At 42.2% G+C, this 288,358-nt stretch overlaps 1 protein-coding gene across 2 annotated transcripts; it reads left to right on the top strand.

Moving 5' to 3' along the window:
- Nucleotides 1-62,752: 62,752 nt before the first annotated feature.
- Nucleotides 62,753-277,048, top strand: AHR (aryl hydrocarbon receptor). Of its 2 annotated transcripts, none has more exons than XM_082258401.1 (11): nt 62,753-63,170; nt 122,688-122,875; nt 194,658-194,764; nt 227,853-227,942; nt 244,161-244,284; nt 252,667-252,797; nt 253,322-253,524; nt 254,969-255,078; nt 257,282-257,423; nt 259,969-261,217; nt 276,256-277,048. In XM_082258401.1, the coding sequence occupies exons 1-11, from the start codon at nt 63,115-63,117 to the stop codon at nt 276,406-276,408; spliced, it is 2,553 nt and encodes an 850-aa protein (XP_082114527.1). In that variant the 5' UTR covers nt 62,753-63,114; the 3' UTR covers nt 276,409-277,048. The 2 variants fall into 2 exon arrangements, with proteins under 2 accessions (XP_082114527.1, XP_082114526.1); XM_082258400.1 differs by having other exon boundaries at nt 62,755-63,170; nt 276,253-277,048.
- Nucleotides 277,049-288,358: the final 11,310 nt, after the last annotated feature.

The raw sequence follows: 288,358 nt of genomic DNA, 5'->3' as shown, positions 1-288,358 counted from the left end.
TTAACTTTATTGGTGATCAGTGGGTTAAATGTATCCCTAGGGGCGTGATTCTAACTGTGGGGGGCGTGGCTTGTGATGTAACCACAGAGACATACGATCCTACATAGCAGGACCGTATGATCTCTGCAGTTACACCAGGGAGAATGACAGGCGGCTTTGTTTACATTAGCCGCCTACCTTTCTCCCTCTCCAGCGGGAGATCGCGAGTGACCGGCGGACATCGGAGCCGCCGGTCACTCGCGCGGGGATTTTAGTGACGGGGCGGGAGCGCGCCTCTGGCGGCGTGCGCTCGCCCCCTGGAGGCTCGTGAGCGAGCGACGTAGCCCTACGTTGTTTTGCCTGTAGGGGGCTGACTGCCGCAGTAAATAGTCGTGCGGCGGTCAGCAAGTGGTTAGGATACAGACACATGTTTAAATGTTTTGAGGGATGATTGCAAATTATAATATTTTTTTAAAATGCAATTTATTAGAACAGAAGTCTAAAAGCCTTGGCAGCTTGTGTGTCCCACTAAATATAATAAATTTGACAGTGAGTTTTGGAAACAGAAAGGCATTTATACGCTAGCACAAATATATAATGATGGGATAATATACTCTTTTGAATATATAAGTGAGCGGTACAACATAACCCAAAAAAAATTCTATATATATCTGCAACTCCGGCATGCCTTACAGACACAAATGGGGGCACAAAAATGTAAGATATCAAAATACCCTATTATTGGAGTATTGAGGTCACAGGGCCCAAAGGGTCTGATCTCCATACTCTACTCATGTTTAATCCAGGCAAAGGTAAATAGAAATAAATTGAGATTAAGAGATAAATGGCAAGAGATTATTTTGAATATGACGGATGATAAATGGGAAGAGATTTGTTATATACATTTAACAGTATCACCTGCAGCAAACAATAGACTAACTCAATTATACATGACACATCAAATATATTCCAAGTAGATTACATAGAATGGGATGGAGGGCCACATCGGAATGTCAGAGATGCCACCGAGAGGGGGCGGATTTCTTGCATCTGATGTGGAATTGTAAAGTCACAGTTGAGTTTTGGAGACAAGTGACGGATATCTTGTCAACGGTCTTGACAAGACCAATTCCATGTATTGTTGAACTTTGTCTGTTTGGGTTGTTGGAGGAGGAAATATGGTCAAAATATAATAAGATACTAATACAGGAAACATTATTTTTGGCCAGAAAACACATAGCGGTAAAATGGTTACAGGCGAAATCACTGTCAGTGAATCAATGGATTAAAACTGTTAATCAAATTATTCCCTATGAAAAGATAATGTATGGACATAGAGGGGTAATACAAAATATCATAAGATTTGGATGTATGGATAAATGCCAATGTTACGCTCGATAAGCATGAAATATGGAAGGAAACAATTGTCTAATTACCAAAGTATAAGGGTATGGTAATATATTAAGATGGATATATTTCATGTTATATAGTACGCTGATTCTCTATCTGTATAGTTGTGAATGTAGGGATCCCTTGGGGAACCAAAAGTATGTGATTGAGTATGTTAGGAGATGCATATTATTTGTAATGATTAAATAATTCTGTAATAAAGAGTATTTAAAAAAAATATGTAATAAATTCCAGTCACATAGTTTAATAACAAAGCAACAAAGATAGTTAATAATAATAATAACAAAACTATATACCATATATACCATATATACTGTACCATATATACCATAATATATATATACAGTAAATATATATATATAAAAGTCCAGAGGGATTGCTGCACAAGAAAGTAATTTTAATCCAAGTATAAAATTACATAGTATCATAGTTACATAGTTACATAGTTAGTGAGGTTGAAAAAAGACATCAGTCCATCCAGTTCAACCTATGTTGTGTGTGTGTGTTTGCTTTTAACCGTACATAGTATACCCCTGTATGTTGTGGTCTTTAAGGTGTCCATCTAATAGTTTTTTGACAACAGTATTTATGGTAACAGTTTTGGGCTTGTATCCAGAGCATCCTTCTTCAAACCGAATACATACAACTGTGATCATACAAAACATGACGTATATATATATATATATATCAGTTAGAACACATGGAACCAATCTCACTAGTCCTTCAATTAATCCCAAAATTGTTTATATATTTATCCTCAACATGTGAGTGAAACGAAAGAACTAACAGGTATAATAGACTCCCCACACATCATAAGACGTACTACCGGAGAGGCACCTGTTATCAAAAAAAAAGAAAAAGAAAAAAGAAGCAAGTAGGAGCAAATTAGAAAAAACAGAAATAATAACATGTTCAGCTATAGAACCATCAAGTATTAAAATAATACATAGACAAAGTAACATCAGCCTGCCTCTCTGACTCAGCCAATCCGAGCAGGCTTTGCATTCAATAATAGAATACATCGCTCACCGTGATTGGCTCAGCGCGGTATACTGTATGTGGCCAAAGCTATGGTACATATGGTATACCGGTACAGGATTCCTGCACAGCCAGCACCTTGAGATTACATCTACCGGTAATACTTAAATCAACCCTGTAATGGTCGTGCAAATTCGACACATGGAAATCTGTATGCAGCAGCCATGTTGTTCAGGTCTTAACCACTTGTCGACCGTCGCATGACTATTTACTTCGGCGGTCAGCCCCGTACAGGCAAAGTGACGTAGTACTACATCGCTAGCCTGAGAGCCTCTAGGGGGCGAGCGTGCGCCGCCGGAGGTGCGCTCCCGCCCCCGCTCGTTCCCTAACAAGTCCACGCGTGTGACTGAAGGACCCGATGTCCGCCGGTCACTCGCAATCTCCCAGTGGAGAGGGAGAAAGGCAGGCGGCTGATGTAAACAAAGCCGCCTGTCATTCTCCCTGATCTAACTGCAGAGATCATACGGTCCTGCTATGTAGGATCGTATGTCTCTGTGGTTACATCACTAGCTACACCCCTTTACAGTTAGAAGCATGCCCCTAGAGACACACTTAACCCCTGCATCACCAATAAAGTTAACCCCTTCCCTGCCAGTGTCATTTTTACAGTAACAGTGCATATGTATAGCACTGATTACTGTAGTAATGTCACTGGTACCCCCAAAAGTGTCAAAAATGTCAGTCAAGGGTCCGATCTGTCCACCGCAATGTCGCAGTCCCGTAAAAAAAATCGCAGATCGCCGCCATTACTCGTTAAAAAAAAAACACCAAAAATGACAGAAATCTTTCCCTTAGTTAGTAAACACAATAACTTTTGCGCAAACCAATCAAAATACGCTTATTGCGATTTTTTTTACCAAAAATATGTAGCAGAAAACAAATTAGCCTAAAATGTTAAAAAATTTGGATTTTTACATTTTTGGGGGGAATTTCAGATAAAAAAATTTGAAAAATATTATTATTTTTTCAAAATTGTTGCTATTTTTTTGTTTATAGCGCAAAAAGTAAAAATCGCACAGGTGATCAAATACCACCAAAAGAAAGCCCTGTTTGTGGTTAAAAAAAAGGACGTCAATTTCATTTGGGTACAGCGTCGCACGACCGCGCAATTTTTCATTAAAGTCACGCAGTGCCGTATCGCAAAATACCCCCTGGTCTTTCAGCAGCCAAATCCTCCGGGGCTTAAGTGGTTAAATCATCTATGCTATTTTGTCATAATAAGAGACATAGCTGCAGTGTCCTTCTCCCTACCCCCTCCTACAGTTCATACAATACACAAACTTTTGGCCATACCAGCATCTTCTTATCAGATCCCTGAGAGGACAGATGTAGATCCTCTACGCCAGTGTTTCTCAACTCCGGTCCTCAGGGCACACTAACATGCCAGGTTTGCAAGAAAACTGAAATACATCACAGGTGATGTAATTTGTTGCTCAGTGATTGCAGTATTCTAGTCTGCATCTCCCCAAGGTAATACTTAAAATCTGGCCTGTTAGTGCGCCCTGAGGACCAGAGTTGAGAAACACTGCTCTACGCCTATCAGCCAAATCCACACTTCAGTCTAGAAGCCCTCATAAAACCATCAACCTAACAAGCTTGAGCGATTCAAATAACAAACTGATACCTGCCAGATCTCCCCCCATCATAAACACCTTAGCTGAAGTCTCTAGCAATACACATTTCTGCCTTGGTAGAATCAATAACTTCATGACTCATAAAAAAAATTAAAGTATAGCCAAAATTAGAACATAAGTTTATGTGTAATGTTTTAAGTCCAAACCTTGGAGATATATGGGAGATCTGAGAAATCTGATGTTTTTCAATGGTGTTGCCTTGCTTCAGAAGGGGGGTAGTCTTATGCGGCGAGTATAGCCCAAAACCTATGTTTTAACTTGAAAATTAGGGAGGTCGTCTTATACACCAGAAAATACGGTATTTATATATTGCACAATGTTTCTCTGGTTTCATACTTATGGTATGGCAGTTAGATGGACAGGCATATACCAAACACTAGGCTGGAATTCTGGAATGCTTATGCAGATATCTGTATGATTGTCACAGGCATTACTTCTCTATGTATAATAGAGTCTAAATGATTAATGATGGTCAGGGTATGAGCAACACTTGTTGGAATGAAGCAACTAGCTAACATTGTTTTATACAGGCTGTCTCCTTGGATGCACTAAAAAGAGAGATATGATCACTAATTTCATAATCATGGTGGGATTCAGTCCTGGGACAATTTGTTTCTCCAGGTCTGGACTTGGACAATGAGACCCAGCCATCACACTCATATAGGTCTGTATTCTTGAAAAGGTTTATTACCTGCCAGTATCTCAGCTCTAATGCCTGATTTGTAGGCCTCGGGATTCAGCACCCTGTGCCTGTCCCAACCTAGATTTAGGCTTATATTCTAAGGTTACTCATAACCCTCTTTGCCTTGTTTATTTATCTGACCTGGCTTGCTTTCTTCATCTGCTTTTATCATTCATTGATCTGTTTAGCTGACTCTGAATTTTTTCTACCTCCCTCAACTTCAGTCCTTGTAACTGCTACAGAAACCACACCATCTGCCGCAAGCATGGCCTGTGCTACGAACCAAACCTGTATTCACTGTCCCTGATTTCTTTAGTCAGTTTTGTGTGGCTTCAGTGTCATGTCCAGTCTTACAGATTCTTCATTACATTGCTAGATCTCAGGTATTATGTCATCCATTTACAGAATTGGACTTTCAACCTAAACCTGTATTGGGGACCCGTAAAAGGGCTGTGTAATGGATTGCTTGCAGCTAGCCAATCTGTAGCAGTGGCTTCTGCTCCCATTGTTTTTCCTTTTGATAGCCTTAGGGCTCCCTATCTTTGGTTTTTGAGTCCCTGGCATACTCTGAAGGGTTTCAGATGCAGCATCGAAGAGAGAAGATTGACAGTGGGACAGGTAAATATTAAAGTTTTTTTTTCAGAGGCAGCATTTTTAAACCTTTTTAGATGGTGACAGGGATCCTTTGTGTTGTCCAAAAGCACCTGCCCGCATTTCCAAGAATTCCTGGCGGGCATTATTATGATTTGTATGCCTACCACAAAGTAAGCGTTGTGCCTGGTGCAGATACTTGACATCAAGTAAGGTCACTAGTCTTTCCAATACAACCAATACAGCAATACAGCCCTCAAAATAAACTTTTTCAAGACTATGGATTGTCATGTATATCTTCTTTAGTGCCTGCTAGATTAGATATATGAGGGTGTCAGTGTTGTCTTCTGTATCCAGCACCAAGTATCACACTGAGCTAAGAGTCACTATAAAGAGTGGTGGTCCATGCCAACATTTCATTGTGGTACTGTTACTTACCGTACAGTACTGATACCTCAGTTGTAGAGATGGGAAGGCCTGGGAAAAAATACAGAAAGATTGGGAGAAAAAAAAATGTTTTCCCCCATTTTTTTTAAATCTGTTTCTGTTTTATGTTTTTTTCCAGACAAATTGGAGGAAAAAAGAAGTGTTGAATATGTTCTTTTGCTATGAAAAGTAATGTATCTATGACATGGTATTTAAACTATATACCATGTAGACCCTAATAAAAGATTTCTGTAATATATGTAAAGTCTTAAATTATTGCAAGTTTTCTCAGTTGAAGACAAGCAAATCCTGGAATACAGTTAAAGTAACCCTGTACTTCTCAATGATGTTCTCAAAAAAATTAAATATGCATTTCTTCCACTAAGGTGCACTGCAGAGGAAAGACACCTGTTTAGTTTACCTACAGTTGTGTAAACTAGACCTTCTACAGTTGGGTGATTGTTGGGATACAGTAGATGATAGTTTCTGTCCCCTCTGGCCTTAAATGACAGGTAGAAAGGTAAGTTTGTCCGACAAAATAGTTTATCATTATAACCTTTAAATGACTCATATTAATATATTCTCCACCATCATAGCATAATGTTTACTTATAGTACGGTCAGTAAATTGGTTTTTCTTTTCCTCCTCTCAGTAAAATGGTGAGACTAACATCTAGAATTTGGAAACCTTTCTGTTAGAGATTTAGAGTTTAATATTATTTTACATGATAAAGGTCTCTAAAATACATATGAATGTTATAATTTAATATGTTAATTTTGAAGGGTTTTTCAATATGTCTTTCCGAAGGACAGAGAAGCAATTTTGCTATGTACTGTATGTATTTCTATTCTGAGTTCCTATGTTAGTATGTTAGGAAGAGCTATGTGTCTTACTATAGATTCAAACCATATATGCATTATATGTGGGTGTTACTTTTATATTTGGTAATACTACCTTCTCGGGACATACTTTTTGCTGACGTCATCTTTACATACAGTATAAGAATACACTGTGTTAGAAGTTCTTCAGAGAGAGATGAGAAAAGGACATCCTACACCAGGGGTCCTCAAACTACAGCCCGCGGGCCGCATGCGGCCCGCCAGGATCCTGAACCCGGCCCCGCCGGCCAGGATGTATCATTCATGTTGTTTGCCGGGCACGGCAGTGGCCGCGGCTATCGCAGCACTGCGAGACTCCAAGACTCCATTGGCATAGGGCAGACTGCCTGTCACTCACTGAAGCTCAGAAAAATATGTGCTTCTGGATCTGCATCGTCCGTCCATAACTGAAAAAGAAAATTGGCAGGAAGCTTTTAAAATAATATGAGGGAAAGGGGGGTCTTTACAATTCAAATGTTCCTAACATATACAGTTGTATATTTATACAAATGGTTATTCCATTTGTAATAAAAAAATACAATTTTTAAAAAGCAAGTTTAGTTTATTTACTGAATAAGCTGTACTTTAATTTCAAACATAATAGTGTTATATACATTGCATTTCTTGTTCCCAGGATATCAAAATTACTTTCAATTTGTAAAACTACTCCACACTGAATTTTGTTTCAAATTTTTCCAAAAATCTCCATTTTTTTTCCAGAAAAAACAGGGGAATAAAATGTTTTTTTTTTTTTTTTTTTATGGCTTCAACATTTCTTGAAATGTAACCTCTTTATTCAGGGGTTCTAGTATTTCTTAGTTTTGGTCTTAGTCTTACATTTTTTTTTCTTTTTTTTTTCAAAAATAGCAGGGTTTTCACACTGAAAGTAGGAACGCAAGGTTAAATGCTCAATGAAAAATATGACAATTTACCAAATGAACATATAACAATAACACTGTCGTCATTTTCCATCTTTCCATCTAGTGGGAGGCACCTTGACCGCAGGCAAGCATAGACTTGACCCAGGAAGTGAACCTTTTAGGCCTCATGCACACTGGACGTTTTTACAGCTGCTGTTAGCAGCGTCAGACGTTTTTTTTTGCAGCTGCAGAACGCCCATCCATGTTATTCTATGGCCTCATGCACACATAGAGCTTTTAGGAGCTCCAAGTGGCATAGGCGTTTTACAGCTCCAAAAAAAACCCAGGAACTGTGGGTTCAGGAGCTCCAGCGTCAAGCTGCAAAAAACGTCTGACGCTGCTAAAGGCTCCATAAGGCTCCATAACGTTGCTTAACGTGCGTTAAGCCACGTTGTACGTTTTTTTTCTTCCATTCAAAATCAATGGCTCCCTACGGGAGCCTATTGATTTGAATGGAAGTCACACCGCAGGTCGGATCAGGGTGATCCGACTTGCGGTGCGACCTGCACTGTGAGAATCTTGAGGGGGAACTCCACGCCAAAATGGGGAAAAAAACGGCGTGGGGTTCCCCCCCCAGGGTTCCAAACCAGACCCTTCGGGTCTGGTATGGAATTTGAGGGTAGCCCCACGCCGAAAAAACGGCGTGGGGTCCCCCCCAAAATCCATACCAGACCCTTATCCGAGCATGCAGTCCGGCATGCCAGGAAAGGGGAGGGGACGAGCGAGCGGCCCCACCCCCCCTGGATCATACCAGGCCACACGCCCTCAACATGGGGGGGGTGTGGGTGCTTTGGGGCAGGAGAGGACAAGAGCCGGATGAAGATTTTTAATAAATTTTCCAAAACGTCTCCTGTCGTTATTTCCATACACTGCATTTTATGGGGTGAATGAGTAGGGGTACAGTGTACCCCATACCCATTCACATAGGGAGGGGGTCCGGGATCTGGGGGGCCCCCTTGTTAAAGGGGGCTTCCAGATTCCGATGAGCCCCCTGCCCGCAGACCCCCACAACCACCGGCCAGGGTTGTGGGGATGAGGCCCTTGTCCTCATCAACATGGGGGCAAGGTGCTTTGAGGTGCGGGGTGCAGAGCCCCCCCTGCCCCAAAGCACCCACACCCCCCCCATGTTGAGGGCGTGTGGCCTGGTATGATCCAGGAGGGGTGGGGCCGCTCGCTCGTCCCCTCCCCTTTCCTGGCATGCCGGACTGCATGCTCAGATAAGGGTCTGGTATGGATTTTGGGGGGGACCCCACGCCGTTTTTTCGGCGTGGGGCTACCCTCAAATTCCATACCAGACCCGAAGGGCCTGGTTTGGAACCCTGGGGGGGAACCCCACGCCGTTTTTTTCCCCATTTTGGCGTGGAGTTCCCCCTCAACATTCTCACAGTGCAGGTCGCACTGCAAGTCGGATCACCCTGATCCGACCTGCGGTGTGACTTCCATTCAAATCAATAGGCTCCCATAGGGAACCATTGATTTTGAATGGAGGCAGAAAAAACGCTGCTAACAGCTACTGTGGCCAAACGTGCAATAACGTTAGTAGAAAAAGCTACTGAAAGCACGTTTTTACAGCTGCTGTTTCCCGGCGTTATGTAAACAGCTTTGGAGCACGTTTTTATGACGCCCTGTGTGCATGGAGCCTTAGAAGTGCATATAATGGTGACCTTGTTTTTCACTCATCATGGTTATATGCCTTTATTGTTTTGTAATATTAAGTCTAAGGCTCTACAGTATCTATTATTTTTTCTTCATGAATGAAAGTCTGTGTAAATAGTTTTTTTTGTACATTTCTTTTGCTAACTGGTTAAATTATTGGAATGCCTGAAAACAAAACAATCATTGTACGTATTTTCAAATGCATTTTGTTTATTTGTACAAACAATATTATGTTGTATTTTGCTTTGCAAAGCATAACTGTAATTAACTGTTTTGCATATGATCTCTTTACAGTAAGGAAAATGCATTGTTATGCAACTGTGTTTGGTAGGATTTATCTTTAGGAGCAAACACATATTGCTGTCCAACTCAATGTAAACTGTGGTCCTTCCAGAGTTGTAATGGAAACCTGTACTGACAAAAAATGGGTACTATTGCTAACCAAAGTTAAAGATACTAGTCACCTGGCTATTTTTGTCATAAAAGTAATTGAGCTACAATAAGAAAGCAGAAAGTGAAGCCAGGACTCTTGCATAATTGTTCTGGTCATAGGTGTTGGTTTACTAAAGGCAAATAGGCTGTTCTCTTTGCAAGGGAATTTTACCCAGAGCTTAGTGAATGTGGTGAGATTTCCCTTTGCAAATTATGTCCAGTCAAGGAAAAAAAAAAAAAAAAAAAACATTCTTTTTGCTTGCATATGGTTGGATTATGGAAGATAGCAAAGCTTTAGCTCATTAAATGCATTAAGCTTTGAAGATAATTCCTTTGAAAACTATAACATCCCTTGCAGAGCGAACCATGCATTTGCCTTTAGTATATCAACCTCAGTAATGCAGTGTTGAAGTCACTGGATCAACCAATGAACCAACTATGAACCAACTAACTAACATTTTCAAAAGCAGGAAGCAGCAAGAGAAAACAATCAGGAGGTCCAACTGAGTATACAAGGATAAAGGACAAACCTACTGTTACATAATGGGTTTATCTAAAATCTCCCTTAACAGCTGTAAATAATATTGTAATTAGAAATATACTTCAGTTAGAAGGAAATATATTTAAAGTATTGAGTATTGTGTTGGTGTTACTGTAATTAGTTTCACTTCAAAGGTTGGCTTTTTGTGTTCCCTGATAACTTCGCAGCCTTCTTTGACTCCTCCAATCAGGCTGTGCCCAATATACATTTTCTAGGTACAGTAACCAATTAGAAAGAATTATTTTAACCACAGTATAAACAAGGGGACTTTGTATATATTATTTAACCCTGTCAATAAAGATGTATTGGGGATGGAACTATCTCTTTTTTTGTTGTAAGGTCTCTCAGATCTAGATGTATATATGTACATACTACTACAATGATTGAGGTGTATGCACATATACACCTAACCTAGGCAACAAATACCTACAAAAAGATTTGAATAATTTTTTAAGCATGGATTTTCAGCAAGATGAATTTCTTGAGCTCAGAGTGGCTTTCAGACTACAAAAGTTCATGTGGTTAGGCCCTAAGCAAGAGAAACCTAAGCTTTGAACTTACAACATGCCAACCTACAGTACATGAAGACTGGTAGCCTTTTCACGGATAGAAAGGGGGAAATCATTGGTACCCAATAGTAGTGCTATATCAAAGAACACATGTTCTAAAGGCAAACTTAGTTTATTGTCACCCAATATGGTTGGTAAATAGGCAAGCATAAAATGGACTGACAATGGCAAAAACACAATTTAACATACAAAGTGATTACAGTAGGAACTAGGCATAAGATTCATTTTGGCATCCGTATCAGCATAAACAGTAGTAAGGCCACCTCAAGTGCAGTAGTGAACGGTAGTAAAGTTTAATCTACCGAGTGCTGGAACTATACTGCCAAAAAGCATTTATGGCAGCAATGCTAATCCTAGATTGACTGGGTATGCACTGTCCAAAAGAAAAGGAGGATGGTAGCGGAGGGGGCAGGGGAACAAAGGGGGCTTGCAGAATAATTATTATCGGAGGGGCAATGCTTTGAGATGTTCTTCTGTTGGCTATCGTTGGGGCCTTTTAAGAGCGTTGGTGCATTTAACAACAGTCCCAGTTAAATTGCATGCAGTATAGGTACAGTATAGGTATGATATAGTCTCAGCAAAGGTTCAAGGTAGAATGAATATAGCTGTCTTCTAAAATTCAAACAAATTCTAATTTCAAATCGATTTGAAAATAATGAATATAGGAAATGAATCTGAATATACCAAATTAATTCCAAAAACAAATCAACATAAGGAATATGATGAAACAAAATTATTAACTTAATGAATGAATCCGAAATGAAACAAAATACATTTTTCCATCGTATACATCTCCACCAGCCACAGCTATCAGATTGAATCAGCAGCACTTTAAGGAATTACAAATCCCAGAGCGGCTCCTTAAATTTTTTTTTTTTTGCCAAAGAGGGGAATTTTCTTCCCCTGACAGGCTTCTTCTGTTTCTGCTGTGATGCATTACAACGCTCCTCTCCAGCGGCACCTGCTGTCAGAGACAAGCACTATCACTCACACCTCTATCTCCTGGCAAGCAGTGTTGTTGGATAGCAGTAGGGGAAGGAGAAAGCTGTCCGACTACACTACTCAGCAGGGCCAGAGTGGGACTCATTTTCAGCCCTGGAGTTTCATGCCTTAGACTGGCCCACTGACTATATCACGACTGACTATATTAAAATAATTAAAACCTCAGAATATAAGTTTGCAATGGCTGCGGGCATGGTACAGGAGAATGCAGGGCTGTGGACATGGTACAGGAGAATGCAGGGCTGCGGGCATTGTACAGGAGAATGCAGGGCTGTGGGCATTGTACAGGAGAATGCAGGGCTGCGGGCATGGTACAGGAGAATGCAGGGCTGCGGACATGGTACAGGAGAATGCAGGGCTGTGGACATGGTACAGGAGAATGCAGGGCTGCGGGCATGCTACAGGAGAATGCAGAGCTGCGGACATGGTACAGGAGAATGCAGGGCTGCGGACATAATAAAAGAAAATGCAGGGCTGCGTGCATGGTACAGGAGAATGCAGGGCTGCAAACATGGTACAGGAGAATGCAGGGCTGCGGGCATGGTATAGGAGAATGCAGGGCTGCGGACATGGTACAGAAGAATGCAGGGTTGCGGACATGGTACAGGAGAATGCAGGGCTGTGGGCATGGTACAGGAGAATGCAGGGCTGTGGGCATGGTACAGGAGAATGCAGGGCTGCAGACATGGTACAGGAGAATGCAGGGCTGCGGAGATGGTACAGGAGAATGCGGGGCTGCGGACATGGTACAGGAGCATGCAGGGCTGCGGGCATGGTACAGGAGAATGCAGGGCTGTGGGCATGGTACAGGAGAATGCAGGGCTGCAGACATGGTACAGGAGAATGCAGAGCTGCGGACATGGTACAGGAGAATGCCGGGCTGCGGACATGGTACAGGAGAATGCAGGGCTGTGGGCATGGTACAGGAGAATGCAGGGCTGCGGACATGGTACAGGAGAATGCAGAGCTGAGGGCATTGTACAGGAGAATGCAGGGCTGCGGACATGGTACAGGAGAATGCAGGGCTGCGGACATGGTACAGGAGAATGCAGGGCTGCGGACATGGTACAGGAGAATGCAGGGATGCGGGCATGGTACAGGAGAATGCAGGGCTGTGGGCATGGTACAGAATAATGCAGTGCTGCGGACATGGTACAGGAGAATGCAGGGCTGTGGGCATTGTACAGGAGAATGCAGGGCTGTGGACATGGTACAGGTGAATGCAGGGCTGCGGGCATGGTACAGGAGAATGCAGGGCTGCGGACCTGGTACAGGAGAATGCAGGTCTGTGGGCATGGTACAGGAGAATGCGGGGCTGCAGGCATACTACAGGAGATGCAGTGCTGCAGGCATGGTACAGGTGTACCATGCCCGCAGCACTGCATCTCTTATAGTATGCCTGCAGCCCCACATAATGGTAGGTAGTGTGGCTGTGGAGGAGTCTCACTTACCTGTTCTTGAGGCACCATAGATTTAAAAATGGCGCTGCCCGGCGCCAACACGTCATTGCGCATGCGACGCCGCTCAGGAAAGCTCGTATACGTTTGGCTATTCCAGGGAATAGCCGAACGTGTACGGCCTTTCCCGAGCGGTGGCAGCACATGCGCGGTGACGTGTTGGCGCCATTTTTAAATCTAAGGCACCCCAGTGGAACGTCCCTCGCACTGACTGGCCCACCGGAAGAAGTCCCGGTGCTCCCGATTAGCCAATCCGGGAATGCTGCTCAGGTAGCATGGGTTGAAATAGGACCAAATGCTCATTGCTCTAGATCTCCTGTGGGGCTATTCATTTTTTTTTTTTTTTTAATTTATAGTGATATTTCTTCTTTGGACCCCTGTACAGTAATGTTGGATGAAGAAGAGGCAACACTAGAAGGCCATTAGGCCCTGTTTCAGTACACATGTTCTGACAAGAGGAGAGAGAAAATTCAAGACATATCCCTGTGCTGCTGCTCTTGACAAAGCTGTATTACTGCAGCAGTGGAGGTTAAAGACATAGATACAGGGCTGCTGATAGAAATCGCAGGGCTCCATACAAACTATCTGACAGGTCACCCCTCCCCCCTGAGAAAACATTAAAGATATATTTTAATAAAAACACAATAAACTCATTACCAGCAGACACAAATACAACATAACTCATATAATTCCTGCTAAATCTAAAAGAAGAAACTGAGTTGATAAATAAATCTGTGTGTGGGAACGAGGTGTTGGGGCTCATGCACATGGGGTGCTGTGGTCTGTACGTGTGAATCAGTGGTTCATTTATGTGGCTTGAATCACCTGGAGCTGTAAGGACACAGCTGCAAGTCCTAATTGGCGTGGGGTGCAGGTGTACAGCCTGAACACAGACAGTGTGCATTTGGGGACCGCTCACCTGCACACCTGTCCAATTAGGGCCTGCGGCTGTGTTCGCACAGGCGCTGCATACCCATAGAATGACAGATGGCTCCAGCCCAAACCCCTCTTTCACACAGCCAGAGTACCTGGTAAATGAGCCCCTAATTATATTATTCTAACCTAAAAAATAGATCTCTCCAGCGATGTGCTGTCCCTACTAAGAGGGAGTCCATCTTCATCGGGTCTTCTCTCTGGTTTCTTGGGTTCCAGTCATTTGGCAAAACTGCAAAGATGTAACTTACACGTATGCGTGCGCGGGTGTCATGGTCACAGCACAGCTCTCTCAATAGATGGTATGTCATCGATTGAGAGCGCAGTGCACATGCGCTGGTGCTATCACCGGCTGCTACGTTTTGCTACGTTTAGGAGATATTCACTGTACCTACATGTAAGCCCTATTATAAGCCTACCTGTAGATACAAGATTAAAAAATGGAGTTTACTACTGCCAGATCAGTTAGTAAATGGTTAAATAGAAGGAGTTGATACATGGATGCAGAGGGAACTGACAGTGAAGGGGAGAAGAAGCAAAGTTGCATAAGTCAGGAAGCAGTCTTGGGGGGGAGAGAAGTGGGAAGCCCAGCTACATAAAGCCCAATAAACTGCACTGGGACAAGATAACAGGCAGCTATGGAACTGGTGTAACAGTAAATTCTTCACCCTATGGGAATGCAGCTGATCAGTGGGAGAGAGAGATGAAAAAAAATATACAGGCTGGGACAAGGAGTAAAGGGAGAACTGCAGGGAAAGAAACAAAGTTACAGAGATAACAAACTCAGGAGCAGAGCTAGCTTTTAAAAACAGGGCTGGGAGAGGGGGCACACAGAGAGGGGGATTAGTGAGGGACAACTGTCTCTTTCTCAGTAGATAAAAGCTGGTAGCAGGGAGAGGGGGAGAGATCAGCTTTCAGCTGTTGGAGGAAGATTTCTGTAAATGTCATTCATCACTAATCCCCCTCCCTGTGTGGGCCCCCCTGTGAGCTCGGGCCCCCTACAAGAGGACTGGTGCCCCCCCCCCCCCTATCAGCGACCCTGCACAGATATGCTGTTTTGCAGGGATGTGCTGGATCACAAGACTGGACACACAGGATTACAAGGACTATGGTAGGTAAAACAGTTGCCATATGTGTGTTTTTCACTGGATATTTAGTTGCCTGCTCTTTCTTTTACAAGCCAAGACTCATAGATCCCTTTTAGATCAATGAACTCCGCCAGTGGATCCACCTGCTCAGTAAAGAATCTGTCCCCTGATCCCTGCTAAGCAGGCAGATGACAGGCCCGTGTTCGCAGATGACAGCCTGCTTTCCTCTATGGGCAATTGGATGCTTATGGACCGCCTGTCTGTTTACACCCGACGGCCATTGGATCCGTGGACAGGTGGGAAAGGGATCTCCATCTGTCTATTTTTAGCGGATAGGATCAGATCGGATGTTGGCAGGTGTCAACTGTCCATTGACATTCACCGCACCATAGAGGGCAATGGATGGTCTGATCGGGTCCGCCTAAAAAACTGACAGGCGGACCCGATCGGTACGTCTGTGTAAAACGGCCATACTGCTGTGTTTCAACTGTAAATGCACATGTAATGTTTAGACTGCTTTTTAAACTAAAGCCTCTGTGTTTCACCTTACCGTAGTTGAACTTTCCAGTTTGGACCAGCAGCCTATCCAGCCCATATAAAAATGCAGCTATTTCTAGCTGATAACCTCTATAATTAGAAAGGCCCTCATAATACTTTCTGTTAGAATGCTATTTCTGTAATGTTTTATGGTATGTACCATCATAATTGTAAAGCACTGCTATTTTTGGAATAAACATTCTTGAAAAACAAAATAGTGGTCATTTCTGTGGCTTCCAAAAAATTCTGTAGGCCTGTACATTTTTATTTCTAAGAATACAGGTTAAAAATGCATCAGGAATTTATAACAAGAATGTACACACATCCCAGTGCCCTTTTTACCTATCAGCAATATGAAGAAAAGAGACAAGAAGAAAACAAGTTGCTAATGTTATGTGATCTTCAAATCAATGCATGTCTAATCTAATCTGTAATACATTCTTCTTGAGTTATGTAAGTAGGAGTGGTAATTCAGTACCATGTATCAGGTGAGCAGAAGATGTGATTCTTGTCATTTTACCAAAAACATTGTTTTTTTCCTGATGGTTTTCTTTCTGTGCTTTAACGCCTCTCTGTGTTTGCCTATGTGTCCATGGACACATAGGTGTTTAGAGGAGTTCAGAGGCAGGGCAGTTTAGAGGCAGAAATCTGAATGCAAAAAACGTTTCGGCAGTAAACGTGACGCATGTTAAAGCATATATACTCAATAATGCTAGCCACTTCTAGCACTTGAGAGTTAGTACATTTCAATGGGCAAAATTAATTATTTGTCTGGCTAATGAAAAAAATTCAAGCCCAAGTTCTTGACATGTCGAAACGCGCCTAAACGTGCTGCTGTGTTTACAAATGTCAAGAGTTTTTTCTGCTGCAAGGAGAAAGGTGTATAGCTGGGATGGCCAAAGTGTCCAGAGCTACACAACATGGGGAAATTTGCTTCGCACGGCAGGATTTCCAGAACAGTTTTTTTTTACAGACTTTAGATGCTGCAACTGTAGCATCTGAGGAGCATTCAGCTTCTGCAATGACCATCCAACAGTAACATAAAAGGGATTGTAAAGTCTTGTTGTTGTTTTTTTTTTTTTTAATACAAACATGTTATGCTTACCTGCTCTGTGCAGTGGTTTTGCACAGAGTGGCCCGAATCCTCCTCTTCTCGGGTCCCTGGATAGAGCTCCTCCTCCCTCCTGTTGAGTGCCCCCACAACAAGAAGCTTGCTATGGGGGCACCCGAGCTGAGCTGGAGCTCCATGTATCCATTCAGACACGGAGCTGCCGTTCGGCTCCACCACCATTCTCTGCTGATTGCCTAACTGACTTTAATTGACAGCAGTGGGAGCCAATCGCACCATGCAGCCAATGAAAAGAGGAGTCCCAGTCAGCTGAGAAACTCCTGCAACATCGCTGGATAAAGATGGGCTCAGGTAAGTATTAGGGGGACTGAGGGGAGCTGCTGCACACAGAAGGTTTTTTTTATCCTAATGCATAGGATGCATTAGGATAAAAAAAAAAACCTTCTGCCTTTACAATCCCTTTAAAGCTGTGGACAAAAAAAAGTGATTGTAAAGTCTAATTTTCTTTCTATTAAAATAACAAACATGTTATACTTACCTGCTCTGTGCAGTGCTTTTGCACAGGGCAGCCTGGATCCTCCTCTTCTCAGGTCCCTGGCTGGAGCTTCTGGCCCCTCCCTCCAGTTGAGCAGCTTTCTATGGGGGCACCCGAGCCAAGCCGCAGCTCCGTATATTCATTCAGAGATGGAGCCCCGTTTTGGCCCCTCCCCCTCTCTCCTTATTGGCTAGTTGAGTTTGATTGACAGCAGCAGAAGCCACTGTGTTCCAGCCAATCAGGAGGGAGAGTCCCGGACAATCGAGGAATTCGTGGGCATCGCTGGATCAAGAGGGGACATAGAATGCATTAAGATAAAAAAAAAAAACCTTCTAACTTTATAAACACTTTAACTTGCCTTAAAGTGGATGTAAATCCTCACATATACCCAGTGAAGTGAACAGCCTCAGATGATACACAGAGATGAGATAAATCTTCCTACGTAAGTTTTACATGTATATCTGCTGTCTTCAGCCTTCTAAGTTCTTTAGAAAGTGCACATCTTGTTACAAATTTTTCTTCCTGGTTCAGCAGTGGGAGGGGAGGCTAAGCATACACTGTACATAAGCTGACTGGAGGAAAGGTATACTCTACATAGACAGAGGAATAAAGAAACTCGCAGAGCTGTGCTGTGAATAGACCAGCTCTCTGCTTATCTGTCTCTAAGTCCCTTCCCCTGACACAAATTTGCAGCTGCTTTATCTCCTGTGTCGGAGAGCTTGTCAGACGTTATCATGCTGCTAACAGAGGAAGCAGCAGAAAAACACGGGACTTAGTGCTTTGGAGGGAGATGTGTAAACACTACAGATATATGTGCCCAGGTCAGATTTCATGAGTGGGGCTTACATCCACTTTAAGTTTTATAAATTCCAGACAATAAAAAAGCACCAATTGCTCTTTATAGTCACATTGGATTTGATTTACTAAACCTGGAGAGTGCAAAATCCAAAGCAGCTGTGCATTGTAGCCAAACAGTTTCTGACTACAGCTTGTTCAGTTAAAATAGAACTATAGGTAAAACTTTTTTTTCATGTTGGATAGAGTAAGGAAGGGTTATAACCCCTGTAAGATTTTGTTTCGCCATCTGTGTCCCATTGCAAACATTTCCTTTCACTTCATGTCCCATAGCCAAACAGGAAGTGAGAGGAAATCCCTGCAAATTAAGGGAATCCCCTGGGGACCCCCAGGTCAGCAGAACTAGTGTCCCCATTGGAAGATTTCCCCTCTATTACTTTTTTGAGGACAGCCCAAAATTTGGTATTTTCTTTTACTTTCACTTTCAATAATAACAGTACACAGGACAAATAGAGAGGGGGAATCTCCCTAATGGGGGCACAGATAGCATTAAAAAACTGACAGGGGTTCTAATCCCTCTCCGCTCTATCCAAAACTAAAAAAAAGTTTTGCCATTAGTTTTATTTTAGGCTTTGACAAAAAAAAAAAAAAAAAAACCTGGAAGCTGACTGGTTTCTATGCAGAGCTGCACCAGATTTTGCATTCTTCAGACTTAGTAAATCAACCCCTGAAATGTGCTTTGTACATTAATGAAGATTTTTAATTAAACAATTGATTTTTTTTAAAAAAGCACCAATGGTAATAAAAAAACATGGGTGGTGACACTGCTGACTTGTTTCTAAAGGCACAAGCTCATCTTCATCCTGGCTTCACTACCGTATGAGTCAGCAGAAATAAACTGGTCAAGACCTCCTAGTTCACTGCCGATATGCTTGTTCCAGGTCAGCAATTGGCTAAATATTGAAGCAGGGATAATAAGTACAGTCCCAAAGCCTGCATCACCCAAAACAAATTGGGAATAGCAGCTCCTAAATTCAATTCTCACTTGAATTTAGGTAGTCCTGGTTTCTATTTGAAAATCTCAAGTACAGATCCTAAATAATGGAAAGAGTAAGGTGTATAACACATATAAATGGTATCCTATGAAAAATGGTCCAGGCTGATTATCTAATATTGGCTGCTAATATTGGCTGCTTTGGCTATTGTCCTGTGCAGTGCCTCCATGCCTACAGTGCCTATTTCACAATTTAAGATGAATATTCTGCACTTGTCTTTCAGTTCTCTTCCTACAAACCCTAATCAGTTATACCTCTCATTACATCTCCAAACCCATCATCTGTCAGGTATCCTACACATTCACCTCCACATTCCTTCTCTGAACCTTGGCTTCCTCACTGTCTTCCACTGCAGACAAGCTCCAAATCTCAATCACTCATGAAACTCAGTCATCCTCCCAGGCTTGGCCTTTTGTCTGGCATAATCCTTTGAATTTCAGTCAGCTGTTAAACTAGCCATGCACAGCTAGATATCTGTTGCTTGGATTGTGAGCTAAACGCTTCATCTATGTTAAACAGTGTAGATGAAGGAATCAACAGCTATTGTATTCAAGCAGCCACAGCTTCTGAAGCTGCTTGAATACCCAAACAGTGACTGCATCTTTATAAACTGCAGCTGTTAGATAGGGATTTCAAGGCATACAATTTTACAGGCATACAATTTTACAAGCCATATCAAAACAGTGCACGCTTGAAGTAGGTACATAAATTGTGAAAATCGTGTCATAGGAATATCGAGTATAAAGTGTGTCACTAGTATTCTTAAAGTGCTTAGTACAATATAGACAAATAATGTAAATAAATGAACAGTAAAAAAAATAAATAAAAGAAAACCAGAAAAAAGATATTATTCACCATATTTGCTGGGTTTTTTTTTTTACAATAAATTTCTATAAATTACCAAGTAAAGTGGAAACTTATGTGTAAAAAACATAAGTGACCTGGGTATGAGTAAGTTCTAACAATCTGTGTCAGCTGATGGTGGGATGCCCAGGGCTGGACCTGAATTCAAGACCTCTGCTGTGTCTGTGTCAGATCACTTCTTGGTAGAGGCCGAAATGCTGAGAGGGCTTCCCTTGCAGCTCGGTGCGAATCACCCCTGGAAGTGGGACAGGAGGTAACGCGTCCCAAGGAGCACTGGATGCTTGTGGAGTGCAGGTAAAGGTTCACAAGGATATCCTAGAACAACTTGCAGGGCCTCCAGGGAATCAAGCAATGTGCAGGTAAAAGCCAGGCCGAGGGTCATACACAGGTATCAGTCCAAACAGGTCGCCAAGACAAGGGGATTGAGCAGAAGCAAGTCCGTTGAGCAAGCCGGGATCGGTACACTGGAAGTCAGGCAGAGGACAAGAGAGCAAGGATGGTCACACAAGCCGAGGGTCAAACACTGGAGCAGGATCGAAGGGTCAGACGAAGCCGTGGGTCAAAGCCAGGAGAGAGAGCAGACAGGTCAGAAACAAGCCGGGTCAAACTGGAATCCAGGAAGTAGCAATGCACAGGAAACAGGAAGAGCTGAAGACAATCCAGCAATCAGATGGGCTGAGCAGAGTCCTTTTATAGGCCAGTGAATTAGTCTATGGCCTGAGTCCATTGCAGCCATGGGAAGTACTGGCAAATTTGCCAGTTGCAGCACAGCCATTTCACTGACAATGAGTCTATGGCCTGAGTCAATTGCGGCCATTGGAAGTACTGGCGGAGTTGCCAGTTGCAGCATGGCCGTTTCTCTGACAGTGCCCCCCCCCAAGGGGCAGCCTCCGGATGCCCAACCGGGCCAATCTTTCCGGGAATCTCCTGTGGAATTCCTGTACCAGCCTGGGGGCATGCAGGTTACTAGCGGGTTCCCAGGAATTGTCTTCAGTGGGGTAACCTTTCCATTTAATAAGATACTGTATGAGCTCACCCCTTCTTCGACAATCCAGAATGGTTTCCACTTCATATTCAGGTTCACCCTCCACTGAAACTGGAGGTGGAGGCAATTCTTCCCTCCCTGGGAAAGGGCTAGAAATTGCAGGCTTTAGCAGGGAAACATGGAATACAGGATGGATCTTGTATGAATTAGGTAAAGCCAGTTCAAAAGCCACAGGGTTTATCATCCTTTTGATTCTAAAAGGCCCAATAAACCTTGGTCCCAACTTTTTAGAAGGGCAAGATAGTCGTAGGTTGTTTGAGGAGAGCCACACCTTATCCCCGACCTTATACATAGGATTTTCCTTTTTCTTGCGGTCATAAAATTTCTTGTACTCCTGTTGGGCTTTGGATATGGAGTCCTGTAGCACCCGGTAGTTATCCCTGATAGCCATTATCCGGTCTTGCACTGCAGGAACTGATGTTTCTGAGAAAGCACTGGGCAAAAAAGAAGGATGGAACCCGTAATTCACCCAGAACGGGGTCTGGTTGGTTGCAGAATGCAGGGCGTTATTATACGCGAATTCCGCGCACGGAAGTAAAGAGACCCAGTTATCTTGGGAGCAAGTGCAAAAGCAACGTAGGTATTGTTCAAGGGTCTGGTTGGTCCTTTCCGTTTGACCATTACTCTGCGGGTGGTAGGCTGATGATAGGCATATCTTAATGGACAAGGATTTGCAAAGCTCTTTCCAGAATTTGGAAGTGAATTGGACGCCTCTGTCCGATACTATACTGTCCGGGAGACCGTGTAGCCTGACCACTTCTTTAATAAACATGTTAGCTGTTTCCACGGCAGAAGGTGTGCCAATCATAGGCAAAAAGTGCGCCATCTTCGAGAGACGGTCCACCACCACCAGGACAGTAGTGAAACCTTCTGAAGGTGGTAATTCCACTATAAAATCCATAGAAAGTTGCTTCCAGGGCTGTTCCGGGATGGGCAATGGCCTTAACAGGCCCCAGGACTTGGTCTTAGCCCCCTTGTTACGCTGACACGTAATACAAGAACCCACATAGGATTTACAGTCCCGAACTAAATTGGGCCACCAAAAGTGGCGCTGAATGAGTTCACATGTCTTCCTGACCCCGAAGTGCCCGGCAAGCTTGTGATCATGCAAAGTCTTTAGGACCTGTAGTCTGATCTGTGAAGGAACAAAAATCCTTTCTTGGAACCACAAGAATCCCCCGCGTTTTTCCAAGGAAGAGGTCCCAGGCTCGAGACATTGAACTGAGGCTTGCTTAATTGCTGATTGCAGATCCGTTTGAATAAGCAAAAAATTTTGAGCCGAGAGGATGGTGTTAGGTTCGGCTGTGTTTGGGGTATCTGGAAACATTCTGGACAAGGCGTCTGCTTTTCCGTTCTTGGACCCTGGCCTGTAAGTAAGATGAAAATTAAACCGGGAAAAGAACAAGGCCCATCGAGCTTGACGGGGTCTCAGGCGTCTTGCTGTCCTGAGGTATTCCAGGTTTTTGTGGTCTGTGAATATTAAAATGGGATGAGTAGCCCCTTCAAGCAAGTATCTCCACTCTTCCAAGGCACATTTGATGGCCAAGAGTTCCCGATCCCCTACGTCATAGTTTCTCTCCGGAGGTGTCATCTTCCGGGAAAAGAAAGCCACAGGGTGCAGAAGAGTCTTCGGGCCTTGTCTTTGAGATAAGATTGCTCCAGTGGCTATTTCTGAAGCATCCACTTCAAGCACATAAGGTAGGGTTGGATCAGGATGCTGGAGAATAGGTGCTGAGGTGAACAACGTCTTCAGTTTGTCAAAGGCCGTTTGAGCTTCCTGTGACCAATGGAAACGGACCTGTTGGCGGGTCAATTGGGTAATGGGGGAGATAATCATAGAGAACCCCTTCACGAACCTCCGATAGAAGTTAGCAAACCCCACAAAGCGTTGAACTCCTTTCTTATCACAGGGGGCTGGCCAATCGAGAATTGACTGCACTTTCTGTGGATCCATGGAAATGCCGTTTGTTGAGATAATGAGACCCAGGAATTGAATGGAGTCTTTCTCGAATTCGCATTTCTCAGGTTTCACATAAAGTCCGTGTTTCCTTAAAGTAAATAGTACCTTTTTAACATGGGTCCGGTGGAGTTCCAGAGTGGAGGAAAAAATGAGTATGTCATCTAGGTAGACAATCAGAAAGAGATCCAGGAATTCCCGAAAAATGTCATTAACTAGATGTTGGAAGGTAGCAGGGGCGTTACACAGCCCGAAAGGCATGACCAGATATTCAAAATGGCCAAACCGCGTTCTGAACGCCGTCTTCCACTCATCTCCTTTCCTAATGCGAACAAGGTTGTAAGCTCCACGGAGATCCAATTTGGTAAAGATCCGAGCTGCCCGGAAACGTTGAAACAGTTCTGGGATAAGAGGTAGAGGATACCGGTTTTTAATAGTAATTTTATTAAGCTCCCGGTAATCTACACAAGGTCTTAGTGTGCCATCCTTTTTTTCGACAAAGAATATCCCGGCCCCTGCTGGTGAGGAGGAGGGGCGGATAAAACCCTTTTCCAAATTTTCGTTAATATAAATCCGGAGGGTTTCCAGCTCCTTCTCAGATAACGGGAATATTCTTCCGAAAGGAATCTCGGCTCCAGGCAGAAGTTCTACAGGGCAATCATAAGGCCTGTGAGGAGGCAGAGCTTCAGCCTTTTTTTTATCAAATACGTCCATGAATTCCTCATAAACTGCGGGGACATTTTCCGGGAGATCATGTACTGGTTGGACGGCCAGGCAAGCAGCAGAAGTATCAGATCCAGGTAGGAAACAATGGTTCAGGCAGTAATTAGACGTGAAGGAGATCCTTCTCTTAACCCAATCAATCTGTGGGTTGTGGGCCTGTAGCCAGGGAAGTCCTAAAATAATGGGAAACATTGGTGAGGAAAGGACGTCAAATCGTAGGAATTCCTGGTGAAGAGAATCTGTCGTGGTGAAGATGGGGCACGTCTCTTCAGTAACAGGCCCGGAACTGGGCAAAGAACCATCAGCCAGAAGAATATGGAGTCGCTGTTCCTTAGCTTGCATGGGGACACACAGTCTTTGAGCTAAAGAACGGTCCAGAAAGCAACTACATGCCCCGGAATCAACGATCGCCAGAAGCCGAATCTTCTTTTCTGCTACCTGTAGGGAGACAGGGAGAATAAGATGAGTAGGGGATGACCCAGCGACTTGACAGTTCAGCAGAGGTCGTGAATAGGACTTACTGGGTCTCACAGGACAATTGCGTAGGAAGTGGCCAGATTCCCCACAATAAAGGCAGAGGTTAGCTTGACGGCGACGTTGTCTTTCCTCGGGGGTCAAGGCAGAACGGATTAGACCAATCTGCATGGGTTCTCCTTCTGATCCCCCGGAGACAGAAGGCCCAGGATGGGGTGAAGCAGCAAGTGGGACTTTCGGGAGTACCCAGGTAGGTCGGGCCCCTTGAAGGCGCTCTGAGCGTCTCTCCCGCAGGCGCCTGTCCAGTTGGATTGCCAGTGAGATTAGACCTTCCAAAGACGTAGGGGTTTCTACCCGAGCTAACTCGTCCTTAAGGGCTTCAGACAATCCGTGACGGTACTGGTACTTGAGTGCTGGCTCATTCCAGTCTGTATCCGCGGCCCATCTGCGGAAGTCAATGGTATAGTCCTCTACAGGACGTTTATTTTGTTGTAAGGCATGTAGTGCTGATTCAGCTGTAACAGTCCGTTGGGGGTCCTCATATAACTGGGCCATGGCCTGGAAGAAGGAGTCTACAGAGTTCAATGAGGGGCTCTTTTGCTCAAGGAGGTTATGGGCCCAGGTCTGGGGTTCTTCTGACAACAGAGAAATTATGAATCCTACTTTGACGGTCTCTGAAGAGAAGGTTCTGGGCTGAAGGGCTAAATACAAGAGACATGCATTCTTAAAGGATCTGAACCTTCTCCGTTCCCCACGGAAGCGTTCGGGTGTAGGTACCCTGGGTTCAGGTGGGAAAACCATGGCTGCCTGCGCAGGGCCGGCTGGTCCTTGCTGAGTGGAGGTGCCCCCGGAGCTAGCGGGCGGTTGATTGGGGTCGGAAGGAGAGGGTGCGCCAGCTAGGTTCAACACTCGACCCTCTAGTTGAAAATAACCGTCCTGCAGTCTCTGGACCGCCTGTGTTAAAGAGGAGACTTGCTGACAAAGAGCCTCGAGCTGGGAAGCACCTCTGTCGGCCTCTGACATGGCTGGATTGTACTGTCAGATCACTTCTTGGTAGAGGCCGAAATGCTGAGAGGGCTTCCCTTGCAGCTCGGTGCGAATCACCCCTGGAAGTGGGACAGGAGGTAACGCGTCCCAAGGAGCACTGGATGCTTGTGGAGTGCAGGTAAAGGTTCACAAGGATATCCTAGAACAACTTGCAGGGCCTCCAGGGAATCAAGCAATGTGCAGGTAAAAGCCAGGCCGAGGGTCATACACAGGTATCAGTCCAAACAGGTCGCCAAGACAAGGGGATTGAGCAGAAGCAAGTCCGTTGAGCAAGCCGGGATCGGTACACTGGAAGTCAGGCAGAGGACAAGAGAGCAAGGATGGTCACACAAGCCGAGGGTCAAACACTGGAGCAGGATCGAAGGGTCAGACGAAGCCGTGGGTCAAAGCCAGGAGAGAGAGCAGACAGGTCAGAAACAAGCCGGGTCAAACTGGAATCCAGGAAGTAGCAATGCACAGGAAACAGGAAGAGCTGAAGACAATCCAGCAATCAGATGGGCTGAGCAGAGTCCTTTTATAGGCCAGTGAATTAGTCTATGGCCTGAGTCCATTGCAGCCATGGGAAGTACTGGCAAATTTGCCAGTTGCAGCACAGCCATTTCACTGACAATGAGTCTATGGCCTGAGTCCATTGCGGCCATTGGAAGTACTGGCGGAGTTGCCAGTTGCAGCATGGCCGTTTCTCTGACAGTCTGGCAGGAAATATTCTCACTGAGCTACCTGGGACTCTGGACACAGCCCTGCCTGATTGCTTAGACAACCCTGCTTTATGTCTTGTTTCTCACAAGTCTTGAACTCTTTGCTCATCCCATCAACTTCCTGATTTAGGAAAAAGAGATCTTGATTGCACACCCCCGGAGAACTTTGTATGTAGGTGATGTTCCATGTGGTTTTCTTTTTAAGGAGTGGCACTTTTTGTTATCGATTGTTATCGATAAGCCCATGATTGTGTGAAATGCGTCAACAGCTTGTTTGTCATTTGCGCTGTTAGTCTGACTATGGAGAAATTAAAGATTTTTGCTTTGATCAAGTCCTGCGGTGGTGTGCGGCCAATATCTTTTTTTTCAGTATACATGGTGGCGAACTGGGGCAAGCACCTACACAGGGCTTTAACAAGTACACTCACCTGAGTGGTAAACTGTTTTTGGTCTGATATGTTCCTGATTTAAGGCATGCCTTTGCACTTCCTGTTTGTCAGATTATTGTGCCCTCTCCAGCCAATATCTCGCTCCTGCTGCCGTTAGTATCTTCGCTACCACTCGTACCTTTGGCTTGTTCCTCGACTATTCTTCTACTTGATCCCAACCTGCAACCACTTGTTACTGACCTTTTGCTTGTTTATTGACTAGAAGATAATAGTATATACTGCGCCAATCCAAAGTGCACAGCAGCCAGCAATAACAAATGACAATTTGTGAAATCAATATATAAAATGTGCAGCACTGATAAATTAAAATAATTAATATAAAGTGCATGTTTGACAAAGTAACGTGTAAACTCATGTAGTTAAAGTGCTAATGTATGCCACATCTAGAAATCTGCATACCTATATCTCTATAACCAGAGAAAAATGTGCAAACTCTAGCAAATTAAAGTGCTATATTGTATAACATATGATAATGTGTATATTGTTGTAGTTCAACAATAAAACACAAATCTTCATAAAAAACACATATTCTGTGCAGTATAAACCAACATAGTACTTATATATAAAGTGCATAAACAATTTAAAGCTGGAGCTGTTAAGGACACTGTTGATCAAAGCGACAGTTCATAAAATCCTAAAATCCACCATGAGTGTATATACGTGCTGATATATCTTCTACTGTGATCTCAGGTGAATAACCATCACCACCAAGACAACCAAAGTGAAGGCTTACCAGATGTAGTAGACCCAATAAAGTTTACACTTTTAAGGTCATTCAGGCTTGTAAAGAGTAGTTAACCTGTATGGCAGTATATCTTCATCCACAACCTTTGAAAGTCAATAACTCAATCCTTCAACATCATCATCATCATCCACATAAATAGAGTATTATAACTGCTGGTGATAAGGGCAACAATACTTCCTCCACCGGACACTCAAAAAATAAAAAACTCACATAGTGTGTACCTTTAAAAACTTTTTAATAGTAAAGAAAAGAAACACACTTACAGAAGCTTGAGACAGTAAACGCATAATGTACAAATAGATGTAGATGTAAATTAATGTACAAATAGATGCAGATGGCATTCACAGTGGACGCGATGTGCGTTTCGTCTAAGGAGACATCATCTGGGGTCACAGAAAAATGTTTTTTTTTATCTTTTTTTTTGTTTAAAAGGAAAAGGATTTCTTACCATTCCCGCCACAGAATCCTGCAATAAGATTCAAACTTCACCCATCACGGCGGGCTCCGTCATAGACCTTCAAGGACTGGGTCCTCCAGCTGTAGGAGGCCACTCCCTTGGACCTATAGAACACCCTGCTGGAATCACCTTGGGTAAGATTTTTAACCAGGGTTCCATTTCCCAGTGTCCAGCGCCCGAAGGACCCCATTACAGGCTAAACCTCGGATCTTCGGTTACAGAGGCTCGGGTACCATCCTTTTAGCACTTAGCCTTTTGAATGAATCCCTTTTTCTGGGACAATACAACATTTTGGAGAGCTTTAACAGCCATGACCACCACCTTCAAGACACTGGCGAAAAAAATGATGTTCTTCCTGTATGGGAGGGGTTATATAGGAGGAACTTCCTGTCTATTGGTTGCCAGTGTCCATTCACCTGAAGGTAGCGTATAACCCAAATAGTAATTATTACCAGCTCTGTGTCCTGTGATGTATGATAAAGAAATGTGGTTTTTATGAAGAGTTGTGTTTTATTGTTGAACTACAACAATATACACGTTTTCATATGTTATACATTTTAGCACTTTATTTGCGAGAGTTTGCACATTTTACTCCGGTTATAGAGATATGGGTATGAAGATTAGAGATGTCCCGAACTGTTCGCCGCCGAACAGTTCCCGGCGAACTTCGCATGTTCGCGTTCGTCTCGGTGGGCGAACATATGCGATATTCGGTCCGCCTCCTATACATCATCATTGAGCAAACTTTGATCCTGTACCTCACAGTCAGCAGACACATTCCAGCCAATCAGCATACCCTCCCTCCCAGACCCTCCCACCTCCTATATAAAAGCAAGGGCAGCATCCATCTTAGATTCATTCTGAAGCTGCAAAGTTAGAGCAGGGAAAGTGCTGCTGCTGAATTAATAGGGAAATCATTAGCTAGGCCAGTGTTCTGTGTCCACTCCTGCTGTAAGGACAGCATCCTGACAGCACCCCAAAAAGCCCTTTTTAGGGCTGGTATTTCAGTCTGCTTTTATTTATTTTTTTTCTATATATTTATCAGGCATTTTTGGAGGCAGGCATGACTTTTTTTTGGATTAGTGTCGGGGGGGGGGGTCTAAAAAGTGTACCTGTGAAGTTTCAGCTCTGTAGCATGCCCAGAACCAGAAAAAAAAGATCATATAGGTGTAAAAGGAGGGTCCCACCACCCCTGCTCTACTGAAAAATTATCTTTTTTTCTGGTTCTGGACATGCTACAGAGCTGAAACTTCACAGATACACTTTTTAGACCCCCCCAAACACTAAATAACACAATAAAAGTTCTTAAAAATTTTCATTTTTGATAGAGAGCCAATTATTGGAAAAATTAAAAAAAAAATTTCTTTAGATTTATTGTCTGGGGGGTCTAAAAAGTGTACCTGTGAAGTTTCAGCTCTGTAGCATGTCCAGAACCAAAAAAAAATAGAATTAGGGTTAGGGCTAGGGTTAGGGTTAGGGCTAGGGTTAGGGTCAGGGCTAAGGTTAGGGTTATTCTTAGTGCTTAGGGTTAGAGGGTTAGGGTTAAAGGGGTAGGGGTAGGGTTACTAACTCTAACCCTAAGTATCTCACCATAACCCTTACCCTATCCCCTAACACTAAACCTACCCCTAACCCTCTAACCATAACCCTTACCCTCTAACCTTAACCCTAACCCTCTAAGTCTAGCCATAAAAATAACCCTAACCCTAATCCTAACCCTAACCCTCTAACCTTAAACTTAACCCCCTAACCCTAGCCCTAACCCTAGCCCTAACCCTAATTCGTAATTTTTTTCTGGTTCCAGACATGCTACAGAGCTGAAACTTCACAGGTACACTTTTTAGACCCCCCCAGACACTAAATCCAAATATATTTTTTATTTTTTTTTATTTATTTTTTTTTTAATTTTTCCAATAATTGGCTCTCTATCAAAAATGACAATTTTTAAGAACTTTTTTTGTGTGATTTGGTGTCTGGTGGTCTAAAAAGTGTACTTGTGAAGTTTCAGCTCTGTAGCATGTCCAGAACCAGAAAAAAAATTTGAATTAGGGTTAGGGCTAGGGTTAGAGTTATTTTTAGTGCTTAGGGTTAGAGGGTTAGGGTTAGAGGCGTAGGGGTAGGGTTACTAACTCTAACCCTAAGTATCTCACCATGACCCTAACCCTATCCCCTAACACTAAACCTAACCCTAACCCTTAAAGCCCAGTTCCTGTCCCATTTTGGTCGGTTCTGGTCTGTTTGCGGTGCGTTAAACGGGGAGTTTGGTCTGTCAGAGTTTGGTCTGTCACTGTGAAGCGGGCTTAACCCTTACACTACCTGATTGATACAACATCATACCTGATCGTATACACAGACTGGATATTTTAAAGCACGTTATTCCAAACAATTTAGGAATGTTAGGTGATTTATGCCCTTTATGGATTAAAACCCGACTCTGCGTCAACTACGTAATTTTCCATGGGAGTTTTGCCATGGATCCCCCTCCGGCATGCCACAGTCCAGGCGTTAGTCCCCTTGAAACAACTTTTCCATCACTATTGTGGCCAGAAAGAGTCCCTGTGGGTTTTAAAATTTGCCTGCCTATTAAAGTCTATGGCGGTTCCCCCGGTTTGCGAACATTTGCGGAAGTTCGCGTTCGCCGTTCGCGAACATTAAATTTTATGTTCGCGACATCACTAATGAAGATTTCTAGATGTGGCGTACATTAGCACTTTAACTACATCAGTTTACATGTTACTTTGTCAAACATACATTTATATGTATGAGCACTGTTGCACTTTATATTAATTATTTTAATTTATCAGCGCTGCACATTTTATATATTGTTTATTGACTACACTTCTGCTTATTCCCTACCTGGTATAGGACCCCAATATCATCAGAGATACCCAGTATACAAGTAGGAGTGAAGGCATTATTTAAGACCAGAAGGGTCTAAAATTGTCACAATTCCAAACCATAAGTAGAAAGTCACCAGTTTCAGACATTTCTGGTAAGCAGGTGTGTTTCTTTTATGCCTTTTAAACAAATGTAGTCATGTATAGCATACTCTATGAAACCAACTGAATAAGTTAGCAGTATCAACAGTATCAAAGTAGAAATTTACTACTGGTGACAATTATCACCAGTTATCCTCAGAAATATCAGAAATATCAGCTTGCCAGTGGGTATGCCAATTAAGGAGTGCGGGGACTTTATTATTTAGGAGGATCTGATAAAAAGGTAGAGATCAGATAAGTGTGAGTTGCTTGAAGTAGGGCTTCCTCCACCTTGGAGTTACAGAGCTGTATGAGTCTTAACTCAAATTGTGCTTCTACTGTGTTTCTCAGTTGGGGATATATAAAACTACAAACAACCATGATACTTAGCTCCCGCTGCAGCATGGGAAAGGTTTTAAAGGAGCCTCAAGAGTAAAATTGATGAATTTTAGACCCCCTTGCACCTACTGTAGACCATCAGGAAGAGAATAAAAATGTGGAAGTGTGGGGGTTAAACTAGATGGGTTGGTTAAGGAAAGTAATGTGTCCCAAGTCAGACAGTAGTGATACACATTGAGCATATATTTTTAATGAGACCTTTAAGAAATCAATGCCTGTGTTTGGGAGCAAGGTGCATCTATAAATTAGATTGGCTAACATCTCATAAGAAGAGACTACAGCCGCCTCCCCTGCGATGGCTGCGTTTTTCAATTGAGGAAAAAACAACCAATAAATAAAGCCCAGTTGTGAGGCATATTAATATAAGTGGATGTTAGTTAAGGCTAAACCACCTTGAATGAACTGGAGGTGATCTGCAGACTGTCCAATGGGAGTCTGGGGGCTTTTGAGTGCCAGAGAAACACAGAGAGAATAGAGTCAATTTCCCTAAACGTTTTGGGAAAATAGATCGGAGAATTAGACAAAATATGTAGTATTTTAGGAAAGAAAATAATTTTAAATAAGTTTACCCTGCCCATTAATGTTAGTGGGAGCTTTAGCCATAATGTAGTCCTGGTGTTTTAACCACTTAAGCCCCGGAAGATTTTACCCCCTTCCTGACCAGGGGGTTTTTTGCGATTTTTTACTGCGTGACTTTAATGGACAATTGCGCGGTCGTGCAACGCTGTACCTAAACGAATTTGACGTCCTTTTTTTCCCACAAACAGAGCTTTCTTTTCGGTGGTATTTGATCACCTGTGCGATTTTTTGATCATGCGCTATAAACAAAAAAAGAGCGTAAATTTTGCAAAAATAACAATATTTTTCACATTTTTTTATATGAAATTCCCCCAAAAAAAAGTAAAAATCAAAATTTTTTAACATTTTCGGCCAATTTGTTTTATGCTACATATGTTTGGTGAAAAAAAATCGCAAAAAGCGTATTTTGATTGGTTTGCGCAAAAGTTATCGCGTTTACTAACAAAGGGAAAGATTTTTGTCATTTTTGGTGTTTTTTTTTTAACGAGTAATGACGGCGATCTGCGATTTTTTTTTGCGGGACTGCGACATTGCGGCGGACAGATCGGACTCTTGACTGACATTTTTGACACTTTTGGGGTTACCAGTGACATTACTCCAGTAATCAGTGCTATACATATGCACTGTTACTGTAAAAATGACACTGGCAGGGAAGGGGTTAACTGTATTGGAGAGGGAGGGGTTAAGTGTGTCCTAGGGGCATGCTTCTAACTGTGATGGGACATGGCTACTACTGTAAAAACAGAGATCAACGGTCCTACATAGTAGAACCGTCTGATCTCCATTTTTACACAGGGGAGAATGACAGGCGGCTTGTTTACATTAGCTGCCTGCCTTTCTCCCTCTCTACCGACGATCGCAGTGTGACCGGCGGACATCGGGTCCGCCGGTCACACGCACGGACTCCTTAGTGAACGAGCCGGGGCGGGCGCGCGCCTCAGCAGGCGCGCGCTCGCCCGCTATTGGCTCACAAGCCGGTGACAGGCTAGTGACGTATATATACGTCACTTTGCCTGGCTGGGGCTGACCGCCGCAGTATATGAACTTGTGGCAGTCGGCAAGCGGTTAAAGTGGTTGTAAACCTCAGACATGAAAAATGAAGAAAGCACATCGCTCTATAGTGTGTACTTGTCTCAATTAAGAGCACTACGCGTAATTTCTGTCTGCTGCTTTGCTCCTCTGCTATCAGTATGAATCACTTCTGACAAGTTCTCAGACATCAAGAGAAACATGGTGACAGGGGAGGGACCACCAGCTGATTGGCAGCCTCAGTTCTGTTCCCATGTGAAGAGGGTAACATCTCTTCTCTCCAATTAGCTCTCGGAGCTCTCCTCACTGAACTATGCAGAGTTGAGATGAAAGGAGATGAACACTTCAGGGACAACAACTCCCCCTTAGTCAATCCACTCAACATACCCATCCCATAATAACAATATAACAATGGAATGCAGGTATTCAACAACAACAAACCCCCACCCCACTAACAAGAGTCTGATTAGTGCAGAGCAGACCTGACTGGGGTTCTTGGTCACCCTGTGCCCCTAACAGACACAGGGTGACTTACACATAGGAAGGACTGGGGAAACGGGAGTCTCCCAACCTCCCTAAAGCAATGTGGGTTCCACAAGCCCCCCAACCAAAGTGACTCACGTCACATATCTCCCCTTTTGGCAGGAGACTAACACAGAAGGAGACCCCAAACGGGTTGACTTCAAAGTTAGTCCATAGTTCCAGTCCCCCTATGTCTGCACCCACACAGTACCCCAAACAAATTGTCCAGAACAGATCACTACTCACCCAGCCAACCTCTGCCTCTCTTGTAGAACATAACCCCTGCTGGGGAGAAGTGTGGACTGGTCCTTCTCCCTGGAGTCTATTTAGCCACTGGAGAGGAGGCAAGGTGACTGGGCTCACTCCATCATGCTGTTGGGGATCTGGGCAGACTACCCAGCATCCCTGTGGTACCCAGGTGGATACAGTAGTCTCATACACTTTTTCTCTATGAAAATCCACCAGTACTTGTAGAACAAGGCTGACATCCTCCTGTCCCAATGCCAGACCTTTTTCTGGGGTTGTGTAAGTGGAAACCGAAGTCCCATCCACTACCACAGTGAATCCATCTTCTATTAGTTGCGGGCAGAGGCCAGCAGCACTCTGCCCTGTTGCCAGCTCTTCTGCTGGATTGCATACTGCAGTCCCATCCACTGATATCAGCTCAAGCTGCAGTTGTGAGGTGCCGATCGCATTCTCACCCTGGAGCTCCTGCAAAGGTGACTGTTGTGGGCAGAGGCCAGTAGAATTCTGCCCAGCTTCCAGCTGTTCCACTGGGTCGTAACTAGAAACAACGGTGACCATGCACAAATCCTTCAGGGCCACCGATTGTTGCATGCAGGGGTCCACAGAGCCATGCTCTGAAGTGAGCTGTTCTGCAGGAGTCTCACCGGGTTGTTCCTCCTCAATAGAAAAGTCTATGAAATCCCCAGTCTCCGGTGGTGTCTGCGGAATGAAGGTTCACCATCTCCTTTCTGTGGAATCCAGAAGATGTTACTGGTGCTGGGCAGAGGCTAGCAGAGCTCTGCCCTGTTGTCAGCACTTTAGCTTCGGGAACAGCAATCTCCGGAGTTTCCACTGCCGACTCAGGCATGCTGCTGAACGTGTCCTAGAAGTTTCCTGTGTGCCCTTTCCAGATGCTGTTCTTTCCTTAGCAAGTGTTCTAGATCAGATTCAAGCTCTGAGACCCCCGTGAGACGGAGCATAGCCTCTCTGTATTCTCGCAGGTTCTCAAGGGTAGGTTCCTCTTCATCACCAAACACAAACGCATCTGTAAGGCTCTCCCACAGCAATCCAGGGCCACCAAAGTCATATCCCTCTGGAGAGCATTCTGATGTCTCTCATAAATATTTCTGCTCTGCGTGCCATTGCAAAGCCCGATACTGATTGTTCAGCTCTATCTCCTGTTGGACCAGCCTGTCCAAATCAGATACCAATTGCTCCTGGGGCCGCTCTCCCAGGAATGCCATCCGCAACTTCCGTTGATCACTGGCCCATTCCCCTGAGGTTGGAAAGCACTTTCCCTGGTATATACCAGCAAGCTGGAGGGCTCCAACCTCTGATCCAGATATTAGCCCGGCGACTACGATTTTCATAGTCATCTAATTGCCACAGCAAAGAGTCAATCTGGTGATCCTGTTTTATGCATTTATCTTTAAGTTGTGAAAAGGGCAGGTATAGTCTCCTCAAATTTCTGTTCCATGGACTCCAGGCTATTGCCCAATTGGGATGTGTCAGCTTTAATTTGTGCAATATCCTGCTGGAAGGCCTGTTAGCAAAACATTCTAGGTCCTCTTTAGTGGGGAGAGATTGGTAGGACATAGCAGGACGCCTGTTTTGGCATTGATTTGCCCCGGATTGAAGCTAATTTTTGCGGTGTGAGGACGGAGCTCCTGTGTCCTGGTGCCTCAATTTTCCATACCCATGCCACGCCCCCAGGAGCAGGATTGATGATAATTATGACCTATCATAAATTTGAGGGGGAAAGGGTGCAGAAAAAGATAAGTGTACTAAAAATTAGGTAAAAGAATGACCAGATGGAAAAAGTATACTGTACAATGGACAACAGTTTTTTTTCAAATGTTTTGCTTCATCAAAATCATTTAGTAATTATGACAGAGCCCTTCAAATTGAACACAAATATAACTTCAGAACGACCATATCACCTAGGAATCTTGAGAATTATGAAATTACCTTTTCTGTTATCGATATTGTTATTGAAAACTTTTCCAAAGAGGACACAAATTGTAGGCAAAAAAGGACAACAACGCAGGTAGAACATATCAAAACATATTAAATATTATACCACAAATAATTTTTGACACAAAGGGTTGCCATATAAAATATAACTTCAATATAAAGAAAAAAGTTCTTATAAAAAAAACAGCAATCCCACTCAGAAAACCCCGCTAGGAGAAATATTGTAACCAGCGCTTCGCCATCACCCACCGGCACACCAGCATGGGCCGTAAGTATACATAATGCACTACAAAAATTGTAAGCAACACAACTAAATGAAAAAATAAAGTGCGAGTTCAAGAAAAGAAAAAAACTCGCCTGCACTACCCACACCCCTCAGTCAGCTGGATATTGGAGATATTTAATCCAAGGATCCCAAACACGGTCAAATTTAGCAGTCTTTTCCTTCAACATACTGACCAGCTATTTGTTAAGCATGATCCATATCAGCTTGTTTTTCATGAGAGCTATATCTTTAACTGGTTTCTTCCAAGCGGTCGCTATAGCAATTTTTGCCGCAAGAAACATAAAGTGGATTAGATTCTGAACATGCTTGGGAGCGTCGGCAACAGGCTCGTTAAGGAGAGCCACCTTAGGGTTTTTAACTATAATCACCATTGTCACAGAAAAGATCAGGGAATGAACTCTAATCCAAAACCTGCGAACCTTGGCACAGGTCCACCAAGTGTGGAATATCGTACCAGGTTAACCACATCCCCAAAAACATAGAAAGGAGACCCACTGGTACATCTTCGAGAGGCGGTCCGGCACCAGGTACTATCTAGAAAGCACCTTACATCTTCCCTTCGCTAGGGCTGTGTTCATGATACCCTTATATGTAAGAGGAGACCACTTTCACCTATCACTCAAATCAATCTATGAAATTAACTTTTAGTGACAATAACGTATTTAATCATATATTGTTTCCAACACACTGCATGAGTTCAACAGGGCTAAAAGTGTTTTGCTGCTAATGTTCATTTGTACTCAGTGTCCGGTGCATCTTGCTGCAGTGTCCAATAATAGTCACCCAACATTGATAAATTCAAGTTGCTCTGATATTGTTTTTCTGTTGTGGCAATGTGGCAATGTGCTGGTGAAACTGTTCACCATGTTTGTCACTGATTACACCTAGATTTTTTAAAAAGAAGTCCCAGTGTGAATGCAAAAAATGAATCTTTAGGGACGTCTTGTACATCATGGTCTTGCATGCTGTAAGAAGATTGTCAACCAGTCGAATGTTCTTTGGTGGCTTGTAGCTGCCAAAAAAAATTCTCATCAACATCCATGAATGCTTTCCAGGCGATTTTCTCTGTCCCACTAATAGATCTTTGAATGGCTTGTCACTGATGAGGTATCTGATCTGTGCCCCAACAAAAATTCCTTAATCTTAGCATCAGTTATTCTTGGAAACATCTGTCTCAAATAATAAAAATCCTTCATCTGCCTTGTTCATCAGTTTCACAAAATTATCATCAGTCTGGGTTTTAAGTTATGCGGAGGCTAAAATTTCTTTGTAGGGTGAACAAGTGATTCACATGCTGCTTTTTTTCTGTCTTGGAGCCAAAGTCATTTAGAGTGGCCATTTATTTTTAATGTAATGTGACTCCTTTGTATTGGGGTCCTATCTGCATATGTAACAACAGTACTTGGTATATCCAAGCTACATTTTAAGCATCAGATCCACTGCTTTTAGATCTCCATAGGTATTCTAGTTGTACTTGGTGTACTGGATGTGCTCCAATAAAATTCATGTTTTCGTATGTTTCTTTCATGTGTGCAGCATAGCCTACAGGTATTAAAGGGTGTACAATGCCATTGTGTAGCAAATACAGCCTTAAGGCTGCTGAATCAGTAAATAGGCGCCATTCTAGTGGGTCATGCTCACAACAATTGTGAACAAGTCATGAATAAGATTATCAACTTGTACTAAGAAATTTGATAAATCATCCTGGCAGCTCTAAAAGACAGACGTTTTTGTAACTGGTGAGAAGAAACACCATCCTTCCAGTCTTGAGCCCAGTAGTTCTTCTTTTTTTTTTGATCATCCTAAATCCCTGACCAGGTCCTTTAATTCTGACTGCGTTATGAGATGAGGCTCACCAGATATACACAGTTTTAAAATTGCAATCATTGTCACTGTCCAAGCCTGGCAGGTGCCTTGCAACATCTTTGCCTGCTTTGTCTAAGCTCCATTTATCCAGAGGCTTCGGCACTAGCATATTGTCATCACGTGGCACTGGTCTCATGGCTGAAGGCAGATTAGGGTATTTGATCAATTTTCTATTTTTGGCAGAGAAACCAGTAACATTAGTACCAGAAGTAACAGTCTGTCACATGATCATTCTGTTCTCACCATATCATTGGGACAGGAAATGGCATTGACCTCAGAGCTCCTTTGAGCCGAGGTCTTAGATCGACAACACATTCCTCATAACAAATGTATAGCGGCAGGCCTTGTCTCGATCATCGATCTTACAACCAAAGTAAATTATGCTTTCTTAACAAGTCCAGTCATGGTGCGTCTTTGAGGCTGAAGTGTATATTCACCACAAATATAGCAGAATGTATTATGGCTATCCCGACATGGGCAAAATATTTCTGCTATCACCAGTCTTCCTATAGCAAATCTACAATGGGCTTACTTGCATAGTTGCCAACAGTCAGGAGACTGCATGTTAGCCCAATTACATAAACTGTTACAGTATATAAAGTTTGCAAAAGTAAAGTCTGTAATTTTCACGTAGGACTGCTGACTGTAAGAAATTGGGTTTAAAGTGGTTGTAAACCCTCGTTTTTTTTTTTTTTTTTATAAAAATAGATAACAAACATGCCTATACTTACCTTCTCTGTGCAAAAGTTTTGCACAGAGCAGCCCCTTCTCTTCATTGGGTGCCCCCGCAGAAAGCCTCTTTTCCCTGGGAGCACATGTGTGGGCTCGCTCCCGAGTCCCGTTGCTGCATCCATTGACACAGACAGCAGGACTTGGCCCCGGGCCCCGCTCTCATGTCACAAAATTTGATTGACAACAGTAGGAACCAATGGCTCCTGCTGCTATCAATCTATCCAATGAGGAGAGAGACAGTGGCTGGAGCTGCTGCGTTTGTGCACATCTCTGAATCGCATCTGGTTCAGATTAAAAAAAAAAAAGGGGGGGAGTCTTGGGGAGAGCTTCAGCACAGAAGGTTTTTCACCCTAATGCAAAGAATGCGTTAGGGTAAAAAACATTGAGGCTTTACAACCACTTTAAAATTGCACTGCCCAAATTTTCACAGTCAAACAGTGCTACATGAAAAAGGAGATGCCATCTATGTCAGCTAACCTCACTTTTTTATTACTTTTATCTAAACTTTTAGTGCTGGTTCATACAATGCCTGAAGCTGAATCACATAGGAATGTGCTGTGTGTTTCTGTGCGTATCACATGTGGGTCTGTGCAGTGCAATTTCAAGCTCATTCATTTTGAATTTGCTAAAATCGCAAGACGCCAAAGGTAGTGTATGCACTACTTGTTAAAATGCCCTGCAAATAGATCACATGGTGATCCAGTGCTGGCAGGTGAAGGAGAAACATAATGCGTTTGGGGTGTCATTAACTTTTTATTGACACCCAATGCAGATCGCATAAGCAGTGAGTTTTGCGTGTGGCTTGAATTGTACATGAATGCACACTGCATTCCTTTACAATTTGGATATGGGCATGGTGTGAACTGGCCCTAAGTGCCGGGTTCACACTTCCGCGTGTGCAGCGATCGCATGTAATATCGGAGCGCACTGCTCCTTCATTACATACGATCGGGTTTGTGCAGTGCGAATTCAGCCATACACTTTGTATGGCTAAATTCGCACTGCACCCGCACAAAAGTTGCACATGAGGCATTTTTTCAGTCGCATCAGGATCGGATCGCACAGTGGTTCACACAAGTGCGATCCGATCCTGTGTGAACTGTCAGATCGCACTGCGATATGCGATCAAACTGGGGGTGTCGTTAACATTTAATTGACACCCCCTGCGTATCGCATATGGCAGTGTGAACTGCCAGATGTGTGTTTGCGATGCGGGAACAGGCTGCGAATTCGCAGCCTTCCCGCATCGCACAAGTGTGACCCAGCACTTAGATATAATATTACTTCTCACTGAAAGTTTAGAGGGACGTAAAAAAAAGTGGGGTTAGCGGATATACACTATATTACCAAAAGTATTTGGACGCCTGCCTTTACACGCACATGAACTTTATTGGCATCCCAGTCTTAGTCTTTAGGGTTCAATATTGAGTTGGCCCACCCTTGGCAGCTATAACAGCTTCAACTCAAAGCGCATTTGTGAGGTCAGACACTGATGTGGACAGGAAGGCTTGGCTCGCAGTCTGCGCTCTAATTAATCAAAGGTGTTCTATTGGGTTGAGGCCAGTCAAGTTCCCCTACCCCAAACTTGCTCATCTACAGGTATATCTTTATGGACCTTGCTTTGTGCACTGATGCACAATCATGTTGGAACAGGAAGGGCCATCCCCAAACTGTTCCCACAAAGTTGGGAGCATGAAATTGTCCAAAATGTCTTGGTATGGTGATGCCTTAAGAGTTCCCTTCACTGGAACTAAGTGGACAAGCCCAACCACTGAAAAACAACCCACACCAAAATACCCCTTCCACCAAATGATTTGGACTAGTGCAAAAAAGAAAGGTCCGTAAAGACATTGATGAGCAAGTTTGGGGTGGAGGAACTTGACTGGCCTGCAAAGGGTCCTGGCTTCAACCAGATAGAACACCTTTGGGATGAATTCATGCGGAGACTGTGAGCTAGGCCTTCTCATCCACCGTCAGTGCCTGACCTTACAAATGTTCTTCTAAAAGAATGGTCAAACATTCCCATAGACACACTAAACCTTGTGGACAGAAGAGCTGAAGCTGCTATAGCTGCAAGGGGTGGGCCAACTCAATATTGAATCCTACGGACTAAAGGCCCGTACACACGTGCAGATTGTCGGCCGAAAAGATTCGGGTGACGACCGATCGGCCGATTTTCGGCTTGTTAGTATGATGCTTCCGACAGCCGACAGCGCACTTTCAGCCGAACAGAATCTGTCGTGCAAGCATTAAAATTTTTGTATGCCGACACCAGAACGGCCGATTGTTCACCAGTCAGTACAGAATTCGGCCGACAGACAGCAGATTTGCAAGACTGGGCATGCTCAGAAAAGAAAAAACACAGGGAAAGTTAACCATCACATGACATCACTTCTGCAGTCGGCGGACAAAATTCGTGTGCAGTCTTTTGCACTTTTCAGCGGACACGACAGCCCGGGGACAAAAGACGGCCGATCGTTCGGCCGACGATCGGTACGTGTGTACGGGGCTTAAGATTGGGATGCCATTAAAGTTCATGTGCATGTAAAGGCATTCGTCCCAATACTTTTGGTAATATAGTGTAGATAGCATCTATTTTTCATGTAGCACTGCTTGATTGTGAGAAATTGGGCAGTTTTAAACCCTGCACAGTGTTATTTGCATCATCTCAGACTCTATTTCACCACATCCCCTTTAAGCCACACCCAATATTTAGAGAAATTTAGGCCAAGCCCACTTCTCATCATTTCAATTCTCTTGCTTCTCGTTGAACCATGCCCATAATACATGAATGCCCCATCCCTAATTAGCATAATGCTCTACCTACAGTTTATATACACACAGGAAAAAAGGTGTCCCTAAAAACTTTTTTTAAATGTTGGCAACTATGTGTTTGGTATGTAAATAATATGGAAGAAGATGGGTAAGCGAGCACTGTGGCAGGTCTGGTGTGACTAGAGTACTGTGGTGGGGATATGACAATGGCAGAGGAGGGGGCTGTTAAAAGCACATGAAGTACAAGTACAGGGTTCAGTTCAAAGTATATAAAGTACAATCAAGGTAGTTGTGGTGCAGGTGAGTCCATTAAAAGACAGCCAGCTCATCAGAGTAGGAAGAAGCTCTGTAATAAAAGGTAGATAGGGAAAAAAGCAGCACCGATCTAAGTTGAGTTTGTAAATAAAAACAGTTGGTTTAATATAGGTTGCACTTACAGGACAGATGTAAGTAAACAGCATGTAGAGCAGGACATTGTTCAAATCCATTGGGGAGAGGCTGCACAGCGTCCTCCAAGAAAACACGTTGCTGGCAGCGCCAGTGGCTTCCAGGGCTTTGGGATCCGTGAGTTGAGAGAGGAACCGGGAGATGGGGATGGTGGTCTTTGCAGACGTCTTGGTTCTTGGAAATCTTGGTTGGTGCAGACGTCTTGCAGTCTTGGTTGACGTCGGGGCCTGCCGGCAAAGTGTTTTCTTGGAGGACGGCATGCAGCCCCCCAACAGATTTGAAAAATGTCCTGCTCTTCATGCTGCTTACTGACATCTGTCCTGTAAGTGCAATCCTTTTTAAACCAACTGTTTTTATTAACAAACTACACTTAGAAAGGCGCTGCTTTTTTCCTATGTAAATAACATGTATACAGGCAATGCTATGCCTTGAAACAATTGTGTCAAAATACACGGAAACCGATATCAACTACAGTGCATTGCAAAAGTATTTGGCCCCCTTGAACTTTTCGACCTTTTGCCACATTTCAGGCTTCAAACATAAAGATATAAAACTGTAATTTTTTTTGAAGAATCAACAACAAGTGGGACACAATCATGAAGTGGAACGAAATTTATTGGATATTTCAAACTTTTTTAACAAATAAAAAACTGAAAAATACCGCCGCAAATTCACGGTAAAACGGCGCTATTCCGGCGCTAATGAGAGAAATGCATATATCTTTTTTCTTTTGCACATATCTATGTGTGTCTATATATATATGTGAATCACAAAAAATATATACATATATATATCTATACACACATATATATATATATATATATATATGTGTGTGTGTATATATATATATATATATATATGCGCCCAAAAAATAATTATATGTATATATATATATATATATGTTTTATTTATTGATTTGCCTATGTGTATATATATATATATATATATATATATGAAATATATATATAAAACAATATATTATTGTTACTTCCTATATCTAAACCAACCCAAAAATATATTACTTTCACACATATACAATGTTTCATTTTTGGGGAGAAGCCCTATTAGTGTTGTTTGACATATTTAACAACAGACAGTTGTAGGTAGTTCAGGGATTCGAACACCCAAATACACTGTTGCAAGCCACTTAACTACCTGTGGCTAATTTTGGTTTAGGACCCAACAGACCCAATTAATTACTTTGCTGGGCGTTTCCTATACTGGGTGGGTGTAGTTTAACCAAAGTTATATAATGGGATGATTAAGAGCAGCTCATTTGGCTTCTGGCAGCAGGGCCACATGTCTTTATGTCCGAATTTGCTTTTGGGGGTGGGGGGGGGGGTTTGCTGGCATACCTAAGGACCCATATTGCAATAAGTGTATTTTGTTGGATGAATACTTTTCATGCTCTAAATGTTTTGTATAGTTTTTGCAAAGTGTGTCTTTATGTACTCTATACATGTGTTTTTTTTTTTATTTTCATGCCTCGGTGTAGCTGTATGTTCTACTGATTTGATGGTGTGGCTCGGGGTTAAATTTCAGTGCCAAAAGCGGTAACCCCCGAGCCACACTCGGGGTACCGCTAGGAAGATCGCTGGATCCTGGTAGAGGGGTTACTCACCTTTTCCCCGGGATCCAGCGATGTATGCGGGTGGTGTGCGGCGGTGGATCTTCCTCCCGATGCTCTGTGTGCCCCGGCTTCCGTCTCCTGAGACGTGACGTTCACAGGGGGGTGGAACCGGCGGCAAATTCAAAAAGTAAAAGCACAAACACACTGATACACTGTAATCCTATTGGATTACATTACTAAAATAAAATAAATTGACCTTAGCTTGCCCCCCAGTGCTTTCTCCATTGCCCTTCCTGCATTTTTCTTGTACCTTGTGTCTGGATACTGCAGAGCGACCATGGCATCAAAAAAGCACACCGCAACCTCAAAAGTGGAATATGACCTGCTGGAGAACAGCGACACAGAATCGCTTGCAGAATGGAGTGATAGCGATTCGTGGGGAAGTTCGTCATCGGACGCAGAAAGCGATTTCAGCAAAGAGCCTGCGACTGTGCCCAGCGATGTGCGGACTTGGTGCTCGATTGACTGCGGTACGGAGCACGTAGCGCCCCCAAGGTTCCCATTTACCGGAGCAACTGGTATCAAAGTGGATGTTGAGGATGACAACCCCTTGGCATACCTACAACTCTTTTTGACCGTAGAGGTTATTGAAAAGATTGTTGTGGAAACCAATTGGTACCAGGAGCAACAAGCTGCAGCGCATCAGCGGTTTTCAAGGAGCAGGATGTGGGAACCCGTGACCAAAGCGGACATCTGGAAATTTCTGGGCCTAATTATTCTGCAGGGAGTGGTGGGGAAACCCCTGCAGAAGTGGTATTGGACCACCAAGAAATTCCTGGCCACTCCTTTTTTTTGCACAGTTATGTCAGAATACAAATTTTCGCTCATTATGAAGTATTTGCACTTTACAAATAATGACGAATTTGACGAGACTTCTCATCCAGCTCCAAAGCTCAAAAAGATTTGGGACATTTATCAAATCATTTTGAAAAATTCCCAGCAGTCCCATGTGCCAGAAAGAGACATTTGTATAGATGAAAGTCTAATGGCCTATAAAGGAAGACTCAGCTGGATACAGTATATTGCGTCCAAGAGAGCACGCTTTGGCATAAAGTAATTTATGCTATGTGAATCCAGCTCTGGATATATTTGGAATTCGGTCCTATACACCGGGAAAGGAACCAAATTCAACGAAAGGTTCAGCAGCTATGGAATGGCAACCGCTTCAGTTCTGACGCTGATTGAGCCATTGCTGAATCAGGGGTACTGTGTCACCACAGACAATTGTTATACATCCCCAGAACTGTAGAGTTCCTTCTAAACAACAAGACGGATGCGTATGGGACCGTTAGAGCTAACCGGCGTGACATGCCCCCAACCTTTGCCAACGAAAAGCTCAAGCCTGGAGAAATAGTTGTCTGGCAGAAAGGAAAAATGAAGGCACTGAGATGGCGCGACAAAAAAGATGTGTGCCTGATGAGTACCATCCACAACACCTCTACTGTCAAGGTACACACAAAAGGTGGAAAAGATGTGATGAAACCCCAACTGGTGATGGAATACAACAACACCATGGGAGGCGTGGACAGAGCTGACCAGGCCATGACTTTTTATCTGGCAATGCGGAAACAAAAAAAAAATATTATAAAAAAATATTCAGGCATCTTCTGGAACAATGTTTGTGGAACGCATTTATTCTCCTAGAAAAGAAGAGTGACAGGCCTGTAGTTCATGCGGACTTTGTGTGGAAAATTGCCGAACTGATATTTCTCAGGCACCAAACACCAACGGCTGTAAGTAGATCCGGACGCCGTGCTGCTGGTGTTGTGAACCCCGAACGCCTGACCGGTCGTCACTTTATGGACCACATTCCACCAACGGAAAAGAAGCCTGCACCCACAAGGATGTGTGTGGTTTGCTGTTCCAAACGTGACGACACTGGATGGAAAATCCATAAAGAAACGCGGTACTATTGTCCTGACTGTGACGTTGGACTTTGTGCTGTACCCTCTTTTAAAATTTTCCATACACGGGACGTTTACTGAAGCAATATGACCACTAATATTGCATCCTTGTTTGACCAAAAAAAATGTCAGTGTTTTTGATTACGTTATTTACTATAATTTATTGAATAAAAAGTGTTATTATTATTATATTATTATTTGTTATTATTTTATAGTTATTTATTATATTATAAGTTAGGATTTTGTGTTTCAAACTTTATCATACCCGGGATGTTATAAAGAAGAACGCACAGTAAAAAAAAAATCATATATAAATAGTTGTTTTGGGCTGCTCATCCTTAAGAATTACTAGCAAAATAATGGTACCACTTTCAGCACCTAAAATCCGAAATAATCATACCGCTAGGGAGGTTAAAGTCACATCTGAGTCTTTGGTGACATTCTTTGATATGCAGATGGACAGTTTACATAGACGTGTAACTTTCCAAAGCTTGTTGGCTAAACAGATCTTCAAAGGTCGAGATAGCAATCTTAACAGCTGGAGCTGTAAATGGCTTTTGAATACAACAGCTGTTATACAATATGACTTCTCACAACATATACATCCAATATATCTGCTTAATCATAAATACATGTTTGATAATCATAAATAAATGTTTGATAGATAAAATGGCTGCTTCCCTTTTCCTCATTAGGGGTGCTGGTAGAAGGTGATAATTGGTGATGTTGGGTAAAGGTGATGATTGGTGATGTCGGTAGAAGGTGATAAATGGCTATGTCGAGTGAAGGTGAGGATTGGTGATGTCGGGTGAAGTGATAAATTGCAGTGTCGGGTGAAGGTTATAACTGGCAATGCCGGGTGAAGGTGATAATTGGCGATGTCTGGTGAAGACTTTAATTGGCAATGTCAGGTGAAAGTGAGGATTGGGGATGTCAGGAGAAGATGATGAATGATCGGGGATGTTGGGTGACGGTAATATTTGGGGATGTTAGGTAAAGGTGATGATCGGGGATGTTGGAAGAAGGTGATGATTGGGGAATTTGGGCAAAGATGATGATTGGGGATGTCGGTAGAAGGTAATAACTAGCGATGGGTGAAGGTGATGATTGGGGATGTCGGTAGAAGGTGATGATTGGGGATGTGGGGTGAAGGTGATGATTGGGGATGTTGGTAGAAGGTGATGATTGGGGATGTCAGTAGAAGATGATGATTGGGGATGTGGAGTGAAGGTGATAAATGCCGATGTCAAGTGAAGCTGTTGATTGGGGATGTCGGTAGAAGGTGATGATTGGGGATGTGGAGTGAAGGTGCTAGTTGACAAAACATTGTATAACAAACCAAAAAAATTAACAAGTGCTGCACTATATAGAGCATACCCAATATAAACCTTGTAAATGTGAACAAAACAATGTGAATCTATATACAGAAAGTCAAAATAAACGGACGGAATAAAGTTCAAATGGATGTGAAAAGGAGTCCACCCTGCACAGACATTTAAGACAGCAAGTTTTGTGGGATAACAGATGGATTCAAGGATAGTGTGATGCAAACAGGGCCAGATTAACGTAGGGGCTATTGGAGCTGCAGCTCCAGACCCCTACCTTTTATATAGGCCCCGGGTTGGCCATATTCACTGTTACCGCTCTTCTGTCACTTGTAAACACAGAAGTCTGGCTTCTATGCTCGCTTCCCCAGGCAGCACCCTCAGAACCTCCCCACACAGCGCGAAGGCCGGACAAGGAGGGACAGTTGCCGATGCATGGATGTGTTTATGGGCTTCAGAGACAGCATCCCATGTTGAATTAGGCATGCATGGCTGCACCCTTCCTCCTCTGGGTGCATGGCAAGGCACGGCCCTTAAGGCCCTTCAAAATCCTCAGCACCAAGCCCATGATGCTCTTAATCCGGCCCTGGATGCAAACAAGAGACTAGTGTCCCTTCCATAGTCATATGGTGTGAGAATTTTTGAGCTGTCCTAAGTTAGGATACAGATAAGTAATTTCCCCTGAGATACATGTTTATATCAGCTCTCGTAACCCAGTGCTGCTGGTACCACGTCCACGTTCTCTGGTAAGCGTGTTTACCCTCCTTTTGTGGTGGATACTCACACCATGATGAAATTCATCGAATGTGAACATATAGACACTCTGGGTGGCTAGTCACAGTGATATGGATGAACAAGACTGGGATTTTGCAGAGTGGACTCCTTTTCACATCTATTTGAACTTTGTTAGTCAACACATATTTTTTTCTTTTCAATACGTTTGTTGAATATCGTAATAAAAAGGACATACAGATAATAAATTAGCCTGCAAGGTCCAAATGTGTAAATGAACAAGTACAATACAGATAATCAAAACCCTTTAGAGTGGTTTGTGTAATTATATGGAGACAGAGTATAATTTAAACTAAATGTATGACCACAAGTAGCAAAAGCTTCTTACACCCTCTAAGCCTCTTGTTGTAGAAGGCCCAGGAGATCCCGGGCTAGGGGAAGGGAGGTCAACACATATTCTTTGCACTCTTTGCACTTTATATATAACTTTGCACCTTGATATATGTAAGTGTCCATTCAATTGGACTTTCTGCATATAGATAGATAGATAGATAGATAGATAGATAGATAGATAGATAGATAGATAGATAGATAGATAGATAGATAGATAGATAGATAGATAGATAGATAGATAGATAGATAGATAGATAGATAGATAGATAGAAGATAGATAGATAGATGAGTAATTCACACACAGTGCATAATGCTTATTATTTTCATGTAATTATGTGTTCTTTTTAACTTTGGTTTCACTTTTTATCCACTTAAGGAACAGGCCTATTTCTGACACTTGTTGTTTACAAGTTAAAATCAGTATTTTTTGTTAGAAAATGACTTATAATAACCCCCAAACATTATATATATATATATATATATATATATATATATATATATATATATATATATATATATATATATATATATATATATATATATATATATATATATATTTTAGCACACCATATTTATGCTGCAGTCTTACAGATGCAATTTTTTTTTAGAAAAAAATAATAATTTTGAATTAAAAAATAAAAAAAACACTAAAGTTAGCCCAATTTTTTTCTATAATGTGAAAGATAGTGTTACACCGGGTAAAAAGATACCCAACATGTCATGCTTCAAAATTGCGCACTCTCGTGAAATGGCGACAAACATCAGTACTTAAAAATCTCCATAGGCGATGCTTTAAAAATTTCTACAGGTTACCAGTTTAGAGCTACAGAGGAGGACTAAAATTATTGATCTAGCTCTAACAATCACGGCGATACCTCACATGTGTGGTTTGAACATTGTTTACATATGTGGGCACTTTAAATTTTCGCTTCTGCGGAGGGACAGGGCACTTTAAATTTTTTCTTTCTTATTTATTTTACCTTTTATTTTTACATGGTTCCTTTAAAAAAAATGTTTTTGATCACTTTAATTCCTATTACAAGGAATGTAAAAATTCCTTGTAATAGAAATAAGCAGGACAGGTCCTCTTTAATGTGACATCTGGGGTCAAAAATACCTTCGATCTCACATCTACCCTTAAAAGCAAGAAAAAAAAAAAAAAAGCAAAATGTCTTTTTTCTTTAGGAAGAAAAAAAAATCGGCCCCTTTAAGGCTGTTGGGCGTCGCTCTGGTCCTCCAAGGCCATAGAGTCAAGTAGGGGCCATCTTGCCCTCACTCAACATCCTGCCTGGGACTGCAATGGACCGGATCGTTACTGATGGCTCCGGTAAGCGGGGAAAATGACCGGGAAGCAGTGGGAGGGGGCCACTTATAAAAGTGATCTCGCTGTGAATCTGCCGCTGGGACCAATTTTATGCGAAAGAGGACTGCTGGCCATGTAAGAAAATACCGGGGTTATAGCAGATATCTGTTGCCATAACACCGGTTTTTAACGTCAAAGTACCGACGTAAAACTGTGGCCTGCAGGCGGTCCGGAAGTGGTTAAGCTCGGCTACACTGTAATCTGACAATATCTCATGAGATCACTGGCAGCCCACCCCCTTCTACACAGATCTCAGCTGTTTTCAGAGGAAAAACGTATCCTATGATTTTCCCTCTGAGAACTGAAGTTCCTAGCTCTGTAAACAGGCTGCAGAGGAGATCATTTTCCTCTGAGAACTGCGGAGAACTGAACTGAGATAAAACTCCCCAGTGAAGGTAATGATTGAGGATTTTGGGAGAAGATGAAGAGTGGGGATGTGGGGGTGAAGGTGATGATTTGGGATGTTGGGAGAAGATGGAAAATAGGGATGTTAAGAGATAATTTGGGATGTGGGGTGAAGGTGATGATTGGCAATGTCCGTAGAAACTTAAAAATGTGGATGTGGGATGAAGGTGATGATTGGGAATGTTGGGAGAAGATAAAGTGTTGGGATGTCAGGTGATAATTGGTGATGATTGGAGATATCGGGTGATTATTGCGGATGTGGGGTAAAGGTGATAATTGGGGATGTGCAGTAAATGTGATGATTGGGGATGTTGGGTGATGATTGGGGATATGGGGTGAAGACGGGTACAGGGGATGTGGGGTGATTGGGGATGTGGGGTGAAGGTGATGATTGAGGATGTTGGGAGAAGATGAAGAGTGGGGAAAACAGGTGATAATTGGTGCCGTTTGGGGATATTGGGTGATAATTGGTGATGTTGGGTGAAGGTGGTGATTAGAGATGTCGATAGACAATGACAATTGGGGATGTTGGGTGAAGGTGGTGATTGGTGTTGTCGATAGAAGGTGACAATTGGGGATGTGGGAGAAGATGAAGAGTGGGGATGTGAGGTGATAATTAGTGATGATTGGAGATATTGGGGGATGATTGGGGGTGTCGAGTGATTATTGGGGATGTTGGGAGAATATAAAGAGTGGGGATGTCAGGTGATAATTGGGGATGTCGGTTGATGATTGGTGTTGTTGGTTGATGATTGGTGTTGTCGGTTGATGATTGGTGTTTTCGGTTGACGATTGGTGATGTTGGTTGATGATTGGTGTTGTCAGTTGATGATTGGGGTTGTCAGTTGGTGTTGTTGGTTGATGATTGGGGTTGTCGGTTGATGATTGGGGTTTTTGTTGATGTTTGTTGCTGTTGGTTGATGATTGGTGTTGTTGGTTGATGTTTGTTGTTTATTGGTTGATGATTGGTGTTGTTGGTTGAGGATTGGGGTTGTCAGTTGATGATTGGTGTTGTTGGTTGATACTTGGGGTTGTTGGTTGGTGTTGTTGGTTGATGATTGGGGTTGTCGGTTGATAATTTGGGATGTTGGTTGATGATTTAGGTTGTTGGTTGATGATTGGGGTTGTCGGTTGATGATTGGTGTTGTTGGTTGATGATTGGGGTTGTTGGTTGGTGTTGTTTCTTGATGATTGGGGTTGTCGATTGATGATTGGGGTTGTTGGTTGATGATTGGTGTTGTTGGTTGATGATTGGGGATGTGGGGTGAAGGTGATGATTGGTGATGTTGGGAGAAGATGAATAGTGGGGATGTCAGTTGATAATTGGTGATGACTAGGGATGTCGGGTGATGATTGGGGATGTGGGGTGAAGGTAATAATTGGGGATGTTGGGAGAAGATGAAGAGTGGGGATGTCAGGTGATAATTGGTGTCGTTTGGGGATGTTGGGTGATAATTGGGGATGTTGGGTGAAGGTGGTGATTGGCGATGTCGATAAATAATGACGATTGGGGATGTGGGGTGAAGGTGATGTCTGGGGATGTTGGGAGAAGATGAAAAGTGGGGATGTGAGGTGATAATTGGTGATGATTGAAGATATTGGGTGGTTATTGGAGATGTCGGGTGATGATTAAGGATGTTGGGTGAAGGTGATGATTGGGGATTTTGGGAGAAGATGAAGAGTGGGGATGTCAGGTGATAATTGGGGATGTCGGTTGATGATTGGTGTTGTTTTTGATGATTGGGATTGTCGGTTGATGATTGGTGTTGTTGGTTGATGATTGGTGTTGTTGGTTGATGATTAGGGTTGTCGGTTGGTGTTGTTGGTTGATGATTGGGGTTGTTGGTTGATGATTGGGGTTGTTGGTTGATGATTGGTGTTGTCGGTTGATGATTGAGGTTGTTGGTTGATGACTGGTGCTGTTGGTTGATGATTGATGTTGTTGGTTGATGATTGGGGTTGTCAGGTGGTGTTGTTGGTTGATGATTGGTGTTGTCGGTTGATGATTGGTGTTGTTGGTTGATGATTGGTGCTGTTTGTTCATTGATGATTGGTGCTGTCGGTTGGTGTTGTTGGTTGATGATTGGGGTTGTTGGTTGATGATTGGGGTTGTCGGTTGATGATTGGTGTTGTTGGTTGGTATTGTTGGTTGATGATTGGGGTTGTGGGTTGATGATTGGTGTTGTTGGTTGATGATTGATGTTGTCGAATGATGATTGGTGTTCTTGGTTGATGATTGGGGTTGTCGGTTGATGATTGGTGTTTTCAGTTGACAATTGGTGATGTTGGTTGATGATTGGTGTTGTTGGTTGATGATTGGTGTTATCGGTTGATGATTGGTGTTGTTGGTTGAAGATTGGAGTTGTCAGTTAATGATTGGTGTTGTTAGTTGATGATCGGGGTTGTGGGTTGATGATTGGTATTGAAGAGTGGGGATGTCAGGTGATAATTGGTGTCGTTTGGGGATGTTGGGTGATAATTGGGGATGTTGGGTGAAGGTGGTGATTGGGGATGTTGGGAGAAGATGAAAAGTGGGGATGTGAGGTGATAATTGGTGATGATTGAAGATATCGGGTGGTTATTGGAGATGTCGGGTGATGATTAAGGATGTTGGGTGAAGGTGATGATTGGGGATGTTGGGAGAAGATGAAGAGTGGGGATGTCAGGTGATAATTGGGGATGTTGGTTGATGATTGCTGTTGTTTTTGATGATTGGGGTTGTCGGTTGATGATTGGTGTTGTTGGTTGATGATTGGTGTTGTTGGTTGATGATTAGGGTTGTCGGTTGGTGTTGTTGGTTGATGATTGGGGTTGTTGGTTGATGATTGGGGTTGTTGGTTGATGATTGGTGTTGTCGTTGATGATTGAGGTTGTTGGTTGATGACTGGTGCTGTTGGTTGATGTTTGGTGTTGTTGGTTGATGATTGATGTTGTTGGTTGATGATTGGGGTTGTCAGGTGGTGTTGTTGGTTGATGATTTGTGTTGTCGGTTGATGATTGGTGTTGTTGGTTGATGATTGGTGCTGTTTGTTGATTGATGATTGGTGCTGTCGGTTGGTGTTGTTGGTTGATGATTGGGGTTGTTGGTTGATGATTGGGGTTGTCGGTTGATGATTGGGGTTGTTGATTGGTGTTGTTGGTTGATGTTTGGGGTTGTTGGTTGATGATTGGGGTTGTTGGTTGATGATTGGGGTTGTTGGTTGATGATTGGGGTTTTCGGTTGATGATTGGTGTTGTTGGTTGGTATTGTTGGATGATGATTGGGGTTGTGGTGTTGACGGTTGATGATTGGTGTTGTCGAATGATGATTGGTGTTGTTGGTTGATGATTGGGGTTGTCGGTTTATGATTGGGGTTGTTGGGTGATGATTGGTGTTGTTGGTCGATGATTGGGGTTGTTGGTTGATTATTGGTGTTGTTTGTTGATGAATGGGGTTGTTGGTTGATGATTGGTGTTGTCGGTTGATGATTGGTGTTGTTGGTTGGTATTGTTGGTTGATGATTGGGGTTGTGGATTGATGATTGGTGTTGTTGGTTGATGATTGATGTTGTCGAATGATGATTGGTGTTCTTGGTTGATGATTGGGGTTGTCGGTTGATGATTGGTGTTTTCAGTTGACAATTGGTGATGTTGGTTGATGATTGGTGTTATCGGTTGATGATTGGTGTTGTTGGTTGATGATTGGAGTTGTCGGTTAATGATTGGTGTTGTTAGTTGATGATCGGGGTTGTGGGTTGATGATTGGTATTGTTGGTTGATGATTGGGGTTGTCGGTTGGTGTTGTTGGTTGATGATTGGTGTTGTTGGTTGATGATTTGTGTTGTCGGTTGATGATTGGTGTTGTTGGTTGATGATTGGTGCTGTTTGTTGATTGATGATTGGTGTTGTCGGTTGGTGTTGTTGGTTGATGATTGGGGTTGTTGGTTGATGATTGGGGTTGTCGGTTGATGATTGGGGTTGTTGATTGGTGTTGTTGGTTGATGTTTGGGGTTGTTGGTTGATGATTGGGGTTGTTGGTTGATGATTGGGGTTGTTGGTTGATGATTGGGGTTTTCGGTTGATGATTGGTGTTGTTGGTTGGTATTGTTGGATGATGATTGGGGTTGTGGTGTTGACGGTTGATGATTGGTGTTGTCGAATGATGATTGGTGTTGTTGGTTGATGATTGGGGTTGTCGGTTTATGATTGGGGTTGTTGGGTGATGATTGGTGTTGTTGGTCGATGATTGGGGTTGTTGGTTGATTATTGGTGTTGTTTGTTGATGAATGGGGTTGTTGGTTGATGATTGGTGTTGTCGGTTGATGATTGGTGTTGTTGGTTGGTATTGTTGGTTGATGATTGGGGTTGTGGATTGATGATTGGTGTTGTTGGTTGATGATTGATGTTGTCGAATGATGATTGGTGTTCTTGGTTGATGATTGGGGTTGTCGGTTGATGATTGGTGTTTTCAGTTGACAATTGGTGATGTTGGTTGATGATTGGTGTTATCGGTTGATGATTGGTGTTGTTGGTTGATGATTGGAGTTGTCGGTTAATGATTGGTGTTGTTAGTTGATGATCGGGGTTGTGGGTTGATGATTGGTATTGTTGGTTGATGATTGGGGTTGTCGGTTGGTGTTGTTGGTTGATGATTGGTGTTGTTGGTTGATGATTTGTGTTGTCGGTTGATGATTGGTGTTGTTGGTTGATGATGGGTGCTGTTTGTTGATTGATGATTGGTGCTGTCGGTTGGTGTTGTTGGTTGATGATTGGGGTTGTTGGTTGATGATTGGGGTTGTCGGTTGATGATTGGGGTTGTTGATTGGTGTTGTTGGTTGATGTTTGGGGTTGTTGGTTGATGATTGGGGTTGTTGGTTGATGATTGGGGTTGTTGGTTGATGATTGGGGTTTTCGGTTGATGATTGGTGTGTTTGGTTGGTATTGTTGGATGATGATTGGGGTTGTGGTGTTGACGGTTGATGATTGGTGTTGTCGAATGATGATTGGTGTTGTTGGTTGATGATTGGGGTTGTCGGTTTATGATTGGGGTTGTTGGGTGATGATTGGTGTTGTTGGTCGATGATTGGGGTTGTTGGTTGATTATTGGTGTTGTTTGTTGATGAATGGGGTTGTTGGTTGATGATTGGTGTTGTCGGTTGATGATTGGTGTTGTTGGTTGGTATTGTTGGTTGATGATTGGGGTTGTGGATTGATGATTGGTGTTGTTGGTTGATGATTGATGTTGTCGAATGATGATTGGTGTTCTTGGTTGATGATTGGGGTTGTCGGTTGATGATTGGTGTTTTCAGTTGACAATTGGTGATGTTGGTTGATGATTGGTGTTATCGGTTGATGATTGGTGTTGTTGGTTGATGATTGGAGTTGTCGGTTAATGATTGGTGTTGTTAGTTGATGATCGGGGTTGTGGGTTGATGATTGGTATTGTTGGTTGATGATTGGGGTTGTCGGTTGGTGTTGTTGGTTGATGATTGGGGTTGTCAGTTGATGATTGGGGTTGTTAGTTGATGATTGGGGTTGTTTGTTAATGATTGGTGCTGTTGGTTGATGATTGGTGTTGTTGGTTGATGATTGGTGTTGTTGGTTGAGGATTGGGGTTGTCAGTTGATGATTGGTGTTGTTGGTTGATGATTAGGGTTGTTGGTTGGTGTTGTTGGTTGATGATTGGGGTTGTCGGTTGATGGTTTGGGATGTTGGTTGATGATTTAGGTTGTTGGTTGATGATTGGGGTTGTGGATTTATGATTGGGGTTGTTGGTTGATGATTGGTGTTGTTGGTTGATGATTGGGGATGTGGGGTGAAGTTGATGATTGGTGATGTTAGGAGAAGATGAATAGTGGGGATGTCAGGTGATAATTAGTGATGATTAGGGATGTCGGGTGATGATTGGGGATGTGGGGTGAAGGTAATAATTGGGGATGTTGGGAGAAGATGAAGAGTGGGGATGTCAGGTGATAATTGGGGATGTCGGTTGATGATTGGTGTTGTTTTTGATGATAGGGGTTGTAGGTTGATGATTGGTGTTGTTGGTTGATGATTGGTGTTGTCGGTTGATGATTGAGGTTGTTGGTTGATGATTGGTGTTGTTTGTTGATGATTGGGGTTGTTGGTTGATGATTGGGGTTGTCGGTTGATGATTGGTGTTGTTGGTTGGTATTGTTGGTTGATGATTGGGGTTGTTGGTTGATGATTGGTGTTGACGGTTGATGATTGGTGTTGTCGAATGATGATTGGTGTTGTTGGTTGATGATTGGGGTTGTCGGTTTATGATTGGGGTTGTTGGGTGATGATTGGTGTTGTTGGTTGATGACTGGTGTTGATGATTGGGGTTGTCGGTTGATGATTGGGGTTGTCGGTTGATGATTGGGGTTGTTGATTGGTGTTGTTGGTTGATGTTTGGGGTTGTTGGTTGATTATTGGTGTTGTTTGTTGATGATTGGGGTTGTTGGTTGATGATTGGGGTTGTGGGTTGATGATTGGTGTTGTTGGTTGATGATTGATGTTGTCGAATGATGATTGGTGTTCTTGGTTGATGATTGGGGTTGTCGGTTTATGATTGGGGTTGTTGGGTGATGATTGGTGCTGTTGGTTGTTGACTGGGGTTGTCGGTTGATGATTGGTGTTGTTGGTTGGTGTTGTTGGTTGATGATTGGGGTTGTCGGTTGATGATTTGGGATGTTAGTTGATGATTGGGGTTGTCGGTTGATGGTTTGGGATGTTGGTTGATGATTTAGGTTGTTGGTTGATGATTGGGGTTGTCGATTTATGATTGGGGTTGTTGGTTGATGATTGGTGTTGTTGGTTGATGATTGGGGATGTGGGGTGAAGTTGATGATTGGTGATGTTGGGAGAAGATGAATAGTGGGGATTTCAGGTGATAATTAGTGATGATTAGGGATGTCGGGTGATGATTGGGGATGTGGGGTGAAGGTAATAATTGGGGATGTTGGGAGAAGATGAAGAGTGGGGATGTCAGGTGATAATTGGTGTCATTTGGGGATGTTGGGTGATAAATGGGGATGTTAGATGAAGGTGGTGATTGGCGATGTCGATAAATGATGACGATTGGGGATGTGGGGTGAAGGTGATGTCTGGGGATGTTGGGAGAAGATGAAGAGTGGGGATGTGAGGTGATAATTTGTGATGATTGAAAATATCGGGTGGTTATTGGAGATGTCGGGTTTGTCGATTGATGATTGGTGTTGTCAGTTGATGATTGGGGTTGTTGGTTGATGATTGGTGTTGTCAGTTGATGATTGGGGTTGTCGGTTGATGATTGGGGTTGTTGGTTGATGATTAGTGTTGTCAGTTGATGATTGGTGTTGTCAGTTGATGATTGGGGTTGTTGGTTGATGATTGGGGTTGTCGGTTGATGATTGGGGTTGTTGATTGATGATTGGTGTTGTTGATTGATGATTGGTGTTGTGGGTTGATGATTGGTGTTGTGGGTTGGGGTTGTTGGTCGATGATTGGTGTTATTGGTGATAACTGGGGTTGTTGGTTGATGATTGCTGTTGTGGGCTGATGATTGGGGTTATTGGTGATAATTGGGGTTGTTGGTTTATGATTGGTGTTGTGCGTTGATGATTGGGGTTGTTGGTTGATGATTGGTGTTGTGGGTTGGGGTTGTTGGTTGATGATTGGTGTTGTTGATTGATGATTGGTGTTGTCGGTTGATGATTGGGGTTGTCGGTTGATGATTGGTGTTGTTGATTGATGATTGGTGTTGTGGTTTGGGGTTGTTGGTCGATGATTGGTGTTGTGCGTTGATGATTGGGTTTATTGGTTGATAATTGGGGTTGTCGGTTGATGATTGGTGTTGTGGGTTGATGCCGATGGATGCGCCAGATGAAGCTGATTGATGAAGCTGAGGTGTCATGACAGCCCGAGCAACCCAGTGATGAGAGATGACTGGGGCTGACCTGGGATGATGATCTATCACCATGACAGGGGTGGAGGAATGAGGGAAGTTAGGTGACCCAGATTAGGGGGACAGCTAAGGACACTGCAGTCAAGCCATCAGACAGTTCCAAATTAGTGGTCATGCTATCAGACAAGTTTTTTTTGTGTTGGAAATTGTAGACGGAAACATTATTTGACACAATACACAGCAGATTGTAACCTACAAAATAATTATTACACAAATGTGTCATACACACCCCCCTCTACCATATCTTACAATACGGCGGGATTTTACTGTGGAAATTTAAAGATACAGACACCCAAATATCACCCCTTAGGCTACAAATTGACATTTTCGCAATACTTCAAAATGGATCAGACATGACATCTTCCATTGGACCAATATGTTTACAATGCAGATCTGTCATACACACCCCCCTCTACCATATCTTACAATACGGTTGGATTTTACTGTGGAAAATTAAAGATACAGAGCCCCAAATAATACCCTTTAGGCTAAAAATTAACATTTTTTCAAAAATGTTAAATGGGAGAAAAATAAAATCTCCCATTGGACCAATACGTTTACAATGCAGATGTGTCATACACACCCCCCTCTACCATATCTCACAATACGGTGGGATTTTACCGTGGAAATTTAAAGATACAGAGCCTCAAATATCACCCCTTAGGCCTCAAATTGACATTTTCGCAATATTTCAAAATGGATCAGACATGAAATCTCCCATTGGACCAATACGTTTACAATGCAGATGTGTCATACACACCCCCCTCTACAATATCTTACAATGTGGTGGGATTTAACTGTGGAGATTTAAAGATACAGACACAATCTCCACAGTAAAATCCCCCCATATTGTAAGATATTGTAGATGGGGGTGTGTATGACACATCTGCATTGTAAACCTGTTGGTCCAATGGGAGATTTCATGTCTGATCCATTTTGAAGTATTGCGAAAATGTCCATTTGTAGCCTAAGGGGTATTATTTGGGTGTCTGTATCTTTAAATTTCCACAGTAAAATCCCACCATATTGTAAGATATGGTAGAGGGGGGTGTATATGACACATCTGCATTGTAAACGTATTGGTCCAATGGAAGATTTTATTTTCCTCCCATTTAACATTTTTGAAAAATTTAAATTTTTAGCCTAAAGGGTATTATTTGGGTGTCTGTATCTTTAAATTTCCACAGTAAAATCCAACCGTATTGTAAGATATGGTAGAGGTAGGTGTGTATGACACATCTGCATTGTAAACGTATTGGTCCAATGGGAGATTTTATTTTTCTCCCATTGAACATTTTTGAAAAAATGTCAATTTGTAGCCTAAGGGGTGATATTTGGGGCTCTGTATCTTTAAATTTCCACAGTAAAATCCCCCTGTATTGTAAGATATGGTAGAGGGGGGTGTGTATGACACATTTGTGTAATAATTATTTTGTAGGTTACAATCTGCTGTGTATTGTGTCAAATAATGTTTCCGTCTACAATTTCCAACACAAAAAAAACTTGTCTGATAGCATGACCACTAATTTGGAACTGTCTGATGGCTTGACTGCAGTCATATACAGATACAGACATTCCTCCCCCCCCCCCATATACAGATACAGACATCCCCCCCCCATATACAGCTACAGACATCCCCCCATATACAGACATCCCCCCCATATACAGACCCCCCCCCCATATACAGGCACCCCCCCATATACAGCTACAGACATATCCCCCCCATATACAGCTACAGACACCCCCCATATACAGACACCCCCCATATACAGCTACAGACATATCCCCACCATATACAGCTACAGACACCCCCCCCCCATATACAAATACAGACATCACCCCCCATATACAGACACCCCCCCATATACAGATACAGACACCCCCCCCATTTACAGCTACAGACATATCCCCCCCCCATATGCAGACACCCCCCCATATACAGCTACAGACATATCCCCCCCATATACAGCTACAGACATCCCCCCCATATACAGTTACAGACACCCCCCCCCCCCATATACAGCTACAGACATATCCCCCCCATATACAGCTACAGACACCCCCCCATATACAGCTACAGACATATCCCCCCATATACAGACACCCCCCATATACAGCTACAGACATATCCCCCCCATATACAGCTACAGACACCCCCCCATATACAGATACAGACATCCCCCCCCCCATATACAGACATATCCCCCCCATTTAAAGCTACAGACATTTCCCCCCCCATATACAGACACCCCCCCCCATATACAGCTACAGACATATCCCCCCCATATACAGCTACAGACATCCCCCCCATATACAGTTACAGACCCCCCCCATATACAGCTACAGACATATCCCCCCATATACAGCTACAGACACCCCCCCCATATATACAGATACAGACATCCCCCCCTCCTTGGCAGAGATTGCAGAAGTTGAAGCAGATTAACCACTTTACCACTAGAGGATTTTGCTGTCTTACGTCTGGGCCACTTTTTGCGTTTCGGCGCTGTGCGACTTTAACTGACAATTGCGCGGTCATGCGACGCCATACCCAAACGAAATGCACGTCCTTTTTTTCCCACAAACAGAGCTTTCTTTTGGTGGTATTTGATCACCTGTGCGATTTTTACTTTTTGCACTATAAACAAAAAAAGAGCGTAAATTTTGAAAAAACAACAATATGTTTAACATTTTTTTATATGAAATTCCCCCCAAAAAAATGTAAAAATCAAAATTTTTTTAAATTTTTGGCCAATTTGTTTTCTGCTACCTATGTTTGGTAAAAAAATTCACATTAAACGTATTTTGATTGGTTTGCGCAAAAGTTATTGCGTTTACTAACAAAGGGAAAGATTTCTGTCATTTTTGGTGTTTTTTTTTAACGCGTAATGGCGGCGATCTGCGATTTTTTTGCGGGACTGCGACATTGCGGCGGACAGATCGGACCCTTGACTGACATTTTTGACACTTTTGGGGGTACCAGTGACATTACTGCAGTAATCAGTGCTATATATATGCACTGTTACTGTAAAAATGACACTGGCAGGGAAGGGGTTAATTTTATTGGAGAGGGAGGGGTTAATGTATGCCTGGTGCTTACTGACGTGTGTGGGGGGAGGTGACTGAGTGACACAAGGACAGATCGCAGGTTCAGCTATGCTGAACCCTGCAATCTGACCCTGCCTGTCACTTGGGAGATCCGCCCGCTTGTGTTTACACAAGCAGGCGGATCTCCACACTAGATCCCCGACGATCGGGGAAGAGCGACGGCGATCGCCGCTGCTCCTCCCCTGGCCCGACTCCCGCTGTGACTGAATACAGCGGGAGCGAGCCTCCGGCGGCGCGCGCGCGCCGCGGAGAGAGGGGAATGTCTGACGTGAAGTACTACGTCGTCAGACGATAACGAGCCACTTTGCCGCAGTAGTACTACTGTACTTAGACGGCAAGTGGTTAAAAAAAAAAACGGGAACAGACCTTCCCTGAGAGCAGAAACATGGGATGTGATCAGTTCCATCCACTTCCTGTACTTCTAGATGGTCTGTGACATCACCAGGGTCCTTCTACTGGGCAGTTGACACACAAGTTCAATGAGTTCACTGGCACTTGGTAATAAGAGATGTAAGGAAGTTTTACAGCAGTTATTAGTGCATTGGTACGCTGGTGCTGTGGTAGCTAACTCGGCTACCTCTGGGGGCGCCCCGGGATAGATTCCTGGCCAATGCAAGTCAAAATTTTTTTTTTTTTTTTTTTATCAAGTTCCAGATAGCAGTTTGTGGCTGATAACTGTAGCACTTTGTAAAATGAAGCTTTAATTGCTATAATGCGCATTTATGAAAAGCGATCTTCATAAATGCGCATTATAGCAATTTAAGCTTCATTTTACAAAGTGCTTCACATCTTAGATAAACATAATAAAACAAAAGCATCAAAATACATTTTGCTATGTTGAATTACCAAAAAAAAAAAAAACGTCCGCAGTTGACACACAAGTTCAATGAGTTCACTGGCACTGGGTAATAAGAGATGTAAGGAAGTTTTACAGCAGTTATTAGTGCATTGGTACGCTGGTGCTGTGGTAGCTAACCTGGCTACCTCTGGGGGCGCCCTGGGTTCGATTACTGGCCAATGCAAGTCAATTTTTTTTTTTTTTATCAAGTTCCAGATAGCAGTTTGTGGCTGATAACTGTAGAAGAAAAAGCCATCATTGAATCACATATACACAAACAAGCCATGCCTAAAGGTAAAGTGTAAATGTGGCAGGAGCTATGATCATGGCTAAGTACAATGCCTTTTCACTTTGCAGATAGAGGAAACAGCATGCTATTCTGAAGGACTGACAATCAACTATGGCTGATACCTTTACTTAGTACAATGCAGATGTGTCATACACACCCCCCTCTACCATATCTTACAATATGGTGGGATTTTGGAAATTTAAAGATACAAAGCCCCAAATATGAATCCATTGACTACAAACTGACGTTTTCGCAATACTTCAAAATGGATCAGACATGAAATCTCCCATTGGACCAACACATTTACAATGCAGATGTGTCATACACACCCCCTCTACAATATCTTACAATGTGGTGGGATTTTACTGTGGAGATTTAAAGATACAGACACAATCTCCACAGTAAAATCCCACCATATTGTAAGATATGGTAGAGGGGGGTGTGTATGACACATCTGCATTGTAAACGTATTGGTCCAATGGGACATTTTATTTCTGACCCATTTTGAAGTATTGCGAAAATGTCAGTTTGTAGTCTAAGGGTTGATATTTGGGTGTCTGTAGCTTTAAATTTCCACAGTAAAATTTAACCGTATTGTAAGACATCATAGAGGGGGGTGTGTATGACACATCTGCATTGTAAACGTATTGGTCCAATGGGAGATTTCATGTCTGATCCATTTTGAAATATTGCGAAAATGTCAGTTTGTAGCCTAAGGGGTGATATTTGGGGCTCTGTATCTTTAAATTTCCACAGTAAAATCCCACCGTATTGTAAGATATGGTAGAGGGGGGTGTGTATGACACATTTGTGTAATAATTATTTTGTAGGTTACAATCTGCTCTGTATTGTGTCAAATAATGTTTCCGTCTACAATTTGCAACACAAAAAAAACTTGTCTAAAAGCATGACCACTAATTTGGAACTGTCTGATGGCTTGACTGCAGTGCTAAGGACATGATGTGACGAAAATTCTAGGAGGACAGAGGGGAACTAAGAGCCGACTCCCTGAGACCTCCATCGGGGGGTGGGGTAGTTTGAGGACAGTACAATCTGCTAGTGATGACAGTTGTAACTCATAGATCCATTGCACTCTACAGTCACAGCCAGAAGAACCGTATCCCGGTATATCAGACTCTGCATACACACAGAGCTTCTCTCCCTTCCCCGCCCCTCACTCCCCATCCTCCCTCCGCTCCGCCTACACTCCTTCACAACACAAAATGGGAGCGCGCACACCTCTTTGCGCAGGCGCTGAACATTCTTACGTCCCCCGCAATTACCGGTGACAGGGGGCCGTCCGCACATGCGTAGCACAGTTGTGGGCGGGGCCGGGAAGTGTGGGCCGCGCCTGCGCACTGCGCTGTTGGAGTCTGTTGGTGGCTGGACTCGCACTAGTGAAGAAGAGTTGAGGCAGGGGGACAGAGGAGCGCTGGGCAGGACTCGTATCTAATGCCACCACCACAGTCACGGCTTCTCTCAACACCTCCACCTCAGCTACACCCTACCAGCCCGCCGCCCCCCATGTACTGACCGGAGCCGGACCTTCTCCGCTGGCCGCTCCTTTCCGGATTAATTCTTTTAGCTTTAAAAGCCTTGTTGGCCTGGAAGGCGAGGAGGAGGAAAGAAGAAAAACATTAAATATTTAGGAGGATTTTCAGAGCTGGACGAACGAAGTGAGGAGAGGAGTGAGGAGAGGAGGATGAACAGCAACATCATGTACGCCAGCAGGAAGAGGAGAAAACCCGTCCAGAAGGCGTAAGTCACCGACCCCCCTTCACAGGGGCCCCACAGGGGACACTTCCACATAGGAGCCTCACAGGTGACACCAGGGGCCCCACAGGGGACACTTCCACATAGGAGACTCGCAGGTGACACCAGGGGCCCCTTCTGCATAGGAGACTCACAGGTGACACCAGGGGACCCCTTCTGCATAAGAGACTCACAGGTGACACCAGGGGGCCCCTTCTGCATAGGAGACTCACAGGGGCCCCACAGGGGACACTTCCACATAGCAGCCTCACAGGTGACACCAGGGGGCCCCTTCCACATAGGAGACTCACAGGTGACACCAGGGGACCCCTTCTGCATAGGAGACTCACAGGTGACACCAGGGGGCCCCTTCCACATAGGAGCCTCACAGGTGACACCAGGGGCCCCTTCTGCATAGGAGACTCACAGGTGACACCAGGGGCCCCTTCTGCATAGGAAACTCACAGGTGACACCAGGGGACACTTCCACATAGGAGCCTCACAGGTGACACCAGGGGCCCCACAGGGGACACTTCCACATAGGAGACTCGCAGGTGACACCAGGGGCCCCTTCTGCATAGGAGACTCACAGGTGACACCAGGGGCCCCTTCTGCATAAAAGACTCACAGGTGACACCAGGGGGCCCCTTCAGCATAAAAGACTCACAGGTGACACCAGGGGCCCCTTCTGCATAAGAGACTCACAGGTGACACCAGGGGGCCCCTTCTGCATAGGAGACTCACAGGGGACACTTCCACATAGCAGCCTCACAGGTGACACCAGGGGGCCCCTTCTGCATAGGAGACTCACAGGTGACACCAGGGGGCCCCTTCCACATAGGAGCCTCACAGGTGACACCAGGGGCCCCTTCTGCATAGGAGACTCACAGGTGACACCAGGGGCCCCTTCTGCATAGGAAACTCACAGGTGACACCAGGGGACACTTCCACATAGGAGCCTCACAGGTGACACCGGGGGACCCCTTCTGCATAGGAGCCTCACAGGTGACACCAGGGGGCCCCTTCTGCATAGCAGCCTCACAGGTGACACCAGGGGCCCCTTCTGCATAGGAGACTCACAGGTGACACCAGGGGGCCCCTTCTGCATAGGAGCCTCAAAGGTGACATGAGGGGACACTTCTGCATAGGAGCCTCACAGGTGACACGAGGGGACACATCCACATAGGAGCCTCACAGTTGACACGAGGGGCCCCTTCTGCATAGGAGCCTCACAGGTGACACCAGGGGGCCCCTTCTGCATAGGAGCCTCACAGGTGACACAAGGAACCCCTTCTGCATAGGAGCCTCACAGGTGACACCAGGGGCCCCTTCTGCATAGGAGCCTCACAGGTGACACCAGGGGGCCCCTTCTGCATAGGAGCCTCACAGGTGACACCAGGGGCCCCTTCTGCATAGGAGCCTCACAGGTGACACCAGGGGCCCCTTCTGCATAGGAGCCTCGCAGGGGACATGACGGGCCCCTTCTGCATAGGGTCCTAGCAGGTGACACCAGGGGCCCCTTCTGCATAGGGTCCTAGCAGGTGACACCAGGGGCCCCTTCTGCATAGGAGCCTAGCAGGTGACACCAGGGGCCCCTTCTGCATAGGAGCCTAGCAGGTGACACCAGGGGCCCTTCCTGGGGATATAAAAAAAAAAACACACACACACAGATATATATTTATGTGTGTATGTTTGTTTATTTTTTATTTTTTCTTTATACACACGCATACCTTCCCAGGTCTATGATTACATAGAAGTCTGACTTTGTTTTTAAAGTAAGCAACAATAGTTTTTGTTTTCTTTTTAGTTCTGCTGTGTGAATGGGAACATTAACAAATATAAAGTGGGTGCGAAAGTGGAAATATGCTTAAAGTACATACAGTATATAGATGGCTAAACTTCATACTATATATATATATATATATATATATATATATATATATATATATATATATATATATATATATATATATATATATATATATATGAGAGAGAGCAAGTAGGAGAGGGCTAAAACCGATGTCTTTAACAAAAAAAAAAAACATATATATCCTTTGAGTTTCTGTAAGGATATTTCCCTTCATCTCCTGTTTTGTGGATGTGAGTTTGCCTTTTTAGTTTTTTTTTTGGAACATTTGAAGATTTCCCCTCTCTTCCTGTTCTGTTGGCCACTCCATTTGTTGGATTCACTTTCATTGCTGGTGATAATTAGAGAGGGACTATTATTTGTATGAGGGGGGCAAAGACCTGACTGGGGTTCTAATCCCCCCCCATATAATACCAGTGCACTTGTAGCAGGACAGCTGAATCTTGTACATTACATTTACTTTCTGTGCATGAGAGATCATTTTTTATTTGAACATTACAATCTGATTGTACGGTTTCCTTTAGATGTACCAGGGCCTGCCTGACTGCATACAAATGGATTATATATGTTAGACAGGTCCTCATATTACATAATATTGGTAAATCTAAAGGAGATTGTATGGTCAGACTGTGATCTATGTGTTGACCATAAGGGCTCATTTTTCTGTACCTACCTTCTTCTGGGTCCAAGCAGAATTGTGTTGAGCTTGGCCCATGAAGAAGATGGGGGTAGATCTGGAAGGCTCGTCCTGAACTGTGGGTGGAAATAAAGTATGTCATGTAGAGTGACAATGAAAATGGTTTCTTTGTGTGTTGGTGTGTGGTCATGGTCTGATGGTTGGGGAGCATGTGTCCCTGACCTAGGAGGCTGTCACATAGCACTGACAGCTAGGAAACCGACTACTATCACAATGACTTGCCTACAGCTTTGCTGCTTAAAGATGTGATTCACTCTGGTGGCATGAAGTTAGGACTACTTAGAGCAAGTCTCATCTTACAGCTAGAGATGAACAATACTCGCTTGTATTTGCTGTTGTGTTTCCACATTTTTTTTATTTGTATTTTATTTGCCTTCTGTTTTTTTATATAATGTTTTACCCCCCCCCCCCCCCCTACTCCTTGCTTTGCCCATCTAAAGTAAATGTTTTGTTTTGCAGCTGAAAAACATTTTTTATTGGTCACTCATTTTACTAGCCATAATTAAGAGATTCCCGCTAAAATAAAACAAGTTTTGGGTCTGTATACAGATGTGAGGTCTTTATGGTGACTTTTAATGGCAATTCTATTGCTGTGCGGATGTAATAAGGAGTAGGTTTGTGTTTTTCTAAATCGGTTCAGATAATGGGTCTGATTTTTGGGAAAAATACAACCCTTTTTATTTATTTTTTTTAATATGTGCTAGTTACCTTGTTTTAATTCCGAGCTGAGGGATCCTCATGCGTATGCAGTATTGCGATGAACCCTCTTGTTATATAATAGATCTTGAACAACACATTGCAAGCCCAGGAGACGGTGAAGGGTTAATGCTTACGAGCTGCACTCTAGTGGAAATAACTTGGAGTGACTGTCATATACATTAGAAGTGCCCCTTAATTTAGGAAGGAAATAAGGCATTACTGTATGGATATATGAATCGTTAACATGGCCAGAAACAGATTGCTCTTGTGCTGTAAATACGTAATAGGAATTCGGCGATGGGGGCCATGTTTGCCGATCGTCCAATAGAAGCTTATACTAAATGCATTGTTGTACACTACAGAAGCACATAATGTGCACTTGACGGTTTAGAACATTTTATGTGTTGTTTTGGTCGGATTTCTCCACCCCTTATTGTTTGTAGAATAATTTTTCCTTCTTTCCGGCTCACAAGTGCTACTACCATGGCACACCATACCCTTCATTTCCCCCCTTATTTTAATTCTGGTGGTTCAGTCAACCACAACGTTTTTTTTTTTTTTTTCACTTTTTCCCTGAGTGTTTTGAAACTGCAGATCCAGATATTATCTGTTTTGTCTATCTCATGTGGTCAGCCCTTTTCACTGCAACATCCTTGTCTGCCATACTTGATAGAGGCGTTGACTTCTTTAGTCAAGGGCTACACATATGACTTTGTGGCAGCATTTTTTTTTTCTTTTTTTAAACCCCATAGTGACACACACAACGTCCTGCAAGTATTTACACTTTTTTTTTGCAATATCTTCATTTTTTGAGACTTATAAAGTAGTTGTAAATGTTCAAAGCATCATACATTGTGTGTGTGTGTGTGTATGTATGTATGTATATATATATATATATATATATATATATATTTGTCACATTGTTGACCCAACAACACTTTTTTTTTTTTTTTTGCCTTTTTTTTGCCTTTTTGGACTAACCTAAAGTCTTCTAAACGCTATTAAGTGGCTGTACAAAAAAAAGCTCAATATGAGCATTTTGTTTTGTTTTTTTTTTTTTTTTTTTTTTTTGTTTTTCTGCCAAAAGAAGTAGCGTTTATTTAAGCTCACTGTGCATGAACCGGAAAGGCAAAAATATATGAAGCTGTTGATTTTTTCCTGTGCTTATGCACTACTCCAGTGGTCTCCAAACTGCGGCCTGCATTTGGCCTTTTACTTGCCTTTTTACAGACCTTGGGGCACTGTTCCTTTCACTGATACTAGGCACTATTCCTTCCTCTGACACCAATGATGGGGCACTATTCCTTCCTCTGACACCAATGATGGGGCACTATTCCTTCCTCTGACACCAATGATGGGGCACTATTCCTTCCTCTGACACCAATGATGGGGCACTATTCCTTCCTCTGACACCAATGATGGGGCACTATGCCTTCCACTGACACCAATGATGGGGCACTATGCCTTCCACTGACACCAATAATGGGGCACTATTCCTTCCTCTGACACCAATGATGGGGCACTATGCCTTCCACTGACACCAATAATGGGGCACTATGCCTTCCACTGACACCAATGATGGGGCACTATTCCCCCCACTGACACCAATGATGTCATTATTTTAATCCCACTGACCACCAAGCATATGGCTTTGTTCACTCCCACTGATGCCAGGGTATTTTCTACTCCCACTGGCAATAGTCTACCCCCTAAAGTTTAAAGGGCAGTAAATTGGCCCTTTGTTTTAGAAGTTTGGAGACCCTTGCTCTTCTCTAACCCTAATTTATGGGTACTTTATGTAGTTTCTCTGTGAAAGTGTTCATAGTAGGGCTTTTTTATTTATTTTTTTATTTTTTTTATTTCTTGTCCAAAAAAGCAGTTACTGTATTTGTTTTGGATCCTTATGTTTAGCATATTGGACAACTGAAATGTCACTACCTGTGGTTTGTTTTTTAACTGTGATGTATTCACCTTGCCTATTTCTTATGTCATTTTCTTTGGCAATTACCATAGGTTCAAATTGGAGCATGTGTATGTGACTAATAAAATGCCTACTTTTTTCCCTCTAGTTATGTAGAACTGGTAGATGAATAATGTAAATATCAGAACAATGAGGTTATGAAATAGTTGTGAAATGTACACACATATTTTGTCTATAGTCTAGATACTGCATCCATTCCAGGCTCAGATTACATACACCCAGAGCCTGGAAACAAACCCGTGTGTGTGTGTGTTTTTTTTAAAGGCACAGTTTAAAAGGAAGCTGTAAAGTATGCAGTTTCAATAGATGAAAATATGAATGTATGTTTTTTTTTTTTTTTTTTTTTTTTTTTTTTCTCTTTTAAGCTTTAAAATATTCTTGACTCTAATTTAACACATTGGAAAAGAAAAAGTCTTGAAAATTGACAGTTGTGACTTTTTATCAACATATATTTTGTTAGAATCTGGTTCTTGTATCATGAATATAAGAAGACTGATTTCTAATTGAATGTGGCTGGTGATTTGCACAGAATTGGACCTTGCTTTTGAGGCTCGGGTCACACTATTGCGATGCGGGAAGGCTGCGAATTCGCAGCCTTTTCCCGCATCGCACACGCACCCCCGGCAGTTCACACTGCCATATGCGATACGCTGGGGGTGTCAATGTAATCTTAACGACACCCCCAGTTTGATCGCATATCGCAGTGCGATCGTGCAGTTCGCACAGGATGGGATCGCACAAGTGTGAACCGCTGTGCGATCCGATCCTGATGCGGCTGCAAAAATGCCTCCTGTGCGTGTTTGCACCGGGTGCGATGCGAATTTAGCCATACAAACTGTATGGCTAAACTCGCACCGCACAGCTGATCGCATGTAATGTCGGAGCAGTGCGCTCCGACATTACATGCGAACCCGGCACTCGCATGAGTGTGAACCGGGTCTGAAGCTTCACTTTCTTGCCCTATGAGATTGTAAGCTTTTTGCTCCTTGTGTCTCATGTCCCACCTGTCCCTTCAAATTCAGACTCTTGATCTTCATGATTCGCCTCTCTCATATTCTTTTGATTGTAAATTCTTTCTCCTCCTTGTGTCTATTCCCCCTCCCCCCCCTTCTCGATATCCTTTACCCTGCCAGGTAGGGCCCTCACATTTTTGCATTTCATTCTAGAGATTTAAAATTTTGGGATTTTATAACAGAACCGGTTGTCACTAGATGTATAAAGTAGAATAATATTTGAATGTGTTGTGATAAAATGCTATACACGGTACAAGACTCAGACGGGTGAATGGATAGTCTCCATGAGGTAGCACATTGAATGTGTTTCGTGCCACCGTTACAGACAGTGGTGGGAGCGTTGCATGTTGGTGCATGTAGGATGATACTACCTAGGTAGTCATCCTGATGTTTAGAGATGTTGTGTAGTTTTCTGTGTGACGGTACTTGGGAGGGTGGGCTGACGGGAACATTTCAAAACCTTGTAATTTAACTCCATCACTTTAATTTGGATGCAGTTGCAAAACAATAAATATAATGAGGGGATGGAGAGCATTCACAGAGTTTATAATGCAAGTCATAATGACTCATCTAGACTTTGTGGATCCCCTTTTATAAGGAAAACAAATATTTGTGTGTGTTGGTTCTTCTTCTAAATATTTATTTTAAACTTTAGGTTTGGAGACTGTTGGTATTTAACTTAAGACATCATCATTAAAAAGACTTCTTCTTTCACGCTGCAAGATTTATAGTAGAGAAGATTGATTTTCATTAGAATGTTACAAACTTTGTACAGAACAGAAAGCATGATATTTTCTCTGGAGTGCTTGCATTGTCTCTGCTATGTGTTATTTTTAATATAATATAATATAATCTTTACCCTGATGGAAAGTAAAATTGAGGAAAATTGGGTATTTTTAGTAATGCCAAGAAATGCCCTGGCCTTCAGTTTTTTTAAGATTATTGTTTTCCATTGTATTTATCATTGCTGTCAAATTGTGCACTAATAGCCTTAGAAATTGTTATGTACCTAGAATAATATTTAAGTGCATCAAAGTATCCAGTATGATGCAACTCTCCAAAATATAGCAGAACATCTTACAGAAGAAACTCTGCATCTACATTCATTGTAGCTGCTGACTTTTAATATAAGGACACTTACCTGTCCAGGGATCCAGTGATGTCTTCACCTGAGCCGATTCTTCAATAGACTTTGGGTGAAGGCACTGGAATCAAAAGTAAGGTAAACTGGCAGTGTAGGCTTGCGGTTTTCTACCGCATGAGCCGCGCTGTGCTTTGTGAATGGTCCCACAGTGTTCTGGGACCTGTGATTTGTACAGGCTGTGGGGGAAGGAGGGAAGCTGAACTTCCAGGTCAGAATGTTGATGCGCATCTGACCGGAAGTGGGAGCCGTTACCTGTCAAAACCAGGTACCCCCCCAAATGTGGCAGTGTGTGTGTGTGTGGGGGGGGGGGGGGCTGGAGGATAAAAACAAGCAGAAGGTCCCCTCTTGGGTGAAGTTCTGCTTTAACTGCTTGATTAGTCGTATTTCAGAACCTTTGTACTTCTTTTCTTTGCCAATTTTTTTTTTTTTAGTGCAGTTAAAGTGGGAGTACACTCCCATCTCTGACTTTTACCTATAGGTAAGGTAAGCCTATAAGAAGAATAGCCTATAGGTACTGTAAATATCTCCTTAACGTTCACCGTTTAGGAGACACTTACTGAACATGCAGCTGGGGATGTCACCAGCGCAAGTGCTTTGAAGAAGTCCTGTGCTGCAAATGGCGGCTCATGTCATCATCGAGGCTCCGGGCCACTCGCACAGTCGGAGTCCGCAAACCCAGAAAGAAGACCTGGGTAATGATGGAAACGGCCTCCAGCAGTGACAACGCATCGCTGGAAGGCTTCGTTTTCAGGTAAGTTTTGCATATTGGGCACAGTTCACTATAGGTTATCGCATCTGTTATGACGGTCACGTGACCACTTAACACGTGCAATAATGCAAATGTTAATTCACTAAAAACATTTGTTAAATACCGCATTAAAAGTCATTAAAGGGAGTTCACAAAAGGCAAGAAATAAATGCATGGGGTAACTAAGAACTGGACAAAGCTTGCGATAACTATGCGTTGTTGGCTATATAAAGGGTATGGGGGCTCGGGTACTGCCCTGGTGGACATGTATCAATGCAAAAGAAGTTTGAAAAAAGAGTTTTTTCCGGAGCAGTGATTATTACTGAACATGCTGCAGCAAAACTGACATTTCTAAAGAAAAATGAGTCCAATCACATTTAAATTGACTCTTGGTTTCAAATGCCGGCACCCAGATATTAAAAAAAAATAAAGAAAAACGCCCCATCTGCCCGTCCATCCATAGCGGACCCTTTGGGTCTGATATGATTTTTAAGTGGAACCCCATTCTAAAATTATTTTTTAAATATGGTACAGGGTCCCCCCCAAATCCATATTAGACCCTTATCCGAGCATGCAGCCTGGAAAATCAGAAAAGATGGGGGGGGGGGGAGACGAGCAAGCGCCCCCCCCCTTCTGAACCCCCATGCCCTCAACATGGGGGGTGGGTGCTTTGGGGCAGGGGGGCTTTGCTCTCCAGCCCAAAGCACCTTGTCACCATGTTGAGGGCATGGAGCATTGTATGGTTCAGAAGGGGGGTCGCTTGGTTGTGCCCACTCTGTTCGCTTTTTCCTTTCTTTTTTGTTCAATAGCCAGGTGTTGGCAATTGAAACCGAGAGTCAGTTTAAATGTGATTTGACTTTTTCTTTTTTTTTTTTCTTTCGAAATGTAAGTTTTGCTGCAGCAGGTTCTATCCATGGTACAGAAGCTCCAATTTACAGGCAGACTAAGGGATCCCCAGGCACTGTATTTATAGAAATTTTTCATTTTTATTGTTGCACTTTTAAGCATCTTTAAAATCACTGCTCCTAAAAAAAAAAAAAATGTTAAAAAAAAAAAAATTGGCATTGATACATGTCCCACAGGGCAGTACCCAGGCCCCCATACAGTTTTTATGGCCACTTACTTGCAAATAAGCCTTAAAAATGGGCACTTTTGATTTGAGGGTTCTGATAAAACCTTTCAGTTTTATAGTGTTGTCTGTATCCCTTTTTTTGCAAATTTTTCCTTGCTGTTTTGGGAAATAAAAAGCTGTCACCAGAACAGGAAGTGAGGGGCATCTCTGTCACATGGCCTCAGATAGCAGTAAGGCTCTGTTCACACTAGTATTACTTGTCATGGGACTTTTGACATAAACTCGCATAACAAGTCACAGCCCTTTGATTTCCGTGGCACCTGTTTCAATCTATGCAACTTAAAGTCACAGTGACTTTGAAAAGGTTCCTGCACTACTTTGATACAGCTTTCTTGTGACTTGAGTGCCAGAGAGTGTAAAGTCACACTCAAAATCACATTTGGAGTCGCACTAGTGTGAACAGAGCCTAAAACCTTACAGGAGTTCGAACTTTCCTAAACCCATCCCAAACTAGAAAAAAGTTCTGGTTATAGATACTTTAACCCCTTGCTGACCGCCCGTCTGCGTGAAACAACGTAGGGCTACGTCAGTCGCGTGAGTGGTGCAAGGCAGCGGGATATCGATCCACGGGACTGGCGGGCATGATTGCCGCTGAGCACCCACGATCGATCCCCGCTGAGAGAGGACGGTCAGCTGTTGTAAACACAGCTGACCATTCTTCTCTCTGAAATGGTCACAGAGCGCCTGTGATCCTTCTATATAGGATCACAGGTCTCTATGGTCATTTCACAAGCCCATCCCCCATACAGTTAGAAAACACTCCCCTAGGCTCTCACTTAACTCTTTGATCACTACTGTTTTAACCTCTTCTTTGCCACTGTCCTTATTACAGTAACAGTGCATATTTTAAGCACGGATTACTGTAGTAATGTCACCTATCCCCCCAAAAGTGTCAAAAATGTCAGTTAGGGATCCGATCTGTCCTCCGCAATGTCATAGTCCCGATAAAAATGCCGCCATTTGTAGAAGAAAAAAAAAAATAACAAATCTTTCCCCTAGTTTGTAGACGCGAAAACCAATCAAAATACGCTTATTGCGATTTTTTTTTTTTTTTTTTTTTTTTTTTTTTTTTTTTTTTTTTTTTTTTTTTACCAAAAATATGTAGCAGAATACAAATTTGCCTAAAAGGATGAAAAAATGTTTTTTTTTTTTTTTTTGGGAATGTTAAATAGCAGAATGTGAAAAATATTTTTTTTTTTCAGAATTGTCGCTCTTCTTTTTTTTTTTTGTTTATAGCCCAAAAAACAAAAATTGCACAGGTGATCAAATACTACCAATAGAAAGCTCTATTTGTGGGAAAGAAAGGACATCAATTTTATTTCAGTACAGTGTCGTATTTAAAGTAACGCAGTGCCGAATAGCAGATAATGGCCTGGTCATTAAGGGGGCAAATCCTTCCGGTCCAGAACTGGTTAATGCATCATTTCGCCCCCCCTGGCTGACTCATAATTTCAGTTGCCTCTGGCACTTACACAGGAGTCGCATATCACTTATCACAGAATCTTCTCAGCATACATATTATTTTGACTTTGGTTTGGGAAATTTTGAAATTTGTGTTTTTTTTTTAAGTTTTAGGATTGGAGCAATGTGTGTTTTGTGTCTCTTACCTGCATGTGTAAATGATTTGGCTTGCTTTGCCAGCTATGCATACATTTACCTGGACTTTTTGGATTTTGGCTTCTAAAGGATTGTGAATATTTTATTCCGATAATTAAACTTGCAGCCATAGTCAAAACTAAAAACGTTTGTGTTTATATGTAAGCTCACAAGGTAGGTATATTTGGCACATCATAGGGTCCCTGGAACATTTTTATTGTTTACTGAACAGTGCAGGGGGTGTTTGCTTTTTTTGCATAGCGGGATGTGAAAATGAAGCAAGAGTGGGCTGAATGCCAAATAATGTTTTAAAGGACATTGAGAAGACCTTTGGTCTTTATTTAGAAGGATCTTCAGGGAATAGAATCTTAAAGCATGACACCTTACTATGGCGGCATAGTGCAGAGAGCTTGTTTCTTGCAGCAAGTGGGAGATATCTTCTCATTTTCCAGAACATCAACGGCTGCTTTAAATCAACTGTTTATAGACCCTCCTCTCCTTCTGCTCAGCAGTTCCTGTTCTCCATTTATTTAGTGCTTTGACATTGCACATGACATCAGTTATTCTCAACTCATTCATTGCCAAGGTCTCTTTATATTCAATTAGCTGTGCTTTTCTTTGTAACTGGCTCATCTGGGTGTGGAAAACAGCAGGCGTTACACAAAAGAGACGTACTGTTTAATTGAGTTGTTTACATACACTGCAAATACTACCATGATGTACATTAAACCACATGTGAATTTACAATGTCAGAATTATTGAGATGTTCAAATTTTAATAGAGTGGGGATTTATTAAAAAATATAAATTGGATATTGTTTTTACCCCCTTCCTGCCCAGGCCAATTTTCAGCTTCCAGCTGCTGCAATTTGAATGACAATTGCGCTGTCATGCAACACTGTATGCATATGACATTTTTATCATTTTTTTTTTTTTTTAACACAAATAGAGCTTTCTTTTGGTGGTATTTAATCACCGCTGGGTTTTTTATTTTTTGTTATAACATTTTTCAAATAATCTTTCTTCATAAATTTAGGCCAAAATGAATGCTGCTACATTTCTTTGGTGAAAATAACCCAAATCAAGGTTTTATTATTTGAATCTGTAGAAAAGTCTACAGCCCTGAAAATGCCAGGACAGTACAAAGGTCTCCGAAATGAGCCCTTTTTTGGAAGTACACAGTCCAAGGTACTTTGTAAGAGGATTTGCAAGTTTTTTTGAAGTTTGTAATTTTTTTTTTTTTTTGGTCACAATTTTTTGTAAAATTAAGAGATTTAAAAAAAAAATGTATTTTTTTTTTTTTTACATACTGTTACCTGTGCAGTACAGTGTCACCATATAACTGATGTGGTGGTGATCAGGGACACTGACTGATAACAGTACTTATTTAAGATATTATATATATATATATATATATATATATATATATATATATATATATATATATATATATATATATATATATATATATATATATATAATAAATATACATTTTTTTTTTTTTAACTTTTCCTTTTTTCGAATGATTTTTTATATATATATATATATATATATATATATATATATATATATATATATATATATATATATATATATATATAATATAAATTCTAAAAAGGAAAATATATATAATTTTTTTTTAACACATTGGCTTCCTTTTTATGCCGGGGGTACCAGGAAAGTACTTTTTCTTAATCCCTTGCTCACACAGGCTTCCTCCATGCTCTGCAGTTGGCTCCCACAGCCTCTTCTCTAAGGTGCTCCGTCAGTCACAGGTACTATGATGTCAGCAAGTACAATGCAGGGCCAATGTCCTTGTATTGTACATGAGGACACAGAGGGCCCACTTACAACCTAGAGTGCCAGAAAGGAGAGGAGATTGCTAGCTGCTGGGGACATGAGGAGTTAGGTCAGTGGCCAACTTTTTGAAGAGCGAGGGCCACTTAAGCTACTTGTTACCTGATTGCGGAGCAGGTAGATGACAGGTTTGTGTCCACTCCGCATATGCAAAGCAGACGAAGACAGAGCCTGCTGTACTCTATGCGCAGTGCACCTTTTGGCTTTCTTGCAGGTTAAGTGCCGGTTCACACTTCCACGTTTGCGGAGATCGCATGTAATTCGGAGCCCACTGCTCCAAATTACATGCGTTCTGATGTGCGGATGCGAGTTCAGCCATACACTTTGTATGGCTGAATTCACACTGTATCCGCACCAAACACGCAGAGGAGGCTTTTTTTGACCTGCAGTAGAATCGGATCGCACAGTGGTTCATACTTGTGCGATCCGATTCTGTCAGTTCACACTGCGATATGCGATCGCAACGGGGGGTGTCGTTAACTTTTAATTGACACCCCCTGCGTAACGCATATGGCTGTGTGAACTGCCAGATCTGCGGATGCGATGCGGGAACACGCTGCATATTCGCAGCGTTCCCGCATCGCAGAAGTGTGAACTGGCACTAACTGCACTTTACCATTGACTTCGGTTATATCTTGTAGGTGTGGTGCACTTTCTGAAAGCACACCACACCCGCTGGTAATAACAGAAGCCTATGGCTCAGTGCAGGTAACCTGAAGGTGAACTGCACTGCACCTGCAGATCAGTTTGAAAGCAGCCCAGTGTAGTTAGTGTACCAATGTAGAGAACAGATGTGCCCATTGATGTTTGATTGTAATTAAAAACCGACCTTGATCTTCACTTCTTTTTCAGGATTCCTGTAGGTAGGACTGGCTGCTGCTGTCCTCCCCCCAGCTGGGTATGGCTGGCTTGCTGGCTGGCTGCTGCTGTCCTCCCCCAGCTGGGTATGGCTGGCTTGCTGGCTGGCTGCTGCTGTCCTCCCCCTAGCTGGGTATGGCTGGCTGGCTGGCTGCTGCTGTCCTCCCAGCCGGGTATGGCTAGCTGGCTGCTGCTGTTCCCCCAGCCGGGTATGGCTGGCTGGCTGGCTGGCTGGCTGCTGCTGTCCCAGGCGGAGTGCATTTGGTATTATTCTGCCTGTGACACATTGGCTCTCCACTGCCGCATGCTTCCTCTACCGCTGGCTTCATTCTTCACACTGATGCTCTGGGTAGGGCTGGGCGATTTTGCCTAAAAAAAAAATCTTCGATTTTTAAAGAAAAATTCGAGTTTCGATTCGATTTTCGATTTTTTTTTTTTCCAATGCACTTAAAAAATGACTGCAGAGTCTGGAGGGAGGACTGAGGAGAAGAAGCGCTGTATGTGTGTATGTGCGGGCGGTGCGTCTGTACAGGGGCTGTGCTGTGATAGGTACAGTCCAGAGAACGAGTCCACAGTAACCGGCCACCTTTTTTAGTTTGACTTTTAAACTTTTTTTTTTTCAAACTCGAGTTTTTTCTACAATACTTTTTTCTGCCTTGTGCAGCCACCGAACTCCCCAGTAACGGACCACCGCCGCGCCTGGATGTGACGTCAGCTGCGGGGCGGGCGGTGCGTCTGTACAGGCCGGAGGCTGCGGCGCGCTGTGATAGGTACAGTCTCCCCGGCCTGTATGTGACGTCAGCTGCGGGGCGGGCGGTGCGTCTGTACAGGCCGGGGCTGCGGCGCGCTGTGATAGGTACAGTCTCCCCGGCCTGGATGTGACGTCAGCTGCGGGGCGGGCGGTGTGTCTGTACAGGCCGGTGTTGTAAAATTTTGTCGGACCCGTGAAAAAATCGGACCTCGTCACTTCCGGTGACAGAGCATCACAAAACAGCTGATAGGAGTCGTCCGTGCGCATGCGCAGAAGACATTTTTCGAGTTTTGGAAAAATTATAACAGAGAGCGGACAGCTGATTGAGAGGAGGCGGGGCTGAGGTGCGACGGAGGACACCGCCGCGTCATCGAGACATTAGGGACGGAGGCACATATGCAGAGCTGGTGGAGGAGGCGGGATGGAGGTGCGGCCGTGTAATAAATGCAGGGCTTAAGCGACTCCTTCTGTTTTATTATCTTTAGTACTTATCGTATTATTTATCCTTAGGATTTCATTACATTTAGTATTTCTTATTTTGTATTATATAAATACTAAATGTTATGAAATCCTAAGGATAAATAATACGATAATTGCTAAAGATAATAAAACAAGGAGTCGCTAAAGTCCTGCATTTATTACACGGCCGCACCTCCGTCCCGCCTCCTCTATTCAGCTCTGCAGATGACGCGGCGGTGTCTTCCGTCCAACCTCAGCCCCGCCTCCTCTCATTCAACTGCCCGCTATGTGTTATAAGTTTACCAAACCAAGATAATGTCTTGTGCGCATGCGCACTTGAGACTCCCATCACCGGAAGCGCGCTGTGATAGGTAAAGTCTCCCCGGCCTGGATGTGACGTCAGCTGCCGGGAGAGGACGCGGGCAGTGCGTCTGTACAGGCCAGGGGCTGTGATAGGATAGGCACCTATCCTATCACAGCCCCTGGCCTGTACAGACGCACCGCCCGCTTCCTCTCCCGGCAGCTGACGTCACATCCAGGCCGGGGAGACTTTATCTATTACAGCGCGCCGCAGCCCCGGCCTGTACAGACGCACCGCCCGCCCCGCAGGTCCGTTACTGGGGAGTTCGGTGGCTGCACAAGGAAAAAAATATTGTAAAAAAAACTCGAGTTTAAAAAAAAAAAATCGTTTCCAGCTAAAAAATCGATTTATCGCCCAGCCCTAGCTCTGGGATGTTGGGTTGGGAACCCACGATCTGGGCTTGCCAACCCACTATCTCAGAGCAGGAGGTCACCCCTGGCTTAGGTAAAAATGGGTCCTTTCACACGGGGGTTCCGCCTGGCGCACTTCCCTTTGCTCAGCGGGGGATTGATCCGTTGATCCCCGCTGAGCAGGCGGATGACCATTTTGTCTCCGCTCACTTTGCTGAGACGGACCAGTCAGAGCCCCATTCTCATCTATGGAGAGATCAGATGAAAACAGACCGCCTGTCTGATTTTTTTTTTTTTTTCATCCGATCCCATCCGCCAGACGGATGGAAAATAGGGTTACCATCCATCTGGATTTCACGGACAGGATCAGATCGGATAGCAGCGGGTGTCAGCAGACATGCCGAAGCTGACATCCGCTGCCCCATAGGGGTGAATGGAGCGTCCCATCCGGTCCGCCTAAAAAAAACTGACAGGCCAACCTGATCGGAAAGCCCATGTGAAAGGAGCCTAAAAGTTATTTCTTTATCGTTCATTGACAGACGCAGCTCCATGTTCTTCTTAACCATTGGGTTATGCTGCCCCCTACAGGAGGAGGACACCAGGCAGGAAAAATCTTAATCCCGCCTATGGGTCAGGCATACACCCACTCACTTTGCTATAGCATTCAGTTTGTTTCTGCCTAGTTTAGGAGTAGGACCTATTTCCCGGCTGGGACTTCAGTCTTAGCTTGTCTTTTTTATTTTAAAGGGAACCTTTTGTTAAATTTTTTTTTTTAGCTAGTTATGTTTCATTAGAGAACTGCAATCAACAGCCGGACTGGGTTTTGGACTGCATATCCTAGACCCTAGACCATAAGCCTGGCCAGCGAGCGTGCGCAGGTTATAGCCCAGCTCTAGGCCTTGCCACTACAGAGCCCCAATGGACGGGGGCTGGCCCGCGAGTGAAACACCTCGCCTGGATGCACACGACCTGGTTCGGCCTAAGTGGCAGCGTACCCCTTGGCCGCCAGCACCCCCACCCCGAGTGGAGAGGTAGTCTGTCCGGAGTGGCGCCCACCCGATGCCGTTGCTATGTTTTCTAGGTGATCTCTTGAAGAAGCTGCAGCAGCATTCACCAAAACCAGGGACCAGGGCCGGCGCTACCAGTAAGGGGACCTAGGCAGCCGCCTAGGGCGCAACTTGGCCGTGGGCACCGGCGGGGCCTGACCCGAGGTGATATCGGAGACGATTTCAATTTGGAGGTCACATCGGAGGAACCCCACATCAGATCCTGGGCAAATGTGCAATAATATCAAGGGCTTTTTTACAATCGCAATCCGGTGAGTGGGGAACCAAGAGGGCACCTTCACCTTATAAGCACCTTTATTCACTTGGCACTTTGGCACCTATTGGATCATCAATAAGGACTTTTTTCACCAAATTATTTATTTATGCACTTTAATCTTCTCACTTGAAAACTATACTTAACTTTTTAGTTTATCATGCACTTTATATAATTATTGCAGTTATTTTATGCACTTAATGTGATTGATACATTATATTATGATTTCTTGTATGATATAGATTGGTTCTATCATAATTTTATAATTTCATATTTTCACTAATTTATTGCTAGCGCTGCATAAATTTGTTTTATTCATTTATTCTAAGATTTTTCTTAGTGTTTGCAGCAGCTGCACACTTTCACAGTTTATCACCATAATTTATCACTATTGTGCAGCGCGGGTTTAAATTTGTTTTTTCACCTATTTTAAACTGCTAGGTTTACTCTGAAGAGCAGACCATATGAATGTAACATTTACAATTCCAACCTTCACAGCTGCAACACACGGGGGTCCTCATATTTTACATTTCTTCCACATGTTTCTGACTATGGAATGGAATGGGAATGAGGACCTTTTTTTAGTACGCTCTTATTTTTCTGCAGTTACATTTGGGCTAAGTTATGTGGCCACTTTTGAATACATATAATACTTAGAAAAGTTTAGGGTTGTTTTAAAATATAGAGCTGTTGAAACTATTTCAAACAAATGTTATCTTATTGATTTATATATCAACATGCAATACATAAGATTCATTCATATATTTCCCTGTCCCTTAAATCTAAAAATAAGCAATGAACACATTTATGTTACATTGTGACTGTAGAGCAGCTGACACCTTCTCATACTATGCGTTACCACCCTGCATATATTGTGCTTGGTTCATACAGGGTCAGAGCAGGAAGTGGGAGGGGGAGCACAGGCAGGAACTGAAATCTCAACAGGAACTAAAATGTATTTGGCGTGGGGAATGGGGGAGAAAGCATATTCAAAGTCACAGGGCTGTGGTGGTGGTGAAATTTTGGTTGAGGGTATGCTGTGTGGTCTATTTAGATATGCATAATTGCCTCTTTATTAATGTTTGGCTTTTGACATGTTGATATTAAAGGTCTTAAAGGGACACCGCTGTGATAGATTTTTTGGGCCCTCCAGTGTGTGGAGACTTCAGCATTCCAAGGCATTTACAGAGTCTTTCTATAGTTCATTCTAAGCTTAGAAACGTAAACCATTCTAGATTGTAAGCTCTAACGAGCAGGACCCTCTAGTTCCTCCTGTTTTAAATTGTATTGTAACTGTATTGTCTTCCCTCACATCGTAAAGCGATGCGCAAACTGTTGGCGCTATATAAATCCTCTATTATAATAATAATAATTAAAGCCTCATGCACACAGGACGTTTAAAAAAACGCCAGCGATGCTGAGCTGTAAAAACTTGCTTTTAGCCACAATTTTGGCTAGCGTTTAGGGGCGTTAGGGTTTTTAGGCATTTTTACAGTAAAAACACTCCCTATAATGTAAAAATGTCCAAAAAATGCCAAACGCGGCTAACAGCTTGTTACAGCGTTTAGCCACGTTTTTTGGCGTTTTGCATTTTTACAGCTCAACATCCTCTGCTCCTGGATGCACAGACTGTTATTTTTTTTTTCTACTGCCCCCTAAACGCTTATGCCTCCAAATGCCTCTGAAAGTTTGTGTGCATGGACATATAGGGCTTTATTTACTTAAGGTAGAGAGGGCAACATTGATCACAATTCTGCAGAGAAACCAATCGGCTTCCAGGTTTTATTGCTAAAGCTTATTTAAACAAGCTGAGGTTAGAAGCTGATTGGATTCTCTGCAGAATTGTGACTAATTCTGCCCTCTCTAGCTTTAGTAAATAAACCCCCTAGGCCAGTGATGGCGAACCTTGGCACCCCAGATGTTTTGAAACTACATTTCCCATGATGCTCATGCACTCTGCAGTGTATTTGAGCATCATGGGAAATGTAGTTTTAAAACATCCGGGGTGCCAAGGTTCGCCATCACTGCCCTAGGCTAACATGAAGGGGCGGTTAGAGGCAGAAAAAAAAAAGTCAGCTGTAAAAATGTCCTGTGTGCATGTAAACCATGGACAGCAGAACTGTTCTTTTTCTCCATAGAAGAAAAATAGCGAAGATCCATGTGATTTCAGTTCATGATGTTAGTAGATCACGTGATCTGTGCAAAGGTAAAGGCATCTGATGGCACTTGCAGTGCTTCAGGATTTCTTCATAAAATTGGAACTTAACTGCATCTGAGCACCACAAATGGAAAACTCTTATTTTCATTTCATTTTTAAATTTTCATTTCATTTTTAAATTTAAAGCAAACTCGCCCATCCATCCATTCATGCCACCATGCTTTATTTTGTTGAAAAACATTCATTGGCATTTCTGGTTGTGGCTATCTTGAGTATGGACAGATGATCCATGTAGCATTTACTTCCTGGAATCCATCCACACTTAGCTCAGGGTTGCAAGCAGGAAGGTGTGCTTAGCTAAGAAAACCCCTCCTACCCCCCAGAGGCTCCTGGGATGTATGGTATCAGCCTCTGGGTTAGTAGGCAGAACACCAATAGGGTGCATTAGACAATGGTATTGGGAATTTTCATAATCATTCCCCTATTTTTGTGTGTTTAGGATCAGTTGCTTAGGCCTGGAAACCAGGAAGTACCTGAATGAGATTTGTTACCAGTGGGGCAGAAAGACATGGACAGCAGCAATACCATCCTACTTCTTCCATGCTCTATTGAAGATGTTTTTGCTTTTCTCTGTGATATCCCTGGAGAGATTTCTTATCACTTCTTATGCTGTCTGAAAGTGAGGGGAAAATCTCACGCTTTAACAATCTGTTCCAATAAATAAAAAAAAGCGAACGCACAGGCGTGTCTTTTGAATTGACGGCTATGAAACCTTGTTATCTAAAACAAAAAAATATATAATACCTTTAAGTAGTGTACAGGCTATGGAAGGCCAGCAAAGAGCTGAATTGTGGAGACTAGGTGCTCAGACCCGACTGTTCATTTAGCTACATAGGAAGTTCTAAGACAGGTCTAACAGAGGCCTGCTGGCCCAGAATAGAGTCACAGGCTCAAGATCCCCTTTGAAGTAAACTGTGTAACATTGTTTCTATAGTAATAACCTACAATTACCAGTAAGGAGCTGTAAACATATCTGAAGTTTCAAGGTCAGCAAAAGGAGGTTGTCGTAACAATGAAAGAAAGGAAAGTAAGAAGGGTAAGTGCCGGTTCACATTGCGATGCGGGAACCCTGTGAATTCACTGCGGGATCCCGCATCACACCCGACTCACAGGCAGTTCACACTGCCATATGCAAACTGCTGGGAGTGTCAATACAAAGTTAATGACACCCCCCAGATTATTTCGCATATCGCAGTGCGAACTGCCGATTCGGACAGGAATCAGATTGCATAGGTGTGAATACTCATGTGATCCGATTCTGTTGCAGACCAAAAAAATGGTCCTGCATGACTTTGGTCTGAGGGAGATGCAAATTCAGCCAAATCTGTATGACTGAATTTGCATTGCGCAGACCTCGCTTGTGATTTTCAGAGCAGTGCGGTGCGAATCACATGCGATGTCTATTGTCACTATAGTGTGAGCCGACACTTAAAGAAAATCAGTATAAAAAAGGATAAGAAAAGAGAAGAGAGTAAGCCTTCATCTTGGCCTGGAGTCTCCCTGACCCCTCATGGCCACATAAATCATGGAGCTAAGCTCAGAAGGGAGGTTGTACCTAACATATATCCAAGGTTTCCAGATTCTTTCAAATGTTTTCTGTTTATCTTTTAAGATACTGGCCAATTTTTCATGTAGCTTGATCCAGGAAATTTTGTTTTTTAGTCTCCACAGATGATTTCCAAGCTCTTGCTTTTTCAGCCAGGTTTATGTACAATACAAGATAAGTGTCTGAGGGTATCGGGGGGATATTCGGGGATTGCTTCATTTAATAAAGCGCTGCAGGGATTTTTGGGATAATTAATGCCAGAAAATGTTGGGGTATGTATTCTTGTCCAACAGAGTTTAATTTTGGGACAAGTCCACCAAGTATTGAACATCACTCCCATTTGCACACACCCCCTGAAGCACGTTGAAAGGCTGTCGGAGTAGATTTGGGTGAGTCTAGATCAGGGGTCTTCAAACTACGGCCCTCCAGTTGTTCAGGAACTATAATTCCCATCAGGCTTAGTCATGTCTGTGAATGTCAGAGTTTACAATGCCTCATGGGACATGTAGTTCTGGAGGGCCGTAGTTTGAGGACCCCTGGTCTAGTGGGTACCAGATACTAGTGGAAGAGATATTTGTAAGTGTCCTCAACATGAGTCATAATAAGGAATCCATTGTTTGTTTCCCAAGCTAATTTCTGAAGTTAGGGATACGCTATGGCAGTGGTCTCCGAGCCATATATTATGGTATATCTCACAGACACTGTCCCCTTGTCCCATCTCCTGCATGCGTCATCCAATCCCAAACACAAAATAAAAAGTGTTGGCTGGAGTTGAGCATTTTTTAAAATACAAACTTAGTTAACATAATTAGCTTTTTACCTCCTTGCTTTTTTTTTTTTTTGTAATAGCTTATAAGCTACAATCCTTTTAGTTTTTCTTTCTTTCTTTTCTAATTGTTAGTGGGGTCAAATTGAAGTTTGTTCTCGATTGCAGTGACAAACATTTTTCAAAGGAACAGGATGGAAAACTATTCATTCCAAAATCAAATGTAAAAACCATACCCAATCTTTTGAACACCTTTTTGAATGTTCTTTTCTTAAGACTTTTCTAAAGAATTTTCTTTCAAAATTCTATCCATCCATGGCCAGCTTTAGTGAGTGCTATAACCTTTGTTTTTTTTTTCTCCATTTATGTCTTTTAATGGAGAGACTTCCCTTCACTTTTTATCCCATAGCCCAAACAGGACGTAAGAAGAAATCCCTCACAAGAAGGAATATCCCTGGTTGTAACCAGGACTAGTGCCCCCATTTCAAGATTTCCCCTCAATTACTGTTCTGGGGACAACCCAAAAATCTGGAATGTTCTTTCACTTTCAATGATAATGGTAAGCAGGACAGAGTGACTTTTCCTAATGGGGGACACAGATAGCAATAACATCCCTAATCCCCCTCTACTCTATAACTAAAAAAGTTATGCCTTTTAGTTATACTTTAAAGAAGATCTCAAATAAATTTGATAAGTCTTTTGTTTGCAAATGCTTCTAATTCTTTGCCACAGCTGTGTGGTTGGTCCTGTGTAAAGAAGAGCTAACCAATTAGTGCACAGAACCTGCCATTGGCAAAGCATCTACTTTGCGAATGAATCGGTAGACAATGCAGCTTCTGCCAGGGCTCTTTGGCTATATATCAATACAGAAGTGAATCTCAGCCCATTTTGGTTCAGTGCAATTGAATTCCCTCCTCTGCAAGCCCAGGAGAGTGAGATCAACAGCTTCTATCTGAGGCTTCTACCACATGTAACGTTGCTTGACAGAATCCTGACAGTTTTAAAGAAAATATTTTAATGAAGAATTCCACACTGTTCACCTCATTTATCTACCTTAAAAATAAGACTTTGGAAAGGGCTTCTAATACTGGTAAAATAAGTAATATTTAAATTATGTGTGTGATGACTTAGCCCCCGTTCACACCGGTGCGACTTGTTGTGATTTCACCGATCAAAGTCGCACCCTATTTCTGGTTATGGAACTATTCATATCAGTGTGACTCTGACTTGCAGTGATTTTGAAAAGGTTCCTGCATGAAGTCGCACAGATGTTGGCAAGCGGCACATGAAAATGCACAACTGGTGGCTTTGAAATTACGCTGAAGTATTGCGATATTTAAAGTCACATTCTGTGTGAACCGAGGCTTAAAGTGATACTAAACACGCACTGTTTAATTTACAGTGTCCCTTCTATTTCCATATGTGGATGATGGTACTGTCATTTATTTTAGTAATCTATATACAGCTGTCACATTACCCAGCTCTCTTGCAGCCTGTCTGTAAGAAAACCGTGGCAGGAGGATCTTCTAGTTCTTTGCTGCAGGTCACATGTTCAAAAAAAACAGCCTTTGGAATACAGAGTAAAAATAATATCACTATTTATATATATATATATATATATATATATATATATATATATATATATATATATATATATATATATATTATATATAATTTTTTTTTTTTTTTAGTCACAGGCCATCCAGCCTGTGCCTTAGAATAAGAGGGAGGTGAAGCCTCTATTAAACTACATGTAATCTCTCACCCCCATTGTGTTTAGCTGGTTAGTGGGCATGGAGGAAGAGGGAGGGAGTGGTCTGTCATTTACAATCACTGTGTACACGCCCACATGTGTGACTCTATAGTCACATGGGCTGCTCAGATGTGATAGGGAGGAAATGCTCAGCTTAAAAACTCACTGCAAACTGAGCATGTGTAGAGCTGCCACCACAACTGCAGAATCCCTAGCTAAGTTGGGGACATGGACAGAAGGTGGAGATAGAGAACAGCAGGATCACCCAGGTGTTTTTCCTAAATACAGAAAACAAATCTCACAGTGAGTATGAACAGCATGTAATACACCATTTATTGATAGTGGGTTTAGTGACACTTTTTTTTGGTTCTCAGAATATTTGGTAATAACATTACCCAACCACATCACCAACAAGATTCTCAACTAGAGGTGCACCGAATGGGAAATTTTGGTACCAAAAATGCAGAATGCACTTGGCCGAAAAACGAAACCAACATTTTCTAAAACCTATATATATATTTTTAAATAAAATTGTATTATGTTCAACTTTTTATTTAATATCATGAATTTAAATTATTATGAATTTATTGTCGGCAGTTATTGGCACCTTTTAGCACAAGAAAAGCATAAGAAAAATATATCCCTTTAAATTCTATGTATGTTTTCACACTGGTCTGTTGCACTACCATTGTGGTGTAAGGCTGGGTTCACAGTTGTGCGATCACAGACATCGTAAGTGATTTGCACGGAATTGCTGTGCAGATCACATGCAATGTCTGTCTGTGCGATGTGAATTCAGCCATAACAACTGTATGGCTGAAATCCCAGCGCATTTGCACAAAAATTGTGCAGGACCTTTTTTTTTGGTCCGCACTGGAATCGAATCTCATGGGTGTTCCCACTTATGCGTTTCGATTCCTGTGCCATTTGACAGCTCGCTCTGCAATCTGGAAACCGATCTGGGGGTTTCATTAACTTTACATTACCACCCTTAGCAGTTTGCAGATGTCAGTGTGAACCAGTGTGCGATTCAGGTGAGAGGCGGGAACTGGCACTGAATCGCAGGGTTTCCCGCATCGCACCAGTGTAAACCAGGAGTTAAAATTCTGCTTGCTGCATTTTTGGTCAGTTAAAAAAACTGCACAAAAATGTACTTACCTTGACATGCATTGAAAACGCAGAAAGAATGCATCAATAATGCACCTGTGGTACATTTTAGATGTGGATTTTGGGTCACATGTCTGATGAAAAACACACCATAAAGTCAAGTCAAAGTAAAGTCGCGTGCATTTTCTGTGTCATTATTGGCACCATTTTCGGCTGCTCTGTTTCGACGCATCTATATTCTCAACAAAGGTTTTAGCCTATTTAGACTTCCACATGACAGTAACACACATAATATGTATCGCTGTGTTGTGGTGCCTATCCTTGTGCATGTTGTGTAGGATAGGATTGTGCTCAGCATTTTAGTAGACTGTGTTAGCACTCACATATCAATGCGTCGAAAAGAAGTAGAAAGACCAGTGTATAAGGTGTTATAAGAAGTTGATGTAGAGCCCTGCTGCTGAACGGGCAGATAAGCTTTTGTTAGGGCTCCTTCACACAGAGCACAGATCTCAGCACTCATGCACAGGGACATGGGAGGCACAAGGGGTCCGTACAGCCAGCCTGTTAAATCAGTGACAGGCTGATGATTGCATGGCTTATTACGCACATCCTTGTGTGTATACCTGCGCAGTACCGATGCATGATTCTGAAGGCAGACAGACTGCATTAGCAGTAGTACAGACAGAGATGGGTGTGAAGATCTGTGCAGCCATCAGCCTGTCATTGATTTGAAAAGGCCAGTTGCACAGACCACCTGTCCCTCCCAGGGAGATAAGCGCAGCCCTTTGCTTGGGTTACGGATCACACCACATGTGTGTATGAGCCTGTTTTGGAGGCTGCAGCTGTATGGGGGTTTTGTTTTGTACTGTTATTTTTGCTTTCACTTTTTTTACAGCTGTTTTGCAGAGCTGCGCAATAAAATTGTTTTGCAGAGCTGCGCAATAAAATAGTATTCTCGGGTATGATCTGAGAATTGAGGAATTAAGTGGCTTCTGCCCCTTTAAATAGCCGCCCTTCACGTTTCTCTTCTTGAGTCTGCTTTATTTCCTTTAATGTGTTAATCCTGGTTTCTCTAGATAATAAGAGCTTTGTAGGCTGAAAAAAAAGTCATGTTGCTTCTCGCCCCATGAAACTCTTAACTTGCCCTAATTTGCTCCATAGCAGCATAGAAGAGACAGAAGCAGTTTCATTATCCTTGGAAGAATGTGTTGTGTGTTTAGGAACGTCTGTTGAGGCTGAAAACCTTGACTTGAGATGGAAGTGAAGTTGAATGTCCTTTTTTATAACAACATAATGCCATCCTGGTGTGGACCTATATGGTTAGGATAGTTTATTTCTCAAGAACCTGGGGATTATCCGTACAGAGTAAACTCCGGGTTCCAAGTTTGGATCTGATACTTTTGGAATATTTTTGCGTCACTGATTCAAAACAAGCATGCTGCAAGTGGCAACTCCTTGTCTGCATATCTGTTTTCAATTCGTGACTCAAAGTATTCAACCAATTCAATTCAATTCTTACCAGAGAGTAAGTATAATTTCCAGCGATCTTCAATTTTCAGGAGGAAATTCGCTATTGCAAACAACATTTAACACTTGGGGTTCACATTATTTAAAGTTGAAGCATGGATAAGGTACCTTGTGGCTGGGTTTCCTGGTGGCTGCTGCTTCTTTCTTCAAAAATGTTACGATGATGTCACCGCTGAAGTTTCGGTGTTGAAACTGACAGTTGGGCCTGTAGGTTAGCTTTCACATCAGGTTGCCCGATGTGCAGTTCCTTCATTCCTAAGACTTCTTGTATTCCTTTTGAAGAATACAAAGCTTTGTAATTGGACAGGGGCATATCAAGATCACAATTTCCACTTGTCCAATTGCAGAACTAAAGAATACAAGACGTTTTTATGAATGGAGGAACTGCAGATCAAGTGACCCATTGTGATCATTATATGGCTGAAACAACTAATCGACAAATTCGATTTATGAAAATAGTTGTCGACTATTTTCATAATCGATTACTTGGTTAGCCAGGTGGGTGACCTGCATACAGAATGCATTTGTTTACATATCAGAAAAAAACAGTAACACATACAGCTCAGTACACCATCATGTGGGTATACACAGTGCAGCCTAATACAGCTCAGTACACCGTCCATACATGTCAGTAACTGCCTGAGAGCTTTTTAATATGTGAGGATCAATGTCTCATGGGACTTGTAGTCCTGGGCAAGAGAAGGAAGTGAGTGATTCTAGTTTTTTTTTTTTTTTTTTTGCCTTGCTATAGGGGTACCCTAAAGGCAGAAGTAGGCAGAAGTTCCTGTGGGGAACCCTGGAAGAGGAGAATCGGCGATGCTCTGTGCAAAACCATTACACAGAGCAGGTAAGTATGACCATTTGTTGTTTATTAAAACAATACCCAACATTTACAATCCCTCTGTACAGGGAAGAGACAATATCTGAACCCAGATAACCTGGTGGCTGATAAAGGTAATCTAAGGCATTACGATTATATTTAACGTAAAAGATTACCAGATTTGTGCATTTTGCATCATTTTACATTATACAATTTTTGGACAAGAATATTTTATATGAAAATTCTTTGTACATTCGATGAATTAACAAATGCCGTTCGAAAATTTCACTTGCTTTTAACATTCAATTTTAAACTGAATGTAATTTCTGAAAGAATACCACATACACTGTCCAAATTTAGTTGGATCGAGAGAAGTTTTCTGTTTTGGACACTGATTGAAAACTAATGTCGATTTGACCCCACTAACGATAAGAAAATCGTACGAACTTTCTTAAAATGAAAATGTTTGAAGGCAAAATTCTAGAGGTGCACCAAATGGAAATGTTGGTACCGTAACCTGAAAATTCAGGATGCATTTAACCGAAAGTGACAGTTTTTAAAAAATATATATATATTCTCATATATAATTGTATTCTATTTTTTAACTAATATCTTAAAAATAAATAAAAAAAACCTCCCTTTTTTGAAATGCATTTAAAATGCAGCAAGAATGCATCAATAACACATCTGTTACATTTTTGATGCGGGTTTTGAGTCACATGACCGATGAAAAACACACCATAAGCACAGTAAAACTGCGGCAGAATCGCAACAAAATTGCCTGATTTTTCGGCGCCATTATTGGCACCTTTTTAGCGATCTGCAAAAACACCATTTTCGGCCGATATGTTTTGGCCGCCAAAATTTATGGTCCGCATAAAGCTGGGTACACACAGTCGGAATATCAGCCAGTTAGTTCAGCAGTGCTTGTGTACAGCTGTCCTGACAGAAGTTGGTCTAAGGACAGACTTTTGTTGAAGGGACATGCAGGAAAACCAGCATCTGATCAGCACTTAGAGCCAATTGCTGCGAGCGCTGAGTAGTGTGCTTTGTCAGTGGAGAATCCCCCTGTGAGAACACCAAGGCACAGAGGGAGAGATCACTGCACTAACATTACTAAGTATAGGGGGGCTGAATAAAAAAACTGTGTGTGCCAGACTTAAGTGACAGCAAATGCCAGGTGCTTGTATCAAGCTGCCTGCCTATGTCATGTACAGTAAAACCTTGGTTTGAGAGTAACTTGGTTTGAGAGCGCTTTGCAAGACAAGCAAATTTTTTAAATAAATTTTGACTTGATATACAAGCGATGTCTTGATATACAAGTAGTGTCATGTATAAAAAAGAAGAGAAGAGCCTCTAAAATGTAGCAATATGGTTACATTTAATGAAGGTTCAATATTTAGCAACTCACATGGTTGATGATTAAAACAGGGACATCTAAATATGCAGGCATCTGGGGTAAAGCTGTCCACATAGACCGTCCTCTGCACAGCCATCTTCATCACACCCTTCCACGCTGCACTCCACGAGTGTTTCAAAGCCTCACTTTCAGATCGCTCCACTGCAGGCTATTCTTCCCGGTCACGATTGCAGACTGACAGTGGTGAGAGCCGGTGGTTCAGAAGATGGTCTATGTGGACAGCTTTACCCCGGATGCCTGCATACTTAGATGTGCCTATTTTAATCATCAACCATGTGAGTTGCTAAATGTTGAACCTTCATTAAATGTAACCATATTGCTACACTTAGAGGCTCCTCTCTTCTCTCTTATATTCTGTAGCTCTGCTAGATTTTGCTTCTAATCCCCTTGGGAAGGCTGCATATTGTGGGATGGTTACACAACCTATCACATTGCTATAATCTTTGTATATAGACTATAAACTGAAGGACTTGTGGAACGAATCATCTGAGTTTCCATTATTTCTTATGGGGAAATTCGCTTTGATATAAGAGTGCTTTGGATTACAAGCATGCTTCCGGAACGAATTATGCTCGCAATCCAAGGTTTTACTGTATTATATTATATTAAAGTCCTTTCTAAAAAACAGCCCTTTAGGTCTTTAAAAAAAAATAAAAATCCAAGTCTGATGATATGTACCAGATTCAACCTTTACTAGTAGATATAGCTCTTTTGTCTGTTATTCTCAGAGTGGATTAGATACTTTGTTTCCCAACCATATAGCTGGTATGAAAATAATAGTTACTTGTAGCCCCAGTATAGAGTGTTCCTATAGCAAGTTAAAAAAAAAAAAAACGTCTTAGGATTACTTTAAATCACTTTCTTCTCCTGCCAGGGACTACATGTCCCATGAAGCACTGCTCCTCACACATTCACAAGTTCTTATGCACTTACTGACATGTGTGGGCGGTGTGTTGCAATGTGTTTTTTTTTTTTCATATGTAAACAAATAATGCATTCTGTATGCAGGCCAACTAATCGACTGACCAACTAATCGATTATGAAAATGGTTGACAACTATTTTCATAATCGATTATGTAAATTAGTTGATTTAGCCCTACTCCTAGTATATACTATACTTTGCGGCTTGCTATAGGGTAGAGCTGCATGATTAATCATTAAAAAAAATTGCGATCTCGATTTCCCAGCCCTCACGATCTTAAAACTGCAAGTCCTCGATTCTTACAGAGCTGTTCTCTGCTCACTCACAACTGTGAAAAAAAAAAAAAAGGGGCTTCCGGCAAATGTTTATCAACATTTTTTGAGGTCCCTTTCACCCGGGCATTCTGATCAGGTCCGCTTGTCAGTTTTTCGAGTGGACCTGATCGGATGCTCCATGCACCCCTATGAAGCAGTGGATGTCAGCAGTGACATGTCCACTGACACCCGCCGCTATCTGATCTGATTCGTCTGTGAAATCCAGACGGATGCAAACCCAGTTTGGGCACTCTGGCTCAAAAAGTGCTATAGGGGCACTCTATACTATATGGCTTGCTATAGGGGCACTCTATACTATACGTTGCGGTTTGCTTTAGGGGAACTCTGAAGGCAGAAGGAGCCAGAAGCATTTACAGGTGGAAAAACCCCCCACCAAAGGCAAGTTCAGGAGAGGAGTTGAACAGCAGGAAAAAACCTAAACGGGCCGAAATGCTAGATGCATCTAGTGTTTGAGTGTCAATGCATTTCAATAGCCAGAATCAATTATTGTTGGCCAATTGAATGCATTAACACTAAAATCCAGTTCAGATGGACTAAAATAGACCCCAGTGTGTCTGAAGCCCAATATGTTACAAGTAGGAGTTATTTTGTTGTATTACTGGTTTGCATAGCATTGGTTTTTCTGCTTTTCATATAATTCAGTCTGTTTGCAAATATGTTGCTGTTTGATTTGTGTTCAAGTTTTGTAAGCAAAACTTTAATTTACATGTATTTAACAAATAGAAAACACATTTGCAAAGTTGCCAGAACATATATATTTTTTAAAAATTCGGATTGACCTTGGCGAGGGGTCTTGATATGAAAGCATTTTTAAACCCAAGAACAGAAATGTAATATATTGCAGCTTGCCAGTCCTTAGATGTGGGGGCCGAGTTAAAGCTGAGTTCCGGGCACAAAAACAATATTTTTTTTTTGTGCCCGTCCGCTAGTTCAGCCTAACCTGAAAACGAATTGGATAGTTAGATTTTTTATTTTTTTAAAAAAACTCACCTTGTAATTGACGATCGTAAATACTCACCTCAGGGTACTTCCTCCCTCGGAGCCGCGGCTCACCCCGTCACTTCCTGCGCTGCGATGATTCCTGGGAGCTAAACGTCATCGCTCCCAGGAATCAATGCGACGGCACCGGCCCCGCTCGTCACTTGAAGTGACGAAAGGGGCCGGTGTGACGCATTCTGGGAGAAGAAGACGCAGAAGAGGACCGCGCCGGCTTCAGCTGCCCACAAGAGAGATGGAAACGCTGTGGAAGAAATTTTATAAGTAAGTATTTCTTCTAAAAGGTAAGTGCGAAGCGGGACAGATCAGAGGCTAGCCATTGTGGAATGTGCTAGCCCTGACTGTCCCGGGGGTATGTTCATTAAAAAATGACATCTGTGCCCGGAACTCCGCTTTAAAGTGTTACTAAACCCAGTACCCTCTTCTATATCTGGTCTCCCAGAGTACACAGAACTTGGAAATGCAATTATTTTAGTAAATATAAACTGCTAAATACCTTTTCTCATCAGCAGTTATAGCAGTCTTGTGACTTCTATCAATGGCCAGCTGAGCACTGGTTAAAGCTTAGAGGAGTTTTCAATCTCCTCGGATTGTCTTGTGAAGCTAAATGACCCCTGACCCTCTGTCTGGACTATGCTGATTGAATTGGCCCTGTGCCAATTAAATACACCCCCCAAAAAAAAAACAACCTCTTAACAATACACATCAAACTGAGCATGTGCCGAGTGCCCCAAAGGCTCTGTACTATCAGGAGAGGGATTGGGGACTGTGGTAGAAGGGAAGGATCAGAGAAGTCAGGATCACACAGCCTTTTTACACAAGAGATTAACCCCTTAGGTTCCACAGTGAGTATAACCAGCATGCTTTACTACACAACACAGACTGATTTTACAGTTGTGGGCTTAGTAACACTTTTAAAGAGGAAGTAAACCCTCCTCTGCAAGTTGTACCTATAGGTAAGCCTATAGTAAGGCTTACCTATAGGTACTGTAAATACCTCCTAAATATGTACTGTTTAGGAGATATTTACCTTACATGCAGCCATTGACATCACTGGCGCATGCGCTCTGAAGGAACGGCCGCTGGTGCCGTTCCTTCAGAGCCCCGTGCCATGACCGTCGGCTCCCGCGCGCATGCGCGGGAGTGACGTAATCGCGGGTCCGGCCAATCAGATGCCGTGATCCCGGAAGACGTGAACATGTCGCCTGTCATACAGGTAAGCGGGCGGCACGGCGGGGGCTCGTTCTAAGATAAATATTTCATAATGAGCTAGTATGCGACGCATACAAGCTCATTATGTGTTTCTCTTTCAGGTTGTAAAAAAAAAAATGTTAAATGAGTTTATAACCTCATTAGTTTTCTCTTTTTTAGGCTCTGCCTACCCCACTACTAAACTCCTTGGTTATGTGCCTGTCTTTGTGACAGGCACAGTGGCCAGGGAGGGAGTGCACTAAGGATGGAGCGTCCAGTATGGACACTGTGACCTCTGTGCCAGCCTCTGACAGATTGGGTGTAAGCACAGTTTTGGTGCAAAGGCCCAATAAAATTCTAAAGCAGCCTGTTTCAACCAGGGTGCCTTCATGTTTCTTCAGGAGTGACAAAATGCCTAAAAATTGCCCAAAAATTGTATGCAAGCCAGCAGGTGGATTGTGCACAATTACAACCTTCCGACTACTGGCGTCCTAACAACCAGTGATATTTATTGATAAGGGGGACATTGGGTGCCTGCACAACATCTTTGTTTTCCCCCTCTCCTGCCCCACTCTGTCAGTACTAGGGTCACGTTAACTGAGTGAGAAGAGAAATGCTGGAATAGTGGTCAGTCACAAGTGTGCAAAAGTGTATTGGCTTTGGAAGAATAAATCACCTCTTGTTGGGTGCCCTACATGTGTGAATATTGCTACATTATGTAAAACTATTAATTTTGTTTTTTTACATTTTAGAATGGTGTGCCTCAAGATTGTCCCTAATTATAAAGGGTGCCTTGATTGAAAAAAGGTTGAGAGACACTGATCTAAAGGGTATCTTTGAAAGTTTTAATGAGTTCTACCTTGTGTTTTGGAGCCCCTTTTAAAGTACATAGCTGATTTTAAACTGCATGTTCAATTGAGGCTTAAAAGAGATGTCACTGTGGGCCAGGGGTGCTCAACCTGTGGCCCTCTAAGCCCTCTGATGTGGCCCTCAAACCAGGGAAACACTTACTCAGGGTGGGCAACCCATGGATTGGTATCTGGGCTTGCTAACCCGCCGTCCCAGAGCATCAGAGTGCATTGAGTCTCCTCTGTAGCACCAGCTCCTGTCCCAGATGGAGTGATACCAAGTGCACTTCACATGGGTTCTTTCTAGCAGCTTGGGGTGCGATGCCAGCAGAAGCTGGAAGATTAAGAAAGTCAGTGTAATAAACCAATAATCCTGCACTTTTTCAAAGGGCATATTAGGACTGTAAAAAGGGTTAACTACTATTAGGCTGTCAAACTGATCTGCAGGTGCAGCACAGTTCACCTGCAGCTTTCCTGTGGGTTAGCAGCGCTTTGCCATATACTTCTATTATATCTTGCGGGTGTGGTGGACTTTCTGAAAACACACCAAAACTCCTATATTCTGGTGTTTTGGTGCACTTTCAGAAAGTACATCACACCCAGGTAAACTGTAGTGCATCAGTGTGAAAGCAGGTTTCTAGGGGGTTCAAGACAGTAAGGGATAGTTTTACATTAGCGTTTTTGGGGATGGTAAATCCCCCATAGTTGAGACGTGTTATCACCACAGAGTCCCAACCAGTGGTGTATCGTCAGACCTGCTTCACATCTATGGAGATTGCTTTTGATGAATTTCTGTAGTGCTTTTGCAAGGCGTTTTGTATTTTTGCACATGCATTTTTGATGCATTTTCACTTTTTTTTTTTTTAATTTCGGCCAATTTGTTGGGCAGATTAAAAAAATGCAAAACGTAGTAGAAAATGTCTCAAAATCGTGTCAAAAAAGGCACTGTGCTTTTCTGCAGCTTCTCTTTTGCAGTCTATTGAACCAAAAACGTGTTTAATCACCTCCCACCTGGCCACTGCACGTATACGGCCAGGTGGGAGCTTCCTACTTCTGATTGGACGTTCCTGAATGTCCTTCAAAAGGAGGGAGATCGTGCAACTGGGTGCCAGCGCAGCTGCGCGATCCGGGTGTGCCTGTGTGCCCCAGACACAGCGCAACACCACTCGGCAGAAGAGCTCTGTGATTGGCCCTCCTGATCACGATGGCTGTGTCCTTTCATAGCCGTCATGTAATGTAAACACAGCTGTTGTAACTGCGATCGGCTGTGCTTTTACTCACACAGAGCCTGTCAGTGAGGAGGAGAGCGTGTATGTGCTGCAAGCCGGGTATCAGTAAGTTTACAGCACTTTTACTGCTTTTTCCTCACTGATCACCCAACTAGTGTCCCCAACACAGTAAAAACACCTGTCACATATCTGCCCCAGTAAAATAATCTGTCCCAGTGAACATCTGTCCGTGATCATCTGGCACATCATCTGGCACACATCGTCTGCCACGTCTGTCTGCGATTGTCTGCCACGTCTGTCTGCGATTGTCTGCCACGGCTGTCTGCGATTGTCTGCCACGGCTGTCTGCAATTGTCTGCCACGGCTGTCTGCGATTGTCTGCCACGGCTGTCTGCGATTGTCTGCCACGGCTGTCTGCGATTGTCTGCCACGGCTGTCTGCGATTGTCTGCCACGGCTGTCTGCGATTGTCTGTCTGCGATTGTCTGCCATGTCTGTCTGCGATTGTCTGCCATGTCTGTCTGCGATTGTCTGCCACGTCTGTCTGCGATTGTCTGCCACGTCGGTCTGCGATTGTCTGCCACGTCTGTCTGCGATTGTCTGCCACGTCTGTCCGCTACTTGGATTTTGGGCCTCTGTATGTGGCAGGCTGTGGAAAAGTCTCACACGTGGTATCGCCATACTCCAGATGAGTAGCAGAATGTAATTTGGGGTGTAATTTTTGCTATGTAAATGTTATGTGTTAGAAATATCTTATTAACTGCCAACTTTTGTAAAAAAAATATGTTTTCATTTTCTTTCCAAATTTCCCAAAAATGTGTGGAAAAAAAAAATGAATTCAAAAGGCTCATTATGCCTCGTAGAATATACATTGGGGTGTTTTTGTTCCACAATGGGGTCATTTTGTGGGTAATTCTATTGTCCTGGTGCTCCAGGGCCTTCAAAAATGCTATCGGTACTGCGGTAATGAAATGTGTAATTTATGCCTTCAGAACGCCTGACGGTGCTACTTGGATGTTGGGCCTCTGTATGTGGCCAGGCTGGGGAAAAGTCTCACACGTGGTATTGCCATACTCCGGAGGAGTAGCAGAATGTATTTTGGGGAGTAATTGCAAGTTTATCTATGCCAAACTATTGTGGGCAAAAAATTGCAACTTTAAAAAACTCACTATGCCTCTTACTAAATACCGTGGACTGTCCTCTTTACAAAAAGGGGTCATTTGGGGGGTATTTGTACTGTCCTGACATTTTAAGGCCTCAATAAATGAGATAGGTAGTCAGTACATCAGGGTTGATCAATTTTCAATGATCCGTAGCCTAGCTTGTAGGCTCTAGAACTTTCATACAAACCTATTATCATACACTTATCATGATTTTTTTTTTTTACCAAAGACATGTAGCAGAATACATTCTGGTTAAATTTATGATGAAATTTGATTTTATTGGATTTCTTTTAAAACCGAAAGTAGAAAATATTTCTTTTTCAAAATGTTTTCTCTATTTTCGCTTATATTGCAAAAAAATAGAAAAACCCATTGGTGAATTAATACCACCAAAAGAAAGCTCTATTTGTGTGAAGAAAATTATTAAAATTTCAATTGAGTACAGTGTAGCATGACTGAGTAATTGTCATTCAAAATGCGAGAGCACTGAAAACTGAAAATTGGTCTGTGAAGGAAAGAGGTAAAAGTGCCCAGTATTGAGGTGCTGAAAGCAGCTGAAAAAAGCATAGATGTGAATGTGTCCCATAGGAAACTGCGAAAAGCACTCAAAATGCATAGCTGTGAACTAGGCCTCAGGGGAAGCGATGGCGACCCCGCCCCATGCCCTATGCCCCAGAGGGCCTGTGTAGCCTCCTGGTCACATTCTGTTTTACATTCTGTTGTACAGGAGGGGGGGGGGGCGGAGAGGGCATATACAGGAAGCGATTCTCGCCATTTTCTTCTTGCAGCTGCTGAAAGCTGGCTTCTCCTCTCCCTTCTGCCGACATTCAGCGGCTGCAGGAAAAAAATGTTTATTATGTTATTAAAAAATGTAAAACTCTGAACCGTTTAAATTTATTGTGGGCCACGACTGTTTACTAAATCAGTTAGGTGGCCCTTGCTTTTCAAACGGTTGAGCACCCCTGCTGTAGACATTGCTTAGAAAGCATCACAAAAAAATGGCAAAATTCTCCAGTGAGTCCAAGTTGCGACAAAGGGAACTCAAATGCTTTGTAGGGGAGAGAGAGAGGTAGGCCAAAGTCATTGGGTATACAGCTGGTATTAGAGGTCATCAAATGACATTCAGTTGCTAAGAGAATGGCATAAATTCTAGGGCACATGATGGGTTATGGAATCAACAGTGTGGCTGTATCACACAATAAATGTGACCTTTGTTTACTTATTGCTTGTAACATTGTATAGATTACATGCCCTTGTGTGAAGGCGACAAGCCATGTTTAAGCTTGTGTCATTGAATAAACAAAATTGCATGGCGCTTCTAGGGTTAGTAAGGAAACGGAAAAAAAGAATCAGAAATAATGTGTGGTTATGTTTTTGAATTGGTCTTGACTTCTTTTTTTTTTTTTTCCTCTCAAGGATTATTTTAGGCATATTTGTTGATATAATTTGCTGGTAAATGGGTTGGAACTAATATTTGTGACACGATGTAGGCCTTTGGACGAGACAACCATGGCTGTATTCTGGTGGTGATAACCTCATTCAAATGTACATCTGTGGTTTAACTTTATACAGTCATTGACTTGCATGCAGCTAAAGGAGACCATTTCAGTTTATTCTGAATCCGTTATTCAATCAAAGAAATGTGGTGCGATTAATTTGGGTTATTTAATTGACCAGTTTAGCAAATTGCAGAGTTCTTTGGGCTCCGAAAATTACACTTCAAAGACCATAAATAGCTGCATTTGAAATGGCTTGTTCTTATCAGAAGCCCTTTCATCTCTAATTATGTTTTCGCTTGGTTGACTCTTGCTCTCAGTAGCCAGTTTTGATTGTCCTTAAAGTACTCTGCAAAAAAAGAAATAGAAAAAAAGTGTACAGAATAAATTGGTACACTTAATTGAGGGCACAAATTGTTTGGCAGAGTGTGGATAATTGGCACCAATATTGTACCAGTCTGATGGAAACAAAATTTGGTATTCTGTTCTGTCAGATCTGTGTCTAGAATGGTCTCACAGTTTGATTATAGGATAAGTGCTGGAAGTTTTATAATGAACAGGACATTTTAGAAACATTGTATCCCCTCTTGTTAGAATAGATGTAAGAGCCGGTTCACACTAATCCAACTCAAAGTCGCCCGTGCAGCGCGACTTCATCGCGGCCTGCAAATGATTTCTCATAATAGAAATCAATGCAAGTTGCTCCGACTTTGCCAAAAAAATAGTGCAGGAACCTTTTTCTAAGTCGGAGCGACTTGATTTGCTCTGATTAGAACGGTTCCATTGCACAGCATTGGGAGCTACTTGTTAGGTGACCAAGTCGCCTGACAAGTCGGAGTAGTGTGAACCAGCCCTTAACCTTCACTGAATAAGTTGTTTGGTAAAGCACTATGTATTGTACACAATAGCCATATGGAATTGAATTATGGGTTTCTCTTTTGTTGCATCTCAGTGCTGCTGATTTTCAGTAGCTTGTCCATGTGCATGTACTGAAGTGGTGGCTGCGTGTTTTTTTTCTCAGGTTAAATTTTAAAATCTGCAGATAATGTGAGGTGATTCTGCTGTGAAAGTCCTTGTGCAGTCACTTGCTGTTGGAGTGTGACAAGTACTGTATGTGCTAGACTCCTGCATCATCACACAGATTTCCTATGAAGATGATACAAATTGTTCCTGCTTACTTTATGCCTGGCGTGCTTCGCTGTCCTCACTATTGGAAAAGCTGCCCTGTTGTGCAGCAATCGCTACAGTACACATAGACAGGAACAGGCTGCAACAAGAGAAAAATTAGTAAATAAATATTTTACGAAAAAAAATGGCAGTTCATGATGCATGATAATTTAGCTCACTGTCATTCATTTGGGGCAAGAGTGTCCAACTTTGCGACCCAAGGCAGCTAAGAATGTAGCCCAACACAAAATTGTAAACTTACTTATAAATTTAGATATTTTTGGTTGGTTGTAACCAGCAAGCAATCAGGCTTCTGTATGTTGTGTGTTTTTTTTTTTTTTTTTTAGTATACGGGATGAAGATTGTAGATTGGAATATGATAGAAAATATCAGGGGTAGGGCAATGAATTTATTTTTAATTGGCTCATTCGTAAAGGGTCATAAATCTCACTACAATTATAAAATAACACCATAATACTTACAGATCAGTTTGCTGATTCTGCTTATGGAGTCATGTATATGGTTGTTCACTTGTTGTTTCAGGGTTGCTAGATGGACTGTCTATAGGGAATATATATTTCCTATTTATCAAGGGATTCATTTCTGCTCTGCTGTAATAGTTACTAAGCTTCTTCTAATTATAATGATTATATATTTCCTCGGGTCCACCCCTTCTGATACCATTGCTCTAGGCATTGTACACAGTGTTTATAGTTAACATTAAGTGTATTTTGTGCATATTTTATGTCCAGGACTACAATTTTAATAATTCCTGGATAAATAATAAATATTTCATATTTATATTATGCAGTCTAAAAATCTAACCAGCAAATTCAGTTCTAGATTTCTTTTCACATTTTTAGCTATTTGAATTTTCAGCTGTGCAGAAAAAAGTTCCATTGTTTTACATAGCTCTAATGATTTATCTCACTTGTCTCTTATCACATGACTTAATACAGGGAGGTCAACCTATCGAAGATCGATCACAATCAAATGAAATGGTTCAGAATTCCGAATGGTTAGAATTGTCAATTTTGTATAGCGTAATCAACATTTTCCTCCTGCAGCCCCTGAATGGAAGGGAGAGGAGGAGAAGCCGGCTTTCAGTGGTTGCAGGAGGAAAATGGAGAGGATCGGTTCCTGTATAGGCCAATCTCGTCGCCCCTCCTGCACAGGCTCCCTGGAGCATGGGGCAGGGTCACAATTGACCATACACCGGTGGTTGGTGGTGTGTTTTAACACGTCTCAACTATGGGGTCCCAAACTGCAGATTTAAATGACCCCCCCCTATAAGGCTGCTTTCACACTGTTGCTCTGTGATTTACTCACAGCGCAGGTGTAGCGCACTGCACCTACAGCTTTCCTGTGGGTTAGCTGCAATTTGCCATGGACTTCTAATATATCTTGTGGGTGTGGCACACTTTCTGAAAGGGCACCAAACCCGCAGGATATAATAGAAGTACTCTTCCCTGGTCTGAGGTCAAGGCCACCTCAGAGGGCTCCGAGGGCCACAGGTTAAGAACTCCTGGCTAAGCAAGCTTTATTTACTGTGCTGTCTCTTTAGCTACATTTTATCATTTTGTAACGTGTAAACAAAAAATGAATGTTTAAGCCTCGGTTCACATTTATGCGATGCGGGAAGGCTGTGAATCCGCAGCCTGTTCCCGCATCGCACATGCACCCCCGGCAGTTCACACTGCCATATGCGATACGCTGGGGGTGTCAATGTAATGTTAACGACACCCCCAGTTTGATCGCATATCGCAGTGCGATCGTGCAGTTCGCACAGGATCGGATCGCACAAGTGTGAACCGCTGTGCGATCCGATCCTGATGCGGCTGCCAAAAAGGGTCCCTGTGCGTGTTTGGTGCGGCTGCGGTGCGAATTTAGCAATACAAACTGTATGGCTAAACTCGCACCGCACAGCCGATCACATGTAATGTCGGAGCAGTGCGCTCCGACATTACATGCGAACCCCGCACACGCACAAGTGTGAACCGGGGCTAAAACTATATAAACGTGTAAAAGAAAGCTAAAATTTTTTTAACCGACAGCTTCCCTTTTATAGTTGTGGATTCATAGGCTACTTTCACACCTAAGCATCATATTTTAAGCATTTTTGAGCATTTTTTGAAGCAGAATTGCACGTTCTCTTAGCTTTTGTCAGGTGTTTCTTAACTAAAAGGTGTGGCATGCTGTTAAAATAAAAAAAAATGGGGCAGAGAGCTGCGGTTGGAGCAGAAAACGTGCAACAAATCTCTAGAAAAAAGCTCATGCTGTGCTTTTCAGGTACAGTATTTCTATTGAAGTCTATGGGGACAAAAACACAAGATTCTGCCTGAAAAGTATATTTTTTGAGTGGCAGGCATTTTGCAACCATCTGGTAAGAGGCTTGATTACAGTGGAGGGGTATTATATGGTGAAATTCCTTAACCATTCACGTGGTTTGCCACCCAGTGGGATATATCATTGTTTTGAGAAGAATTTGATACACCTTTATTCCACTACTGGCAGTAGCCCCTGGGTACAAACAAAATGGGGTCTGTTGGTTTGTTCTTAAGTTGAATTTGTTTGTAAGTCGGAACAGTGTAGCTTCAGCCAAAACAATAATTTTTATGTTTTTTGGCTAGCCACAGGACGCTCAGATGTGAACAAGAGCTATTGAAAACAATCTATTTTTGCCTGTTGAGGGTTTTGATCTTCAAACTACAAGCTATAAATCACTCAGGTGTGAATGGGGCCTAGTAAAGCTAAGCTTTTATTTGGCTGTGCATCAGCAGGCTGGGAGAGGAGCGATGACTAATGCAGGGTACACAGTATAAGAAAATCGGGTGAACGATCGTCCGAGTTTCCATGTTGTTTAACAGCAAATCGGAACTAATGAACGAAAATTCTCGTACGACAAAGGCTTTTTTTTGGTTGTTTTTGATCATGCGCACTTTCTTTTCTGATTTTTTTTTTTTTTTTTTTTTTTTTTTGGGTGTGAAAATCGTACGAAAACGGTACACATTAAATAAAGATTGTTCAGTCTGTTCCTGTACAAGAAACATTTTGGCGTTTTGTCTCTTCAGGAATTTTCATACGAAAATTCGGAATCGGCTGCCGCAAGTTGTGTACACACTATACAAAAATCGTATGAACGTTCCTCGGACGAAAAAGTTCACCTGATTTTCTTATAGTGTATACGAGCCTTAAGGAAGCACGTTTGGGGTGCATTTTTTTTCTACAGTCATGCTTCAGATGGGTCAGTAGCACCACCACGATTTTAGGGGGAGGGAGGCATGTTGAATTCTGCATATGGAGAACTAGTTTTATTTAAACAATTTCTTGAGAATCTCTTTTCATAAATTAAAATTGTAAAGGTGCATCCTGCTGTATAAATATAAGCATCTGCATCTACTATCTGTGCAGTCTTCCAGTCTAATGCGTGGAATATAGATGAGGCCTTGGCTAGAATGTGGACCCTCGCAGTATCCTATCCTAGCTTGAGTGTCTTTAGATTAGTACCTTATTTGAATGGTATGACAAGGTGTTTTTATAATGTAAAGCAAAAATGCTGAAACCTGAAAAACCGTAGTAATTTGCAGTTTAATGCCATCATTTGTTTAATATAGTTGTTTTGTAGCTTTTAATGGCCTTCTTAACTCATTATGACTTAATCCTTTAATTATGCATTACGTGCTTAAATAACAAGAAGATCCAGTAAATTAATATGGTAATGTGATCATGTATTCAATTACATACATGTGTTTATTCTTGTCTGTGTCTTGTATGTCACCCAGGCAATAGGAATAATTCACAAAAGCATAATGCATGCTGTGTTTTCATGACCTCTATTATTTGCTTTTATTTGTACAAACGAGCATGGATTTTTTTTTTTTAATTTCCTCAAAGGCGTTACCATTTCAATTGGCTAGATTTACTGCATGTAGATTATGGTGTCGGTTTTGGGACATTTTGATGGTAAAAAAATAAGTTTGCAAAGGTTAGCACTCCTTAAAATATTTCAAACAACTGAATCACCCAAGTGCTCACTCCGATGGAAATGGCAGGCGTGCCGCTCTCCTCAGGCTGGGAACTCCAAACATAAGCACAAAAATGAGACGCAAACACCTAGTGCATTACTTGTGGACACTTTTAGTTTTAAAATGCCAAAGACATATTCACAGACATGATGAACAAGAATCGCATAAAGAGAATCCACCACATGTGGAAATTAACATGTCCCTGTATTGGGACCATTGATGCGTTTCAGGAGTCACGCTCCCTTCCTCAGAGCTGGTCTTTCTTTTAGCAGGCCCTGGTTGTGTTTACATTTGCAAAACCGACGGCTTTGCATGTGGCTAATGCAATTCACTTCCACAACCAGCGAAATGTGTTCCATCAGCTGCAGTGGATTACAGAGACATCCAGGGTCTAAAAGACCCCAGATTTTTTACACCTATAATACTACATATAATATAATATAATATTTTGTCACCTATATACCATCACTTAGGGAGCTCCTATGTGATAGCAATAAAAGTTATGTTAAAAAGAAATGTTTAAAAACATTTCAAGAGTCCTAAAAAAAGGAAAAAAAAGAAGTTTGACACACACACACACACACACACACACACACACGCACCTACATATGAAAATAGTGATTGCCCTACACATTACATATAAAACACAAAATGAGGTTGAAGGATTGTAAGAGGTGCATGAAAGTCAGCCAGCCCCCAGTTTGATGTACTCACCTTCCAGTCTGTCACCAACCAAGTAGACCTGTCTCTTGGTACAAAGAACAGGGGTTTAGTTGACACACATTTGCAAACGCATGTGAAAGCTGCAGAGCCACGTCACGGCACCCTGTTTAAATCTGCAGTCCTACACTCTTAATTTAGTGTCCTCACACTGGAGGCACATGGCCGCTAATGGGTGGATGGGGAACAGGTGAGAGGGAGACAGCCCAACCTCCCCCAACCCATCCCCATGCACGACTGGCTATTGTCTCAAAAAGTTCAAATAATTAGGTTAAAATATAACCATGGTGCAAACTGGAGAAGACCAGCTGAAAAGCATTACACCTCCATCCCCTTGGTGGATGCAGTATATGGATAGGAAGGGATTTTATATATGGGGCATGGCCTGTAAAGCACACTGCCTTTGAAATCCCTTATTTCCTTTGGGACTTTATATGAGACAAGCAGGTCATGCTATTGGTCTCCATCCCTGTATACGGAAAACACTAGGGTCAAATCAAAAACTGCATCCACCAAAAACGCACGAAAATCGCACGGTGGGACTTTAGATGAGGCACCAAGCTGTAAGCAAGGCGTCTCCATCCCTGGTTGCTTTAAACATATTGGACTAGGTGGGACTTTAGATGAGACCCAAGCTGGTGTTGCCCAGCGTCTCCATCCCTATAACAAAACACAAAATGAGGTTGAAGGATTGTAAGAGGTGCATGAAAGTCAGCCAGCCCCCAGTTTGATGTACTCACCTTCCAGTCTGTCACCAACCAAATAAGACCTGTCTCTTGGTACAAAGAACAGGGGTTTAGTTGACACACATTTGCAAACGCATGTGAAAGCTGCAGAGCCACGTCACGGCACCCTGTTTAAATCTGCAGTCCTACACTCTTAATTTAGTGTCCTCACACTGGAGGCACATGGCCGCTAATGGGTGGATGGGGAACAGGTGAGAGGGAGACAGCCCAACCTCCCCCAACCCATCCCCATGCACGACTGGCTATTGTCTCAAAAAGTTCAAATAATTAGGTTAAAATATAACCATGGTGCAAACACACACACCAGAGTGAGATCTGTAGTTTTATCACCAGAGCTCATGCCCAGCTCTATTTGTTCGGCGCAATCTCATCTTTTAAATTTTACAAAAAAATGCATAATTTATTAAAAAACAAGAAAATGTGCAGCGCTAATATCAATGAAATGTGATTAAACAAATAACACATATAAATGAAATGTAAAATGTCCAATCATATAAACCAAATGGAAATCAATAAAAAGTCCATCAGGAAATGAAAGTCTCAAGTGAGTAGTGTGATGAAAAGGATCCAACATATGAAAACGTGATCACAATGTGCAGCAAATCCCAACACCGATAAAGGATTGCGCTCACCAGATATATAGGACCCAAATACCATATAGCATATGGGCCATACAAGCTGTTGGAATATTGAGTAGATGTCCCAGCCGGATGTAAAGACCTCAATGGAATCCATAAGGATCAGCAACAAACATGGATAGACCAAATTCCAGCTCCAACATGGATATAGGTAAAAACCAAAGGGGGACAAACCTAGTGTAATACTGCTAAAATCAATTTATTAAAAAAACATAGCCGATACACTTACAAAACGTCCCAAGGTATTATGCATATCAAGGGTATATAGCAGGGCTGACTGTAGTCCTCCTTAACGCGTTTCAGCAGAAATGCCTTTATCAAAAGATCCATGCATAATTTATTGTTTTATGTGCCCTAAAATTAACTTTAGTGTATTTTTTACTGAAAGTTTGCGTTAATAAACTGTTGCGCTAATTTCATGGGACATACAAATTTCAACTATCACTATTTTTTATTCTTCAGGGTGTCTTCTTTAAAAAATATATAATATTTGGGGGTTTTAAGTAATCTTCATGATTTTTGAAATATTTAAACAAAAAATAGAAAAAATGTCTCCGGAGACTAAAGTGGTTAAGGAGAGCCGAAAAATGAAACTTTCATGTGGTGATTAAATAACACTTTGTGAGATGAAAAAAAAAGGAGGCTGCGTTTTTTACATGTGAAAATTATTACACATCTAAAAGAAATGTTGTGTGTGTGAAGAAAGTTCTAATGAAATGATTAAGCTAAGAGTTAAGATAACTCCTCCATCTCCGTGAATTGACCCCAATGCTGCCAGCAAAAACACGTCTGTTTCATTTTGTCGTTGCATGCCCAAGCTGGCACTTAAGGTTGGAGGGAGCTGATGTTCTTCCAGAAAGCTAATTGACTTGTAGTCTCCTTAGTATAAATGTCCTGTATACATAGGGACTTGATAAAGGCAAATAGACTGCTAACTTTGCAAAGGTAATGATCCCCTAGCTTAGTGAATCTGTTGAAATTTGTATTTTTGAGGTAAGCGGAGCTTCGCCGCATTCACTTAGCTAAGGGAAATTTCCCTTTGCAAATTGAACAACCTATTGCCTTTATTAAATGAGCCCCATAGAATGTATATTATGATCTCCCATTGGATCATATGATGCTTAAAGTGAAACTAAACCCACTGATTTAAAGGTTAAGTTCTTGTCTAGAACATGTTATGCCTTGATTTAGGGTGTAACATGTTCCAGCACGCCCCTCCCCCTGCTTGTGAAAGCGGGTTGAGTTTCCTCTCCCCAGCAGCCATTGGTCACATTTAAAATCGGCTTTGCAGAGATATGTGAATGATTAAACTACAAGTCTAGTCTGCCACTGTGGCAGAGGGCTTGTAGTTCATAATGGACAATAAGTGCGCTGATTAGTGAACTCTTAGGCCCCTTTCACACTATCGGTCCGTCGGACGGACTCCGTTTTTCTCAGAGGGGGATCGAGCCACCGATCCCCCGCTGAGCAGGAGGATGACAGCTGTGTCTCCGCGCTGTGTGCGGACCGTCGGTCCGTTCTCATCCGATGCCATCCGATCCGCTGGACGGATGGAAAATAGGGTTTCCATCCGTCCAGATTTGACGGATCGGATGTCAGCGGACATGTCTCCGCTGACATCCGATCCCCCATAGAGATGCATGGGGGGACCGTTCAGATCCGCCAAAAAAACGGACAGGCGGATCTGAACGGTCCGCCTGTGTGAAAGGGGCCTTAAGCTGGATACACACTTTACAACTTTTGTTGTTAGATCTCCTTTAAATTTGCCTTCAACTATGTAGTGCAAATGCCTGCCTGATTACATACAAATTAAAAGTGTTTAGATTTGACCTCATATTATATGGTTTTGGTAAATCTAAAGGAAAAAATCTAAAGGCAATTGTATAGTGTGTATGGCCCATTAGTCTATTAATACTTCCTCCAGCTTTCTCACTGAAAGTCTGTACTAAGGTACAGGCAGAAAACTGGAGGACATGTCTATGGGAGTCTGACATTGCGCCCACAATCCACTGATCACAGGTGCGATGCTTTGAAGACTCCTGTAGGAAAAAATAATAATTGCACGTTTTTTTCCCTGCAAAAATATGTACATTTATTTTATTTTTTTTCTTTAAGAGTCAGTTCACACTAAGGCGACACGACTCCTTACTACTTCGGGGGCGACTTGTGCATTACCATGCACCATGACTTCGGAGCGACTTGCAGGGACTTCACATAATGGAAGTCTATGCAAGTCGCTCCGAGGTCGCCCCAAAGTAGTACAGGACCCTTTTTCTAAGCCGGAGCGACTTGTGTCGCTCCTATTAGAACGGGTCCTGTAGCGGTCAATGGACCGCGAGGGAGCGCGACTTGTCAGGCTGACAAGTCGACTGACAAGTTGCGGCAGTGTGGACCGGCTCTTAAAGGGAAACTTCGCTTTTGACGTTTTCCAAGCTTATTATTCATTAGATGTGCTGGCTGCATTTTTATTTTTTTGGCTCCCCCCCTCTGTTTAAATCTGGTGATCCGGCCAGTAACACATCACCTGTATTAGTGAGACCTAAAGGCCCGTACACACGATAAGAAAATCTGAAGGGAAATTTCATCCGACGACCGATCTGCCGATTTTCGGATTGTTAGTATGGTGCTTTCGACAGCCGACTCCGACTTTTCGGCCGACAAAATCCTGATGTGCAGGCATTAAAATTTTTGTCGTCCGTCAAAACAACGTCTGATTTTCGTCTCATTAGTACATATTTTGACAGAAAAAAATCTTAAGAGCAAGACTAGGCATGCTCAGAGACTAAAGAACACATACAAAACAATCCAACACATGACATCACTTCTAAAGTAGAATTCAGTCGTACGGGAAAATTCGTATGAAAGTAACCTCTTCACTTTTGATATGAGACTAGCATGCCACGAAAAACAGACGACAGATCTCTGGTTGAATGAGGCAGAGCAGACTTCAGCATTGTCAGTCTAAGGGGAAGGGGAGTGTTAGAAGTACTAGAATATTTAGATTAAAGCTAAATTCCAGCTCACACTTTATAATCAGGTACAGGACACTTGCTTTCTTTTTGGGATAAATGTTTTACATGGGGAAAAAAAAGCTAATCATTTTAGGCACCCCTGCCCTTGTAAAATGGGTTATCTCATCCATGTAAACTGATACATTCTGCTAGAGAGCTTGTGCTGTTTAAAAACAGACTTGCTGGCTGAGCCCCCATTCACACTACCACGACGCTACTTCCAGGGGCGACCTCCGAGATCGCGGTGCGAGCAGCGCGCCGCGACCTTGGAGCGGCTGCCACGGACTTCATAACATTGAAGTCTATGGTGGTCGCCTCCTGGTCGCCCCAAAGAAGCTCCGGACCCTTTTTCTAAGTCGGAGCGACTTGTGTCGCTCCTATTAGAACGGGTCCGCAGCTTCCCTATGGAAGGTGACCTACAGCGACCTGTGAGGCGACCAGGTCGCCTTAGTGTGAACGGGGGCTAAATCACCAGATGAAAATAGAAGCCTAAAAAGAAAACAAATGAAACCATCACATTTAAGAATTGGTAAGCTGCAATATAACGTTTGCTTTTGGGCTTTAGGCCCCTTTCACACTTGTGCGACTTGTCCTGCGACTTGGGACTGCAAAGTCTCATCCAATGAGTACTGTTCATCTCTGTGCGACTTCAACAATGCATGAAGGTAAAAAAAAAAAAAAAACCTTGAGCCTTTAGAAAAAACTTTTAACCTCCATTTTTGCCCCACCAATCTGGAGTAACATTCTACAGTTTCCAGACATTGGCTCCTGGAATTCCCCAGTATAGTAACATTCCTTTTGAGCTTAATTGAAGGACATTACAAACATAAAGCAGGACTTGAATCCCTGTAATCTTTGTTCAAACAAAATGTATTGCTGTGTCATAGCTCACAAGACTGTATGTTAGAGCACAGCAGTTTTTCTATGACAGATACAGTATGGTGTAATGCTATAGCAAAGTGCTGTTTTTCACTTCAGTTGCCTTTTTTATGTTTTCCTAAACAACAAGTCCTTTGTTTGGGATGTGATAATTTATGTATAGAAAATCCCAGAAAAGCTATATCCCACTGTTACACAGTTGGATTTTTGTAGCTGCGTTGTTTCTTATTTTCACATATATACTATGGAATAGATATTTCCATTGCTCAACTATACGCCTACACTCTTTTTGATACTGGTAGTTACTTCTGTAGAGATACTATATTAATAAATATGAATAAGTAAATATTTCATCATCAAGTAAGTTGCACAATCTAACTTCCTTTTTATGTAAGTGCATTCTGCCTTCTACAGTAACAGTTGAAAATCTGTGTTTGTGCGAGTTTAACACAGCGCATAATGTAGAATATAACAGTGAAAATACCTGTAAAGTTCATTCTCTGTGATAAAGCGCTCTGTCTTTATTTAACCTGAGATTAAACTGCTGTTGTTTTTAATACAAATTTTACATAGTCTTTCTCCTAGCCATCATCTAAGGCTCGGTTCACATATATACTGCATCCAATTTGCATAACATGAATCAGACCTGCTTTCAATGGAGCCAGTTCAGATGTGTCAGGGGCGGCCGCAGTCCGTTTCTTTAAAGGGTCCTGTGTGATTTTAGGTCCGATTTCGGTGCAAATTCAAGTAAAAAATTGCCCCTGAATCGCAGCTAAACCAGTGAACAAAATCATACCAGACTGCAAATCGCAGCCAAACATGTGTGAACCTAGCCTAATAGTAGTGGACAAATTCGTATAGAATTCAGGAGCCTGTCAGGCAAGTTTAAGAGGAAACTAGAAATAAATCACTGGGACCGAATGGCTTGCACCCGAGGGTTCTTAAAGACCTCAGCCAGGTGATTGCCAGACCGTTATTCCTGATCTTTAAGGATAGTCTACAGACAGGCATGGTGCCAGCTGATTGGAAAAAAGCCAACGTGGTACCAATATTTAAAAAAGGGCCGAGATAAATCCCAGGTAACTATAGGCCGGTCAGCCTAACATCAGTAGTCTGCAAGATTTTGGAGGGGATGTTAAGGGACCATATACAAGACTTTAATAATGAAAACGGTATTATTAGTAGTAATCAGCATGGATTCATGAAAAATCGTTCTTGCCAAACCAATCTATTAACCTTCTATGATGAAGTGAGCTGCCACCTAGATAAAGGTAAGCCTGTGGATGTGGTGTATCTGGACTTTGCAAAGGCCTTTGACACCGTTCCCCACAAACGCTTACTGTACAAACTAAGGAAGGTAGGTATGGACCATAAGGTGAGTACCTGGATAGAGAACTGGCTCCAGGGGAGAGTACAGAGGGTGGTGATTAATGGGTAGTACTCGGATTGGGCGGGTGTGGAAAGTGGGGTCCCCCAAGGTTCTGTCCTGGGACCAATCCTGTTTTAATTTATTCATAAATGATCTAGAGGAGGGGATATCTAGTACAATCTCGGTATTTGCGGATGATACTAAACTAAGCATGCCAATATCTTCTATGCAGGATGTGGAAATCTTACAAGTGGACCTGAACAAAATAATGGGGTGGGCAACTCCTTGACAGATGAGGTTTAATGTTGAAAAATGTAAAGTAATGCACTTGGGCGTCAGAAACACGAAAGCAACCTACTCACTAGGGGGAAACCTTTGGGTGAATCTAAGATGGAAAAGGACCTGGGGGTACTGGTAGACAACAGGCTTGGCAGTGGCATGCAATGCCAGGCCGCTGCAAGCAAAGCCAACAGAATACTGGCATGTATAAAAAAGGGGATTCACTCCAGAAATAAAGAATTTATTCTCCCGCTCTACGAGACTCTGGTCCGGCCACATCTGGAGTATTCCGTCCAGTTCTGGGCACCGGTCCTCAGGAAGGATGTGCTGGAATTGGAGAGAGTCCAGAGAAGGGCAACAAAAATAATTAGGGGAATGGAGGGCATCGGCTATGAGGAAAGACTACAAGCATTGAACTTATTCTCTCTGGAGAAGAGACGCTTGAGAGGGGATATGATATCAATGTACAAATACTGTACTAGTGAGGACCGTAGCATAAGGAACAAACTTTTTAGAGAAAGGGAATACAATAAAACACGTGGCCACTCACTAAAACTAGAGGAAAAACGGTTTAACCTTAAAATACGTAAGGGGTTCTTCACTGTCAGAGCAGTAAGGATGTGGAATTATCTTCCACAAGCAGTCGTATTAGCAGGGAGCATTGATAGTTTCAAAAAACTATTAGATGGGCACCTTAAAGAGCACAATATCCAGGGGTATACAATGTACGGTTAACAGCAAACACACACACGCATCATAGGTTGAACTGGATGAACTGATGTCTTTTTTCAACCTCACAAACTATGTAAGGGATTACAAGGTTAGGTACTAGCTGCAACTTTCTTAGGGCTCATTTACACTTGCTTCAACTTTAACACACATTAAAGCACCCACCGCTTCACCATGCTTCTTTGATGTGTGTTTGATGCTTCAGTGATGCTTTTTAGAAGCTTTAATGAAGCTTGGCAAATGCCCTGTGTGTGTCTATATTTTTCTATTTCTTTTAAAGAGGCCCAGTAGAACCCTAGCTCATTAGTACCCCTATTCAGAAGATCTCCAGTAAGTAAGGATCCCCTTTCAGCAGATCTGCAGCTTATTAGTATACTTGTTCAGCAGATCCCCCAGCTTATTAGTACCCTCGTTCAGCAGATCCCCTGTTGAGTAATAACCTCCAGCTCTGATCCCCTGCTCAGCAGTAACTCTCACCTGTGCTGATTTCCCATTCAGTAGTAACCCCCAACTTTGCTGATCATCTGTTTTTCTCATTCTCCTCTATGGTCCCCGCTCACCTCTTGCTATATGGCTTCCATGCACCCACCACATCTACTCGTTTTCTCCTGCTCTGGTCCCCCAGCTTTGCTGATCATCTGCCGCTCAGTCTTCTCTCTCTGGTCCCAGGCCACCTTCTGCAATAGCATTCCCTATATATTCTATATGAGGACTCACCACGGCCATGGCCTTACTGGCAGTGGGCACTATGGCAGATGGGTGCGAACATGGTGTTGCCGCACATAAATCGGTTGTGCTCAAACTTGTCCATGTGCTGCTGGGTGTCTCTGGCCGTCTACAACCACGCTGCCCTTATCCTTTCCGGAAATAAGCCGCGCGGAAGGGGCAGTCTAGCGGCGTCATGAGGCACAGCAGACACCCAACCCCTCCTCAGCTGACCCCACCAATCACCAGCTGACCTGGAGCCAGGACTGGAGACTGAATTGAGCCATATGGGAGGACGGGGTCGCAAGTGGTGTCACCTCTCTGGCAGGTGTCATGACGACGCCACTAGACAAAAGCCAAGGGTCCAGGATGTAATTTCTTGTCGCCAAGGCGACCTGGTGTCTGGGATTTGTTGAGCTCTACATTATAAGCTTATTTTATCAAAACAGGGCTATCATATTTACATTAATAGCTTCTGCAGACTGTTCTTACTAGGGAGTAACAAAGGGAAGGGCCTAATATTTTCCACTGAAACTGTGGCTGCTAACAATTTACCTATGACATCTGATTTTCTATTTCACTGATTTTTCTAAAATTCATGCATATCTAAACCCAGAAAAAAACAGTACTTGGATGCGATGGCTGCATTCATTTTCACTTTTCAGGCTAAGGACATTTTCTGCAAGTACATAAATATGCCTGTTAATTTTGCTAGTGTCCTTGTCACTTCTTGTGAGTTTAAAAGAATGCACAATGTATCTTTCCACTCTGTAATAGAGATTAACAAAGGTAGACATGTATGAAGGCCTCCATAGATACAGTAGAGGTATAGACATGAAGGGACAGGAAGTGTTATTTGCAGGATTACTAGGTGAAAAATAAAATCAAGGAGAAAATCACTCTTAGGCTGGGTTCATACCTTAGAGGCTCTGCAAGACACGTTTGCGCAGGCATGGCAGCCTATTCATTTGAATGGTCTGCTGTGTCTGTGTTTCTTGCAGCATAAAGGTTCCTACACCTTTTTTTAAACTGCAGCTGCGGTTTCAGATGTGTGGGGTGCCATTAAAATGAATGGCAATCTTACTTGTCTGCAAAAGAGCAGCATGGTTTGGTTGAGTTGCTGGGACAGGTGCGATTTACTCGCTATCCTGAACCCACAACCACCTCACATCTCAAGAACTGGTAAGCTGCAGTATATACCGGTACTTTCTGTTCTTAGGTTTTGATACATTTGAATATAAACTGGAATTTTTTTGTGATCAGGATAGAAAGGGATGGTCAGGGTAATAAGAAGAACCTAGTGTGCCAGGCCACTGTAAACATTAACCTTTATCTCATTTTGTCAGATTTGGCAAAGGCTCTGACATCAGTCATGTTAAAGAGGAAGTAAAGTCGAAAAAAAAAAACTAGAAAAAAAAAGCCCTGTAAAGAGAAAGGCATAATGAGCTAGTATGCATCGCATACTAGCTCATTATGTAGTACTTACCTTAAAACGAAGCCCCCGCCGTGCCGCCACCTCAGCGACAGGACGGCGACATGTCCTGCCGTCCTGCTTCCGGGTTCACGTCCTCCGGCCATCTGATTGGCCGGAGGCACGATTACATCACTCCCGCGCCTGCGCCCGGGAGCCGCCGTTCACGGCACTGAGCTCTGAAGGAACGGCACGGGTGGCCGTTCCCTCAGAGCGCCTGCGCCGATGACGTCATCGGCAGTTTGCACTGTAAATATCTCCTAAGCGGTGCAAGTTTAGGAGATATTTATAGCACCTATAGGTAAGCCTTAATATAGGCTTACCTATAGGTAAAAGTTATACAAGTGGGTTTACAACCTCTTTAAGAAGAACAAGGAAAGACGTAACACAAGCTGCAGTTGACCTCTAAATTTAAGAACCTGCCTTCCTATAGTAGAGTTTCTATGGCAACGAGATTTGTATACTACATAAAGTGTAAATTGAAGAAAATGAATAACTTCACCTTTCCCAAGGAACCTCATTTCATGTGTTTTTACTAAATATAACTTGTGCATTACTTAAACGTGAATGTGTTTGCTTTGTAGACTGTGCAGCACTACAGAAAGGAAATGCTGTTTCTCAACAGAGATTATCAACGTACATTGATTTTTTTTTTTTGCTGTATCGTAGAAAGAAAATTTGAGTAAGTTCTTGTAAAAGTTTTACTCTAAAAGAAAAGAGAAATATTCAGAGATCTGCAATTTTTTTTTTTTAATATGGCTGCTGCAGTAGACCTAAACACCACTCAGGCATTTGGCACTTGTGTTTACTGCCTGAGAAGAAAACCGATGTATCAAACCGTCTGTACCACCATTACTGCCCACAACCACCAGTTAGATGCATGCATTCTGAGTCCCCAAGACTGCTTTTATCCCTAAAAGTGGCTTTGGCTTGATAACCTTTTTTTAGGACAATTGATATGAGGACCTATGTCTGCTAAGCCAAGTTAACACGGATTTATGTACTTAAAGTGCACCCTAAGGGCTCTTTCACACGGACGGTCCGATCAGATCCGCCTGTCAGTTTTTTAGGCGGATCTGATCGGATGCCCCATTCAGCCCTATGGAGCAGCGGATGTCAGCGGTGACATGTCCGCTGACACCCGCTGCCATCCGCATACGATCCTGTCCGTGAAATCCGGACGGATGGAAACCCTATTTTCCATCCGTCCTGGGGATCGGATCGGATGAGAGTGGACAGGCGGTCCGCTCTCATCCGATTCCCCATAGAGAGCAGCGGGGGCTGTGACACCTCACTCTCCGCACTGCAAGCGGAGACGGAGCTGTCATCCGCCGGCTCAGCGGGGATCGCGGATCGATCCCCGCTGAGCAGCACTGATCCGCCTACGAAGGCGGACTGTGTGAAAGAGCCCTAACACTAAAATCTCTAAATTTACAGGCATCCACTTTTTAAGACTAACCTACAGTATCTCACAAAAGTGAGTACACCCCTCACATTTTTGTAAATATTTTAGTATATCTTTTCATGTGACAACACTGAAGAAATTACACTTTGCTACGAAGTAAAAGTAGTGAGTGTACAGCTTGTAGAACCGTGTACATTTGCTGTCCCCTCAAAATAACTCAACACACAGCCATTAATGTCTAAACCGCTGGCAACACCCCTTAGTGGAAATGTCCAAATTGGACCCATATAGCCATTTTCCCTCCCCGGTGTCATGTGACTCGTTAGTGGGGTGGGAGGTCAGCCTGTCAGTGCTCACACCATACGCCGCACACTGCATTAAATTGGTCTGCATTGCTGTCGTCCCAGAAGGAAGCCTCTTATAAAGATGATGCACAAGAAATTCCGCAAAGACGAGCAGACTAAGGCCATGAATTACTGGAACCATGTCCTGTGGTCTGATGAGACCAAGATAAACTTATTTGGTTCAGATGGTGTCAAGCGTGTGTGGCAACAACCAGGTGAGGAGTACAAAGACAAGTGTGTCTTGCCTACAGTCAAGCATGGTGGTGGGAGTGTCATGGTCTGGAACTGCATGAGTGCTGCCGGCACTGGGGAGCTACAGTTCATTGAGGGAACCATGAATGCCAACATGTACTGTGACATAATGAAGCAGAGCATGATCCCCTCCCTTTAGAGACTGGGCCGCAGGGCAATAGTCCACAATAACGACCCCAAACACATCTCCAAGGTGACCACTGGCTTGCTAAAGATGCTGAGGGTAAAGGTGATGGACTGGTTAAGCATGTCTCCAGACCTAAACCCTATTGAGCATTTGTGAGGCATCCTCAAACAGAAGGTGGAGGCGTGCAAGGTCTCGAACATCCACCAGCTCTGTGATGTCGTCATGGAGGAGTGGAAGAGGACTCCAGTGGCAACCTGTGAAGCTCTGGTGAACTCCATGCCCAAGAAGGCAGTGCTGGAAAATGATGGTGGCCACACAAAATATTGACACTGTGGGCCCAATTTGGACATTTTTAGTTAGTGGGGGTACTCACTTTTGTTACCAGCGGTTTAAACATTAATGGCTGTGTGTTATTTTGAGGGGACTGCAAATTTACACTGTTATACAAGCTGTACGCTCACTACTTTACATTGTTGCAAAGTGTAATTTCTTCAGTGTTGCACATGAAAAGATAAAATATATACAAAAATGTGAGGGGTGTACTCACTTTTGTGAGATACTGTATCTAGCCCTGTAAAGAAGAAACACTATGCATTTTTTTATAGCCGATTCGTTCTGGTCTCACGCTGAGCTGTCAGCGGCGGCCTCAATATGAAGACGGGTGCAGAGGAGGCAGCCGACAATGGAAGCCCCATAGTAGTTCTATGGATGATGTCCCTTCCCATTCATTTCCTAGCCCTTGTTGGCTGTCTCCTCAGGAGAGCTTCTTCCGCTGGAGTTCGGACTGGGGAAGCTTAAATAAAAAAACAGGTATTTATACTGATTTTCCTTCTTACAGGGCTAGGTAGGTTAGTCTTAGAACGTGGATGCCTGTAGATTTAGAGATTTTAGTGTTAGGGTGGACTTCTGCTTTAATCTCTTGCCGACCAGCCACCGTAGTTCTACTGCGGCAGGTCGGCTCCGTCCTGTGAAACTATGTACCTGTTTATCGCTTTGCAGGCACCGAGTGCGTGCCCATTGGCTACAGGGGGAGCCAATCAGCGGTCCGGCGGCCCCGATTGGTGCCACGTTTCCACGGTCACTCCCCATGGAGACAGAACGGCGGTCTGCCATTGTAAACACGGCAGACCGCTGTGTCAGTTATGAACACAGGGATCCTGTGTTCCTCTTATTTAGGAACACAGGTCTCTGTGTTCATTCAGCAAGGCCACCCCCCCCCCCCACATTTAGAAAGCACCCCCTAGGGACACATTTAACCCTTTGATCGCCTCTGGTGTTAACCCCCTCCCTGCCAGTGTCATTAGTACAGTAATAGTGCATATTTTTAGCACTGATTACTGTAATAATGTTACTGGTCCCCTGTCCGACCTGTCCGCCGCAATGTCGCAGTCCCACTAAAAATTGCTGATCCCGCCATTACTAGTAAAAAAAAAAAAAAAAAGAATGACATAAATCTTTCCCCTAGTTTGTAGACGCGATAACTTTTGTGCAAACCATTCAATATACACTTATTAGGATTTGTTTTTACTGAAAATATGTAGCGGAATACAAGTTGGCCTAAGCCCCCGTTCACATAGGGGCGACACTACTTCGCACCGCGACCTCAGAGGTCGCGGTGCGAGCAGCGCGCCGCTACCTCGGAGCGGTGCCACGGACTTCATAACATTGAAGTCTATGGCGGTCGCCTCCGGGTCGCCCCAAAGAAGCTTCGGAGCGACTTGTGTCTTGTGTCGCTCCTATTAGAACGGGTCCGCAGCTTCCCTATGGGAGGCGACCTGTGAGGCGACCAGGTCGCCTCACAGGTCGCCCTAGTGTGAACCGGCACTAAAATGATGAAAAAATGATTTTGTTTGTGTCTGATTGTGTTTCTATGAGGCCGGGAAGGTGTATACTTGACCTACAATACTGGGTTTCTATGAGGCCGGGAAGGTGTATACTTGACCTACAATACTGGGAAACCTAGACTAAAGCCCCGTTCACACGTACCGAATGTCGGCCGAACGATCGGCCGTCTTTTGTCCGGTGCTGTCCTGTCGGCTGAAAAGTGCTAAAGACTGCACACGAATTTTGTCGGCCAACAACAGCCGACTGCAGAAGTGATGTCATGTGATGGTTAACTTTCCGTGTGTTTTTTCTTCTCTGAGCATGCCCAGTCTTGCTAATCTGCTGTTTGTTGGCCAAATTCTGTACTGACTGGCAAACAATCGGCCGTTCTGGTGACGGCCAACAAATATTTTAAAGTCTGCACGACAGATTCTGTTCGCCCGAAAATGCGCTGTCGGCTGTCGGAAGCATCATACTAACAAGCCTACAATCGGCCGATCGGTCATCGGCCGACAATCGGTACGTGCGTACGGGGCTTTAGACAACAAAATGTTTAGTGTTCCTGGGTGTTCGGACAGGGTCCAGTTATAGAGGGGAGACTATGCACACAAGTTGAAGTAACAAGTAGCAGTAGTTCCTATTCTTCTATAAATGGAAGCTCCTTTACATTTATATCCTGATGGTGCTGCATTCCTGAATATTCAATATATTTCTTCTAAGTGTCTGCTTTTCTCTTGGCCAGTATTTGTTCAATCACCTGTTCAGACGGGTTGTTTTTTTTTTTTTTTTTTTTATAGGAGTATAAAAAGTGGGGTTCTTAACCAGCACTATACATACTCGTTGGGTGTGTGGAAACAAATGTATGGAGGTACAGGACTAGGTTTTTGACAAATTGAAACCGGATTCTCTATGTTTTTAAAACCTAAAATCAAAGTGGTGAATCAAAATTGATGTGGTGTATAAATTTGTATTTTTGAATATTTTTTTTTTTATGGAAGGTGTACTTTAGCCACTTAAAGCGGAGTTCCACCTAAAACAAAAAAAAATACATAAAAATACCCCCGGGACAGTCAGGGCTAGTACATTCCACAATGGATAGCCTCTGAACTGTCCCGGGTTGCACTTACCTTTTAGAAGAAATACTTACCTTGAAAATGTATTGTCCAGCGCTGCCATCTCAGGTGTGGGCAGCTGAAGCCAGCGCGATCCTCTTCTGCGTCCTCCTCTGTCCTCTTCGGCTACATATGTTTAGTAAAAAAAATCGCAATAAGCGTATTTTGATTGGTTTGCGCAAAAGTTATTGCGTATACTAACTAAGGGAAAGATTTCTGTCATTTTTGTTGTTTTTTTTTAACGAGTAATGGCGGCGATCTGCGTTTTTTTTTTTGCGGGACTGCGACATTGCGGCGGACAGATCGGACCCTTTGACACTTTTGGGGTTACCGGTGACATTACTACAGTAATCAGTGCTATACATATGCACTGTTACTGTAAAAATGACACTGGCAGGGAAGGGGTTAACTTTATTTGAGAAGGAGGGGTTAAGTGTGTCCCTAGGGGCATGCTTCTTACTGTGCAGGGATGTGGCTGTTCATGTAACAGCAGAGATCAACAGTTCTACATAGCAGGACCGTATGATCTCTACTGTTACACAAGGGAGAGTGACAGACGGCTTTGTTTACACTAGCCGCCTGCCTTTCTCCCTCTGTAACTGACGATCGCGAGTGACCGGCGGACATCGGGTATGCCGGTCACTCATGTGGGGAGGTCCATGAACGAGCGGGGGCGGGAGCGCGCCCCCGGCGGTGCGCGCTCGCCCCCTATTGGCTCACAGGCTAGTGACGTACTGGTACGTCACTTTGCCTGCACGGGGCTGACCGCCGCAGTATATATACTTGCGGCGGTCGGCAAGTGCTTATGAAACCCTGAAACGGAGACTGTTCATTAACCCCTTCACGCCGAAGGGTAAAACAAATAGTAATGCCTAAGCACAATTTTGCAACTTTGACATGTGTTAGTAAAACTGTACATATCATCACAACTACTTTTGTGTATCCTGAATTTTACCTTTTTTTTTTCAGAACAAATTGGGTGTTTTTATTTGGTGGTAAATGGTAATGGATATCTCCTGTTCTTTTTATTTATTTTTAAAAGAAATCTGGACCAAAATAGTAAAAAAAAAAAAAAAAAATCTTTTTTTTTTTTTTTATAATTTAGGTATATTTTTTTTTTGTTACTACTGTAACCTACCACCAAAGAACAACCCAAAATAAATTCTCCTGCTTCAAATAATTACAGCGATACCACATATGTGTATGTTAGTTGTTGTTTGTTCCTGTAGTACAGCCCAGAAACAATAGTGCACATTTTTTTGTCCTACCTAAAACACACTGACAATAACTGACACTGATTACAAAACCTATTTAAAAAAAAAAAATACCCAAAATATGCTGACCCTGACCTTTGTCCCTGGCTTTGACCTTGGCACTGACCTAGATCAAGCCTTGATCTAGGTTTTTTTCTTTATTTTTTAATTTTTTGTTATTTTTTATTTATTTTTATTTAGTCTCCATTCACACTAATACGACTTGTCAGGCCGACGTGTCAGCCTGACAAGTCGCGGTCCGTTGTGTGGTACGGGAACCGTTCTAATAGGAGCGATACAAGTCGCTCCGACTTAGAAAAAGGTTCCTGTACTACTTTGGGGCGACCTCGGAGCGACTTGCATAGACATTCATTCTGTGAAGTCCGTGCAAGTCGTGCCAAAGTCGCGCTGCACGCAACTTCACAGTCGTGCCGCTTCAGTGTGAATGCAGTGTTATTCTTTTGTTTTTGTTTTTTCTCTCTGCAAGGAGAGAGAAAGATTCAATGTATCTTTCCTTTCCATTCACAGAGAGTGAGAGAGAAACACAGGGCAGGCTTCACAGTGACAACACTGGGGTAGCCAGTCAGAGGCTATCACAGTGATCAGGTGACCCAGAACTCGGTGAGACTCCGGGCTCTGCACTGGGAGCTCCCAGCACAAAGACAGATATGGAAATATGCGGCCCTACGGCTAAAAGCGCAGTCCAGTGAAGCCGCATATGTGTTGTGTTACGTCAGTGTCAAGGGGTTGAGAAAAGTTGGGTGAAGCTCTGTTCACTTTGACTACCCAATCATGTGTCAGCAAATATTTTTTTTTTTTTTTAATTTCCCTTGCACTTGATTGGGTATTCATAGTGAACCTTGCTTAGTAACACTCATTTTACTGGGTAAACACACACTGTTCCTGTACTAAGTCAGCCCCAGTGTGTTGTGATGTGACAAGACATGTGATAGCTTGTTTTTTTGCAGGGATATGATACAATTGGCTTTATTCTATGTGTTAATATTCCAAAGATTAAAAGCAATATGGCTGTTACATATATTTGTTTCTGGAATTGGTTGTACAATCAAAAGATCATTTACATGCCATACTACTGTATTTATTTGTGTGTGTGTGTGTGTGTGTGTGTGTGTATATATATATATATATATATATATATATATATATATATATATATATATATATATATATTCAGATATGCGGGTCTTAAACTGTAGGGGGAGATGTAGTGGTTTCTGTAAAACGTATTGTATTCTTACTGATCAGATATTTATAATTTTTTTTTTTTCTTTTTGGTAGGGCCAAGCCAACAGCGCCTGATGGAGTCAAGTCAAACCCGTCAAAGAGGCACAGGGACCGTCTCAATACCGAACTTGACAGATTAGCCAGCCTCTTACCCTTCCCACAGGAGATCATATCTAAACTTGATAAACTTTCTGTGCTCAGGCTAAGTGTCAGTTTCCTCAGGGCCAAGAGCTTTTTTGAAGGTAAGATATGAGTTCTGATTTGTTCTGATATGTTTTATTTTCTATATTAAACATCAGGAAAGAAAGGAAATACCTTTTTTCTCCTAATATATATTTTTGTATTTAACTTTGCATTTTTACATGGGGTTGAAAAGAAAAGCGGACACTCCCGGAAATGTCAGCTTCCCATCGGACTTCAGAAAACGATTTGTAAGGATCAGACTTTAGATCAGTGACAGGGTCAGTTTTAAACTGTTATGGAAATTGCTTAGAGGAGTTCTGCCTGGGGAAAAAAAAAAATTAAAAGTCAGCAACTACAAATACTGTAGCTGCTGACTTTTAATATATAGACACCTACCTGTCCAGGGAGCCTGCGATGTCGGCACCCGAGCCAATTTTCGGATCGGCTATCAGGCGCTGCTGCTGGCATTCGTCATAAGGGAAACCGGCAGTGAAGCCTTTCGACTTCACAGATGGTTCCCTACTGCGCATGCACAAAGTGTGGTGCGCTTTCTCATTGGCCCGGGAAGGGGGAGGGGAGCCGAACTTCCGAGGGACAGCGCCTCAGCGCCATCTACCTGAAACAGGGAAGGGTACATGTCTATGCAACCATCTCCTTGGGATATCAGCCTTCCATCTATCATCATCCACTCTGGGACTTGTGTTTTATTGATTTGCATTTATTTCTGTAATGGACTTTTATATATAGATGCACTTTTTTTATTATGCACATGTTTTTGCATATAATATTCTTTGTATGTACTATATGATTTATAGTCAACCCTGTTGATGTTAGCGCTACACTATTTTGTTGCACATTTTGGATTTTTAAGGCTACATGTCTAAAACAGTTACCCGTTCCCACCTCCCCCCCCCCCCCCCCCCCCCCAAAAGGTGCCAAAGTGCTTTTTACATGGTTGTAGTTTAAAATAACATATCTTCCTGAGCTAAGCAGGCCGTTGCTACCAGCTGACCCTATTTAACTCGGGAAGATATGTTATATAGAACTACAACCATGTACCATGCCCGTAGGTCCCCTCCAAACACAATCTATTAAATTTGTAAACCTCTTTTAACATTTCCTTTATCATCCTCATGTTACACTTAGATGAAATATGAAGGAAGTGGAGGAAATCACTTACAGTTTCCCTATGACTTGTTGAACTGCAGTAATGTACACTGTTAGGTAATGTAGCTGCCCTGCGCAGGAACCAAAAACTATGGGCAGTTCAACTTAAACGTAGGGCGGAACTGTTGGTTAGACTTTTGTGTTTATAATCAAGGTGTTCAAGATGTTCACATTAGGTTGAAGAAAAAAACGTAATCTCTCAGGAATAATTACCTGAAACCACTTTGTTATGTAACCTCCTGTGTAAGTATATACTATACAGCGATTTGCAATTTGTTGGCTAGGATGCAGGGACTCACTGACTGGCTCTATTTATTGCTCAAACTATAGCTCGAGCTAAGATGAAGCGGTCTGTGAATAACAGGATGCGAACAGGGGGCGTGTGAATTCCTGAGGAAAGTAAAATATAAATGTGCAATCGTATCATCTGGCTTGGAAGGAAGCCTATTTTTCTGCCAGTAACAATAGATATCTTTTTGAAAGAAAAACATTTTAATCTGAGTTGAAATAAGTTGAAGGCTGTTATTTAACCAGTTCATGTGCGTCCGGTTTAGATATTGTGATAAATTGATTTTCACAAAAGGCAATTTAATTAGGAAAACTGACAGAGATGTTGGGTGATAAACCAAATACTGAATATTCAATTCGGCACTAAGGAACATTACAAAATCATTTCAAGCTCCTTAGCAACCTATAGGAAAATAAAATTACATAATGGGTGTGTAGTTGTGCACAAGACAAGGTCATTGTTAATCAGTAAGTTAAGAAACTATTAGCAAAATGACCACATCTCAGGGAATAGGCGTATACATAGTGCCACATCCCAAATACCATAGAAGCAACATTTGAAGGATCACTTTCAGAAATAAAGAGACTTTTGAGGCATCATACTAGAGTCAACAACACAATTATATAAAACAATGTGTTTATTCAATTTGAGTAAAATGAGTGGTAGACTAATGCATAGTCACCATGTAAAATTTACAAATCTAATCATATACCAAATATTAAAATAAACAGAAATGCGTGAATAATGGTATTTCTCACGGGTAATTGCTGACACAGAGGTTGCAGTCTTCAGCTGCTTCATCAAGGGTGCCGTGGGAATAGCTGAAAAGTTTAAAAAAAGTTTGGACAGTACACAATCCTAAATTGAACCAAATGATTTTCATCAATGATAGATATAATGCTATATAGAGCTTACCACAATATCTGACATTAATAAAACTTCAGGACTTCCAAATGACCGATGCCTTGTTACATATAATTTCAATCTACAAATCAAAAACTCAAGCACGAATATGCTGCATAGGTGGGTGCAAGGGGTTTGTATACAAGGATAATAAAATGATTCACATTCAAGTAAAAAGTATTCTATCCTGCTGGGGAGAAGGAGACACATGAACTAGAGGGATGCAGCCCAACAGGGGATACAATACCAAAGATCCCACATTACTTACAAAACCGACAAATGTAACAGGAGTGATGGTTTCTTGGTTTTTATAAGTATGGTAGGATCTTTGTTGTTATACGCTTAATGCAATTAATGCAATTACGCTTAATGCAAATATGCTTAATGCAATTTTTTTGGACCAAAAACATGTAGCAGAATACAAATTGGCCTAAAAGGATGAAAAATGTTGATATTTAATTTTTTTTTGGGGGGGGGGGGTGTAATGTCATATAGCAGAATGTGAAAAATATTTTTTTTTTTTTTCAGAATTTTTGCTCTTTTTTTTGTTTTATAAAAATCGCACAGGTGATCAAATAGCACCAAAAGAAAGCTCTATTTGTGGGAAAAAAAGGACATACATTTTATTTTGGTACAGCGCCGCACAACAATTTTCAGTTAAAGTAACACAGTGCCGAATCACAAAAAATGGCCTGGTCATTAAGGGGGCAAATTGTTCCGGTCCAGAACTGGTTATCGGACAATCTGTTCGAAAGCAATATTTTGGTATGATTTTCTGGTCGCGTATACAGGCCATAGGGGTAGACTAAATTTAGAAGCCAGGCTTTTGAGCAATATTTCTTCTTCTTTTTTTAATCTATTTTTGCCACCGACCGCCCCATACTCAAACCTATCACTACTGCTTCCCAATGCTGAAAGCTAATGTAATGTCAGTTGCTGTCTTTGGTGAATTTCTTATTCGTAGCTGAGATTGTAAAATTCCCATTGTTTCTTTTATTGCACAAAGTATTTGTTTGTTAGCTGTCAGTAGGAAGTGACTTGCATGTAATGCAAACAATTTAAACAAACATACGTTTTGTGTTTGCTTGTATATGCATTTATTTTTGTTTCTTTAAAAGTTGAACTTTCCTTCACTGCCTTAAAATAGGAAAGTTGGTGAAATGAAGTAAAGCTTGAATAAAGAAACCATTTTCCTTCCATATTCCTTTAGCTTACCACATTTTAATTTAGAAGCAGCTGCCTCCTAGCTACAGCCTCCAGAGGATATATGACCTGGTTTTCTTTCTCCTGCTGAGAGCTATGAAACAGACTGGTGGCGTTTCATATGCTTTGAAGTACAGTCCAAGTATTTATCAATGAAAGCTTAATTCGGTGCTGTGCTGCAAGCTTTTACCGAGTCAAGGTATTCCCCTGCGTCAGAAAGTGTAGCCAGTTACTTGGTAAAATTAAGACCGTATCGATTGAGCATAATGTTAAAATGTATTGATTTTTGCATGCTTTCAAAATAAATGGCTGTTATGTACTTGTAAGTAGTCAGTCTGCTTGGGACTGTTTTATGAAAACTGAAACTAAGGGCTCTTTCACACGGGCGATCCGATCAGATTCGCCTGTCAGTTTTTTAGGCGGATCTGATCGGATCCTCCATGCAGCTCTATGGGGCAGCGGGTGTCAGCGGAGAAACCTCCGCTGACACCCGCTGCCATCCGCATCCGATCCTGTGCGTGAAATCTGGACGGATGGAAACCCTATTTTTCCATCCGTTCAGTAATCGGAGCGGAGCGGATCTGATGAGAGCAGACAGGCGGTCCGCTCTCATCCGATCCCCCATAGAGGGCAGCGGGTGCTGAGACACCTTCCTCTCCGCTCTGCAAGCGGAGACGGAGCTGTCATCTGCCGGCTCAGCGGGGATCGCGGATCGATCCCCGCTGAGCAACACGGATCCGCCTACGGAGGCGGACCGTGTGAAAGAGCCCTAAGGAAAAAGAGCGCTATTATATACTCGGTCCCTGATTGGTCACTATGGTTCCTCCTTCTGGAAGTTGTATCACTACATTGTCCTTTAGTAAATTAGAGGGTGACGGGACAGTGACCAGAGGGGGACTAGATATTTTACTTTCAATAGATTTTTATTGAAAAAATATAGGTTACAAAACATAGTAAAAGAGAGCTTTTTGAAATTGAAAAGTTAGTAGACAGCAAGAATGTAAAAACATCCAACAGTATTAATAGCATATTCTTAAACAAAACTAGTAGCCTATAAGTTAGAGTAGGTATCAATGAGCCAGGTAATTTTTCTACAATGCATGAAACAGTAGCAGATCAAGACATTACATCTGAATAACCAACATGATCTGCAACAAGGAAATAAGAAAGAAGGAAAGATAAAGGAAGGATGTCCACAGAAGGAAGGTGGGAGAGAGGTGGAGTAAGGGGGAGGGGAGTCAGCACGGGAATGCCCAAAGTTAGCGCCCCATTTCTGGACTACTATAAGGAGTTATAGCTCTCCATGGACCGTGACAGATGGGTACATTGTATCCAGGGGGTCCATATCTGGGAGGATTTATTTTGCATGTCTAGCAGGATGCTGGTCAGTTTCTCATTGATAAAGAATCCGTTGACCCGCTGACTTCCTCAAAGGAAACAAATGGTTTCTTCCAGGCTTTGGCTATAGTCTTGTTGTTTTGCCGCTAACAAAATATAGGTCACCAATTTGAATTTGGCTTTAGTAAAATTGGGGGGGGGGGGGGTGTGTGTTAATGAGACATACCAAGGATCTCTGGGGAGAGGATGGTGGAACAAAGATTGAATGAGCTTCAAAACCTTGGTCAAAAACCGAGTGAGCTTTGGACATGTCTACCAGGTATGTAAAACCTTGCCTGGCATTGGGCAGCCATGAAAGCACAGACCAGTATGGGGGGCTGAAGTTGGGCTATGCATGATGGGGTATCTTACATACAAAAGTGTCCTATACCAGCAGCACCTGTAGCTCTTTAAGATAATGAAGGGGAATCAGGAAAATATTAGCCCCCCCCCCCCCCCCCCGGAGCAAATTGGATAAATCTTTATTGGGTGTTTTTTTTGTTTTTTTTTTTGCTTTTCTCTGGATCAACTGTAGGTATAGGATTGTATATATAGAGGTTTTCTATTTTGTGTGTTTTTTAGTTTTTTTTTTTTTTTTCCCCCTCTGTTGCTTGAACTGGATAGACTTTTATGTTTTATTTCAACCAAACGGACTATGCAACTATATAAAATAAAGATCTGACTCTTGACCCCAACCCAGCCAGTTTGGAAGATATTCTGCATCATGTTCTACAAGGTGTAATTTTTTTCTTTTTTTTTTATACTATGCTATATTATATTATAGTGATAGGATCGCTTTATTTATCCTGTTTGGGGGGGGGGGGGGGTGGTGCTCGTGTGCTGGTCAAATGACCAAATGCAAAGATAGGTGCAGCTTCTCATCTAGAAAAATTTTCAGACAATTCCCCTAGACCAGTCATGTCCAAAGTCCGGCCCGCGGGCCAGTTGCGGCCCATCCTTTACTTTCATACGGCCCCCAGAGACACCGCTGATCAACGCCCCTTCTGAGACATCGCATATCCTGTGCCGGTGCGATGGCTCGGGGGCGGGGCCTCTGGCCTCCCTCAGCAGCTGTGATTTTATCCATAAAGCATCCATAAAGCACTGATGCTTTTTATTTCATATATATACTGTATTTATCGGCGTATAACACACACTTTTTCCTCCTGAAAATGGAGGAAAAAGTAACCGTGCGTGTTATACGCCGATGTAAAAAAAAAAAGTCCAGGAAGCAGCGCCGAGAGGTAGAAGGGGGCAGGCGGCGCCAAGGAGAAGGAAGGATGCGCTGTCATCGGAAGTCCCGCCTCCTATGCCGACGTCTATCATAGGCGCCGGGACTTCCGATGACAGCGCGTCCTTCCTTCTCCTTGGCGCCGCCCGCCCCCTTCTACCTTTCTGCGCTGCTTCCTGGACTTTTTTTAAAAGTGATTTGGATAGTGTCAATGGCGCTGACGAGGCTGCAATTATGGGCACTGCCCTGGCGAGGCTGCAATTATGGGCACTGCACTGTCGAGGCTGCATGTATGGGCACTGCGCTGGCGAGGCTGCATGTATGGGCACTGCGCTGGCGAGGCTGCATATATGGGCACTGCGCTGGCGAGGCTACATTTAAGGACACTGCGCTGATGATTGTATTTCATTTAAAATTTCAGGCAAAATGGTCGGCCCTCACACATGTTCACTTCATCAACTCTTGCCCTCTTTGAAAAAAGTTTGGACACCACTGCCCTAGACAGAAGTTAAAAATGTCAATCAGTACAGGCACGGGCTGAATTCCCACTGCATCCGCAGCAAACACGCACATGGGGCATTTTTTGAGCCGCCTCAGAATCGGATCACACAGTGGTTCACACTTGTGTGATCCGATTCTGTGTGTACTTGCAGATCGCACTGCGATATGCGATCAAACTGGGGGTGTTGTTAACATTTAATTGACACCCCCTGCGTATCGCATATGGCAGTGTGAACTGCCAGATGTGCGGATGCGATGCGCGATCACGCTGCATATTCGCAGCGTTCCCACATCTCACAAGTGTGAACCGAGCCAAGGGCAAACCTCATTCTCACCATTCTCACCTAGGCAAAAATTCTGTTTGTAAATTCGGTTTAAAAAAAAAAAAAAAATTACAATTAAAGTTATTTAAATGTGAGAGGAAGGGAGGTGGGAAAAATGTTTATCTAAGGTGAAGGTCCACTTTAAATGAAAAATTCTACATTTCATAACACCCTGGAATGAAACCTTAAACTGTATTAATGTCAAAATGTTAAGTAAAAGTTCGGGTCCCCTTCCCCCTCTGAACTGACACTGGTGAGGACGGCACTGGACGCTGGTGAGTGTCTATTCTTTTAAAGTCGGCAGCAGTATTTGAAGCTGCTGACTTTTATTTTTGACAATTACCATAGCTCCTCTTTAAATGGGGTGGCTGCATTCATTTTCTTTTTTTCCTTTTTATTAACAACCTGTCTTTAACCACTCTACTGGAGGATCAATGGAGACGCCTCTGGACAGCAACGATGTCAATCTGGGGGGAAGGTAGTGTTAGGTGTACAAATTTAGATACACTTGACTAACAAGTTAAAGCTGAACGCCAGCTAACACTTTTTAAGCAGTTACAGGAACAGTTGTGGGATAAAGATTTTACAGAAACTAATAAAGCTGACCCTTGTATGCACCCCTGTCAGTGCTGAATTGTTTATCTTAACACTCTAAGGGTCCTTTCACACTGGCGCTCCGTATGTCCACATTTCATCCCATTTTTTTGCAGATGAAAAACGGACATAATGCATGTCAGTGGGATTGCGGATGACCATCCGCTAACATCCGATTTGCGTCCTTTCCTACCAGTTCAGTTTTTTGGAGCGGAACCCTATTTTTCTTCCGTTTAAAAAAACGGAACGAACACAAAAACGGATGTCAGCGGTGTCATCCGCTGACATCCGCAATCCCATTGACATGCATTATCTCCGTTTATCATCCGCAAACAGATGGGATGATAAACGGACATACGGACCAGATGACACAAGTGTCATCCGTGTCCGTAAAAAAAAAAAAAGTGCCGGAGCGCATCAAAAAACGATTTGCTCCGTGTGAAAGGACCCTAACTGATATTTTGATGTAGTGTGATATTTCAAAGGGATTTAAAAAAATAACAGATGTAGGCCTGTTTCACATAAGCTTCAGCTTGTCCAAGAGCATATGAGCTGCAAGCTTTTATGAAAGTTTTACAAAGCTTTTAACAAGCTTCGGACAGCTTTCTCTAAGCTTCGGACAGCTTTCTCTAAGCTTCGGGCAGCTTTCTCTAAGCTTCGGGCAGCTTTCTCTAAGCTTCGGGCAGCTTTCAAGGGCCCTTCAGCTCCTTTTTGGAAGTGTTCTACAGAGATCCTAATGGGAGTGCTAATTGTCACTTTAAACAAGCTGCCTGCAGGCTTTAAGTAAAGCTGAAGCCTGCCAGCAGCTTGTTTAAAGTGGCAGTCAGTGCTTCCATTAGGATCTCTGTACAACAGATATTAACTGGAGCTGAATGCTACTTTTAAAGGCTTGCTGAAAGCTCTGCAAATGCTTTGTAAAAGCTTGCTGTTCACAGTATTCTTATACACGCTGAAGCCTGTGGGGAAACGAGCCTAACCAGTTACCAGGTGAGAATGAAGGAGAAATCGCTTAAAAAAGGAAACTAATGCAGCCACAACATCTAAATAATTGGCTGCAATATATTTAATTTTTGTTTTACGGTTTTAAACCACCTAACTACTTGTGTTTCTATTGTTTCTTTTTGCATTATGGGGAACTGATACGGTTTTATAGGTACCATTGGCATGCATTTTACAAATTGCATAGCTTTACTTCCCTTTTTGTGGTCTAGATGGTATAGATTGTGATTTTGCATTGCTAAGTATTTTTTTTTTTTTTTTTTTTGATAAAGCAATTTACAATTCGCAGATTCGTGTTTTTTTTTTTTTTTTTTTTTAAACAGTGCTTGGGCACACACAATTATTTTGGCACCTGTTTGGACTTTGGGACTGTACCTATATATTTTTGTAATTTTTATTTACTTCTTTTTGTGCTAATATTTGAGTGATTATCTATTTTAGATTATAACTTTATGTATACTTTCCACTATATCTAGTGTATACGCATATAGTGCTGCACATTTTTGGGTTATTTTTTCTATTAAAAGTGTGAAACTTCTTCTTTTTTTTTTTTTGCGCTGGCAGATTGTTGCTGCTGATATTTGAGGGATGTGTACAGACAGTCTTTTTTGTATTTTTAGTTCTTGCGCATAACAATTGTTCAGAACAATTTAGATTGTAAGCTATAACGGGCAGGACCCTCTGATTCCGCCTGTATTGAGTTGTATTGTAACTGTACTGTCTGCCCTCATGTTGTAAAGCGATGCGCAAACTTTGGCGCTGTATAAATCCTGTAAAATATTAGTTGCATTGGCCCATTTTTAGGCCGGTATTCAGTTGCTTTTTATAGTATTCTTTTTTAGTTGTTTTTTATTTATTTATTTTTTTTATTTTTTGTGCTGACCAACTCTGTATTCATTGTTGGATTGGCTTCTAAATTAATATTATAATTCTTAGGCTCGGACACATGATGAGATGTTTTAGGAAACCACATGGCTTTGTTCAGAAATACCACAGAATGCGTTGCTGGAGGAGCACTTTGTGCAGTGAACCAGAAGGCCTGAGTGATTGTGTCTGGGGAATGCTTTTAAAGGAAAGCAAGAAGAATATGGAATTATTGGCCTCTGTGCACAATACTTTTACATGCTTCACAATCAGCCCTGTGTTCAAGCAGAGACATTCTCATACCAGCATCATAGAAATATGAGAAATCTAGGCAAACAAAAATGAGTTGTTTAATGCTGGCAGTGAGCTGCATGCATTTCTGTATGTGTGTAGAAGTCATTACAAAGAATGCTTTGTTTAACATTCCTCCTTCTCATACAGTAACTACAAGTTGTAGCATGTTCCTGTTCATCCATGAGACTCTTTACAGGGTTTTATTTGTGTCTCTAGGACCACTAAAAAGCCTGTTCTGTAGCTGCTTTATTTTTACAATGTCTTCCCTTCCTGTAAAACACTTCCAACTTCCTCTACATATTTTAAAAGTAACAATAGGTATCTCCGCATTTTTTATAAAATTGGTAGATTTGCCCGTGACATTTACAACAATTGTATAAGGCAGGCCATACATGATTCATGTTCATACAATGATCAGTGTTGCTGGCTATAGCATTCAGCACTGATTGTTCAGGAAAAACCCGACAGGCTGGTTGTACAGAAGTCATCATGGATCGAAATTTGGCTAGTCCCTGCAGAACTGGCTGAATTTCGTTCCATGTATGGCCAGCTTTAGCCTGGATCAGCTGAATATCCCAGCTGCTTGCTTGTTACAGCTATTAATGGGCTTGCCTTCTAATGTCATTCAGAAAAAAAGTAGAATATAAGCCACTTTAATAGGAGCTGGCAAAAGTAGGTTTCATGGTTTTCTTTAAAGTGTATTTAAACCCAAGAAAATAAATATTACATTGCAGCTTATCAGTCCTTAAGGCCCCTTTCACACTAGTGCAACTTGTCCTGCGATTTTGGACCGCAAAATCGCATGACAAGTCGTTTTCCATTATTTTCAATGAGCCCCATTCACATCAGTGCATTTTGAAGTCGCACGGACTTCAAAGTAGTTCCTGCACTACTTTGCCACGATTTGATTGCGTTTTGAGCCATAGCCATTGCTTTCAAAATCGCGGCAAAATCGCACTGCAAAATCGCGTTGCATAAGTGTGAAAGGGGCCTAAATGTGGTGGCTGCGTTGGTTTTCTTTTTTTCAGGATTTATCAGGAAACCGTGTTCAGTGATAAATTGATAACCGTGCAAAAGAGGCAGAAAACACAGGAAATGATCAGTTCCCAAGATTTCTAGAAAGATCAACAGCTATGTTTTTGCACTTATCAAACAGATATAATAAAACTCTTTCAATTGTATATTTAACAGATCAAAAGGAACCCATTAAGAAAAGTTCATATTAGGGTTTCCATGCTTTTTAGGAGAACTGGAGTGGTTTTTCTGTCTTTTAACAGGATGGCAGTTTTCTAGACCGCATTAGCTGGTTACTGGATTTCTGCTTGTGGCCTATTTATACAGCCTAGGTAACATAGGAAGTAAGATTATACTATTGGAAGGTAAAATATACAAAGTATATTTCCCGCGCCACGTGGAGAGACCTATGAGTATGTGAAGACCTAATCAATTAATAAATCAAATGAGTGTGATTCGCAGCTGCTATAGTAAAGTGCGAGTGCTCAAAAAAATGGAGTAATCAATAAATATATGATTACCTATAGCGCTTGCTTAAAAATGAAACAGTAAAAAAGCTGTCACACATGTGAGCTACGAGGCACTTTCGGCTTGCGTTCCACCGAGCTCATGTGACGTCACAACGTGCGTGCCACCTAACGCGTTTCGTCATTGGCTAGACGTCTTCAGGCACCTAGACACCTCTGAAGACGTCTTTCATCTTTTTCACGGTGAAACACTAGAAGGGGCAACAGGGAAAGAGTGAATAACCTATCACGAAGCACCAATCACTTTATTTTTGGACATTTTTTTGCTAAGAAGTCACAATCTGTGTTTTCAATCTTTATTTGCACTTAAATCTCAATTGCACATGAATGTATTTTTTGCACATGAACTTTAAGGATAATTTCTGCGATTGATACTATTTTACACTACTTGTTTTTATATATTTGATATATATATTTTTTTTATCACAATATCTTATATTTATTGCAATCTTACCTCAGCACCATTTTAAATTATTTATCATTTGCATTATATCACAGGATTTATATGTAATTTATCAACACTGGTATTCATTTTTAAGCAAGCGCTATAGGTAATCATATATATACTGATTACTCCATTTTTTGAAGATCATACTATTACCTTTTTTTAGGGTTTTTTGAGTGTGGTGCTCAGGAGGGCGCTGCGCACAGAGTGCGGTGCTCAGGAGGGCGCTGGGCACAGAGTGCGGTGCTCAGGAGGGCGCTGGGCACAGAGTGCGGTGCTCAGGAGGGCGCTGGGCACAGAGTGCGGTGCTCAGGAGGGCGCTGGGCACAGAGTGCGGTGCTCAGGAGGGCGCTGGGCACAGAGTGCGGTGCTCAGGAGGGCGCTGGGCACAGAGTGCGGTGCTCAGGAGGGCGCTGGGCACAGAGTGCGGTGCTCAGGAGGGCGCTGGGCACAGAGTGCGGTGCTCAGGAGGGCGCTGGGCACAGAGTGCGGTGCTCAGGAGGGCGCTGGGCACAGAGTGCGGAGCTCAGGAGGGCGCTGGGCACAGAGTGCGGAGCTCAGGAGCACCAATATCATTGGCCACTTTAAGCCAAACTCGCTTTTCCCCTTCAAATTGTCCCCTTTCCCTGTACAGAGTTCTCCTCTCAAACCCAAATTTCCCTCTTTAACAGTACCTAATATGTGAGCATCTACAGCTTGCCTCAAAAGGAGAGTGTGGCTGCGGGGCGATCACAGGCTTTAGGAGATGCCACCGCCAGACCAGCGTGGCTGTGTGCGTCCCCTGCTCCTTCCATACTCTCATAGTTCTGTTTTGGGGCAGGTAGGGTTCAGTGCAGCCCCCAGAGGAGGATCCTGTCACTTCTGAACACAGAAGCCGGGTTTCTATGTTTAGAAATTATAGTAGTGAGCAGCAAGCACAGAGTTTTGGCCACGTTCAGGCTGACCTTTTTAATGTAAATCTTCGATGCGTGATAGTAGAAGGAGTAGGGTTAGGGATTGAAAAAACTATCCTGTATTCTATAAAGTCCCTTTTAAATTGTACTTGAATTTCTTTGCTTTGAAGTGATGGTCGTTATGGCTTCCTGTATTTAATTATAGCTTGATGATAGAAAAATGTTGTTGTTTTAAGGTCTGAAGTTGTTTTTGGAAAGATTTTGTTTTTCTTTTTGCTATTAATGGACCCTAGACCCAAAATATGTACTCGGTGAGGGGCTTACACACAGCACCTCCCCTGTCATCACGCACCTCACAATTTCCATGGTTTGCAAAATAGTCTTAACAATGGCTGAAAGCATTCCATACAACCTCCTCCTTTTCACCATTTAATAGAGGAGGCTGTTTATTTATCTTGTTTGGGCACACACATATTTTTACTGTAGTCCACAGTAATATAAAGTTTACAATCTGACACAATAATTTACTAAATAATTTATTCAGCATTTATTAGATACCGCGTGGTACAAAGAATTTTTTATTTATTTATTTTTTTTGCTTCTCCTGGTACCCTTTCCTTTTACTAATGTTTTGGGAGAGGGTTTCTGTAAATTGAATTTTAGAACTCTGTTCTAACTTTTTACAATATTTTCACAAAGAGCTATGTCTGATCTGAGGTTTGCGGGTGCCTACATGGCATGGCCTTTTGTGAGATGCAAATGTGTAGACGCATTCAATATTTTTTAACAATGCAATGGCGGTCAGTAACCCATGGAAACCTTTTTATACATTCAATTCATCAGTGGATAATGAAAGGTGATTGGTTGATATGACTAAAGTGCACATTGCACTTTATCCTTTATCCTAATCCTTATTCATAAACGTTCTAGAGGAGGGAAAATCTAGCACAATCTCGGTATTTGCAGATGATACTAAACTAAGCAGGATCTTCTACGCAGGACGTGGTAACCTTACAAGCGGACCTGAACAAAATAATGGGGTGGGCAACTACATGGCAGATGAGGTTTAATGTTGAAAAATGTAAGGCAATGCACTTGGGTGTCGAAAGCAAGCTACTCACTAGAGGGAGAAGCTCTAAGTTAATCTAAGATGGAAAAGGACCTGGGGGTACTGGTTTCGACTAGAGGCTTGGCAGTGGCATGTAATGCCAAGCCGCTGCAAGCAAAGCCAACAGAATACTGGCTTGTATAAAAAAGGGGATTCACTCCAGAAATAAAGAGATTATTCTCCCTCTCTACAAGACTCTGGTCCGGCCACATGTGGAGTATACTGTCCAGTTCTGGGCACCGGTCCTCAGGAAGGATATGCTGGAACTGGAGAGAGTCCAGAGAAGGGCAACAAAAATAATTAGGGGAATGGAGTGCATCAGCTATGAGGAAAGACTACAAGCACTGAACTTATTCTCTCTGGAGAAGAGACGATTGAGGGGGGATATGATATCAATGTACAAATACTGTACTGGTGACCCGAGCATAAGGAACAAACTATTCAGAGAAAGGGAATTCAATAAGACACGTGGCCATTCACTAAAACTAGTGGAAAAGCGGTTTAACCTTAAACTACGTAAGGGGTTCTTTACTTTCAGAGCAGTAAGGATGTGGAATTCTCTTTCACAAGCAGTTGTATCAGCAGGAATCATCGATAGTTTAAAAAAACTATTAGATGGGCACCTTAAAGACCACAACATACAGGGGTATACAATGTACGGTTAACAGCAAACACACACATTTATAGGTTGAAGTGGATGGACTGATGTCTTCTTTTCAACCTCATTAACTATGTAACTATGTAATGAATTAAAGCTGAACTCCAGACACAGACGTTTCCATGAGTTCCTTTGTGCAAAGAAAAAGAAAAAAAAAATTGCTATGTACTGTAAAATCTACTTTTTTGTAAACTCATGCCAGATACTAAAATTATTGCTGTGCACCTTGTGTGCTGGGGCTATCAGAACTGCGGCTCTCATACAGGGATGTGATTTGTATAGTAGCCTTCCCCCGCTTCCTTTGTCCTTTCACAGAACAAAATAAAAATTTCCCAAAATAAAAGGCTTTCTGTAAATGTTATAACTTCCCTATAGGAGAGCCGCAGGTCTCATACCTAAAGCATGGGATTTATATAGTAATTAAAACATTTTGATGCCTCAGGTCAAAGGAAATGGGACTTTTACGGGCTTAGTAAAAAATTATATTTATTGGAGATTATTTAGAAAAATTTCTTGCTGTTAAGCAAAAAATATAGAAATACAGACAAAATAGTATAATACAAATGGTGCAAATGGGTTATAGACCCATGTGAGAAGGTGAGAATGGAACGAAAGGTGACAAGGTGAAAATGGTGACTTTTTTGAAACTCTGTCTGTGGGGCTCAGAATTGTGAGCTTGTTGAGAGAGAGTGTGTCTTGTCAGACTTCCAACGCGTTTCGGCGTATATTGCCTTTATCAAGGAAGCGGAGACAGTTCACCATGTCTGAAAGATGTAATAAATGTATATTGAAGTGTACAATATAACACTATTTGAAAAAAATAGTGAAAAAATATATGTAGTAAACACATACAGGTGACCAAGGCGGTTAGGTCCCGGGTTGTATTATTCCCATTGCTCTTCCAAAACTATTCTCACGGGATTTCTGTGGAGTAGCTGTCTGAAATGATATGATTTGGGTGATGGTAATATTTGATGTGGTTTGATATTGTCATTATGACAGTTTGATATGGTTAAAATAAGAGATATATAGGCAATATATGTTAAGCAGACTTACATAGCATAGGGATCACATGGAGGGGATCCTTATCTTACACAGCATGGGGATCACATGAAGGGAATCCTTCTGGTTGGCCTAAAGGTATAGCATATTGGATCAATATTTTGATCCATCACGTCCATCACGTCACAGGTAGGGTGCGCGCGCAGTCCATCAGCGCGCGCATCACTGCCTTCACGCCGACAATAATAAAATAAGAAACGTAATACAGAAGAATTGGTCCATTCTTACCGAGGACCCCTCACTTAAAGAATTGGTACCTGCTCACCCCCTCATCACTTACAGAAAATCTCGCTCTGTTCATCAAACTCTAGTAAGAAGCGAAATGAAATCCCAAAGAGACCCATGCAAAACCGTGGGAACTTTTCCATGCGGTTCTTGCGCCCAATGCGCAGTGATACGCAAATCCACACGCTTACCTCTTCCCAATGGTGAAACTTTCATCCCCCGCCATTTTGCTAACTGCAAAACTAAAGGGGTAGTATATATTATGAACTGTGAATGTGGATCATTTTACATCGGGAAAACTCACCAAGAATTTGGACTAAGAGTAAATAAACACATGCAAAGTATGACCATGGGCAATTTCCATCTCCCATTAGGTCGCCATATAACTCATCATCACAAATACAAAATGCCAAAAGTCACTTTTTCTGCTCTAGATCGCATCCATATACCAGCCAGAGGAGGGGACTGGAATAAGTCCCTCCTACAAAAAGAGATGCGCTGGATAAAAAAACTTAACGCTACAACACCCCCCGGATTAAACGAAAATGAAAGTTACCGTCCCTTCCTTGAAGGTTTCTGCTCAGGAAAAACAGACTGATGATCCATACCATCTGGAATCTATTGCCCATAAACAATGACCAAAAACACCTCTTAGATCCACCCCATAAACTTGACATTTGACAACTTTCCCCAATTTATTATTCCCCCCCCCTTCCCCTTATTATTTTTTATTCATTATTCAATTTTTATTCATTATTTATTTTCCATCCCAGGTATGACATGTGTGCCCTCATTTGGTACCACCGATCGATGCCCATCGATCACCCCACCAAAATGGACAGCCCCCCTTTTCCTCTCCATGTAATTATTATTGCTGTTTAATATAATGTTCAATGCATAATTATCTCCTTATTATTATTATTATTTTTATTTTTAATGTTTGTACCATTTATGTACATTGCAACCTGTGACCAGGATAGGTCTAATTGCCCGGGACTGTCGTATTCCCCTCCTGCCTTCCCAAATCCACCCAGCACGGGGAGCCCCAGAGCACCCTTCTCTGGGGACAGACAAAGACTTTGGGGATTTCTATCCCCCGAGATCTAAGTCTCATCTTCGTGTCGGCGGCTACGGAACATCCTGTAGTATACCCATCACGTCACAGGTAGGGTGCGCGCGCAGTCCATCAGCGCGCGCATCACTGCCTTCACGCCGACCTGGGATTGGATCAGCCCGGAGATATGCGCGCGCAACTCCACCGGCGCGCGCATCGCTTCCTCGCTCCGACCCGGTCCCATGACCGGCGTCATGACGCACGCCTGCGCCATTGCGCATGCGCGGTGGGCTATATATAGCCGGGGATTTCTAACAGGGCGCCACTTCCCTCCAACCGAGGGACAACGCGGACGCCCTAGGACATGCTCTTCTGGACCCATACCACTTCAATCCAGCCTTACAAATCGTAAGTTTTCATCCAATCAATGCTCTATTTTTGCATTGTTGGATGTACTTTAGTCACAACGTGCATCAAATGCCTCTCTACAAGGCTGATCAGCACAAATACTTTTTTACCAGGGAACTAACAGGATCCATGACCAGGGCTCCCCCTGCTGTTCTGAACCTGGAATTCCCTATATATGTAAGTCTCAATACGTTTTTACACCAATACCTTTTAAAAACAACCATACCTGTACCGTCACCAATCACATTCCTCTACTATGCAGGCTCAATGAAAAGCATTCTCCACAGGCCTCCCAATTAACAAAATTGGATCACAATCAAGCCTTTCAACTGTAAGTGACCAGCACCATTCTTTATAGTGCTCTCAGGAAAAAGCTATTGAAATTATAAAAAATAAATACATTTTCAAAATATTGATCCAATATGCTATACCTTTAGGCTACATTCACACCTGAGCGTAGCGTTTTTCGCGCGTTTTTTACCGCGATTTTACCGCGATTTTTGCGGCGTTTTTTACCGCGATTTTTGTGCAGGCGTTTTTAGATTGAATAGAGATCAATGGAAAACGCCTGTAATCTGCCCAAAAAGAAGCTCATGTACTTTTTTGAGCGTTGGGCGTTTTGTATACAGCGTCAAAACGCTCAGATGTGAACAGGGGCCATTGAAATGAATAGGATTTGTCTTGTTGGGCGTTTTGAGAGCTGATCCTAGAGCAGAAAAACGCCCCAAAAACGCCCCAAAACGCCTAGATGTGAACGGAGCCTTAGGCCAACCAGAAGGATTCCCTTCATGTGATCCCCATGCTGTGTAAGATAAGGATCCCCTCCATGTGATCCCTATGCTATGTAAGTCTGCTTAACATATATTGCCTATATTATCTCTTATTTTAACCATATCAAACTGGCAATATTACCATCACCCAAATCATATCATTTCAGACAGCTACTCCACAGAAATCCCGTGAGAATAGTTTTGGAAGAGCAATGGGAATAATACAACCCGGGACCTAACCGCCTTGGTCACCTGTATGTGTTTACTACATATATTTTTTCACTATTTTTTTCAAATAGTGTTATATTGTACACTTCAATATACATTTATTACATCTTTCAGACATGGTGAACTGTCTCCGCTTCCTTGATAAAGGCAATATACGCCGAAACGCGTTGGAAGTCTGACAAGACACACTCTCTCTCAACAAGCTCACAATTCTGAGCCCCACAGACAGAGTTTCAAAAAAGTCACCATTTTCACCTTGTCACCTTTCGTTCCATTCTCACCTTCTCACATGGGTCTATAACCCATTTGCACCATTTGTATTATACTATTTTGTCTGTATTTCTATATTTTTTGCTTAACAGCAAGAAATTTTTCTAAATAATCTCCAATAAATATAATTTTTTACTAAGCCCGTAAAAGTCCCATTTCCTTTGACCTGAGGCATCAAAATGTTTTAATACGTTTCTCTGGGACGGTGGCTACACCAACTTAGTTTAGGTATCAGGGATCGCATCTTTTTTCTCTCTGGGATTTATATAGTGCCATCAGTTTGCACAGCTCTTTACAATATAAAGGGAGTCAGTACAGTTGTAATACAATTCAGGAGAGGAGGATTGGGAAGGCCCTGCTTGTGAACGCTTACAATCTAAAAGGGAGAAGAAAGGGATACTAATAAAAATTGTGTGGGAATGATTTGATGAAGAACGTAAAAGTTCAGTTGTTAAGAATACATGGGAAAGGCTTCATTGAGGAGTTGAGTTTTCAGTGGTCACCGAATTGTGAACATAGTGGGAAATAGTTAGACAGATTGGGGTAGGGAGTACTAGAGGTGATGAGGGAGCTAGAGAGCAGGAGGATACTCGCTAAGAACCCTAATGTTTTGGGGGTCAGGTAGAATGGCTTATTTTCAAAAGGGGGTCTGAGAAAAATCGTATTAAAGACAGATTTTCTTTTTTTTTGTTTAATTTCTGTTTATTGAAAATTTGTTTCAAAAAGACATAGAAAAACCGAACATAGATCGTACAATCCGACATTAAATATGGTAAGTAGTTATGGAACAATCTCAACGAGTGCATGAACGTCACAGTGTGTGCCAAGCACACCTAGTCATAATAATTCTGAAAAAACCTAATGAGAACACACCATGTTGCATCATAAAACAGAAGTCGGAAAGAACTTATAGGAAAACGAAAGGATAGATTTTCTTTTAAAATAACAAACATGTCATACCTGCTCTGTGCTGTGGTTTTGCACAGAGCAGCCCCGATACTTCTCATCTCGTGCCCCTATAGCAAGCAGCTTACTATGGGGCTACCAGAGCAGGCCTGCTCCTGAGCCACTGTTCTGTGTGTCCTTTCACACATGGAGTGTGGCTCAGCCCCGCCTCCACTCTCTCTCCTTATTAGCTCACTGGCTGTTATTGACAGTAGCAGGAGCCAGTTGCTCCCGCTGCTGTCTCCGCCAATGAGGAGAAAGAGACCCAGGAGAGCCGCTGCTCTTGTGCACATCGCTGGATTACGATGGGGCTCAGGTAAGTATTGGGGGCTGCTGCACACAGATTTTTTGTCTTCATGCATAGAATGTATGAAGGTAAATAAAACCTTGACCCTTTAGAACCACTTTAATGGTGATAAGAGCACTGAGGGAAAGTGTTGAATGCTTCCAGTCTTTCATAAACAGTACATGAATATTACCCTAGTTCAATACCATCTGTGACTGTTATTTTTTTATATACAGTATGAACATTCAATTATTTTTAATTGTAGTGATCTGTTTGCCTAATAATAATTTTTTTTTTTTTTTTTAATTAATTTGACAACAGTAAAGTAAAACGTTATTGAAGTAAAAGGGCAGGTGCAGGTCATCCATCATTTACATAATGACAGGTGCTGAAAATCACAACATGAAAACCTACGGCCATTTCCAATAGCTTTTGTGCAACAAAAAAAATGGAAATTTTCCTGGCATTTTCCAGAATAGGCTGTATGAAAGCCACATGTTCAGTTTATTTTTTTAATTTAATGACAGTGTGGTAAAGCTTTGAAGAGACAGAATAGCTTTGTAAAATATTCTGAAAAGTCAAGCAGATTAAAAGGCAGTTGGCTGGCTTTGAGAAGAAATTACTGTAAATGATGATTTTCCATAGAGAGAAGGAATCATTTTGATTTGATTTACTCACCAAGACCTTTCAGAATCAAAACTTTTTTTTTTCTTCTAGATTTGAAACACACATATATTCTTTAATTTCATTCAGCTGGTATGAATTTAGGAAGAGCTGTTACACTTTTCTTTTAGTGTCCTGTTGTGGAGATGTTCCCATTGCTATCTCTATCCTGGAGATCTAACGGGAAATGAGAGGAAATCCCACCAAACAGGGAAGACCCCTCTTAAGCTAACCATACACGCCCCAGTTTTTTTTTTGTACAGCCAGCATGCTAAATGGGGAGAAAATCGAATCCACAGGTGTCAAACACAAGGCCCGCGGGCCGAATGCGGCCCCCCAGGCCATTTCATGTGGCCCTTGCACCTCGCCTGCAGCTGCTGCACCCCCCTTGTCTCTGCCCCCACCTTGTCCCAGTAGTCAGCAGAAGAGAGGACAGAACTCCTTTGCCAGATCTGGAACTTCTCTGTGCAGCTTCAGAAAGGCTCGTCTTTGCCCCCCCTCTTTTTCCAGCAGTCCACAGCAGAGAGGAGGGTATAACTCCTACAGATCCTGCACCTCTCTGTGCAGCCGCAACACCACCTTGCCCCGGCCTTCCCTGGTCTCAGCATTCAGCAGACTCTGAAAGCTGACTCCAGCCCTCCTCTGGTTCATCTCCAGACCCTGCACTTTCTTTTTCCCAGATCCACCCGCATCTTCTTCCTGGCAGCAGTACAAGGTAAGGGGGTGCATTGTGATGTAAGGACGGGTGGGTGACTCATGACTTCTGATGGTGGGGGGCTCTTGACATCTCATGTAAGGGGCGTGGGGTGCTCTGGACATCTAATCTTACAGATATAATCATGTTGTAAAGCACTGTGCAAACTGTTGGCGCTATATAAATTCTGTATAATAATAATAATAATAACCGGCCCTTTGAGGGCAACCATAATGCTGATGTGGCCCGCAATGAAATTGAGTTTGACACCCCTAATCTAATCAATACCCCCATTCACTTATTCGAGGTGGATTCAGGAATTCTCCCCACTGTGTCATTGTATTCTGAAAGTAAAGTTGCGTCCGGTGGACTACTCCGCTGTCAGAATGTTCTGCTCAGCACTGCAACCTAGTGTACACCTGAGGCAGTTTTTCTGTCCCTGTGCCTGTTGTGAGCTCCTAGCTGGCTTGTGCTAGGTTGAGTTTTTAAATAGTGAGGCTACCTACGTTGGATTTTCTATAGTAACATCTGTTGTTTTTTGGCCAATGTGTGCAAGATTTATCTCTACTGTATTCTAAGCATGTTGGCCACATGGGGGAGCCCTCCTCTTTATTTATTTATTTTTTTTTTTTTACTATGAGCCACTCAAGTGAAAATGTCACTGTTTTACCTCCTCCTTCCCCCTCCCCCTTTCCCCCCCCACCCCTAGCCATTGGTGACGCAGCTTTGTTTTCCGTTTGAAATGCTCACATCTTGATGCCCGCACAAGCACTTTAGTGCTGAAAGAGTCTGTTCCCTCTCTTTGCAATAACTTGCTCTACTTTCATGACTAAGTGTTGGAGTGATTAATACTAGTGATCGACCAATATCGTTTTTTAATGCCGATACCGATATTTTGGTCATCGGATATCGATATCGGCTGATATTTTCAGATATTGTAAAAAAAAAAGATATGGGGGTCTAAAAGACCCCAAACACCTCCTCTGCACTGCAAAGCATTCAAAACGCCAAGTTTGGCTATTTTGAATGCTGTCAGTTTTTTTAATTTGGTGCCGAGTACCCGGAAGTGATGTCATGACATCACTTCCGTTTTTTTTTTTACATGGAGACCCGATCAGAGCCGAATGCGGCTTTGATCGGGTCTTCTTCTCTTCGGCGGTGGTGGAGGGAGACCCGGGCGAGCCACGGAAGGTGGCGGGAGGGGGCGTCCGCTCCTTGTAATGAAAGGGGAGCGGCTTCTCAGCCGCATCGGTTGTCAAGTCAGCCAACCGTCATTTATGGACACCGGTACCAGAGTGATGCCTCTAGCTGCAGCCATCACTCTGGTACATGCACTTTCCCTAAATATCGGCAATATAACCTCAGGGGCCGATTCCGATATATCGGGGAAAGTGCAGATCGGCCCCCTGATATATCGGTGTTGCCGATAATTGGCCGATCCCTAATTAATACCTCAGAAAACCATACGTGGGAGCCCGCTGCTCTCAGCCAAGTTTGTGAAAACACAGAGATAGGAAAGAAGAGTGGAAGATGAGCACAGCGCTGGATTGATAGATGACTCGGGTAAGTATTTGGGGGGGGGGGGGTAACACCGCAAGTGGCAAAACGTTTATTAACCTTATTGCATGGAATGCATTAAGATAAAAACTGAGGGATCATTGCCTTGTATTCATTGAAAAAAAATCAATAAGTCAATCTGTGAAAGGCAGCAGTCAGTGCCAGGCGAGTGACCCCCCCTGTGCGATTATGCAGAAGGGAGGCCACTTAGTACTTGACCTGGAAGACTGCTGTTATTACTGCACTAACTGCGCAGGTATGACATATGCGTTCACACTTTACATTGATCCAAGCTTGACCAGTGTAACTATGCAATAAAATTCATACCCTAAACCTACCTAAACTACAGCTTTAAAACTAAATTACCTTGTGTTTGGTTTCCTTTTAGATCAAAAGCACCTGGTTTTTACATTGTGTATTTTTAAAAGCAATCTTTAAGTGAATTACGCTCTTAACCGTATTATCCTTATAGGATACATTCATTCTCTGTATATGCTTCAAAATACAAATGTTATTTGTTCCTAACCCACTTATTTTTAGACTGGACCAATGTAATGTTGATGATCCTCTGGATAGAATGAAGCTATATATTAATTTGTAACTTCTAATTTCTTAAATTAGTTTGTAAACAAAAAAAAAAAATCGTCTGTAGTGAAGCTTTGCTTCTGTACTCCAGTCCATTGTATTCGCTTCCCCACATGCTTTAACTGCACAGAGTCAGCAGTCCTATTTAAGACTGTTTGGTTCTGAATGATGTCATGTGACCTCGGAGTGAATGGTGCCATAATCTTGCTTGTAAAAATGTCAGTCTATCTCCCAGCACATGGTGGTTTCTGTTTACAGTAAAATAAAAAATTCTATATGTTTTTTCTAAGATATTTTTTTAAATACGTTTAACAGTTATTGTTTCCTAGTGGAAGGGATTATCCCATGTTTTATTGCTTAAAGGAATGTACACACTTTTTTTTTCTGTGCTGTGTAAATCAGACTGTGTTTTGAATGGCTGATAAAGAGCTTGTATAGATAATTTTATTAGGAGATGCTATATATTTCCTTTTGCTTTCAGCTGGAGTATTGGGAAACATGATTGTTCTGGAATTTGTCCCTTTTAATGCTCTCCAAAACAATTTCCAGTATAAAGCTTTCTGCCATGGGTGCATTTTAAGACTGACCGGGCTTTTCTTGCTCCCTACCTCCATGTCACTCCTGTTTTATACCAGTTCATGCTTGTTTAAAAATGTTTTCTGTTTTATTAGTGTGCAATGAAACCTTAAGGGAAGATACATTTTCCTGCCCTTTTGATGCTAGAATAGAAAAGGAAATCTATTAAAAGTCTACATAAATAATGGGAAGCAGAGATGCTATAGGTTACTCACTAACCTTGGCAAGGTTAGTAACGGCATATAATGTAGGTCGAGTGAGTTCACTGGAGTAGAAAAATGCATCTATTATTTATAGGACACAGCCAATGCAATCTCTTATGTTGGATAGGACTTTTTTTTTTTTTTTTTTTTATAGAATTCCTGATTCAGTGTACTGTCTAGCTGTTGCTAGTTTGTTTTTTTTCCCTGAGAACATAAAATTGTCCTTAAGATGAAGATATCTGCAGTGCAAGTATTCCCAAGGTCAGACTGAACAGTACATTGGTTTAGTATATACAGTGGCAACTAATGTACTGTATTGTACACATAAATATATATTTTATAGTATTAGAATAGGTTTTTATTTTCTATTTTATAGTATTAGAATAGGTTTTTATTTTCTATCTTGTAATACCTGTTTTTGTTACCTTTTGTGCCACTTGCCCTTCCCAATTTATTGTAAGCGCTTACGTGAAGAGCATCTCTAACCATTTGGCCTTAAATTGTATTGTAACGGTTTTTTTTTGTAATGCACTGCACACATGGTTGGCTATATTAATCTAAATAATAATAAAGTTCAATGTTAATAGTTAGGTAGCTTATGCATTGGTCATAGCAATGCACTGTTTGGTTGCAATACTGCTCTTACCAAACCATGTGTCTTATTTATAATTTTAGCTGTGTATAATACTTCATATATAAACATTGGATAAAAGCTTGGTCTCCACGAGGTTGGCCACATCACACTAGTTGTCCAATCACTTTATTTAATCTCCTAACCTCTGGGAAAATAAAACAAATAAAATTAGGCTGGATACGTGTGCTGATTTTCTATCACAATGTTGTTTTTTTCCCTCCTATTTTTATAATTTTGCCAAAAATACATTACTGGTCAGTATCCCCTTAATTTATATGAATGTGTGGCACACTGGTATAATTAAACTTTTACATCAAAGGTAAAGCATCAAGGATTTTAACCTTTATGCATTCTATGCATGAAGGTAAAGAAACATTTTGTGTGCAGTAGCACCCCCTAATACCTGAGCTACATCTCGATCCAGCGATGCGCACAAGAGCAGCAGCTCTCCGGGGTCTCTGCCTCCTCATTGGATGAGATCGCAGCGGGAGCCATTGACTCCCACTACTGTCAATCACAGCCAGTAAGCCAATGAGGAGCAAGTGGGGGTGGGGGCTTGTGGGAAGAGCTGCACACAAGGTTTTTTACCATAATGCAAAAGGTTAAAATAAACTTCTGCCTTAGAAAAAATTTAACTCCATAATCTGGTGGTAAAATACATTTCTCTCTTTAAGAGTGCCTCACCCCTCCCACTGCCCACACCACAATCTCCACTATATTGAATATAATTGTTGCCTGAAGAAAGATCAAAATCCAACACTTCCGGATGCTAGGCCATTCAGTCCACAAACCCTTACGGTATGTCACTATTGTGTCCTGTAGTGACATAGGGTTTGTTGGGCTTATTAACTATCTTCTTTGCAGGGAACCCATTTGTTTCCATTTTTTTTCTCCTTCTATTTTCTATTCAGCGTTAAAGTGAGTGTGCCAAAGATAAAGTATTTTTTGCAGTTGGAAAATGAATATAAATTGTTTTGAATGCATGCATTTTATCACAAATTATATTTTATCTTTGTTTCATTCTTCTAATACACTACATTTACCCTGTATTCTAGATCATTGGGCATGTAGGTAATGAAAAGCTTTTGCAGTTCTGAATGGCAGCTGGGTAGAAGCTGGTTCAATATTCTGTGCAAAGTGATAAAAGTTGTCATTGCTTATTCTGGTATGTACGTAGTTGTTCAGTAAGAGCCCTGTTTGAATTGTTAGTCATACTGATTGCTAATAAAGGAAGAATCTGCCATAGACGCAAGCATCTTATTTAATATTTACATCTGAAAGACAATCTTAAATGCATCAGCCTCAGTAAGTATTTGCTAAGCATTTGATAAGCTTTGAGTGGTACATCTGTCATAAGAGGAAACCGCAGTGGACACTCCGGTCAGCTTTTGCATAATGCTGTTTGCCTGCTGACTTGAAAAATAATCCATAGACATCAGAAACTTAAAGAGAAGTATGGGACTGGTTTTTATTTTGGAATCCTACTTGCCTAGCACAGTGACCCCCCCTTTCAATGCACAGTGACCAGCGTGCCCCCTTTCAATGCACAGTGACCAGCGTGCTCCCTTTCAATGCACAGTGACCAGCGTGCCCCCTTCAAAACAGTGACCAGCATGTCCCCTTCAATGCAGTGACCAGTGTACATGCCCCCTTTCAATGCAGTGACCAGCGTATTTGCCCCCTTTCAATGCAGTAACCAGCGTACATGCCCCCTTCAATGCAGTGTGCCCCCCCGAGACCATTGCACTTACCTGGAGCCCTGGAGCAGTCACGACGGCGCCTTCTCCTCAGTGTCCCGGCGGTGGCTTCTCTTCAATCCCCCGGCATCTCCACGAGTCCTCCCGCTCCCGCCTCCTCCTCGGCCAATGGCATGGGGTTTGCCTTGCGGCCAATCAGGAAGCGCGTATCGGACGCGCTCCCTGATTGGCCAGAAGGAGGGTCCGTGTGACAATAGCAAATTTTCATTCGCTATTGTCACAGAATGGGTGGGCTCGGGACGCACTGCTCTGCGCCCCGGGTCCACCCTTTGCATCGCCCTATTAGAGCCACTAATCAGGTGGTGCCAAAAAAAATAAAAGCCCCATTGAACTCCATGCGTCCGGTGCCCCTGCATGCAAATTAGGGGGCCAGACGCATGGATAGGGGATAGCCACTGCCGCCGGCTCTAACACTGAGAACCAAGTGATCAAACACAGCTGATCGCTCTGTTCTCAGAGCTCCCTCAGCAGAGAGCTGCTGCGGGAGTGGTTGGCTCAGGCTCTCAGCGGCTCACTGAGAGGTTGAGCTGGGTGCTGGTCCAGGCCTGTGGGAGGATTCTGGCTTCAATGTCGTGATCCTGACTGAGCCTGTCCAGACTCTTTGACGTCAGCCCGCTGTCTGCTGAAAAGAAGTCACAGGAGTGAAGAATGAACTGCGCTTCTTGCTTTGCTACGTCCTGAAGAAGCTGGGTTTCCGGTGAAAGGCGTGGACGTCATGAAGGTGCGTGCTAGCGCCATCAATCACACGCCACACAAGCTACTCACATGGGGGCGGCTGTCAAGGAATCCTGCATGGAGGCATACAAATGTTTGCAATGGCAACATAAAGCAAGCAGTCATTAGCTACTGACAGTGGAGTGTATACCCCTATGTGTGGTCACTCGGAGGACAAACAAAAAGACCTGTCACTAGGCCTGGCATCGCAAGCGGCATGAGATAAAGGTAAAGCCTTGACTGTATTAGAGCGTGGAGGTAAGCGCCATTGAAGATCATAGGAACATGCCTTTTAATCCTCCGCTCTATGTCTACATGCATTAGCCAGTAGCCAAGCCAGGGTAATACAACTAGCTTGTTTGTGCTTGCTCTACACTTCATCAGCGCTTATGCCCTATTTACTTGCCTAGTGCAAATTTATGAGACTGCCATACTACTACTCTGTGATTTGGATACAATAAGGCAAAGCTATCTGTGGATTCCAGTCAAGTGTTTGTCAGTTTGCTATAATATGTAACAGTGGAATCCTCTCACTCTATTTGCACACTGACATTAGTTTCAGCCCACCCATGTTTCGGCTCATATCATTTGGCCATGATTTATTTGGGATGTTTAAAGAGGTTGTAAACCCGATTTTTTTTTTTTTTTCACCCTGAAAGAGAAACACATAATGAGCTAGTATGCAACGCATACTATCTCATTATGAAATACTTACCTTAGAACGAGCCCCCGCCATGCCGCCCGCTTACCTCATCTGGCCATCTGATTGGCCGGAGCCGCGGTGACGTCACGCATGCGCGCGGGAGCCGACGGTCACGGCACGGGGCTCTGAAGGAACGGCACCAGCGGCCGTTCAGAGCGCATGCGCCAATGACGTCACTGGCTGCATGTAAGGTAAATATCTCCTAAACGGTACATGTTTAGGAGATATTTACAGTACCTATAGGTAAGCCTTATAGACTTACCTATCTATAGGTACAACTTGCAGAGGAGGGTTTACTTCCTCTTTAACTCCACGTATTTGACTGAAGTCTTTTTTGATTTTTGTATGAAGGTGACCAGTATGCTACTGGCCCTTCACCTCAAGTCTCACAATAGATGCTTTTACAGTGGAGTTGCCTCCCAATCAACCTTTGAATATGCATCCCCTGTGATGACTTTCCTAGGAGAATACATTCTCTGTTGTGATTGTGTAGTGAGACTGATGTATGTATGGCGCTTGGTGCACCGATTTACACAATCAGACAACGTTGTCTTTTTTATTGGTGATAGTGGATGGTTCCTGTTTTTTGCAATTGTATGGTTCTATTTTTTTAATTTTTGTATCAATACATTTGGTATTTTTCTATATTTTTTGTCATTTATGATTTTTGTTACCAATCCCCGGTGGTTCATATATATGCTCCTTAGGTCAATGTTCTATTTCTACCTATCTTTTGTTTTTGTTATATAGTACATTGGCCATTGAGCCCCACTTAATTTAATAAGTGAGTGGGAAGGTACATGGAGGTTCCTAATCTTTTGGTGAAGATACCTAACTAGACTATTTCCCCACCCAACCTCGTTTCTTTTCATTACAGGTTTAAGCACACACTGAGGCAATACTTAAATCCAATACTAATAATAGAAATCCTATATTGTGATTTTCCTCTAGTGAAGAAATGTTAAAGTGTTATAAATCCTTATAAATATGATCAACGTCATAAACGGACCACATAAAATGAGATCTATTTTCAAAATATAAAATAATGCTGTCCACATCTAGGAAGAGCAAAAATAATTGTAGATTCATGCTTGTGGGTATCGGGTAGCAGAGTTTCACCAGTTTGCTTTTATGTTAAGTGCAATTTATGTAGGGCTGCAACTAACAATTTGTTGGCCGATTTATTGTTTCGATTATTTGATTCACCAGATAATAACCTTAAAAAAAAAAAAGTGTGGTGTATAATTTAGTTACTATGTAAAGTTTTAAAAAAAGGCAATTTATTCTTAAATATCTATATGCAGTGGTAAATATAAATAACCACTTATATGGTTAGGGAGCAAAATCTCGAATCCACGCTGAGAATAATGGACAGATATACTGTATATACTCTTAGAGGTTGAATCTGGTAAATATCATCAGACTCAGAGATCAAATTTGTTTTTATTCAAAGAAATAAAAATTAAAGACTGTTTTGCTGATTTTCAGACAGAACTGTAATGTATTATGTATGACAGACTCCCTTGTCATATGCAGGTGGCTTGATAAAAGCTACCTGTGCCTGCTGTCACTTATGCTAGCCATACAAAAACAATGTCTTCCTTCAAAAAAAATTTAATTTTAAGAACGTTCCTTCGATTTCCTAATTGTCAGTGGGGTCAAATCGACGTTCGTTTTCTACCACAGTGACAGGTAAATTTGAAGGAGCAGAATAGAAAACGTCTTGGTCAAAGGAATTTTCAGACAGTATATGTGGTTTTTGTTCAGAAAGGATGGAAGGGAGATATAAATCTTTTATATTAAAGTAGTACTAAAAGCTGAGACTTTTCTTTTTCATGGATATAATCATTTTAAATATAATGCACAATGCTGGTAAAAGTTTACTTTAAATGTAATTGTAATGCCTTATATTACCCCCACCCAGACTATCAACCTCCACCTTCTCTGGGTTCAGATGCTGATCTTCCCTGCACAGATTCTTTAAAGTAATTTTTTTTTTTTTTTATTCTTGCCTGCCCTGGTTCTCCTCTTCTCGGGTCCACCACTGACGCTTCTGGCTCCTCCTGCCTTCAGAGTGCCCAAATAGCAAGCTGCAAAGTATAGTATAGAGTGTCCCTATAGCAAGGCAAAAAACATTTTGCCTTTAGCACCACTCACTTACTGCCCAGGACTACATGTCCCATGAGGCATTGCTCCTTACACAATCACAAGTTCTCAGGCACTTACAAACACGTATAGATGGTGTACTGAGCTTTATGTGTGCTGCACTGTGTCTTCTGACATGTATGGATGGTGTACTGAGCTGTATGTGTGTTTCACTGTATTTCCTAATATGTAAACAAATAATGCATTCTGTATGCAGGCCATCTAATCGGCTGACCAACTAATTATGAAAATAGTTGACAACTATATTCATAATCGATAGTTGTCGATTATTCGATTAGTTGTTTCGGCCCTAAATTTATTTTCTCTCGACATCTGAATTTTACTATGGGCACTTTAGTTATAATAAAATATACAGTGAATATAAAAAGTCTACTCACCCCTGGTAAAATGTCAGGTTCTGTGATGTACAAAAATGAGACAAAGATAAATTATTTCAGATTTGTTTCCACCTTTTTAATGTGACCTATAAAACTGTACAACTCAGTTGAACAACAAACTGAAATCTTTTAGGTGGAGGGAGGTAAAACTAAAATAATGTGGTTGCATAAGTATGCACACCATCTTTTGTAACTGGGGATGTGGATGTGGTCAGAATTAAGCAATCACATTCAAACTACTGTTAAATAGGAGTCAGTACACACCTGCCATCATTTAAAGTTAAAGTGCCTCTAAATAACCCCAAATAAATTTCAACTGTTCTTGTAGGTCTTTCCTGACATTTTCTTAGTCACATCCTACAGCAAAAGCCATGGTCCACAGAGAGCTTCCAAAGCATCAGAGGGATCTCATTGTTAAAAGGTGTCGGTCAGGAAAAGGTACAAAAGCATTTCCAAGGCATTAGATATACCATGGAACACAGTCCTCATCAAGTGAAGAAAATATGGCACAACAGTGACATTACCAAGAACTGGACGTCCCTCCAAAATTAATGAAAAGACGAGAAGAAAACTGGTTGGGGAGGCTGTCAAGAGGCCTACAGCAACATTAAACGAGCTGCAGGAATATCTGGCAAGTACTGGATGTGTGGTACATGTGACAACAATCTCCCGTATTCTTCATATGTCTGGGCTATGGGGTAGCGTGGCAAGACGGAAGCCTTTTCTTACCAAGAAAAACATCCAAGCCCAGCTAAATTTTGCAAAAACACTTCTGAAGTTTCCCAAAAGCATGTGGAAAAATGTGTTCTGGTCTGATGAAACCAAGGTTCATAACAGAGGCCTGTTATGAACAGTTCCAAATAGCAGTCAATATTGGCACAAAACCTTCAGGCTTCTGCTAGAAAGCTAAACATGATCATCTAATCATCTTTCAGCATGACAATGACCCAAAGCATACATAAAAATCAACAAAGGAATGGCTTCACCAGAAGAAGATTAAAGTTTTGGAATGGCCCAGCCAGAGACCAGACCTGAATCCCATTAAAATTCTCTGGGGTGCTCTGAAGAGGGGTGTGCACAGGAGATACCCTCGCAATCTGACCGATTTTGGAGTGTTTTTGCAAAGATGAGTGTGCAAATATTGCCAAGCCAAGATGTGCCATGCTGATCGACTCATACCTAAAAAGACTGAGTGCTGGAATAAAATCAAAAGGTGCTTCAACAAAGTAATAGTTTAGGGGAGTGAACACTTATACAACCATATTATTTTAGTTTTTTTTTTTTTTTATTTCCCTCCACCTAAAAGATTTTCGTTTGTTCAACTGAGTTGTACCTTTATTGTGACCTATAAACACCTTTATGGAATAGTAAACTTATGCGCTATAATGAGGTAAGCGACACTATGAAAGCTCGAGATGAAAACTCAAATCGGACGTGGAACTCCTCCGAGCAAGCAGCTGATTTGATAGTGTCCCCACGTATCGCAATAATAATAAAAGTAAAGAAATCAGCGCTAGACTCTAAATGAGGGGGACCACTGTATCTGCCTTCAGTAATCAATGCCCAATGGTCTCAAAAAGCTGTAGATCACAATAATCAAATAATAAATAAATATATAAATATGTTTGTGGATAACTATAATAAAATGTGAAAATGAGGAAGATCAAAGTGATGGTAAAAAAAATATAACGAAATATTCTCAAATGATAATCCAATAGTGAGCTGTCTGCTGAGTCCAAATACACAAGTGACTAGCAGTGAAAAACAAAGAAATGTGAATCGTTTCTACTCACTCAAATGATATTCAACAATGAACAAAATTAGTCTATAAATGTGCAAATAGCAGCATAAGGTGATAAAGTTGATGTGAACAAATATAGAGTGTCGCAAAACGGACTCAAATAGTGCCGCAAAACGGACTCAAAAAGTGCAACAGTGCCAAACTAAAGGTGCATAAATTGTCCACAAAATAGCTATTAAGCTTAAATCAGTCCAATGCGGTGATTAAAGTGCAGGGTGCCACGAAATTATGTGATATATTCCAGTGCAATCTACAGGTGAGGTCACACTTTCAAACACAGCAAAGTGGGTGTGTCCCGGTGAGCTCGCAATCCAACACTGAGTGCAGTGGCCGCTCACCTCCACAACACTCAAAAAGAGCATTGGGTATTATTATCCAAGCTCCTCTCACTCTTCGGACATATGCTTATTGCAGGGCTTGACAAATTTTCCTGAAATCTAGGAGCCAGCTAAAAAAGTTAGGAGCCAGTTTTTTTTTTTTTAAACTAACAACCAAGCTTTATTTAATAAAACGGATACTAAATTTACACATAAATACGACTAGAACCCCACTCTCCTCTATAGCACAATTGGATGAAAACAGACTGTCTGTCTCTTTCCATCCGATGCCATCTGATCCGATCCACGGGATGGATAGAAAATAGAACCACCATCCGTCTGCTTTTGGTGGACAGGATCAGATGGCGGCAGATTACTGCTCCATAGAGGAGAATCAAGGGTCCGATCAGGTCTGCCTGAAAAACTGAGAGGCGGACCTCATCAGACAGCCCGTGTGAAAGGGGCCTTCGGCTGTGGCATGGCGATGAGGAAAAAAAAAAGATATATATATATATAGATATATAGATAGATAGATATAGATATAGATATAGATATATATATATATATATATATATATATATATATATATATATATATATAGATAGATATTTATATATATATATATATATATATATATATATATATATATATATATATATATATATATATATATTTTTTTTAATAATTGGAAAAAAAAGATTTTTTTTATTTTTTTAATAATTAAAAAAAAAAGAAAAAAATATTATTTTTTTTTTTTTTTTTTACATTTAAAAAATAAATTAAATAATAATGACCACACTCCCTGTCAAAGGTAACTAACTGGACAGGGAGATGGTAATGAATGAATTGAGAACAAAAAGGCAGTGGAAACAGTCATTACAACAGTCATTACTCCCGGCCTCCACAAGAGGGCGCCAGTTCCCCATTGGAAGCCTGTCATCTCAAGTAGGCCGAAAAGCCGGGGCCTCAATTTTCGGACGGCCCGGAAGTCCGTGCACTCCGTGCGTTGAAGTCCGGGCAAAAATGACAGGACACCTTCTGCAGGGCACCCCCAGGCGCCAGGTCGCTAATTCTAGTCGCAAATGCGACCTGGCGCCCGGGGATTGTCGAGCCCTGGCTTATTGTCCTTCGGCTGTTATAGGTTAAATGGTTCAGAGTCGATCCACGCAGGTCTCTCTCAATCCCTCTGTCTAGTTCTTAAACAAGAGAGGCTCTCATGGTGCAGTACATAGGGTATACTTTTATTGAGTCAAACTTACAAACTACTTACACAAATGAAGATCATATAATGCAGACAAGACAGTCTCCACTACAACCGCTGATGCGGTGCGATCCGAAGCTTCCTAGACCTTGGAAACTGACGATGTAGTCATGCTTCAGACACCCGTCCAGCGATACACAGCACCACACACTGCTCTGCACACTGTCACACAGAGGGACGTCTCCAGATCTCAATCGAACCGAGCCTCTGTGGGTTGATCTGGAAAAACAACTTCAATTCATGGAGACCCCACCTGGTAACCTACAGGATTAAAAAGATCTGCTACTGAGGGCTTGGTGCCAGATACCTGTTCAATCAATGCTGTCCATATCTATCTCATATTACAAAGTAATACGTGGTATTTGTTTCATATTTTGAAACTATTTTTTAATAACTTTCTTCATTTTCATCTATGAGCACGCAGGCGAGGCGCCTGTGGCTCAGCACCTGATACTCCTGAAGCAGAACTGGACATTTTGACTCTGTAGACTTGAATGGGAATGCATGAAACTTTGTGAATTGAGCATTCGGTCATTTTTTTCCAGGGATTTTCTTTGCTTTTAAGGACTGATCTCCTCTCCCTAGCCATTGGTTTCCAAAACACTGGAAGCTTAATACAAATGTAAAATGCTCAAATTGGGTTTCTAAAATGCTTGTATATGCATGCATGCATGCAAAAAAAAAAAAAGTTGGAAAACAACTGAAAATCACTTTGCTCAGGTGTGAATGCAACCTTTAGTTTGCTAAAGCACTTTTATCTTAAACAATTAAAATACTTCTTTGCTCTTTTTTTTTTTTCATCCTTTGCATGCATCTTGGTTCTGCTGATCCTGTACTAGGGTTTCTAAACCTTTTTCGTTTGGAGGAATCCTTGGCAAAGAGTTTAGGATGTCGGGGAACCCCTGAAATAAAGTTCACGTCTACAGCACACGGAACATTGGGGTCCCTGAGCTGTTGATATAACAGCAATTATTTTTAGGAATCGCATTAAATAATATAATCAATATTAAAATGAATTTAGTGTGAAACTTGTGCTTGTTTTTTGCTGCAGAAATGCTCAGTTCTGGGTCCAACTTGACATGAGCAGTGTACAGGGGGTCAGGAGGGCATACTGCATGGGGGTCAGCAGGGTGCATTACATGGGGTGGGAACAGGGAATATTACATAGGAATGGGGCACACGGTGGGGGACAGTACATGGAGCACACAGCAAACACAACAGGACACATTATGGTAGCAGAGGTTTTCTTCACAAGCAGAGAAAGACAGGGAAGCGGTTCTAAGCCACATTCCTCCTGTTTAAAGGCACTGTATGTGTAATCAAGCATTTGATTTGAAAAGTCAATGTCTAATTGTTAGGTTATTAGACTATTAGTCTAATTAGGTCAGAAAACGGTAATTTTAACAAAAAAAAAAAACCCCCGTGAGCAAGACAAATTTTTTTTTTTTTTTTAATTGCAATATGTTTTTTAAAATATATATTATGCAATTTGAGGATAATTCAGTTATGTGATTCAGGCCCAGTCATAGCCACTCCGCACATACCTTCTTGTTTGCAGGATCTCCTCAATGCAGTAGTAGTTCTTGTCCTAAAACACATTTATGGATAAATATTTACTGCATAACCTATGATTCAGCCGAATATTTGTTCAAAGCCAAATAAGAAAACATCATCACATACAGCAATGATGAGCCATCTTAGCATTAGTAATATAAACATTAGTTCTGTATTAGGAAATTGAAGCACATTTTGTGTAGCTTCTTTTTTTGTACTGGGTATTTTATGGTTTTCTGTAGTTTGCCTATTGACCTTTTGTGGTTAGATGTTAGCTATACTTGCAAATATCAAGTCTAGCTGATGTAAATATTTAAACAAAGCAAGCATGCCTTGTTTTATGGTAGATAACCTCCAATTATTACAAAATGAATACCCTTCTGCTGCTTATGTTTGGCTGGGAGTATGACATCAGTTAATTTTTTAGTGGAGATGCTGCTCATTTACTGTTAGGTACATTTTCACTTAGGATGTATCTAGCAAGGTATTGGTGTCCTTTGGAAATTTTCTCTATGAAGTGTCGAATATGTGTAAATTTGGTGCCCATATGATGAAGTTGGAAATGTATTTACCCCACCCAGATTTCTGCTTTTAGAATGGGTATAGGAGTATTTTGCTAGGGAAGAGCAAAATCCACAAAAAAACCCTAACCCCACCATTTTTTTTGTGTGATATTTATTAATGATTTAAAGAATGAATATATAATGTTCCTTTTTGTTTTTAGTATATGGGATTTTTACAGTACCATAAGTAGCTTACACAGTTCTTTACCATGTAAAGGGAGATGGTACAAATCCAAACAATGCAAGACAAATGGGTTAGGAAGGCTCTGCATGTTTAAACATACAATGTAAAGGATTTTTTTTATCACTTTTATTGTGCACATGTATATGGGGTTGTATATAATAAATGGACACTCTATTAATATTAGTATGAGGGAAATACAAAATGTCTTGATAGCTGTAGTGTGTTTAGTCATATGACTGGGTACACATGGGCAAATCAGTGAAAAATGGTTGGTTTGTCAGGAACCGACCACCTTTTTCGTTCTGTGTGTACAGCTCTTTGGAAAAATCAGCATCCGATCAACAGTCTCTGCCAATGGCTGTGAGTAATGATCAGTTTGGCGGGAGGCAGGGAGGCACAGACCCCTTGTCAGAACACAGTAGCTTAGCAGGAGAGATCGCCGCGTAGTTAGTATGGCGAGCTCGTTTTTTTTTTTTTCATTCGGCCAGCTGGGTTGAACGTAGAGCTGCACGATTCTGGATAAAATGAAAATCACAATTTTTTTTGTTTGGAATAAAGATCTTTATTCTCTCACAATTATTGGCGTAACGTCATCTTTTATAATTGGGCTAACTTTACTGTTTAGTTTTTCTTAAAGCGGAGTGGAACTTCCGCTTGCCTGTCTCCCCCCCCCCCCCCCTCTGGTGCCACAATTGGCATCTTTCAGGGGGGAGTGGGTACCTGTTTTTGACAGGTACCCTGTCCCCACTTCCGTCGGAACTCGCTGCGGCAAGGTTTGTCACAGGTTCGGCCCTCTACTTCCTCTGCTTCGTAGCTAATTACCGAGTGCAGCGCGCTTCACACATGCGCAGTAGGGACCTGACCATGAAGCCGGAAGGCTTCACTGGCGGGTTCCCTTACTGGCAATGGCGGCGGTAGCACCCAACAGCTGATGGAAACATCGGCTTCTGTGCTGACATCGCTGGACTCCAGGATAGGTAAGTGTCCTAACATTAAAAGTCAGCAGCTACAGTATGTGTAGCTGCTGACTTTTAAATTTATTAAAGTAAATTTTTTCCCAAAAAACTACGTTTGAAAGACTTCCGCGCAAATACAATGTGACATAAAAGATTGCAATGGTTGCCATTATTCTCTAGGGTCTCTGTTAAAAAAAAAAAATATATATATATATATATAAATATATATATATATATAATGTTTGGGGGTTCTAAGTAACTTTCTAGCAAAAAATACTGATTTTAACTTGTAAGCAACAAGTGTCTGAAAAAGGCTTAGTCTTTAGGAGATTAAACTGCCCTCCTTTACAGACAGAAGTTCATTCCTTTGTCCTCCTCTACAGACTGAAGTCCATTGCTTTGATCTAAAGTAACTAAATGATACATTATAAAGCGTGCTTATAGTTATCTAGCAGTCTTGCCAATGTCGATAATCATTTGCCGGAGGCCCTTTTTTTTTATTTTGACAGCTGTGAGTGAGCAGAAAACAGCTCTGTAAGAATCGAGGGAATTCCATTTTAAAATTGTGTGAGTGTGTGGGGGGGGGGGGGTGAATCGAGATCGCAACTTTTTAACGATTTAATCGTGCAGCTCTAGTTGAAGGAAAAAAAAAAACTTTGTGTGTTCCCAGCCTTATAGTCAAGTGGGACATGGATGGGTAGAAGTCCCACCATATACAATTGTTTATCAGAAATCTGGCTGTTATCATCTAATGTACTCAGTAGGAGTGCTAGAAACCACCATTTACTTCTTGATTCAGCAGACTGGTGAATGTGGAATATGCATACCAAGAGGTTTCTACAGAAAATGGAATGATCCGCATAAGGCATCAGAAGTACATTGTTGTCCTCTAGTCAGTCCTTGCATGTCCTGATCATCACCTAGCGATGGCAAGGGTTACTCAAATCAGCCTTGATCCTTGTGCTTACCAAGCAATGTATGCTTATTCTAAATCTGTTAGATTAATGCCTCGTACACACGTACCGATCGTTGGCCGACCGATCGGCCGTCTTTTGTCCAGGGCTGTCCTCTCCGCTGAAAAGTGCAAAAGACTGCACAAGAATTTTGTCCGACGACTGCAGAAGTGATGTCATGTAATGGTTAACTTTCCCTGTGTTTTTTCTTTTCTGAGCATGCCCAGTCTTGCAAATCTGCTGATTGTCGGCCGAATTCTGTACTGACTGGCGAACAATCGGCCGTTCTGGTGTTGGCCAACAAAAATTTTAATGCCTGCACGACAGATTCTTTTCGGCCGAAAGTGCGCTGTCGGCTGTCGGAAGCATCATACTAACAAGCCTACAATCGGCCGATCGGTCGTCGGCCGAATATTTACGTCCGACAATCGGTACATGTGTACGGGCCTTTAGTCACAATCTGGTTAGCCAAATGGTAGCTCAGGATTTGCGACCAACTTTTAGGGTGAATCTAGTTTTCAGTTTCAATACTTGAGTCACTGACTTGGAATTCTACGGATTCTAAATGTTCTTTATTAGTCTGCATTTCTGTAACAAATTATTTTCAGGTATAGTTATAGTCTCCCCCCCTCATCTTTTTTCTAGTTCTAATTGGATCACTGCAATTAAGTAAAAAACCGGATTTGCGGTATTGACACAAGTAACATATACAGAGGAGGAACGGTGGTTAAAGCATGCAATACTGGCATAACAGGAATGCCCAGAATATCCACATCTTTACAAGAGTATTCAAATAGAATATTTCTAGCAAATGAAGTGGATTGCAACAATGCACATCCACGAAAGCAGTGGAAAAATCAAAGTGAAATTCCAAGCTTTACGGTTTTTTATAACATTTTTGTTTTACTGAAATTGTGTGTGTGTGTGTGTGTGTGTATATATATATATATATATATATATATATATATATATATATATATATATATATATATATATATATATATCAGAGCGCATGATTGGACTCAGGATTGCCTGAGGAAGAAGCACGCATGCTTTGATCGCGCGTACCTCCCACTCCACCTTCTACTCAGAAGTGAAGTTAGCGGCTCTTCTCTGAGGGACATCACATACCCTGAAGTGCTGGGAGCCACCAGCACAGCCTGAACCAGCCAAGATTGCCCGGATCCTCACTGCTCGTCCTCCCACTGGAATGGATGAACCCTTTACATTTCGCTTTATCATGCCCATCCTGTGAATTTGCATTTGTCTGTTGTTATTAAACGCATCTTTTATACTGCACTTAGATGGCGCTTCTCTCCTTTCACTTTTGTTGTACATATCCACAGAGTTCCTTTTAGCTCTCATCCCTTCAGCCCTCTACAGCCAGTATTTCTCCATTGTCCATCAATCAGCCCATGCTTGAAATTTATGGACATTTTAACCAGAACTTACTCCTGCATATGCCCTCCTCTTCTCAGCCTATAGAGTGCTTCTTTTTTGGTCTTCTTTGGGCTGAACCAGAAAGTGCCAGGCTCTGAGCACTTCTGGGTTCAGAGCTGTTAAATCCTGACAGCAGCACCAGGTAAGCAAGTGAATTCAGTCCTTGATCTGTACTAGCTGAAATTACACCACTGATGTCTACATAGAGCACTATCACGTAGGGCAAGGGTGTCAAACTCAATTTCATTGGTCACCCTCAAAGGGCCAATTATACCTGTAAGACTAGATGTCCAGAGCACACCACGCCCCCCCCTGACATGGGATGCCAAGAGCCCCCCCACCATCAGAAGTCAAGAGTCACCCACCCTTCCTTAAATCACAATGCAGCCCCTTACCTTGTGCTGCTGCCCGGAAGAACATGCGGGTGGATCTGGGAAGAAGTGCAGGATCTGGAGGAGAACAAGAGGAGGGCTGGAGTCAGCTTCAAGAGTCTACTGAATGTTGAGACCAGGGAAGGCAGAGGCAAGGGGGTGTTGCACCTGAACAGAGAGGTGCAGGATCTGTAGGAGTTCTGCCCTCCTCTCTGCTGCAGACTGCTGAGAAGGGGGGGGGGGGTGGGCAAAGATGAGCCTTTCTGAAGCTGCACAGAGGAGTGCAGGATCTGGCAAAGGAGTTCTGTTCTCTCTTCTGCCGACTACAGAGACAAGGTGGGGGCAGAGACAAGGGGGGTGCCGCAGCTGCAGGAGAGGTGCGAGGGCCACATGAAATGGCTTGGGGGGCCGCATTCGGCCCGCGGGCCTTGTGTTTGACACCTGTGACGTAGGGGCTTGATTGTAGTTAAAATTAGTTGAAGAAAAAAAGTAACCCTAGAGATTGAGCCGGGTGTCGGTCCAGGCACCTGGCAGATCCCGACTTCCAATGTCGTGATGATGGTTGCCTAGACCAATGTCTGTGCCGTCAGCAGGGAGCGGACTTCAGCACTCTCTCTGCTGAAAACGGGGTCACAGGAGTGCAGAACGAATTACACTCCTGTGATCCATTGGAGATGTACAGCCAAACAAGCTTTCAGTGAACACCACAAGAGTTTGGGGGACCGAGTATCTATGTACCTCTTACATGCTTCCACTTGTATCCCATTATCTCCAGACGCTTTATAATTAGGGAATTCTTGGTCATTATTTGTAGGTCCTTCAGAGATGGGGAAATCAAAAAAGTGTCGCTGGGTTTGGGTCTGTATGGGCAAATTATTTTGAAGATATAGAGGATGTGTCACAGATGAGAGTAAAAGTGTAATAGCTCTTGCATAATAGCGTTTGGTCTGTTGACAAGTTTCCCCTCAAGGGTAGTTATTGCACCTATACCTGCCAGAGGTTGTTGTAATTGAACTTGTTTAGCCAGCAAGTGACCAGTCTTCTCTCCCCCCTCATGGAAAGCTAACATGCTAAAGCATCATTTCTTTTCTGCAACAATAGTTGAAAGATGCTTCAGGAAACCTTGAGCAGAAGTAAAGCTGCAAAGGGAAAAAGTACAACGCTTTCAAAAGTAAATCTACTAATTTAATCCTGAATATTTAGATTATCTAATTATGACTGGTTCTCACAAAGGTGAAAGCTTTGGGGGTCAGGAGCAATATTTGGCTCTTCCTTTCTCGGATGTTGAGGTGTACTATTTATTTATGCAAAATTTGGTTCTGTACTGGTATGTCCCATTCATTCATGTAAAGTGTGCATTTAAAGGTTAATTTTATGTATAAGTGTATTCATGTTTTCCAACATATTGCTTAAATAAGAACATTATTTTCCTAAATCTTATAACATAGAAAATTACATTAAGTAAGATGTCATCTTTGGTGTGCTGTTTGGCGTAAAGACCTATGTGACACGCAACTTGTCATCTCAAATTAGATTTTTATTACCGACCAATGATATAGTGTATAGAAAGAAAATATAGAGATTTCCTTGGAAATAATTCCTAAGGCATGGCAATGTTGTAAACACACACATGGCCTGTCATATCTTATTTAAATGAGCATTCAACGTATAAACAAATGCTGGGCAGAGTGTAACAATTAAATCTGATATTAAAATATATTTGAATTCCTTTTTATCCAAAATGACTTGCGAAAATATTCACCCCAACAGAGATTGGAAAACTGGTCAGGATTGAAGGAAATATGGATGGCACTATATATATATATATATATATATATATATATATATATATATATATATACACACATACAGCGCAATTCTTGAAGAAAACCTGTTTCATTATGCCAGAAATTTAAGTTGGAGGTTCAGCTTCCAGCAGGTAAATAACCCTAAACATATTGCTAAAGCTGTACTAGGGTGGCTTAAAGAAGTACCTTTACATTTCTTGGAATGGCCTAGTCAATGCCTCTTGACTTACAGCTGTGATATCTACAAGGTATTGGCCTTTTTTTTCCCCTTTTTTTTTTTTTTTTTTTCAGGGGTGGGGGTGGGCGTGTTGAATTTCTGGGGTTTTTTATGTTTTATTTTTTTTGGTTTGTGTCCCAATAAAAAATATTTTGCTCCTTCAGAGTCCTATTAGGCATGTTGTGCTCATCACAACACAATGCCCCCCAGAAAGAAAACCTCTTTGATATAAGGTTGTTTTGCAACAAAACAGGATAAATTATCAATGACGGTGAACACTTTCGCAAGGCAATGTATATATTTGCAGTATTAGTTTTCATCCATGGTTTTAAAATGGTTCTAGTAGAAAAGTTTCAGGGTATCTACCGTGTTTCCCCGAAAACAAGCCCCGGGTCTTATTATAATTTTGGCACCAGAAGACACAGTATTTTCGGGGTAGGTCTTATCTGTAATGTGCTGTCTTCTCCCTCCCTGCCTGTACCTAGTAAAAGTGTTTGTAAAATCCTAGCATCCACTCTATTACTGTTTTATATGTCCAGTGTGTGTTTCTGTAATATAATAGTGTGAAATACCTTCAGTACAGCGCCGCTCAGCTGATCCCCCCGCTGCTGTCCTTCTCTTCTCCCTCGCTGACAGCTGGGGGTCACGGAAGCGCCGAATATTATAATGGTGTGCAATACCTTCGGTACAGTGCCGCTTGGCGCTCAACTGATCTCCCGCTCTACTCTTCCTTCTCTTTTCTGCCGCTGACAGCTGGGGGGCACGGAAACAAAGGTATTTCACACAATTATAATATAATACTCTGCGCTTCCGTGACCCGCTCTGAATACTGCAGAGGAGTGGGTCTGAGATTCCCCACTGACAGCTATGAGAAGTGAAGGACCGCAGCGGGGGATCAGCTGAGCACCGAGCGGCGCTGTACCGAAGGTAGTTCACACTATTCTATTCGAGAAACACCCTGGACATTATATAAAACAGTAATAAAGTGGATGCTAGGATTTTACAGACCCTAAACTAGGGCTTACTTTCAGGGTAGGGGTTATATTGCAGTCCTCCCCGAAAATAACAGTAGTTCTTACCTTCAGGGTAGGTCTTATTTTCGGTGAAACACGTTAATAAAGTGGATTTTACCCTAGCATTCCATATTTCTGATATGTGTCTGTTTCATTAAAAAGTATTCTGTTCTATGTGAGTGAAATACTTGGTGATCTTGCCAAGTCCCCCTGCTTTCCCATCTCAAACTGGCCACACCAGACATGGAAGCACATCCATCCCAGCTAGGCTCAGTTTTATTCCTTTGCATTCTACTTGGGAGTACAGCCTGCCTGTACTCCAATGGTCAAACTTGTGCTGGCATGCCGTCTTCCACAGCTCTTCACTGGGAAGATTAGTGTACTGCGGTTTTTCTGCTTCCTGCTGACATGCCCCACTACAGTCTCCACCCCCAGCTCTCTAAGACCCGTATGCTGCTTGGAACAGACCTCATGTAATCACTTATAAAAAGAATAAAAAAACGCCTAAAGTATTTATAATACTTTTTTAATGTATACATAGATGTTTTGCCTTGCATTTCTATTTTAAACTGCATGGATAAGGGTTAATCTGCACCTAATAAGAATTGCCTGACAATTTTTCAGCATGATCGATTGACCCAGTCAGTCCTAGCCTGAAGGCCATATACGGTCATACTGTGTTATACAGGTACAAATTATTTGGATTGTACAGATTTTTCCTTTTACTTATGGGTACTTTCTGTCTGTCTCTCTTCTTTGTGTAATTTTTCCTGCTGGCTTTGTGTCTAAGAAATCCATTTATCCCTTATTATTCCTTACTATTGCCCACAACATAATACATTTTTGCTTTTGTCTTCTCTCCAGTGTATTTTTTGGCATTATGCACACTGGATGTTTTTAAAGCTGCTATTTTCTTCCTCCAAATGTCACTGCATGTTAGCTTGTGTCCATGAACATATGCATATAGAGGCAAAAAAAAAAAAAAAAACACTGCCATCCAGGAGCAGCAGCGTTTTGGTAGCAAAAAACAACTGACGCATCTAAGCGTCAATTCATTTGAATGGCTAGAATAAAATATTATTCTGGTCCAATAAATTAATTAATGCCCAAGTTCTTGATGTGCCTAGATGTGTTTACATGCGTCAAGCGTTTTTTTCTGCCAAAATGTTGCTGCCAGGAGTAAAGGCGTCTAGGATAGCTGGGCAAATACCCTGTGTTCAGGAGGCCTTTGACTTTTGGAAAAGTTTGTTTGCTAAACAGTTCCGATATAAAAATCATACACAAAAAACAAAAACAAAAAAACACAGCCCAATTTCCCTGCATCTGCCTACTGCACAACATTGGTAAGCGATTCAGGAGAAGGTAATACCCTAAAAATAAAAGAAGCGACTTATTCAAGAAGAAAGACTGTTCTGCACATTTGTTGCATTGCCATTAAATATAGCACTGTTGAGCGATGGAATGAAAAGTTCCTGTATATGGATTCGCTTGTTGGGCACTTCAGTGGAGTTATTTCTTCCACGCTGTAAATCTTGTTTTTTTTTTTTTTTTTTTCTCTTTTATACATGGTTTTGTACACGATCAGTATAAACTGTGTTTATTAGTAGAGGATCTGAGCCAGCCAGCATAGCAAGTCTCTTTTTATTTTAGAAGGCTGAAATTCATTGACGCTCCATGTAACATGAACAGCAGTGATTAAAAGAGAAGTATTGCCAAAGATCACAAATGTGCAGTTCATTTTGCACTCCTGTGGCCCTTTTTCAGCCGACTGTAGGCTAAAGCCTAATTTTGGCTGACGTCACTCAGCTGGTTCCAGGCTCTGACCATGTGGTCAGGATCCACCCAGATGCCTAGTTCGACACCTTGCTCAGGCTCTCAGTGATCCGCTGAGAGCCTCAGCCACCTCCCCTGGTGCCCTCCACAGACCAGCCCTCCAGTGAGCACAGGAGGGGAGAGCAGAGAGTGGCTCACTGACAGTCATGGTTCTCTGCTCAGAGCAGAGAGGAGAACTGAGCGATCAGCGGTGTTTGCATTTACCTAGGTGAATATAATTTTGCTTTTCAATTCTTCTCTTTTAACAAAGTCAGTGGGGTTGATTTACTAAGAGCAAATAGTCTGTGCACATGCACTGTACATGTACTGCAAGTACAGTTGCGCTAGATCTGAGGGAAAGCTCTGCTGATTTCCATCATCCAATCATGTGCAAGCAAAAATGCTTTCTCTTTCGTTCATTGATGAACACAGCTCCTGAGGACCTATTTCCTTGCTGGGATCTTTGGTCCAGGCAACAATTTTTAAGATCAAAATTTTATTTCTCCTGGATTTTTTTTTCCTGTGAGAGCTACAATTAACTGCCGGACTGGGCGACAAGCTGGATAATCTAGATCCAGTGGTCACCCCAGTCTGGCCAGCGAGAGTGCGCAGACCTCAGCTTTGCGCTAGGTCAGCCGCAACATAGCCCCACTGGACGGGGGCTGACCTGCGAGTTAAACGCCTCGCGAGTCACAGCATTCCTCCTTGCCGACAGCCCCCCATTTCGATGGAGAGGTGTTCTGTCTGGAGCGGTGCCCGCCTGGCTCTTAGTATGGTGAGTGGCTGTCCCCCCCTCTCCCCATGGAGGGTTTTGGGGTGGACGTTGGCCCCTCCTAGAGATGGTCAGATCCTGGGGTTCACCTTCTTCTCGCAGGCACCCCCCCCCTTGCCAAGTCCCTCATCCTGCCCCTCCCCTTCATGCTAGGGCTATTTGGGTGGTCTGGCCACTTTCCTGAAATGTGGGAAGGGCGCTAACTGGCGATGGGGGCGGGGTGCGCCGCTGGTGACCTGATGATCGATGGTGCAGGGAGGAGGGGGGAGTTGTACCTGGTGGGGGCTCCTGCCAGACCCCCTCCCATCCTGCCTGGATCTGTTCTTGAGACCTGGTCTTCCTCTTGGGTGCCTGTAAGCCTCGTGGTGCCACCATTTTGTTGTAGCCTGTATGTTTCTATACATGGCAGCCATGTTTGTGTAGTCCAGTGACCATTTTCTTGTGGTTTGACATTGGAAATAGCACTGGCCATGACAGTGGAGCCCTGTGGGCAGCTATTTCAGCGGTGGGAGCCCTTCCTCATCCCCTGGTGCTGACTCCTGGATCATTTTACTTCCTGATTGCCACACGTGTAATGCAGATTCTCCTGGTGACTGCAAGTGCCTTTTTCTGTGGTTGGTGAGTCTAGTGGGGTCCTCTCCCTCTCTGCTGAGGATCGCTTGGTGCTTTGTGCCTGGCGACCAGGTGGTGCTGCCACAGTGGTGGGGCTTGTCCATTAGCAATGTTTTACACTTTTTTGTGGGGTCCCCCTGATGACTCATGGAGTCTTTGGAGCACATTTCCTCCCCTTATCCCCTCTCTGAGGCTGTGGGCCCCTCTGGATCCCAACCATCCCTTCATGCATTCACAACGGTCCTGGAGTCCCTTGTGTCCCGGGTGTAGGTGGCTTGCGGGCAATGGGCTAGCAAAAGCGCCCCCCCCCCCCCGCCTACCTCTGCCTCATCTTTTTTTCAGATCCTGCGTATGTGGGTCACCCTGCTGGGTTCGGCAACCACGCACCTGGAATCCTCTGATAGTAAGAAGATTTACTCGACGTCTGCGAATGTGCATGAAAAGGAGCTGGTGAATGCACTGATTGTATCTGTATGTGAGACCTTGAAGATAAAGGATGCAGCTGAAGCTGCGACGGAGGCGCAGGTGCCCTTTGGCACTCACAAGCCATCCAAAGCGGCAAAGGTGTTTCATTTCCCTGCCTATTTTGACAGAATTGGCGCTAAAGAGTGGGGACGAGCAAAGCGTCCCCATGGGATCCCAAATCGCTTTACTAGGCGTTACCCCTATGAGGATTCACTTCTTAAGAAGTGGACTGTGCCACCAGTGGTGGACCCTCATGTTTCCAAATTAAACAAGGCAACCGTGATTCCGGTTGAAGAGTCCCCGGCTGACCAGAAGGTGGAGGCTGTGGTCCGCACTGTGTACACTCTGGCTGGTTCAGCAATGAGGCTGGTATTCACCATTGCCCTAGTGTCGCAAACTCTGACTGAGTGGGCAAAGCTCCTACACAGTGACCTGGAGGGCGAACGGCTTCCCCCTGCCTTTGCTGAGCTGGTGGACAAGCTGGTCCAGGGGCTGCAATTTATCTGTGATGCCCCTTTGGATGCGGCTCCCCTGATGGCTAGCCTCATTATTTTGCCAGTGGTCCTTTGGCGTGTTTTTTTGCTCAAGTGCTGATCTGCGGATCAGACTTCAAAAAATGCCTTGACTGATCTTCCTTTTCAAGGAGATCGCCTGTTTGGAGCTACCCTGGATGACATCATTAAAGGTCTCCCAGGGGTAAAGAGTACTTTTCTTCCACAGGCTTCTAAGGGCAAGGAATGTCGTTGTAGATGTGGGCCTTCCTTTTCGTCTCATAAAAAGTTTTTTTCATCCCTCAGAGTCCACTGACAAGGGCTTGAAGCCTTTCAGAGCCTCTTCTGTAGGATCCAAACTAACCTGGTCTGGCAAGCCAAGATCAGGCTTCTCCAGACCCGGGGACAAGGCTCCTTCTGCGTGAAGGTGCGCCCTCACCCGTATCGGGGGTGGGAGGAGGACATCTTCACTGGTTTCCGGACCTGTGGACTTCCCGAGTGCAAGACAAGTGGGTCCACGAAGTCATTCGGTCTGGCTACAAAATTGAGTTTTGCTCTTGTACTCCGGCAAGGTTTTTTCCTTCCCAACTTGCGCCTATCCCCTGACCGCTTACAGGGCCTGCTTGGGGAGGTACAAGACCTGTTCCTTCAAGGGGTGATTGTTCTGGTTCCGACCTCGGAAAGCTTTCATGGTTTATACTCAAACCTGTTCACAGTTCCCAGGAAGGAAGGCAAAGTGCGTCAAATCCTGGACCTCAAGGCTCTAAACTCAAACTGAACAGAAGTTCAGAATGGAGTCCATTCGAACGGTGGTGGCATCCCTGCACCAGGGGGATTTCCTCGCCTCTATCAATATCAAGAATGCCTGCCTTCATATTCCAATATGTGCCAGTCACCAGCGTTTTCTCCGCTTTGCTGTGGGAGAGAAGCATTATCAGTTTGTGGCGTTATCCTTTGGTCTCGCATCTGCTCCTTCGGCGTCACAAAAGTGTTAGCCCCGGAACTAGCTTTGCTACGCCAAGGGGGGATCGCGGTACTGGGCTACTTGGATAATCTTCTGTGAGCAGTGTCTCCCTCTGCTCTGGTGGAAAACCTGGAGATCACAATACGAACTCTGTGGGAGTTTGGCTGGTTTCTGAATTTTCAAGTCTGCTCTGGTTCCGTCCACAAAGCTGGACTATCTGGGCCTGACTCTGGACTAGGCCTTAGCCAGAGTGCTCCTTCCTTAGGACAAACTCCAGAAATTGCAGGCTGCAATTTGCCTCCTGCTGTCCAACAAATAATCATCTCTCTGGACTTGCATGCAGGTGCTGGGCCTGATGGTGTCTACCTTTTTTGAGGCGGTTCCACAGTCTCTGGACAATAGATTTAGCGGAGTCGGGACAGAGTCCCTGATATAGTTGGCTTTGTTCTCTGGCACTTCGGCTGGGAAATTCCTTCCTCCCCTTGTATTGGACAGTGGTCACCACAGATGCCAGCCTGTCAAGCTGGCAAGGTGTCCTCGGCAAGCATTCTGCTCAGGGGATCTGGACGCTGGAAGAGCGTTGAAAGCTAGGAAATTTACCTCTAGGAAGATCTACCATTGTACGTTGGCCTTGAGTACCATCAAGGGTCAGGTGTCGGCTTTGGTGGTCTTCTTCCAACGACCTTTGGCTACGCACTCCGCGGTGCGTACCGTCCTTCAGGGTGTCTGACATTTGGTTCCTCCAGTGCGGGCTTCGTTGCCGTCTTGATTTGGTGCTTTCAGCTCTACAGAAGCCTGCCTCCCTTTGAAAATATTCAGGAGATTCCCCTGCTTATGCTGTCCCACAAGATGCTTTTTTTAGTGGCTATCACCTCTGTATGCAGGGTGTCGGAACTGGCGGCGTTATCCTGTCGTTAACCCTACCTGGTGATTCACAGGGATAAGATGGTTCTACGCCCCTGTCGTTCCTTCCAAAGGTTGTCTCTAATTTTCGTTTGAATGAAGACATTGTGTTGCTTTCCCTGTGTCCCAGGCCTAAACATTCGAAGGAAATTGCCTTGCATACCTTTTGGATGTGGCCCGGGCAATTAGGGTGTACCTGGCAGCTACAGAATCTTTCAGGAAGTCAGACTCGCTTTGTGCTCCTCGAAAAAGGGTTGTCCACTTCCTCTGCGACCATTTCCAGATTGATCAGACAGGAGGTGGTTCAGGCCTATTCCATCAGGGGTCAGGTTCCTCTCTTTTCCTGTCAAGGCGCACTCTACTAGGGCACTTAGTGCCTCCTGGGCTTTACGTCATCAGGCGTCAGTGACGCAGGTTTGCAAGGCGGCCACCTGGTCGTCTGTGCACACTTTAACAAAGTTTTACATAGTGGATGTGTTTGCATCTGTGGATGCTTCTTTTGGCAGCAAGGTTTTGCAGGGTGCTGTTTAGAGGACCTGATCCTCTTTGAGGGTGTGTTGTTTTTTTCAGTTGGGCTCCAGTTGTTTGGTTGAGCTCCTGTTGCCTGGTTGGCTAATGTTTAGCCTTGGAGATTTTTTCCCATGTTTAACACTGCTTTGGGACGTGCCCATTGGTTATGAATATCAGGAGCTGTATCCGTCAATGAATGAAAGAGAAAATTAGATTTTTGACTTACCGTAAAATCTATTTCTCTAATGTTCTTTGACGGGACACAGCACTCACCCCTCTGTGGAGTTATAATTCTTGGACCAATGTAATGATACATATGCAATAACTGTTGGATCCCTCTGGAAGCTGAAATTCACTGAAGTAGACACCGCTACTACAGTGATCTCCACTAGCTTTCAGGTCCTGTGCTAAACAGCTGCCGTACTGGATTGTTAACGCAGGAGATTGGCCGATTGGCTACGGTGCCAATTAGAGACACTTTTTCTCAAAGTGAGAGGCATTTTCTCCAGTGACTGCAAAGGATTCTCTGATTGCACAAGGTGGAGAAGCAGGGCAGTGATGACACACTCTCTCCATCTTGTCCAACCAGAGAATGCTTTGTAGTAATTGAGAATGGCATCTGTACCAAGTGGGCAACCTCCTGTATTCACAATACAGCAGGGCATCTGCTTGGCACAAGACCCAGAGGTTACTGTAGATCACTGGAGTAGCATCTACTACAGTGATTTCCAGCTGCAAGAGGGATTCCACATATATGATTAATGCATAGTTCTAGTAAATAGGGAAAAATATCCATACCTGGAATTCTTTAATGAGACTCTGTCACCAAACTATTAATTTTAACAGAAACCTTCCCTAAGGCTACGTTCACATGTGGGCGTAGCGTATCACGGGCAGAATCACAGCGATTCTGCCCGCGATCCGGAATCCTTGCAAATCGCGCGATGCCCGTGCTTTGCAATGGCACCCCAAACGCTGTGCGATGTTGCCGCGATTTTCGCCTGCCGAAACGTGGTAACATCGCGCAAACTGAATCATGGGATGCATGACACCCAAAAGGTACAGGAGCTTCTTCTGTGCGTCATGCGTCCCGCGATTCTGTTTGCGCGATGTTACCGTGATTCGGCAGGCGGAAATCGCTGCAACATCGCACAGCGTTTGGGGTGCCATTGCAAATCACGGGCGTCGCACAGGTGTCCCGCGATTTGCAATGATTCTGATCGCGGGCAGAATCGCTGTGATTCTGCCCGTGATCCGCTACGCCCACACGTGAACGTAGCCTTAAGGTTTTTTATATGCATGTGTGTGTTTACAAATATCCTATAAATGCATAACATTGCAAATTTGTCAATGCAGGTGTGAATGAGGCTCAGTGAACTAAAAACAAACAAACATCAAATTTTCTGCAAAAGTTTATTGTACATAGATGTTTTCTTATAGCAAATGTTCTAAATGTTTACAATAAACTAGTTATAATGATACATAAAATTAATTTTACATATGCCTTTTTTTTTTTTGCATTTGTCAACTATTCTTTAATAAAGGGTTTCACACGATGACTACATAAAACCAACTAGAGAAGCTTGCGTGATTAATCTTGGATACATTGAACTTTTGACTCTTAGATTATGATATTGTTTGCATATAGTTTCTGACGTTCATATTCCAGTCTGTTTGGGAAACCATTTAGGGCCATGTAGGTAAATGGTTTTGGAGAGCAATTTTTGGAAAGCTGTCTGAAAAAAACAGACCAGGCATTTTTTAAAATGGTTCTAAAAGCAGAACGTTTTTTTTACTTCAATACATTCTCTGCATTAAGATAGAAAAACCTTTCGTGCACAGGATGCCCCCCCCCCCTTCATACTTAACCTGAATCTTGTTTCAGCGGTGTGCCAGAGCGCATCTCTCTCCCTCCACACTGGACAGAGGCAGCAGTGGAAGTCATTGGCTCCGCCAATCAAATCCTGTGATGGGGGGCATGGCCAATCTGTTACACTTACAGTTGTGCTCATAAGTTTACATACCCTGGCAGAATTTGTTTTCCTGGCCATTTTTCCGAGAATATGAATGATAACACAAAAACTTTTCTTTCACTTATGGTTAGTGTTTGGCTGAAGCCATTTATTATCAATCAACAGTGTTTACTCTTTTTAAATCTTAACGACAACAGACATAATCATAAATCATAATGACAACAGAATGACATAATGACTACCCAAATGACCCTGATCAAAAGTTTACATACCCTGGTGATTTTTGCCTGATAACATGCACACAAGTTAACACAAATAGATTCGAATGGCTATTAAAGGTAACCATCCTCACCTGTGTTCCGTTTGCTTGTAATTAGTGTTTGTGTGTATAAAAGGTCAATGAGTTTCTGGACTCCTGACATGACATGACCTTGCATCTTTCATCCAGTGCTGCACTGACGTTTCTGGATTCTGAATCATGGGGAAAGCAAAAGAATTGTCAAAGAATCAGTGGGAAAAGGTAGTTGAACTGTATAAAACAGGAAACGGATATAGGAAGATATCCAAGGAATTGAGAATGCCAATCAACAGTGTTTAAACTCTAATCTAAAAGTGGAAAATGAGGGGTGCTGTTGAAACCAAACCACGGTAAGGTAGACCAACTAATATTTCAACCACAACTGCCAGGAAAATTGTTCGGGATGCAAAGAAAGACCCAGAAATAACTTCAGGTGAAATACAGGACTCTCTGAAAACATGTGGTGTGGGTGTTTCAAGATGCACAATAAGGAGGCACTTGAAGAAAGATGGGCTGCATGGTCGAGTCGCCAGAAGAAAGCCGTTATTACGCAAATGCCACAAAGTATCCCGCCTACAATATGGCAAACAGCACAGAGACAAGCCTCAAACCTTCTGGTACAAAATCATTTGGAGTGATGAGACCAAAATGGAGCTTTTTTGCCACAACCATAAATGCTACATTTGGGGAGGAGTCAACAAGGCCTATGATGAAAGGTACACCATTCCTACTGTGAAACGTGGATCGCTGATGTTTTGGGGATGTAAGCTACAAAGGCACAGGAAATTTGGTAAGAATCGATAGCAAGAGGAATGCAGTATGTTATCAAAAAATACTGGAGGAAAATTTGCATTCATCAGCCCGAAAGCTGCGCATGGGATGTACTTGGACATTCCAACATGACAATGATCCTAAACACAAGGCAAAGTCAACCTGTCATTGGCTACAGCAGAATAAAGTGAAGGTTCTGGAGTGGCCATCTCAGTCTCCTGACCTCAATGTAATTGAGCCACTCTGGGGACATCTAAAACGTGCAGTTCATGCAAGACCGCTCAAGAATTTACAGGAACTGGAGGATTTTTGCCAGGAAGAATGGGCAGTTTTACCATCTGAGAAGATAAAGAGCCTCATCCACAAATACCACAAAAGACTTCAAGCTGTCATTGATGTTAAAGGGGGCAATACACTGTATTAATAACTAGGGTATGTAAACTTTTGATCAGGGTCATTTGGGTAGTTTCTGTTGTCATTATGATTTAAAAAGAGTAAACACAGTTGATTGATAATAAATGGCTTCAGCCAAACACTAACCAAGAGTTAAAGAAAAGTTTTTGTGTTATCATTCATATTCTCAGAAAAATGGCCAAGAAATCATAAATTCTGTAAACTTATAAGCACAACTGTATAAAGTACATCCACTATCCATGTTCTCTGATATGCATCGGCCTCCATAATTTTGTGCATGGTATACACATCATTCTATCTAAATTTCTGCGTGAAAGATCCTGTTGAATAAATGTGAATGTCTTTACTGCTTACGTAAGTCTAGATCAGCCATTCATTTGTCATCTTGTTGGAAAATGAGAGGAAATATGAATTGCAGAGCTGGAGGAAATATCTGGAATAATTCTTTGCGGTGTTGAGAGAAAATGTACAGAGTTAAAAACGGAACTCGGAAATGTGAGTTTACCTTGATAGCTGTGTAGTTGTATTTTTACTGTACATAGCTTACACTACAGGAAATGGATTCCTTTAGAGTGCAGCAGAGCAACCTTTAACCTCTTCTGCACCTAGAGTGTCTCCAGTTCTCACAGCGTGTCTGAATGTTTACTTTGTCTTTTCATAGTACTGTGAACACCTTAATACATTAAAACACACCTAGGATGTTTTTTTTTTTTTTTTTTTTTTGCTATTGACACAAGAACCTGATTTTGTGTCCTTGTTTTGGAATATGTGCTTTGTTTTCAAACTGCACAGAGGCCATTTTCATATTATTTCTGTTTATGCCTATTCAGTCTCATGTAGCGGATTGAAACGTACAACAGACTGGGAAATAGAAGGCCACCTTTGCACAGGCAATTAGCCATGGAGCAAATGACAGCGGCAGCAATCTGTCAAATCCTTCTGCTGTTTTTTTGCCACCTGTGAGCAGCTAGCTGCGACTTTTGCGCCTTATACAATTCAGTAACGGGTCCCCAGTAATAACCGCTATCAATGGCTGTCCACACATCCAGCGATGATCTGCGGTGAATGCTGCGGGTTATTGCTGGCTGGTCAGGCAGCCATGGATAGCTGTGGACCCTCATGGTCTGTCATTGAAGTGTACAGGCTTCCGTGGCGGCATCTAGCCACTCACAGTGGCAAAATTGGCAGCAATTCTTGCACTGTCATTAGCACTGTGTCTAGTTGCCTGAGTTAATGTACCATATACCGTAGCTCATATAGGCTACAATATGCAGCTCGTGAATTTCATGCAATGAAAGTAGCATTTCATAAAACTTATTTCATGTCACAATTTATTCATGTTACTGTACCCAATATCTATAAGAGCAAAGGAATATTTACATGGAACCTGAGGGAGCCATCATGCCATCTGGTAAGTTTGCAGGCAGCAAAATGTATAAATATTCTTTTAGTGACGAGCTAAGTAAACCGCCAATGCATAGAACAGTAATGCTTTACAAATTGTAGTAATCTGTTACCACCAAAAATACCTGTTATGAAAATAAATTGCTGTATATCTGACATAATGCCAAATGAGCCCCAACAGGTATGTGTATACAAAACTGTGCCTAAGTGGCTTTTGTGTGCTTAGGGAGCCCTAAAACCTAGGTGCACCCTGTAAGTAGTGCAGAACCTAAAGTCAAAATTCACTCTCTCAATCAACATTGCCTTTTTAATCTCGATGCTGCTAGCACCACTAGCTAGCACCACAAAGATAGGAAACTAGATAATATTTTCTTGTGTTAACCGCTTCCATACAGAGCAGTTAGACCCCCTTCCTGCCCAGACCAATTTTCAGCTTTCAGCACTCTCACACTTTGAATGACAATTGCTCAGTCATGCTATACTGTAACCAAACAAAATTTTTATCATTTTTTTCACACAAATAGAGCTTTCTTTTGGTGGTATTTGATCACAACTGGGGTTTTTTTTTTTTCGTGATATAAGCAAAAAAAGAGCAAAAATGTTGCAAAAAAAAAACACTTTTTTTTAGTTTCTATTATAAAATTTTGCAAAAAATTTATTTTTCTTCATACATTTGGGCCAAAATTTATACTGCTACATATCTCTGGTAAAATTAACCCAAATTAGTGTATATTATTTAGTCTGTGTGAAAGTTATTGAGTCTAGAAGCTATGGTACCAATTACTGAAAATTGATCACACCAGATGTACTGATGGCCTATCTCCTTTCTTGAGGCCCTGAAATGTCAGGACAGTACAAATACCCCCCAAATGACCCCTTTTTGTAAAGTAGACAGTCCAAGGTATTTAATAAGAGGCATGGTGAGTTTTTTGAAGTTATAATTTTTTCCCACAATTCTTAGGAAAATGAAGAAAAATTTTTTTTTCTTTTTTTTCCCCAAAACGTTGTCAATTTATAAGCTATTTCTAACACATAGCATGTACACAGCAAAAATGACACCCCAAAATTAATTCTGCTACTCCTTCTGAGTATGGTGATACCACATGTGTGAGACTTTTACACAGCCTGGTCACAAAAAGAGACTCCACGTCCAAGTAGCACCATAAGGCGTTTTAGGAGCATAAATACACATAAAACTTTCTTACTACCTATCACACTTTTCAAGGCCCTAGAGCACCAATACAATGGAAAAGTCCACAAAATGACCCCATTTTGGAAAGCAAACACTCCAACGTATATTCTATGAGGCATTATGGGTCCTTTGAACATGTCATTTTTTTCCACCAGTTTTTGGAAAATGTGGAAAAAAAATAAAAACTTTTTTTTTTACACAAAGTTGTCAATTTATAGGATATTCCTAACACATAGCATGTACATAGCAAAAATGACACCCCAAAATACATTCTGCCACTCCTCCTGAGTATGGCAATACCACATGTGTGAGACTTTTTCACAGCCTAGCCATATAGAGGGGCCCAAAATCCAAGGAGCATCATCATGCATCCTAGCCACTTGCCTAGGCCTATTTTTGACATTTGGTGTTTACAAGCTAAAATCAGTGGTTTTTGCTAGAAAACTACTTAGAACATTATATATTTTTTTTAGCAGAGACCCTAGAGAATAAAATGGAGATTATTGCAATATTTTTTATCACACCGTATTTGCGCAGCGGTCTTCCAAACGCAATTTTTTGGGAAAAAATTCACTTTTTTGAATTAAAAAATAAGAAACCAGTAAAGTTAGCCCAATTGTTTTCCATAATGTGAAAGATAATGTTACGCCGAGTAAATAGATACCCAACATGTCATGCTTCAAAATTGCGCACGCTCACAGAATGGTGACAAACTTTGGTACTTAAAAATCCCCATAGGCGACACTTTAAAAATTTCTACAGGTTGCTATCTTAGAGTTACAGAGGAGGTCTAGGGCTCAAATTACTGCTCTTGCTCTAACGATCGCGACGATACCTCACATGTGTAGTTTGAACACTGTTTACATATGTGGGCGGGGTTTCCGTATGCTTTCGCTTCTGTGCGCGAGCTCGCGGGGACAGGGCGCTTTAATTTTTTTTTTTACTATTTATTTTTATTTTTACACTTTTTTAAAAAAAAAAAAAAAAATTGATCATTTTTATTTCTATTACAAGAAATGTAAACATTCCTTGTAATAGAAAAAGGCACGACAGGACCTCTTTTTTGTGGGATCTGGGGTCAAAAAGTCCTCAGATCTCACAAGTACACTAAAAGATAGAAAAAATAAAAAAAAAATAAAAAAAAAATTAAATAAAATGAAAAAAAAAGGGACCTTTAAACTGGTTGCTAGGCAACGACGTTTGCCATAGCTCCGGTCCTCCAAGACCATAGACATCCTGTCTGTGAGGATCTGGGACCGGATCGTTTTCCCTGCTGCCGGCGGGTCCGGTAAGCGGGGAAAAGGACCAGAATGCGGCGGGAAGGGGGGGCACCTCTTCCGCCACCCCGGAAGGGTGATCCCCCTGCGAATCCGCCGCTGGGACCACCCTTATCGGAAAGCCAACCGTCCACCGTTTAAAAAAAATACCAGGGTTATGGCAGCTATCTGCTGCCATAACACCGGTATTTAGGTTTAAACGGAGGACGTATATAAACCTTTTTGGACTTAGACATGGTGGCTGTATGAAGGGTGACAGGTACTCGGGTACTTTGTTGGGCAGGTGACAGGTACTCTGGTACTGATGAGCAAGTGGCAGGTACTCGAGTACTCCGATAGGCAGGTGACAGGTACTCGGGTACTCTTATGGGCAGGTGACAGGCAGGTGATAGGTACTGATGAGTAGTACTGATAGGTGATACTGATACTGTACTGATGGGTACGGATGATCAGTACTGATACTGATAGGTGATAGGTACTGATGGATACTGATGAGTAGTGATGGGTACTGATGAGCAGGTGGCAAGTACTCGGGTACTTCAGGTGTCAGGTACTCTGATGAGCAGGTGGAAGGTACTCGGGTACTCTGATGGGTAGGTGACAGGTATTCGGGTACTCTGATGGGTAGGTGACAGGTACTCGGGTACTCCGATGACGGGTACTCGGGTACTCCGGTGACGGGTACTCAAATCAGAGTACCCGAGTACCTGTCATCCGAGTACCTGTCATCCGAGTACCTGTCATCCGAGTACCTGTCATCCGAGTACCTGTCATCAGAGTACCCGAGTACCTGTCATCCGAGTACCTGAGTACCTGTCACCAGCCCATCAGAGTACCCGAGTACCCATCATCAGAGTACCCCGAGTACCTGTCATCAGCCCATCAGAGTACCCGAGTACCTGTCATCAGCCCATCAGAGTACCCGAGTACCTGTCATCGGAGTACCTGATGGGCTGGTGACAGGTACTCGGGTACTTTGATGGGCTAGTGACAGGTGCTTTTTATTGGGGGGGGCAATCAGTGTGGTTGGGGAGCACTGTACTTGGTAACTAGTTGTTACAATCTCCTCCTCACACAGGATCAGTGTGTCCGGAGGAGAACACGGTGACCGCTAGTTACCGTGTTCTCTGATGACATTTGTGACCGGCTGTGATTGGACACAGCCGGTCATGTGCTAAAGAGCCAATTTCATTGGCTCTTTACCTAGATCGGGGATGGGCTCTGTCTGAGGGACGAGCCTCGTCCCCGGGGGGCGCGCATTAAGAAAGAAACGAGCGGCTCGTGCTGGAGCCGCTCATGTGATCGGCTGTGATTCACACAGCCGATCACGTGGTAAACAGCCAATTTTATTGGCTGTTTACCTTGATCGGGGTTGGGCTCAGTCCGAGGGACGAGCCTCACCCCCGATCGCCGCTTTGCGCGCCACAGGGGCGCGCAGTAGCGTGGAGATCCGGGCGACATCATATGACGGCGGCCCGGATCGCTAAAGCCATGTTGCCGACGTCATTTTACAATGACTCGGTATTGAAGTGGTTAAACTTCTTTTTGCATTTCTTCAGTTCCTTCTTTGTTTCCAGGCCTAGGCAAATTATGTCATACATCCCTGGAGTCTTCAGGAAGGGAGGAGGGGTTTTCTCATTTAAGTACACTCTTCTGCCTGTATGCCTGAGCCAATGGCAGATCAATTCCAGTAAGTAAATGCTACATGAATCGTCTGCCCTTACTCAAGATGGCCACAGCCAGAAATATTCGGAGCTTGTTTTTCAAAGTGATTTCTCAGCAAAATAAAGCATGGAGACATGGAAGCATGGGGGAGTTTACTTTGAAGCCTCTGGTGCTCAGATGCAGCGTAGTTCAACTTTAAGCTGACCCAAGAGCCACACAATGCATTGCTGCTGCCATGTGCATCCGCATTACATTGTCACTATATACACTATACCGGGATTCACAGGTTGTCTGGGAACACAGGAACCTTTTCCTTTATAACTTGGGTTTGTCACCCACCATAAGGGTGCTTTTAGGATTGTGTTTGGTTCCGAGGGCTTTTTACTTTCCACTGCATTTGGCACCACCTCTTAGCTTGTTTGTGCTTTGCATCACCTTAAAGAAGATCAAACCCAGTCATTTTTACATGGTGTTGGGGAAATTTTATTCGGACTAGTGTGGACATTTTTCAGGATGTGTTTTATTTAGCTTGTCATTATGGCTCCTGTTGTTGGTTTGCTTGCAATACCCTCATTAGAGCGTAGATGGGCGAACCGGCATTGAGGAAAGACTACTGGCAATGAAAACCTTCCCTTAGATGTGTAGATGCGTTCGCTCTACATAGACATCTCCGCCAGCGAACACTCCATGCGCTATTTGCGGGTCTGTTTGCCGGTAGAGATCTATGTGTATTGTGGTGTGGAGTTCAAGGATCAAGCAGCAAGGATATGACCACCAGTGGGGGCCCCTGTATATTTTGCAGATTTGTTCGCTCAGCGGGGATATGTTTGCTCTGTGAAGTCAATATCATTTTGATATCTATCTGCCTTTATGAATGGATACACACTCAGGTCTTTCTACTTTGCCTGATCACCATAGTTACATAGTAGTTGAGGTTGAATAAAGACATAAACGTTTTTGTCAGTGTTTTACTGTAAATTGTTTTTTGCATGGAGCAATTTCTGATTGGTGCAGTCAAATTTTTCAAGAACGTGACTGGATGGAACTTAAGCCTACTTGGCTTTCATGCTTATCACACAATAATTAAGATCTCTGGTGACCCAATGTCTACATCATGTTTACATTCGTTAAGTCTGCCATCACCCTAGACTTTAGGATAAACAGTCCCCAAATTATTATTATTATATAGGATTTGTATAGCGCCGACAGTTTACGCAGCGCTTTACAACTTGAGGGTTGACAGTACAATACACTTTAATACAGTAGGAATCAGAGGGCCCTGCTCGTTAGAGCTTACAAACTAAATTAGCATGTTAGGTCTTATACCAAAATGGAGACAAAATGTCTGGTCAGCAGCTCTATAGACAAAAGGGGCACTCTTAATTACAATGCCTAACATTTGGTTTTGAAAGCACCAAGCTGAAGCTTTTGTCTATTGAGAGAGAGGAGAAAGTCTTGCAAGTACAAACCAGGTCCAGGTCTCCTCATAATACCATAAAATATATTAAGTACATAATTTTCCTGTAAATATATACAGTGGGTACGGAAAGTATTCAGACCCCCTTAAATTTTTCACTCTTTGTTATATTGCAGCCATTTGCTAAAATCATTTAGGTTCATTCTTCTTCCTCATGAATGTACACATAGCACCCCATACTGACAGAAAAACACAGAATTGTTGACATTGTTGCAGATTTATTAAAAAAGAAAAACTGAAATATCACATGGTCCTAAGTATTCAGACCCTTTGCTGTGACACTCATATATTTAACTCAAGTGCTTTCCATTTCTTCTGATTATCCTTGAGATGGTTCTACACCTTCGAGTCCAGCTGTGTTTTGATTATACTGATTGGACTTGATTAGGAAAGCCACACACCTGTCTATATAAGACCTTCCAGATCACAATGCATGTCAGAGCAAATGAGAATCATGAGGTCAAAGGAACTGCCTGAAGAGCTCAGAGACAGAATTGTGGCAAGGCACAGATCTGGCCAAGGTTACAAAAAGATTTCTGCTGCACTTAAGGTTCCTAAGAGCACAGTGGCCTCCATAATCCTCAAATGGAAGACGTTTGGGACGACCAGAACCCTTCCTAGAGCTGGCCGTCCGGCCAAACTGAGCTATCGGGGAGAAGAGCCTTGGTGAGAGAGGTAAAGAAGAACCCAAAGATCACTGTGGCTGAGCTCCAGAGATGCAGTCAGGAGATGGGAGAAAGTTGTAGAAAGTCAACCATCACTGCAGCCCTCCACCAGTCGGGGCTTTATGGGGGAGTGGCCCAACGGAAGCCTCTCCTCAGTGTAAGACACATGAAAGCCCGCATGGAGTTTGCTAAAAAACACCTGAAGGACTCCAAGATGGTGAGAAATAAGATTCTCTGGTCTGATGAGACCAAAATAGAACTTTTTGGCCTTAATTCTAAGCGGTATGTGTGGAGAAAACCAGGCACTTGCTCATCACCTGTCCAATACAGTCCCAACAGTGAAGCATGGTGGTGGCAGCATCATGCTGTGGGGGTGTTTTTCAGCTGCAGGGACAGGACGACTGGTTGCAATCGAGGGAAAGATGAATGCGGCCAAGGACAGGGATATCCTGGACAAAAACCTTCTCCAGAGTGCTCTGGACCTCAGACTGGGCCGAAGGTTTACCTTCCAACAAGACAATGACCCTAAGCACACAGCTAAAATAACGAAGGAGTGGCTTCACAACAACTCCGTGACTGTTCTTGAATGGCCCAGCCAGAGCCCTGACTGCAAGGAGGAATGGCAGAGGATCCCCAAATCCAGGTGTGAAAGACTTGTTGCATCTTTCCCAAAAAGACTCCTGGCTGTATTAGATCAAAAGGGGGCTTCTACTAAATACTGAGCAAAGGGTCTGAATACTTAGGACCATGTGATATTTCAGTTTTTCTTTTTTAATAAATCTGCAACAATGTCAACAATTGTGTGTTTTTCTGTCAGTATGGGGTGCTATGTGTACATTCATGAGGAAGAAGAATGAACCTAAATGATTTTAGCAAATGGCTGCAATATAACAAAGAGTGAAAAATTTAAGGGGGTCTGAATACTTTTTCTGTACCCACTGTATTTAACTGGGCATGGTAATTTCTTACATTCCCATGGAGCAATGTTAGTTTCCTAATCATAGAATATTGGTCCATGTAGATTTTGGTGGTAGAGTACTTTACTGGGCAGAACTATTCTATTGTTAGACCTAGATTCATCCCTGAGTGGAAATTGTTCTGTTCCTGGGTTGAAAATAATATTTGTTTGCGGCAGTTTTTTGGCAGGAAATCCAGTTTTCAGTAGCAATGATTCGTTTTTAATAGGTTTCACTAAACACTGAAATTCAATCTGTTTTTGTGTTTAGTTTTTGTTTGTCCGGTGTAGTTATTTTTGTTTTTGTATAGCGTTTTATGTTTCTTTTTCTATAACTCATTTGTTTTTGTGGCGTTGGAATTCGGTGTTGAGTGTATCTAATCCATTTTTGCACTGGATTCACTTTTCGGGTATAATTTTAGTTTTGTGCTGATTTGCGGCTATTTTGTGGAGATAGTACTTTCTGTGCTGGAATTTGGGTTTTGCGTAGAGACATTGTACATTCTGTGAGTAGACGGTAACCGATATCCCAGTATAGTTGTTGTTACATCTAGGAATAGATAGAAGTTACAAAGGTTTGTATAGGGGAGGATTTCATGGTACTCTCGGGGTTGTTTGGCAACACGGAGTAGGTTAAAATAAACATCTGTACTTTAGGCCGGACTAAGTGAAACGGGAAATTGCGACACGTCTGTTTTAACATACAACGTGAAGGAATGGCCGTGTAAAACAATCAGAGTTGGGGTGTGTGGTCACTAAGGTGCTGCATAGCTGTAAACATACCACTGGGTTGTAGTTTCTAGCTGACCGGTGTGTGGCCGTGTAAAATAATTGGAGTCAGGAAGCTAGCCAGTACTGTGAGAATAGTCACCGGGCGGTACTGCTCCTGAAAGGTTGGTGCAAGGGTGCCCCTGGACACAGGGCCACTGTATTAAAAGCCGATTCAATTCATCATGGGCAATGGGCCCTTGCTTTTTGGGAGGGAAAAAGAGGCCTCCCCCTCCTAAACAGCTTTGCAGTACATGAGGTCTGGGTTTGGGGCTCAGGCCATGAGACCCCTAAATGAGTGGCACAAATGGTTCAAGGGAACAGCTGGGTGCATTCCCTTGGAATGTACCTTTGATATCTTGAGATGGGAAAAACTCCTCACGAGTTTAGAACCAGGTTCCAGGCCGCAAAGATGTTGGATATAGCGCAATTGTGGCTTCAAAGGTCTATAATGTTGTTCACTTTTATTTTGAAAACCTAATAAAATACTTTGAACATTTGCAACATAATTGCTTACAATAGCATCCACAACAGTTGCACAGAGCAAAAAACATGCGTGAGTACATATCAACGACCCAGTAATGTAAAATACAAAAATGGAAGAATGATGCTCTTACGGGATTTGAAAGTGAGATGTTCAATGTTATAATCTCCTCCCGATCACCCCTTATGGGATCTAACTATGATAAGGAGCGAGGCAAGCATCGAGACCCTCTAGCTCTTGGCAATACCAAGAGCGGTAATCCATGTAACGCGTAAGGAGAGCATCTTTCGACTTTGCTGAAAAATGTTATCAAAATATGTAACGAGAGTATGCTATATGACAGTGATGGCAAACCTCGGCACCCCAGATGTTTTGGAACTATATTTCCCATGATGCTCAACTTCACTGTGGAGTACATGAGCATCATGGGAAATGTAGTTCCAAAACATCTGGGGTGCCGAGGTTCGCCATCACTGCTATATGACCTTTTGTGGGGGAGGCCATTGTTGCAGCAATAGAGTGTATAGGGGTATAAGGAAAGGGGAAATATATCAGTCGGAGAGAGGGGGATAGAGAAGAGAGGAGAAAAAGGGTCCCGTACCTAGGGCGACCACCAGCAAGACATGTGGGGTAAGTCTGGATAAAGAAACTTACCAGGAGAGTAATACAAAATCGTTAAAGTCCAGTGGAAGTTCTTGAGTGACCCATGGCTTCCATACAGAGTAACATTTTTAATAGGGTATCATTATCCAAGGCTTCCATCTTGGCGTGCAACTTTGTGCTGTTCATTCGCTGTTTAGTTTCTAGATTTCCATGCTTTGGTTATCGTCTGCTTTGCAGCTGTGAAGAGCTGGATGAGAAGTTTGAATTGTTTACGGGTGAGAGAATTCGGCTTCAGATATAGAAGCGCTGTCGCCATGGCAGATAAATGAGTATGGAACATTTTGGAGGCTAGAGTGAAAACCTCTGTCCAAATTGCGGTAACGATCGGGCCATCAAAGGACGGGAGTAGAACCGAGATACACCGGGCCATTCCAGGTTCAACTAATAACGCCGACTTCCTTAAAGCTTGAAGGACGCAACAACTGGTTGCACGCCAGCCACTGCGAGAAGCTGTCAATTGCATCGAAGAATGAGGAGTATGGGTTTTATTTATTTTCTTAGCTTAGTGTATTTTAGCGAGCGGAACGATGAAAAGCATCCCAACCTATTGTTTAAAATGCATCTCCAGCTAGCTAAGACGGCAAATGGGACCAATTGCTGGGTTTGCTCTACATCCCCACCGAGCTATCACACCCCAGCAATGGCAGCAGTTCTTGCTATATACGACGTTCATATTGGTATGAAGAAATATGAGTAACTTGCATAGACGACCAGAAGACACTTGTCTATAGAACTTAATGACACATTCCTAGAGGATAACATCATTTATAGTTTTAATGTTGGCTCTGGCTCCTGCTCTTTGCTTTTTAACCTAGTATGGGTATCGGGACAACTAGGTAGTCAACATATGTGCTTCAACCTTAGTTTTTGCAAAGGGAATAGATTTGTGGGATCTACCGCTTGTGAAAAAGTCAATCTTACCAATGAAACCCCTGGTCTCTTTATTGACACCAATAGACCAGATTATATCTACTGGAAGGAAGGATGTGATGTACAGACGGAGGGAGCAATCCCCTAGTCTATTATGTCACTGCTTAGTGCCCATGATCATCAGAGAAATTCTTCCTGTGCAGTTCTGATAGAGCCTTATTATTTCTGATGTGGTTCTGCCGCTTATAAGGTATTTCTCCCTAATGCGAGAGATTCATGTGCTTTAGTGAAGCTTGTACGGGCATCCTACATTGCAGCTGATCGTAAGGATCTGCTGGTACAAAGGAAGACAAGGACGTCAGGGGAGAACTAGCAGGGAACTGTTCTCTGACCCCGACCAGGCCTGGGCATGGTTCCCAGCTTGGACCGGGTGGGAGATTGAACTTATGAAGCGATTGAACAATTTCTCGTCTATTGTGTATGAGATATTCAATGAGACCGTTGAAGCAGTAAGGGAGATTATTCAGGAACAACGGCAAATGAAGACTTTTGTACTGCAGGAAAAGATGGCACATGATTATCTGTTATCTTCCAAGGGGGGTTTCTGTGAATTCATAGGAGAAGACTGTTGTACCTGGATAGCAGACACCAGTGACAAGGTTTGGGCCCATACGGATAAGGTTACTTCCCTGCAAGGCAGAACCAGAGCTATAGCTAATGATGGTTGGAATCCTTTAAATACTTTGGGAAGTTTAGGGGATTTCTTGTTCTCCTTTGGATCTTGCTTGAAGGAAATAGGAGTTTATCGAGTATCTCACAAACGTGAGTACACCCCTCTCATTTTTGTAAATATTTTTTTATATCTTTTCATGTGACAACACTGAAGAAATAACACTTTGCTACAATGTACAGTAGTGAGTGTACAGCTTGCATAAGTGTAAATTTGCTGTCCCCTCAAAATAACTCAACACACAGCCATTAATGTCTAAACCGCTGGTAACAAAGTGAGTACACCCCTAAGTTTAAATGTCCACGTTGGACCCAATTGGCCATTTTCCCTCCTCGGTGTCATGTCTCGTTAGTGTTACAAGGTCTCAGGTGTAAATGGGGAGCAGGTGTGTTAAATTTAGTGTTATCGCTCTCACTCTCTAATAGTGGTCACTGGAAGTTCAGCATGGCACCCCATGACAAAGAGCTCTCTGAGACTCTGAAAAGAAAGAATTGCTGCTGTACATAAAGATGACCTAGGCTATAAGAAGATTGCCAAGACCCTGACATTGTAGCAAAGTGTCGTTTTTTCAGTGTTGTCACATGAAAAGATATAATAAAATATTTACAAAAATGTGGGGTGTACTCACTTTTGTGAGATACTGTATACTTATGTTGTTTTTATCTCTATTCCTTCTATACGCCGTGGTGAGATTTTCCTGTTGTTTGATCAATTGGGTCACCAAAGCCCAAGCACACGACCACATCCTTATTGCTGAGACGAGACTCTCTGAAATCCAACCCATGCACCAGATGCTGAGGATTCCAAACTGACTGATGATCAATACGACCCACCACCTCATGTCCTCCCTCTGAGTCACCTCCTGAAGAACGGAATGTTTGAGAAGAGCTGTTCTGTTTATTTGGAAGAGGAAGATCAAGATAAATCGGGGGACAAATGGGAGCATATGATTTACTTTGATTTTATTAGGACTAGTGTGGACATTTTTCAGGATGTGTGTTATTTAGCTTGTCATTATGGTTCCTGTTGTCGGTTTGCTTGCAATACGCTCATTGGAGCGTGTATGGGCGAACTGGCAATGAGGAAAGACTACTGGCAGTGAAAACCTTCCTTTTAGATGTGTAGACACGCTCCCTCTACGTAGACATCTCCGCCGGCAAACACTCCATGCGCTATGCGTAGGTCTCTTTGCTGGTAGAGATCTATGTGTATTGTGGTGCCGAGTTCAAGGATCAACCAGCAAGGATATGACCACCGTGGGTGCCCCTGTAAAATGTGCAGATTTGTTCACTCGGCGGGGGTATGTTTGCTCTGTGAAGTCAATATCGTTTTGATATCTATCTGCCTTTATGAAGGGATACACACTCATGTCTTTCTACTTTGCCTGATCACCATAGTGGAAACAGCATGGCTCTTCGCCAGCAGATAGCCTCACATCTATGGGAACAGAAGTATAATCCTATTAGGCATTGTTCTCTGAGCCTTGCTGAGTGGGATACACACCAGGATAGTGGCAGGAATGCATGCATTGGATTGATCAGAGCAGCATTCAAGGTTCTACACGCTGGTTTCATTGTGTAGGTTTAGGCACGAATTCTGCTACACAGGGTTAGATTGTTAACTACGGTGTGCGGATTTCCACACACCAACGAAGGAAAGCCATGCACGCTGTTCCGCTTGTTCACAATCATGTACTCCCCATTATATTGTATATTGTATATTTGAATGTATACAGGTGTGTCATTGGCTGATTCTATGTGAGTACATTTTGTCATGTGATTGTACATTTGGAACTGATTGGCTGATGTATAGCCATCACTTCCTGTTGTTATCCCTGTGTTGTCCCATAAATAAACGGAGTTCAATGCTTTAGGCAGGACATTCTATCGAGAATCCAATGTGATAACAGCCTGTGTGTCTGTATTACTGGGTACTGCTGAGCACGCTCAATTAGCTTAAACAAAAGCGCTGAGAACTGTGTTTTTAGCACAACGGGAATAATTGCGCTTGGCGTATATTAATATCCCAAAAGTGCACTTATAGCGCACTTGTGCATCAAGCGTACATTAAGATCGAAGACAATGGTAATGTCTTTTTTTTTTTTTTTTTTAAGCTTTGCTAAAATGAATCCCTCATGGATCTGCCATGAAGGCCCTTGATCAGGGACGTGGGGTAACAGCTGGCTCCCAAATATTCTCCTGCATCGTTAACCTTGCAACCCATGCCCATGGTGAAGAGTACGAATGGCTGTGCAGATAAAATATGTAGGCATGGTCCACCGTTGTCTCCATCAGGGCGTTGCAGCTGAGCAGTGATGTGCAACCAGTGGTGGAGCAAGTGTATGTAGCCTGGAGGAGATCAGCAGCATCGAATTGGAAAAAAATTGTTTTATGACAAAAATAGCAGCTGTTTATAATACACAATGCTTTTGCAAAAAAATGCCATCCAGTTAGAATAATTCATATTGGGCAAACTTGATATTTATTTTACGTTTGACCTTTTTCAGGTGTTCAGGTGCATTTGTCCAGTGATTTTCATATAGAACAATCTTCCTGAGTGGAATATGCTGTTGAAAATGTAGTGAATTTCTAAGCCAGGCTTTATTCCCTGAAGTGATAAATAATTGATGGTGTTGATACAACAATATTAAGAGACTGCTGCTGTTACAGGCCTCTGCTACAAGTATTTTGAATCTGTCTCCTATGTTTCATCTGTGTAAGACTATTCTAGCTTTCTTTATTTTATCATTTGTGGTAATAGCTGAACTCAATAGAAAACGATTCAACTAGCGAAGGTTTGCATCAGTTAATATACCTGTATATATATTTTTTAAAGTCTAATCATGCGTTTGATATTTAAGAACAGTACTGTCTAATAGACACCACTGTGTGCGATACAGATTACAGCAGGGGTCAGAATTGTCTGACTGGATAAAAACAATGCAGCCTAATTGTGATGATACTAGTTCAGCTCTTCAAGTTTTATTTTTATGTGTGTGTTTTTGTGAATGTAAACTGCTTTGTGTAGATAAGGGGTGGTTGTTGCATGTGATAGCCCTTGTTGCTCTCCTGGAAAGTGATTGCAGGGCAGTTGCAGTGCAGCCCTATTCGTTTTAATGGGTCGCGTTTAGCGGCGGTACTTCCTGCCAAATGCAATGGGGTTTCATTTTTGATGCAGCTTGTGTGCACGCCTGAATATGTCTTTGTTTAGTTGGGCAGTAAAATCACAGATTTTTCCCAAAGTGGTTTCCAGTTTTTACCTAAACCAGGATATCACTCTGCCTTCCTTTTTTCTGAATCCTCAGACCATAGAAGAAAAATTATTACATTCTCTCGATGTAGTACAGGCAGTCAAAGTCTATTTGAAAATGTCAGAACTAATTTGGAGCAGTGATGCTTTTTTTTTTGTTGTGGCAGAAGGGCCTAAGAGAGGCCAGGCAGCGACAAGTTTGACTATTTTGAAATGGATTCGCCAGGTCATTGTTCAGGCGTATGGTTTAAAGGGTAAGGTCCCACCTTTTAGGTTAAAGGCGCACTTTACTAGGAGGGTAAGTGCTTCATAGGCAGTGCATCAAGTGTCTATGGCTCAGATTTGCCAGGCTGCTACTTGGTCTTCAGTACATACATTTACTAGGTTCTACCAGGTGGATGTTGGTGCTCGAGAGGGGGCTCAATTTGGATATAGCGTGCTACAAGCAGCAGTGTAGATCTTTTTTTGTCTGAAGGCAGTCTTGGGATTACTGTGTTCCCTCTCCTCAAGGGCATGGCTTTAGGACATCCCAGATAGTCAGTATTATGGTTTGCTCTGTGTCCCGTGATGTACAATAAAGAAAATTGAATTTTTCCTACAACTTACCTGTAAAATCCTTTTCTTGGAGTACATCATGGGATACAGAGGTTCCTCCCCTCTTTTCTGGGACCTTCATTGCTTGCTACAAAAACTGAGGTTCTTCCTGTGTGGGAGGAGTTCTATAGGGGGAACTTCCTGTCTATTGGTTTGCCAGTGTCCATTCACCTATAGGTGGCGTAAAACCCAGATAGTCATTATTATGGCCTGCTCTGTGTCCTGTGATGTACTCTTAAGAAAAAGATTTTACAGGCAAGTTAACTTTTATCAGTGAGTACCGATACTTTCAGTCAAGTACCCGCCAATAACAAGTACTGATATCTTTGCGGTGCGTTTTGTCCCCATACAAAATGAATGAGCTCAAATTGCAATGCAAAGAATCGCATGCAATTTGAATAGTAATGCAGTGCAATTCCTGCCCGAATCACATGCAGTTTCCCCTACCGCTCCTGTGTGAACCCAAGCTGAAGTCCCTATGACAAGCCTGGGTTCACACAGGAGCGGTGGAGGAAACCGCATGTGATTCAAACAGGAATTGCTCTGCATTCCTGTTCAAATCACATAAAATTATTTGCAGTGTGATTTGAGACCCTTCATTTTGTATGAGCTCAGATCGCACCGCAAAGGTACCTGTTTCAGGTATCGGAGCATTTGCACGAGTACGATTACTCGGGCAAATGCTTAGCATCGGCACCGATATTGGTATGGGTGCAACCCTAATGCATACGGTGGTATTAGGTGGGTATGATACTTCAAATAAAGTTAGTAAGAAAAAAGTAAACCACCTGAAATGAGTATCACATCACTCCATGCCGAAACCTACACTGACAGCTGCCTGCACAGTAAAATGCTGCATTTTATCATGTGGGCAAGTGTGAACCAGAGAACACCAAAGCATTTAAAGAAAGATGATTGCAAAGGAAACTCCTAATAATAAATTTCAACTTAAGCTGCCCAGACATTAATCACTTTTTTTTTTTTCGTTCAATCAGAGGGTTAAATGAAAAAAAAAATTACCTGGGGAGTCTTTGCCACTGTCAGAACATACTAATCAGTGTCGCTGGCTATAGCCGGGGGCACTGATCATTCAGGAAAAACCCATGTAATGATCCCTTAGAGCACAGTTCTCTCTAGTCTCTTGCCGTATAGACAAATGCATGGGTGAATTTTCGGAGGAGTATTGCATACATTTATAAAGCTTTGTGTGGCTTTAACTCTTTGGGCTTTAATTAATCTCTATTTCATTCAATATCGGGACTATGAAGCTGTTATGAAAAAAAAATATATATAAGAACGAATACCCTACATGCTGCCCTTTTGTTTATTTCTGTGAGATATTCACTGCAGCAGATGTAAAGGCAAATATCTGAGTTTTGCCTTCTCATATGTTTATTTTTAGTAGAACCTGAATTCTTTGACCAAACTAACTGCATTATTTTCTGTGAAATCAGAATTTTATTTCAGTTTACACAGGGGAGGCAAACTTCACACATTTTTACTCTTAATTGTACAGTGGTTTTCACTTTACACCTTTTTCACGCTGCTTTTTTATACCATTTTCACTTTCCCTAGAAAAAGAAAAGACGAAAAAGCTTTTCACTATGTTTTAAATGGCATGTGCAAGATATATGCTGTACACCGTAAGGTTAACTTTACAGTCTGCACTTGCCAGCTCAAAACCTTAAAAAATCAATAGATGACTATACTCTGTATGCTCGTCATAGCCTAGGAATGTAGTAAATTGATGGAGTGTATGCTGTATATTCTGCATGTTATAAGTGAGAATAAATCAGCCGGGTAAAGAAGAATGGACATAAAATGGCATTATGGTTTGTAGAGCAATTTTATATAATTGACTTCTTTTTTTTTACACTGTAGATTTTCATTGTAAAAGAGACCTTTTCTCCTAGCTATCATGTTAACAGTCACTACTGTAGACTACTCTAAAACAAGTGAAGGCCAGCGAATGGGGGGAAAAATAATCACGGGAAGAGGGGAGCCTGTTGATCATGTGGCTCCTCAAAGTCATGTGACCAGTCTCGCCTGTGATCGCGCAATGTTCTGCAGAGAATGCTACAAAGGAAACTGCATTTTATGAATGGCTCAAAAAAATTCTCATACATTATGCAGTAAACCGTGTGTTGTGCATTGCAGAGCTGATTAGGATATCTGTTTCATCTTTTAAATAGACCCCTTGGATCTTTGTAGTGTTAAAGCATTAATTCACAAAAAGTTATACTTCTTTTTTCTGTAGATGCTGAAAAATTAGGCACCTTCTGATCTCCTATATCTCAGGGACTCAAGTGGCTAAATCTGTGTACTTAAAGGAGAGGTACAGCCAAAGCTCGTTTGGTTGTACTTCTGTAAATCATAGGAGTACAGTTCGTTCTGCATTCCTGTGACCCTTTTCAGCAGACAGAGGGCTGAAGTTTGCTGTCGCTGATGTCCCAGAGCTAGGGAAAGATCGCAACCAAGATCGGGATGCTCCCAGATGCCTTGGCTGGCACCTGGCTCTACCTCTCAGCGAGCCTCTCCCACCGCCTCCACGGACCAACGCCTGAGAGTCAGAGACTGACAATCGCCAGCTCACGGAGAACTGAGCGATCCACAGTCTTCGATCGCTCAGTCCTTAGTCTTAGAGACGGTGGATGACAGGTAAGTGTGATAAAAAAAAAAAAAATTAAATACCTGAGATTCTGTAGTTGTTTTGCTGGGCTCCCACCATCTGTAAGATTTTAATGTATTTTTGTTATGAATACTGTAACAGGATGCATTGCACCATTTGGTAACACATTGTAGATGAGGAGAACGGCAATGGGAATTGTGATGTGAGGCACCTCACTGCTAGAATCCCACCAACTTGACTATACTGAAATATCAGTTTTTGGTAGACAAATCTTTGATTTCCATTTTTGACTACTGTTCCTTGTGTCTGTTTCCCCTGAGGTATATCTACAACGTATGTTTCCTTTTGCACTTCAGTTGTCCATTGTTTGCACAGACTGTTTTTGAGCTGGGTATAATTCAGGAAAACCTGTGTGATTATAATTACCAGATTTCTACTTTTAATAACCTGTAGTATGCGGTATGTTCTTATAGTTGCTGTAATTATTGTATTGTGTTTTATTTATGATCTTTCTGTATTTATTTGACAGTTGCACTACAAGGTTCTAAAACAGATAGCAATGGAATCAGTGACAATCGGAGAGCCATTAATCCAGGAGAAGATATGCGTTCATTTGAAGGAGAACTTTTGTTACAAGTATGTATGTTTGAAACCTACAGTACCCTTTATGATGATTAGACTGTTTGATGTCACATGATTTTTTATTTATTTTTTCTAACTCTTATAGTACAGTTGTTTTCCAGTGTTATAATTCATGCAGTGCCACCACACACAATAAAAAAAATGTAAACTTCAGTGGAAATTTTATATAAAAGGTTGTAAGATGATCTATGAGCCACTAACTGTGTATAGTTACGAAATGCTCATTACAGTCTTCAGATTTAATGAAAATGACATGGGGTTGGAATTTGACCTTAAAGTGGTTGTAAAGTCAGAAGGTTTTTGCATTCTGTGCTTTAAGATAAAAAAGCCTTCTGTGTGTAGCAGCCCCCCCAATACCTGACCTGAGCCTATCTTTATCCAGTGATGTTCTCGAATGCCTCGGCCGTCCCGGCACTCTCCCTCCTGATTGGCTGAAACACAGCAGCTGCGCCATTGGCACCCGCTGCTGTCCATCAAAGTCAGTCAGTTAATGAGGAGAGAGAGGGGACGGGGCCGGGTCGCGGTTCTGTGTCTGAATGGACACACAGAGCTGTGACTCGGCTCTGGTGCCCCCATAGCAAGCTGCTTGCTGTTGGGGCACTCACCAGGAGGGAGGGGCAAGGAGAGCAGAACAGGGACCCAAGAAAAGGAGGATCCAGGCTGTTCTGTGCAAAACCAACTGCACAGAGGAGGTAAGCATAACATGTTTATTTTTATTTAAAGAAAAAAAAAAAAAGAGACTTTACAATCACTTTTTTTGACCTCACATATATTAAATTTGTTTTAAACAAAACTTATTAGACAGTACTGTTTTTTTTTTTTTCCAAAATCTTTTTTATTGAAATTGTGCAGTATTTAAAAAAAAAAAAAAACAATATCTGTGTGTTGCACGTGCAGGGGGACAAATGGTCCACATATAGAAGACAGTACCGTTTAATAGTAAGGCTTGTAGTCAGTTTATAATAGATGACCTGGTTATTCTAAAAGTAGATCCATGCACAGATTATTTCATTCTTGTGCCCCAGACTTCACATATTGTTCATTGGTTAATATGTGATCTGCCAAAGTTGTTTTGTGTAGCACCAATATAGGGAAGAGAAAGATTATTTGAAAGGGGGCCAAACATCATTACTTCAGATGTAGTTCGGTATTTCCAGCTCGGCTGCTTTTTTAGCATCTGCATACTAGTGATAAGTATTGTCATAGTAAACCCACAGAATTTTTGCCCTCTCAAAGGTATCTCCCAAACAAGGAAACCCAAGCCCCACATTATCACATTACACTTATAGGCAGCCATGTGAGCCCCAAGGATGGGGCTTTAACTGCCCACTCCTTACAGCAGAATAAAATTGTTATGCACGGTATTGATATACACTCCCCAATCACTTTATTGGGTACACCTGTTCAATTGCTTGGTAAAACAAATTGCTGATCAGCCAATTACATGGCAGCAACTCAATGCATTTACGCATCTAGACGTGGTGAAGGCACCTTGCTGAAGTTAGAACTGAGCATTAGAGTGGGGACGAAAGGGGATTTAGGTGACCTCGAACATGGCATGGTTATTGGTGCCAGAAGGGCTGGGCTGAGTATTTAAAAAACTGCTGATCTTCTGGGATTTTCACGCACAACCATCTCTAGGGTTTACAGAGAATGGTCCGAAAAAGAGAAAATCTCCAGTGAGCGGCAGTTGTGTGGAACAAAATGCCTTGTTGATATCAGAGGAGAATGGGCACATTAGTTTGAGATGATAAAAAGGCAACAGTAAGTCAAATAACCACCCGTTACAACCAAAGTATGCATATTATCTCTGAATGCACAACACATTGAACCTTGAAAAAGATACAGCAGCAGAATATCGCACCGGTCGCCACACCCGTCAGCTAAGAACTGTAAACTGAGGCTACAATTCGCACAGGCTCCCCAAAATTGTACAATAGAATATTGGAAAAACATTGCCTGGTCTGATGAGTCTCGATTTCAGCTGGAACATTCAGATGATAGGGGCAGAATTTTGTGTAAACAACATGTAGTGCCTTGCAAAAGTATTCACCCCCTTGGCATTTTTTCATGTTTTGTTGCTTCACAACCTGGAATTAACATGGATGTTTGAGGATTTGCATCACTTTGAAGATGATTTTTTTTTAATTATGAAGCACACAACAAATAGGACAAAATAACAGAAAAAGTTAATGTGCATAACTATTCACCCCCCTAAAGTCAATACTTTGTAGAGCCACCTTTTGCGGTAATCACAGCTCCAAGTCTCTTTGGATAAGTCTCTATGAGCTTGCCACATCTTACCACTGGGATTTTTTGCCCATTCCTCCTTGGAAACTGCTCCAGCTCCTTCAAGTTGGATGGTTTGCGCTTGTGAACAGCAATCTTTAAGTCTGACCACAGATTTTCTATTGGATTGAGGTCTGGGCTTTGACTAGGCCATTCCAACACATTTACATGTTTCCCCTTAAACCACTCAAGTGTTGCTTTAGCATTGTGTTTTGGGTCATTGTCCTGCTGGAAGGTGAGCCTCTGTCCTAGCCTCAAATCACGCACAGAGTGGTACAGGTTTTGCTCAAGAATATCACTGTATTTAGCACCATCCATCTTTCCCTCAACTCTGACCTGTTTCACCATCCCAAGTGCTGAAAAACATCCCCACAGCATGATGCTGTCACCACCATGTTTCACTGCCCGGTCCGTGAGTTTTGGTGGTAGGCTGTCTCTTGGCAGGTTTGCTGTTGTGCGATGTTCTTTACATTTGGTTATGATAGATTTGACGATGTTCCTGGGGATCATCAAAGATTTGGATATTTTTTTTCTAACCTAACCCTGACTTGTACTTCTCAACAACATTGTCCCTTACTTGTTTGGAGAGTTCCTTGGTCTTCATGGCAGTGTTTGGTTAGTCGTGCTTCTTGGTTAGGTGTTGCAGCCTCTGGGGCCTTTCAAAAAAGGTGTGTATATATAATGACAGATCATGTGCCACTTATATTGCACACAGGTGGACATCATTTCACTAATTATGTGACTGCTGAAGGTAATTGGTTGCACCAGAGCTTGTTATGGGCTTCGTAACAAAGGGGGTGAATACATACGCACATGCCTTCTTTCTGTTTTCTATTTCTAACAAATAGTTTTATGTATATATATTTTTCTCTTTTCACTTCACCAACTTAGACTATTGTGTTCTGATCCATCACATAAAATTCAGATTAACAAAATATTGAATTTAAGGCTGTAATGTAACAAAATAGGTAAAATGTCAAGGGGGGTGAAATCTTTTGCAAGGCACTGTAAAAGCATGGATTCATCCTGCCTTGGATCAATGGGTCAGGCTGGTCATGAAGGTGTAATGGTGTGGGGGATATTATCTTGGCACACTTTGGGCCCCTTAGTACCAAGTGAGCATCGTTTAAATGCCACAGCCTACCTGAGTATTGTTGCTGACCATGTCATCCCTTTATGACTACAGTGTACCCATCTTCTGATGGCTCCTTCCAGCAGGATAATGCACTATGCCACAAAGCTCAAATCATCTCAAACTGGTTTCTTGAACATGACAATGAAGTCACTGTACTCCAATGCCCTCCAGAGCACCTTTGTGATGTGGTGGAATGGGAGATTCGCATCATAGATGTGTAGTTGACAAATCCGCAGCAACTGTGTGATGCTATCATGTCAGTATGGAGCAAGATCTCTGAGGAATGTTTCCAACACCTTGTTGAATCTATGCCAAAAAGAATTAAGGCAGTTCTGAAGGCAGAAGGGGGTCCAATCAAGTACTATCAAGGTGTACCTAATAAAGTGGCCAGTGAGTGTATAGCTCCATATAAACTATGGTCTATGAATCAATTCCTGTGTCCTGTACTATACACATTATTTCTGATGATTCACACAATTCATTATCCGATTTTAAATTGTCTTGCATGATTTGAATTTGTTAAATATTTGTTTGGTGTATTACTGTTTTTCATAGTTGTGTGAAACTTTTAGGCCCCTTTTACATAAAGGGTCTGATCAGGTCTGCCTGGCAGTTTTGCAAGGGGACCTGATCAGACCCTCTATTCACCCCTATAGACCAGAAGGTGTAAACAGACTTGTGTCCATTTACACCTGCCTACCGCCAATCTGGTCCGCTAAAAAAAAAAACCATAAGGGAATTCATCCCCCCTCCATCTGATCGGATCAGAAGGCAGTATAAACAGACAGAGAGACCGATCACACCAGTCGGCCCATAGAGCACAGCGGGCTCGGTCTGTGTCTGCTTTGTATAAACTGAGCAGACACGGGCCTGTCATCCACCCGCTTTTCTCAGATCAGCAGACTGTTTCTCTGCTGATCTAATCGGGGTCCGCCCCGTGTGAAAGCAGCCTTACTGAGAGAAATGTATAGTCTGACATTGTTGACCTCTTTCTGAACATTGTAGTTGTCTTGTTTTACTACTTTATTATTATTATGGATTTTTATAGTGCCACAGTTTGCGCAGCTCTTTACTACTAATCCTCTGGCCTCAGCATTTTGAGTCACTAGGCTGGAAACAAGAATGCCGGTCAGGAGTTCTGACTTTTCCAACTTTACCTGTAGCACACTTGTTCTGGGTCAGGAATCTAGTAGTTGTTGGATCAGCAGGATGCAAGTAGCTTTTTTAGAAGATGGTAGGCTTAACATTTCCTCTACTGACAAAATTATTGAGCTTACTGTTGCTGACTTCCTTATGAAAACGCTAGTTCCCCGAATGTCTCTCTACCTTTCTGAGTCACTGACCTAAAACAAGTATGCAGATCAGGAAAGTCCTAATCCTTTATCACCATTTGTGTTCCAGGTTTTTAATGAAGATTCAATGCTTACACTGTATTGGTCTATGTGTTTTGTGTAGTTTTGTATTTGTCAAAATTCAAGATGTGAAACCATGAACAATGGATTGTAACCGTTAGTTCTGATAAACTGTATAAGCCACAGCGGTGCATTTTTCAGCAGTTATAAATTGTCAGAGAAATTATTGGTTTGTGGATTAGGGTACATTTTCTTCTGAAGGCCACATCAGAATCTAAGGCTTCTTTTTTTTTTTTTTTTTTTTTTTTTTTAATGAGGTTTAAGTCACCCCATGACCACCTCTGTTGAACTCATGCAGTTTTACATTGTATACATTAAACCACTTAAAGCAATAAAGGAAAATGCAGTTTAAATTTGTTCTGATGCAACAAACATTTTTAAGTTTCTTTCTTAATGAATTGTTCATGGAAGTGTTTAAAAAAAAAGCACTCCTGGTAGGGTCCCTTTCTAGGGACCCTCCGATGCCTGACGTTCTGGGAACCCTTTTGGGTGTCCTGGAGACCGCATAGCGCGCCGTGGGGGCTGCAATTTTGCTGTGGATCAATGTGTTCTTTTTCCCATTGGATTACATGGGCAGCCATTTTCTGTTCCTTCCCCATAGGAGATCATGGGGTGGCCATTTTCCTGTGGTCCACGATTGCTGGACAGACGAGCAGCATGGCACTTTAATTCTAACAAAGACAAAGGCTGTTACTTCCTTTTCCTGTGCAGATTAGTTTCAGTTTCGTTTTCACAAAACATGCTGGCAGTCTCATGAGCGGTTCGGTAACGTTTTTTCTGGGGTTCCCTGTGGGTTTTCCTTGTAGACTCTATTAGATTGTACTAGCCTGGCATTTGGTAGCCTGCTCAGATAGCGGTGAGATCGCAATTTGGCCACTCTTAAAGCGGCAGTGCTCTTTTTTTTTTTTCTTACCAGTGTAAAATGGAGTTCCAGGATAAAATTTCTCTTAAAGACCCCTTAGGTGCTGCTTCGGATCCTTCTGGGTCACAGTCACAGCCTGATCTCACAGCATTTTTTACAAAGCCTGATATCAAAAGTAGATTGGTTGCCTTCGCTCCTTCCCAAGCCTAGGCATTCTAAGGAAATTGCTTTGCATTCTTTGGATGTGGTTTGGGTGATCAGGGTTTACCTGAAGACCACTGAGTCTTTTAGAAAATCAGACACTCTTTTTGTCCCTCCTGAGGGACCTCGTAAAGGATTGGCTGTGTCTGCTGCGACCATATCCAGATGGATCAGACAGACTGTGGTTCAGGCTTATTCACTGAAGGGTTAGGTTTCTCCTTTCCCTATAAAGGCGCATTCTACTAGGGCATTGAGTGCTTCTTGGGCTTTTTCCCATCAAGTGGCTGTGATGCAAGTTTGCAAGGTGGCAACTTGGTCGTCCATGCATACTTTTACAAAGTAGGCATGTTGACATCTTCGGATGCCTCTTTTGGTTGCAAGGTTTTGCAGGCTGTTGTTTATAGAGAATCTTTTTTGTTCTCTTTGAGGGTGTGTGTTTTTTCTGGGTGAGCTCCTTTTTACCTGGTTGGCTAAGTTTAGCTTTTGGGGAATTCCATTCTTCTTTCCAACCCTCATGTCAATACTGCTTTGGGATATCCCAGTGGTAATGAAGATATGGAGCTGCAGCTGTCAATGAACGATAGGAAGAACTTACCGTAAATTCATTTTCTCTGAAGTTCATCGACAGACACAGCTCCCGCCTCTCTACTTTTGAGCGTATGGGGTTGTTTGCTTTTAAACACTGCTTCTGAAGCAGAGTGTGTAAAGTTATGCCTGCAGGGACAGACCCATGGGCGTGGTAAAGTTTTTGTACTGCATAGTGCCTATTTCTGATTGGAGGAGCATAACCAATATGTAATGAATATATGGAGCTGCTTCTGTCGAACTTCAGAGAAAAGGATTTTACAGTAAGTTCTTACTAAAATCCAATTTTCTGTAGAGAGGAAATTATTTAATTCAACCTGACCAGGGTGGCACATTGTTTTCTAATTCCAACAGTGGTAGTAACAGTGCAGTGTTGTTGGGTACTGTGTTAAGCTAGATACACACTATACAATTGTCTTTAGATTTTTTCCTTTAGATTTACCAAAACCATATAATATGAGGTCAGACCTGAACACTTTCAATTTGTATGCAATCAGGCAGGTCCTTGTACTACACAGTTGAAGGTAAATCTAAAGGAAATCTACCAACAAAAGTTGTATAGTGGTGTATCCAGCTTTAGGATAAAAAGGTGCATGCAGGCATGTTTTGTATATTCGCCATGGTGTGGTTCTTAAAAAGCAGCAGAGCAGATAGGTGCAAAGCCAGCCAAAGGCTTTCATTGCCACTTCTTATTCTAAAAATTATAGTTTTCTGGCTGTCACGCTGATTCAGTAATTTCAGCAACCTACTCGGAGAATGTACAGTATTTCACAAACGTGAGTACACCCCGTAGATTTTTGTTAATTTTTTATTATATCTTTTCAAGTGACAACACTGAAGAAATTACACTTTGCTACAATGTAAAGTAGCGAGTATAGTACCCTGCGGCCCAGTCACCGAATACTGCACTGCGGCCCAGTCGCCGAAGGGAGGGGTTCATGCTATGCTTCAATATGTCACAGTACATGTTGGCATTCATGGTTCCCTCATTGAACTGTGGCTCCCCAGTGACGGCAGCACTCATGCAGCCCCAGACCATGACACTCTCACCACCATGCTTGACTGTAGACTAGACACACTTGTCTTTGTACTCCTCACCTGGTTGCTGCCACACACGCTTGACACCATCTGAACCACATAAGTTAGTCTTGGTCTCATCAGACCACAGGACATGGTTCCAGTAATCCATGTTCTTAGTCTGCTTGTCTTGAGCAAACTGTTTGCGGGCTTTCTTATGCATGACCTTTTAGAAGAGGCTACCTTCTGGGATGACAGCCATGCAGACCAATTTGATGCAGTGTGCGGTGTATGGTCTGATCACTGACAGGCTGCCCCCCCACCCCTTCAACCTCTGCAACAATGCTGGCAGCACTCATACGTCTGTTTCCCAAAGACCTTTTCTTTATATGACGCTGAGCACATGCACTTAACTTCTTTGATCGACCATGGCGAGGCCTGTTCTGAGTGGAACATGTCCTGTTAAACCAGAAAAAAGAGGACTGAGTTATAAGTGACCATACACCGATCTCAATCACCCAGCGCTTAGGTAATCATTAATGAACAAATGATTCAATAGTTTCAATAGTAATTAAAATAAGAATAAGAAACCGCTGCTGCCTAAACATAAAACTTAATTTTAAAACAGGTGTATATCATCTTAACGTGTCAAGAATAATATCCACAAGCAGCGCTAAATCATGGCATATAGATAGTCATGACTTAAAAGTCCAGATATAAGTTCATAGGGATAGTAGTAGACAGGTTTCTTGTGAAGTCACAAAGGGGTTAATCACCAGTGCTGGAGCCAGAAAGATTGTTAAACCGCTATGGTTTTGGCCACCGTTCTGCAGCTCAGTTTCAGGGTCTTGGCAATCTTCCTATAGTCTAGGCCATCTTTATGTAGAGCAACAATTTTTTTTTTTTTTTTTTAGATCCTCAGATTGCCATGAGGTGCCATGTTGAACTTTCAGTGACCATTATGAGAGAGTGAGAGCGATAACACCAAATTTAACACACTTGCTCCCCATTCACACCTGAAACCTTGTAATACTAATGAGTCACATGACACCAGGGAGGGAAAATGGCTAATTGGGCCCAATTTGGACATTATCACTTAGTGGTGTACTCCCTTTTTGTTTTCAGTGATTTAGACAATAAAGGTGTGTTGAGTTATTTTGAGGGAACAGCAAATTTACACTGTTATACAAGTTGTACACTACTTTACATTGTAGCAAAGTGTAATTTCTTCAGTGTTGTCACATGAAAAGATATAATAACATATTTACATAAATGTGAAGGGTGTACTTACTTTTGTGACATACTGTATGCAGATAAGGCTATGTTTTTGTTTTTTTGTTTTTGTTTTTTTAAACAAACGTTTATTGAGTTCTGTGCAAAAAAAAAAAAAAAAACAACAATACAGGTATAGCTTGAAAAAACATAACAGAAGCATATGAATGAGCAGGGTGCAAATCAACAAAATTGTAACACAACCGATCAAAACAGGTAAATGCATGGGCAACCAGTAGGTACTAGGGGGAGCAGGTGTCTGAGGCCTGGAGCCATCTGTCCCAAATTTTATGGTAGCGCTGGGGTCATCCCCAGTTGGCGTAAATAACCTTCTTATATGGCAGGGATTGGTTAACCTCTATTATCCACATTGCAAGAGTGGGGCACAAGGGTTGGATCCATGTACGTGCAATTAGCTTTCTGGCACTAAACAGCGTTTCATGTAAGAATTTAATGGTATTCTTGTCCATATCTTCATCCGGCAAGATACCCAGAAGACAGAGCTTGGGATCTAGCGTAACAGGAGTGCCCATGCGGTCGTGTAGGAATTGTATCACCTGCGCCCAGAAACCTCTAATGCAACGGCAGTAGATGACCGAAGGTGCCTGGAGACAACAGGCACTTGGGGCAGGTGGGGTCTCCGGAGGAGTCAATCCTAGCCAGTCTGTCGATAGAGATTGGACCGGTGAGTTATATATACTTGAGTTAACCTGTCGGAGACTTTAGGGGAGACCAATGTACAGGCCTCCAGAGCATCGCTCCATTCATCCTCATCTATGTCCCCAACATCTACAGTCCAGGAAGGGCGAACACTATATGCCAGTTCAGTAGCTGTCTTGGTAGTCAGTAGGTCATACAGGAGAGATATGAGTTTGCGGGAGTCAGGACCAGTGATAACTTCGAGAAGGTCAATGGTAGGTAACGTCGGGTACCGACCATCAAATTGGGCGCGTAGGGCACATCTAAGCTGATAGTAGCGAAAAAGTAAGTGAGCTGGTATATGGAATTCCGCTCATAGTTGAGTAAAGGTTTTGACCGAACTGGACTGCAAGGCATGGGAGAGGTAATAGATACCGTGGACCTCCGGGAGGAGTCTATTATACCATAAGGGAGTCAAGGCATGCAGCTGCAGTCCTGGAGAGGGACAAGTCCCAAATTTTCTTGTAATGAACCGAAAGGCCACCCCGTGTAGGAGTACCAGACGGACCACCCATCCCCCTTAGAATATCACAGAAATGGTGTGGGCACAGGGCTAACGTGGAGTGGCATGCTAAGGACAGGTACCTGGGACCATCTGCCTTGTCAACATGAAATAGGTGGGAGAGCTGAGCAGCCATATAGTACGTTCTAAAATCAGGTACCACCAAGCCCCCCAATTTAGTAGGTTTCTGAGTATGGCGCCAATCCAGTTTGTCTACTCGTACCCCACATAAATGTTTTCAGCAGACAGTCAAGGATCGCAAAGTATTTATGCGGGATATAGGCAGGAGAGTGCCATAGGGCATAAAGAATTTTGGGTAAAAGTATCATCTTGATTAGACCCACTCGACCCATAACACCCAGGGGTAGTCTCACCCAGGCCTGTGTTTTACTTTTGATAAGAGTATAGAGGGGTTCGATATTAAGGGAGATGTAGTCAGATAGGGATCTCGTGACCTGCACTCCAAGATGCTTAATGGACGCACTGATTTGTCTTTCTTAAACGACATGATTGTTCAGCAGCTAATAAAGTATTGAAGCCAGTAGCTCAACATAACCAGTCAACTAGCATTTTCAGCAGTGAAGGTACCAATGCCTAGAAGACGTCCTGAAATACAGTGACTCTCCTTCCCGCAATGTAGTGCCTGACATCTAAAAAAAACTGTTGACAGGCCCAAGTCAGTTGGGGTTGTTTCTAAACCTATGCAAATACTATCCATGATAAATGTGTTAATGGAACTGGAAATTCTGAAAGGTTCAGTTGCCTATCCAATAATTTTTCTTGCAACAGAGATGTGATCAGATCCCATTATAGTGGTGCCTACTATTCAGTACTTAGATTGACATTTTGAGTATTTTTTCTGTTTTTCCTGCCTGACCTTAAGTTTGTCAATAGTTAAATATTTTTAAGAACATTTGTTTAAATAAAAAAATAGAATTTAGCATTGATCTCTTGCCTTGCCTAATTTAATTTATTTTTTCCTGCAGTTAAAAAACCAAAAAAAGAAAAAAAAAAACACAAATACATTTTATGCGTAAAACTCAGAATTTCATATGCCCTCAAAGCAATTCACTTAGAACATTTATTTGCTTCAAACAGAACAGGAAAATTACATTTTAAAGGATAAGCCCATCCAACAGTTTTGGGTAAAGTTAAAAACTGTGATATTTTCTTCCTAAGCTTTCTTGACTCAAATTATATGGGGTGGCATGACTTTTCCAACTTCTGCTATTCCTGCTTATTCAGACAGGATGTGTAAATTTTTCTTTTCTCTATCATCCATTGACAGACACCGCTCTTATGCTTCTTATACCATTGGGTTATGCCGCCCCCTACAGGAGTAGTACTAGGCAGGAAAAAAAAAAAACTGTTTACCATGCCTACGGGGGCTGTCCCTATAGGCATTACCCCACACACCCTGCTCCAGCATACCAGTTGGTTTCTGCCTAGTGAAGGAGTAGGACCTAGGTTTTCTGCAGGGACTTCGGTCTCATTTTTAAAAAACATTTTTTTTAAAGAATATTTTATTTTATTTTATTTTCTTTACTCACTTCTGCTAGTTAGTGTTCAGGCGGATCCTCCTGCACTACAAGCGATAGCTAGCTGAGGTTTCACACTGGATAATCTAGATCCTTAAGGTCTCCCAGCCTGGCCTACGAGCGTGAGCAGGTTAAAGTCCCGCACTAGGCCTCAACACGACAGAGCCCTGTTTTGGGATAGGGACGAGCCTGCTAGTGAATATCTCGCTGGGACGTGACGACCTGGAATGCCCTGAGTCACAGCGTACCTCTCGGCTGGCAGCACACCAACTCTGGCTGAGAGGTGGTCTGTCTGGAGCGGAGCCCACCCGGTCCATGGTATGGTGAGTAAATGCAACCCCCCCCCATATCCCTTAGTGGTCTTGGGGGGGGGGGGGCGTGGGCCCACTCCCGGGGATGATAGGACTGGTACTTCCTAAAAGATCCCCCTGGCCTGTCAAGATGCCTGGCCCTGTGCCTTGCCCCCTGCCCTTATTGCGGTTTTTACCTGGGGGGGCGCTATTGCTGCGGTGCTGGGCACCCTGGTGGTGGTGAAAATGGTACCTTTTCCTGCTGGGTCTTGTTGTAGATCATCTTCTTTAGTGTGGGCATAGGAGAATTTCTTCCCATTGACTTGCATGGAGCAGCCATTTTCCCTGTGCTTCCCATAGACTTGCATTGGCAGCCATTTTCGTGTAGCTCTATGGAGCTACACAGGCAGCGCGACCTTTCACATTCTATCCAGGCTGAGGTCATATCCTGTGACTTTCACTTTCTTGCTGCACAGATCGGCTCTGGAGGTGGTAAGTACTGGGGTCTCTGTGGGCAAATCCCTGCACACTCTGCTATCTGCGTATATTTAAGGGGGACTCCACGTACTGCGGTGATTGGCGGTGGGGACCACGCTCAGTGCTCTTAGAGACAGTACACCTGTTTTCTTTTGAACTAATTATGGACTTCCGGGCAGTGGTTTCCCCCTCATACCCCCTTAGTGCGACTACCGGACCTTCCGGATCGCAGTCGCTGGCCGCGATTTCAGCAGCACTGGAAAGCCTGGAGAGGAGACCAAAGTCGATTTTGTAATGAAAAAGATTAATAGCTGACAACGGCCGCTGCCTTCACCGTCATCGGTGGGGTCCTCTGATTCAGAGACTGATATGGTCGCCACGGACACCCCCCTCCTTGAGGGATTGCTCTCCTCCCAATCGGATGGTGAAGGGGACCTGTCCTCTTCAGCTGCAGCGTGGGAACGCGCTTTGGTGGAAGCCCTGATTATTACAGTAAAGGTAACTTTAAAAATGGCAGATGAGCCCACACCGGCAGGGACACAGGTGTCCTTTGGCTCCCGCAAAACCCAAAAATCGGGCAAGGTTTTCCCTTGTCCCGAGAATGTTCATGATATTGTTAATGAACAATGGTGGCACATCAAGCACATGCTAATTGTGCCTAAGCTCTTTAAACACCACTATCCCTTTGCTGATAAGGTTTTCGAGCCATTGGACGCTGTCGCCTAAGGGCGATCATCCTGTATCCAGGTTGAAAAAATCTACTATAGTGCCTGTGGAAGATTCCCAGGTGTTTACGGATCCGGTGGACAGGCGGGTGGAATCCCTTTCCCGCCACCTTCATGTGTTGGCAGGTTCAATCCTGAAGCCGATTTTTGTGTCTGTTTTGGTATCACAGACGGTTACGGAATGGGTATTGGTTTTTAAGGGGAACCTGGATGCTGACTTAGTTTCCCTGAAGCTGATGGAACTTATGGACCAGATGGCCCAGGCTCTGGTGTTCCTGTGTGATGCGTCCTTGGATGCGTCTCCCCTGGTGGCCAGAGTGTCGGCTGTGGGGATTTCCATAAGACACATGGTGTGGCTGAAGAGCTGGTCGGCAGACCAGGCTTCCAAGAAGGCCTTAACAGATCTCCCTTTCCTGGGAGAGCGATTATTTTGCGACTTGCTGGATGAGTTGATCAAGGGTCTAACTGGTGGGAAGAGTACTCTTCTTCCTCAATCTTCCAAAGGTAAGGCACCCCATAGTAAGCGGAGGCCTTCTTTTACCACTCATAGACAGGGTTTTTTCATGCTTCGGGAGCGCAAGAAAATGGTTAGCCGTTCAAATCTTCGCCTGTCTCTGGATCGTCTGAAGGATCTCCGGGACGCAGTGCAGGATCTCCTTGCTCAAGGAGTGATTGTGTCTGTTCCTCTGCAGGAACGCTTTTAAAGTTTCCATTCAAGCCTGTTCTTGTGCAGGTGCAGAAGTTTTGAATGGAATCCATTCAGTCGGTGGTAGCGTCTTTAAATCAGGGGGATTTTCTGGCCTCCATCGATATCAAAGATGCGAATCTACACATTCCCATCTACGGAGGATACCAGCAATTTCTCCGCTTTACGATGGCAGAGGAACATTTTCAATTTGTGGCGTTACCCTTTGGTCTCGCCTCTGCTCCCAGAGTCTTTACCAAGGTACTGGCCCCGGTATTGGCCTTGTTGCGCCAAAAGGGGATTACGATCCTGGGATATCTATAGGATCTATTGAGAGCGGACTCTCACTTGGCTCTGTTGGGCGACCTGTCAATTACAGTTCAGACCCTTCAGGAATTCGGATGGACTATCAATTTAAAAAAATCTGCTCTGACGCCTTCAGTGAGATTGGATTATCTGGGGCTGACTCTAGATTCCGCTTTAGCGAGGGTCTTTTTTTCCCCTGGAAAAACGTCAGAAGTTGCATGGAGCGATCCGGTTACTGTTGGAAACTGATCTGTCCTCCCTACGGACTTGCATGAGAGCCCTGGGTCTGATAGTATCAACCTTCGAGGCTGTCCCATTTGCTCAGTCTCACTCGAGACCTCTGCAAAAAGAGATTCTTGCCAAATGAAACAGGGAACCACAGTCTTTAGGCAAAATGATACGCTTGAGCCGACTCACGAGGTCTGCTCTATCCTGGTGGATCCAGTCGCCAGAATTGTGTCTGATCCACTGGACGATTCGGCTACGTCATTCTCCGTTTCAGATCCAATTGGATAATGCCATGGCTGTGGCTTACATCAGTCATCAAGGGGCCACCAAGAGTTTCCTGGCGACCAAGGAGGTGGCCAAGATTCTGGTATGGGCGGAAGACAATGATCCGGCTCTTTCCACAGTCCACATTACGGTGGTGGAGAATTGGCAATCGGATTACCTGAGTCGTCAGGTGCTGGATCAAGGGGAATAGTCCCTTCTTCATCCGGAGGTGTTTCATCTCCTGTGTGTCTGTTGGGGAACTCCGGAGGTAGACCTGTTTTGCGTCTCGCCTCAACAAAGAAGTCCAGAGGTTTGTGGCCAGGTCTCGGTATCCTCTGGCCGAAGCCACAGATGCCTTGGTGGCTCCTTGGAGCCAGTATCGGGTCATTCTGGTGGCCCCAGACTGGCCTCGTTGGTCTTGGTACGCACACCTAGTAAAATTAGTTGCTGATCCTCCATGGAGACTTCCTTTGAGGGAGGATCTGCTGTCCCAGAAACCAATCTTCCATCCTGCTTTACGGCCGCTGGCTTTAACAGCATGGCTGTTGAAGGACAGGTGTTGAGAGATAGGGGTCTTTTTGAATCTGTGATTCCTACCCTGTTGAAGGCTAGGAAGGCGACTTCTTCTAGGAAGATTTATCATCGTACGTGAAAATCGTACATTTCATGGTGTTAAACGCTAAAGCTGCACCCTCGCTTGTTTTCTATAGCTAGGGTTTTGGCCTTTTTACAAAAAGGGGTTGAGCAGCGGTTGGCCTTGGGCACTATTAAGGGCCAAGTGTCGGCCTTGACTATTTACTTCCAACATCCGTTGGCTGCTAATGCCTTGATTCACACTTTTATTCAGGGGGTGCGTCATCTGGCTTCCCCTGAGGAGAACCCTGTTGCCTCCGTGGGATCTCAATCTGGTTTTGTCTGTTCTTCAAAAGCCTCCTTTTGAGAACATTAGGGAGATTTCTCTGCTTTCTTTATCCCAGAAGGTTGCTTTTCTGGTGTCAATTACTTTTGCCCGCAGAGTGTCTGAATTGGCGGTGCTGTCCTAACGTTGGCCTAATTTGGTAGTCCACAGAGATTAAGTGGTACTCTGACCTAATCTGTCTTTTCTCCCTAAGGTGGTGTCTGATTTCCATCTAAATGAAGACATTGTGTTGCCATCACTCTGTCCTAAGCCTAAGCATCACAAGGAAATTGCTTTGCACTCTCTGGATGTGGTTCGGGTGATCAGGGTTTACCTGACGGTCACTGAGTCTTATAGGAAATCAGATGCTCTTTTTGTCCTTACTGAGGGATCTCGTAAAGGTTTGGTTGCGTCTGCTGCAACTATATCCAGATGGATTAGGCAAACGGTTGTTCAGGCTTATTCACTGAAGGGTCAGGTTCCTCCTTTCCCTGTGAAGGCGCATTCTACTAGAGCGCTGAATGCCTGTTGGGCTTTTCGCCATCAGGCCTCAGTAGTGCAAGTTTGCAAGGCGGCAATTTGGTAGTCTGTGAACACATTTACAAAATTCTATAAAGTAGATTTGTTGGCATCTTCAGATGCATCCTTTGGCCGCAAGGTTTTGCAGGCAGCTGTTTAAAAGGGACTACTTTGTTTCTCTTTAGGGTTTTTAGGGTTTTTTTTCTTTCATGGGTGAGCTCTTGTTAATCCTGGTTGAGCTTCATGTTATCCAGTTGGCTAAGTTTAGCCTTTGGAGTTTACTTTAATTATTTGGTTTGCGTTCTTACCACCCCTCATGCCTACACTGCTTTGGGACGTCCCAATGGTATAGGAAGCATAAGAGCTGCATCTGTCAAAGGACAATAGAGAAAACTGGATTTTTGTAAGAACTTACCATAAAATCCTTTTCTCTGAAGTCCATTGACAGATGCAGCACCCGCCCCTCTTATATGGGCATGGTTTGTGTCGTCTTCTCACCGCTTGCAACAAAACTGGCATGCTGGAGCAGAGTGTGTGGGGTTATGCCTGTAGGGAGAGCCCCCGTAGGCGTGGTAAACTGTTTTTTTTCCTGCCTAGTACTATTCCTGTAGGGGGCAGAAAAACTCAATTGTATAAGAAGCATAAGAGCTGCGTCTGTCAATGGACTTCAGAGAAAAAGATTTTACGGTAAGTTCTTACATAAATCTAGTTTTTCAAGTTCACAGGTAAATTTCCTGTTACAGTACCTGTATTGCTCTAAATAAAGTTGTAAGGGAATGCTCTGTTATTAACTTATCAACCATTATTTGGTCTGTCTCCTCAGAATTGTAAACAATTTTTTTATAGCTCTCCTCCTTTTTAAGATTAACCAAGCAGGCTGAAAAAAAAAATCTAATAGTTTCCTCTGTTCACACTATATAGTGCGAATGGACGAATCTTCCACTGTGGCTATTGTATTCTGACAGCCTGGTGGGCCTGGCAGATTGAATGCAGCCACTATTCGGTTGACAAGTTTCCTACCTGTCACCTTTGTTTTTTCAATCAAAGGATGTGAGATGGGAAGGTGCTGACAAGTCCACCCACAAAGCAAATTTTCACTGGTTAATCAGAAACCAGAAGAAACTTGATCAGTTTATGGTCAATTTTTGGACTTTAACTTAGTGTTGGCGAACACAGTACGAATTTGGGTAAAGTTTGTCATTGATTAGTAGTTTTTTAGGTTTAGGGATGTTCGGTTTAGGTAATTTTAGTTTTTTTAGTTAATTTGTGATATACATGTAAAATAATAATTTTCACCTGAAACTGTTTGATATTGTATAACACTACTAACATATTTCAAGTTCAATACATTGAGCTGCCCTAAAAGAATATGAAAACAATTTCAATTATGTGTATAATAGCTGTGTCTACATATTATACATATAAATGCAAAAAAATATGAAAGTCTGCCTGATGAAAAAAAGTCCTCTATTTAGTGCTTATATCAAAATCATAATGCTAGAATAGTTGTCCAGCACCAATGGGTTTAGGAATCTGTTCATCAAAGTTTCCACCCCAGTGGTAAAAATGCAGGTTACCAGCTGTAATTGACCCTCTAAGGCAGTGGTTCTCAACTGCTGTCCTCAAGACCCACTAACAGGCCAGGTTTGCAAGATAACTGAAATACGTCACAGGTGATATCATTTGCTGCTCAGTGATTTTAGTACAAGTAATCTAGTCAGTATTTTTTCCTAGAAAACTACCTAGAACCCCCAAACATTATATATATTTTTTTAGCAAAGTCTCTGGAGAATAAAATGTCGGTCATTGCAATATTTTTTGTCACACTGTATTTGCGCAGCGGTCTTTAAAACGCCTTTTTTTTTAAACAAAATAACGAAAAATCACATTTCACTGCATTTAAAAAATACTAAACAGTAAAGTTAGACCATTTTTTGTATATTGTGAAAGATGATGTCACGCCGAGTAAATAGATACCCAACATGTTACAGTTTAAAATTGCGCACACCCGTGGAATGGCGACAAACTACAGTCAATAGAAATCTCAATAATTTAAACATTTTTAACGGTTACCAGTTTAGAGTTAGAGTGTGGCTCTTTTTTTTTACTTATTGCTCACGCTCTGGCGATCGCAGCGATACCTCACATGTGTGGTTTGAACAGTGATTTCATTTGTGGCCATATACGTTTTCTTTCGTGCGCGAGCTAACGGTGATGGGGGCGGCTAAATTTTTTTTTTTTTTTTTTTTTTCCTATTTATTTTTTTTTTTTTAACTTTATTACAGGTTTTTAAAAAAAAAAAAATCTGATCACTTTTATTGCTGTCACAAGCAATGTAAACATCCCTTGTGACACCAATATGCAGTGACAGGTACTCTTTATGGAGGGATCGAGGGTCTAAAAGACCACTGCACTTCCATGTATTCAAAACGCCGCAAACGGCATATTTGAATACAGTCATTTTTTAAATCTCCCGCCTTTTGCAGCAGAGTAACCCAGGAAGTGACGTCATGGACTCCGCCTCCGTTTTACGTCATCGGAGACCCGATCTAAGCCGCTTCCGGCTTAGATCGGGACTCCATCCGTCCGGCGGATGCGCTGGCTGGGTGCTCGGGTCTCCCGGTGGGACAGGAGGCCCTGGCAAAGTCACGGAAGGCGTGGGGGGGGGACGTCCCCTCCCGCTCACCCGGGTAACGATCGAGCAGCTCCCGTTACCGACGGAAAGCCGTCCGTCTGCTGTAAACCACAGTACTGGGATGGTGCCTCTAGCTAGAGGCATCATCCCGGTATAACCCCGCAAAGTCTGCCAACGTAAATATACGTCACTTTGCGATAAGTGGTTAGTCTGGCCTGTTAGTGGGTCCTGAGAACAGGAGTTGAGAACCACTCCTCTAAGGAGAAGTCACAAAGGGCCCATGGGTTAAATACTGTATCCAAGATCACTACAAATCTGCTGGCACTCTCCCAAGGTAACCGGAATCCTTACAGTGAATCCTCCATACGTTACCAACCCAACAAAGAGTGCTGCAGAGATTAGCATTACTTCATATTATGGCACCTTTCTTTCCAACATTCAGCACTCACCCACTTGTATATAATCTTGCTGAGGCTCAATTGTGGTTGTAGGCATGTACCATTAATACCCAGCAAAACTTCAAAATCCTCGTAAGGAAAAGCCCAGAGGCACAGCCACAACCTTTGCAACTGAAACATCAAAATGGCCATGGGAAAAAAAAGCAAAGATGCTACTACCACCATTGACCCAGTAGTATAAAACAACTAACACATCAAATATACCATCCAGGTACAAGCTATACTACTATTTAACACTACCAAGTGGAAACATTGGTGTTGGACAATTAGCATTTTCATAAGGAGAATTCAATAATGGCATCTTACATATTTTCTTCACTACAGGTTTCCTTTAAACTTTAAACTGGTCATAGACATTTTGTGTTGTTGGTAAAATAGTAGCTGGTCATTTGAACTATCTCCTGAAGGTGTATCCTGAGGACATGAGTGTCATTAGACCAAGATCTGGTTATCACCACATCTTGCTGAAATTTGTATCATAGAAAGTCATCCAATGTAAAAAGCCTTCTCTTCCTTGGCTATAGGGAGTGTTTTTCCTTGCCATAACTATTTCTTTTTTGCTGAATACTTAAATGTACTTTTAAAATACTTTCAAAAATGTGCATATGTAGTCATGCAGTTTTCATGAGTTAATTGGCTGTTCCAAAAAGCCCTATACTGAACAAGAAAAGTGTATCAGATCCGTGGCATAAATACATTTTTGAAGTCATAACATGGATTCCATTCTTTTAATTGAATAGTGTCCTTTTAATGCTTTACCCTGCATCAACGCATGACAACTGGCAGCAGGGCAAAATCATTGACCTGAACATTGAATGGTGAATTGTTGCTAAAATGTTAGTGTTACGGTTCCATTCCTGAAGTCGATGTCTATGACAGTGCTAGAGTTTTAAAGCACTTTTTTAAAGCACCAGTGAAGTTTATTATTCTGCCATCTTTTACACGGCAATGTAATTAGAGATTTACTTCCTTCTGTATAAATGTTCTCATGTGAAAGATAATGAAGACTCTTTCATATGGGTGTAATAATAAAATCTAAAATAAATAGAATGTATTATTTATCAATGATTTTATGTTTAAACTATAATTTTCTGTGCTTTAGAAGCCATTTTAGTTTTGCTAGCCAGGATGTTGTCAATTGCAAGTTGATACAGAAAAATAGATTTGCCAATACAAACTACAGTGCATTCATAAAGTATTCAGAACCCATTCAATTTTGTTCAGTGTTGTTTTCACCAAGGAAATTTAGCAGAATACATTTTGACATTTATGAAGAAAGGGTTATTTTTTTATTATAAGTGAACAAAAATGCTTTTTTTTTTTTTTTTCAGAATTTTCAGTTTCTTTTTTTTTTGTTTGTATAGCAAAATATAAAAAATCCCAAATGTGAATAAATATCACCAAAAAGCTCTATTTGTGTGAACAAAATAAAAAAATGTTTCTTATGGGTACAGTGTTGCATGACTGCGCAGTTGTCTTTCAAGTGCTATTGAAGTGTTTAATGTTTGCGGCAGGTCGGCTCTATTATGCAAAACAACGTACCTGTAATAGCTAGTGGGGGTGTGCGTGCGCCGTTTGGCCAGAGGGGGAGCCAATCAGGGGGTCTGGAGGACGCAATGTCTGCCGGCCACCCACCATCGCTCCCCATAGAGAAAGAACCGCTATGTAAACAAGGCAGACCGCCATTCTATCAGAGATGAACACAGGGATCCTGTGTTCCTGCTAATTAGGAACACAGATCTGACACATCCCTGCCAGTGTCATTAGGAACTGTGCACATTTTTAGCACTGATTACTGTAGTAATGTAACTGCTCCCCTCAGTTGCAGGTGCATGTTGCAGTCCCACTAAAAATTGCTGAACGTCACCATTACTAGTAAAAAAATAAATAATGACCTAAATCTATCCCCTAGTTTGTAGACGCGATAACTTTTGCCCAAACCAATCAATATACACTTATTGGGATTTTGTTTCACTAAAATTATGTGGCAGAATACATATTGGCCTAAATTGATGACAACATTTAATTATTATTTATTTATTTATTTATTTTTGGCTGTGTTTTATAGCAGAAAGTAAAAAATTTGGGGTTTTTTTTTCTTTCAGAAATGTCGCTCTTTTTTTATTTATATCGCGAAAAAATAAAACACGCAGAGGTGATCAAATACCACCAAAAGAGAGCTCTATTTTTAGGAAAAAAAGGACATCAATTTTATTTGGGTACAGCCTTGCACAACCGTGCAATTGTCAGCTAAAATAACGCAGTCCTGTATCACAAAAAATGGCCTGGTCCCTTAGGGGGTAAAACCTTCCGGTCCAGAAGTGGTTAAACATCTAAAACAGGTTTTACTACTTTTGAATGTTGCATTTAAATTTTCCTATATAAGAAAATGTCATTGTGTGACTTGGGGCAGATCTAGAAGATCATCCTTGCTGATACCCAAGAGTTATCAGAAGGCTGCTGGCAGTTTCGGATAAAAGTTGTCAGGTTAGAATTGACACATCGATGCAGGGTGATCTTTGCCATTAGGGCCTCTTCTAATGCATTCTTAATGCTAGCATATACTTCTTTGAAACCAGGACCAAATGGCTCATAAACTCAAGTGCTGAAAAAGCATTTGCTTTCCATTGTGGTCAGACTGCAGTGCCTGGCTATATATGATGTAGTGGTCCTATTTGCTTGCGTTGCCCAGGAAGTGCTGCATGGCCAGTTTTAACACAATAGGGGTAAAATGCTGCATGTGCTTCTGTGAGCCCTAAAATAGCTTTACCAGAGGCTCCTAAAGTAGATTACAAACGTTAACTGTTTATTGAAAAATGTATCTTACCAGAACCAGCTGAAATAAAATCTTAAGCAGCAGTACATATACATCTGCATACGTTATTTTCCCTCTTTAATAAACCACTCCAGAAATTAGGTTTACTGCCCCTTTAAGTTCTATATAGTTTGTCTTCACATGAAAGCAGCCCCTTTCTTGCTTACCCTCAACCCCTATCCTGGTCTAGCAGCCAAAACTTTGCTTCATTTTACACATTTTATGTTTACTCAACTGATCACGTTTTTTATTTACTCCTTTCATAGCGAAAATGTTCATACACTGAATGATCATGCTGCTGCCTTTTAGAAAGCCACAAGACTTTTTTTTAAGGTTGCATTGCATCAAGTATAAAACTGGATCACAAAGCTGTCCAAGTACTTTTTGGCTTTTGTTACTTCTTCTTACTGGAAGTTAATCTGAGCAAGTAGATGTACTGCCAATTTTTACATGTTTTGTTTGTTATCAACATGGCATAGGCTATGTTGATTGTATGTGCAGATAAATGCACTTTCCGTGACTTATCACAAAAGGAGCCATCTTGTCTACTTGTTTGCTGAGAGGCAGCCCTATCCAAATCAGATTTTTTTCCTTTCGTGTGTTTATTGAGCAAATTAAACTTTGTTCTTTACATTTACCACATACTAATGGACTAGACTATAGACAAAGTATCAAAGCTACCTGTCTTGCACACTTGAAAAAGTTAGTGCATGTATACACACTTGAAAAACGATGACGGTAATATACCAAGACTGGAGCAGCTGTGGATGGTCACCAATCGGCTTCTAGCTTTTATTTTCAAAGATTAACTGAGAAAGCTTAAGTTAGAGGCTGATTGATGGCTATGCAGAGCTGCTCCAGATTTTATATGCTCCAGTTTTAGTACATTTCCCCCAATGTGTCTTGTGGCTTATCCAGAAGTCTGCCAGCTGCTGTGTAGGTGCAGGAACTGGAATTCTTTTTCCTCTTGATTTCAGCTGTTCTAGCGGCAAAGCCCGAGGCCATAGGATTTTCAAACTTCCCATTAAGTTCCTATAGTTGCATAAGTGGCCAGGAGCAATAATGCACAGAACAAAGTGGCTTCTCCAATTCCTACCTATGTTCTACCTTCTCTTTTGTTGACTGCTGCATTTTTCAAAACCGTTAAAGCTGAAGTATGTCCAAAAAATATTTTTGTGAATGTGCACAGTAAAAATAAGTTACCTTTTAATGTGCGCCCCATCTCTGGCTGCTGATCCTTTTTTTTAACTCAATTTTCTGGCTGTGGCTCCTAGTAGTGTTGAATAACAGACTAGGCAAGATGGCAAATGGATAAAATTAAACTTGATATAATGCAAGAGGTAACACAGATTTGCAAGTATTTGCGTACATGAACTGCATTTTAAGAGTGTTTGTATTAAAAATTTGTATTTACTAATTGTAGTTACTGCTATAAATTTGGAATTTATTTTATATAAAAACTAGCTTCCTTCTGAGTCAGACTCCATTCACACTTGCACGACACAAAAGTCACATGACTTTGGAGCGTGACTTTGATGCGACTTTGAGTGCAACTTTGATCCAGCTTTACATTTTGGATCAAAGTCGCATCAAAAGTCACATCAGAGTAGTGCAGGCACTTTTTAAAGTTGCTGTAAATGGGTGCCATTGAAAAGAATGGGCTGGCACTTGTCATGCGGCTAAAGTAAAGCTCAAAACAAAAACTGCCATGAGCTTTTTGCTTATATCAAGAGATTAACTTGCATGCTTACAGTTTAAACTTCCCAGATATAGCAATTTTCAAATCCATTAAGGGAACAGGCTAGAAGTAATTCTTAGACACTGAGTTATGCTGTTGCCTACAGGAGATTGGGTGCTTGCATACTCCTCACATTCCCATTGTGTGCCAGTTTTTTTGCTAGTGTCCTAGGAAAGTAGACATTTTCTCTCCTCAGAGAGGCCCAAAACCAATTATTTTCCTTTTCTGCATTTAATGAATATTCCAGTCAAATTTCTCCAGCTGCTTTGAGTTCCCCGCATCAGCTGATCACCAGCATGGCCATGGAGGCCGTACCTGGACCTTATTGTGAGGAAGACAAGCGGCTGGCCTGTAATATGACCTCCGGGCCCTGGGCTCTGCCGTGGCCTTTTCCGGACACTTTGTGTAGACTTTGAGTGAGTTAGCTTCAGAGTGATTTGCAGGTCCATGGCCACAACCTGTCTAGTATACCCATCAGAGTGGTGAAGACTGTCTAGTATGTGCATATTGACCTGCCTTGGATCCTTTCAGCCATCCAGACTGTCACTTGGTGAGTAACAGGGCTTGCCTCTGCTAAAAAAGGAACTTGCCACCCATATAGTGTATTCAAACATCCCCTTCATGGTTAATGTCTGTGCACTGCAACACTTTTAATCTGTTGCAGACACTTCATGTCTGCTCCCCAAGTCTTGAAGCACATGCCAGTTCTTTGCCAAATCCAGGATCTTTCCTCCTTGCTACTCTTACAGTGACCTGGTCAAAAACTTTTGGTAACACTTCCTGCTTCAGCAGTTTGTGATTATCCATTATTGGAAATTTCCTCACCTTACATACCTTGCCTTTCCAGCTTACGATCCACTAACAGCTTCAGGCCAGCTTGCATTGTTACTTAAGCAGAGAATACATGGACTGAAAATCGTACGATTTAGCAGGAACCAGGCGGATTTTGGTCTCTGTGTACCGATAGACGGGTACCTGGCAGGCTCATACATGTGGATTCGAAACCTACTCTGGACACACCCAAGCTCATCACTATTCCTGAGTCATGATGTTTGAACTGAGGCAGTTTGACTGTCAGTTTGCCTCACCTGGAATGTGGGAACATCTAGCTAATACACAGAAGTTCTGCCCAACCTGTTACCTGCGGTAACTCTGGTTCCTCACTGATGGTTGACGATTCACAGCTGTGTCATTGTCTGCCTAAATCCTGGACAAGTGACTGCAGTTGAGAGGTTTAACATTGAAGAGATAACAAATTCGCTAATAATTCCATAATGTTGACTGACAGACGAGCTTCCTTTGTTGACCTGGTTTTCGGTGTCACATGTTTGTGATTGCTCAGAGAATGTGAACCACCCCTATTGGCCCTTGATGTGCAAGCAATAAAGTTTGTTTAAAAAAAAAAAAAAAGTAAAATGAGAAAAATGGTGACGTAAGAAAAACGAAAAAAAAAGTTTAAAGTCCCCTGCCCCACTTGCACATTTATGAGAGCATAAACACATGTAGAGGATAAGTCTGTGTACAAATACAAAGATTGCACTACACGTTACATTTTGCCACGAACGTCGGAGTGAGAAAATAACTATAGGGCCATCATTCGTGATTAACTCTAAACGGATACCCTGTAAAGGATTTGGATGCAATGCTTATGGAAAATTTGGGTACTAAAGTTTGTTTCTGTTTCATGGGGATGTGCAATTTTTATGGTTAACATGTTGGGTATCTGTGTACGTGACACAATCCCATCTTTTATATTTTACAAAACATTGGGTAATATATTGTGTTTGCACTAAAATAAACTTTAGTGCATTTCTTACTGAAAATTAGCATTTGATAAAATATGTTCAGTAAAATCATGTTGCAAAAAATTGCAACTACCACTATTTAATGCGCCAGGATCTTTGCTTTCAGAAATATGTACTGTTTAAAAGTTTCATAATCTTAATTTGCAGACCTAAAATGTCCCTTTTTTCTTTTTTTTTTTATAATGTGTACAGAAACGGGAAAAATGGCTCTGGTAGCGAAGTGGTTAAAGAACATTTAAGAAAACAGAATTTTTGATTACCATAAAATTCTTTTTTTGGAGTTCATTAAAGTATAACTGAAGGCAAAACTTTTTAATGATCATTTTAGTGATAGAGTAGAGAGCCATTAGAATACCTGTCAGGTTTTATTGTTGTATGTGTCCCCATTAGAGAAACGGGAATAGCGGGAAATCTTCCAATAGGGATACTGGCTATAGTGACCCTGGTTACTTCCAGGGATTTCCTTATCTTCCTTTTATGGCTATGGTACCGGTATTGAAGGGAAAGCTCCCCATTGAGATACAGAATGCAAACAATGATATCCAAAATGCAAACAAAATGCGACCAGGGTGCCTTCTGTGTTCTTCAGGTATACCTTGACAAAATGCCTAACAATTGCCCAAAAATTGTCGCCAAGTCAGTGGGTGGATCAAGTCTGCCTTTTTGTTGCAGCTGCTAGCATCCGAACAAACAAGGAACTCATCAGTAAATAAGGAAGACGTTGGGATTTTGCCCCTTCCCTGCCCATCCCTGTCTGCACTGGGGTCACGTTAGCTGAGTGAGGGGAAGAAACTGAGGAAGAAGAGAAACTCTGGAATACTAGTCAGTACCTGTGTGCAAAGGTGTATTTGCTTTATAAGAATAAACCACCTCTAATGTTGGGTGTCCTACGTGTGTGGGCTACAGTATGTAAAACTAATAGTTTAGATTTTTTACATGTTTGAATGGGGAGAATTTTAAAGGGAGCCTTGACTGAAAAAATTTTGAGAAATGGCGCCTTAAATGTCCAGCCGATCTTCATATTGGGTGGAATAATTATTATTTAGACCTGCATTTGTTACTGATAGAACCATCAGGCCTCCTCGACTAAGGCTGCTGATGTTACCATAGTATAAGGCACAATAAATCCGGTCATCATGGTGACTAAAAATTGCATCCTGGCACCTGTACTTTTGTAAGACATTTCCCAGGTGTGAGCAGTTTCTAATGCCTGATGCCCTGGACATGCAGTTCCATTGACTTCCTCCCAGAACTCCGCCTCCCCTGTGCGCCACCGGGGAGTGCATCAGGAACGCTCTGTGATGAGCTGTGTCTTTCTCATCACAGATTGAGGCAAAGGGACAATCACAGCAGCTCTTTACCATGTGATAAACAGACTTGCCAGATATCGGCAGTACTCCGTACCTTCTATCTGTACCTCCTCATCAGTGCCACCTTTCAGTGCAGCCTCACCAATACCGCCTCATCAGTGCCCATCAGTGACACCTCATCAGTAGTGCCACCTTTCAGTGCATACTCATCAATGACATGTCATCAGTGCAGCCCATCAGTGCAACCAAATCAGTGTACATCGGTGAAGGAAAAAAAAACGATTTGCAATTTTTTTTTGTGATTAAATACCACCATAAGAAAGTTCTATCTGTCTAAAAAAAAAATGATAAAAATATCATATGGGTATAGTGTTACATGACCACACAATTGTCATTCAAAGTGTGACGGCACTGAAAAATGGCCTTGGCAGCAAGGGGGTGAAAGTGCCGGTAGGTACTGTAGGTGGTTTACATCTAAAAACAAACTATCTCTGCTGCCTACTTGCAGCAGAGCTAAAGTTTTTTTTTTTTTTTTTTCTCTTCACATATCAGTACCTTTTGTGTATTCTCTGTGTGTAAACGTGTGTCCTGCATCTGTAATGATACACATCAGGGCTACATAAGAGAAGGTCATTAAAGGTTTTGTCATTAAAAATAAATCTTTGTTAGTTAAAAAAAAAAATTGCCCCTAACTTTTTTTAGCTTGCTCCTAGATTCAAAGCAAAATTGTCAAGCCCTGCCCATTTTCACGGAGTTGTAGATTTTTCTAAAAGTCTAATGAGGCTGTATTATGTTGGCATTTATGGAAAACTGTGCTTAGTAGCATTACTTTGTGTCTTAAAGCCAGTCTAGAGTAACCTACTCCATGTTGCCAAACAACCCAGAGAGTACCATGAAATCCTCCTCTATACAAACCTTTGGGACTTCTATCCCTAGATGTAGCAGCAAATATTGGGATGCCGGTTACCGTCTACTCACAGAATGTACAATGTCTCTACCGAAAACCCAAATTCCAGCACAGAAAGTACTCCACAAATCTCCACAAAATAGCCTCAAATCAGCACAAAATTAAAATGATTCTACCCAAAAATTGAATCCAGTGCAAAAACGGATTTGTTACACTCAACACTGAATTCCACCGCCAAAAACAAATAAGTTCTACAAAAAAAAAAGCTATACAAAAACAAAATAACTACACCCGACAAACAAAAATTAAACACAAACATAGATAGGTTTCACTAAACACTGAAATTCAATTAAAAATGAATCGGTGCTACTGAAAACTGGATTGCCTGCCAAAACTGCCACAAACCAATATTATTTTCAACTCAGAAACAGAATAATTTCCACTCAGGGATGAATCTCAGTCTAACAATAGACTAGTTCCGCCCGTTATACTACTATACCACAAAAATCTACATGGACCAATATTCTATTATTAGGAAACATTGCTCCATACAAAACCCACTTTACAGTAAAACACTGACAAAAACTTTTAACATATACTGCAGCCCCCTACAAAAAAAAACCCTTTAGGCTATATTGACTGGGAACCTATAGAGGACAACAGTATAGGTTTTCCCCCCAATCAATGCACTCACCTCAAATTGCAAATATTAAAAACACATAATAAACCCCGTAGTTATACAAAAAGAGGAGAAGCAAAAGAAGGTTCTTTTGCTAAGCAGAGTTTACCTTACACCGTGGATAGAGAAAACTAATCCTGGTCTCAGGGCAACAAAAAAATTCAAAAGCTGAAATAAAGTTTGTCTTACCAAATGGCCAGCTTTTTTGTTGCATTGGACCCAAATTTGTCTTCCCCCCCCCCCCCCCTCTCGGGCAGCTGTAAAGGAAACTCCATCGGCTCCTTAAACTACCTGGCTCGCCAACTGTATTAGATCTTAATGTACACTTGATGAGCAAATGACTCCATTGCGCTAATAAGTACACTTTTGGATATTAAGATACACCAAGCACAATTCATCCCATTGTGCTAAAAAGCACAGTTCTCAGCTCTTTTGTATAAGGTAATGGAGCCCGCTCAGCAGTACCCAGTAATACATACACACAGGCTGTTATCACATTGGATGCTCGATAGAATGTCCTGCCTAAAGCATTGAGCTCGGTTTATTTGTTGGACAACACAGGGATAACCGCAGGAAGTGATGGCTATACAACCATCAGCCAATTAGTTCCAAATGTACAGTCACATGGGATTAGCCAATGACACACCTGTATACATTCAAATATACAATAAATAGGGGGATTACACGATCACGAACAAGCAGAACAGTGTGCACGGCTTCCCGCTGTTGGTGTATTAAAATCTGTGCACGATAGGTAACAATGAAACCCATGTGTAGCAGAATTCGTGCCTAACTCTACATAATGAAACCAGCGTGTAGAACCGTGAACACTGCTCTGATCAAACTCGTGTGTGCACTCCCGCCACTACTACTAACTTGAATCCCATTCAGCAAGGCTCAGAGAACAATGCCTAATAGGATTATACTACTGTTCCCATAGACGTGAGGCTATCTGCAGGTAAAGAGCCATGCTGTTTCCACTATGGTGATCAGGCACAGTAGAAAGATGTGAGTGCATATCCCTTCATAAAGGCAGATAGATATCAAAGTGATATTGACTTCAAAGAGCAAACCTATCCCCGCCAAGTGAACAAATCGCCACATTATACAGGGGCCCCTGGTGGTCATATCCTTGCTGCTTGATCCTTGAACTCCACACCGCAATACACATAAATCTCTACTGGCAAACAGACCCGCGCATAACGCATGGTGGAGTGTTTGCTGGCGGAGATGTGTATGTAGAGCGAACGCGTTCATCGTCCATCTTTTGGCAGGCTGGTTGTACTGAAGTGGATCTATTGATAGACTTCAGTACAACCAGCCTGTTTGTTTTTTTTCCCTTCAAATAGTTTATTCAAATTCAAGAAAAAGGGGGTTTACAAACTTTGCTCTAATGAGCGTATGAAAATATAACAAACATTTTGAATAATATCTTTAACACGTTCTAAAATGACAAGCCTAATAAAGGTGTCCATTGCATGGGGCACATATTGTGACCATGTGAGCAACAACCAAAGTGGAGGTAACAGTGCATATACAGAGGAATGGAGCCGCCTGACCCGCCCAAGGGGTCGAACACAGTCGGGCTCTCCAATGCGTCAAAACCGGCAGGGCGAGGGAAAAAGGAAAAGAGAAGACAGAGAAAAAGGAGAAAAGAGGGGAGATGGAGAGCAGTGAGAGGGATTCGGGGAAAGGTCCAGAGGGTACATAGAGGGGTGTATGCCCCGTTTTTTTGGGGGGGTTTTTTATCCATTTGATTACAGCCAGCGGTTATAGTCTCCAGCAGTGATCATTGTATTCTTACGGCAGGGAAACCTCCTGCTGTCAGGATACAATAGCGCAGCAGAAGGAATTCCCCCATCAACACTGACTATGTTGATGGGGGAATCAAGCAATTTTTTTTACCTTCAAACCGTGGTCTATGCATACAGTACATCCGGAAAGTATTCACAGCGCTTCACTTTTTCCACATTTTGTTATGTTACAGCCTTATTCCAAAATGGATTAAATTAACTATTTTCCACAAAATTCTACAGACAATACCCCATAATGGCAATACGAAAGAAGTTTGTTTGAAATCACATGTACAGAAGTATTCACAGCCTTTGCTCAATACTTTGTTGAAGCACTGTTGGCACCAATTACAGCCTCAAGTCTTTTTGAGTATGATGCTACAAGCTTGGCACACCTATTTTTGGGCAGTTTCTCCCATTCTTCTTTGCAGGACCTCTCAAGCTCCATCAGGTTGGATGGGGGAGAATCGGAGCACAGCCGTTTTCAGATCTCTCTTTAGAGATGTTCAATCAAGTTCAAGTCTAGGCTCTGGCTTGGCCACTCAAGGACGTTCGCAAAGTTGTGCTGCATCCACTCCTTTATCTTGGCTGTGTGCTTAGGGTCATTGTCCTGTTGGAAGATGAACTTTCACCCCAATCTGAGGTCCCGAGTGCTCTGGAGCAGGTTTTCACCAAGGATGTCTCTGTACATTGCTGCATTCATCTTTCCTTCAATCCTGACTAATATAGTTCCTGCCGCTGAAAAACATCTCCAAAGCATGATGCTGCCACCACCATGCTTCACTGTAGAGCTAGTATTTGGCCAGGTAAAAAGCGGTGCCTAGTTTCCTCCAGACATAACGCTTGCTATTCAGGCCAAAGAGTGGGCTGCCTGTTGTTCTTCTGGAAGCTTCTCCTCTCTCCACATGGAAACGCTGGAGCTCTGTCAGCGTGACCATCGCGTTCTTGGTCACCTCCCTGGCTAAGGCCATTCTACCCCGATCGCTCCGGTTGGCCAGCTCTAGGAAGAGTCCTGGTGGTTCCAAACTTCTTCCACTTACAGATGATGGAGGCCACTTTGCTCATTGGGACCTTCATTGCTGCAGAAATTTTTCTGTACCCTTCCGCTGATCTGTGCCTCGATACAATCCTTTCTCAGAGGTCTACAGACAATTCATTGGACTTCATGGCTTGGCTTGTGCTCTGACTTGCACTGTTAACTGTGGGACCTTATATATACAGGTCCATAGGTCTCCAAATCCTGTCCAATCAACTGATTTTTTTTTCCTTTTTTATTTTTAATAAATGTACAAATATTTAAAACAAATTGCTTTCACATTGTCATTATGGGGTATTGTTTGTGGAATCTTGGGTAAAATAATAAATTGAATCCATTTTAGAATAAGGCTGTAATATAACTAAATGTGGATAAAGTGAAGCGCTGTGAATATTTTCCAGATGCACTGTAAGTTGAAACCCCCCTGTGAAGCCTGGTAAGCTTCCACTTATTTAGTAGTGGTACCTGACTACATTGTTTGTATTGCTCCTGATTATTCATTTTTCTTGATGATCCAAAGGTTCCCTAGAAGCCCTGAAATGGATTTGAGGTTTATGAAAGATGCTTTCCTTCTCTTTGGCACTGTTGTTTTAAGAACCCCCATCACCTCCAAGATTTCAAGAAAAGTGTCTCACTTTTTTAGGTTCCCAAATTATATGTTCATTTTCCTTCATGGGGAATAAATAAGGGAGAATGACACATCTTTGCAGTGGCCTAGTTCAGAATAACTGGTAATACTGGTGGGTAAATCCCAACACTGAAGCCCACAAAAGAAAGAGGCCAGCATATAATTCTAGGTTCTCGTAGTTATCAGAATGTTTTCGGTGGTGTTGGTGTTTGGCCTTTGCAGCTACAGGTGCATCTCCTAAAATTAGAATATAATTAGAAAGTTAATTTTTTCAGTAATTCAGTTCAAAATGTAATGATTTGAGGAGCCATGCCATCTGCCGGTGTTGGTCCACAGTGTTTTATCAAGTCCAAAGTCAGCGTAGACCTCTACCAGGAAATTCTAGAGCACTTCATGCTTCTCTCTGCTGACCAGCTTTACGGAGATGCTAATTTTATTTTCCAGAAGGGCTTGGGCACCTGCCCATACTGCCAAAAGTACCAGTACCTGATTTAATTGTCATCGTGTCAATGTGCTTGATTGGCAAGCAAACTTGCCTGACTTAAACCCCATAGAGAATCTCTGGTGTATTCTAAAGAGGAAGATGAGACACCAGACCCAAGAATGCAGACGAGCTAAAGGCCACTATCAAAGCAACCTGGGCTTTCATAACACCTCAGCAGCGCCACAGCCAGATTGCCTCCGTGCCATGCCGCAGCATACTGTAGATGTAGTAATTCATGCAAAAGGATCCCCGACTAAGTATTGGTATAGTGCATACTATACCATACATAGATTTACTTTTCAGTAGCCAACATTTCCATATTAAAAATCCTTTTTTTATTGGTCTTATGTAATCTAATTTTCTGAGATACTGAATTTTGGATTTTCACTAACTGTAAGCCGTAATCATGAAAAAATTAAAAATGCTTGAAATATATCACTCTTGTGTGTAACGCATCTTTATAAAAGGAGTTTCACTTTTCGAATTGAATTACTGTATAAGATTAACTTTTTGATATTCGAATTTTTTGAAATGCACCTGTATATATCTTCTACATACTGTAATAATGGTAGACAGGTTATTGATACACCATTAGGTAGTATCAATAAACTTGTGTGCAGCTCATGTAGTATGTACATTTCGTTTTGACGATGTACCCACGGAAAAATGTAGTAGTGTTTATATAAACATTACTTTAGAGCTCCTAGACTTTTTGGTGGAGCACAACCTGCTTTTCTTAAGACAAAACAAAAACATCTGAGTTCTGTGTACTGTATATATGGTCATGTCACAAGGTCACACATTGGAGATTACTTTACATTTGGCAGTGGTGATAATTATAAAATGTAGTATACAATAGAGTATTCATGTTATGATTTAATCTCTTTCAGGCACTCAATGGATTCGTTTTGGTGGTTACTGCAGATGGCCTTGTCTTCTTTGCCTCATCCACCATTCAGGATTATCTTGGGTTTCAGCAAGTATGTGTTCTTCCCATATTATTGTTATTCCCATATTATTGTTATTCATGTTAACCTGCTGTTTCAATTTTCACCCATTGTTCTTTACGTTTTTTTGGAGGTTTAAGTAAAGTGACCGGAATTTTACTATCTTGTGGCATTTCCACTGTTTTTAGAGAGATGTCCCGAAGTATAAACTGTGTTTGCTTCTGTCTCTAGTTTACATCAACACTCTTTTTGCACAGCAACATTTATATAAGTCAGTTTTTCCTTTGAGACAGATGTCATTTACTATCAGCATATGGATTTATGCTGTGATGTAATATAAGGTGCACATGAGGCTAGCCAAAGACAAGCAGATGTCTCTCTAAGAACATTGTGGAAGTTACCTAACAGCAGGAGAGCTACCCTTTCTTTTGCACATTACCTGACAGATTTCCTTTTCTCTTCTCATTTAGAAGAAGGAAGGGTCTGTCAGGTCACACAGGGATTTTCCAACAAGCTCTAAAATCCCTGTAATCTATAACAAGCACTTCCGACAATTAGAAGTGCACTTGATCAACCATAAGGTAACCCCAGGGGACCTGATCCTCACTCCAGTGTCATTTTGGGCAACAGATCATTTCACTTATGTCCACTCTTTAGTCATGTGTCAGACTTATACAAGTGCTGCACAGGAGTTTGATAGTGCAGTGAACATTCACATTGTGGATGTTGGTTTGGGCATTGTTCTTGTTTTCAATTTTAATTTCAGAATGTGAAAACACATTTCCCTCCGGTAATTTGGTGCAAAACTTTAACAAAACCTATTAGCCTAAAGCCCCGTACACACGTACCGATCGTCGTCATACAAACGTCGGCGGACGAAAGATCTGCCGATTGTACGCTTGTTAGTATGGTGCCTCCGACAGCTGTCTGCGCACATTCTGCGGACAAGAGTCTTTCTTGCAAACATGAAAATTTTTGTATGCCGACACCAGAACGGACGATTGTTCGCCAGTCAGTACAGAATTCTGCCGACAGACCGCAGATTTGCAAGACTGGGCATGCTCAGAAAAGAAAAAACACAGGGAAAGTTAACCATTACATGACATCACTTCTGCAGTCAGCTGAAGTCGGCGGACAACATTCTTGTGCTGTCTTTGCACTTTTCAACAGACATCGACATCCCGGGGAGAAAAGACGAACGTTTGTATGACGACGATCGGTACGTGTGTACAGGGCTTTAGACTGAGACCTTTGACACAATCTTTTCAGATTTTTGACACGTTGATCTTTCTCGGTCTACTAATAACAGTGTTTTGATTTATTATGATTTTATAAAGTGCGCCCCAATTATGTAAACCTATATCTATTAAATAAATTCTGCCAAGACAGAATTTTTAAAGCAATTTTTGCTGATTAAAAATGCTAATTGCCTGACTGTGTTGGTAGTTCACTAGCTTCAGTATTTTCTTAGTGCTTGTTCCGAATATACTTTGCAGCCAGTGAAGTTATACATTCTGGTTTTCATACTTGTTCTGTGCTTGCGGTTCAGAAGTATTAAAGCATTAAATCAGCATGACTTTTAGGCAACTAGAATTTTTAGAATTTTTACAAAGGGGTCAGATTAGGCAGCTTCTGCTTTTCCTTAATGACAAGTTTTCTTTTAGACCCGGTCCACACTAGCGCGACTTGTCAGGTGACTTGTCAGCCTGACAAGTCGCGCTCCCTCGAGGTCCATTGACCGCTACAGGACCCGTTCTAATAGGAGCGACAAAAGTCGCTCCGACTTAGAAAAAGGGTCCTGTACTACTTCGGGGCGACCTCGGAGCAACTTGCATAGACTTCCATTATGTGAAGTCCATGTAAGTCGCTCTGAAGTCGTGGTGCATGGCAATGCACAAGTCGCCCCCGAAGTAGTACAGAGTTGTGTCGCCTTAGTGTGAACCAACTCTTAAAGTCTATGTAAAGGGAAATGTTTTTCTTTGTTTTGTTTTTTTGTTTTGTTTTTTATAATCAAGTAGGAAAGAGTAAGGCTGCATTCACACTTGAGCGTAGCATTTTCGCGCGATTTTTACCTGCGATTTTCAGGCATTTTTTTCAGGCGTTTTTGGAGGCAGGCATTGACATCTATCAAAAACGCTGGTAATCAGCCCAAAAAGAAGCTCATGTACTTTTTCAGCTACAGACATTTTGCTTCAGGCGATAAAACTCTCAGATGTGAACAGGGGCCATTTAAATATATGGGGTTTTACTTATTGGGCATTTTGGAACGTTTTTTTTTTTTTAGCGTTTTTGGAGCTGAAAAACGCTCAAAAATGCCCAGGTGTGAATGGAGCCTAATGCTGGCCATACACGTACAGAATTTCGGCCGTTTGCAGACTGAACGATTATTCTTCGGTCGAAAGCGAATTGGCCACTAACTTACAGAATAAACTCTTTTACGTAATCGTTTTCATGATCATAATGATCGTTTGATAACATGCACAATATGAGTCCGAATATTATTTTCGTTTCAATTTTACCATACACATAAAAACTTTCGTAGAAACGATAAAAGTTTTCGCTATGGATCCATCGACATTAGCCGGGCACACGATCGAAATCGTCGGTAAACTTGTGTTCACTAACGGCCCGATTTTCGAACTATCTTTCCTAAAACAACCATTTTCGGACGAAATTCTGTGCGTGTATGGCCAGCATAAGACCCGCTGTCGGGTCAAAAACAAATGTTTTAGTGACAGCAGTCATGAGAAAAAAAATGTGAATGTAAATCTGAAATTTCTGTTAAGGCAGTTAAGTGATACCTGCTCCGGTCACAACTGCCCAAGATGGTGATTTCCCTAGCTTTGGGCAGATTTCCCCTCACTTCCTGTTATGTCTCCAGAATAGGATGTGAAGGGATATTTCCCTGGAAGAAAACAGAAAAAACTGACAGGGTCTTTAGTTCTTCCCTAATCTAAAACGAAAAGCTAAGTTTTGCTGTACATGCATTTTCAGCCCTCATTTACACAGGCCTCCTGCGTTTGTTTTAATTGAATGCAGAAATAATTGGTCTGGAAAGCCTAAAAAAACCCATATTAAATTCTCCTAGATTTAAATGTACCTACATTTACATGTCTATATACTTGTTCAGAGTATCTGATCTGCCCCAAAATGACTCACAGGAACAGTTTTCCTTTAATAGCTAATAAAAAAAAAAACCTAGAGATATCCATCCATTAACATTTCCCTCCAAATGAAAGCACAAAAACAAGATTTTTTCCGTTCATTCACGGACACCGCTCCATATCTTCTCTGACCCTTGGGTTATGCTGCTCTCCATAGGAGTAGAACCAGGTGGAAACAAATTTGACTACGCCCCTAGGGCAGTCCTAGGGGTTATACTTCCCACTTCCTGCTATAGGACTTAAGTTTTTTCTGCCTAGTCAGGAGTAAGGACCTGGTTCCTTGCTGGGATCTCTGGCCTCCGGGTTAACCGTGGAGGACCTGGAGCATGTGTCACCACCTGACCCACTCTTGGAAGCTGCGGGACCCTCTGGGTCTCAGTCTGCGGTGGCGGCTATTAAGGCGGTCCTGCAGTCACTAGTGTTTAAAGTTGAATTGGCCTTTCAAAAGCGGCTTAGCAAGAAGCGCACTGTGGAAGCACTGATTGTATCAGTGCAGGAAACGTTAAAATTGGAGGACACAGCTAATGCTGCGTCGGTGCAATTTGTTACCCGCAGACTGTCCCAATGTGACTAAGGTGTTCCCCTTTCTTGCCTGTTTGGACGAGTCAGTTGGGATCCCGAAGCGCATGGTTTGGATACCTAAGCGTTTTGCTAGGAGGTATCCCTTTGAAGAGTCCCCTTTGAAGAAACTGACAGTTCCACCGGTGGTGGATTCTCAGGTTTCCAGAATGAATAAAGCAACGCTTCTTCTGGTGGAGAATTCCCTGTCTTTTAACCACTTTACGTGCAGCCGCCGCAGATGTACTGCGGCAGGCTGGCTCTCCCAGGCAAAGCCCTGTACATGTACGGCGCTCACCTGGGAGGAGCTAGGGGGCGATTACACGCCGCTGACGGCGCGCTCCTGACCCCGCTCGTCAGCAGGGAAGCTGGCGCGAGTGTCAAGCGGCTCAGATGGCCGCCTGACACCGGCGATCTCTCCCCACTGACAGAGAAGAACGGACGGCTGATGTAAACACAGCCGTCTGTCCTTCTCCCTGACATGATCACAGAGACCATGCTATCCTGCTATATAGGATCGCATGTCTCTATGGTCATCTCACAAACCCAACCCCCCCACAGTTAGAATCACTCCCCTAGGCTTACATTTAACCCCTTGATCACCCATAGAATTAACCCCTTCCCTGCCAATTGCATTCTTACAGTAACAGTGCATATTTTTAGCACTGATTACTGTAGTAATGTCACTGGTACCCCCAAAAGTGTCAAAAATGTCAGTTAGGGGTCCGATCTGTCCGCCGCAATGTCGCACTCCTGCAAAAAATCGCACATCGCCGCCATTACTAGTTAAAAAAAAAAAACACAATAAAAATTACATAAATCTTTCCCGTAGTTAGTAAACGCAATAACTTTTGCGCAAACCACTCAAAATACGCTTCTTGCAATTTTTTTACCAAAATTATGTAGCAGAAAAATTGGCTTTTACAAAAAATTGATTTTTACATATTTTTTTTTTAATGTTATATAGCAGAATGTGAAAAATATTGTTTTTTTTTTTTTTTCAAAATTGTCGCTCTTTTTTTGTTTATAGCGCAAAATATAAAAATCGCACAGGTGATCAAATACTACCAAAAGAAATCTCTATTTGTGGGGAAAAAAGGATGCCAATTTTGTTTGGGTACAGCGTTGCACGACCGCACAATTGTCCGTTAAATCGCACAGTGCCGGATCGCAAAATAGGGCCTGGTCATTAAGCAGCAAAATCTTCCAGTCTTAAAGTAGTTAAAGACACTGTGGACAAGAGAGCTGAGGCTCTGGTCTGATACCTTTACACTGTGGCAGGTTTAATTTTGAGGCCGGTGTTTACCATCACCTTGATCTCCCAGACCTTAACGGAATGGACTAAGCTTCTGCACCAGGATTTGAAAGGTAGTCAACACCCTCCTGAGCTGGCGGATCAATTGATACAGAAGTTGCAGTATATCTGTAATGCCTCTCTGGATACGGCCCCTTTAGACTGCAAAGTGTCTAGGACAGCTGGGGACCATGCTTCTAAAAAGATGTTGATCCCCTTTTGTAGGAGATCACCTGTTCGGAGCTTTTATGGAAGAAATAATTTAAGGTCTTACGGGAGGTTAGAGTACTCTGCTTCCACTGGTTGCCAAGAGCAAAGAGCCTCGTCGTAGAAATGGTGCTTTCTTGTTGGCTCACAAACGGCCCTATTGTCCCGTGGGTTCGCAGGACAAGGGACAAAAATCCACCCGTAACCTCGCGGGAGATTGGAAGAGGCCCTGGGCTGATAAGTCAAAAGCCCATGGATTGATGTGAAGTGATTTAATGAAAAATATGCTTTGTTTTCACAGCAAATATACAACCCCAAATACAAAAATTTTGGGAAGCTGTGTGAAATCTACATAAAAACAAAATGCAATGATTTGCAAATCTCATAATTCCATATTTCATTTCCAATAGAAAGTAGAAAACATCAAATGTTTAGAGCATCAGAGTGTCATGGTAAGGTTAGCAGAGATTCACCAGTCTGTGTAAAGTCTTGTACACCCAATCAGATTATCTGACCAATTTTCGTTCGTTTTTATGTTGCATTATAGTCTCATATCAAAAGTGAAGAGATTATTTTAATACAAAGATTATCTGACAACAGAATTCAACTTCTGACGTGATGTAATGTGTTGAATTGTTTTGTATGTATTCTTTAGTTTCTGAGCATGTGTAGTCTTGCTCTTATGATTTTTTTTTGTAAAAACTAAAAAGTTTCAGACTAAAAGTGCACTAAGTAAACGAAATCAGACATTGTGTTCACGTACGATAACACATTCTGTTTTTGTCATACGAAAATTCGGAATAGTCTGTCAAAAGCACTGTGCGAACGTTACGAAAATCGGCAGATCGTCATTCGGACAAAATTTTACTTACAATTTTATTATCGTGTGTATGGGCCTTTAAGCTGTGTTTAAAAATTGACAGTTTCAGAATAACATTCTTCAACATAAATAGCAAAGACTTCAAATGTATTATCATCTACAGTACATAATATCAAAAGATTCTGAGAATCTGGAGAAGTTTCTGTGCCCAAGAAACAAAGCGAAACGCAATATTGGATGCCTGTGATCTTCGGTCCCTCAGATGGCACTGATTCTGCATGGGCTGAGGAATTCTTCCAAAAATCTGCATGTCTGTGAATACACTTTTCAGTGCCAAAAATGCAAGTTAAAGCTCTATAATACATAGAAGAAGCCGTAACTGAACATGATCCAGAATTGCCTCTGTCTTCTCTAGGCTCAAGATTGTTTAAAATGGCCGGTTGCAAAATGTAAAACTGTTCTGTGGTCAGACGAATCAAAATATTACATTCTTTTGGGCAACCGTGGGTGCCGCATCTTCTGGACTAAAGAGGGCAAGGACCTTCAGGCTTCTTTCATCGCTCAGTTCAAAAGCCGGAATATCTGATTGATGGGGTGCATTAGTGCGCATTGAATAGGCAGCTTGCACATCTGGAAAGACACCATCAATGCTAGAAGATAAATACAGGTTTTGGAGCAGCAAAAGCTCCCCTCTAGACAACGTCTTTTTCAGGAAAGACCTTTCATGACCATGCTAAACCTGCATACTGCATCTCTGACGTCAGAATGATTTCATAGTAGAAGAGACCAGGTGCCTAACTGGCTTGCCTGCAGTCCAGACCTTTCACCAATTAACAAATATCTAGTGCATCTTGAAATGAAAAATATTTCATAGACCCAGGACTGTGGGGCAATTAGAATCCTATGTCGGACATGAAGGGGACATTCCTCTCCCAAAATTTCAGAAGCTGGTCTCCTCAGTTCCCAGGCATTTACAGAGGAGGGTTGTAATAAGAAGGGATGCTACACTGTGGTAAACATGGCCCTGTCCCAACTTTTTTTAAATGAGTTGCTGTCATCGTGTTTAAACCTTTATTTTTTTTGGTTTAAACATTTGGTCTGTTTGCTACTTTCTTTTGTGACTAAAATGTGGATTTATGAGGTTTTCATATCCATTGTATTTTGTTTTTATGTAGTATTTAGAGTGTCCCAACTTTTTCTGAAATTGGTTGTATTTAAAATAAATAAAAAGTTTCTATATTGCTTTCACATTTCTGCAGACTCGCTGTTCCATATTTTTCTCAAAGTATTTAAATATAGAGATTTGTAAATTAGCCACTAGATGGCACTCTGCATAGAATACTACAGATTTATGTTTTTTGAAAAGATTATGCATTAAGTTCGAATACTTGAAGCTGTTTTGTACAAGAAGGTTAATTATTCACTGACCTAATTGTGCTGCTCAACGCACCCATAGGGTTAAAAGAGCTCAGTACCCCTGTTATTCTTCCGGCAGAAACGTCCAAGCCTTGAAAAAGTTGCGTGTGAAGTTCTAATTAAAAACTATGACTTTGATTGCTTTGGTATTTCCTCAGTATCAGCTGGCACAGTCAGTGCTTTCACAAGCCAAGTAAAACAGAGCTTTTTTCGGGGTTTTGTTTCTCTTATATTAGATGGCGTCAGTAGAATGACAGGATTGAAATATTATACCGTATGCAAAATAATGATTCCATTTGAAGCAACTCTTAAAGCAACAAATCCCATTCACTAGGTTGGAGGTCTGTGGAATAATAGAAAAAAAAAAAAACTAAAGATAATGGAGCAGTAAAGCATTCTAAAAAAAAAAAACCTTTAATAGTAGTAGAGAAAATAGTCGGAACACCCCTTTTACTCTCAATACTAGTTACAGGAAAAATGCAGAGCAGAAACAAGGTCAGTAACATTACAAACTGCTCTTTGTTGAAAGAGCAGCTCGGTAAAGTAAACAGACATTTAGGATATTGGATAAAACCCTGCTAGTACTGGTAAAACCAGCACAGTATGCCAGCATTCCTGAGCCATGTCAGTGGATTTCTTCCAGTTTCTTATTCATGTTAATTAGTAGCAGCCTTGGGGAGTTTTTAAACGATCACTGCACCCCACCATATTTTTATGTATGGATTTCACTTACAGTAGTTGAACCAGTCTTCTCAGGATTTAGGGACAACCCATTATTTTGGAACTCTGTACAAGGGTTAACCCTTTCACTGCCAGGTCCTGTGCTCCACTTTTAAACTTAGCTGGCCAGGCAATTTTTGCAATTTCTCAATCGCTTTTTTATTTTTCCCTTACAGCTTTCAGAGTTTGTTGAAGACCCCCCCAAACCATATGTTTTCATAAAGCACATAATCAGTAGAATACAAATAGGATGCTACTGATTTTTAGGGCACAAGGATATTTGTGCAAATAGTTATCGAAACCATATTTTCACTAAAATCATTTTTAGCAGATAAAACACAGCATGTTTTACGAAATTCCTACTCACTATTAAAGCTAATCTGTATTGAGTTAATAAATAACCACCATTTGCAAATTTTCGATTGCGCCTTTTTTTGCGAAATTTGCAAATTTTAGTGAAAATCAAACATATGCAAAAAGGTAAACCTCTAAATTTCTCAAAAAATCTGAAGGTTTTCATTGCTCGCATACAGCTTTCAGATTTTGATAAAGACCCCCCCCCCCCAAGCCATATACTTTCTGAACACATAGGACCAGTAGAATAAAAGGAAGGTGCTACTAATTTTTAAGGCCCCCGTAATTTGCACAAATGTTTACCACATCAATATTTTTGCTAAAAATACACTAAAATCATCATTACCAGATACAAACACAGCAAATTTTACAAAATTCCTGCTAAATTCCTACTAAATATAAAAGCTAAACCTGTATTGAGTCAATAAATACCAAATATTTGTAAATTTTAAATGGCGCCTTTTTGAAAAATAATGAAAATCGGACATACGCAAAAAGTTCTCTAAAAACCTTGGTTTTCTTTTTTCACTTACAGCTTTCAGAGTTTGTAAAAGACCCCCCAAACCATATATTTTCTGACAGCACATGGCCAGTAGAATAAAAAGAAGGTGCTCCTCGCCACACATTTTGATGATGATATACACATAGTTCTTAAAATTAAATACTTTACTATTCACTCCTATTACAGACTAAATAAGTTGAATTTACCTCTGATGGAGACTGAAAAGATATCACCTTCCCTTCCCCCGCCCCCACCCTAAAGCCCCCCCCCTTTTTTCTCTCTTTACAACCCCTGACTTCTCTTACTTTACTTCATCACCTGTTGTTTCTTTTTCTATGCATCTAAGGCCTCATGTACACTGCAACTTGTAAACTGACGTTTTTGAGCAGTTGGGCGTTTTTTTTCAGAAGCCCCTGAACCCACCTCAATGTTATCTTATCTGTCCATGTACACATGTACAGTCATTTAGAGGCAGTTGAGTTTAGTGTCTTTTTTAGAAAGCAATTATTTGCGTTCAGGATGTTCAGAACGTGTGTTTACCGGCGTTTCAAACGCAAAAACGCGACCGAGCGCGATCACCCGCGTTTAGCGCTCGCGTTTTTCCATTTTAAAGGGGAATGATTTTTTGAACTCTAGAAAAGGTTCTGAGCGTAAACGCCCGCTAAACGCGGCTGCAAATGCGAAACAACGGACATTTTAAACGTCCTTCAAATTCCAGCGGTCAAGGGACTTTTTAAAACGTCCCGTGTACATGTAGCCTTACTCCACCAACTAGATCTAAGTTAGCAACCAGCAGAGCAGATAAACAACCCCTCTAGGACCCAGTCCATACAAATGATCTTATCAGGAAACTATATTTAATACCCCATCATGGCATAATCCATCATGGGTGAGAGACGCCACCTCTTCACATTCTGTTATGGATAATAACATAGATGGGTCCTTCCCCCAGCTGTTATATTTGCATAATCTTGAACACCTGGATAGTTGGTTATGTAAGATGTGATACTTTACCTGACTTGTAATTGTTACATGTACAATACGCCCCTCGTTCTTGGCGAGGTACATTGCAAAGCTCAATTCTATGTACTGTTCTTTTGTTTCAATAAAACATTTTTGGGAAAAAAATGAAGGTGGTGCTGATTTATTAGGCACTGCGATATTTGCGCAAATGTTTATCAAACCAATCTTTTCGCTAAAAATACACTAAAATTATTAATAGTGGATAGAGACATGGCAAAATGTGCAAAATCCCATTTAAATTCCTACTAAATAAAAAAGTGGAATCTGTATTGTTAATAAATAACAAATATTTGTACAAATTAACCAGTTCTGAACCAGAAGGATTTGCCCCTTAATGACCAGGCCATTCTTTTGCGATTCAACACTGTGTTATTTAACGGACAATTGCGCAGTCGTGTGACACTGTGCCTAAATAAAATCGATGTCCTTTTTTTCCCCACAAATGGAGCTTTCTTTTGGTGGTATTTGATCACCTGTGCGATTTTTTTATTTTTTGCGCTATTAACAAAAAAAGAGCGACAATTCTGAAAAAAATATACATATATTTTTTTACTTTCTGCTATATAACATTCCCCCCCCCCAAAAAAAATTTAAAAATCAATTGTTTTCATCCTTTTAGGCCAATTTGTATTGTGCTACCTATTTTTGGTTAAAAAAAAAACACCCAGTAAGCGTATTTTGATTGGTTTGCGCAAAAGTTCTCATCTACAATCTAGGGGAAAGATTTATGTAATTTGTATTTTTTTATTTACTAGTAATGTCGGCGATCTGCGATTTTTAGCGGGACTTCGACATTGAGGCCGACAGATTGGACCCCTAACTTAAATTTTTGACACTTTTGGGGGGGACCAGTGACATTACTACAGTAATCAGTGCTAAAAATATGCATTGTTACTGTAATAATGACACTGGCAGGGAAGGGGTTAACCTAGGGATGATCAAAGGGTTGATTGTGAGCCATGGGGAGTGTTTTCTAACTGTGCTGGGAGGGAGTTGGGAAATGATCACAGAGACCTGTGTTCCTATATAGAAGGATCACAGGCGCTCTGTGATAATTTCAGAGAAAACGGTCAGCTGTGTTTACAACAGCGGACCGGTGTTCTCTCTCGGTGGGGAGCAACCGTGGGTGCCCAGCAGCAATCTGTGCCACTACTCCCATGGATCAGCATCCCCGATGCCTAGTGGGGGTGGGAGCGTGCTGGCAGCAGCATGCGCTCTCCCGCAGAAGCGCTCCCGCGGATCTCCATAAAGGTACGGCGATTTGCGCAGCCGAGCCAGCCTGCCGCAGTATATATGCAGCGGGCGGTCGGCAAGTGGTTAAAACCTTTTTGTGAAGTAGTGAAAACTGAAGGTACGCAAAACTGTTAATAAAAACAATTTACTCTTAGAGCCCATTCACATTAGGGCGACTTGTCAGACGACTTGTCAGCCTGACAAGTCGCGGTATGGCGCGGTCCATTGATTAGCACAGGACCCGTTCTAATAGGAGCGACACAAGTCGCTCCGAGTTAGAAAAAGGGTCCTGTACTTCTTTGGGGCGACCTCGGAGCGACTTGTATAGACTTCCATTATGTGAAGTCTCTGCAAGTCGCGCCGAAGTCGTGGCGCACGCAACTTCACAGGTCCCCCCAAAGTCGTGTCGCGCTAGTCTGAATGGGCGCTTAGGCCTCATGCACACAGAACGTTTTTACAGCTGCTGTTTTTGGCGTCACACGTTTTTTTCTACAGCCAGTAAACTCCTCAGCATGTTCTCCTATGTCTCCATGCACACACAGGCTGTTATCAGCCGTTTTTTTGGCAGGGGCAGTTTCTGGCTCTAAAAAAAAAAAAAAAAACGAAAACTAGTGGGTTTTTAGTGTTGTTTTTCAGCTGTAAAAACTATCTAACGTCAACGCCAAAAACGCGGCTAACTGGCGTGTTTTGACGTTTTTGATGCCATTGCTTTTTTTAAGCCTGGATTCCGTTTCAAGATGTCGTTCATGGAACATTGCCTGGGTTTACACTGGTGCATGCTGAACACTGCATGTGATTTGCACCAAAAACGCACCACATTCCTGTGCACATCATATGTGATGTCTGTGCGATGCAATTTGAGCCATATATTTTGTATGGCTCAAATTGCATCACATTTGCACCACAATGTTGGACCTTTTTTTTCTCCACACCTAATTGCATCGCATGGATGTGAACACCCATGCGATGAGATTCTGGCAAGCGCACTGCATTTTGCAATCTGTTTCGGGGTATCATTCATGGAACCTGTTGAGATTGTGCCGATTTGGCATGTGATTTGTCATGTTGAATCGCATGCCTATTGCCGACAATGGCACCGGTTCATACTGAGTGCAGGTTTGAAATCATACGGCTGAATGCACACGATTTCAAACTCGCGTGTCAGTGCGACTTCAGGGGCGATTTGACAGACATCTATACGGGTTCATGCACAGATGTCTATTGAAATTGCCCTGAAGTTGCCAAAAGTAGTGTAGAAAATACTTTTGGGAATCAGTGCGGCACCACAAAGTCAGAGTTGCACCAATTCGTACAGTGACGTTGCTGGCAATAGGCTCTGATTTGGCATGCGATTTGACATGTCAAATCTGCCCAATGTGAACAGGGGCTTTATGTTCCATGAACTACACCACAAAACAGATTGCAAAATGCAGTGAGCTTAACAGAATGTGATTTTGATGTGGGGAAAAAAGGGTCCACGTTTGCACCAAAATGTTGTAGGACCCTTTTTTCTCTGCACCTAAATCTTAGCGCATGGGTGTGAACGCCCATGCAATGCAATTCTGGCAAGCATTGCATTGTGGTAAAGTCAGAGTTACTAAAACAGCAGAGAGGTAATTTTTTAGCTAAAAACGTCAAACGCTAATGCTAAAAAACGCTTCACCACTTAAGCCCCGGAAGATTTTACCCCCTTCCTCAGTTGAAGTCCACGTGACGAAATGCGTCAGGACGCACGTACGTCGTTAACAAAGAGACCATGGGGGTTTCCAGCTGACATTCCGGAACTAGCGCTGAGCCGCGGACTGTCACATTCCTGTGGAAGGAGGCGTTTCAGCTCGCGGTCGGCGAGCAGCGGTACACCCGGTCCTATACTATTTTATATATGCCTGTACAAGCTTTTATACATGTAAGCAGATTGAGGGGATTCAGGGTGTTGTATGTTTGAAATAAAAGCCATAGAAGTATTACACTGTCCTCTGTTCCCTGTTGTCTGCTTACATTTGGATTGGCTGGAATACGGTGCCTGACCCTGAGTTGGAGGAGGTGGCTAAAGGTAGTCTGGAGTTACTGGAGGCGACCGATATCCGGGGGCAAGGGCTTATGCAGCTGATGCATACAGGCTGTGATCAATGTGAGATGTGGTGAGTATCCATTTCTAAGGGGAGCACGAAAGGTGTGGTGAAGGCTGCTGATCCTGAGCTAAAGAACACGGGTGTCTGTTAGCCAAAGAGTTTTCATCTTGAAAAAGTGTTGTTTTGCCCGATACAGGATTCTAACTGCTTAACAGTCTTGGGTCTTTGTCGTATTTTTAGTTTCAAGATGCCCCAGATATTTGCAATTGGTGAAAGGTCTGGACTGTAGGCAGGTAAATCAAGCCCCTGGACTCTTCCACTATGAAGCCATGCTGTTGTCATAGATGCAGTGTGCAATTTAGCATTGTGCTGCTGATATATGTGTAAAAAAGTAACTGCGCTATACAACCAATATCAAAGCTGCAGCTGAAAAGTGGGAGACGCCTAATATAAACAGATAAATAAAAACAAAAGCTGCGCTTTGAACAAACACTGAAAAATATTATAAGTGACAAGACATACTGAGTGCAAAAAATAATGTGATACAATTAATCCCAAATCAAGTGAAAATTAAAAGGTACTCAGATGAAAATGTGCAAAAAATATTAACACAGTAAAAAATCCCAAATCTCTGAGTGTAGTAGTGAAATGAATAGCGAATATCCTCCAACGATAAGATGTAGAGTTGTAGTCCACGGAGCTCAGTACACAAAGACACACTCATGCGCTTACCAGAGATCATAAGACAAAGAGCCTGATAACATCAATCCTAGTCAAGGCTAAGCGAATAGGTGTATCTGGATCGATTGCTGGAAAGGTCTGTGTATGGGTAAATCGCACCCAAGCTTTATATTCCCCTTAGCGATGTCCTCAAGATTAACATGCAGAACACAAGACAGCCTCCATAGCATAATATTGTAAAGACCACCGTTTATTGTAAAGAATAAAAGTACACTCACATTTAGGAGAATAAAAAGCGCTTGTATCAAACACCCGGCAAAAGAAAACACTGTCGCCAGTCCTTCCGGGTTGTTGCGTGGTGACGTCAGCACGTTAGTGCCGACGCGTTTCTTCACAGATCATTGCATGTAGATTTTACACAAAATATTTTGGAATTGGGGTTGTGCAAATTAATGCCCATTCCAGAAATAGAAGGGTTGGTGATCTAAAAGAACAGAAATGTCTTAGAAACTAAAACTTGTGTCAGTAGAACTGGGGACAATGAAGAATGAAATGAAGATACCAAAATGTAACCTGTTTATCTGTGACTGTATCATGGACTGTGACACCCCCCGAAACTGGGGGTTTGAAGGGTTAACTCCTCCTTTATGATGACTGGTCACTGAAATGTTAATGCATATACACTGTAGAATGTTATTGCTCATACTCTGCTGGTGAAAGACTAGAGTACGGGAGGGCCATCTTACTCCTGGTGTGGATCCACAATCCTGGACGGCTCAAATGCAAGTAGTGAGAAACAACTCTCTGTAGGTAGAAGACACTGTTGCTGAACCTACTGACTATATGTCTGAGCTTATTGAGCAGTGTCTATGTGGAGGACATAGACAGTGTTCAGTATGTAGTTTGTGTGGTGGGAGTGTGTGACTGGCAGACTACTGCCTCGTTTCCACTGAGCGGATCGGTTCGGGTCGGTTTGGTACGGTACGCTAATTTGAGTGTTTCCATTATGAAAGCGGCCCATACAACCGAACCAAACCGCACCATTCCTGGTCTGCTTCAGATGTAGGGCCATAGGAAATGGTACGGTACGGTTAGGGCGGAGCTACTGGCGTCACACGATAGAGTCCACTGATTGGTGGACAGGAAACCATCAATGCTCACATCAAATGAAAGAGCAAAACAAACACCTCATTTGGTGTAAACCCCGCATGGTCCCTGGTGGCCCGACTTGCAGTGGAAACGCTCACCTGAATAGACCGGACCATTCTAACCCTTCCAAACTGTACCGAACTGAACCGTTCCGCTCAGTGGAAACGAGGCATAAGGCTCCATGTACACCGGATGTTGTTAAAAGTCCCTTTGAATGCTGGAATTTTTAGGACGTTTGAAACGTCCGTTCAGTCGCGTTTGTACCCGCGTTTAGCGGGCGTTTAGGGGCGTTTGCGTTTAGAACCGTTCCTAGAGGTCAAAAAAATTATTCACCTTTAAAATGGAAAAACGCGAACGCTAAACGCGGGTCATCGCGTTCGGACGCGTTTGTGCGTTTGAAACGCCGGGAAACACACGTTCAAACTAAAATAATTGCGTTCTAAAAAAAGTCCCTGAACGCAACTGCCTGCAAATGACTGTAAACGACCTGGTGTACATGGCCAGATAAGATAACATAGAGGTGGGTTCAGGGGCTTCTGAAAAAAACGCCCAACTGCTCCTAAACGGCCATTTCCAGCGTCCCGTGTACATGGAGCCTAAGGAGCTTCTGGATGTGAAACTAGAGTGTGTGCTGGAGATGAGAAAAAGGGGAAAGACTTGTGTTAGAAGTGGGATCTTACTGGGGAAAGACCAGTTTGTGTGCTCATTTGTGTGTATTGAACAATCTGTTCAGTTTTTTTTTTTAGCTTTAGTCTGAGATTTCAGCCAGACAGAGCCTTATAGCAAGCATTGCCTGTTATGTTGTCTAAAATGCATCTGAACAACCAGAACGTCTCCTTGACATCCTTAAGTGCTACAATACATGGTTCACCTTAGAAAATTGTAAGCTTTAATTTAGCAGTCATATAGTACTAACCGACAGGAACGAGTGGTACTTTGAAAGTTTGTTACCATGTTACTGTGAATCCAAAAATTATTTTAATATAGTTTGTCTCTGTTTCTAATACGTCACCTTTCTAATAAAATGTTTTGTTTTTTTTTTTAATCTTTACTTCTAGTCTGATGTAATTCACCAAAGTGTTTTTGAGCTGATTCACACAGAAGATCGAGGCGAATTTCAGCGTCAGCTGCACTGGGCGTTGGACCCTGTTCTGCCTTCAGCAGATGCCCAGAGATCACCAGGTATAGAAATCACCCTGTCCTCCAGTTGTTTTTTTTTCATTAAGAATAGGGCTGAAACAACTAATCGACTAAATCGATAATAATCGATAATTACAATCGTTGTCAACGATTGTCATCGGTTAGTTGCTCCGTCGATTAGTTGTGCTGCTTTGTGAAGTTTCCCCGCCTATCAGCAAGCTGTCTGCTCTGTGAAGCCGACGGCTGCATTCACTGTCTCTCTCTCTCTCACAGCTCTGCACTTCCGTGACTTATCCCCCTCCTCCCTCCTCCCCCCTCCTTTCCTCTCTGCCTTTCCTCTCCGCCCTCTTGCTGATGTCAGTGAGGGAGGGAGTCATATCAAGACAGAAAAGAGGCTTCCGTAACTTCCCCCCTCCTCCCCCCTCCTCCCTCCTCCCCCCTCCTTTCCTCTCTGCCTTTCCTCTCCGCCCTCTTGCTGATGTCAGTGAGGGAGTGAGTCATATCAAGACAGAAAAGAGGACAGAAGCAGGAGAATGTGAGTGCCGAGATTAGAGCTACAGTGTCCTGTGACTGTCCATGCACTGTCCCGCCAAAAAATATAATAAAAGCTTCTCCAGATAAGAGTTAATATTCCTTATCAAGTGCAATATTCTAATAGAAAAATAAGTGATTAAAAACGTCCATATAGCACATATAGGGGGTCTTTCTATGCTGCCTATTTCATATCTATGGCTGACATGGATGTTTTTATTCACTTATTTTTCTATTATAATATTGCACCTTATAAGGAATATTCACTCTTTTATCTAGATAAGCATTTACAGTATATAGGAGCTTAATTAAGAAAAAAAAAAAAAAAGTTGCGAATATGCAGCGTGTTCCCGCATCGCATCCGCACCCCTGGCAGTTCACACTGCCATATGCGATACGCAGGGGGTGTCAATTGAATGTTAAGGACAGCCCCAGTTTTATCGCATATCGCAGTGCGATCTGACAGTTTGCACAGAATCTGATCGTACAACTGTGAACCACTGTGCGGTGCGATCCGATCCTGAGGCGGCTCATAAAATTAAGCAGTGCGCTCCGAATTACATGCGATCTCGCAAACCGCACAAGTGTGAACCGGCACTAAGTGCTGGTTCACACTACTGCAGGTGCGCTGGTTCGCACTGCACCCGCACAAAAGTCGCACATGACCCTTTTTTTCAGCCGCATCAGGATCTGATCGCACAGTGGTTCACACTTGTGCGATCCGATCCTGTGCGAACTGTCAGATCGCACTGCGATATGCGATCAAACTGGGGGTGTCGTTAACATTTAATTGACACCCCCTGCGTATCGCATATGGCAGTGTAAACTGCCTCTTGTGCAGAGGCGATGCGGGAACAGGCTGCGAATTCGCAGCCTTCCCGCATCGCACAAGTGTGACCCGGCACTTACACTCTGTTTGCTCATTATTATTTTAAATAAATGAAAAAAAGGCATATTGAGTTTTTTTTATTATTTTATCCGATTATCGATTAATCGAAAAAATAATCGGCAACTAATCGATTATTAAAATAATCGTTAGTTGCAGCCCTAATTAAGAAGGTCGTTCTTTATTGAAAGAATTAACAGCACAGGATATACAGCATAAAAAAGAAAATACAAGTATTTAACAAAAACAGATTGTAATTTGATCATTACAAACGTGAGGTAGATAAACATATACCTGCAGCTGCAGGTATTCACATATAGAGGTAAGAGCAGCAATACATGTAGACTCTTGCAGGTGAATGGACCTCCAATGAGGAGGCATCGTTGCATTATAGCACATATTCCATAAATAAATATGATGATAATTACAGCTTCTACTAAGTATTTAAAATGGCATCGTAAGGAGAGTCGTTTAGTTTAGAAAGAATAAGCTGGGTGGGCGCAACATTAATCCCATTGAGTTTGTGTCGGAGTAAATGCAATGGGTTATTATATGCTAGTCCTGGAATGTTGTAGCCAGTGGTTCCATATTTTATTATACTTGAAGGGACATCCTCTATGAAGATACATTTTTGTAGAACAGGGAAGCATTGACCTCTGCAAGCCATGCCTAGAAAGTTCAAGGAATAGCCTACACCCAGCCCCTGGCTATCAATTTCTTTGCACAAAATATGGTTTCATGAAGAAATGTAGTCATGAATTTATCTACTTTGGAGCCAGAAAATATCCCAAGTATGCAGTGTTTTGGGTTTAGAGAGAGAGAAAATACCATGGTATCATGAAGGAACTGCACTCTGTGTTGCCGATATCTCTGAATATGGCAACACACATATGGCAGGCCCATAATAAATGAAAGTGCCACGGGCAGCTAAGCGCATAGGGTTATGTGTAGAGTCAAATGTAGAAATCTGCACAGGGGTTAAGTAGGCCCTATGGATTTTATATAGTTGTGTTAAATGATCTGACAGTCTGAGAGATACCTGCCTACAACCATCTAAAGCTTCCTTCCAGTCTACATCATTGAAATCATTTACGTCAACTTGTCAGTGAGATTTAGTCTGGTGGGCAAGTTTTGTGGCTGAGGGTGTAATAAGCATATTGTAGAATGTGAAGATTCACTTTTGTGGCTGTCCACAGTATTCTGCGAATGTTGCTTTCAGCTGCAAGGTTATTGCAGTGGCTCTCTATAGTTGGTTCTGTTGACCCTTGTAGTTGTTGGGTCTTGTGGCATGGTTTCTGTTTGTTTAGTTGTTGCCCACCCTTTTTCATGTATTACTTGGGAACATCACAAGATCTATGAATACCCAGCCTGTGTTCTGTACTATACAATTAACAGAAGAGGAATTTTGACTGTATATTCTATATTCTGGAGTATGGTACAGGACACGGGCCACCCTCCTTTTATTCCTTGGTTACTCTGTATTGCTTGCTACAAAACTAAGGACTCAAAGTAGGGTAGGGTTATAGGGGAGGTACCCAGTGGGCCTGTTCTGAAAATCTTTTAATAGCGTACCTTTACCTGAAAGGTATAAGTTCAACGCCCCGCGAGAATGCATACAAATTGGCTTTGGCCTGAGTCGCAGCGTTTCCTCCTGGCCGTCAGCACCCACATTACGATGAAGCGATGTCCTGTCCGGAGCGGTGTCCACCCTGTTCCTGGTGTGGTAAGTAGCTGTCCCCCCCACTACCCCTGGAGGGTTTTGGGGTGGACATGTGCCCCTCCCTGGGATGGTCGGACCCCTGGGTTCCCCTCCCCCCAGCCCTCTAAAATTTCAGTCACTGTGGGTCTTTTGGTCCCTCTCCTCCCAGGGTGAGGTTGTAAGCTGGCTGTTGCCACGTGCTCTTAAGGGGGGCTGGTTGGAGTTACTGCTGACCAGGTTTTCCTGGTGCCCAGGGGGGGGGGGGCTGAGCAAGGTTCCCTGCAATCCTGGGGATTGGTGACAAGGGCAGGGATGTCCTCTGGGGTGGTTGTTGGGCTGGGGGAGCAAATGGTTTGTGAGGTGGCCCCTGTGAGGCAGACCACTGCCTCCCATTTGGGCATCCACCTTCCCCTTCGCTGCCCCTGGGTGGTTGACTCCACTGGGGCTCGTGTCCTGACAGCCAGGTACCCTCAAAAATTTAGGACGCTGCCTACTAGGCCATGCGGCTGAGTCAGGCACCGCCATTGGGGGGAGGCCCCAGTGCATGTAGCTGAAGCCCCCACTCTTCCTTTGGGCATCTGCCGGCCTGAGGATCCGTGCTATTGCGGCTGGGCATCCACAATAATTTAGGCCGTGGCTTGCGGCCATATGGTTAGCTTGGCACCTCCCTTGGACCGAGTGGTGCTGTGGGGGCGCTTCATTTTTAATGACAGTCTTGCTGCCATTATTGTGTGGGGCACCTGCCTTGTTTTAGCGAGGGTACCCTGCCTGCAATTCTGATCGCCGATGCTCCTTGAGGACTTCCTCTCAGGGAGGATCTGCTGTCCCACGGCTTGGCTGTTGAACGCCAGGTGCTGAAGGGTGGAGGCTTGTTTGAATCAGTGGTTCCTGCGCTGTTAAAAGCTAGGAAATCTGCCTCTAGGAAGATCTACCATCGTACGTGGAAGACGTACATTGCGTGGTGTGGGTCTCTTGGGGTTCATCCTCGCTCCTTCTCGGTGGATCAGATCTTAACCTTGCTTCAATGGAGGGTTGAACAAAAATTGGCCTTGAGTATCATCAAGGGCCAGGTATCCGGTTTTGGCGTCCTTTTTCCAACGACCTTTGGCCACACAGTCCCTGGTGCCTACCTTTTCTTCAGGGTGTCTGACATGTTGGCTCCGTTGCTGCCCTGGAATCTTAATGTTGTGCTTTCAGCTCTATTAAAGCTTCTCTTTGAAAATATTCGGGAGGTTTCCCTGCTTACGCTGGCCCAGAAGGTGGCCTTCTTTGGTGGCTATCACCTCTGCATGCAGGGTGTCAGAACTGATGGTGTTATCCTGTCATTCACCTTATGGTGCTTTACAAGGATAAGGTGGTGCTTTTTCTCTCTTCGTCATTCCTTCATAAGGTGGTCTCTGACTGTCATTTTGAATGAAGACATTGTGTTGCCTTCCCTGTGTCCCAGGCCTAAACATCTGAAGGACATTGCCTTGCATGTCTTGGATGTAGTCTGGGCAATTAGGGTGTACCTGGTAGCTACGGAGTCATTTAGGAAATCAAATTTGCGCTCAAGGACGGACCTCACAAAGGGTTGTCCGCTTCTTCTGCAACCATTTACAGATAGATCAGACAGTGGTTCAGGCCTATTGCATCAGGGGTCAGATTCCTCCTTTCCCTGTTTAGGGGCACTCTACTAGGGAGCTTGGTGTCTCATGGGCTTTCGGTCTTCAAGCGTCAGTAACACAGGTTTGCAAGGTGGCCACCTGGTCGTCGGTGCATGCACACTTTTAAAAAGTTTTGTGTAAAGTGGTTGTGTTGGCATCTGCGGATGCTTCTTTTGGCCACAAGGTTTTGCTGGCTGCTGTTTAGAGAACCTGGTCCTCTTTGAGGGTGTATTGTTTTTGAGGTGAGCTCCAGTTGTTTATGGTTCCACTCTGTTACCTGGTTGGCTATGGTTAGCCTTGGGGATTTTCTTTCTGATAGTTTTCCAACCCCTCATGTTTAACACTGCTTTGGGACATCCCAATGGTTAAGAAGAATCAGGAGCTGTGTCCGTCAATGAATGAAAGAGAAAATAGGATTTTTGACTTACCGTAAAATCCATTTCTCTGATGTTCGTTGGACAGGGATGAGCCTCCGAGTGGACCGTCTCGCTGGGACGCGAACGACCTGGAACGCCCTAAGTCGCAGCGTACCCCTTGGCTGGCAGCACCCCCACCCCGGGTTGAAGGTAGTCTGTTCAGATTAGCGCCCACCTGATATCGTGGTATGGTGAGTAAGTGCCCCCCCCCCCCATTCTCTGGCGGTCTCGGGGTGGACGTGGGCCCCTGGAGACCACATGGCGCGCCGTGGGTACCGCCATTTTGCTCTAGACTTGCTCTGCATTTATGTTAAGAAATCTTCATTGTAGTGCGTGGGCAGTCCTTTTCCTAAAATTCCCCTTAGGAATGCATGGGGTGGCCATGTTCTTGTAGACCACGTGCTGGACAGCACAGGCAGACTCTGAAGTGAATTTCACTTCCTGTGTCTGATCGTTTCATTCTGCTGTACAGATAATTTCTGCAAGCCTCCTGATTGGTTTGGTAACGTTTTTTTGGGGTCTCTTCCTCACACACGCCGACAGACTGCGTTGGGCTGGGACTTGCTGTACCGCTGTGCAGCGGTGTGATCGCGTTTTTGCGACTTTTTTAAAGCGACACTGCATTGTTTTTACTCCAGTGCAAATGGAGTCCCAGGTTAACATTTCACCTACAGGCCCTCTCAGTGCAGCTGCGGAACCCTCTGAGTTGAAGCCCATATCAAATTTTACAGCAGTCTTGAAAAGCCTGGTATCAAAAGTGGATTTAGTGTTGAAAAGTAACGTTACCCATAAACGCCCTCTGCCTTCGCCGCCTCCTGCTGTATCTTCAGATTCTGAGGCAGATATGGCTGCCGCAGACGCACCCCCACCCTGGTGGCTCTATCATCGCATTCTGAAGAGGACCTGTCCTCATCAGCCCCTGCGTGGGAAAGCGCATTGGTGGAAGCTCTTATAGTTTCAGTGCATGAAACTTTAAAAATGGTGGATGAGTCCACAGTGTCAGGAACGCAGGTTTCTTTTGGCACCCCCCAAATCCCAGAAATCAGGCAAAGTGTTACCCTGCCCATGACTTTTTGACAATATTGTCAATGAACAGTGGGGGCACATCAAGCACATGTTGGTGGTGCCCAAACGTTTTAAACGCAGTTATCCCTTCACGGGTATGGTTTCCACTCTGTGGACTGTACCACCAAAGGTGGATCACCCAGTTTCCAAACTGAATAAGTCTACTGTAGTCTTGGTGAAAGAATCCCTGGCTTTTACAGATTCTGGTGATAGACGGTTTGAGTCTCTGTCCCGCCATTTACATGTGCCATTTACAAGAAGATATGAAGCTGCATCTGTCAATGAACTTCAGAGAAAAGGATTTTACGGTAAGTCAAAAATCTAGTTTTTTCTTCTTGTTTTTTTGAGTTGGAGAGCATCATACTTCTGCTTGGCATTGACAAAACAGATTGTCAACAGATGATAATGTTACTTTAAGCCATATTTGCCTGGAATTTAGTGTGCAATAAACTAGATAAATATTTTTACTGAGTAGTGCTTGTTTATGGTAACTAAATGACTCTTAATTATGTGGTGGGTTTGTTTAAGCTTGTTTGTTCTTTAAAAAATATATAAATCACAAAGTGATTTGCTTAGGTTTGCTTGGCTGTATATGGGAACAGAATACCCAAAACTAAGGTTTAAATTTCAGTTCATGCAAAATGTGTAGATGTATTTTGCCACAAAAGATTCAATGAAAGAAAGTGCCAATGTCTGTTTGCCCTAACAATTGACAGATACTGTATATAAACTGTCAGACGTGTATGAATCTATTGTGGTTCTATTTAACACTAGAACACTGGAATGGTGTTGTGTACCAGAGCCACCTCTAGTTGCACATTCTACACATCACCAGAATATTGAAGTTTTGTATTTATCCTGAAATGTACTAAAAGAAATATATATGCTGTCGTTCTACTCCTTCTAAAAATGCTAGTTATGTCTTCATGCACATTGCCCTGTGCTGTGAGGGAACCTGAATTATTGTTGGAGCACTGAACTAGAAATGTGCACCTGTGCATGTCCCTAGTTCTTAGACCTCTCTGTTAAACAGAAAAAACTTGTCATAGTTATAGTTATTATAATTTACGCATACAGATGTTGATAGATTTGGATCCAAAGCTTCGATGGACATAGGTTAATCTGGTGACCAAGAAAGAGTTGAGCACAGGTTTCCTTTGTGGGAATTTGTTTTTAATAATTACAGTAAAATATGCTCTCCTTCATGTTAATGGTTTGGTCATTTACATGTCTAAGGAGTAAAAATTGGAGCTGTGCTTGACTCCTCCTCCTCGGTTTGATATTGCTGTCAAAGGATGAACCGTATGCAGCCTCACCATGGCTTCCATTATTTCCCAGTGATCTTCCTACAGAAGAGCCACAGACAAATGATTCTGACGTTATAGATCTTCTAATTAATGTCAAAACCCACCTCCCAACATTAGAAACTGTGAAAAGTGGTAGTAGGTCATTTTTAAATGTGTGAACAGGTGTGCCCCTAGAAACTATAGAATTTAGGCTGGAGTACTTTTTTTAATCTTTCTCAACTATGTTCTGTTGAGTTCTTGTTGAAAGGAGTGATCATTTGCCCCGTACAGATTTTTCTTTAAAGGAGTTGTAAAGTCAGTTTAGAAGTTTTTTTTTTTATCCTAATGCATTCTATGCATTAAGTTAAAAATCCTTCTGTGTGTAGCAGCCCCCCCAGCACCCCCTAATACTTACCTGAACCCCCTCTGTCCAGCGATGTCCACGAATCCCTTGGCCGTTCTGAGACTCCCCCTCCTGATTGGCTGAGATACAGCCATGGCACCATTGGCTCCCATGGCTGTCAATCAAAGTCAGTGAGCCAATCAGGAGAGAGAGAGGGGCGGGGCCGAACGGCAGCTCCGTGTCTGAATGGACACACAAAGCTTCAACTCTGCTTCGGTGCCCCCCATAGCAAGCAGCTTGCTATGGGGGCACTCGACAGGAGGGATGGGCCAGGAGCACCAAAGAGGGACCTGAGAGAGAGGAGGATCCGGGCTGCTCTGTGCCGAACCAACTGTACAGAGGAGGGAAGTATAACCTTTTTTTTTTTTTTTAAACTAAACTTTACAATCACTTTAAATCTGTGTATGGTTTTTCCAGAAAAATTAATTAGGATTACAACTTTATCTACTCCTAGAATAATAAAAGATTGATTTTTTTTTTTTCTCTGCCAAGGTGACAATGGGTTCACAATGATGACGAACTTGTATAATCCTGACCAACTTCCACCTGAGAATTCATCCTTCATGGAAAGAAACTTTGTCTGCAGGCTAAGATGTCTTTTAGATAATTCCTCTGGATTTTTGGTATGGGACCTCTCCTATTTTGCAACCAAACAAATCATAGAATAACATTTTTTTTTTAATAACACAAATATGTAAACAGTTTATTTTATGTTAAAAAAAACCTACAGATTATTTATGATTGGTAATGTATATTGTTTTTTCATCATTTTTTTACACCACCTTTGGGCACGGTCTTGGATGCTGCCTGGTGCACTGTATGACTTCTGCTTTTCTTGCTAGAATTGGCAGCCTGCACATATTTCCAGTGTGTGGAGAAGCTCTTTTGACCTGACCTCATGGCTTTACCGGCATCTTTTATATTGTTGATACATAATAAGCTTTTTTATTTATTTTTTTAATGCCAGACTGTTAATTTAGTACACAGTATGCAGAAATCAGTGAATGTGCTTTTCCTATGAATTTCTATGACCTCTTTGGTTTTCCTTTGTTTGCCAGACGGTTCACAGGAAATGGGTAAAATAGAATTACTGATTATGAGCCTCTCAGTTTTTCCCATAATAGTATGTTCTCATGTTTTGCTCCAGGCTATGAATTTTCAAGGACGTCTGAAGTATCTCCATGGACAAAACAAGAAAGGGAAAGACGGAGCGCTAGTACCCCCTCAGCTTGCACTCTTTACCCTGGCTACACCACTGCAATCACCTTCCATATTGGAGATCCGAACCAAAAACTTTATCTTCAGAACGAAGCACAGACTAGACTTCACCCCAATAGGGTGTGATGCAAAGTAAGATATGAAGATTTTCTTTAAATCACTATAGTAATGACTAGCAGTGAATTTGGCCCCTGTGGGGCCTTGTTCTGTGTGTGGCAGGACCTTTAGAACCTTATTCTGGGATGGCACTGACAGATGATACACTAGATTGTATAGGAGTAATCCATATGCAGCTAACTTACCTCACCCACCCTGTCGGTGGGTGGCTGGGGGCAGATATGCTCAGAAGTGGGCAGACCTCAAATTACATATGAGAATATTTACTAAATGAAACACAGATAATTTTATTACAGGGATGGGTACATTTTAGGCACACATTTTTTGTGTGGCTGGGTTTGTTTTATTTACATCACTTTTTTACAGGATGTATGTATATCAGGGCTTGACAAATTTTCCTGAAATCTAGGAGCCAGCTAAAAAAGTTAGGAGCCAGTTTTTTTTTTTAAACTAACAACCAAACTTTTTTTAATAAAACGGATACTAAATTTACACATAAATATGACTAGAACCCCACTCTCCTCTATAGCACAATTGGATGAAAACAGACTGTCTGTCTCTTTCCATCCGATGCCATCTGATCCGATCCACGGGATGGATAGAAAATAGAACCACCATCCGTCTGCTTTTGGTGGACAGGATCAGATGGCGGCAGATTACTGCTTCATAGAGGAGAATCAAGGGTCCGATCAAGTCTGCCAGAAAAACTGACAGGCGGACCTGATCAGACAGCCCGTGTGAAAGGGGCCTTCGGCTGTGGCATGGCGATGAGGGGGAAAAAAAAAAAAGTGTGTATATATATATATATATATATATATATATATATATATATATATATATATATATATATATATATATATATATATATATATATATATATATTATATATATATATTTTTTTTAATAATTGGAAAAATAATTTTTTTTTATTTTTTTAATAATTAAAAAAAAAAGAAAAAAATATTTTTATTTTTTTTTTTACATTTAAAAAATAAATTAAATAAATAATAATAACCACACTCCCTGTCAAAGGTAACTAACTGGACAGGGAGATGGTAATGAATTGAGAACAAAAACGCAGTGGAAACAGTCATTACAACAGTCATTACTCCCGGCCTCCACAAGAGGGCGCCAGTTCCCCATTGGAAGCCTGTCATCTCAAGTAGGCCGAAAAGCCGGGGCCTCAATTTTCGGACGGCCCGGAAGTCCGTGCACTCCGTGCGCGGAAGTCCGGGCAAAAATGACAGGACACCTTCTGCAGGGCACCCCCAGGCGCCAGGTCGCTAATTCTAGTCGCAAATGCGACCTGGCGCCCGGGGATTGTCGAGCCCTGATGTATATAATATATATTTCTCTCATTTATACATATTTGCTTGCATCATACAAACCCCCTTTGCTATTGTTCTGTTTTTGTTTTATTTAACAGATAGTATTAACCTTATTTTTATTTTCTCCACAGAGGAAGTGTGGTGCTGGGATACACAGAATCAGAGCTGTGTGTAAGAGGAACTGGATATCAGTTTATTCATGCTGCAGATATGCTGTATTGTGCAGAAAATCATGTTCGAAGTAAGACACAGAAAATAAACTGTCATTTTTGTCATGCCTATATGAAGTGTGGCTGCAATTACAGCGTTATCATAGTAATCATAGAGTGCTTTTGCTACTCAGGAGGGAACAGGTGGCAGGGCCAAGCCGCACTCTGTATGTCTTATGAACACGATGCATGCGTGACTGCCCCCATACTAAGCCAGTTGCTATGGGGGGACTCAGCAGGAGGGAGGGGCCAGAAACGCTGGCAGGGGACCTGAGAAGAGGAGGATCAGGGTTGCTCTGTGCAAGATCATTGCACAGAGCAGGTAAGTATGACAGTTGTCAAAAAAATATATATATATATTGATTTTAGTATCAAATTATTTGCCTGCGTCACATTTCCTAAGGAACCTTTCAATCTTAAAAAAAAAGAAAATCCTATGCATACCTTTTTACAGCAGCCTTCTTGTCAGACCAGTGATGTCTAGGGATCTCCCTCTTCTTTCTTGATGGCAGCACAGTGCAGATGTTCTATCAGATTACTGCTACCCACCATCTTGATTAATGGAAATGATGTTCCAACCAAAAATACATACTGCGCTATGAATTCCAAAATGCGTTCCATGGCGCTTTGCTTTCCAAACACTTCATGATCTGACGGGTAGCAGTAATCTGATAATATACCCATGCGGACATCCTACTACACACGTCTTGAATTTCAGAGTAATTTTAGCAATAAAGTGAGCGTATATAAAAAAAATACAATATATCGATATCTGTGATGCTGTTTGGATGTTTAATTTTGAAAGCATAAAGGTTTAGCGCTGAGCAGTGCGGGATGTACTAATATGGCCTCTGACACCTTCCTTCTGCTGGTGTCCAGCTTCTTTCAAAATGTAATATCAAAGCAGCATCACAGATGTCAATATTCTATATTTATTTATATACGCTCACTTTATTGCTAAAAGTACTTAGAAATTCAAGACGTAGCTGGGTGTTGTAAGATGTCCACATGGGTGTTCTATCAGATTAATGCTCCCCATCATGGAACTCATGTTGGACCACATAGTGCATGCACAGTAAGTATTTTTGTCGGAAAGTCACTTCCGTTACACAATCTGATGGGTACCGGTGATCTGACAGAACACAGGCATTCTTCCTGGGCAAGCAGCACTCGCATAATGACGTGTAGGTGTTACTTAGTCATGAAGTATTATAAGCCCAGCCTGCATGATGCTGCATGATAATAAATATTCCCCCACCCCGGGCCCACAGGAAATGGGAAGAATTACATAACTGTTGTTCTATCTGAAGAGTAATGGTGACGCTTGATGAAGAAGGTAGCCAGAGAGAGTGCTGAAGAGTGGAGAGTAAAACTTGGCAATATTTTATAATATATATATATATATATTTTTTTTTTTTTGTTTTAAGTTCTGGTTTAACATTCTAACTGCTTTTGCGATTTTTTTTTTTTTCCTTACTCTGCCCAGGCCTTTACTAGGGTGCCTACCAGAAATCAAATTTCTTAGAAAATCCTGTTGGATTTTTCAAGTATCACTAACCAGTGTTCACATAGTGGGTACACCTTAAATTGTCCAGTCTGCATTTTTTTTTTAATTCCTCTTACCAGGTGATCATGAAGTGTGCATATTCACCAACAAAGCATTCCAGCTTATAAATCCTGAATTTTACCACCTACAGTGGTTGATGGAGCCACAAGTAGTAAATACCCTTTCTCAGCATTGCTCAGGGTTGGGACCAGGTGCCTTCTTGTGGATTGCTTTTTGGACTTTTTAGTTTGTCCTCACTGTGTACAACAATGTGAAGGAATCTTAAGATCTAGTGGAGACTTTATTGCCTCACAGTATTAAAAGTATAGGCTTTGCAAAAGGTTGTACAATGTATCTAGTTAGGCTGCAACAAAGACCAAACTGCAGTTTTCAGGTCACATGTGCATGTGTCAACACAAGATAAATTAATAATGGGTGTTGATATTATGACAGCTAAGAACTTTATCAGGGAGGGGATGTAGTGTGTGTTCCCAAAGATAATACATAAATAATATTTGGTGTTCTAAAAAAACAGACAAGATTAGTCAGTGGAAGGTGAATACATGTTTCCCTGTTTTCATGAATGTGAATTGTACTGTTACTTTCACTGTAGCTGCTGGAAATGTGTTTCCTTATACAGACTTCTTTTTTACTATGATTACCAATGCAACACACTTCTTTAATTGCAGTGATCAAGACTGGAGAGAGTGGTATGACCGTGTTCAGACTTCTCGGAAAAAATAACATATGGATCTGGGTTCAAGCAAATGCGCGTCTCGTTTATAAAAATGGGCGACCAGATTACATCATTGCAACACAAAGACCTCTTACGTGAGTTCTTGTTTTTGAGATATTGTCCGGGGTTGTCACCAGCATTTCATGTCGTGGGATTTCTGCAGCTCTGCAGGCTAATAATAGAATGTTCTTGTTAGATGTTATTCCCAGACTAATAAATCATGCCTAGCTCATGTCAATGGCCATATCATTCAGCACACACCAACCAGTACAGTGTGCAGCAGCAAAACTTGTGTGCAGCAAACAACCAGTCAGAAGGCATTCTTCATACAGCTGACTACAGTAAAATTATATCTTAGGGCCCAGTCATACCACAAGCAGTGCAGTGTTTTTTTTCTGCATCAAAAATGCATGAAAAGTAGGTTATATGGATTCCAATGGCATAGTTCACACCAGTGCAGTACATTCCATTTTTCTGCACAAAACTGTACTGGAGTGCGGTAAAAAGCATCAAAAATGCACCGGACCCCAGTACATTTAAAAAAAAAAAAAAAAAAAAGCATCTGGAATGCATCTGGAAATGCACCAGAATTCCTAAATGCTTTACACAAACATGCAAAAACTCATCAGGAATGGATTTGAAGGATGTTTTTTGGTGTTAACGGGCAAAGTTTTGCACATAATTATTGCTCTTTACACTTACTGAATTAGTCTGACCACACATATGGCCATATGTCTCATTCAGAACAACAGGTAGTGAAAGATCTACCAGTGCTTCTTCATATCATCATGACATTAGACATTGCCATTGCTTTTATCTAAAGTGTAGCCAGTTTTTTAAGCTACAATTAAACTGATAAAAAGGACAGTTTCTAAATAACATTTTGCATCTTGATGCCTTGTAGTACCAAATGCTTCAGACAGTTGCAGGCTGCAATTAACACCCTGCAATAAACTGTTACTATCCCCAAGCTATTTTAAATTGGTAATATCATTTGTACAGTAAGTGTCAGACTATGTGTGGTTGGATTAAAGGCTTACTGATGCAGGCTAAATATCTTCAGAAAGCTGTACTCTATTCTTGGAAGTTGCTGTTTTCAAATAACCTCTGCACTTATAATATTTTACCTTTTACATTTAAAGGTGTGAATCCTTCACTTGTATGATCAGAGTAAAAATCCAGTCAGATATCATATTAGGTGGCCCATGTCCCCCAAATCCCAAGGTGCTCCCGCATGCAGTTTGTGACCTGGTTTCTTGCTTAAAATCCTTAAAAGTAAGGACTTTACACCTATCTTCCATATTGGGGTACAATTTTAGTGTTTTTCCATCATCCCCTAAAGCGGTAATAAACCCAAAACAAAAAATGTAATATATTGCAGCTTACTAATCATTAGATTTGGTAGCTGCATTAGTTTTCTTTAGTTAGACTTTTTTCCCTTCCTGTTCACTTGATGATCTGGCCAGTAACACACCTCCTGTATTAGAGTGCCCCTGCTCTGGATGAATGAGCTCAGGAGGCACATTTTGGACAGCAGCATTGTCATTTTGGCAATAATGGGGAGGTGTGTGTTACAGCAAACAGTTTTGATTTTTCCTTTTAGGATAAAGGTTTTACATGAGTAAATAGAAGGTGATCATTGAAAGCACCCCTTCCATTGTTAAATGGTGTGTCCCATCCCTATAACTGATACCTCTGCAAGAGAGCTTATTCTTTTGATAAACAGACCTACTGGCTGGAACATCAGATGAAATTAGAATAATGCCTAAAAAAAAAACCAAACACAGCCATTACATCTAAGAGTTGGTACACTGCAATATAATATTTGCATTTGGGTTTAATACTTCTTTAATTATTACATTTATTATTAAAAGCCGAGAATCCCGCATTTGTAGAAAATAATTTGGATAGTTTTAGAAAAGCCTTTAACATTTAAAGTAAAACTGCCAAACACATGACTTATAGTGTGTAAATTATTTTAACCCCCTTTCCCCTGTCTATGCCAAGCTAGATATTTGGATCCTGCAGCCTGCATTTGATTCTCTAGGGGTGTTGGACTTTTCAACAAAGACTTCTGGATATTTGAACAGGGCTGGTAGCCTCTCGTATAAGCAGTGAGTGTAACCTAAATACTACACTCCCCTCCCCCAATCTGTACATTGTGGGATTGATTTTTACAGTGTAAGATTCCCATCAGCAGCCAAAGCAGTAACTTTTGGCAGACGTTTACATGTCCACATGTCAGGAGGTTGAAAGCAGTGTAAATTGTGGCAGAATTTTTTTAACTGTGAGCATTTTTTCATTAAGAACCACACAAAGTAGTGATAAGTTACTTTCACAACTTTTGTATGAAGAGACCACCGTGGTATCCAAATTTTAATTTATACAAAATAAAGTTTGTTTAGCTATCTTGTATTCTGCTCTTTTCAAGTCAGTCTGCATTTAGAAGCACCTGAGGTACATCATACTCTATGCTGCAGCAGTCACCCATATTGAACGTGTTTTATATATGTCAACATTGAAAAGTATACATTCAAGTCTGAGAGTATTCCATACACAACATGTAACCAAGATTTGCTGAAAGCACCTTTTTTTTTTAATTCATTTTACATCCTCAGTGTGCCTTTTGTTTGTTTTTAGAGAGGAAGAAGGAACAGAGCACTTAAGAAAGCGAAGCACACAGCTGCCTTTCATTTTTGCGACTGGCGAGGCAGTGTTGTATGAGTCCTCATTTCCCTTTCCAAGCCTAATGGGCCCCTCGCAAAATAAACCTAAAAGTTCTTCAAGTAAAGGCTCCTCTGCCAAAGCAACAGCAAATGAGGCACCTGTCAATCCTGCCTCCCTTCTGGGTGCCATGCTGAGACAACAGGATGAGCCTCTGTACATTTGTCCTCCAGCTCCAAACACCTTCTCTTTTGAGAATGTTTTCAAAGATACCAGAAATGAACTGAGCAACAGCTTTCCCAGTAGTTGTCAGGACAATCGGCTTCCTGCTGCAAACATCAATATAAAGCAAGGGGAAGCAGCCTTTTCCCAGGGAAAGGGTACAATGTTGTTGTCAGACCGTGCAGAAGTCTTCCCTGAGGGCAAAAACAATGAGCTTTACAACATTATGAGAAGCCTGGGGATTGATTTTGAGGACCTTGAGATGATACAGCGAGATGAAGAGTTTTTCAGAAATGAATTTGATTATCCAGATATTGGGGAAATCGATGTGGCAGATGAAATTTTAAATTATGTTCAGGATTCTCTAAACGGGAAATTGGATTGCATGTTTATAAACTCTGCTCAGCAAATACCTTGCATGCAGGACTCCAGCAATGTAGTACAAAGCAGCTTAAACATAGCACAAATGCGTCCACAACAGCCCAACCAAATGATCCCACAGCAGCTGTGTCAAAAAATGAAACACATGCAAGTCAATGGTGTTCTAACGAATTGGAATTCTGTAAGTGGTGTCCCTTTAACATATCGGGGTCAGTCAGCTGAGCAATACGTTCCTAGCCTCAACAGTGTAGTCCCAGACTATTATAAATCTGAAATCACCAGTACTCCATTTGCTTGCAAACAGGAATATATGCCTTATCAGGAGACAATACCCTCAGTGCCACTGCCATCGAGCGTTACACAGATGGACTTTGATCTTGGAAATGTGGAACAGCCGGTGTATTCTGCGCCCACAAACTTGGATGGTCTTATGGAATGTTTATCACAGGCTCCTGAAATGCAAGACTGTGGTGTAAATGCACGGACAGTAATAATGAATGCCCAGCCTTGTTACTCTGGTGCTGTATCCATGTATCAGTGCCTCCAGGAACCCCAGCCATCTTGTATGAATCCGATGAAATATAATGCCGTCATGCCAGCACAGCAGCAGTTAATAAATAAAGTAAGCAATACATATCTAAATATATAAAAATGTACTTATTTCCAACAGATTTATTGTAATTGTGGAACAGCTATGCATAAACATAGATCAATATCTTGAATTAACATAATTATGTATTTGTTTCAAGATGTGGGTTTTTTTTTTGGCTTTTAATGGAAATCTCTGCACAAATTCATTAATCAGTGGAGTAATTGTAATGTGTATTTTATACCGTCCTTTGTGTCCCCAGCTGTTCAGTTTGTAAAATACCCTATGAATCCTAATCTGGACCATGCAGTCCCCATTTCATTATCTTAATTGTACAGTTCAGGACACAGGATGAATATTCATACAACATGGATTAAAGGTGTGTACCTTTAGGTGTTTGGACACTAGCAAAGCTTTAGCCGACCGTTCTATCTGAAATGATCACAGAGCGCCTGTGATCCTTCTATATAGGATCACAGGTCTCTATGATCATTTCCCAATCCCATCTCCCACAGTTAAAAAACACTCCCCTAGGCTCACACTTAACCCTTTGATCACCCCTAGGTTAACTCCTTCCCTGCCAGTGTCATTATTACCGTACAAGTGCATATTTTTAGCACTGATTACTGTAGTAATGTCATTGGTCCCCCCAAAAGTGTCAAAAAGGTCAGTTGGGGGTCCAATCTGTCGGCCGTAATGTCGCAGTCCCGCTTAAAATCGCAGATCGCTGCCATTACTAGTAAAAAATAAATAAAAATGACATAAATCTTTCCCCTAGTTTGTAGATGCGATAACTTTTGCGCAAACCAATCAAAATACACGTATTGCTAATTTCTTTTTTTTTTTTTTAACCAAAAATATGTAGCAGAATACAAATTGGCCTAAAAGGATGAAAAAAGCAGAATGTGAAAAAAATATTTTTTTTTTTTCAGAATTGTTGCTCTTTTTTTTGTTTTTAGCGCAAAAAATAAAAATCGCACAGGTGAGCAAATACCACCAAAAGAAAGCTCTATTTGTGGGGAAAAAAGGACATCAATTTTATTTGGGTACAGAATCTCAAAAAATAGCCTGGTCATTAAGGGGGCAAATCCTTCCGGTCCAGAAGTGGTTAAAGTAGCTGTGAAAACACAATGTTAAAGAACCTTTATAATACAGTTATAACTATGCAGGCACCAAAATTGTGTTTGGTTAGTTTCAGAAATTATATTTTTTAACCTTTTTTACTAGGTAAAAAGTTCTGTCACATGACCATGCATCACTTTTTCCTAATAGCAGAGGGTGGGTCTCTTAATAAATCACACCCACTGCACTGGTCGCTTGGATTAACAGGACACACAGGGTGCCTGTATTCTATAGGCTGTTCAACCTGAAGCAAGATGCATGCTGTGATTGAGCAGGGTGTATGTGCCAGAGACAAGCTGTAATTGAGAGAAGGGGTGGGGCAACCAAACAGACATTGGAATACAGGCATGCATTGTCCGCACAGCTTTCTGTTCCTCCAGCCAAAAGACACAAACTGTCCATTCAAGCACAGATCAGCGTCTATGCTTTGTGTGGTCAGTTCAGATCACGGAAGAAAGAGGACTGGCAGGATCAACCAGGCACTTCAGATGGAAGAAGTGCATAAAAGTGATAGACTATGATTTATAAAATACTCATATGTGAACATACCCATAGAAAAAAAAAAAATAGGGAAACACACACTTTAGAAGTGAAACACATCAGAGGGAGGAGTTCTGGTGGTGCATCAGATTTATCAATAAACACAGATTATGGCATTTTGCTCTAGAGTACTTTTTTTTTTTTTTTTCTAGTTTATTTTATTACATGTACTTGTATACATACACATACTAGGGCCTATTTAGACAGGAGCCGCTTTTCTATTAGCATGTCTTTGGAGTGTGAGAGGAAACCTTAGTTCCCGGAGGCAGCTGTCCTTTGCTGTTTGCATATATCCACAATCCAACAGTTAGAGACAGATAATCGTCCCAGGACCCATCATCTGTCCCTAAGCACATTCTTGCCAATCAAAGATATATAATTACAGCACATGACTCATAATGGTGGACTATTTCAAAGGGTTCTCAGGAGATACGCAAAAACACAGGTCGAATGTGTGGAAGGGGGAAATTCACAACAGTAAAAACGTTAAGATATCTGGAGTCTCATTGTGACATAATACAAAAAGCAGTTGTATGGAAACAGTCGTCACCCAATGAGGAGGGGTCAAATCATCCCATAAGGGGTATGTGGCGAGGGTGAAATAGAGGTGCAGTTGATGTAATTTTATTTGGGCTGGGGGAGTGCATTACTAGGAAAAAAGAAAAGAACAAGAGGTAGGAGAATAGGAAAGCAGTGCAGAAAGAAATGGGGGTGAGAGGCAGGAAAGGAAGAAGAGAAAAAAATGTAGAAGGGGGTGGGGGGCAGCAGGGAGGATGCAGGAAAAGCAGGTGAGAAGGAAGATGTAAGGGGTGGTAAAAAGATTTGCAAATTATTTTATTGAATCTTTTGGAGTGTGGTTCCCTCCATATCTAGCCCCTCCCGAAAAGGAGGGAGCAAAAGAGAGGTATAAGGTCTGTAGTAGTCTCACAGGGAGAAAGAACTTGGGTATTAGAAAAGAGGTCATGGAGGTACAGTGGATATAAAAAGTCTACACACCCCTGTTAAAATTTCAGGTTTCTGTGATGTAAAAAAGAGACAAAGATAAATAATTTCAGAATTTTTTCCACCTTTTAACCACTTTACCACCGGAGGATTTTGCCGTCTTACGTCTGGGCCACGTTTTGTTATTCGGCACTGTGCGAATTTAACTGACAATTGCGCGGTCATGCGACGCTGTACCCAAACGAAATTTACGTCCTTTTTTTCCCACAAACAGAGCTTTCTTTTGGTGGTATTTAATCACCTGTGCGATTTTTACTTTTTGCGCTATAAACAAAAAAAGAGCGACAATTTTGAAAAAATAACTATTTTTCAAATTTTTTTTATATGAAATTCCCCCCCAAAAAAATGTAAAAATCAAATTTTTTTATCATTTTAGGCCAATTTGTTTTCTGCTACATATTTTTGGTAAAAAAAATCGCAAAAATCGTATTTTGATTGGTTTGCGCAAAAGTTATTGCGTTTACTAACAAAGGGAAAGATTTTTGTCATTTTTGTTGGTTTTTTTTGTAATGGTAATGAGTAATGGTGGCGATCTGCGATTTTTTTTTTTTTTTTTTTTTTTTTTTTTGCAGGACTGCGACATTGCGGCGGACAGATCGGACCCTTGACTGACATTTTTGACACTTTTGGGGGTACCAGGGACATTACTACAGTGGGGGGAGGTGACTGAGTGACTCAAGGACAGATCGCAGGTTCAGCTATGCTGAACCCTGCAATCTGACCCTGTCTGTCTGACCCTGTTTACACAAGCGGGCGGATCTCCAGACTCGATTCCCCGATGATCAAGGAAAAGCAGCGGCGGTCGCCGCTGCTCCTCCCCTGGCCCTATTCCCGCTGTGACTGAATACAGCGGGAGCGATCCTCCGGCGGCGCGCGCACGCCGCAGAGAAAGGGAGTGTCTGCCGACGTAGGTCTACGTCGTCAGACCTACAACAGCCACTTTGCCGCAGTAGAGCTCTAGTGAGCAGACGGCAAGTGGTTAATGTGACCTATAAACTGTACAACTCAGTTCAGCAACAAACTGAAAACTTTTAGGTGGAGGGAAGTAAAAATAAAAAAAATAAAATAATATGGTTGTTTAAGTGTGCACACCCTTAAACTAATTAATACTTTGAAGCACCTTTTGATTTTATAACAGCACTCAGCTTTTTGGGTATCAGTTAGGGATGCACCAAAATGAAAATTCTCGACCGAAACCGAAAATGCTGGATGCCCTTGCCTGAAAACCGAAAATTACTTTTTCCCCCAAATGATATTAAAATAGAAAGAACAAGGGCATACACCAGAAACAGGCAGCGACGTACACCTGTAGCTGCCACACTGTCGCAGTATATGTACTGTGACAGGTTGGCAAGTGGTTAATTTAATTACCAATGGTATTTGTATTATGCATCATGAGGGGGTTCATGTATTGCCACTGCTGGTCACTGATGCATTAGTGACCGACCAGTGGCAGTTAATTAACCCCTTTGTGCTGCATTAGTGCAACCAGTGTCAGTGTTAACACTGGTTGGACTGCCACTGGTTGCACTAATGCAGCACAAAGGGGTTAATTAACTGCCACTGGTCATCACTAATGCATCAGTGACCAGCAGTGGCAATACATTAACCCCCTCATGCTGCACAATACTAATACCATTGGTAACCTCGCCTCAGACCCCCCCCCAACCTGCCTCAGCGCTCCCCCCCTTGCCTCAGCGCTCCCCCCACATGCCTCAGCGCCCCTCCCCACCGCAATGATGCAATCTTACTTGTTGGTGTCCTGTCTCCATGTCACAGGCAGGCAAACTCTCCGCTCCTCCTGTGTCCTTCCTCTCAAAAGTCCTGCCTCTGGCCGGCGGCCCGCCTCCCGGTGATGTCACTACTACGACTGTGTGTATGAATGAACTAACACACAGGGCGGGCGGGCGGGCGGGCGAGTGGCCGCTAATGGCTATAACTAAGTGAGCCCTTCACTTCCCTATCAGCGAAGAAACCCGCCTAATAGGGAAGTGAAAGGCTCACTTAGTTATAGCTATTAGCGGCCGCTCACCCGCCCAGTGTTAGTTCATTCATACACACAGTCGTAGTAGTCATCATCGTCAGTACATCATCAGGAGGCGGGCTGCAGGCCAGAGACGGGACTTTTGAAACTTGCGCTGCACCGTGGCGGCCATCATTAATATCGGCATTTTCGGCCGAAATGGAATAGGCCCATTTTCGGCTGAAAATTTCGGTGCACCACTAGTATCAGTCTATCAGCATGGCACATCTTGACTTGGCAATATTTGCCCAATCTTCTTTTCAAAAACACTCCCAAGTCTGTCAGATTGTGAGGCTATCTCCTGTGCACAGCCCTCTTCAGATCACCCCACAGATTTTCAATTGGATTCAGGGTTGGTCTCTGGCTGGGCCATTCCAAAACTTTAATCTTCTTCTGATGAAGCCATTCCTTTTTTTGATTTGGATGTATTCTTTGGGTCATTGTCATTCTGAAAGAGGAAGTTCCTCTTCATGTTTAGTTTTCTAGCAGAAGCCCAAAGGTTTTGTGCCAATATTAACTGGTGTTTGGAACTGTTCATAATTCCCTCTACCTTGACTAAGGCCCCTGTTCCAGCTGAAAAAACAGCATGAAGCTGCCACCACCATGCTTCACTGTAGGTATGTATGTGCAGTTTTGTTTTTGCGCCAAAAATATCTTTTGGAATTATGACCAAAAAGTTCAACCTTGGTTTCATCAGACCATAACACATTTTCCCACATGTTTTTGGGAGATTTCAGATGTGTTTTCGTAAAATTTAGCCAGGCTTGGATGTTTTTCTTCGTAAGAAAAGGCTTCCGTCTTGCCACATTACCCCGTAGCCCAGACATATGAAGAATACGGGAGATTATTGTCACATGTACCACACAATCAGTACTTGCCAAATATTCCTGCAGCTCCTTTATTGTTGCTGTAGGCCTCTTGGCAGCCTCCCTGACAAGTTTTCTTGTCTTTTCATCACTTTTGGAGGGATGTCCAGTTCTTGGTAATGTCGCTGTTCTGCCATATTTTCTCCACTTGATTATGACTGTCTTCACTGTTTTCAATGGCACATCTAAAGCCTTGGAAATTCTTTTGTACCCTTCTCCTGACTGATACCTTTTAACAATGAGATTCCTCTGATGCTTTGGAAGCTCTCTGTGGACCATGGCTTTTGCTGTAGGATGCGACTAAGAAAATGTCAGGAAAGACCTACTAGAACAGCTGAACTTTATTTGGGGTTAATCGGAGACACTTTAAATGATGGCCGGTGTGTACTAACTCCTATTTAACATGAGTTTGAATGTGATCAGTTAAGTCTAAACATAGCTACATCCCCATTTATAAGAGGGTATGCACACTTATGCAAACACATTTTTTAAGTTTATTTTTACTAGATTTTTTAGATTTCAGTTGAGTTGTGCAGTTTATAGGTCACATTAAAGGTGGAAAAGGTTCTGAAATTATTTATCTTTGTCTTACATAATCTCATTTTGACAGGGGTGTGTAGACTTTTTCTATCTACTGTATATATGTTCAAGGAGCATGTTCCTTCAGATGGCAATAATGATCAGTCATTCAGAAATGAAAAAAACAGGCGTGACCAGCGCTAAGGAGAGCCTAGGTGCAAAAGTCAGTTGTAAGCTGCCACCAACCTACCCCTAGAGACTTTGGGTATAATGGATAAGTGCAAAAAAAGTTGGTATGTGGCGCTACCTGCTCAAGGGAAAATAACATTATAATAAAGTGCACTGTGTATTTGTGTGTGTGTACCTGAACCATATAGTTTAAAACAATCCTAAAAGGCACACTCCTAATGAATAAATGAAATACCATACAATGAATAATTATATAAAATCAAAGTGCACCGTGCTGAGTGAAAAACTTGCTGGGTATTTGATGGTACCCTATTGAAAGTGCTGAGTGCTTAGTGCAAGTGCAGCTATGTAGTTGATAAGAAATTGTTACTGGTGCTCATATAATGTGCTGTTCAATACAATTTTATTAAATAAATGAAATAAATAAATTGCTTGTGCTCACTGTGATTGAGATATATAATGTCTGTTTACTTCATAACTATCCACCAGTACAGGGTGATACCCCCTAGTTTTGGGGGTGTAGTGATTTAAATAAATGCTGTGGTGCTGACCAGGTAAAAAATCACATAAATATTGTGCTTGGTGTCAGGCAGTGAGGTATAACAATGAATCCCTAGTGGAAAGAAAACCGGTCCCGTGCAGGTTCTGTAGTGCTTTTACCCATGGCCCCCCCCCCACTAGGTATTGCACTCACGCCACAAACCTCCCCTTACAACAGGGGTGCTGGCTGCCTATACAGTGTCTTTAGGTTTGCTTGCTTTCACAGAGTCCTGGATGTTCGGGTTATCCGTAGCTGCTACGGCTGTGAATCCCCTTCTGAAAATCCTCTGCGTCTGGCAGACTCAAGATACAAGCAAAATTGCCCCATAGTATAGTATGTTCTGTATAATACAAGACAAGTGCAGATAAACTTACAGTTAGTAGTTCACTGTTCAACTCGGGGATGCCGGAACACTTCCGCGTTCCACGGTTAGAGTCCCCTTAACCGGAAGTGACGTTTGACGCTGAAACTCCGCCCTACGTGTTTCGTCACATCGACGTCATCCGGAGCAGCACCATCTTCTCATACTCCCGATTTTTATATAGCCGCCCCGTGTCCTAGCAACCAGTAATACAAAAGCGCCATGTTGCTACACCTACTGGAGCTAGCTGGAAGCCATCTTGCTGCTCACGCTGTAAGTTCCGGGTTCTGGACATACACGGGCATCACGGGCCATACTTGTGTACATCATGTGAACTCTAACTGATTGCATATTTGGCATATTATTATATGCTGCCTCAATTAAAACAATATTCATTGAATCATCTAAAACCAAAGCCTGATATGCATATCCTAAAAGTCTATCGACGTGAAAAATAGAATAAATGTAAAAAATTTGTAAAATAAATATATAAATTCTGAAAAATATATAAAAAAATTAAAAAATATTGAAAAAATGAATAATATTTGAGAGGAGATGTGTTTTAAAATCTAAAATATAAAAAGCCCTATGAAATTCTGTTTCATTACAAAGTGAGGCTGTATGAGGAGGTGGTTTTTGTTTAGGAGGGATTTAGATTAACATATGGCTAAAATATGATATATGGACCTAGTTTAAAATTGCTAGGCCGTACCAGGAGGGACAAAATTACATATGTAAGATATATAACGAATAAAAATGTAAAAGTTTACATATGTGATGATGTATAAAATTAGATGATGAAGATGTTTATGGAAAAATTATAAAAACAGTTGTAAAAATGTAAAAATCTGTGGAAAAACCTTGTGCAGAAAAAACATGGAAAATATATACATCGCTGGGGGTACGTCATTATGGAAACTTGCTTATAGGGAACCCAGCAAGAAATCTTTTTAAATGTCTTTTTTGGGAAGAAAAATGAGAGAAAATTGGGGGGTATTTAGGTATTCTAGAAGGACTCTTAAAATCATTAAGATGGCGTGGAATGGGCCATTAAAAAAGAGATAAAAACCGGCCTTAAAATCGCCACTTTAGGTCCATAAAAAATACAAAAGGTCATTAGAAAAGATCATTAAAATCCCAGGTGAAGTAAAAATTGGTGTTGATATTGGAAGGTTTTATATGTCCGAAATAAAGCAATTCAGGTCTATGTCAATATTGAGACCCTCTGGCTGGAGTGTGTGCATCAAATAAATCCACCTTGTTTCATTACGTGAAACCATTATTCTTTTGTTGCTGCCCCTCCAGTCTCCTTTGATTTTATCGATTCCGTAAAAGACCATACCCGAGGGGTCCTGGGAATGTACCTCCTTAAAGTGTTGGGACAGGCTATGTTTTATAAAACCTTTGTTGATGTTCTTAATATGCTCTCTTATTCTAACATACAGAGGCCTGGTTGTTCTGCCCACGTATTGAAGCCGGCAAGGGCACTTAATAACGTATGTAACGTGAGTACTTGTGCAGGTAATGGTTTCCTTTATCCTGTATTCAGTGCCTGTAGTCTTGGACTTTTGGACGTTTGTATTCTTCTTTGTTGTCTACTGTTGGTTCTGCATGGCAGGCATTTTTGGCACCTAAAGAATCCCTTTACACTTGTAGGAAGTTGTATTGTCTTAGGGGGGTCCACCAATTTATCTCTAAGTGTGGGTGCCTTTCTGTACACAAACGTCGGTTTGTTAGGCAATGCTTGTTTCAAGGTTTTGTCTGCTCTTAGGATGGGCCAGTGTTTCTGATTATTTTTTGGGAGAATACCTCGACAAATTCCTGCAGCCATTGGTACTCCTGGGTAAGTCCTACCTTAGGGACAGTAAACGACTCCTGTCAGAGATTAGGAACATTGAGACTACAGAGGAGGAAATACTAGAGACCATTGATGTTAATTCTCTGTACATGAATATAGTACAGAAAGACGGATTAGTAGGGGTTGAATGGGCATTACACAAACATACGGACCTCAAGCAAGCACAAGTTCACTTTATTTTGGAAGGCCTCAAGATGGCTATGAATTCAAATTACTTTTGGTACAAGGGGTAGTACTATGCACAAACTGTGTTGCCATGGGGGCAAAATATGCCCCCAGTGTCGCTAACATTTTCATGCAGAAATGGGAGGAGGAGCAAGTATTCAGTGTTAAAAGGCCTAACCTGAAGTATTATCGCAGGTATATTGATGACCTCATACTCATCTGGAAAGGAAACATGGAATCATTGCAAAATTTTTTTGATGAAATAAGTAACAACGACTATGGAATCATCTCAACGGGAAGTTGGAACACCCAAAACATGGCCTACTTGGACCTGGAAATTTTCAAGAGAGAAGGAAAACTGGCAAGTAAAACCTATTTTAAAAAAATCGACAGGAACGGCTATATCCCAACTAGAGGCTGTCACCTCCCCCAATGGTTGGGGAATTTACCAAAATGACAATTGATGCGAATCGGAAGGAACTGTAGCAATATCCAGGACTATGACACATAGGCACAGGTCCTTATCAATAGGTTTGTAGAAAAGGGATATAAGAAAAAAGAACTGGAACACCTTAACAAGCTAGTAAGAAATATGAAGAGAGAGGACCTTATCAAAGAGAATAACAAGAAGGAAAAACAAAACAAGATGGAATTCGCATTCCCAACGGGATACAACAGGCAACACATAGACCTGGAAAAAAATAATCAGAAAGCACTGGCCCATCCTAAGGGCAGACAAAACCTTGAAACAACTGTTACCTAACAAACCGACGTTTGTGTACAGAAAGGCACCCACACTTAGAGGTAAATTGGTACACAATGTGGTAGACCCCCCTAAGACAATACAACTTCCTACAAGTATAAATTGATTCTTTAGGTGCCAAAAATGCCTGCCATAGAGCCAACACGGTTACAGGCACTGAATACAGGATAAAGGAAACCATTACCTGCACAAGTACTCACAATATATATGTTATTGAGTGCCCTTGCCGGCTTCAATACGTGGGTAGAACAACCAGGCCTCTGTATGTTAGAATAAGAGAGTGTATTTAGAACATCAAAAAAGGTTTTGTAAAACCTAGCCTGTCCCGACACTTTAAGGAGGTACATTCCCAGGACCCCTCGGGTATGGTCTTTTACGGAATCGATAACATCAATGGAGACTGGAGGGGCAGCAACAAAAGAATAATGGTTTCAAGTAATGAAACCAGGTGGATTTATTTGATGCATACACTCCAGCCAGAGGGTCTCAATATTGACATAGACCTGAATTGCTTTATTTCGGACATATAAAACCCTCCAATATCAACACCAATTTTTACTTCCCCTGGGATTTTAATGGTCTTTGGTATTTTTTTATGGGCCTAAAGTGGTGATTTTAAGGCCGTTTTTTTATGTCTTTTTTAATGGCCCATTCCATGCTATCTTGATGATTTTCTCTTTTTTTCTTCCCAAAAAAGACATTTTCAAAAAGAAAATTAAAATAAATTTAAAAAGATTTCTTGCTGGGTTCCCTATAAGCAAGTTTCCATAATGACGTGCCCCCAGCGATGTATATATTTTCCATGTTTTTTCTGCACAAGGTTTTTCCGCAAATTTTTACAACTGTTTTTATAATGTTTCCATAAACATCTTCATCATCTAATATACATCATCACATATGTAACTCTTACATTTTTGTGCGTTGTATATCTTACATATGTAATTTTGTCCCTCCTGGTAGGGCCTAGCAATTTTAAACTAGGTCCATATATCATATTGTAGCCATATATTTATCTAAATCCCTCCTCAACAAAAACCACCTCCTCATACAGCCTCACTTTATAATGAATCAGAATTTCATAGGGCTTTTTATATTTTATATTTTAAAACACATCTCCTCTCATACGTTATTCACATTTTCTATATTTTTTATTTTTTTATATATTTTTCGGAATGTAAATATTTATTTTACATATTTTTACATTTATTCTATTTTTTGACAGCGATAGACTTTTATGATATGCATATTAGGCTTTGGTTTTAGATGATTAAATACATATTGTTTTAATTGAGGCAGCATATAATATGGCAAATATGCAATCAGTTAGAGTTCCCATGATGTACACAAGTATGGCCCGTGATACCCGTGTATGTCCAGAACCCAGAACTTACAGCGCGAGCAGTAAGATGGCTTCCGGCTAGCTCCAGTAGGTGTAGCAACATGGCGCCTTTGTATTACTGGTTGCTAGGACATGGGACGGCTATATAAGCACCGGGAGTACGCTAACATGGCGCTGCTCCAGATTACGTCGATGTGAGGAAACGCGTAGGGCAGAGTTTCAGCATCACACGTCACTTCCGGTTAAGGGGACTCTGGCCGTGGAACGCGGAAGTGTTCCGGCATTACCGAGCTGAACAGTGAACTACTAGCTGTGAGTTTATCTGCACTTGTCTTGTATTATACAGAACATACTACACTATGGGGCAATTTTTGCTTGCATCTTGAGTCTGCCAGACCCAGTGGATTTTCAGAAGGGGATTCACAGCCGTAGCAGCTACGGATAACCCGGACATCCAGGACCCTGTGAAAGCAAACAAACCTAAAGACCACTGTATACACAGCCAGCACCCCTGTTGTAAGGGGAGGTTTGTGGGGTGAGTGCAATACCTAGTGGGGGGCCACGGGTAAAAGCACTACAGCACCTGCACGGAACCTGGTTTGTTTCCACTAGGGATTAATTGTTGTACCTCACTGCCTGACACCAAGCACAATATTTATGTGAATTTTTACCTGGTCAGCACCCCAGCACTTATCATTTAAATCACTACACCCAAACTAGGGGGTATCACCCAGTACTGGTGGATAGTTATGAAGTAAACAGACGTGATACATCTCAATCACAGTGAGCACGAGCTATTTATTTCATTTATTTAATAAAATTGTATTGAACAGCACATTATATGAGCACCAGTAAAAATTTCTTATCAACTACACAGCTGCACTTGCACTAAGCACTTTCAATAGGGTACCATCAAATACCCAGCAAGTTTTTCACCCAGCACGGTGCACTTTTATTTTATATAATTATTCATTGTATGGTATTTAATTTATTCATTAGGAGTGTACCTTTTAGGATGGTTTTAAACTATATGGTTCAGGTACAACACACACATATACACAGTGCACATTATCATTCTAATGTTATTTTCCCTTGAGCAGGTAGCGCCACATACCAACTTTTTATTGCACTTTTTCAGAAATTAAGCTAACAGGCATTGTAATAAAGAATTTCAATAGGGCTTCATGTGCAATATGAATTAACTCTTCAATTTCCTCAATTCTCTAAGCACATTTTAACTGATAGATGTGTGGATACATTAAAACAGCGGCGGACAGCCATTACTTTGAACAGGCTTCACGACTGCAGCTGTTTGCACACATCTGGGATTCCAGTCACAGAATCCTCCATCAAGCCTTAATCACAAGCATGAACAAAGCCCAAGAGACTGCATCTCAAAAGCTCCCCGCCATGCTCATATGCCCCTGCTCCATTGTTAATTGCTTCATTGAATTTTGTGGAGTCGTCCTTCAAAATATAACACTGGTTTATGGGTTGAAGGTGGTTTTGTATTGTGTTTTTAAAAATTAGAAAATAAATAATTGTAACGAAGTAATGTTTAGCTTTTCTATAGTTATCCAACACTTAGGTAACCCTTGTTTTTAAAAGATAGGACAGGCTTTATAACCCTTTTCTTTACTCTTAACTGTGCTGCAGAATCTGTCGGCACTATAGAAATACAGGAAGTAAATCATATCCCAGATCCCAGCCCCTGTGTTTTTGTTCTCTTCTGATCATAACTAGAACAACACTGTTACCATAAATATAACACAAACCGTAATGGGAGCAATTCTGTTCACCTGTTGTCCAGTAACCCCTCCCTCCCCAACACACACCATACCATTATTATTATTATCATCCTGGTCCCCATCTGCTCTTTTAGGCCCCTATGTTGGGAGTTATTGGTTGGGTGTGTACAGAAGACATACAATAGCTCACAAAAGTGAGTACACCCCTCACATTTTTGTAAATATTTTATTATATCTTTTTATGTGACAACACTGACAAAATGACAGTTTGCTGCAATGTAAAGTAGTGAGTGTACAGTTTGTATAACAGTGTAAATTTGCTGTCCCCTCAAAATAACCCAACACGCAGCCATTAATGTCTAAACCGCTGGCAACAAAAGTGAGTACACCCCTAAGTAAAAAGGTCCAAATTGGGGCCAATTTGCATTTTCCCTCCCCGGTGTCATGTGACTCGTTAGTGTTACAAGGTCTCAGGTGTTAATGGGAGCAGGTGTGTTTAAATTTGGTGTTAGTGCTCTCAATTTCTCATACTGGTCACTGGAAGTTCAACATGGCACCTCATGGCAAAGAACTCTCTGAGGATCTGAAAAAAATTGTTGCTCTACATAAAGATGGCCTAGGCTATAAGAAGATTGCCAAGACCCTGAAACTGAGCTGCAGCACGGTGGCCAAGACCATACAGCGGTTTACCAGGACAGGTTCCACTCAGAACAGGCCTCGCCTCGCCATGGTCAACCAAAGAAGTTGAGTGCACGTGCTCAGCGTCATAGCCAGAGGTTGTCTTTGGGAAATAGACGTATGAGTGCTGCCAGCATTTCTGCAGAGGTTGAAGGGGTGGGGGGGGGGGTCAGCCTGTCAGTGCTCAGACCATACTCGGCACACTGCATCAAATTGGTCTGCATAGCTGTTATCCCAGAAGGAAGCCTCTTCTTAAGATGATGCACAAGAAAGCCAGCAGACCGTTTGCTGAAGACAAGCAGACTAAGGACATGGATTACTGAAACCATGTCCTGTGGTCTGAGGAGACCAAGATAAACTTATTAGGTTCAGATTGTGTCAAGCGTGTGTGGCAGCAGCCAGGTGAGGTGTACAAAGACAAGTATGTCTTACCTGCAGTCAAGATGGTGGTGGGAGTGTCATTGTCTGGGGCTGCATGAGTGCTACTGGAGGAACTACAGTTCATTGAGGGAACCATGAATGCCAATATGTACTGTGACATACTGAAGCAGAGCATAATCCCCTCCCTTCGGAGACTGGGCCGCAGGGCAGTATTCCAACATAACGACCCCAAACACACCTCTAAGACGACCACTGCCTTGCTAAAGAAGCGGAGGGTAAAGGTGATGGACTGGCCAAGCATATCTCCAGACCTAAACCCAACTGAGCATCTGTTGGGCATCCTCAAACGGAAGGTGGAGGAGCGCAAGGTCTCTAACATCCACCAGCTCCGTGATGTCGTCATGGAGGAATGGAAGAGGACTCCAGTGCCAACCTGTGAAGCTTTGGTGAACTCCATGCCCAAGAGGGTTAAGGCAGTGCTGAAAAATCATGGTGACCACACAAAAATTGACACTTTGGGCCCAGTTTGGACATTTTCACTTAGGTTTGTACTCACTTTTGTTGCAGTTTAGGCATTAATGGCTGTTGAGTTATTTTGAGGGGACAGCATATTTATAATGTTATACAAGCTGTACACTAACTATGTTACATTGTAGCAAAGTGTCATTTCCTCAGTGTTGCAACATGAAAAGATATAATAAAATATTTACAAAAATCTGAGGGGTGTACTTTTGTTATATACTGTACAAGCTGGCAGCTGGATGAATGCACCTACAGTTTGTAGAGATGTGGATAGTGAGAAGTTTTCTGTAGTCCCAACACACTTCCTGTCCTAGAGACAACACTACTCTTCCAAAAATACTGTAAATGTTATCACCGTCTTTACCAAATGAAAGATTGTGTTTACGCATGTTTCTTTTAACTGTTTGTTGTAGATCATGCATGATATGTTTTGTTTTTATTTTCATTTTAGCAGTTCCAAAATGGTTTTGTCGGAGGAAACCTGAATGAAACCTATACAGCACCAATTGAAATGGTAAACAGCACCCAAACCGCTCCACATTTACCATCGCATCATCTTCCTGCAAGCTCCAAGCTTTTTCCAGACATGTCAGGTGGATTAATGTGAGAAGAACCACCTTTGTGCGCGCCGTAGAACTCACCGCACACACTACAGTCTGATTATACAACTTCCTTTAGATCTACCAATAGCTATGTAGTTCAAGATCCTGCCTGAATGGATACATATTGTTTGGATAGTTTGGGTAGTTTGGGTAGGTCCTCATATTGCATAGTTTTGGTATATCTAAAGTTGATTGTACAAAGTTTGTATGGTCAAATTGTAAGGTGTAGAGTAAGCTTAAGGTGTGCTTCTGTTGGCCTCAATAAAAGAAGACTTAATGCTGAACATGCTTTAAAAGCCACATTACATCATAAAGCATTTATTTGGGCTATTTGCACTTTGTAGGCCGCCGGTGGCTTACACATTGGACAGGGCTGGCCAGGCCATACATGGAAGTAGAAAGAGCAAATTATGGAATTAAGCAGAATGTCTCTGCTTTTCCCATGATTCAAAGTTCATGTTATTTTTAGTGAAATTTTAAGTCATCATATTTTTGCTATCCAGTTCTATAATATATAACATCAAGATAAGGCAACATTTTATTTACCTCTTCACTGCTGTACAATCAAAATGTTTCTTAATAGAGCACTTAAACCCTTTGAGTACTATGGCATGATATATAGTTTTATATAAAATTTGCTTACCTCTTTAATTTTGACTTCTTCAAAGAAAAAAATCATGTAACAGAAGCACTTGAAGTGGCAGTTCCATTCACTGTATAAGGTTTATTGATGAACCTTAGGTTCTATTTTTTCATGTCAGTGTCCATATTTTTCTTCACACATGGCCATCTGCACATCACGGATGTGGATTTAGAACTACGCTTATAAAAGGGGGTGTAGCTAAATTTGAATGCCCATGGGCCTCTAAAAATGAAAATGTTGTAACTCTTTAAAAAACAGAGATTCAGAACAGATTTTATAATCTCTTTAGGATAATGACTTACAGAATAATTCTACAAAATGAAGATAATTCAGTAATAGGATTTGGTTAGACAGAACAGCAATTTTTTCATGAGAACATGGCCAGCGTTAAAACCAGTACAATCCTGCCTTATGCTGCTATTCAGACCATAGTCAAAGTCTAACAGAGCCTGAGTGAATTCATGGGGAAATCTGAGGGGTCTGTTTTCATCCTCACTTAATGCTTCATTTAGAATAAACTCTAACACTGGTCAAATATACAGAGGTGGCCCTTTACTCTTTAATATCAGCCAAGACAAGAACACTAAAATGGCTGCTTGCCTTATCAAATCCCTCTCCTTAGGAAAAGGCAGAGTTTTGGATGTGCTGCAGATTGCAGAACCTGCACTTATTTCACTGATTTCTCATCTAGAAGCAGTGTGCACTGTCTTAACCCAGACATTGAACATATGCAATGTCCTCTCTTGAAGTGTAAAATCATCTTTTAAATCATTAGTTCCTAGTTTTTGATGGTTTACTTTTTAGGCCAAAGTATATCAACAGTTTGATTGCATATCCTTTGTTACGGACAAAGGACAGGTTCTACTACATGTGGTTGCTAGATAGATCCAGGCATTTGATTCTCAGGCTGGGTCGCTGTTGGTCTCATTGGTTTGTTCAAAACAATTGATGAATGGCAGTAATATACAATTTCTGATTATATTTGCCATCCCTTTTATGTTCACAAACTTGTTAATACCTATATTTACAGTTAAAGACCACTTTCAGTGTTGCAGCACATGTGGTTTGTATTTGCTTGAGATTTCCTAAATTTTTGATTCATAGACATTAACTGGACAGTTCAGTTCTACCAACCAATGTGTAGTTTAAGGTGTAAACATGTTTTCGAGGACAAAGTTATTAACTTTGTTGGCTCCATTCAGCTGATTGCTTCTAAAGCTGGCCATGTGCTATATACAATTCAGATTTTTGCCTGAAGTTGTTCTCTACACTTTAGTTATAAGGCATTTGAAATTGACGAGTGAAGACCAGTCATTTTGAATTCTCCAGGTAAACATTTTTCTACTCATACTCCGTGCATTAGCAACCTACTAAAACTAGCTTACCACAGTTTTTCGTAGAACTGCTTAAAGATAATCTCGTGAAAACTGCAATGATTTTCTTTGCCAAGTACTGAATTAATAAATCAGTTTACTGCAATGCAGCAGGCCATACCCTTCCTGACCAACATAACCTATCCCATAAGCTATATCTGTTCCTGATTACATGCACCTCTTGATCAATATCTGGTAAGCATGGTAATGTAAGCTGACATCCTATTGCTATGGATTGCCTCACATAGTGTAATTGCTTCTTGGGACAAGCTTGTAAACAAAAAATATGCTGGTCCTTACTCGGATGTGACAACTGGATTTGATAAAATGACCATAGGTAACAGCTTGCAGCTGTAAGTTTTATTGATACGGGAATGGAAAGCAAGTGACCTGTCATTAAAGGAAATATATTTTGTAGGTGTCTAGTTTTATTCACAATTAGGTCCTGTTGCTAGTGAATTGTTCTGAACAAATTGTGCCAATGAACGAAGAGTGAAGCATGGTTGTGGGCTCAGTGTCACTCATGTTAATATATCTTCTGTGGAGTATTTAAATACAGTAGCTACTGAATGCATTGGCATACAGTGCACTATGAACATGTGTCTCATAATAAATGTAGCCGACACTGATTACTCTTTTAGCTAATGTTTTACCATTTTCATGGTTTTGCCATGGTAAAAGAAAGTCTGCATTGGTGTTCATGAACCAGTAGAAGTCTGGCTTCCAGCAGCCCAGAAAACAGAAAGAGCTGTGCGGTTCCTGATGCTTGATTAGCAGTTAAATGTATGGGCAGTAGCAGATTCTTTGAAATGCACAGAAATAGCAGCTGTGGTGGTTCAGCAAATCCATTTTTTTTCTGGAGGGCAGTGGGAGTTCCTTTCCTGCAGTGCTGTAGAAAAATCTGTGAAGTTAATGTCTGTATGGGTCATTGCTGTCAATGAAACAACTGTACAGGTCCCTTTTACGGTGACAATGTATAGTGCAGTGTTGCAATGAGGCCTTGTCATTCAAGAGTGGCCCTTGCACCGTTCTAGCCGTCCTCGGATATAAATGAGTGAATCACTAAAATGTTTCTTTATTAGAAATATTTTTCAAACTATTGTGTGAAAGCTTGCAGTTTTTAAATCTACCTATTAAAGTAAACTGGTGCTGAAATGTGCACAGGTAGTTAATAATTTTTAAGTTTAACATTCTAATAGTTTTCTGTTTCATAGCCTTACATTGGGAGCCATTTATGAAACTTGCTAAAGCTTAAAGGAAAGATATCACAAGTAAAATATATAGGCTGCTATTGCATCTGAGAATGCTGCTTGCTTAGCGGTCATGCTTGATTTTCTGTCATTTATTTATTTCTGATCACCAAGTATGCAACTCTGCTTGTTGCTCATCAGTAAAAAGAAAATATTAAAGCCAGGTGCCTATTACCAAATTGCATTTTCATTTTAGCAATGGCACCCAAAATATTTTAACAAATTACAAAATTTTAAGTTTTCAGTTTTTCATTCTGGATTACTAGGATTGTGGGGTAAAAAAAATAAAATGGATATATAAACTCATACATGTCAGGGGGCAAAACCACAAATAACTCAGAAAATGTCCTGTTTTTAGATTGCACTAATTTTTTAAATGTCCCCGTGTTTCTCCACAGTGACTTTGGGATATGAATAAGTTTGTTTTAGCCACAGACAGGCAAGCTTGAGACACAGAATCCTTCTTAGCCCCTCGTTCCCCATTCATATATATAAAAAAAAAAAAAATCTCATTGACCATTATGTTTCCCAGAAATAAAACTCAAATTGTTTTATCTTTAATATGATAACCTCTTCATCCCAGTGAAATCCTCCCTCATGTATAGATTGTGTTCATTTAGCTATGTTTGTACAACGCAAGATTTAAAGACTTGCGGTAAGGAAAGCAAAGTTTTGTAATATATTAATATTGTGCTTGCTTGTTTCTCCTTGTCAGCCTGGGAAGCCAAATATTACATTGGTATAGTGACCGTCTTTCCAAGCACTAGGAAAACAACCTGTGCCTTATCTTGTGTTTTTATTAATATTTTTTTTTATTTTATATCTCTATAACTCTATGCAATGTTTTTCAACATGTCAGCTTGTCCAGTCACCAAGGACGGTATATGCATTAGGGTTTGCTTGTACAGTAGAAAATTAAACAGTATTGACTTTTTTTTTTTTTCTTTTGGTTAGAGTGTAAAGAATGAAAGTAAAACCTTGTGTTATGTTTTTGGATTTTCTTTTTTCGAAAGCAGCAATCTATTGTGGAAATTTAAGATATGGAACCTTCACTATAACTGCACTTATTGGAGTCCTTGCTTGCTTGGAATGAAGGATTCCTGATTGCATATAGTATGCAAAATCTTCCAAGCTTCAGTTTAAGTGTGTTTCAAGCACTGTTTGTTGTTGTTTGTCATGAGAGCCTCTTTAAGATGAACGTAGCTTTGTCCTAGGCCTGTTACACTAAAATGCCCAAATGCAAGACTTTTTTTTTTTGTTAATTTTTATATATTAAAATAGCAAACAACATAAAATTGTGACCTCATTCTAGAGTTTTCTTGTACATAGTACTAAATGTTTGCGTTTAACTTTGCCATTTACAAATTACACAGTTTGCTAGCACAAGAGATATTTTAAAGTGTAGCCGTTACTTCTATAAAATGAAGATATTTTGTCAAGGAAACCAATCAAAAGAAGCCTGCAACATCAATTAGGAACCACTGACATCACCACAATATGGCTGATATCAGTTTCTAGTAAAATTGGGGTAGGCTTGGATTTGTTATCAAGCTCAATTTGGGCTCCATTGTGTGTAGGTGACAAACACTTTAAAATGTTCTTATTTAACTATGTAAAAAAAAAAAAAAAAAAGTTGAGTCCTGAGCAAAAACAAAAAAAAAAAAAAAGGAGAAAAAAAAAAATCACAGTGAAGGCTGCTTTGATGTGGAGCATAAACCCGCGTGTTGTTACATGTTATTATACCTGCTGAATTGTATTCTTTTTTTTATTTTAAGTAAGATGTAAAACCTAAACACAAATATATGTTCATGTAATGTTTCAGAGACCTTTTGTGGGGTCAAGACTTCTCTAAACACAATGTTGTTTTTTGATTGTTTTTCATAAGTCCTGTCTTTCACAAAGGTTTAAAAAAAATCAAATTTTTAAAGAATACAGCTTTGTAATTTTTTTTTATCTTTAAAGATTATTTGAAATGTAGATGCACCAATGTTTGGTGCAAAATGTTTGAAATAATAATAAAAAATGTATATGTTAAAGTGATTGCATTGTTTGTGTGTTGTCGTGTCTGTGAAATTAACAAAAGTAGTTTCTGTATTGTATATATTAGGACACGGTATTTTCGTCTCCATTGTGATGGTATTAAACTGCCACCTTCAGGTGATTGAAATATCCTCCTAGGCAAAAACCCTTCTCTGTTAGGCAAGGCTTCAGATTTTTTTTTTTTTTTGCTAATGTGTCACGTACCTGGTAGAAGAGCCTGACACAGTGAGGAAGGCCTATCTTACACTTCTGACTCGGGGCCCCTGATAGAGCAGACAGGAGGGGCAGGAGTACAGAGTGGCACGAGTGACTGTTGGTTTAGCTAGCAGCACGACTGGATTGACTCTTTGGTTCAAGCATGGGAAACCGTCAGTAGACCACAGCGGAGCAAGAGTGGCAGATGGCCACCAGTGAGCAGGAGCAGATCAGGTGCAGATACGTAGGAAGGAACAAAGTCCGGAGACAGGCCGAGTCCGTAACAGATCTGTGGAGCAGCAGCAAGGGGCACAGGCAGAAGCGAGGTCAGAGGCAGGCCAGGGTCAGTGCATGTGGAGTTTAGTAGTATTCAAGACAAGCAAGGTTGGTAACGGCAGCCCGATGCAAAGTAACAGGTTGCATGTATACATGGGAACGCTGTAGACAAGATAGCACTAAAGCATAGCACAGGCTCAGTTTAACTACTGGGCACTATTACCCTCTTCCTGCCCAGGTCAACTTTAAGCTTTCATCGTTGTTGCACTTTGAATGACAATTGTGCGGTCATGCAACACTGTACCCAAACAAAGTTTTTATGATTTTTTTTTTTTTTTTTTTTTTTGAGACAGGTAGAGCTTTCTTTTGGTAGTATTTAATTACCACTGGGTTTATTTTATTTTTTTGCTAAGTTTTTGTTATACAATGTTGTAAATAAGTAATTTTTCTACTTCACTGATAGGCTGCACTGATGAGGAGGCACTAATATGCAGCATTGATGGGCACTAACAGGCGGCACTGATGGGCAGCACTGATGAGCAGGCACTGAAAGGCAGCACTGACTGGTGTCACTGCTGGGCATTGTTGGGGCTGCACTAATAATCCATTGCCCTGATTATCTGTTCCAAACTTCCATCATAGGAAGTAGTCTGTGGGATGTATCCTGGCTTTTCTCTAGTCTGAACCAACATCTGGCCATTTGTACCATTAAGTAGTAAATATCAGCCTTGGCCATTCTGTTTCAGTGGCGGTTACCCTCTTATTTTTCTTTTAAGGCCTTTGTGCAGGGTATTGCTACCTGTGTGCGTTCCCCTGTGACACCATGGTTTAGTAACCTGTTTTTTAGTTTTTTTTTTAATTTAAACTTCAGGGGCTGCCCGTTGAACCCAGTCAGAATTTCCCCTTGCCCAGCCTCTCTCGCCTTTCTTGTTGCTGTCACCTCTGCACCGTGGGTCTCTGAGCGTGCAGCCTTAGTCTGTAAAGTGCCTTTTCTATCATTATGCTAAGAGAAGGTTGTTCTGTGGCCTAAGGCCTCCTTTCTCCCCAAGGTGTTAGGATAAGGTCCTTATATGTGTAGAAGAACAGGGTCTGTCTAGTCCTATATATATATATATATATATATATATATATATATATATATATATATATATATATATATATATATATATATAATTTTTTTTTTTTGTCAAAAATATTTTTTGCACCAAAACCCGTCTTGGACTTTAAGGACAGGCCACTGTAGTATGAAAGTATAATTTGATTAATCCATATAAAACATTAAGAAATTGGGCAAAATACATGCGTTTAAAAGACACATGCATATAGAATAGTTTGTTGGTACCCATTACATGTACAAAAAGGACAATGTGTGATCGCCTATGGTGAAACCCAGCTGGCCGCCATACATTGTATGTAAACACCTGACATGTTTCGGACTGTTAGTGTGAAGTCCTTCTTCAGAGATTTAGTAGTAGGTACTTGTACATTCTTTTTTTTTTGTTTAATATTTGTTTATTGAAACACATAAAAAGGAAGTTACAATTAAAACATAATGTGAACATGAAAGAAAAAAAGACAATGAAATGACCAAGTACCAATCGGGGTTACAGTTCAAAGGACAAGTAATTTAAGGCCGTAGGCCAACTCTAGTACAAGGGAATGTACTTGTACATTCTAAAACACAAACGTGCTATTAGTAATGGAGTATATCAATGTTTCTTTATGTAATAACTATATAGTAAAAACATAATAGTATCACAGTAGTACATTCTCTGCAATGGTTATGTTATACTTACAATAACAGCTACAAAATACATTTACATTGGATATGCGAAAAAATAAGGTAATTGTTTGCCAAATAAATGTGCGTGATGTCGGACTCAACATTGGCGTATGTAGGCACAATCGAAGGGGAGTAGATTATGCAGTCACAGGGACCCAATAGCGGAAAAACTGCCTATTTGCCACATGACCAGAAACTGAATCTGGTCTTCCAATGACGTCTTTTCTATGACGAAACGCGTCAAGTTGTAACGCACGCTGCCTGGTTCTGGGCCCATAGTTGAACTGCACGCCACTCTCCCCACTTCCGGGTACGGCGCGGCTTCCTCAACAGACTCCACGGATAGCCGCAAGGCACTGAGCCTACACGGGAGAAAAATTAAGTAATTTTTGGAGTAATATTTTTTTAATAAAGATGGAACGCTTTAAACCTACGGCACTGAGGAGCCTCTTCCTTTCTATACCCACAAGTACAAATAGATGAAAACCGCGGATATCCATCCATCCCCAGGAGATCTGAGCTGCAAGTGTGAGAAAACACCAAAGCCTTAACTGATCCTTTGCTGGCGTACGCTAGCTAGGATCAATACCATCTGGTAAGTGTGCCATCTTACCATAATTTGTTGGTGGTGAAGTGGAGGGTAACATCATCACTACTGTATATGTGCATGCATCATCACCTGACCCAGCTCTACCAACCTATATAAAGGACTCACCTTTTTTTCTGCACCATTGTTTGCAATATATTTATTTGCGCATTTTTTCTAGCATTAATAATAATGGGCTTTAATCAATACTCACTTATGTATTAATATGTAAGCACTTTTATTTTTGCTGCTTCACATTGCACTTTATATACTGGCAATTTTGCACATGTATTTATTATTCCTATGTTATTAATCATTCGCACTTTGTATTCACTTTAAACTGACTGTGAGCAGTCCGCTTTACTTTAAGCACTTTGTCATAAGGTAGCAATACCATAGCACTTTATATTTACTTATTTTTATTGCATTACTTTTTATACAGACATATACTATTAGTAGGACGTCAATGCCCTCTAACACTGGGTTTAGCGCAGTTTTCACATATTTCTTACTGAAAAGTGTACAGTATAGAATGCACTTTGTATTTGGTTGGGGCTCCTTTTGCATGAATTACTGCATCAATGCAGCCTAGCATGGAGACGATCAGCCTGTGGCACTGCTGAGGTGTTATGGAAGGCCAGATTTCTTTGATGGCGGCTTTCAGCCCAGCTACATTGTTGGATCTGCTGTCTCTCTTCTTCCTCTTGACAATACCCCACAGAGTCTCTATGGGGTTTAGGTCAGGCAAGTTTGCTGGCCAATCAAGCACAGTGATACCATGATCATTAAACCGGGTATTGGTACTTTTGGAATTGTGGGCAGGTGCCAAATCCTGCTTGAAAATTAAATCAACATTTCCATAAAGCTGGTCAGCAGACGGAAGCATGGAGTGCTGGAGAATTTCCTGGTAGAGTATTGCGCTGACTTTGGACTTGATAAAACACAGTGGACCAACACCAGCAAATGACATGGCTCCCCAAATCATCATGGACTGTGGAAAATTTTGCATTTCATTTGGAAATCAAGGTCCCAGAGTCTGGAGGAAGTGTGGAGAGACCCATAATCCAAGTTGCATGAGGTCCAGTGTGAAGTTTCCATAGCCAGTGATGCTTTGGGAAGCCATGTCATCTGCTAGTGTTGGTCCACTGTGTTTTTTCAAGTCCAAAGTCAATGCAGCCCTCTACCAGGAAACTCTAGATCACTTCATGCTTCCCTCTATCGTTCATTGACGGATGCAGTTCTCTCTAATCCATATCAGTAGGGTAATACTGCCCCCTACAGGAGTAGGACACTAGGCAGAAAAAAGTTTTGGCTACGCCTATGGGCAGTCCCGGATGGTACACCCTCTCTCTTCCTGCATAGGATGTCAGTTTTAATCTGCCTAGTCAGGAGTAAGGACCTAGTTCCTTGCTGGGATCTCTGGTCCTGGCATATAAAGTATTTTTTTATGTAGATTTTTTTAGCTAGCCTTTTTTTCTCGAACTTTTTTTTTCCTGTGAGATCTTCAAGCAATTATGCCGGACTGGGCGACAGACTGGACCCCCATATCCAGTGGTCACCCCAGTCTGGCCAGTGAGCGCACGCAGGCCATAGCTCCGCGTTTGGTCAGCCGCGACATGGTCCCACTGAACGGGGACTGGCCCCGCGAGTTAAACGTCTCGCCAGGACGCCACACACGACAGGGTCTAGGCTTAAGTCGCAGTGTTCCTATTTGGCCAACAGCCCCCCTGATCTGGTGGCGTGGGGTCCTGTCAGGAGATGGCACCTGCCTGTGTTCCCGGTATGGTGAGTAAATGTTCCCCCCCTTCCCTGGCAGATTTTGGGGTGGACGCAGGCCCTCTCCCTGGGATGGTCAGACCCTCACACTCCTGGGTTTCCCTCTATCCTGTGGTGACCCCCTCTCCTCTCCACCACCACCTCTACCCCCCTTCCCCCTCCCACGTGGAGGACAGTTTGGACCTACCTGAGGCTGGGGTCTAGTGTGCAGGCCGCATGGATGGCCGGGGGAGTGCGCTATCCGCGATGCTCGACCGATCGTGCCTTGGTGGGGTTTTCTGCAGTGGATGGTGTGGATGGGTGTTTGGGGATCCCCCTGTGGGTCCCGATTACCGCGATTCCCACACAGAATGTTGTAGCCTCTGTCTGCTTCTATGGCGGCGGCCATCTTGGTAAACCCATTTTCGGCCATTTTGCGGTAGATTCTTTTGCTGTGGAGGCCGGTGGGAGTGCTTGGAGGACAGTGAGTTATGGGCGTGGTCTCTCCCTCTCTGTGGGGGTCTGTTAGCGCTCCCCTGACCTTCAGGGGGCGATGTAGCGCTGTGGTGCCGCTTTAAAAAAAAAAGTAATTTTTGTCCTTTTTTTTTTTAAATTGCTGGCGGGTTCCTCAGGTTTAGTATGGACCCTGCAGACCATTTGATCCCACCTGACCCCCTCATGAAGGCCGCAGGGCCTTCCGGATCTCCACTGTCCGTCAATGCCTTTTTGGCAGTTCGGGAAGCATTTGGGCCCGGGTGAAGGTGGTAGGTGCACTAAAATGTTTCTCCGCCTACCCCTGATGTCTCAGAGTCTGAGTCTGGCTCAACCGCCACAGACGTTGGGCCTCCCTGCCGGGTCTTTTACCTCGCACCCTATCTCCTCGGATGATGATGACATTTCCACCTCCCCTTGACCGAAGTGTTAATCTGCGGATCAAACTTCTAAGACTGTCTTAATGGATCTCCTTTTTCGGGGGATCGCCTGTTTGGCTCTGCCCTGGATGACATTATATAAGGGTCTCACGGGGGAAATAGTGTTTTCTTCCACAGGCTAACAAGGGTAAGGGCCTTCGTCGGAGTCGGGGTTCTTCCCTTTCGGCTCTCAAACAGTTTCTTCGTCCCTTGGGTAAGGTCGATGTGGCGATGTCCTTCAAGACTTCCGCGTGTGGTTCCAAAGGACCCTGGTCTGAAGAACATGAGATTGTTTTTTTCCAGACCTGCAGACAAGGCCTACTCGGCTTGAAGGTGCTTCCTCATCCTTCTAGGGGGTGGTTGGAGGTCCTTGCCGGTCAAGGACCTGCGGCTGGCCCAGATCCCAGGCTGACTGGGTTCAGGAGGTCATGCAGTCCAGTTGCAAGATCGAGTTTCGATCCGTTTATTTCCGGTAAGGTTTTTTCCCTTCCAATGTACGGCTGTCCCCGGATCTGGTTCAATAAGCTGGACCAACTGGTCCTTTGATGGTTCCGTGCAGATCAAAAATTTAAGTTGGTATTGGTTCGCACGGTGGTGGCTTCCCTGCATCAGGGGGATTCCTGGCCTCCATAGACCTCAAGCTGCCTACCTTCACATCCTGTAATGTTCGGGACACCTACGGGTTCTACGTTTTTTGCCGTGGAGAAGGATCTCTATCGGTTTGTGGCGTTACCCTTTGGTCTCGCTTATGCTACTAGGGTCTTCACATCGGTGTTGGCTCCGGTCCTGGCGCTGTTGCGGCAGCAGGGCGTATCAGTCCGGGGTTCCTGGCCGATCTGCTTTTCTGTGTGGAGTCACCACGAGAACTCTGGAGGAGTTCAGATGGATTCTGAACCTTCAGAAGTCATCCCTAGTCCCTTCCATGAGACTGGACTATCTGGGCCTGACTTTGGACTCTCAGTCAGGGTGTTATCTCCCTCCGGGGAAAAATTCTTGGAACTTCAGACTGCGGTTCAACTGTTACTCTCCCACACATGGTCGTCCCTTCTGACCTGTATGAGAGTTCTGGGACTGATGGTGCTGTCTTTGGAAGCGGTCCCTTTCACTTAATCCCTCTCGGGGATCCCCCAGAAGGCGATCCTT

Source organism: Pelophylax lessonae (genome assembly GCF_965119305.1).
Source record: "Pelophylax lessonae genome assembly, chromosome: 5".
In the NCBI taxonomy this organism is placed as follows: domain Eukaryota; kingdom Metazoa; phylum Chordata; class Amphibia; order Anura; family Ranidae; genus Pelophylax; species Pelophylax lessonae.
Note: the sequence above shows the minus strand (reverse complement) of the source record. Positions and strands in the feature narration are given on the sequence as shown.

What these genes read in the sequence shown, in the direction of transcription:
- AHR (XM_082258400.1), top strand. Translation starts at nt 63,115, where the DNA reads ATGAACAGCAACATCATGTACGCCAGCAGGAAGAGGAGAAAACCCGTC. An exon ending in GGCCAAGAGCTTTTTTGAAG is followed by an intron (nt 122,876 to 194,657) that starts GTAAGATATGAG and finishes TTTATTTGACAG; the next exon opens with TTGCACTACAAGGTTCTAAA. An exon ending in TGCAGAAAATCATGTTCGAA is followed by an intron (nt 255,079 to 257,281) that starts GTAAGACACAGA and finishes CTTTAATTGCAG; the next exon opens with TGATCAAGACTGGAGAGAGT.